The sequence below is a fragment of the Anomaloglossus baeobatrachus genome, chromosome 9 (assembly GCF_048569485.1).
Source record: "Anomaloglossus baeobatrachus isolate aAnoBae1 chromosome 9, aAnoBae1.hap1, whole genome shotgun sequence".
NCBI classification, from domain to species: Eukaryota; Metazoa; Chordata; class Amphibia; order Anura; family Aromobatidae; genus Anomaloglossus; species Anomaloglossus baeobatrachus.
The window spans coordinates 41,276,645-41,565,002 of record NC_134361.1 but is presented as its reverse complement, the minus strand read 5'-3'; the positions used below and the strand labels follow the sequence as shown (position 1 = coordinate 41,565,002).

At 48.7% G+C, this 288,358-nt stretch overlaps 2 protein-coding genes and 1 long non-coding RNA gene across 3 annotated transcripts; 2 read left to right on the top strand and 1 right to left on the bottom strand.

Annotated features, from left to right (window-relative positions):
• Positions 1–50,704: 50,704 nt before the first annotated feature.
• Positions 50,705–170,978, bottom strand: LOC142251119 (uncharacterized). The gene is made up of 5 exons (XR_012725289.1): positions 170,622–170,978; positions 163,673–163,856; positions 134,485–134,576; positions 133,182–133,808; positions 50,705–52,610 (listed from the first exon to the last, which is right to left on the bottom strand). It is a non-coding gene; the product is annotated as an uncharacterized LOC142251119 (long non-coding RNA).
• A 168-nt stretch (positions 170,979–171,146) lies between these two features.
• On the top strand, positions 171,147–194,987 carry RAB4B (RAB4B, member RAS oncogene family). The gene is made up of 8 exons (XM_075323638.1): positions 171,147–171,289; positions 174,467–174,547; positions 178,992–179,106; positions 179,801–179,863; positions 187,906–188,060; positions 189,635–189,730; positions 192,334–192,457; positions 194,122–194,987. The coding sequence occupies exons 1-7, from the start codon at positions 171,274–171,276 to the stop codon at positions 192,447–192,449; spliced, it is 642 nt and encodes a 213-aa protein (XP_075179753.1). The 5' UTR covers positions 171,147–171,273; the 3' UTR covers positions 192,450–192,457; positions 194,122–194,987.
• A 57,179-nt stretch (positions 194,988–252,166) lies between these two features.
• On the top strand, positions 252,167–287,130 carry EGLN2 (egl-9 family hypoxia inducible factor 2). Its single transcript, XM_075322581.1, has 6 exons — positions 252,167–252,571; positions 252,710–253,872; positions 275,944–276,063; positions 280,001–280,137; positions 280,222–280,289; positions 286,288–287,130. The coding sequence occupies exons 2-6, from the start codon at positions 252,910–252,912 to the stop codon at positions 286,338–286,340; spliced, it is 1,341 nt and encodes a 446-aa protein (XP_075178696.1). The 5' UTR covers positions 252,167–252,571; positions 252,710–252,909; the 3' UTR covers positions 286,341–287,130.
• Positions 287,131–288,358: the final 1,228 nt, after the last annotated feature.

Below are 288,358 nucleotides of genomic sequence, written 5' to 3'. Positions count from 1 at the left end.
CAGGACAGAGGACAATGACCCTTTTCTCCAGTGTGTCCTCCAAAAGAGCCCTTAAAGGGGACATACACCTTTATGGTATTTTATTGTCAGTAATAGGGACCGAACGATCGTGATCGCGACCGTGGGTTCAGGGGTCCCGAAGGCCTCAATAATATCTTATAAGATGCGTCCTCTTCCAAGTAATCTGCAGACGGTTTGTTGCCAAGACTGTTTTATGGATGGCATGAGATAAGAGGATGACGAAAGTTGATAAAGTTTGACAACAGAAACTTGATATTCTCCTCCCCGTTCCTGAAAATGAAAAGAACCGCCCGCGATAAGGTGAAAGCCAGGGACTTCCCGAGAAAGATCCGGACGAAGGTCGCTCAGCTGTTCCAGTATGTTCAGATCTTATTTATGTTCTTATGTGTTGGCAAGAAGGATCCTAGAAGATTCCGAATAATTCATTCCGGAAACAGAAGAAGTAGGAGGCTGTAATTATCAAGGGTGTAAGTTCTGCTCCGGGAATTGGCGCTTTAGGGCGTAAACAGTTAAAGTGCCCGGGCCCCAGTGCAAACTTTCCAATAGGGCCCTCACACACTAATACTGATGACATCTGATATGCCGAGGGGCTTTTGGGCCCGGTTATTTTTCAGGGTAAATGCAGAATCTACAACCTCTATAACTATGACCTTCTTGGTGTTGCATGCGGTGGATGCCAATCGGGCACAACCAAACCACAGCACCTTGGCAAGGGTGATTAGAAACGGAACTGACTCTTTGCCCCCGAGGCGAAAGAAGGCCTTGCTACAACCGTTAAGTCCTCTATACACATTAGATTAACCCACCATTTTTAGGAGCCTCCTGATTGTCCCCGACAATTATGTCATCGCGTTTGGACTCCAAATACCCATCAATCCTTTTGTTTTCCAGGTGATTACTCAGCTCTCCCCATTGATAACTCAGTTACACTCAGCTGAACCGAACGTGCCTGATTATGGGGTTATCATACAATCAAACCATCATATGGCCAACAGTTATCTTTATGTTGGCCAACAGTTATCTTTATGTTGGCCAACAGTTATCGTTAGGTTAGCCATCAGTTATCTTTAGGCTGGCCAATAATTATCTTTAGGTTTGTCAATAGATATCTTTAGGTTAGCCAACATTTATCTTTAGACTGGCCATTAGTTATCTTTAGGCTGGCCAACAGTTATCCTTAAGCTGGCCAACAGTTATCTTTAGGCTGGCCAACAGTTATCTTTAGGTTGGCCAACAGTTATCTTTAGGTTGGCCAACAGTTATCTTTAGGTTGGCCAACAGTTATCTTTAGGCTGCCCAACAGTTATCTTTAAACTGGTCAACAATTATCTTTAGGTTGGCCAACATTTATCTTTAGACTGGCCATCAGTTATCTTTAGGCTGCCCAACAGTTATCTTTAAACTGGTCAACAGTTATCTTTAGGCTGGCCAAGAGTTATCCTTAAGCTGGCCAACAGTTATCTTTAGGCTGGCCAACAGTTATCTTTAGGTTGGCCAACAGTTATCTTTAGGTTGGCCAACAGTTATCTTTAGGTTGGCCAACAGTTATCTTTAAGCTGGTCAACAGTTATCTTTAGCCTGGCCAACAGTTATCCTTAAGCTGGCCAACAGTTATCTTTAGGCTGGCCAACAGTTATCCTTAAGCTGGCCAACAGTTATCTTTAGGCTGGCCAACAGTTATCTTTAGGTTGGCCAACAGTTATCTTTAGGTTGGCCAACAGTTATCTTTAGTTTGGCCAACAGTTATCTTTAGGCAGGCCAACAGTTATCTTTAGTTTGGCCAACAGTTATCTTTAGGTTGGCCAACAGTTATCTTTAGTTTGGCCAACAGTTATCTTTAGTTTGGCCAACAGTTATCTTTAGGTTGGCCAATAGTTATCTTTAGGTTGGCCAACAGTTATCTTTAGGTTGGCCAACAGTTATCTTTAGACCGGCCATTAGTTATCTTTAGGCTGCCCAACAGTTATCTTTAGGCTGGCCAACAGTTATCTTTAGGCAGGCCAAACACATTAGATTAACTCTCATTTGGCCAACAGCTCCCTCTCCAGATTCTCCCATACACATGTGTGCTCACCTTTACAGAGCATGCGTGTGTTCTCAGTGGGAAGAAGGAAGTTAGCCAATAACAAACACCTTTTGGAGGAGTCAAATCTCCTAGAGAACAAAAGGATTGGGGATTACAAATCAAGTTGAATGACCCTTATTTCCAAGGACTCTATCATTGGGGAGAAGTTGGAAGCCCCCCACATACACATTGAATGGTTAACTTGTTAGGTCCAGTTCAGAAGAAAGTTGTAGTTATCAGGCCAATAATAACTGCAGTATTGCACAACAGAATGAACCCAGCTGAAAGACATACATTAAATGTTTGGAAATTTGGGTCCCTGCACCTGAAACAGCATAGGAGGCACATGAATAACTTCTTGTAAGACAAGAGATCTGAAAGTAATAAAAAAAGATGAGTGCATAGAGTATAGGAAAATGTCCAGAGGTTGTAGTCCTAAAGACACAGCATGGAATGTTCCGTTAGTACACAAGGTTCTCTAGATCTAGGCACCTAGGGGCTCAACACTATAGGGAACATCGTGGTTATTGTCCAATATATATTTATTGTCCATAAATAATCCTATGATCATGATATGGACCTCACAGTGTCCGGTCAATGGCCACAAGTTAGAAGACCTTCTTCAGGCACCATGAGGACACGTGGCCTCCTGAGAACATCAGAAGTGTCTCTAAATATTCCCCATTATTTTCTGGCCTTATGGAGACATATTAGGAGACAAAATTGGTGGAAATGCAAACCAAATCGCCAAAAGAAGTAACCCATCTCTGTATACCATCTCTCCACCTATACGTTCTGTTTGAAGATTTATACCATGTTACTCTATATAACGCTATTGAACAAGAACTGTGAAAACCAACGAGAATCATTATTATATAGCAATGCTGATGTCTAATGCTGATGATAACTTGAGCACTTCTTCATGTAACTGTGGTGCCCCTGAGGCTTCAGTCACCACAGAGTACTGCACCTCATTTAAGGTGCAATACTGCACCCGGATTCGGAGGAGGTCGTTAATCGTTACCAACAATACACAACCAGGTTCCCCTCCCCAGTGGGGACCGGGCTAGGGTAGGGTCTTAAGGCAGCCATCAAACATGGGGGGCACCACCCACTAGTGACAGGGACCCGGGAGAGGAGCAGTCACATAGGGGAAGTTGGGAGCTATCACAACAGTTAGAGAGAGTTCTCCGGCAGGAGACGAAAGGAGCAGACGTGCCTCACCGATGCTCTGATGGGACACAGGAGTTCACGCGGTTGCTGAGGGGAGAGCTTCATTGCTCACTCGCAACGGGCGCCACACTCAGGGTGCAGGACCCTAGGGAGATCAGTTGGTTTTCCAGAATCTGCCGGGACAGGAAGGTTTCAAGCTTCCCTCGCCACAAAGAGCCCGAAAGCACAGTGCCAGATAGGATCCGGGGCCTTGGACAGCACCAGGCCCATTGTGGAGCCGCGGTACCTGCAAATAGGGACAAGAGTACTATTCAAGACGGACTGGGATCCCCAAGTAGCTTTAAGCCATGGGGATCCAACACATGATGTGCTAGGAGGAAGGGATCCACCAAGTACCACACTGGACTGACCTCCGAAGGAATTCGGGTTGGACAGGGCCCATCACAGTGGGCGACCAGTACTATCCGGGCGAGTGGCACAAAAAGTGAGTAAAGACACCTGGAACCGCAGCAGTTGACTCTGACTCTTGATTACCCCGTGCCTTGGCACTAAACGCCATCACTACTCCCTTCATCATCCTCCCCGGGGCCCACTCCACCTGTGGGTAGCGATACTATCTCTGGCTGCTACTACCATTCACCCCAGAGGACAGCGACAGCAGCGGCGGCTAATCCCTGGCCGCCTACCACAGGTGGCGTCACGACATTCATCCTACTACTACCCTCATCATCTTCTCTCTATATGGGTGTACACCTCGGGGCACGAAGCCGGGCAGGCCACCGTGACATCCCAGATCATCACACCGGCCCGGTGACAAGTAACGCAGGTACAAGATCCCCCGTGCCTGACAACCCCTGCCCCCTGGGTGCTACATAACCAGTAAGGAATGAGCTGCGGTTTGAGGATATTGGGTCTCTTGTCGTTTCTCCACCCATCTAGGGGCCATGCTGAGCTCATGATCACCCCATTGATATTCTGGTGAAAACATGTTATGAAACAATAAGGGTAAATATTCATCCCGTATCTGAAACTCTTTCCAAAATCTATAAAGCACGCTCGTGTCTCATCCTAAGCAAGATATGCAGGGACGGGTAACGCACCGTACTAGGAAAATAGAATATTATGACGCACGTCCTGGACCCATCCCTAAATCTGTGGAGCGGTCGTGTGCCAGCATATCTCTGCCTGGGTGGGGGGGGTTGGGAGAGGAGACAATGGAGATGTGTCCCCGATTCTCTCCACCAGTCACTGACCACTGCACAACTACATGAGCTCACTGCAGAACAGCTGCTTATCTGCAAGAGGCGCATCCTGCCAAGACAGCGCCGCACATGGACTCAATCCCATTTTTTATGTTAGGCAGAAGTGACAAGAAGTTGAGAAGTTGAGTTATGATTTTTCCATTTCCCTGCAGCGGCATTTAACAATTAAAGGGAAAGTAGACGTAAAATACAAGATAGTCTATATACTATACATATAGGAGAAACCCAACATCTCAGAAGCTGTAAGGCAATGCCCCAATGGGGCAGGCGATGTTTTGGTGGCATGCTATTGTCGCGGGCAGAGGAGGGGACGCTGCGCTCTCCCACTGCTCGGGTCCAGCTGCTGCTGCTGCTCGGTGGTGGCGTGAGCGGTGGGCCGGATCCCGGGGACTCGAGCGGCGTTCCTCGCCCGTGAGTGAAAGGGGGTTGGTTTGGTTTAAGGATATTGTCCATGACGCCACCCACGGTTGTGATGAGATTGGTGACATCACCGCTGCTCTTTACTTTCGCATGACAAAGGGCCGTAGACTTTTTTTGTTACAACTTGCCATATGTGCTGCAATTTTTTAGTTTTCTATGGCACGGGAGCGGATTTTTAAAGGCTGGACCAAGGTTATTACTGCTTGTTTCAGAATAAGGAGTCAATAGGAAAACCATAGGATAACCAGGATTGGCTTTTTGGTGTCAGATTTCCCCACCAATTTAATTGGTGCATAGCGATCTGTCTCCATAAGCAGACATGTACTGGCCCACCGGAGAACCGGAGAATTCTCCGGGGGGCCCCTTTGCAGAAGTACATCACTTACCTCCCTGATGAGTAATTGGCACAATACACTTGTTTCACTGACAAAGGAACCATCTCATCATTCATATTACAAACACAAACAATCCAGCATATTATTAGATAGAAGCATAGGTGCATTTGTGAATGTAACATTTGTATATAGTTGATCAGTGGCCCCCAGAGTCAGTGTTACTGGTGGGCTCCTTCTGCCCCACTGACACTGATACATAAGCAAAACCTATTCTCAATGTAGAGTTGCGGCCCCCGTCCATAGAAAATTAAAATGGAGCCTACAGGGAAATCACCGAGACATATTGCTTCCTCTTCCATTAAAGGCTCATCTCACTAAGTATTTTTTTAAAGAGAACCAACCAGCAGGTTTTCGTATATAAAATAAAGCCAGTGCTATACTGGGGCTAGGATGCTGAATGTAAGCATAGCTTTTGTTCTGAGATTGGATGTTTCATTTCAGAAATATGTGCAAGTAAAGTTCCAGCAATGCACTGCTATTTGATTGACAGGTGCAACTGTGACGCCCTGGCAAAACCAGGTTGTCACAGAGACTGCACAAATCTTCCAGGTTCAGGACTCCATCCTCCTTGGCATACCACCAACCCACACCCAGGTTCATAAGACCAGCCAGTAAAGCCTAGCCACCCCCCATGACAATAGGGACACACCAGTAGGCGGGACCAGGCAGATGGGAGCGTCCACCTAGGGGTCCTGAGGTGTCCTGGGAGGGAACAAGGAGAGAATAAGACAGAACAGAGAGGAGTTGAGTACTGACAGCTGAAGTGAGAGGAGTGTGGAGTGACAGTGGAGTCAGGGTTTGGAGCCCCTGGACTACCTGGCTAGGTGGCAGACGGCAAGCAGGACCACAGACAACGGAGATCCGGTCACGGGAGACCTTAAATGGACCGGGGCAGGGTTGTAGCCCGCCAGTGCTGAAAGCGGGAATCCGGTCCAGAGGCCGTGCACAGTCGGGGTGCCTAGACCCTAGGGCGAGGAAGGTTTCAAGCCCCTTGTCAATTAGCAAGCCGGGGACAAGGTTCTATGTCTTGTCCCACCAGCAAGCCTAGAGAGCGAAACAGAAGCCCAACGCGGGGGATAGGGTGTCCGCCAGAACCCACAGAGATCCCAAGGGTCAGATTTCGCGGGCCACAGCTACCAACATACAAAGTTACCGGGAGTGGACTTCTACCGTTTCAAGCGGAGTTGTCCCGTTGAAGACACAAACACTGAGTGCAGGAGGAAGGGACCCCTGTTTGCCGTACCAGGGTGTGGGACCCGAATACAACCGCCGGAGGTTACCGGTCACTGGCAATTTGGTTTACTACTGGACTCTGTGTGAATTTACTTGGAATTGTGAGTACACCAATACCACCTGTTCCAGCCCTGCATGACACTCTTCGCAGCACATTACTCCTGTTCACCTTGGCCCGGGACAACACCTCCCATACCCGTGGAGGGGATACCATCCTGCTGCACCCACTCCATCAGCCCCGGGCGTCCCATATCCAGGCAGCGGCAGTGCTACCAACTCTCACCGCAACCCACGGGTGGCGTCACTGACAAACTTTTCCCCTCTAAATACACCCTTTCTACGGTTGTGAGGACAGACGGCTGCACGAGCCCGCGTCCGGCTCCCACTCGAGCCGCAGTAACGAACCTGGATCCGAGCAGCCCCTCGCAGGGGTCTGACCCCGTCCGCAACACAACAGGAAAGGAATATGTGGGTCGGGTCTTGCTATCTATTCCCGCCCCTGTCTGTCTGTCTGCACCGGAATTAACATCTATGACGGAAATGGGGAGGAAAGCCAGGCAGGGGCGGGGATAGGTAGCAATACCCGACCCACATATTCCCTTCCTGTTGCACTTGTCAATCAAATATCAGTGCATTGCTGGAACTTTACTTCCACATATTTCTTAAATAAAACCTCCAATCTCAGAACGAAACGTATACTTACATTCAGCATCCTATCCCCAGTATAGCACTGGCTTTACTTTATATATGAAAATCCTGCTGCTTGGTTCCCTTTAAGCTTGTCTATGGAGCAGATCTGCTTTAATAACACTTGGAAAACCCATCTCATTCACCTCCATGGGAACTTTACAGTTCATGTGAGACGTTTTTGGAGGGTTTTTTCCCTGCAAAAACTAAAATAAATGGTGGAAAAAAAAAAGAAAAAAAATTGTCATTTCGAAATGGATTCTGTTGGAATGTGCTCCAAATAAAAGTCTGTGAAATCAAATAAGCTGCAAAAAAACCCCCAAAACATTCAGTAAAAAAACACTCTTCTAAAACTTTTTAAGGGTATATGTGTAACGCCCAACGGGGCAGGTGTTTTAACTTACTCGTTGCCAGGCCGGGGGTGCAGATCCTTTGTAATGTCACGGGGTGGCCTGGCCTGGTTCCGTTGCCCCGAGGCGTACAGGAAGGAGGGTTGGAGGGTGGTAGGGAGGATGGAAAGTCTTTTTAAGGATCGTAATGGGAACACTGTGGAGCAAAAAATGCAATAGGGTCTTACTCGGTGGGGGGTTTGTGGAAATAATAGAAAATTCACTCACCTATTCAGCTTGTGAAAGTCACAACCCCTGGAAAGTCTTAGGCTATGTGCGCACGTTGCGTACTAGCCCTGCAGATATTTCTGCAGCGATCTGAAGAGCACATGTGCGCTTTAGATCGCTGCAGAAATGTCCGTAGTGAGCGCCGATTCCATGCGCTCTGCCTGCAGCTCCTGCCATAGACAGAGCAGGAGCTGCCGGCAAAGCGCAGGAAAGAAGTGACATGTCACTTCTTTTTGCGCAGCGCTTCGGCAGTAGCCGAAGCGCTGCGCTCTTAGACGCCACGTGCGCACGGCCCCTGCACAATCTCCATAGATTGTGCAGGGGACGCAGGACGCATGCAGTTACGCTGCGCTACAAAGCGCAGCGTAACTGCATGTTTTTACGCAACGTGCGCACATAGCCTTATACTAAGGATTGTGAGGCCACCTGTGGTACGCCGCTGCAGGGTCTCTCACCGGGGCAGATGTCAGGTTTAGTCAGGATGGTATCGCTCCCCGCAGGTGAAGGGCCCTGGGAGGAAAGCAGGGGTAGTGGTAGTCCCCATTAGCGCCGCAGGGCTAGGCACCGGTAAAGGAGAGGCAGAGACAGGGGCTGCAGTTTCAGGTCTTTTACTCACAAGCCTTTCAAGCGCTGCCCAGGGTACCGGTCTCCGCCACGATGGGCTCCAGTCGATCCCGGATCCGTGAAAGATCAATTCCAGTGTGTGTCAGCCTGTGAGCCCTTTCCTCCTTTGATGCGCAAAGTATCGGACCCCCGTGGCGTGAAGCACTTGGGAATCCTGGTGTCAGTAAAGTGTCCCGTCCTGTATGCTGATAGCGCGGTTCCATTATGGGACCGGTCCTCAACCCCGGATCCTATATGCTATTTGCTGCAGACTCGTGGGACAGGTCTGGTGACTGTTCTAGCCGTTCCCCGCGACCCTTGCAGAGTTGGTAGAAAACGTGAAGTATGCCTTCCCTAGGATTCTGTATCCCGACTGCGCCGGTCCTGTAGAAGCAGCCGCCTGCTTCTCCCGAGCGACTGTGTTGAACGCCTTGGCCCACAGAGCCGCTTGCAGCACGTCCGCTCTGCTCTGTGTCTGAATCTGTTCTTTCCTGTTGTGGTAGTTGTGTTGTGTGTTCTGAGTTGTTGCCCCCAGCTGCTGCCACCGACTGGTTCACTACTCTCACTAGGTCAACCTGCTCTTCCCACTGTGTGCTCCTGACTCCCCCTGCTGGTTGCTTCTCCCTGACCCTGAGTCCTGGTTCCAGTGGATCGGGGGGCCCCTGGTGCGGTGTCGTCTTGTAAACCCACCGCTCTAGTGAGCCCCCTACTGTGATCCGACCCTGGCCCGGTCCCCATTGGGGAGGGCAACCCAGTGTTACTGCATGTGGTGTTAGTGGAAGCCGGTACCGACCTTCCCTGGACCCAGGATAAGTACTACACCCTAATGGAGGTGCAGTACATTGGGGCGCCTGAAGACTCAGGGGTGCCACATATGCACAAGGCATCATTTAGACACCGCCACCGAGTTTTCCTAGGCAAAACTGCCTCAGAAAAGCTGCTAGAGGTTGTTTTCCAGTGATGGCTTCGCCGGTGGCTTTTCCGAACGTTGAAGCAGGTAAACGAAGTGACATAAGACGTAACGTGTGCAGTCGTTTTGACATTGCTGTGTTCATTTTATAGGGCTTTTTTAGGCACCTTCCGGGTACAATCGGCCTGAAAAAAGACCATGTGTGTAGAAACCCCAATACTGCAAGTTCAACAGGTTTTTGAAGTCCTCAAAAGACCCAGATTGCACCTAGCTGAAGGGTATTAACACACTGCATTTTTTAAGGATTTTTTTTTACAGAAACTCTCCAAAAATACAAGTTTTTAGTGGAGAGTCGGAGAGTTTCTGCTAAAAAAACCCCTCCTAAAAAATCTAAGTGTGCACAGAGCCTAACAGCAACCCAGTCTCAGCTGCCGGGAGTCTAGTGACTAAGAGTTTATCTTACTATAATCAAACCAGAATATTTCTTGTTTTTTCCTGGAACTATTTTGGGAAATGAAAGTCCCAATACTCCCAATATATTGTTCTAAATTATATATAGAAAATGAGAGCGATTTAATGGATGTTAATAGGTAACTGCAGTGAGAGTCATTACATGGAGCGCCGGGAGTTTCACATTCCGGGAGACGAGGGTTTCAGGAAATTATCCGAGAAAAGGGGCAAAATTCAAGTTTTACTATAGTTTTGGTACAATCTGTCATTTATTAAATCCCTGGAGGCTGAGATCTGGGGGGGGGGATCTTTGATGGAAAAGGAGGTAAAAAATATTGGTGTCCATTGGTGGCCTGCCGTATCAATTTTCTAGGCCTAAGGTCTACAACTCTACACTTTGCGCTTATGATGGCCGCATGGATTAGGTTGATAGCATGACCAAAATCCAAGGCACAGGTTAGATTGCCGGGGGCATCATGGACAGACCAGCAGATCTGAAGGAACAGGTAAAACCCACCCTGGTTAGTCCATGTTTTGATAACCACCAACCTCAGCCATCTAATAACATTTATACCTCATAGAGTGCAAAGATAGTATTGCCATATATAGCCCACTTACTGCCGCCATACAATGCCCAAATGCAGTTTCCAAATAACAGGCCTTTGGAGCACCCATAATACAACCATATACAAAATTAATACCGCCATATTGAATTGGGAATTTTTGAATTGTTCGTAAAGGAAATTTTGCTTAAACTCCCCATAGAAAATCCGGGTCACGACAATTTGACCAGTATGTCACCCCTGAAACCAATCAAATGCAGTCCACATAGTACTGCCATATTATTTCCAAATAATGTACTTTTAAAAGCATCCGTAATACTGTCATATAGTTTCAAAATAATATCGCCACACTCACTAATATTACTCGAAGATTGAGTTTTTCTCTTAAGGGAAACTTTGTTCCAAAGTCCCCTACAAAATCGGATAAGGGGTAATATTAGCTGAAGAATATCTTGGGGCAGTGTTCCTCAACCCAAGAGCCACCAACAGATCATGTTTTCGGGGGTTCCCGCAGTTTTGCACAGGAGATGGAATTGTCACTGGAGTTTGGGAACACTACTATGGGTGATTATGGACCCCCCAAAAAAGAGTGGAGAAAAAATCCCAGAAACAAAGTGATCAACAATGGGACTGACAACCCCAAGAAGCTTTAGATCTTTAGCATTTTAGCAATTCCCTATAATGTCCCCAGTGTCGTATAGTTCCTATATAAAATTACAACTGAATCCCAAAGTAATACCGCCATACAGTGCTAAATAATAAATAATACTGAGGGCTTCAATTTTGTCCTAGGGTTCTTATCCTCAGGCGCTCCTCATGGTCCTTTAAAGAAGACCAATCATTTACAATAAATATATCTATATATATTTATTTATTTTTTTTCACCTGATATAATTGCCGCTGTTCTCCTGAGTCCGGCGTTGTTTTTCTTTTGTTCCTGCTCCTCTCCATTCCTGAGATATGGCCCCTTCTTCCCTCTATATAAATTGTCTTTTTAGCCAACTGGGCGTGATCCTCAAGAAGACTTTCAAAGAGAAGTGCAGATGACCACGCACACTAAGGCTATGTGCCCACGCTAGAATGTCCCTGCGGATTTTTTTGCCTGAAAATCCGCGACTTTCGCGGCAAATCCGCACCCGCGGATTTGCCGCGGATTTACCGCGGATTTGCCACGGATTTTGATGCGGATTTCATTTTTTTTTTTCCCCCATTCAAAACCAAAAATCCGGACCAAATCTGCACCAAACAATTGACATGCTGCAGATTTTTCCGGATCAAAATCCGCGGCAAATCCGCAGCGGAAAAATCCGCAGCATGGGCACAGCATTTCCAAAATGCCATTGAAATGGCTTGGAAGTGCTGCTGCTGCAGATTTTCGGGAAATCCGCGGCAAATCCGCGGCAAAATCGGCGCAAAATCCGCGCAAAATCCGCAGCGTGGGCACATAGCCTTAGAAATAAGACTACATTGACATGTATGGAAGAGAGGGCCATATCTCAGGAATGGAGAGGAGTAGGAAAAAAAGAAAAACAATTCTGTATTCAGGAGAACAGCGGCAATTACATCAGGTAAAAAAAAAATTATGTACCTCATAGATTTTTTTAAAAAATTTGATGTAATTGCCGCTGTTCTCCTGAATCCGGCGATGTTTTTCTTTTGTTCCTGCTCCTCTCCGTTCCTGAAATATGGCCCCTTCTTCCCTGAATAAAAAAATGTGTAGCCAACTGGGCATGATTCTCAAAAAGACTTTTAATGAGAACAGTATATGACCACGCCCACTTGTCAAATTAGGCTACAGTACCATATATGGAAGAGAGGCGCAGGAAGAACGGAGAGGCGCAGGAAAATAAGAAAAACAACGCTGGATTCAGGAGAATGGCGGCAATTACACCAGTTAAACAAAAATTTATATACCTCATGGATTTTTTTTTATTTGATGTACATGCCACTGTTCTCCTGAAGCCAGCGTTATTTTTCTTTTGTTCATGCTCCTCTCCGTTCTTGAGATATGGCCCCTTCTTCCCTGTATATAAATTGTGTATTTTTAGCCAACTGGGCGTGATCCTTAAGAAAACTTCCAAAGAGAAGAGTTGATAACCACACCCACTTGGCAAATAAGACTACAGTGACATATACGGAAGAGAGGGCCATAACTCAAGAACGGAGAGGCGCAGGAAAATAAGAAAAACAACGCCGGATTTAGGAGAACAGCGGCAATTATACCACGTAAACAAAAAAGTTATATACCTCATGGATAAATGTAAGCAGATGAGATGCTTGAAACCTAGAATCTTGATAGCCAGAATGATAATGTGTCCAACTTTTTGAAAATTTTCACTTAGCGGAAAATGGTCATCAATAGCGGCTTGTATAAACAGTTGTGTAAAACTGCCAGTAAAAGAAATATCCGAGCATTGGCAAAGGGCAAGATCAGGGGATCTTTTAGACAGTTTTTTCCCCTTTAAAATTGACTTTCAACTAGAAGACATCTGTACGTGTATGGCCTGAAAAGATAAGTATAGCAGTGCCGGTAATGTATGTGAGAGCCCAATGATTTAAAGTCAAGTGAAGGTGAGAAACAACTGTACACTGTATAAACATAGCATTTCTCGGAGTTACTCGTATGACAAGTTTGAACACAGTCCAGCCACTCTGAACCAATATACGGATTATCATCAATCATCCAGATGGACACACGGAATGCGGTAAGTGCCGCCGATTCAGGGAAAAAAGATCTGCGCATATCCTTACCTCATAATCAAGTTACAGTGATCCGGGGTCATTCCCCGCAGCCACAGAACACATGTAATATACCGCTATTATACAGCTCATACTTCATTGCTATGGATGGGCTTTGGACAATCATTTTTTTTTTAGAAAGGTCCATTGAAAATTATCATGGCTGGGACCTCCTTATAAAAAACTGTAATCTGTTTGTGAATCTGACAGAAAGTGTCCAATATCGCCACAGCGCTCCCGCAGGGGAAATGAGGAATTACACATAGCTCTTTTTTGAAAGTACTGAAATATAAGGCATGGTTGTGGTGGCGCCAGCTATCATGAGGGACTATGGAGATAGCGAGAAACTGGGGCCCCTAAGCTGACTCTCAGGGCCCTCAACCAATAGGAAAATGTTGCTTCCTGATATCAGCTTTGTTGGTTGAGGCCACGCCCCTTCTGGTCACATGGGTATGACCTCACCACAGGTCCTTATGCTAATTCTAACAGGAGGCGGGGATAACTATGAATAACCCCCAGATATTATCTGATCCTCAGCTGCTGTCACTTTTTGTAAACTTTACTTTCTTGGATTTCAAAACCTAAACATCTGAGCTGACCATTACAGGTATGTATACACTCAGCCTGATAGTGCCAGTATAGCACTGGCTCTAGGTTATATATGAAAATCCTGGTGATTGGTTCCCTTTAAGTAGACTATTCACTGTGCGCGATCTCTGCTGATACCTGGGCGTCTTGTTAAGCCGGGGCCACATGGGGAACTAGTGCGATCCTCGCATGACACTCAGCTCACACTAGCAGCAAAGCAGGAGCCGAGTGTCATGCGAGTGTCACTGCGACTGAGGTCCAATCATGTGATCAGACCTCAGCTGTGGGGGGCGGGCTGGCACTGAGGGGGGGTGGGCCAGCGCTGAGGAGGGCAGGGAGGGATTTATCTCCCTCTCTCCTCCGTTGCCGGCTATTGCCATTCTCGCCCTGCACTCGCAGTACACCGGTGTACCGCGAGTGCAGTGAGATTTTTCTCTCGTCCCATAGACTTGAATGGGTGTGAGAGAAACCAGGAACCCATTACAGTCGCAGCATGCTGCGATTGTTTTCTCGATCCAATTAGGGCTGAGAAAATAATCGCTCATGTGTACTGACATAGGCTAATATTGGTCCGAGTGCAATGCGATATTTTATCGCATTCCACTCGCACCGATTTTCATGCCGTGTGTCTTAGGCCTAAAAAGCGGCTTTCACCTACCTGTGCAAAGTGAGAGGTGCTGAGTAACCCCTGTAAATTAGTAAAAACTAGCGTAAAAGTGCCCATATAGGAAAAAGCACCTTAAGTATATGGGGGCCTCCCGAGTGTCCCTGGACAGATGATGTTTCAGATAAATAGGATCAGGTATGATGAATTTGAGATCCTGATCCTACAGTTGTCAGGGGAGAAAAAGCAGCTGCCATAATTGTCTGGCAGAGGCATCCCCTTTCTACTGAAAACGTTTGAACACTTGACTTGAATTTGGGGGGTCGGCAGGAATTGGAGAGCGGGCAGCATACTTAAGGACTGGTACTAGGCTACTGAAAGAAGCTGAAATCACATGATTAGAAGGGTTAACAGAGTTGTGAAATGTACGGAGAACATCAAATGTGGCAATGAGATGAGATCATTCAATCCTGTTTACGGTTTAGTGACCCGCCGCTCTTTCCATTGACCGGAGCAGAAAGTTCTACAGAACTCATGATATATCTGTTATTACGGGAACCTGTGTGTGATCTGGTCATCAGGAGGACTTCACGTGGCTTGTCACAGCACAATGAACCATAATCAAAGGAGGGTCTGTAAGGTGACCCCTTCAGGGGACGGAGAAGGTCTCTGGTAGTTTCCTTGGTCATGCCCCTTCACAATAACATCCTGCAGACACTGGGAAGTGAGCAAACACAGATTTAAGGACCCTCTCCAGAAAACCATGTGCCTGAGGGGGTTTAGGAAGCTGTGTCAGCATATAATAATACAATTAGGGAGCCAAACTATATATAGCATATAGGTCTGTCCGAGCCTAAGGGTCATGAAGACCACATGTGAAGGACAATGTGCCAATACCACCCGGATCACAAAATACGGATTTCCACGTAACCTGGAGTGTATGTGTGGCGCCCTGGACTAGCCAGGTCGTCACAGGTACTACAACACACACCCCCACCCCGAGACAGGCACATCAGCCAGACACAAAATCCTTGTTGCCTCCCTCCAGGGGCTGATTTCCACACCCGGTGGGGTGGAGCCAGGCGGTTGGCCCCACCCACTGAGGAGTTCACAGTCCTGGAGGCGGGAAAAGGAGGTCAGATCAGTTAGGGAAGTGCAAGTGAAAGGAGTGAAGGAGTAGTGGAGGAGTAAACTGACGGTGTCCGGGTGTGTGGCCCGGGCACTAAGAGCAAGGTTGGCAGACGGTGGTGGCCGTCTGCAGGAGAGGCAGATCAACGCGGAACCGTAGGACCGGGGACGGGCGGTGGCTCATCGGTATCGAACTGGGGAGCGAAGTGAAGCCAGCACACACAGGCAGGGCCTGCGGACCCCGACCAGGCTTGGAGTCGCCATTAGAGGTCAAATCCGTCAGTGACCGGAACCCCAGGGGTTTCCTAACAGCCAAGACCCGATTGAAGGCAACCGTCCGACCAGCAAAAGGAAATACAGCTACCGCCACAGCTAGAGTTCCAAGGGCCAGAGCCTGTGGGCAAAAGGGCTCCTCCGGCACATATACACGCTGGGGAGCGGGTTACCGGTGGGAATCCATCGGGAGCGAACACACACAAAAGGTGCAGGGAAAGGCAGCCACCACCAACCGTCCGGGAGAAGTCACAGCAGCCGGCTGCGGGACCCGTCCATCCAGCCGTTTGGTTTACCAGAGACTTTGTGTACATTTGTGGCTGAGTGAGTACAACCGTGCCACCCGGCACCGCGCTGCGCAGCCCAAGCGACCCTGCACCTTGCCAACCCTGCCTCCCCGCCATCTCACCGGGCCCCGGGACCACCAACCCCTACCCACGGAGGGGGAAAACAACATCCCAGCTGCTTCCTGCCATCGCTCCCGGGATCCCCGTCACCAGCAGCGGTGGTGTCCAACCTCACCACAACTTGTGGGTGGCGTCACGGACCAAATCCCCAAACCAAACTCCCCCCCCTTTCACTCACGGGCGAGGAGCGCCGCTCGAGTCCCCGGATCCAGCCCACCGCTCGAGCCACCGAGCCGCCACCGCAGCAGCGCCGGACCCGAGCGTTAGCGAGGGCAGCGCAGCGGCGTCCTTCCCCGCCCGCGACATATGTAGAGGAGGTTCTGCAGCTAAACATTGAGACCCATTGTCTTTGTGTTGGATTTCCATTCCATTCTTGTGCCACAGTTTTTGATAAATGTCTATTAGGTTGGCCATAGATATGAAGATTTTTTTTGTGGCACCTTATCAACGTACCCATCATGGAAAAAACATGACCGATTGGCTGTTCCATTTATGGGTCTTGTTGATGGTCAGTTTTGTACCCTAGATAGTAGATCCTGATAATGTCATCCTAGGTATGGGGAAGTACCAAGCCAACTGCGAAAAGGAAGGGAAACCCTGTGTCTAGGGAAAGGGAAGATGGTGACCCCTGACCAAACCTACTGCTGGTCCCTGGGTTCCTCACCACCCTAGATAGGATCAGCACTTATGCGCCAAGACAGATACCTGACCCTAAGTAACCCTAGTAACCCTAGTAACCCTAGTCCCTAAATAGGGAACGGGTAGGATGAGTTCTTCATCAACCCCACTAAACAGAATAGAAGACACAAGCAGGACACAAAGGGGAAATTGTGCATGAATTACTACAGATGACACCGGTAGAAGTTTAGCAAAGTTTTCAGCAACGGTACCACAGAGGAGTACAAGCCACCTGCTTGCAACCAAGGCTTGAAGGAACCGAAAAATATCCCCAGCACTAGTCCAAGGAAGGAAGGATGGGATATTTAAGCACCAGGAGAATGCTGATGATCAGCATCTGGGTGGAAGTCGAGCTCCTGCTGGGTCCAAAAGGGGAGAGATGAATCCAGCAGGAAAGCTATCTATACCAATAAATACTGACAGCAGGAACAATGTAAAGTCAGGGAGCATTCTGAGCAGCCAAACGCTGTTACCTTCTATGGCCAGAAACCACATGACTGTTGGTCACCCATGACAGTACCCCTTTTTCAACGAGTGGTCTCCGGTCACTCAGGACCATGCCTATCTGGATGGGAAATATGAAATGAGTTTCATTAAGACTGACTATCTAGTGGTTTGGGGGTGTACTGATTTTTTCCGATAGGCCAAAGAAGGGTTGGGCATGTTCGATAACAACACAACATGCCCAATTCTTTGATTTTAAGGGAGATAGGGAACCTCAAGAGGTATCTGGCCATAGCTTACTCCCCTTTCATTATTGAAATGCATGACCATGGAAGGGGTGATAAGGGGGAGAAGCTCTAATTTGGCCAAGAGCTTGTTCAGTTGAGTAAAGTGTATGGTCAATTACTGTATGTATAATTATATCCATGTGTGTATACATTTATAAACCATATATACTGTGTATATATATAGCTTTACAGACTACAGAAAGAATCTTAGGAATGCAGCAGGTGAGGACATAGGAGGTGTACTTATATTGCCCATGAATGATTATCCCAAGCATTTGTCGCCCATTTTTCTAACATTTTTCGGTATACAAACTGCAGAACATTATTCCACATGCCGGTTTAGGGAACCAAATTGTGCTGCCAGTAAGTATAACAATGGTTTATGTGAACAATGGACATACATATAAAAAGACGTATTTTTTTTTAAGAGTTTTACACCTCAGTGGCTTTAAAAAGTTAACAGTACCACAACAAAAAAGTGCCACAGTCCAAAATCAGAAGGGCCTCATTAAACCTTTTTTTATCATCCCTAAGAAGAAGAAGACGACACAGCAAAGGTCGGGGATCGGTGGCTTCACCTCACCAAAGCTTAGGGTCGTTCTCCAATCGTCTTCATGGGCTGCCACCACAATGGAACTCGGACTTCAGGCTAGGTTGACTTTTTTTGCTCCTCAAACTCTCAAATTACCTGGCACTTGGCTTTGATCTTGGAGGTTGGAGCCACCTAACCAGATCTCTAAATAAGACACCCAGAATAAAACCCAAAACGTCCACATTGGAATGATAGTGAAGTTCCCCCTTCCCTACCATCCTCCTGCATTGCGTCCTTTGTAGAGCAGAAGGTGGCATGTCCAGAAGAACAATTTTGCTTGTTGGACAGTCCCGTGCAAGAATGCACTAGCCATGAGCAATGTGGACACCTAAAACAAATACCAGTCAAAAGATCCTCTTTGCCATATTTATCCATGCTATGGATATCTTGGCTAGAAATAAGTGACACAGGATCATCTTTATGCATCACTCCAAGATGGTGTCATGGGTGACAGTCATGTGGTTTCTGGCCATAGAAGGTCACAGCGTTTGGCTGCACAGAATTCTTCCTGACTTTCCATTGTTCCTGCTGTCAGTATTCATTGGTATAGGTAGCTTTCCTGCTGGATTCATCTCTCCCTTTTGCACCCCGCAGGAGCTCGCCTTCCACCCCCCTGCTGATCATCAGCATCCCTAGGTATTTAAATACCCCTTCTTTCCTTGGACTGCTGCTAGTAATATTCTTCAGTTCATTCAAGCCTTGGTTGCAAGCAGGTGGCTTGTACTCCTCTATGGTATCATTGCTGAAACCTTGCTGAACTTCTACCAGAGTCATTTGTAGATAAGTAGTTCATGCTTTTCCCCCTCCTTGTGTCTTCTATAGTGTTTAGTGTAGTTGACAAAGAGCTCATCACATCAGTTTCCTATTTAGGGCCCGGCACTAGGGATACCTAGGGTCAGGTATCCGGCTTGGCGCATAGGTGCGGAACCTATCTAGGGTGATGAGGGCCCCCAGGGACCAGCAGTAGGTTTGGTCAGGGGTCACCATCTTCCCCTTCCCTAGACACAGGGTTTCCTTTCCCTTTCCACTTGCAGATTATTTGGTAGTTCCCTGTATCTAGTGTGACAAATGGCCAGACAAAAAATATGATGACTTAGCCCCACTTTTTCTTTTAATGGACAAACATAGTCAGGAGCTATTAGGCCTCACCTCAGTACGTAGAATGGTCTGGATGAGCAGCACAACCCAAAGGCCTGAGGAACAGCAGAGCTGGATATGCAGATCAGCATGTGGAACAGCAGGGTTGCATATGATGGATGGCATGTGTAATAGCAGAGCTGAATATGCTGTTTCGCAAGTAGAACAGTGAAACTGGATCAATTGGATGCCATGTGGAACAGGATGAAGTAGTGGAGCTGGAATCCTTGATGGCATATGGAAGAGCAGAGCTGAGTGTGCGGACAGGCACCTTGGAACAGCAGAACAGAGTGTTCAGTATAGCTAAGATTAGCTAGTTTTGAGGCACACTTTGGAAGAAATAAAGCAGAGCCCAATGATTTTAAACAGCTTGGTTTCATCAGTGGCACACAAGAGAACAGGCATGTGATGGACAGTGTGGTTGTCACAGTACTTGAATATTCAGGCAGCGTGCCACCACCGGAGGTGGCCCAAACAGGCCTAGTGGAGTGACATCAGAGGTGCGAGCAAAAGAAGCGGGCCACCAAGGAAGGAAGGAGCAGAACCAAAAGCTTGAGACAGGACAGGTTAAAGAGACATTTCTATCAGGTGTACATTGGCATGTAAAGGTTTGGGCACCCGTGGTCAAAATTACTGTTATTGTGAACAGTTAAGGAGGTTGAAGATGAAATGATCTATAAAAGGCATAAAGTTAAAGATGACACATTTCCTTTCTATCTTAGGCAAAAAACATTTTTATTTTTTACATAATAAAAATTACAAAACAAAAAATTGGCCTATGCAAAAGTTTGGACACCCTTGAAAATTTCTGTGCTCAGATAAACTTACCTTAGCCTGTTAGGGTTATGGCTTGTTCACTACCATCGTTAGGAAAGGCCTGGTTATGCAAATTTCACAGCTTTATAAAAACCTAACCTTGTGTAAAAAAAAACAGCAGCCATGGGTTCTTCTAAGCAGCTGCCTAGCACTCTGAAAATGAAGATGGTGGAGGTTCAGAAAGCAGGAGAAGGCTATAAGAAGATAGCAAAGCGTTTCCAAGTTGCCCTTTCCTTAGTTCAAAATGTAATGAAGAAATGGCTGTTAACAGGAACAATGGAGGTCAAGATAAGGTCTCGAAGACCAAGCTAAATTTCTGTGAGAGCTGCTGGTAGGATTGCTAGAGAGGCAAATCAGAACCCCTGTTTGACTGCAAAAGACCTTCAGGAAGACTTTTGAGGTTGAGGTACATTGTTCTACTGTTCAGAGACACCTACAAAAATATGGCCTTCATGGTAGAGTCATCAGACAAAAACCTCTCCTGTGTCCTCACCATAAAATTCAGTGTCAGAATTATGCAAAAGAACATCTAAACAAGACTGATGCACATCACAATCCACAATAGACTACCTCAAAAGGTGCAAGATGGAGGTTTTATAATGTCCCTCACAGTCCCCTGACCTGAACATCATTGAAAATCTGTGGCTAGACCTCAAAAGAGCAGTGCATGCAAGATGGGCCAGGGATCTCACAGAATTGGAAGATGAGCCAGGAATCTAACAGAATTGGAAGATGGGCCAGGAATCTGACAGAATTGGAAGACGAGATATGGATCTCACAGAATTGGAAGACGAGCCAGGAATCTCACAGAATTGGAAGACGAGCCAGGAATCTCACTGAATTGGAAGACGAGATATGGATCTCACAGAATTGGAAGACGAGCCAGAAATCTTACAGAATTGGAAGACGAGCCAGGAATCTCACAGAATTGGAAGACGAGCCAGGAATCTCACTGAATTGGAAGACGAGATATGGATCTCACAGAATTGGAAGACGAGCCAGGAATCTCACAGAATTAGAAGACGAGCCAGGAATCTCACAGAATTGGAAGACGAGCCAGGAATCTCACTGAATTGGAAGACGAGATATGGATCTCACAGAATTAGAAGATGAGCCAGGAATCTTACAGAATTGGAAGACGAGCCAGGAATCTCACAGAATTGGAAGACGAGCCAGGAATCTCACAGAATTGGAAGACGAGCCAGGAATCTCAGTGAATTGGAAGACGAGATATGGATCTCACAGAATTGGAAGACGAGCCAGGAATCTTACAGAATTGGAAGACGGGCCAGGAATCTCACAGAATTGGAAGACGAGCCAGGAATCTCACTGAATTGGAAGACGAGATATGGATCTCACAGAATTGGAAGCCGAGCCAGGAATCTCACAGAATTGGAAGACGAGCCAGGAATCTCACAAAACTGAAAGATGAGCCAGGAATATCATAGAACTGGAAGACTTTTCCAATGAAGAATGGATGGAAATTCCTCCAACAAAATTGAAAGACTCTTGGTTGCTAAAAAAGTGTTTATAAGCTGTGATTCTTGTCAAAGGGGGTGCTACTAACCATGCAGGGTGCCCAAACTTTTGCATCGGTCCATTTTCCTTTTTCGTTAATTTAAAAATGTAAATGATTATTTAATTATTTTTTTTTCCGAAAATACAAAGGAAATGTGTCTTTAGCTTTATGCCTTTTAGAGATTATTTCATCTTCAACTTGCTTAACTGTTGACAATAACAGAAATTTTGGGGAGGGGTGCCCAAACTTTTGCATGCCACTGTAGAAGTTGAAGTTGCACCAAAACGCTGGTGCCTGAGGGAACTAAATGCCCCTCTGCCTCAAAAGAACACATATATTATATATACAGTATTATAAATGATATATTGGAGGTGGGGGTCCTGTTACACATTTTGTATTGGGGCCCTAAGGACTGAGTTTTCGAGTACAAGGATATCCAAAATGTGCCTGTTACTTCTCTTCCGCGTCTGTAGTCAAGCAGATGTAGAAAACAAACATCAGGTGAACTGTGTCATAGTCACTGAACTTTCCTACTTCATTATTGTTCACATGGGCAGGATCCAACAACAGCCTCCCGAGTGACTCATATAATGTGAGGAGGGCAAGGTCCTCTCCAACACTTGGACATGATTTGTTTTCTGAGATAATACCTGTAGACCTTTCCTTATGATGCAAAGCAAATATTTTTAACAAATTGTAACTGAGAAGGAAAATAAATATGATGTGGATTCTTTCATTTCCGGGGGCCTGGGAAGCATGACACGGTTCTTTTTGATGTTCCTCACATGTTCATAAAGGGGTCAATGAGTAATGAAGATCTAAACTTTACACTTAACAGCAAATCTGACATTATAGATATCGGAGGGTTCCAACTACGGGCATTTGTCTCTCCGGGGAGAACAGTTGATCGAGTCCGAGGCACTTGTAGTGCCTTTGAGGAACTGTTTACTAAAAATAGCCCGCCTGAACACACAGTCTCCCTTCTGTACAATATTCTTATCAGAGTTGGGGTCTCAGGCAAACGAGGCTACCAATTGGCTTGGGAAAAGGAGCTGAAGCAACACTTCTCTCCCGATGAGTGGAAGAAATGTTTCTTATTTACTCATAAATTGTCAGTCCCGTGCTCTGCAGAGGAGAAAAATTTTAAGATTTTGACACGTTGGTACCAGTTTCGGTCTAAACTACATATTATATTCCCTTCAGTGTCTGCGATGTGCTGGAGATGTGGGCAAGATGTCGGTACTGACGCATATCTGGTGGGAGTGTGATGGAATAAAACAGTTTTGGGGAAAGGTTCTTGCTAATTATCAGCTTATAACTGGGAAAGCAGTGAATAACTGCCCCAAGATAGCCCTCCTCTCTATGTTAATGTGGCGCCCCTGACCTGGTCAGGCACCACAGAGTATTGCACCCATGCGGGAGCAATGCTTCCAGGTAATCTCCAAAGGCCAGGATGAGGTGCACACACAAACATATAGTGACCAGGCCTCCCACATTACCAGAGGGGACCCTTGAGTAGCCAGAAGGAGTTAACTTTCAATTCCCAGCTGGGGGTGTGTTCAGGGGCTGGTTGCTAGGAAGCAGGGCAGAGAGAGAGAGGAAGAGGGGAGTCTGGAGGAAGAAGTTGAAGTGTGAGGAAGCAGGGCAGAGGAGCTCTAGAGTGTGAGACAGGTCCTGAGGAGTGCAGTAGCTGAAAGCGGGGGAGAAAGGAGTACCGTGGGTCGGCCTGAAAATCATCCAGAGAGAAGGGTGGCTGAGTACGGAGATCCCGGTATCCGAGCACACAAGGGGAACTAGGTCCCCAGTACAGGCAGCAGATCATCCAGAGCTGCTTAACCTACAGGTGGGGGTACTTCATGCCCTCACCACGACTACACAGAGCTTGAGCCAAGCAGCAATCACCAGGCCCATAAGGGGACAGGGCCAGAAGCCATCCCACCAAGGCCACGCTGCCGGCAGACGAGCCAGAGAGAGGGGAGCAGGGTGGTAACAGCTTCCCTGGAGGGGTCCTACCACGCTTCAAGCAAAGGATCCTCCTAAAACAGAAAGAGTGCAAGGAAGGCGAGTGGACAGCTACCCTCAGAACGGCCTCCTGGAATTCCTGGTTCAACCTGGTTATCACAGTGTCGCCCGGGCATCTCACCGTGACCTCCAAACAGTGAGTAAACACGTTGAAAGACTTCTTGGACTGTGTTTGAGTCATTCTGCGACCTGTGGTCCCACACACATACACCGGGGCCTGGGGCTTGCCTCACTCTCAGGGGGCTAATATACTGACTGCACCCACCATCAGCCCCAGGCATCCCTTAATCTGCAGTGGCGGTCCCCGCTGACCGCAATACTGAGAGTGGCGTCACGACAATCCTAAAAGAAGGTTCCCTACCTGTGACCAGACTGTTCCATCCACGTGGAGTCCCTGAAGGTACTGCACCGACACATACTAGCGGGGCTTCACAACTTCTGGCGTCACGAACAGGATAAGGACTAGACCTGTTCAGACAGGTGACCGTGTGCCTCAGAGGTCCGACCGCAAAAATTGAACCGCCGCCATATTGCCATCTTCAAAAGCGCGCGCTGCAGCCCGCGCGAGGGAGAAGAGCACCGCCCACGAAGAGGTGTGGCCGCCCCAGAACCCCCACAATTCGGAGAGCGTACTGACCCAGGAAGTGGAAAGGGGGCGCGGGGATTTTTGAAGAAAAATGGACGCTGCAGGAGGTAATGCCCCTGGTCAGGGCGACGCAGCCCAAGCGATGCCAGCCCCCGTCGCGCTGGACGCAGCAGCGCCTGGTGCCGGTGCCGCGGTCGCAGCCGCGCCGGCTGAAATCTCCCCCATAATGCCAGTTTCCTTGCTGCATGTCCCAGGAGCGCAATGGCTGCCCCAATACGCCGGTAAAATAGACACGCTGACCGGGTTTAAGAAGAAGATCAACACCCTGCTAGACATGCACGCGATGACTGGTAAGCAGAGGGCCGCTGTGGTGCTGGGACAATTGACTGAAGCAGCAGAATTGGAAGCTGAGTCCTGGACCAATGATGACCGGAGCTCTGTTGAGACCATCTTTGCCAAACTAGCAGCTGCTTTTGAACACCGCACAGAGGGAGAGCTGAGGACGGACTTCTATAACTGCCGTCAGAAGCCCCAAGATAGTATAAGAGACTATGCCCTCAGGCTGCAGGCTGCACTACGGGCTCTCAAGCTGGTGGACCCTGTCAGTGATCAGGAAGGAAACCGGATGATGAAGGAACAATTCTTGCGGGGCCTGCGCTCTCCTGAGGATGGGAAGCAGATGAAGCTGTGGTCCCTGGAACACCCTGACGTGGACTTTGCCATTCTGAAAGACAGGGCAGTGAAAGCACTCCAACCTCCTGTGGACACAGACCCCGTCGCACCAGCATGGCCTGCCAGTTCCACGGCTGCAGGAGCGGAATCCTCCTCGCAGACCCTGATAACTGCAAAAGGACTCAACGCGCCAGCAGAGACCATAAGTACGCTATCCTCCCAGGTGCAACAGCTCACTAAGGACGTCGCACAAATCCTGAAAGCAATGCAGTTGCCCTCAGAGACCAAAGTCCCGCATCGGATCCTGCTAGCTGACAACCCAGAGGACGTCCCTTGGATGCGGAGGAGAAGAGGTCCCCCAACCCGAGGCAGGAGCAGTGATCGCTATGACTCATCTGGACAACCCATCTGTCGTCGTTGCCAGGAGGCAGGACACTATGCAAGGGCCTGTCCTTTAAACGAGCCAAACCTGGGGCCGGGGGCCAGTCCTCAGGATTAAGAAGATCAGGCCCAAGTCGCTGCTGTGATCAGTACGTGGGTGGACGTCCTGTCCTGTCCATCGTCCTGGACGGGATCCCTACCCCGGCGTTATTGGACACCGGCTCTCAGGTAACCACGATCCCGTATGTCCTGTATCGTAGGTTTTGGTCGGACGACGATCTCCGACCACCGGACCCCTCCCTCACCATCTATGCTGCCAACGGACAACCTATAGACCAGATCGGGGTCAAAGAGGTAACCATAAAGGTGGGAAGGCAGGAAATGAAGGGACAAGGACTGATTGTTGTGGACACTGATATTAGAGAAAGGAACCCGCAAATGATTTTAGGCACTAATGTCATAGAAAATTGCCTAGGGGAAGTGTTGTTGTTGCTTCACCAGATTGTTGAAGGTGCTGACGGCAGGTCGCAAAGAGCCTTGCAAAAGGAGATCCGAATCATTCTGAGGAAGCAACAGGTAAAACAGACTGGCGGTGAGATTGGTAGTGTACGGGTGATGGATGCTAACCCCATTGTGATACCCCCACGGAGTGAAATGATGATGTGGTGTAGAGCAGCGGTAGGTCTCAGAGGACAAGATTACCAGGCTGTACTAGAGCCCACTCATTCAGACCACTGGCCCACGATTCTGACAGCCAGGGGGGTAGTTGATGTACACAAGGGACGAGTGCCTGTACGAGTGTTGAACTGTGGGGAGGAGGAAGCCAGACTACCAAGGTACGCTACCATAGCCAAACTGTTTACATGCTCAGATGACGCCATAACACCTGTAGGTCCCCTGACACAAGCTGACTCAAAAGAGGGCGAGACCTCCCAAAAGCAGTTAGAGGACTGGTGCCAGAAACTACACGTGGGGACTGACTCTACACCCGACTACCAGAAACATGGGGTTTACAGGGTCGTGCAGGAATACGAGCAGGTCTTTAGTAAGAACCCACTAGACTTTGGTAGGATCAAAGGGGTGCAACATCACATACCCACAGGCAGTCATCCTCCCATTAAGGAAAGACATAGGCCTATTCCACCAGCCCATTACCAGCGCACAAAGGACATGCTGAAGGACATGAAGGAGGCAGGAGTCATAAGGGACAGTTGCAGCCCCTGGGCAGCTCCCCTAGTCCTGGTAAGAAAGAAGGATGGCACGATGAGGATGTGTGTGGATTACAGACGGATAAATCAGATAACACACAAGGATGCCTACCCTTTGCCAAGGATAGAGGAATCCCTCGCTGCCTTGAAAGCCTCTAACTACTTTTCTACCCTAGATCTTACTAGTGGCTACTGGCAAGTATCTGTAGCAGAAGAAGATCGGGAGAAGACGGCCTTCACCACCCCAATGGGCCTCTGTGAGTTCAACAGCATGCCATTTGGACTCTGCAATGCCCCCGGGACCTTCCAGAGGCTTATGGAATGCTGCCTAGGGCACCTCAACTTTGAAACCGTCCTGCTCTACCTGGATGATGTCATCGTGTACTCCAAGACCTATGAGGACCACCTGAAACACCTGGCTGAAGTCTTTGAAGCACTATCCCGATATGGAATGAAGCTGAAACCATCCAAGTGCCATCTACTGAAGCCAAGGGTCCAGTACCTAGGTCACGTGGTCAGTGCAGAAGGAGTAGCACCGGACCCAGAGAAGGTCACAGTCATCCAGGAATGGCCCACACCTACTACCGTCCGGGAGGTACGTCAGTTCCTTGGCTTGGTAGGCTACTACAGAAGGTTCATCAAGGGCTACACGAAAATGGCAGCGCCTTTGCAAGAGCTCCTGGTAGGCCACCCAAAGAAGAAAGGAAAGATCTCCGGCCCGCCATTTCACTGGGGAGAAGCAGAAGAACACTCCTTCAGACAAATGAAAGGGGCCTTGACGGGTGAAGAGATCCTAGCCTACCCTGACTACGGTCTGCCATTCGTACTGTACACAGATGCCAGTAATGTGGGACTGGGAGCAGTGCTTTCACAGGTGCAGGGAGGCAAAGAGCGTGTGATTGCTTACGCCAGCAGGAAGCTCAGGCCTACTGAAAGAAACCCGGAGAATTATAGCTCATTCAAGCTAGAGTTCCTGGCCATGGTATGGGCTATCACAGAGCGGTTCAAGCACTACCTGGCAGCCACCAAATTCACTGTCTTCACGGATAACAACCCCCTGACCCACTTGGATACTGCTAAATTGGGTGCCATGGAGCAGCGTTGGGTAGCCCGACTGGCGAATTATGACTTTACTGTCAAGTATCGAGCTGGCCGCAAGAACGGCAACGCAGATGCTCTGTCCAGGATGCCTCACCTAGCAGACGAGGGTGAAGATGTAGATGATCTTGAAGAGATTGAGCTGCCAGCGTTCCATCGCCATGGAGCAAAACAGTGTCGGCAGTCGCGTGCCAACCGCCAAGAGGTGACCCTGAACCCACTACCTCACTACGACTGGAAGGAGACCCAGGAAAATGATCCAGCGGTAGGCTTGGTAAAGAAACTGATCAGCCAGCCGGGCGCCAGCCTTGACAAAGGAGCCCCACCTGAGGCACAGTACCTATGGAAGGAGAGGGGTCGATTATTCATCTATCAAGACAAACTTTACAGGAGCATCATTGACCCGAGGACGCATGAGAAGGTGTGGCAAGTGATTGTACCACAGAAGGATACGAGGATGGTGCTAGAAGCCTATCACAATGGTGCAGGCCACTTTGGTTGGAAGAAACTGGAGGCCCTACTTAAAGTAAGATTCTACTGGGTGGGCATGAGATCTGCCCTAGAGAAGTGGTGTCGAAACTGCGGGCCCTGCAATCTTAGAAGAAAAGACCAGCCCAGCCAGAGAGCACCACTCCAGCCAATCCAAACTAAACGGCCCCTGGAGATCGTGGCCCTGGACCATGTAAAGTTGGCACCCAGCAGACAAGGCTACAACTACGCTCTCACTATGGTTGACCACTACTCCAGATTCCTGGTGGTAGTACCAGTCAAGGACTTGACAGGTCAAACTGCAGCCAAAGCTTTCCAGACACACTTCTGTCGACCACATGGCTATCCAGATCAAGTGCTCACTGACCAAGGACCAGCCTTTGAAGCTGAAGTGTTTAAGGAGTTTTGTAACCTATACGGCTGCCAGAAGATCCGTACTACGCCTTACCATCCTCAGACCAATGGCATGTGTGAGAAGATGAACCACATCATTCTCGACCTTCTGAAGACGCTCCCACTAGAAGAACGAAGTCAGTGGCCGGAAAAACTGCCCGATCTAGTGGACATGTATAACAACATCCCTGTGAGTTCCACGAACTGCACACCGGCATACCTGATGAGGGCCAGACCAGGGAGATTGCCAGTAGATCTGGAAATGGGAGTTGAGACCCCTGAAGACCATCTACAAGGTGCTGATTGGGATTCCAACCGCCAAGCCCAATACAAGAAAGTACAAGAGTGTGTGGAGCGAAGCCTGACTCAGCAACGTGAGAAACAAGAAAAAGCCTACAATCGAAAAGCACCTGCTGTTCCTTTGATGCCAGGAGATATAGTTCTCAAGAGAAAGAGAAGACGTCATAAACTTGACAATCACTGGGAAGAAGAACCCTATACTGTGTTACCATCGACGCTTAGCAATGAAAAGACATGCCTTATCAGCAAAGATGGAGGAAAAACAACAGCTGTCGTTTCTAGAGATCGCCTAAAGAAATGTCCTGAACAACTAAGAATCCCTGAAGAAATTCCCAACCCTTTGCCAGTTCAGGAACCAAAAGAAAGGATGATCCATACTGCGCTTGGAGATTTTCCAGCAAGTTGGCCTCAATACAATGGAGCAGTTGTTATTCCAGTCATTACATTCACTCAATCTAGAGAAGTAGGAAACCTAGAAGCACCTGTTCAGAACCTAGAAGTGCCAAATGTAGCTGAAGCAGAAAACCACGCATTGGTATCAGTACCCAGTACACCCAGAATTCACATTGAGACACATACATCGGGTGGGAGGACACAACCTCAGACAGATGACAGTATAGTACTGCGTAGATCAACCCGCAGCAACTTTGGTCAGCTCCCATTACGCTATAGACAAAGTACAGTTTAGTTCAAAGTGACTGTATGAAATGTAATGTTTAACCTGTTTGTAGTTAAGCAACGTTTAAGCGAAATGTGCCCACAAGGACTATTGTGAGACCTTCTTAAAATGTTAGACCACTGGTTATGAACTGGCTTTAACCACAAACTTTGCATTGTAAAAAGTTGCCTTCTTGGTATCAACCACAGAGTCTGCCTGTTGAGGGGCATGGCTCTGCACCAACAAGGGGGCACGCCTGTTTATGGGGCCTGCCCTCCAACACTCGGAAGCGGGTACGCCTGTTTATGGGGCCTACCTTACACCACTCCCCTCAGGAGAGGAAGATTGGAGGAAAGGTCTGGGGAATGTGATGGCCCAGACCTGGTTACCAAAAGGACCGGTGACCTACCTCCTGGAGGTTTTTGGGTGGGGTTCGGACATGTGGGTGGTTGGTGGTGGAATGGTACCTGGCATGTTTAAATGTAAATAATTGCCCCTGTGTGGGAAAAATTTGTATTTACCTTTTTCTTTCTCTTGTCTTTGCAGCCCGAGGACGTGCTGATGATAACTAAGGGGGAATGTGGCGCCCCTGACCTGGTCAGGCACCACAGAGTATTGCACCCATGCGGGAGCAATGCTTCCAGGTAATCTCCAAAGGCCAGGATGAGGTGCACACACAAACATATAGTGACCAGGCCTCCCACATTACCAGAGGGGACCCTTGAGTAGCCAGAAGGAGTTAACTTTCAATTCCCAGCTGGGGGTGTGTTCAGGGGCTGGTTGCTAGGAAGCAGGGCAGAGAGAGAGAGGAAGAGGGGAGTCTGGAGGAAGAAGTTGAAGTGTGAGGAAGCAGGGCAGAGGAGCTCTAGAGTGTGAGACAGGTCCTGAGGAGTGCAGTAGCTGAAAGCGGGGGAGAAAGGAGTACCGTGGGTCGGCCTGAAAATCATCCAGAGAGAAGGGTGGCTGAGTACGGAGATCCCGGTATCCGAGCACACAAGGGGAACTAGGTCCCCAGTACAGGCAGCAGATCATCCAGAGCTGCTTAACCTACAGGTGGGGGTACTTCATGCCCTCACCACGACTACACAGAGCTTGAGCCAAGCAGCAATCACCAGGCCCATAAGGGGACAGGGCCAGAAGCCATCCCACCAAGGCCACGCTGCCGGCAGACGAGCCAGAGAGAGGGGAGCAGGGTGGTAACAGCTTCCCTGGAGGGGTCCTACCACGCTTCAAGCAAAGGATCCTCCTAAAACAGAAAGAGTGCAAGGAAGGCGAGTGGACAGCTACCCTCAGAACGGCCTCCTGGAATTCCTGGTTCAACCTGGTTATCACAGTGTCGCCCGGGCATCTCACCGTGACCTCCAAACAGTGAGTAAACACGTTGAAAGACTTCTTGGACTGTGTTTGAGTCATTCTGCGACCTGTGGTCCCACACACATACACCGGGGCCTGGGGCTTGCCTCACTCTCAGGGGGCTAATATACTGACTGCACCCACCATCAGCCCCAGGCATCCCTTAATCTGCAGTGGCGGTCCCCGCTGACCGCAATACTGAGAGTGGCGTCACGACAATCCTAAAAGAAGGTTCCCTACCTGTGACCAGACTGTTCCATCCACGTGGAGTCCCTGAAGGTACTGCACCGACACATACTAGCGGGGCTTCACATTACCACACTCAATCGCTTATCATAAGAGAGACATACTCCGCTTCTGCCTGGCGGCGGCGCGCTCCGTCATACCTAGGTACTGGAAGTCCTCCACAATCCCTCCTATCTCGGAGTGGTACTCTGAATTGGCAAACATATATAGGATGGAGGAGCTCTCTGCCGACATTGCGGGCACTGGAGACAAATTTTGCAGGACCTGGGGAGAATGGATCCTATTTAAAGATTCTCCAGATTTTGTTAAACTGTTTTGATGGAGCCATAACATCTTATTAGATTGGTGGAGTAAAGCATGGTCAGGGATGAACCGGACAAGAATGTAGGATCACCTGATTCTCATACGACAGAGAGCGCCCCTCCCCCACCCTAATCAAATCAAACTACCTACCATTTTCCCTTGTGTGTCTGCCTTCAGTCTTCCCAGCTTACTCACACTGCTACCTACCTCCCCCACACTTCCCCTTCTAATTCCCTCCCTTCTCCCCCCTTTCTTTCCTTTTTTTTCTTTTCTTCTTCTCTCTCTCTCTTCTCTTCTCCTTCCCTTTTCCTGGGTTCTCGCTGGAATCCAAGTTGAAGAGGCTTATTGAGGATTATAGATGAAAAGTGCTCACTATTCGGTCAAATCGAGATCGAGACAGATTGAAAAAACATGATTTCTTTACTATGCAATTTATAAAAAGTTTGACATGTCAGTCATTCAGTTTCACATGCTGTTTATGTATAATATGATATGTTTACAATAAAAATAGATTGAACATAGATATCGGAGGGATTGGCTGACAATCTAATGTGTATGGGGGCTTCTGGCTATCCCCCAACAGATGATGAGGGGGGGGCGGGAGAAGGATCTGGTATGTCAGATTTACCACTCCATTTGTTCTCCAGGAGATATGTTGGTGGCTCGGGTGACCGAGTCCAATGCTCTGAATATGGGGAAGTGGGGTGAGATAGCTGTTGGCTAATCTACTGTGTATGGGGTCTTTACTGTACATGACATCTGTTCTAGTCCTAGTATACCTCCTAACGTTCAGGAGGCCCTCATATTTGAAGGTCCACTGATCTCAGTGGGTTAGGCAGCTTTTCTCTAATGTGTACTATCATCCCTACATCCCTATGTATTAGTGGTACCACTACGATATACAGTATGTGCCTCATCTTCAGACTGTCAGTGTCTATGACCTACATTATATTCCTCATTCATTCGAGAAATCAAATACAACTCTTCAGAGGTTGACTTTCTACCAGCTTCTTTTAGGAGGACGTTCTACTGGAAGTGGTCAGAAATGTCAACCGTAAAGATAAACTGGATGGTTGCTTTGGGCCCGTGGAAATAGAGGACCCAGCATTGGTTGGCTACATTTCTTATCTTAATGGGTGGTTGGAACCAATGCCAGACGTGCAATGTTAAGAGGATCAACACAAGGATCATGGAATGGAGATTGGACACAAAGACTAATTCTTCCTGACTCTGCTTGTTGGGTATGTAGAGTGTCAACCAATACCAGATAGGGGCCCATCTTTGCTATGGGATACCTTACCTTCAATGTCCATGCTAGCTGGTGATCTGCCATGTAGACCATGAGTGGTCACCAAACCAGAAGGTTTGCGTTAGCTTGGCAACCTGAAAAGTCTAAAAAAGTTCAAGATATTTGTTGGCGGATACCTTCAATTTCAGCAAACCTAACTTCTGTTGAGACCTAGATATATAAGGGGGTAATGGTTGAATGGCAATGGTTGGATAGGCTGGAATTTAGCTTCACCATGAAATAATTGGAACAGAATGTGTCCATTATCCACCTAGACTACTCCGATGAGGAACCAAGGAAGATGTCCTTTGACCGAAAGATCATTGCTTTTGGATTACAGCTCTCCTGAATAGTTTTTCTCGATTGAGAGAACAGTAATTAAATTGTCCATTTTCTATAAAGACCCAATCTACATTGTTCTAGTTTTCTTGGGCTATGATTGTCCTGAGATTTTTCTCTTCGCTTTGAGATGGGGAGGTCATCGATCGGCGGAGGATTTATTGCGTTTACATTGGATAGAAGCCAGCGTAAAGAAACTGGTTTGCTTTCTATAATATTGCAGTGCACTTGGCCCAAGTCATGTGAAGGGCTCGTCATAACGGGGAGGTTGGTGCACATGTCATCTACACTTTAATCCAGCTGGGTGCAGTTAGACAATGTGCTACTAAATATACCTGCCCAGGAGGACAATTCTGGGTGGTCGGAGAAAGGTACATTCAGAGTACAGGAAGCCACTAAATGCTTCCAAAAAAAAAGCTTTGATTACTTAGATTATTATGGAAGGGGTTAAAAGGTGACTCGAAGCGAGGGGCACATGATGGAGTGTGCCGGTGTTTGTATGGACACAAAGCAGGGTATACAGAGACGCCCTGTATAAACAGAACCATACTTCAATGTGGTGGGTGAGGGATACTGACGGAAGGCGACTCTTATAAACAAACATGTTATTAGAGATTGTGCATGGAACAGAGGAGGGGAATGAGTTGGGTATGGGGTGGAATGGGTGTCAGGGGTAGGGAAAGTTTGTGCAAAAGCTGTATACAAAGAGAAGATTTGTTTACACAGACCATATTGCATTAAGGCCCCGTCACACTAAGCAACATCGCTAGCAACATCGCTGCTAACGAACAACTTTTGTGACGTTGCTAGCGATGTTGCTGTGTGTGACATCCAGCAACAACCTGGCCCCTGCTGTGAGGTCGTTGGTTGTTGCTGAATGTCCTGGGCCATTTTTTAGTTGTTGCTGTCCCGCTGTGAAGCACAGATCGCTGTGTGTGACAGCGAGACAGCAACAACTAAATGTGCAGGCAGCAGGAGCCGGCTTCTGCAGAGGCTGGTAACCAATGTAAACATCGGGTAACCAAGAAGCCCTGTCCTTGGTTACCCGATATTTACCTTCGATACCAGCCTCCTCCGCTCTCACTGCCTGTGCTGCCGGCTCCTGCTCTGTAAACATATAGCTAGCTGCAGGACACATCGGGTTAATTAACCCGATGTGTGCTGTAGCTAGGAGAGCAAGGAGCCAGCGCTAAGCATTGTGCGCTGCTCCCTGCTCTGTGCACATTTAGCTGCAGCACACATCGGGTAATTAACCCCATGTGTGCTGTAAGTAGGAGAGCAGGGAGCCAGCGCTCAGTGTGCGCTGCTCCCTGCTCTCGGCACGTGTAGCTGCGTGAGCTGGTAACCAAGGTAAATATCGGGTTGGTTTCCCGATATTTACCTTAGTTACCAAGCGCAGCATCTTCCACGCGGCGCTGGGGGCTGGTCACTGGTTGCTGGTGAGCTCACCAGCAACTCGTGTAGCCACGCTCCAGCGATCCCTGCCAGGTCAGGTTGCTGGTGGGATCGCTGGAGCGTCGCAGTGTGACAGCTCACCAGCAACCTCCTAGCAACTTACCAGCGATCCCTATCGTTGTTGGGATCGCTGGTAAGTTGCTTAGTGTGACGGTACCTTTAAACAGAACAGGTGAATATACAGTACAGACCAAAAGTTTGGACACACCTTCTCATTCAAAGAGTTTTCTTTATTTTCAGGACTCTGAAAACTGTAGATTCACATTGAAGACCTCAAAACTATGAATTAAAACATGTGGCATGAAATACTTAAAAAAGTGTGAAACAACTGAAATATGTCTTATATTCTAGGTTCTTGAAAGTAGCCACCTTTTGCTTTGATTACTGCTTTGCACACTCTTGGCATTCTCTTGATGAGCTTCAAGAGGTAGTCACCGGAAATGGTTTTCCAACAGTCTTGAAGGAGTTCCCAGAGATGCTTAGCACTTGTTCGCCATTTTGCCTTCACTCTGCGGTCCAGCTCACCCCAAACCATCTCGATTGGGTTCAGGTCTGGTGACTGTGGAGGCCAGGTCATCTGGCGTAGCACCCCATCACTCCTTCTTAGTCAAATAGCCCTTACACAGCCTGGAGGTGTGTTTGGGGTCATTGTTCTGTTGAAAAATAAATGATGGTCCAACTAAACGCAAACCGGATGGAATAGCACGCCGCTGCAAGATGCTGTGGTAGCCATGCTGGTTCAGTATGCCTTCAATTTTGAATAAATCCCCAACAGTGTCACCAGCAAAGCCCCCCACACCATCACACCTCCTCCTCCATGCTTAACAGTGGGAACCAGCCATGTAGAGTCCATCCGTTCACCTTTTCTACAAAGACACGGTGGTTGGATCCAAAGATCTCAAATTTGGACTCATCAGACCAAAGCACAGATTTCCACTGGTCTAATGTCCATTCCTTGTGTTCTTTAGCCCAAACAAGTCTCTTCTGCTTGTTGCCTGTCCTTAGCAGTGGTTTCCTAGCAGCTATTTTACCATGAAGGCCTGCTGCACAAAGTCTCCTCTTAACAGTTGTTCTAGAGATGAGAAGGTGTGTCCAAACTTTTGGTCTGTACTGTATATGCATCAAATATTGGAAATATATATATACCCTGGATCAGGCTGGACATAAGGGGCCCACCCGTATCATTAACTCACTGATCAACTATATCCAAATAAGACATACATTTCCCTTTGCTTCTATATGACAATATACTGGGTAGTTTGTAAAATGAATGATGAGATGGTTCCTTTGTACGTAGTGAAACAAGTGTATTGTGCCAACTACTGGTCATGTTGGGAGGTAAGTAATGTTCAACTGAAAAGGGGCCCACCAGAGGATTCTCCAATTCTCCTGTGGGCCAGTCTGAGCCCTTATATACTCCCGCCCCAATATTGTCCAATTTTAGTCCATAAAAAATCATCCCACTACAAGGCTGTGGTCACTCAAGAATTTGCATGAAATTTATGGGTGACTTTAAATGACACAGGGACTAAAGCGGGCTTTACACGCTGCGATATCGGTATCGATATCAATAGCGAGAGTACCCTCCCCCGTCAGTTGTGCGTCACGGGCAAATCGCTGCCCGTGGCGCACAACATCGCTTACACGCATCACACGGACTTACCTTCCCTGCGACGTTGCTCTGGCCGGTGAACCGCCTCCTTTGTAAGGGGGCGGTTCGTGCGGCGTCACAGCGACGTCACACGGAAGCCGTCCAATAGCAGAGGAGGGGCAGAGATGAGCGGCCGGAACATGCCGCCCACCTCCTTCCTTCCGCATTGCCGGTGGACGCAGGTACAGTGTTGTTCGACATTCCTGCGGTGTCACACATAGCGATGTGTGATGCCGCAGAAATGAGGAACAACCTGCAGTATGCACCACCACCGATATTATGGAAAGGAGCGACGTGTCAACGATCAACCATTTTTGACGTTTTTGAGATCGTTGATTGTCGCTCCTTGGTGTCACACGCTGCGATGTCTCTAACGAGGCCGGATGTGCATCACTAACGACGTGACCCCGACGATATTGAGGGGCACTGCAGCCAGAAACTTGAGATGCTGCCCCCTGACTGCTGGCCCCTCTGCATGTTAAAATAGAGTTCTCCCCCCCTGGAAAGACACTGACCTGCCGCCCCCGCCTCCTGTGGTGTGACTGGCCTAAGCCCCGCCTCCTGGATACATATCATCGTGCTGCCCAGCTTCCAGCCTCTCGGCTGCAGGACCCGGACCTGTTTGGACAGCCGGACACAGGGACCCGCTCCTGGATGCGGAATGAGAGCTATCAGCAGGGAGGTAAGCGTTTCAGCTCACAGCGCTGTTAGCTGTGAGCGGCTCCCTCTCTGCTGAGGCACAAGCGATGTGTGCCGGTGAGCGCGGCGTTCTATGGGAACGACCCGCCCGCTGGTCCGCTTGTGCTTGTCATTCTTTAAACACCCTTAACCCCCTCCCTCCCTCCAGCCTTCCCAAAAATCAGCATGGAGGAAAGCGTCCTGCTCACGGCGCTTTTAGCTGTGAGCGGCTCCCTCCATGCTGAGGCTCAAGCTATGGGCGCCGGCGAGCGGCGTTCTGAGGGAACTACCCGCCCGCCGGTCAGCTTGAGCCGCCATTAAGTTTTAAAAAAAGAGCGCTTCGCGCTTTTTGTCTTTGGCCCCGCCTACCCGCCGCCCAGCCACCGCCGCCCAGCCACTGCCGCCAGTACTGAGAAGGAGCAGGGTAGGGCTGTGTGCGCTCTGCACGGCACCTAAAAGGTGTGCCTCAGAGCGCAGCTGAAAAGCTCCGTTCTGAGGCGCATGGTGTCGGCAGAGAACGCGCGCTCTGCCTGCAGCTCCTGCCATAGACAGAGCAGGAGCTGCCGGCGGAGCGCACGGAAGAAGTGACATGTCACTTCTTAGAACACAGGGATTCGGGCCCCAGCTGAATCGCTGCGTTCTACTATACAACGTGCGTACGGCCTCTGCACAGTCTCCATAGACTGTGCAGGGGACGCAGGACGCATGAATTACGCACACAGCCTAATTGAAGTGCAGACTCAGTGCAGTCCCTGTCACAGCGCAGGTTGGAGGCACTGTAGGGGGGAATGTAGTATGCAGGCACTAACCTGCAAGAGTTCAAATCACCCCATCCCACACGCACTGAACTTCCCCTCCCCTCCGTTTGTATGCCCCAGGAATGCCAAGGGGGCTAGCCTGGGAATGAACCGGGGACCATGTGGGTCTCCCAGTGAGCGGGCGGGTTAAGGGATTCTGTTAGGACTTCAATGTTCAAATTGAGGGGGGCTGGTAGTGAACAGGGGCAAGAAGCAACAGTCAGCAGGTGGCGTGTTTTCCCTCCTGCTGATACCACACATACACCGAGCCCCCTCCCAGGCCAAAACACACTCCATTTGACATTATGACAATGGGGACTGTTAACAGCCCCTCCCCGTTGTCACACAGTGGATTTCAGCATGTTATGGCGGCGGTGGGTGCGGTGCCGACCATCGCGTTGTACGGTCATGTGCAGGGGTCACGGTAGCAAGCTTTGGCATGGGTAGCCACCATGTCCGGAGTCTGTCATCTTAACCCTTGGATCGGTGTGAGCGTCGTCGTAGCAGGCGTTACGTGGGTAGATCTAGATCCAGTCGTCTCGTCATTTCTTGAATCACCAGGTGAGTACCCTGATGGGGAGTGCGGGGTGGGATAAGTGCCCCTAGGGAGGATAACGTGATGTCACAGGTAACAGGCGTCCCGCCCAGCTCTACATGTTGTCACTAAGTTATTTATAACAAACAATGTTATTGGTGCTGAGGGAATCGCCCTCCCCCGTTTCTGGTAAAAGCTGTGATGGTATTTAGCATTCCTACCCCTTGTAGACAGCATTCCACAATCTACCCGCTCTAACTGTAAAGAAGCTTTCCCTATTTCGGAGGATTAAGTCTGGTGCCAGTTTATTTATATTGAGCACACGGGTATTTTTACAAATTATTATTATTTATTATAGCGCCATATAATTCATGGCGCTTTGCATGGGACAGGGGTTTACATAATACGTACCAGTATAATAATCATAGACCATACAAGGCACAGTCTGGTACAGGAGGAGAGAGGTCCCTGCCCGCGAGGGCTCACAGTCTACAGGGGATAGGTGAGGAGACAGTGGATGACAGAGCTGATTGTGCGGCGCTGTATCAGACGGAGGGTTACGGCAGCTTGTAGGCTTGTCGGAAGAGGTACAAATGAGATATCCTCTGAGACGTCTTTCCAAACTTAAACATATCTTAATTTTTCAACCTTAGTTTAATACAGGCGGCCTCCATTCCTTGGAATAATCTTGTTGCCACCGGTTAACTGACCCTTCAAGTGATTTATTGATTAGTGACAATATGATGGGATCACGGGATCTAACCCCCCCTGTTATACCCCTAATTTCATGCTGTAATTGAAATGAAGGGATCGATATTGGCCTCAGATAGTTTTATCGAAATGTGAGAAGTATATTTCTGTACATTTGCATGGTTTGACTGTTTTTTTTTTAAAATTGCTTCTCTTTTGTAGTGAAGTAATTTTCATCCTTTTGTACTAGATTTTCCCTCTTTGGTTACTTACGTATGTTTCAATTGGTTTTCCTTACCGTAGGAACCGAAAATAAACAAGTGAGATGGGAAAACCGGCAAGGTTAACTATTCGCAGAATAATTAGGCTCGCTAATATTTTCTGGACAATTACTTCCACATAAATATTCTAAAAGGTATAAATTCACTTTTAGTTTTTGTGTGCGTTGCATGGATTGGGGACGCTGCCCCATCGGGGCTTACGGTCTGGATTCCATACCTGTATGTTTATGGGGGTGTGGGAGGAGGCTAGAGTGCCCGGAGTAGACCCACGCAGTCACGGGAAGAACGTACAGGCTCCTTGCGGATGGTGTCCTTGGCGGGATTTGGGCCCAGGACCCCAGGGCTGCAGCTAGCCATTGAGCCACCGTGCCATGCCATAATAGTTTCAAGAGGAGGAACAGACAGATTTTTAGATGGAGTATTACAGCGTTGCAGGGCCAGCTGTTTGGGATCATTCGCGATACAAAGTGTTTATATAGTTATATATATAAAAAAAAAAAAAATGCTCCTTATGCTGGGCCCGGGGGGGGCATGGTCCATTAACCTAACTTTGATTGCGCCTTCCCCACTATTTCGGTTCCAGCTACACAAAAAGGGGGGTGGACTGGGAAATAGGAGAATGACCAGTGGTCCGACGATGCCGGTGGGTAAAAGCCTTAACCAACTACAGCCCTTTCCTCGAATAAGTAATCAGGCTGATTAGGTTTTTTGTGGCTTGGAATGTTTATGGGTAAACGCAGGGTTGAAGGCAAAACAGGCATCTGGGTTCCGGGTTAGTATCGGGCACCTTATTGCAATCCCAATCTCAGGTATTTTGGTAACTCAACCCACCAGCAGGATCAAGGTTTGGAGTTCTCAGCTAGATGGTGGGGTGTTTGGTGAAGTTAGGCCTATGATCCGGGACCCCGTTTTGCATTGACCTGACGGTTCTATGGTACGTTATGCAGCGGGTATTGCTTCGGTGGTTGATGTGCGTGACTATTTCCCAAGCCACCCTCTAGTAATACACACCCGGCAGTATTCAGCGAACGTGCACCATGTTCGGTTGCAAGCAACCTGTGACGAGGTCGGTCTTCCCATTTTAAATTGTGGAACGGTACTGAAGCGATGAGGGCTTGTGGGGTGTAAGGTATTGAAGGGTTGGATGTTTAGCAGCAAGCGAGTGGATCACAGTAGGCCTATTCTTATCTAGCCGTAGATTGTTTCAAAAAAAAAAAAAAAAAGGGGGGTTTTTTGGATTGTTCGCCCCATTGCAAATCTATACATTGATGTTTTGGATCTCTTTTTCCATCACTCGGTTATGTCTATTAGGCGAGCGTGTGTGATGGGACCAGTTTTTACCCACGACGACGGCCCTTCAATTTAGCGTCACGGATTTAGTCCTCCTTTTTGTGGGCTGGTTTTGGTCGGTAATGCGACGGTTCCTGGTTATTTCGGTGTTTGCCAGCTGTGGTACCCTGTACGAACTCTCCCAGAGTTGGGGTGTTCCAAGGCTTCAGGGGCCAGCATACATGAGCATAGTTTCAGTGGTTTTGGTGTCTGCAATTGAAATGCATTATGAGGGACGTTAGTACTGAGTTGTTTTTGAAATCGGGTTTTATCAGGCACGTAAGAAGATTCAGAACAGCGTACAGGGCTAATGTAAAATGATATGATTGTGATTTGTTTCTTTTTATAAAAAAAAAAAAAAGGGGGTTTTGGGTTTTGCCAGTACCACCTTGGAGAGAAGAGGTGTTGATGGTTACGAGAATTCTCTGTTTTGACAGTGTTTTTCCTTTCAGATCTAAGTCGGCCTAGTGACTGGGTCCGAGGTTACTTCCATATATGTTGGCTGCGAGGAGAGCGGATCTTCACCTCTTCGTCTTGGTGGTCGGTCCTTGGTTCCCTTTACAGTGGATGTAATTGGAGAGGTTGCCGGAGCTTGGCTCAGCTGTGGGTCTATCAGAGGTGATCAAGATTGTGTGAGCTCTCTTTTCTCCAACCGACTTGGTGATACACATAGGCTTCAAGTATCTGGTCCAAGGCCGTTTGGCTAGGCCTCTTACCCTTATCTGGTCACAGAGGTACAAGTTTCCCTGTTTTTCGTTCGGAGTGTTACAACGATCCGGCCGAAGGTAACCCTCTGGCCCAGGGGGCAAGGCGCTAAGGAAGAATGTGATATGGATCTCTCCTGGCGCATGAGCGATCAGGGCCTACCCAAATTGTGCTGTTAATAAAGTGTTTTTAAAAAAAAAAAAAAAAAAAAAAAAAATGTTGGAGGTCTGGGACCGCCAGCTGGAAGGCAATATTTGGCTGTCCTTAAGCTCAGATGGGTACATCCCGAATGATGATGTTGTGGATATGGTGGTTGCGGAAATTCCTGGGACGGCTCAGGTATTTCAGTTTTTTGGGTGGGGTCGCAGCTTGCTGGCGCTGTGCTGCTCCTTGGCGGAAGGGGTAGGAAAAGTGGTGGTGAAATACCCGCGCCGGACGGCCGGATGGCGGTACATTTGCCTGAACCCCGTGATGTTGGCAAGTTAATGCCTGGTTAAAAGCTGCGACCAAATTTTATGCCAAAAGATGAGAGTGGTTTTTTCCCCATGCCTCTCTCCAAAAATGGAAAATTCAAATAAAAGTATTTTAATTTATAAGAGAACGGTGTTGTGTCTTTCTAGGGGGGGAAAAATGGTGGTTGTTGGGTCCTGGCAGTCTGAGGGGCACTGCAGCCAGAAACTTGAGATGCTGCCCCCTGACTGCTGGCCCCTCTGCATGTTAAAATAGAGTTCTCCCCCCCTGGAAAGACACTGACCTGCCGCCCCCGCCTCCTGTGGTGTGACTGGCCTAAGCCCCGCCTCCTGGATACATATCATCGTGCTGCCCAGCTTCCAGCCTCTCGGCTGCAGGACCCGGACCTGTTTCCCACCCTCCCTCCCTTTTGTTTTCCAAGTTTGTTGGAGTTTACTGTGTTTTAAGTCGCAGCAGCGGAAGGGGTAGGAAAAGTGGTGGTGAAATACCCGCGCCGGACGGCCGGATGGCGGTACATTTGCCTGAACCCCGTGATGTTGGCAAGTTAATGCCTGGTTAAAAGCTGCGACCAAATTTTATGCCAAAAGATGAGAGTGGTTTTTTCCCCATGCCTCTCTCCAAAAATGGAAAATTCAAATAAAAGTATTTTAATTTATAAGAGAACGGTGTCGTGTCTTTCTAGGGGGGGAAAAATGGTGGTTGTTGGGTCCTGGCAGTCATCATTAGCGATGTCACAGCGTGTAAAGCACCCTTAAGTAACAGTTACAACCAGTGTCTTTATATTAGTGGCTCAATAAGTCACTCACTGCATAGACTCCCACAATATATCTATGGTCAAATGACTATAATTGTCTCTACAATAGTGCCTGCGATGGTTCCATTTTAATAGAGAAACGTAATGACATCCGTAACAAAGCCGGCCACTGTGGCCACATAACAAGACCAGCCACGCTGCCCACTGCAGAGCCCATGAGCCCATAAGCGAGTGACCACATTGCCTCCATTACATTTATAACCACAGTGCCCATAGCAGAGCCTCATTGCCATGCATAAGATGTATTGTACCTCATCCATGCTGACCAAGGGTCCTGCAACTATCATGTTACTGGGTGTCCTGGAACTTACACTGTTGCTGGGGGTCCTGAGTCTGATACTGTTACTGGGGGTCCTGAGTCTGACATTGTTACTGGTGGTCCTGAGTCTGACACTGTTGCTGGTGGTCCTGAGTCTGACACTGTTGCTGGTGGTCCTGAGTCTGACACTGTTGCTGGTGGTCCTGAGTCTGACACTGTTGCTGGTGGTCCTGAGTCTGGCACTGTTGCTGGGGGTCCTGAGTCTGATACTGTATTAGGTAGCTTTCCTGCTGGGTTTTCATCTTTTCCCCTTTAAGACCCAGTAGAGCCCTCCTTCCGTTCAGTTGCTGATTATCAGTATTCCCCTTGTGCTTAAATACCCCCATCTTCCCTGGATAGGTGCTTTATTCAGTTCATTCAAGCTCTGCTTGCAAGCAGGTGGCTTGTACTCCTCTGTGGAATCGTGGCTGAAACTTTTGCTGAAATTATACCTGAGTGATCTGTGGATACATTTTCCCTCTGTGTGTCCGCCTTGTGTCTTCTCTAGTGTTTAGTGGGGTTGACGAAGATCTCATCCCCCCCGTTCCCTATGTAGGGTCCAGCACTAGGCATATCTAGGGTCAGGATGCAACTCAGTGCATAGGTGTGGAACCTATCTAGGGTGGTGAGGGACCCCAGGAACCAGTGGTAGGTTTGGTCAGGGATCACCATCTCCCGTTTCCCTTGAAGCAGGGTTCCTCTTCCCTTCCCTTTCAACGCTCGCTTGGTACTCCACTGTACCTTGCGTGGCAGTGGTCCTGAGAATCACACTGTTCCTTGTGGTCCTGAGAATCACACTGTTCCTGGTGGTCCTGAGATTCACACTATTCCTGGGTACCCTGCAAACTGACGCTGCTACTTGGTGTCCTGTGGGTGTTACTGGGAACCTCTGAAGAGGTCACTGTTATTTGAGGGCCTGTGTCTTTCACCATTATGAGGACATAAGCAAGGATGGTTGACCTTAGGGAGATCAACATCCAACACCGCGGAGACACCATCACATGTTTCTCAACGCAGTGATCTTGTTTTGAATTTTTCACCATTATGAGGACATGGTGGCCGTCACTGTGGTTTTACCATGACACTTTTTGGTAAACTCTGTCAAAAAGGGTCATCAACCAAGTGCTATTATTTAGAGCAAGGCTCCCAACTAAGCTCCTGGACCATCTAAAACAGAGCAAAATAATAAAAAAAAATGTAAATGGTAAAAGATACAGGCTTGAATGTAACATGGGTGGGGGGGGGGGCAGATGCTCACGGTCAACCGGCAAACTGTTAACAAGTTAATAGCTACATCAAAAAGCCCTGCTGTCCTCATAACAGGAAGACTGATAGTTTGCTGTGGAAATAATAATGTGGAAAATGTTAAAAAGAAGAGGAATTCCCGTGAGATGAGGTCAGAATTTCCCACATCTGGATGACAGGTAGGTTGTCTTTCAAGTTCAGAGCCTGAGGCCGGTGATTAGGTAAAGTGCTCGCTGGGGTCAAGCTATGGCACAGAATGTGTCATTCACAAAGAACAGTCTACCGGGGTCAACAGATTTTCCTGATCTGTGGTCATTAATGGTCTTCTCAGCAGATTACATAGTTCCACTTTCGTTTGTGAATATATAAACACGGCACAGGGGCCCCAAATCTCTTCTTAATTTACCCCCTTTTTTGTTTTTTCTTTGCCTTAATCCTACTAAATCATGACCACCTTGGTCAATGTCTTCACCCATATGGTCTCAATGTTGTCCTGATTTTTAGGACATTTCCACCTAAGATTATAAAAAGTGCATTCAGCTGTTTCAGTTCTTCTTCTACATTCAGTAGATGGTTATCGGTGTGACTGCCAATACAAGACCCATATGGGTTGTTTCACAGCTTTCTCGGACTTTTATTTGCCGAGTTTTGGAGTAATGGGTCCTGTGCTCCCATGTCATTGCAAGACTCGGGAGATGTAATGTTCAATGGCCTGGCTAAACAAAAAAACAAACAACAGGTCAAACCCAAAAAGCTATCATGATCACCCGTGGGGTTGTCAATTTTGAAAAACATTGAGAGAAATGTATTAACAATTGGCACAATTTGTGGCAAAAATTACGATGGCGTCATGCATTTGGCACAGTTCACTAGGTATGTTGGACTCTTTTTTGTTCCCTTTGCCACCTCATGCCTGAGTATTTTCTGCTAAATGGTCCACATTATTAATATATTTGCTAAATTTATCAACTTCTCTGAGCTACACGGATCTACATGGCTTGATCCTCTTCTTTTCTTGTGTTGGTGAGAAGTTGGGTGAACACCGGTGAATGACGTTACCAATCTAATCTTGACCACTTAATGGAAGAGACCATTGACCTCTTATATAAGGCATCAGCTCAGTTGTTGGAGGTAGGTTTAGAAAACGTAAAGGTTGTTGTACACCATATTGTCATGACCGCAAATGTTGGCACCCTTGAAATTGTTCTTTATCGCCCACACGCCAGCGGCCGAGTCGTTCGGATTCGGACCCGCGGTGGCTCGAGGCGTCTCCGGATCCGGGGGGTCCGCACAGACACTGGATTAAAAAAGGGGGGGATATGTACAGGGTTTTTTTTGTAAAGTTCGTGACGCCACCCATGGTACGTGGTAATGTGAGGGACCACCGCTGCCGTTGGGGAACCCGGTGACGATGGTGCGGCAGCCTGATGTTTAACCCCTCCGTGGGTAGGGGGTTTGTGTCCCGGGGCCCGTTGGTGATAGGATGGTGTTTGGGTGCTGTTGGGGATAGGAACAGGGGTTTCCAATGTACTCACTCAGTCCCGGAATAACTACACCAACAGCTTGTAAACCAGAATTCTGAGCACTGCTGTAGCCTGCAGGGAGCATGCCTGGATCCGTGCCCTTGGTGTTGCTGTTAGTCTGTGGCCCTGTCCTTGGCACCTTCGTCTCTGTTGGACCCGTGGGTATAAAACTCTTCGGGTTCCGCTCACCCATATGGCTAACAGTGTGAGCTTGCTCTCAGGGTTTACGCGTAGGATTTCTTTGGACTGTATTGGGAAAGTCCCATCCCATCGGTGCGCTAGTACCCCGATTTTGGAGCGGGTTGGGGATGACACTTGAAGTCCTCACCCCCGTCGGGTAAATTACCGGATCGCGTGAAGCTACTTTCCGGCTTGGGGTCCACGTACCCCGTCGTGCCCTGGCCCCTGCCCGGTGATAGCTCAAGGCCGCCGGCCGCCATCCTCGGCAGTCCGTGCCCCTTGACACTGTCCCCTGCGACCAGGGTTCCAGCTCCTACCAGGCCCAGACCAACGTCTGCCACCTAGTACACAGGAGCTCTCCTCCGTCGCCTCTCCTCACAAGAGCCACCACTACTCCTCTCCACTCCACTGTCTCAACTCGACTCAACTCAACTGTCACTTTCCTCACTTTCCCCTCACCAACCCCCCATGTGGGCAGCCCTATTCCCTTCAGTCCCCCCAATGGTGTGTCTGGTAGGTTAAAGTGGGCAGTGTTCCTAGGATTTTGATTGGCTTAAGCTGTTAGCAACACCAAAGGACCAGAATCTGTAACTAAGGAGGGTGGATACTGTGCAGAAGGGCAGATTTCACAATATCCTGTGACGACCTGATAGGCCAGGGAGTCACAGTTCCAGGAAAATTAACTATTTCTCCCAGAAAATTATTGTTGGTTTTTTTATACACGTTTATTTCCTTTGTGTGTAGTGGAACAAAAAAAAAAATTTAGAAAAAAAGTCAAGCTGGACATAATTTCACATGAAACCCCCAAAATGGGCCACACAAAATTGTTGGTCCCTTTACAAAATTGTGGGTAAAAAACTTTGTTTCAAGCATGTGATGCTCGTTCAAACTCAGCCGTGGCAAGTAACTGGTGTGGGCAATATGAAAATCACACCTGTAACCAGGTAAAAAGGGGGGAAGTTGACTCAATTTTTGCATTGTGTGTCACCCCAAGAATATAGAACAGAAAGAGGTGAAGAGAACTGTCTGAGAACTTGAAAACCAAAATTGTTTAAAAATATCAACAATCTCAAGGTTACAACCCCATCTCCAGAGATCTTGATGTTCCTTTGTCCACAGTACACAACATAATCAAAAAGTTTACAACTCATGGCACTGTAGCTAATCTCCCTTAACGTGGACGGCAGAGAAAAAGTGATGAAAGGTTGAAATGCAGAGTAGTCCGGATGGTGGATAAGCAGCCCCAATCAAATTTCAAAGAAATTCAACCTGTCCTGCAGGCTCAGGGGCATCAGTGTCAGTGTGAACTATCAGTCCATATTTGAATGAAATGAAATGCTATGGAGGAGACCCAGGAGAACCACACTGATGAGTATGGGATGTAAAAAAGCTAGACAGCAGTTTGCCAAAATGTACATGAGTCAGCCAAAATCCTTCAGGGAAAGCATGTTGTGAACAGATGAGACCAAGATAGAGCTTTTTGGTAAAGCATATAATTCTACTGTTTATCGAAAACAGAATGAGGCCTAGAAAGAAAAGAACACAGAACCTACAGTAAAATATGGTGGAAGCTCAAAGATGTTTTGGAGTTGTTTTTCTGCTTCTAGCCTTGGATGCATTGACTGTGTGCAAGATATCATGAAAGCTGAAGATTACCAAAAGAATTTGGGTGGCAATGTAGTGTCCAGTGTCAGAAAGCTGGGTTTGCATCCTAGGTCAGGGGTCTTCTAGCAAAGCAATGACCCCAAACATACTTCAAGAAACCCTCCAGAAATGGATGGAAACAAAGCGCTGGAGAGTTCTGAAGTGACAGCAATGAGTCCGGATCTAAATCCTATTGACACTTGTAGAGAAATCTTAACATTGGTGTTGGGAGAAAAGAAGAGAAGACGCCTTCAAACATGAGAGACCTGGAGAAAAAGAAGAGTCCAAAACTCCAGGTGAGAGGACTAAGAAACTTGTGAATGGTTATAGGAAGCGATTGATTACAGTTATTCATTCCAAAGGGTGTGCAACCAAATATTAAGTTGAGGGGGACAACAATTTTGTCCGGCCCATTTTGGGGTTTTGTTTGAAATTATGTCCAATTTGCCTTTTTTTCTCTCTTTTTTTTGTGCTGTTCCAATCCACACAAAGGAAATAAACAATTGTAATAATTTTCGGGGAGAAATACCGTACTTCATTTTCTGGAGCAATGTCAAGGGTGCCAAACACTTTTGACCATGACTGTATATAGTTGTTATTTTCATCCGAACTTTGAATAGACATCTTTGGTGGCAGGTGTTCTTCAGTGAGGAAATGTGGGCATACAGCCCAAATCTTCTTACTGCTGACATCTGCTATTAGGTGAGAGTTTGGACACGTCACCCCTGTACACATTAGATGATCAGTATGGTCACCTTATGACTTTATTCTCTCCTTCATTGTAGCTTTAAATCATAATAAGAACCACGATGCTATACCAGATCCATTGTGTAAAAAATCCCAACAGACCCCATTGGATTCCATCAGAATTGCGCTGAGATTTCTAATGTTTTGGTGGCTTTGGTAGCCCATGTTGGACTCTAAAGGCTGCTTTACATGCAGTGATATCGCTAGCAATGTCGCTCGTGAAAGCACCCGCCCCCGTTGTTTGTGCCTCACGGGCAAATCGCTGCCCGTGGCGCACAATATCGCTAGGACACGTCACACATACTCACCTCCTAGCGACGTCGCTGTGGGCGGCGAACAACCTCTTTTTTAAGAGGACAGTTCATGTGCCGTCACATCGATGTCACACAGCGGCCCGCCAGTAGAAGCAGAGGGGCGGAGATCAGCCGCATTAATGACACGCCCGCCTCGTTGCCGTCAGGACGCAGGTACGTTGTTGTTCGTCGTTCCTGGGGTGTCACACGTAGCGATGTGTGCTGCCTCAGGAATGACGAACAACCTGCGTACTGCACCAGCAACGATATTTGGGAAATGAATGACGTATCAAAGATTAGGTGAGTATTTTTGATCGTTTGCGTCGCTCGTAGGTGTCACACGCAACAACGCCGCTAACGAAGCCGGATGTGCGTCGCGAATTCCGTGACCCCAGCGATAGCTCGTTAGCGATGTCGTTGCGTGTATCGGGGCCTTTAGGGAGTTGCCAAGCTCAACGCTAGTGTTAACACGGCCTAAAATATGGTAGCTTGAAATTATGGCAACGGCCATTGTCAACTAATGTACATAGATAAGAGCATAAGAAGGTCTCACATGGTACGTCAGTGTCCAATATCTCATGTGCAGGTGACGGATGGTGGTGTCAGCAGGATGGGGTGTAAGGGAGTGACAGCAATTAGAGAGTGTTTGTTGATGGATGGTACTGGAGGAATATCACTAGTTTAATACTGAGTGTTGGTAAATGTCAGCAAATTCCAGCGTCCAGCACTCATAAAGTCAGCAATTCCCAGTAACAGGAAGGATTGCAAAGTTGTTACCGTAGTTCAACGAGGGTTTAAAGTCAGCAATTTTTGCAATTAATTTTGTTTGTTCTCATAACTCAAAAGATTGTATGAAGCAGCGCCACTCTTGGTTATATGCTGCACCTGGGACTTTTAGGGTACATGCACATGATGGACCCCACCTGAAAACCACCTATAGAAATGAACATAGTGCAAAAGTGTAAAAATGTCACTGATGTGCACGTTCCGTCTTAGGACACGTCTTTTCTTCAGGGATCGTAAAAGAAGTGACACGCTCATTTTTCTAGCAGATGCCGCCCTCTAACTACACTTCACCTTAAAAAGGGAAAGAAATAGCTTCACCTGAGAAAACTCGGCGCCATCTATGCACAGACCGTTAAAGGTGTTGTGCTCATATAGCGTAAGGTCGGCCGTACACATTGGGTGGCCATCAGTTGAACAATGCTTTGGCTGATGGTTCACCCAACAATCATCTCAGCAGATTCCCCCACACGCAGGAGCACTCATTCGGTCGAGCGCTCCTGTGTTTTCCATAAAAAAAGTGGCTGGCTGACCTATGGGCTGTCAGCTCATCTCTAGGAGAGCAATGTGATCGGATTCCATAATGTTACGTCCGGGTGGTGGAAGCACTGGACCGTATGTAACGGGGTGCCAGGGGCGCCTCTGGGCTTGTAGTCGTGGCCCCTTCTGTCAGGCTTACCCCTGGCTCCGCCGTCACTATCGGGACGGGAGATGTCTTGGTGGGGCAGAGTGTGGTGGTGCAGATGTCGTCCGGCGCACAAATACTCTTCAGGCATGGTTCAATGCAAATAACAAACATGTTTTATTCTTCGCAATTCTCCACACTTGGCAGTAACAAAACACAGTGCTGTGGCGCTTCCTTTAGCTGAGGGAAAGCCTGCCCTAGCGTCCCCTCAAGTGGGTGACTTGCCTGACTACTCCTCTTCGCCCGGCTCCCACTTCTGGCTACCCACAGCCCGGACCCACACCGGGACTGTTTCGCACTATGAGGTTCCGCCCTCTCCTTTTCTCTCCGGCTTCCCTGTTCTTCCAGCTCCCTTCTTTCTTTCTTTCTTTCTGCCCACTCAGCTCCACACTCTGCCCCTGGCTGTTTCTTCTCTCCCGTCCCGGACACAACTGCCTTCAGCACACACTTCCTTTCCCCCTAAGCTGCCGGCTCCTCCTCCCTCCTCTACAGTTTCTATGGGGACAGCATTAACCACTTCAGAGAAAACCTGTGCTTCCTTGTAAGGGGTCTGCCCACCCCTTACATACCTCCCCTCTTTAAGCCTAAGCCTCCCGGCAAGGCACAAATCTAAAATCACATTTTAAAACTAAACAAAGTCATTTTAATGAAACTGCGAACATGTTCACCTGAGGTCACCCGCAAGGGCACACCAGTCCAGCGCCCGGAGTTCCTCCTGGAAGCTCCCGGTCTTAGTCGTGCCCGGAGGCCGTCGGCAGGCACTCCCGGTCTTAGTGGAGTTTCTGCCCGGAGGCTTTTGCAGCACTCCCGGTCTTAGACGTTAGCTGGCAGGAACACAACTCGGCAAAAATCTTCTTAACGACGCGGAGGGAGCCCCTGGCTCAGTCCAGCATCAGGCTCTCTTCCGGGCTCAGCAACTTGAACGGTTACAAACAACACACCTTCTTCCGGCTCAAAACAACGCCGGTGTTGAACAAAAACAGGCCCGCCATCTTCCGGTCTTGAAAAGTCACTCCGGATGATATGCACGTTGCCATTCGGCTCGTTGGGCCTGCACGTACCCCGACAGGGACTGTCCGGGCAACCGGCGCAGCCTCCGGAAGGGCTCGTAGTTGGCGGGTTGCTCCAACGTCTCGGGTGGGAGAGTTCAGCTAGCACCGGTCTTTGCTGCGACCGCCGCCGGTATTGGCATTCCTCCCACTCGATTTCCTGTTGCCACTGTGCGGCCTCTTGTGTAGTGGGCCGCTCCGGTCCTCCTGGCACAGCCGGTAGGTTAAGGGTGGGTCCTTCCGCAGCCGCAGTCTGCTTCGGGCGTCCTCTGCCCAGGCTAGTCACTACTAGTGCGGCTACCGCAGCTTGCTGTTTTCCTGGAGTCTCCATCTTGCTCGGAGTCAGCGTTTCTGGTAATGGCGTCGGGGTCAGTGGAGATGCTGGAGGAAGTGGAGGCGGGCTTACTTTTCCCGCTCTTGGGTATACTCCACCCCCAGTCTCACACATCAGGTCGACCCCTACGCGGCGGTTCTTCTTTTTCTCTGGAACACCGCCCACTTCACATATCTTCCTTCATGCCCTAGGACCGGCACCTCCCCTCTTTGGGCGGAGTACTCCGAACTTCTTTTTCGGAACCGGCCAGCCCCAGGCTCTTCTTTTGGCGCCAATTCTGTGCGCACTTTCTGTGTCTTCACAGACAACAGCCATCTTGCCGCCATCTTGTGCCCGGTCCAACGCCTTAGGCACTTCTTCCTCTTCCCACCATGGGATCGGGACTCTTTTCCAATAATCTGGATCCAGTGTCCTCGGCATCACTTGATCTCCTTCTTCTTGGAGCGGGACCCCTTGCATATGATCGGGATCCTGCCGACTACGCCACATGTAACGGGGTGCCAGGGGCGCCTCTGGGCTTGTAGTCGTGGCCCCTTCTGTCAGGCTTACCCCTGGCTCCGCCGTCACTATCGGGACGGGAGATGTCTTGGTGGGGCAGAGTGTGGTGGTGCAGATGTCGTCCGGCGCACAAATACTCTTCAGGCATGGTTCAATGCAAATAACAAACATGTTTTATTCTTCGCAATTCTCCACACTTGGCAGTAACAAAACACAGTGCTGTGGCGCTTCCTTTAGCTGAGGGAAAGCCTGCCCTAGCGTCCCCTCAAATGGGTGACTTGCCTGACTACTCCTCTTCGCCCGGCTCCCACTTCTGGCTACCCACAGCCCGGACCCACACCGGGACTGCTTCGCACTATGAGGTTCCGCCCTCTCCTTTTCTCTCCGGCTTCCCTGTTCTTCCAGCTCCCTTCTTTCTTTCTTTCTTTCTGCCCACTCAGCTCCACACTCTGCCCCTGGCTGTTTCTTCTCTCCTGTCCCGGACACAACTGCCTTCAGCACACACTTCCTTTCCCCATAAGCTGCCGGCTACTCCTCCCTCCTCTACAGTTTCTATGGGGACAGCATTAACCACTTCAGAGAAAACCTGTGCTTCCTTGTAAGGGGTCTGCCCACCCCTTACACGTACACCGATTTCCCCTGAGAAGGCAGCCAGGCCGGTCACCCCGCCAGAGGGTCCTGATGCACGGCAGCCGGAGCACTATAGGTAGCTGGACAGTCCGTAGAGAAGCAGGAAAGGTGGATGATGCTGAACCCACGGAGTTCTGGACGGTAGTCCGGGTGAAGAGGCTCAGGGTCCGAGGCCGGGTTATAGGGTCAGGCGGGATCCGGAACCTGCTGAGCGATGGAACGGGTCACCGAACGGAGCCAGAGACTGGAGACTGGCGGAGCTGCAGAGGTGGTGGGACATCCGCCGAAGTCACCGTCAGGGTCCAGGGATGGACTTGGTTCGGAGCGACTGGCGTGGCAGGATAGGCTCTACGAGACAGGACAGGGTTAATACAAGGCAAAGCACAGGGCAAAGCAATACGGGGACCTGACCACTAGCTTGCTAAACACGTAGAACAGGCCCCGCCCACCAGGAAAGAGAAACCTTATATACCCTGTACCTGTCTATGCAATATCCTGTTTCTGGGTGCTGGCCCTTTAAGAAAGGGTCAATGACCGCGCGCGCGCCCTAATGCGCATGCGCGAGGCCCGTGTGCCAGAAGCCAGTCCAGGAACCGTTTCCTTGTCTTTTGTCCCCTTTACCCCTAGTGGCTATGAAATAAAACACCGACAACAGGATTGGATGAAATGGCATATAATCATCAGACAATAACTTAAATCGAGTGGGGTCCTCAAAGCCCATAAAGCTGGAGATTAAATAATAATAATAATAATAATAATAATAATAATAACCTTATTAACATTAAACTTCTCCCTGACCACACTCCCAGTCGTAACCACCAACTTGGGAGCACAAATAGAAAGGGGGGGGGGATAAATACAAAACACGGGACCTCCATTGCCGGCAGTCCCCCAAATCATCAGACCACCAACTAAAACCGGCAAATTAAAGGGATCCGTAACTCCAGGAACCACCAGTAACAATTTACACCAACTTCAAGGACCTACCCCAACTGCTGACAGGCACCATAACCCTGTTACCACTCAATAGGGAGGACGGACGGGGCTATCCCAGGGGGGTGCAGGCCAAAGGGATCCTCCACCCCTTGTCTTACCCAAAAACAGGTGTCCATGTACTGATATATCAGGTGGTCCTCAACAATAGTAGAGTTCCCCTTGAGTTTATAAATTACCTAATAAAATAGTTTAGCGGGTCTGGAGCTGAGTAGCCCCTTTTTATCTCCATCACATATCAAAATGAGACTCATCTAGGTAGGAAATGTCTACCTTATCATCGATGTTGATTGTCACCCTAAAGTTGGCCACTGACATAACTAGATTCGCTTTGGTAGACTATTTTCTGTTCCTCTTTGGCCATCTCCATCACATCTCTATTTATCTCCATTTATCTCCATCACATATCACAATGAGACTCATCTAAGTAGGAAATGTCTACCTTATCATCGATGTTGATGGTCACCCTAAAGTTGGCCACTGACATAACTAGGTTCTCCTTCGTAGACTATTTTCTGCACCTCTTTGGCCATCTCTCTTATGTTATTAGCCTTGAATGGGATTTCTTCAACAAATTTTGTGCTATTTGTCAAGAATAAAAGGAAAGAACTTAAATCTACAACTAAATTAGGAAGTTAATCCCCTGTGAAGGCCTCCACAGCAGATCCACTATTTACACAACAAAGAGTCTTTGGTGTCCAGGCTTTAGATGTTAAATCCTTTATCTTGGTAAAATGCAAGGCGGAAATATAATGCCCTCCCCCACCCCAAACAATGCCTCACTGCAGAGGGTGAACCTACATGTCTTTTAAAACCCTATTAAGTAGAAGAAATGGACTCCATGTCTCCCATGCACCTTTCTCTTTGAGTCTTTGTGCAATGGGTGGGGAAGGCTGCGGTGCCAATCATTCCAGCCATAGTCTTTAAATTTTATTGGCATTCCTCTCATAATAAAAACCGAAAAGGAAACCCAATGTCTGACCACACATGTTGTCTTTCTTACATGAGATATATAACCACACATCCAACAACCATCATATGTGAGTAACATCCACCCAGGACTTCATCATCTAAAGATCTAGTAGGATGAGTGAATATAGAGTATAATGGACCCTAAAGATGAAAATGGGTCCTCCATATGGGACCTACTTTCGAAATGAGGAATCAACAAGTTGGGTGTCATGATTTATGCATAGCTCTGCCGTTCCTGAGCCACTGCATGTTCCCTGCCTCCGGGGTTTAGGTCTCTTGGGAGGGGCCTATTTTTTCTGGCCTTATTCCGAGGGTCACACTGCCATATCTTAGTACTGCTGCCTCCGGGCCGCCGCCCGTGATATTTCGGGCTCTGCTATGTGCTCCGTTCCTATGAGAAGTTCCCTGTTTCTTGTCCTGCTACCCGGTAATGTTTGTCCTGACCTCCATTCCCCTTGCTCGACCTGACTTCCGTCCCTCTTGCCTGACCTGACCTCCATTCCCCTGACCTGACCTCTGTTTCCCCAGCCTGTCCTGATCTCCGTCCCTCCTACCCAGCCTTTCCTCCATACCTCCCTGTCCTCTGGTCTCCTGTCCTGTGCTGTGTTCCCCACGTCCTCCTTTGTGCTTACCTGTTCTTCCGGTATCCGACCTCGGCTCTGTTCTTTGACTTTGGATAGTTTTCTTCTCAGTACTGACTGGACCTCCCGGCATAGACCCTGACTGATCGACTATCCCTGCTCTTGTGTTAGTGACCTCTAGTGGGCTTCTATCTAACCACACTCAGGAGTTTTTTTCCTACCTGAGTCCCTGCGCCCCCCAGTGGTAGCTTGACAATGGGCCCATAGCACTATGGTACATGCACTCATGCTAGTAAGACTTCAGTTGTCCTTAAAGGGTATTCCTAAAATCACTATGTGGTCTTATACTAATGTTTATATATAATTATTATTTTGTGCTAATATAACTCATTGTTAAATTTGCCTAATATTGCACATAAATCCCCTTTAGTTATGCCTCTCCAGGCTCTATTTACCCTCCAGTTACCATTGTATGCGTCATACAGTAGATCCACTGCTCCTGGCTGAACATGTGCACTTAGTGCATACTCTCTTCTGGCTTCCAGCATATCTCTGCTGTGTCTCCAGCACTTGCAACCGAGCATATTCTACAGAATACAATGCTTTTTATGGTCCTGTACAGTAGTCCGTCATCACAATTTCATCTCCAGCCTTATACATAAAAATATCTGCATGTGTATATTTACATCATAGATCTGTTAGCTGGTTTTCAGCAGAGATCAACAGTCCTACAAAGCTAGTGAAATAATGGCTATGATATGTTTGATTAGTGATTTGAAACTGCAAATGTGGCTCTGTTGATGCTTATGGCAGAAAATAATCCTTTGCCATAAGCATCAACAAAGTGACATTTACAGTTTAGCATTATTGATCTGTGTAAGCTCTGAATGGATATTACAAGCTCCATTGTGCAGGTAAGCAGTGCAGAGTGCAGAACAGTTGATCTCTGCTGGAAAACAGCTAAAAGATCAATAACAGATGATAAAATCAGTCAGGCAGAGTTGTGTGCAAGAGCATACAGTGCACAGAAGAAAAGAGTATTGTAAACGTAGATTAGCTTCATGATGTGCATCTGTGGCAGGTGCAGCTGAGATGAGTAATATATAGTAGACCTATGCTGGAGGCCAGTGCTATTTTACACATTTATCAGATCACCTACTTCCAGCACATGACATATATTATAGAGAGGTGTGGCTTATAAGGAGCTTACAGGAGAGTGAGTTTAGGGACCTGCAGCACTTAGGACAAGCAGGGTGCTGCTGAGAAATGTAAATTTAGCAGTGTAAGAATAGGATCACCCATTCAGCTATGTGAAACTAGATGTACAGAGGGGCATATGGAGATGAAACCCCCCCCCCCCCACAAAAGTACAAGAAATAATCTTTATGTCAGGATTGGTCTGAATATTAATAATTAGCATGCATTTATTGTGCCTTGTAAAAAAATTATGGTATTGTGTGAATAATGCTTTAAGGCAATTGTCAATGATCAATCACATCTTTCTGTTTTGGGGGTGAGCTCCTATTATAAGGACACTGCAAATAGTAAGGATGGCTGAATCCATGGACTTCAGTAGGGAGAGCAATCAACAAATCTGTATAGGGGTGGGGTGTGCCAACTTCCGATATAACAAATTATTTTGTTCTCATGGGAAATAGCTGTCACGGGTGTGTCACGTGTGACAGACAGTCATGTGGTTTCTGGCCGTCGAAGGTCACAGCGTCTGTCTGCGGAGAATGCTCCCTGACTTTCAATTATTCCTGCTGTCAGTATTCATGTGCATACTGTATCTCTCTCCCTTCTTGGACCCAGCAGGCGCTCGACTTCCACCCAGCTGTTGATTGTCAGTATTCCGTTAGTGTTTAAATACCCCTTCCTTTGCACTGCTGCTGGTGATATTTGCAGTTCCTTCAAGCCGAGGTTGCAAGCAGGTGGCTTGTACGCCTCTGTGGTATTGTTGCTGAAATTTTGCTGAACCTCTACCCGAGTCATCTTATGATAAGTAGTTCATGCATTTTCCCCTGTTTGTCCCCCTTGTGTCTTCAATAGATGTTTAGTGGGGTTGATGACGAGTTCATCCCATCCGTTCCCTATTTAGGGCCCAGCACTGGGGATACCTAGGGTCAGGTATCCGGCTCGGCGCATAGGTGTAGAACCTATCTATCGTGGTGAGGGACCCCAGGGACCAGCAGTAGGTTCGGTCAGGGGTCACCATCTTCCCTATCCCTAGACACAGTGTTTCCCTTTCCTTCTCTTTCGCCATGCACTTGATACATTCCCGTACCTACCGTGACAATAGCCTACTGACAGAGATGTCTGGAGAGGATAGCGTCGTCAGGAGAAGTGTCCAACGGAGCCTTACGCCCCTCTCCCTATTGAGAACATACTGAATGCCAAGTCAAGCGCTCATGTGAGTGGTTGTGTAAAAAAAAAACCAACGTTGGGTAAACCAGCATTAGCCAATGGCTACATAAATTGTATGGTAATTTTGCATTACCTAAGTGTCCATGCAAAGCTTCTCTTTTGAGATCAAGGATAATTATCCCAGCAGTGGAATCATATTTTTTCAGCCTGGTGGCCCTTTTACAGGGCAAACAATTCCTATCTCACTCATGGTGGAAACAGTCAGAAAAGGCCCTTGTCCAAGAAGAATATATATGGGCCCTTTGTAGTCGATTAGCTGATAATTCCACCTGCTTTGGTGGTGTAGTGGCCCCCCAACCTCTTGGACCCTGCACAAGTTGCAACAATTGTAGAGCCAGCGTCCCTGAAGGGTCGCCGACTTACCACCCCGGCTTGGTCGCGTCCTCCCCACACTTCCCCAGCCGTTCATGTGTGCTGCTGCCGCCTTCCCCCCAGGTATTAGTCCACACAGCTCAGGTCTCCTCTTAAAGGGTCGGTGCGCTATTTCCAGGAAATGCCTCTCAACTTATGGCTGAGAGGCAGTATGTATTTAAGGCACCCTCCCATTAGGAGAGGTGCAGGGTGCCGGTGCAACATCCTTAGTTAGTCAGTATGCCAGTCTGCTAGCTAGTTGTCAGATTCCCATGCTCCTGTCTCATTATCCCTGTATCCATCACCTGTACCTGCCTTCCCATACCTATTAGTCCCTCCCGTGCCCACCATACCTGTCCCTACTGTCTGCCCCAGCCAACTTGCCTGTACCTGTCTGCACCTGTGCCTTTACCTGAGTCCGTCTCCCGTCCTGACGGTCAGCTGCCACAATCCCGATCACTGCCCTGGTAGTGGTACCTGGCTTCCACCTCGTGGTAGGTGCTTAGTTAAGCCCCTCCCACTAAAGGGTAATCCCAGGGCCCCCCGGTGGTCCAGTGGGCCCACCAACCCCACTCTTTGCCCTACATCAGCCACGAGCTTTACACCAATAATATGTCCGCCACTGGAGTGTGCACCTTTATGGATTGGCGTTCATGTGGTGCCTATGTAGTTTTGGGTGGATGAATAATCGGAATTGTTGGTGACCTGGAAAAAAGTTAAAGCTATACCTAAGCACTTTTGATCCCGAAAATCCCAAAGGATTGAAATTTTATTGTGCATAGCTTTAATGTGTTACTAGAACGAGTAAATCCTACGTAAGGGTCCTCTACATCGATAGCAATCTATCCGTATAGCGCAGTGCCTCTCCCATCAGAGGAGAATACACAGCCTGTTACCAGAGGGCGGTCATTTTATTGAGGTTGAGGATCACGCCAGGGCAGCTATTGTTTGCAGTAATAATGTTTTTTTGTGAAGCAGAAAACTGCGGGAAGTAGCTGTGAGGCCCCCCCAGTGCTTTGTGTGAGGCGGGACGCCTCATTAATCACACGTCAGATGATGGCCAGAAGAGACAAAACACAGTGAGACTGGAGAGGCCGAGTATTGTTCTGGGGGCCACATTGTAAGAGGGGGAAGGAATCAGATCAGGAGGGTTTGGGAAAGATAACAAGACTATTTCAGGACAATCACTGATGCAAGGAGAGCTTCAGTTTCTAAATATACATTACTTCTTTTTTTTAACTTCGATCTCATAGTTGGGTTCTTCCGGCACATTTCCTCCGTCTATACATCATCCTGTCTTTTCCAGTTCATCTTCAATCTTCCTCCTTTCATCTTCATCCATCAAGTCACACCATATTCAATCATATCCCAGTGACTATTTATTCCATGACGATGTCCACAAAGTCCCCTATGCTGGTTTGGGGCGACTTACGATGAGCTGTGGCCTCTGCCTTCTCGGAGTAGGTCAAACCCTTACTCATCTCATATTGGAAAATGTTCCAATAGTATATTAGAAGAAGAGGAACCCACATGGAAAACGCCTTAAAGACCTCTAGATCAGTGTTTCTCAACTCCAGTCCTCAAGACCTACCAATAGATCATGTTTTCCGGTTTTCCTCAATCAGGTTTTCAGGCTTTCATTAATGTTGCACAGGTGATGGAATTATTCCTTGGCTAATATTGAGGAAAACCTGAAAACATGATCTGTTGATGGGTCTTGAGGACTGGAGCTGAGAAACACTGCTCTAGATGAAGAACTAGATGATATCGCCCACCTTCTATGCTCACGTCAAAACCTCCTGCCTCCTAGCAGCCCCAATCCACCCTTCTTACAACCCCAATCTCCTCCTTTCTTGCTCTCGAAAACTCCTACCCTCTTTTGTTGCATTGTCTTCTTCACTAGATGTCATTGGTTCTGCCATTCTGTCCTGTTCTGTCCTTCCTCGCATATACACCTTTTCTTCATTTTTGTGGTCATCATTTCTCAACCACTAACCATCACCTTCTCCAAGCTTCGGTTCCATTGTTCTCCACAGTTCTTCTGTACCATTGTTCATTGCTTGCTCACTTTTTGCTGCTGTTTCTTATCTGCAATGGTGGTATCTGCTTTTCTGCTTTCTTCCCATGTTCCCCCTCCACCTCATATATAAATAACCCTTACTGTGACCTCTTTCTAACTGTGCCATTTGCACCATTTTATGGGACGTATTTCCTGCCTACCATGCTGCCCTTCCCGATGGATATAGATCAAACGATTTCCCCTCTATGGAGGAGTCCTACTTTTTCTGGCTCATTAGTGTCATCATCTCACAATGCTCTCTGCTGTTCTGCAGCAGCGATAAACCCTAGACACAGGATGGAGCTGCTAATGATGCTGAGCTCTGCAAACCACAAAGACCATGGATACAAAATAAGATATGGGATGCCTTTGCTGGTCGTGCCTGGCCATAGGGCATAAATAATGGGATTGGGGTCAGATTGGGGTATCTCAATATTTTCTAATTTTGAATAACCCCTCATTCAATGGTGTTCAAAACCCTCCCTGCAGAAGCAATTAAAGAAGCCATCTCATGTTCATAAATGGATACATTTGCAAGGTGCTTGACAGCTTAACAGTTTTTGCCTAAGTTTCCAGTCACGTCTGCAACGGTTGTTTTCCTAGGCAAGGAGTAGGTGTTTACGAGCTGTTTGCTATTCAGCTTGCAAGTGCTGCGCTGAAGCTGGTTGGATCAGGCCAGCTTCAGGTTAGTTTTGGCATCCCCACGCTTCTACGATTCTATAGAGCCAAAGCTGCCTCTCCTGGCATTAATCGGAGAGCACAAGGTTCAAGCCAGAGGCTGACGTATGCCCCTGGTCCAAAGAGTCAATCTTCAGGAGCACACCACCCCAAACCAGGAGGCAGGGGAGTGGTGTGCTCCTGAAGACCAAATATGAGACAACTAGTGTTGAGTGACTAGTTAATTATTCGTACTCGCTATGCTGTTAGCGCACGCATATTTGTTACGAGTAGCGGGTACAATTTAAGTCAATGGTAAATACTCGCTAAGTAGCGATTAACCCGAAAGCCGTACTATTCGCTACTTGCACGAAAAGTTTGGCTTTCGGGTTACGTGGCTACTTAGCGAGTATTTCACACTGACTTACATTGTGCTTGCTACTCGTAATGAATATGCGAGTAGTGGGCAGTATTCGCTAACAGCATAGTGAGTACAAATAGTCAACTACTACTACTCGCTCAACACTAGAGACAACCCTTTAGAAGCCCTTCAGCAACACAAGCACTCCTGTGTATGGGAGAGCTGGGAAAGATAATTGTCGGCCGAATGACCGGCCGAACCATCATTCAACCAACAACAATCCAAAGTGTATGGGAGGCTTTAACCTTTCTCATATATCAAGACCAGTTTTGGCGCCCATGCGCTTCTTCAATGCTGTAGAGCCAAAGCTGCCTATCCTGGTATTATCAGAAAGGACAAGGTTGAGGCCAGAGCCTGAGCTGTGCCCCTGGTCTGAATTGTCAGTCTTCAGAAGCGCGCCACCCCATGACAATTTGGAAGCCGAGTGGTAAGGGAGCGGTGCGCTCCTGAAGAACAAATATGAAACAATCGCTTAGAGGCCCCCAAACACGTTGCACTCAGCAAAGCAAGAGCCGGGAAAGATAGTTGTCGGTCGAAGGATCCACCAAACCATCATTCAGCCAACAGCTATCCAAAGTGTACGTGTGTACGCGTGTCCGTCTCCTCTGGTACTACCGGATGGTCCGGAGCCTGCCTCCGTGCACAATTTTAGGAATGTTCTGGTGGCCTGTTGGCTTAAGCGGGCTTTACACGCTACGATATATCTAATGAGATGTCGGCGGGGTCATGTCGTTAGTGACGCACATCCGGCATCGTTAGTGATATCGTAGTGTGTGACACCAACGTGCGACCCTGATTGTGCGTTAAAACGTTGGTCGCATACACGTCGTTTGTTTTCTAAAAATTGTACGTCAGGTTGTTCATCGTACCCGGGGCAGCACACGTCGCTCCGCGTGACACCTCGGGAACGATGAACACAGCTTACCTGCATCCTGCCTGCAATGTGGAAGGAAGGAGGTGGGCGGGATGTTTACGTCCCACTCATCTCTGCCCTTCCGCTTCTATTGGCCGGCTGCCGTGTGACGTCGCTGTGATGCCAAACGTCCCTCCCACTCCAGGAAGTGGATGTTCGCCGCCCACAGCGAGGTCGTTAGGAAGGTAAGTACGTATGACGGGGGGTTACTCGTTTGTGCGACACGGGCAACAAATTGCACGAGCCGCACAAACGATGGGGGCGGGTGCGATCGCATACGAGATCGCATATGAAATTGAAACATGTAAAGCAGCCTTTAAAGCTCTCCAGGTCTCTCTCCCTACTTCCTGGTAGTGGGGCTGCGCTCAAAAGGGCTCACGCTTGGGATTTTTGCAGGCTGCATGGATTGGAAAGCCCGATCCTTCTCGCTGCGCTAGTGCCCTCGATCTCTGAGCTTCTTGGGGACAGTTTGTGAAGACACTATCCTCCAAAGGCTAATTGCCAGGTTGCCTGAAGCTACTGACTCTCCCACCCCAGGGCTGTGGGACACCCGGTGCCGGGCCGGACTAGTCCGGTGGTAGTCAGTGGTGGCTGGGCCCGGCTCCGTGGCCCTGGTGGGTGTCAGTAAAATATGTGGCTTGCTTAATAATGGTTGTGTTCGTGACGCCACCTGTGGTATGCGGCTATTAAGCCGCCGCTGCTGTATGAGGCCTCCGGGGGATGATATGGCAGCAATGGTAGTACTACTCCCCACAGGTGGAGCAATGCCCCGGGGCACAGTTGGTGCTTGTGAATGTCTATGCAGCTGAAATAACAGAGACCACTTCAAGGGTGCAGTTCAAGTTCTTTACTCACACTTCTTGTCACAGCTGTAGGGACCCTTGGACTGCTGGGACCACTGTCAGGGACCTCCGCCGTTTCTGGGTGATTCTGAGAGTGAAAGCCGGTACCCTTCTCTTAGTGTCTCTTTCTTCTGCTGTCTTCCTTAGCCTTGCCTTTGTTAGGATGGACCTGGCTTGGCCTCCACTACAGCCTCCAGGCTGGGGGGGTCACCTGTCGGCTGATTACCCCTTTTCTGGAACTCTGCTATGGGTTCTGGCCCTGGGAGTCTACAACGTTCCCTGGGCCTCGGTTTTTACTGTTTGGAGATGATTTTGCACTCCTCCAGTCTCTAGGGACCGTCCCCTGTCGCAGCTTGATCACTCCACTGATGTTATTGTGGAACAGGCCACCGCAGCCTAAAACTACCCGTGGCGCCTCTAGGACCTCTCCGTGGTACCTCTAGGACTGCTCGTGGTACCTCTAGGACTACCCGTGGCCCTGCGACTCCTTCTGCCTTCTACGTGGTGTCACCTGGACCTCTGGGTCCCAGGATCTTCACCAGGAAGCGTCTCCTTCTGTTTCTCTGCTCCTGCCTGACTTGGAGCTTTCTTTCCTTCTTTCTTTCTTGCTTTCTTTCTTTCCTCCTCCTTGCCTGCCTCCAGCAGGCCTCCTCCTCCCTCCTTTCTCTCGTTCTTCTTCTCCAACTACATGCTCACTCTCTCACTCCCTGAGGTAGACTGACTAAACTTGACCTTCCTCTCTGTGTCTGCTCTCAGATGGCTCCTCCCACCTCCCCAGTTGCCCTGTTCTACCCTATGGGAGCAGGGATGGGTCTTACAGCCCCTCTCAGCATGCAGCATGGGAGGGCTGTCTGCCACTTTCCCTGGTCCCAGTGTGTTCCTAGCAATGGGTGTAGTGTGGATTTACCAGGGGACCGGAGTTCACTCTCTTCCTCTCTCAGAATGGGCATCACACCGCTGGATGGGGTGCAATGACCTGTGGCGACGGAAGCCTCAGGGGCGCCACACTACTCCCCGACCAAGGGTCCTGTATCCCGCCGTGTTTTCAGTCCCGGACCGGTTATTAGGCTTGAGATGCTGACCGTCCTCCAAGACCGGGTCTAGGCACCCAGCCTCAATACCCTGCGACCGGGTCTCCAACTCCTCCGAGCCTAGACCACCGTCTGCGACCCAACCAACAACATACAGGGAGCCACTACTTCCTCAGCCCCTCACTTCTCGAGGGCTAACACCGTTCTGCTCACTTCCCTCCCACCAGTCTACCTGACCCTTAGGTGGGCGGCCCTATTCCAGCTGGGCAGCCCACTGGTGTGTCTGACAGGGTGTGGTGTGGTTGGGATTTCGATGCAGATGGAGGTAGTACCATAGGTTGGGAACCCAGAACCACGAGGGGTTGAGTCCTGCACCAAAGGCTAGAGAGTGCAGCACCCTGTGACACCTTGACTAGTTCAGGGGCGTCACATACGGAAGGCTTTAACCTTCCTCATATACCAAGACCAGAGTCTCTGCCCCCCTATAGTTAAGGGTAAGCAAAATACCATCCTATGATTGTATTTTGTCTCAGTATTCACTTGGGGCTGCAAATTATTCCACACGTTTTTCAGGGGTAAAAAACACTGAAATTTACAGTACTATCAAGGGGAATAGTATTTCTGAAGTTTCATGCACATGGTGATTATTTTTTTTTAAACCATCAAAGCGTTTTGTTTTTTTTTCAATTTTTTTTAGGTTTTTTTTGCAGTGTTTTTTCCCCATTCAAATGAATGGGTGGGGGGGGGACATAAAAATGTGCATATTTTATGCAGTGTTGTTCCTGTTTTTGGTGCAGAAAAAACTTCTACGAATACTCATACCCTAAGAATATGCTTTTGGTTTGTAAGAGACCACCACGTGTAGCCACCATACCCCACCGAAGCCTACGCATCGGATCTCCACCCAGCAGACTGGAAAGTGAGTGTATGCCCACAGGATAATCAGGCTTTTAAGCAAAGGGATGAAGGTTTTAGAGTAATACCACAATGTAATATAAAACACAGTGAGGGGTCGGGGTGTGTTTGGGCTTTGACTGACATTAATACAAGGTTTTTACAAGTTCCCACAGCACACAATAACAGTGGTCCCAGTGTGAGGGCCACAGGGGGCGGCTATTCAACATCAGCATTTTAATAGACTTTTAGAGTGAAATTGTTCCCAGCAGCTAGGGCTGTTCTTATTCTAATGACAGGGGAGCATGTCAACAGGGGGCACTTAAAAATGGAGGAAAGTGGTGGTTAGTTATTAAATTCTCACATCTTTGGGGGGCGAAACTGGTAGGAGGCGACTGACAACGCCTAACCATGCTGAGAAAGGAACAGGCTAATGTGTCTTTAATGTAATAATGAGATTATCCGAAGTCGTTTCTGGAGAGGATCACATTAAAGCCATCCATAGACATTCGAGAGCTATCTCCGTTAACTGGCATGGTCGACCGTTGAACGTGGGGAATTATCTCGTTGGTCACCAAATTACAGCAAGTAGGAAAGAACAGTGAAAATGTACAGTTGCCAAGGAATCATATTATCCCCTTTAAGAATAGAGGATGGGACCTGTTGAAATTCAACATGCCCAATCCTGGATTTTTTTTCCCCTCAACATCTGCACAATTAGCTAGTCTGGCAAAAAAACGTCCAGGGTGGACAGACAGAAGTCAAATGTCTACGACCACCTCAAAGCTGGTCATAGAGTAGACAACTATATTCCCCAACTGCACTAAAGTCAATGCTCTCTCGTCGGGTGATCACATTCTTTACGATGGCATTAAAATTCCTTGTTTTTGGCAGCACGTCATCCCATATAAACAAGGAAAATACATGATGTGGTATGGAGGCACAACAATTGGTCTTTTCCCTTCAGTTTCTGTCAGCCTTTGTAAACAAATGAGTAAAAAAGTGCTGATTGACTCCTATATAGTCGATTAAAGAGTCATAGAGGCGATCTGCCCCTTGCCGTTAACATATCATTGTTTTATCTGATGTAATTGCCGCTGTTCTCCTGAATTCGGCGTTGTTGTTTTTTTGTTTCTGCGCCTCTCCATTCCTGAGATATGAGCTCTTCTTTCCAGTATTAAAATCTAGTCTTGTTAGCCAAGTGGGTTTGATCTTTAAGTACACACCCACAAATATTAGGGTCATGCCCTCTTGGCTAACAAGACCAGATTTACAGACAAGGAAGAGGAGGCCATATCTCAGGAACAGAGTGGCGTAGAAAGAAAAGAAAAATCACGCCGGATTCAGGAGAACAGCGGCATTTACCCTAGAGGGAAAAATCACATATATATGACAAATAAAAATTACAGGAAGTCTTTAAGCAATCTTATTCTGCTCAACCCCATTTGATGATTCTTGCCTTACCACTGAAACACATTTGGGCGCTCACCAAAGATATCTCTGAATCCAGTGAAAATTATGGGATCTTCCAACAAAGATCTTGTACCTAGAGTTGAATTGTTCACCAATTAAAGGGGTAGTCCACATGTTGGTTAAAATGGTCCCTTGGTAGTAATTTGATCACAAAGTATCCATGCTCTCCTGCAATCAGCTGTAATCTGCGGGGAGACCTGGCACTAACTGTACAATTTCCCTGCAGCGCCACCACAGGAGAAACTGAGAATTACACAGTCACATCACTTATCTGTATACTTACCAGGGATGCCCCTTTTTAATCCAGAGTACACTATTAGTATATTTAAAAATGTTTTTTTTTTTTCTTTTTAATATGGACATCGCAGGCTAGGACGTCACCAACTAACACGTGACCGACAGCTGTTATCAAAGCAAAGTGCAAGATTCACATTACTACAAGGCGAGATTTCCTCAATGAAGCATCTTTTGTAAAAACAAAAACAAAAAACTCTAAATAGGAAGTCTGTTCCTCCGAGAATAAATCTTTATCTCAAAAAATCTTCTGAGCTGATCGCCTGCTGGGACTTTAGCTATAAATTCATGGATGTTGAGGTAGACACAACAAAGGTTCGTGTGATATGATGAAAGTACTGTACGAGTTTTCCTTGAGACAATCTTAACACGCATGTTTAAGGAAGACCCGACACCAGACAGACCCCTGTGAACATCCGTAGTATAGAAGGGCTGCTGATAAGTCTTTGGCCTTGTGATCTTTTTTTGCTTCTATGGTAACGAATGTTACATCACATGAAAGCCTTATGTGTCTAATATATGTTTACAAAATGTTGTGTTTGTTGCTTATGGCAACAGTGTTCTACGCACGCGGGAAACAAAATGGCGGAGTCTAATGCGATATTCACAGCAACTGAGAGCAGAGGAGGGATAAAATTCTTGTTTCTGCAAGGAAAGTACAAGAAGGATATTCATGGTGATATGTTGCAGACATTGGGGGATCAATGCCCTTCATATTCCACAGTTAAGAACTGGGTTGCCAAATTTAAAACGGGCCACTTCAGCTCCAATGATGAGGAACGTCCTGGACGACCGAGAGTAGTTGTTGTTATGGAGATCGTCGATGCTGTGTACAACCTCATACTGGAGAATCCACGAATTTCAGCTAAAGCAATAGCAGACATCATGGGGATTTCTCGTGAACGTGTTTGTGTCATTATCCATGAACATTTGGACATGAGGAAGCGATCTGCAAAGTGGGTCCACAAATGTTTGACAACAGATCAGAGCAGCATGCGAGTGAAACTTCCTGGTCCATTTGTCAGCATTTCCGAACTGATAAGAACTTTCTGGATCGACTGGTCACTATGGATGAGACCTGGATTTATTTGTATGACCAATGAAAACAAGCAGCAGTCCAAAGAGTGGAAGCACAGTGGTTCTCCTCGTCCAAAGAAGTTCAAGGTGCAAAAATCAGCCACTAAGGTGATGGCTTCTGTGTTCTGGGATAAGGAGGGCGTGCTGCTAGTGGACTACCTTTAAAAGGGTTCCACCATCAATGCAAGGTATTACTTTGAACTTTTGGACCAATTAAAGGCAGCTCTGAAGGCCAAAAGGCGAGGCAAGCTGCCCAAAGAAATTTTGGTCCTGCAAGACAACGCCTACGCTCACACTGCACAAGTGACCACGGCAAAACTGGCAGAGCCGGGCATCCAGCTGGTTGACCACTCACCTTATTCATCAGATCTAGCTCCCTCCGACTATCTTCTGTTCCAAACCTGAAGAAACACCTCAAGGTACCAAATTTCACACCATTTCTGATGCCATGGCTGCTACGGATGCTTGGTTTGAGGCACAACCGAAATCCTTCTTTTTGCTAGGCTTACAGAACTTGGAATACCGATATAAGAAGTGTGGTGACATCAGTGGAGAGTATGTGGAATAAATGTAAAGTTTCATCATCCTATCTCGTTTCTTTCTGGGTAAAGCCAAAGACTTATCAGTAACCCCTCTTAATAACTCTCTCATAGAGAACACAGGAGTTGTTTGGGGCCCTTTATACCACCTAAAATTGAATTTACAAGAGTTTTCTGGGGTGTGGTTGTTTTAAAGAGAACTCATCATTTGCCATAAATATGTAATTATTATTTTTAGCTGGTGTAAATACCGCTGTTCTCCTGAATCCAGGGTTGTTTTTCTTTTCTTCCTGCGCCTTTCTGTTCCTGAGATACAGCTTCTTCTTTCCTGTATATAAATCTAGTCTTTTAGGCCAAGTGGGCGTAACCCTCAACTTTTCTTAAGTACCACACCTAGTTGGCTAAAAAAACTACTATGAACATGGAAAGGGGGCTGTATCTTCGGAACGGAGAGGAGCAGAAATAAAAGAAAAACATCGCCGGATTCACGAGAACAGCGGCATTTACACTAAATTAAAAAATTACATATTTATAGCAAATGAAAGGTTCTCTTTAAAGAAAATTCTCAGCATGTAAAACATATGGTCACGCTGAAGACCTGTCACAGGAAACTGGTTGGAATTTGGGGTTAATCTTTTCAAGGAGGTGGTCTTTTAGAGGGGCTTTTTAGATGTTGTCTTTAGATCTCTGCCTTGTGCCATCCCTCTGCTACTCTTCCTGGAAACATATGAAAATAATGTAAATATTACTGTACTCCACAGTAGGGCTGACAATATACAGAGTGAAACAAGATGGTCGGGATCTATAGTGATGTGTAGTGTGGTTCCCTTTAACGTTCTTACAGTTTCCCGTTATTTTTTCCATATGAGGTGATTATAATAAGTAGTTATCTTATATAAAGCAGCTTGTATTTTAGGATTAGCGGCTCTTTAATCTAGCTCTGGTGACCCGGTGTGTGCACTACTGAGATCTCACATATGGAAAGTGTTAACATTGAAGTTCTTTGAAGCTGGAGGAGGGCGCAGGCCGCATGCACACGCTTTATTAATCCACACATATCAGGTACAGTGCGCGCCTCACAAATCACGCTGCCAACGTCTGACACAGCCTTACATAACAATGCCAGCAGCTGCAATTCTCTGCAATGTGCAGAACACTCTCAACCTCATAACCGTCACTCCAATCCTCCCCTACAGTAGCCATATTGGATACATTGCCTTCCATATTAACAGAGATGTCAACCTGGGAGAACCCTTTGAAGGAAGGCATGGATGCTGGGCCATATGGTCTCCACACACCTCCGCCAAGGAGACTTTATGTATGGGTGTGACTTCTGGTGGGGTGCAAAATACTTACTGGTTTCTTCAGGCCGATGTCCATCACCCCGCTGCCAGTCCTCGTCGTAGACGAAATAGTAACCCACGCAACAACAGAATTATCTTGGCAACCAAACTTGTTCAGTTTATTCTTCACACCGTTATGACAGACACGGCCTCACTTCTCACGGTTCTGATTCTACTGTTTCTGGGGTACACTTTTTTTGACCTGTCTCCGGCTATCTTGGAATTAGTCCTCAAGTTGCCGGGTCTGTGTCTTCGTTCTCCCTCTTCCTCACACCTTTGTCCACATCCTGGCTGCAACGGCTCTCTAGTTGCACGAATTCTCTGAGCCCGTCGGGGTGAGCTGTAGGCTCCGGACCTTTTGAGTTTTCCGGGCCCTAACTCTGTAGCCATGTCTTCTCTTACTCCAAACCTATCCAGAACTGGCACTCCATGAGGCCCACACTACTAGCCAACCCACTTGCCCTCTGTCACTCCTCCTCTACCTCAAGTTACCCCTATCCCCTAGCTGATATCTAATCTACCGCTACTCTAGCCCACCCGCTAGGTGGCGCCTGCAGGTAAACGGCCCCGGCTCTGCTAAATGGGGAACCTACACTCCACTAGCAGCATTTACATGTTAACACACCTTTATAACAATCAACACCATATAATACATTTAGTATAAAACACCTTTCGCAGTACAACATGTAGCATAAAACAGCGTAGGCCCTCGACCATCTCTACACACCTTTATAGGGTAACATTCGAAAAAAAAAAAAAGCTTGCTGGAAAAATGGGGGCTATTTTTTTAGGGTTGTGGTTCTTAAAAAAAGGAAGTAGCTAACCAATAGCAGGGCAGCAATCACAGACAGGGAAAACCATGATGGTAACTGGGTGAGGGACCCTAAAACACTGGTATCAGGAAATCCAAGTGTGTGGACATTCCTGGTCCTCCTGTCACTAGCTTACCTGCTGTCACACTCTTCTTCATTGACTAATCTAATGTCACACATATATCCATTTTTTATATTGCTCCTCCTGTCACTACAATCCCTTTTGTTGCACACATTTCCCTTCTTATGCTGCTCCTCCTGTCACTAAGTTCACTGCTGTCAGACACTTCTTATATTGCTCCTCCTGTCACCAGCCTTCCTGCTATCACACCCTTCTTCCTTCTTATGCTGCTCCTCCTCTCACCAGCCCTCATGCTGTCACACCCATCTTATTTCCCCTTTGGTATTGCTACTTCAGTCAGCACAATATATGGCCACCTTAATTAATATGAAAAAAAGAAAGATGTAAAAAGCAACAATTCTTTTTTTCAGATCCTCAGAGAATTCTTTTCCATGAGGAGCCATGTTGAACTTCCAGTGACCAGTATGAGAGAGTGTTTGAGGGATAACACCAAATGTAACACCCCTGCCCCCCCCATTCACACTTGAGACCTTGTAACACTAATGAGTCACATGACACAGGGGAGGGAAAATGGCTAATTGGGCACAATTTGACCATTTTCACTTAGGGGAGTACTCACTTTTGTTGCCATTAATGGCTATGTGTTCAGTTATTTAGAGGTTACACCAAATTAACACTGTTATACAAACTGTAGAAGCTGAAGATATAATAAATTATTTATAAAAAATGTAAATAATTACCTTAGTGATGAGAAAAGTGTTTCATTACCAAGGTGCCACACAAGAAACTCTCATGATGGGAAAAACCAGTGAGCTGTCTCAAGGCATTCACAACCTCAGTGTTGCAAAACATACTGATGGCTTTGGTTACAGATCAGTTTCTAGATTTCAGATAGAGGAGTGAAAAGAAAAGATGAATGGACAAATGTGCAGAGACATTCTTAATAAAAGTCTGCTGCCATCTACCAGGATGATGAAGATGAACGAGGGTAGACATTTGAAGAAGACAATGGTCCCAAACACACAGCCGAGAAGACTCTCAACTGGTGACAGAAAAAGAAAATAAAGCTGCTAATATGGCCGAGCCGATCACCAGACCTAAATCCAATAGTAAATTGATGAAATGAACAAAAACTCAGAGTTCATAGAAGGAGCCTGGGACCTTCAGGATTTGAAGAGTGTTTGTGTGGAAAAATGGTCCAAAATCCCACTTGAGCAATGCTGGCTACTAGTTTCTCCATACAGATGGCATCTTGAAGCTTCATCACCAACAAAGTATTAAATAAATCTTAGGAAGCGCGTGCAATACTTTTTTCCTGTGTCATTTCTCATTATTATATATAACTCGATTTATGGAGATCTATGGTTTGATTTCTTTGCCTGTGTGGATTAGAGTTGATGAGAAAGCGGGGGGGGGGGGGGGGGTGGGAGGGTGTTAGGTCCCATATTGGTGAACTCCAAACTCCCTCTGTGGATGGTCAATGTTTGTCCTGCTCACATATTACAAAAGCTGTCCGACAGGGCTCTCAATGTGTCTGTTAGCTATTAGCTGCCAATAAAGGGCAATAATGGACCTTACAGATAGATCAAGTAGATTCCCTCCCTTAGCTTATAGTCTCCTGGTCCTGGTATCAATGTCTTTTGTTTTCCCATATTTCCTGCCTCTGAGCTCACCTCGCCATGTCCTTATCACCGTGGGAATAGGCAGCATTTCACAGGAGGGAGCCAACCTGTCCTGTTACCTTACACACCTATTGTTTCTTTTTTTTAATGTTTGTTTATTAAGCCTCAAGGGAAGGTTGTATCCCTGTCTCTCACAAAATAAGCCTCCTTACTAGGCCTCAAAAGTCTGAAGGGAAGGTTGTCTCCATGTCCCACACAAAAAAGCCTCCTTACTAGGTCTCAAAAGCATGAAGGAACGGTTGTCTCCATGTCCCACACAAAAGAAGCCTCCTTACTAGGCCTCAAAAGCCTGAAGGGAAGGTTGTTTCCATGTCCCACGCAAAAGAAGTCTCCTTACTAGGCCTCAAAAGCCTGAAGGGAAGGTTGTCTCCATGTCCCACACAAAAGAAGCCTCCTTACTAGGCCTCAAAAGCCTGAAGGGAAGGTTGTTTCCATGTGGCGCGCCCATAGGGTCTTTTTGGGGGGAGAGCTACCCGTTACCGGGCCGGTTCAGGATGTCACAGCAGCCTAGCCCGGTTCCGTGATCCCGTCGGTGTTAATAAAGATGGGGATATGGATGATGGGATTTGTCTTCGTGACGCCACCTAATGCCAAATAATGACAACTTCCGAAAGGTAATTCATAGCTCTGGAGCATGTCACGTTCGATAATTCTCAAACAACTTCATATATTTGGTTTCTTCAATGACCACTGATCGGCTGCAGCCTTCACATTCCGCCTGAGATTACATAAACAATCACTCTTTTGGATCAATGGAATGTGAAGGCTGCAGGCAATCAGTAGCTGGTCACTAGATTGGCTGCAGCTAGCATGAAATGTCTCCTGCTGGAAGAAGAAGCCATGAAACTGCATGGGGATACATTCAGTAGTCTGTTGGAACAAGTGTGGTCTGGTTGATGAACATATGTTCTTTTTTTAAATATCCCCATGAGACCATTTTTTAATATTAAAATATGTAGCGGACTACCCCTCTGATGGTAAACTGCCTTGTTTCCACTGACCACATGCCTTCACAGTGAAGCGTACAGGTTGACCTGGGGACCTAGATGTAAAGTTTTAACTCAATGTAAAGGCCGGAGTCTAACTATAGTAAACATTAGAGATTTGTTCAATGTAGGTAAGGTTAAAAAGAATCTGTCACCTTAAGTGCCCTTTTAAAGGGGATTAGTGATGAGCGAGCACTACCATGCTCGGGTGCTCTGTACTTGTAACTAGTGATGAGCGAGCACTACCATGCTCGGGTACTCAGTACTTGTAACTAGTGATGAGTGAGCACTACCATGCTCGGGTGCTCTGTACTTGTAACTAGTGATGAGCGGGCACTACCATGCTCGGGTGCTCGGTACTCGTAACTAGTGATGAGCGGGCACTACCATGCTCGGGTGCTCAGTACTCGTAACTAGTGATGAGCGGGCACTACCATGCTCGGGTACTCAGTATTTGTAACTAATGATGAGCGAGCACTACCATGTTTGGGTACTCAGTACTCGTAACTAGTGATGAGCGAGCACTACCATGCTCGGGTGCTCAGTACTGGTAACTAGTTATGAGCGGGCACTAGCATGCTCGAGTGGTCGGTACTCGTAACGAGCAGTTGGACACTCAGACTGGCGTAACTCGTGTACCGAGTATAATGGAAATCGATGGGGAACTCAAGCATTTTTCTGTAAGACTTTCCGAAAAGATGCTGAGTTTCCCATTGACTTCCATTATACTCAGTTCATGAGTCAAGCCCATCCGAGCATCCAACTGCTCGTTCTGAGTATTGAGCACCCGAGCATGGTGGTGCTCGTCCATGAGTAAAGGGGATGTTACACTCAGACACGAGGATGTCAAGTGCATGGTACAACACAGAGGTACAATGGTATTGGAAAGGGAGAGGAAGGCCCTGACGATGGGGAGCGGTAGTCGGGACTCTAACCTATATCTGAACCCTGAGCTTCCCTAACGTTCCTATATGAGTCCTTCCCTTGACGCCATCACGTGCCTAGTCCCTACCGGTCTATCCACTCACCCTGGCTAGGGCACTAGACTACACCAATAAAATAGTGCGACACAGGGGACGTACAAAGACAAGGCAAGATAGACAAAAGGATATTCTTCAACTTCAAAGCTGTAGCCAAACACCAGGGCTGCAGGAGACTATAGATCACCAACTTCCATGCTGTAGGCTGTAGCCTAACACCAGGGCTGCAAGTGGCACAGCTCCAATAGTCTCCACAGACTTCCTCCTTCAACAGAGGTCAGTTCAGAATGGGATGCAATTCTATAACCGGCATCAGGTGATGGGATGCGTGACTATTTAAAGGAAATGGGAGTGGTCACAAACCGGTTGCACCTGAGATGAACTAACAAGAAATTTCCAGTAAGGAAAGAGAAAACCATTAATCTACTCTCTAAAACATAACATTTATTATATTCATATTAAAATACTATAGCAATTACTACAAGATTGGAAAAATTTCCAGATACATCAAAAGGAGACATCAAAGTCGTGATTAGTGATAGTTCAGTGAAGTCCTAATATAGGTCAGTGGGCAAAGGGTGTACACCACCTGTTGTATTTAGTTAGGTATATAGTTATGATGAACTAAGGGGGTCTAAATATTCCCTGATGTTAACCCTACCTGGCAACGGAGGTCAAAAACACCTTAATTTTTTGGGTGCCCCCCGTTCCCCGGCGGCTAGCCCTAATTGCCCCTGTCACTATAATGATAATCTTATCCCACCACCAGGAAAATAATGTGCTGGAGTGCAGATTCAGTCATATGTCATAATAAAATTCAATACACAGGGTTATATCCAAATTTCATGTAAATACTTGAAATTTCAATTCTCAGTCTATAGATTAACCTGTATGGCTGTACAACTGAGAACATACATGAGTTAATGGGTCTAGTCAGAATGATGGACCTATGGTCCCGGTACTTATCCTGCCAGGACTAGCTTGATCGCAGCTTGATCCCGACGCGTTTCCCCCCAACGTCTTGGGGTTCATCAGGGGATATCAGTATATCAAATTATTTTTAGTTAATTTGGGCCATCAATCTCCTCATCATATCAATCCATGTATTAGGAATTCTGTATAGTCCTCATGTGGTTCAGTTAGAGTTCTATTGGAGTTCTGTAACCCCCCCATCCGATATTCAATATAAATATCCATGATATGGATCTGATGCAGCAGTGAAACGCTGCCACTGCAGGCACTCACTAGCTACAGAGTCTTCCAGAGTATTGCTGCTGGGAGCTCTTACACTATTTATATTGTCCATAGGTCCATCATTCTGACTAGACCCATTAACTCATTGTGAGGCAAATCCCGGGATATGAAGATGAATTATGACTCCAGTCATAATCCCTCATCACTCCCTGGCAGTGCCCCCTCCCTTCTTGTTCTCAGTGTTCCACTTACACCTCCATGGCCATGTCCTGTGATATGGAGATGAGGTGGTGTGGGAACAATGGACACAGGATGACTCCCTGCCGTCACCCTGTAGTAGGAGCTGCTAGCTAGTTAGCAAGGCTATGGAAATAGCCAGACAGAACGACTCCAGTAAAAAATGGTTCATATCTCGCAAGCCATATTTCCGATAAATATGGCAACCATAAAAATGGTGTCTCTGCATGCGGACGATGCCGGCACACCCTTTTTATGGGAGCAGGACATTGGGAAATGCCCCAGGCGTGATATCAGCCAATGGGGAACTGGCAGACAGGTCATGAGTCCCCTCGTTCTGTGGCTAAATTCATAGCTGTCACAATGAGAGCGTTGGCGTCCGCCTACGACGCTCCCAGGCAAAGTTATGGCCCATATTCCATGTTGGGATATTGTCCATAACTCAAGCCAGGGGTGGAGCAGTGCTCCCTGTGAGGTCACTAAGGTAGGAGGGGACCTGGATCTGCCCAGGTTGATAACCCTACTTCGGCCATTTTCCAGTGTTCTTTCGCTGGGGGCACGTGTAGGAAACATCTGTGGGAAGGATCCTAGAAACCTGGCCTACAGCGCCCCCCTGTGGCCAGACGCAACAAGGTAACTGCTGGAACTGTGTATGCCTGTTTGTAACCCATGCTTTGATTGTAACTGTACTCTGACATATGTATATTCTGTAGATTCCCTATTGTATATATTGTAGTTTCTAGTGTGCTTTAGGCTGATTAAATTATATAATTAATCTTGGGCTGTTCTGTTATCTCGATCTTGAATCCCACGTCTGTGTGTTCGGCTAATAGTTACCGTGAAGCGGTTGGTGGCAGCGAATTGTGCCAAGGATTATTGTGGGGAGGCCAGTGAGATTCGGGGAGATTTTATATATTCCGCCCGCGGAGGTCGGGGGAATATATACCTTACTCTCACCGGGGACCCTTCAATAATCGGCATAAGTAGTATAGCGGCCTCCTTGCTTATTGTCGGGCAATTCCATAATTGGCCTGACTATAAGAGGGGCGCTAGAGAGCGCGTCACGTGCTCTGTCTGTCGGTCGGGAGGTATAAAGGAGGGGTGACCCCCACTTGTTACCCCCCGATTGTGACGTACTGGTAGCCAGCGCGGGGGATTTCTGAGTGACCCCCCCGGTGGTTTGTGACATATTGGTGGCATAGCGGTGGGATCGAGATAATAGTGTGTGTGAGTGTGAGACCCATACTCCCAGACACTAAAGACTGCCTGCAGCAGCTGTGGCTGCTGGGGTCTTCAGACTAGCTCAACACTAGAGTGTCAGAGTGCAGATACTGTAAGGTGTGTGGAGGCATCAGGTGTCAGTTCTGTGTCAGTGACCAAAAGTCTGCAAGAATGGCTGATGGCACCAGGAGCAGAGCTATGCAACTGGCCAATGCTAAGGCGGGAGCCGAAGAGAGGGAGGACGGTGCTGTGGACAGCAATGAGGAGGTTGCCCACGAGTCCTCCAGGAGCTCGACGCCAGAAAACCGTTCTGCCGAGGACATTGCACAACCTGGCAATTATGGACAAGATGAGGAGGAGCTCACCCAAGGTTCCTCAACGAGCCAGATGCCAGCCCTCCGCTCTGAAAGGGACAGTGAATCGCCTAGCTCTGCAGCGTGCCGCAGATCACCACGTGCCATTCCACCGAGCCTGGGAGGCTCGGATAGCCTTCTTCAAATGGCTATGGCCCTTCTCCAGGCTGGAGACCAGAAGGGCTACAAGGAACTCCTGGCAGAGCGCAGGGCAGAGCGGCAGGCAGCGCGTGACGCTGAGGCTGCGGAGCGGCACGCAGAGCGTGAGGCTGCGGAGCGAGAGCGGCAGGCAGCGCGTGAAGAGCGAGAGCGAGAGCGACAGGCAGACCGTGACTACCAGCTGCAGCTAGCTCAGCTCCGGCCCTCATCAGCCACACGTGACCTTCGAGACACCAAACTTCCAAAGGTCCGTGTTAAGGACTTCCCAGTGCTGGAGAAGGATGGAGACTTGGACTCTTTCTTGACTGCTTTTGAACGGACTTGCTTGCAGCACCATCTGGACAAGGACCAGTGGGCCAAATACCTGACCCCCCGTTTAAGGGGTAAGGCCCTGGATGTCCTTGGGGACTTGCCTGCTGAGGCAGATCAGGGCTACGACACCATCAAGCGGGCCCTGATCCAACAGTACAACCTCACTCCAGAGTCCTACCGCAAGAAGTTCCGGACCCTGCAGAAGGGACCAAAGGACTCCTGGGCTGACCACCGGCGGGCACTTGCCCGAGCTGCCGACCACTGGACCCAAGGCCTGCAGCTTTCCACCGGACCGGAGATCCTGGACTTGTTCATCACGGAGCAACTCTTGTGGAACTGCCCTGAGGATCTCCGCCAGTTCATCCGAGACCAGAAGCCAAAGGGGTCCACGGCTACAGCTGCCCTTGCCGATGACTACACCAACAACCGGGCCCCTGAGGCCAGGAGAGCGGCCACCAGCAGCACCTGGAGAGGGGGTAAGATGAATTCTGCGACTGCCCCACCTGCCCCTAGACTGCAGGGGGTGTCCCCCTCAACTCCCCTCTCCAGGCCCGTGGCAGAACCAAGACGGTGCCACCAGTGCAACCTACCTGGACACTTCAAGGCCATGTGCCCTCAGCGTCCCAAGGCCCCGGCTCCGTCCCCGTCCCAAGGGCCGCCCAAGGTGTATTGTGTGGGTGGGGGTGGTGGTAGGTCCCTGGACAGCTTCCAACCTGTCACCGTCGGCCGGTCTGTGACCATAGGACTGCGAGACAGCGCCTCGGAGGTGACTCTGGTGCGGCCTGAGATGGTGTCCCCCCAAGACTTGATCCCTGGAAAAACCCTCGCTGTCTCCGGGATTGGAGGCACTGACCCGGCGCTGCCTGTTGCTGACATTTATGTGGACTGGGGCGCAGGGCGGGGGGTGAGGGAGGTGGGGGTAACTGATCGGATCCCTGCAAACGTGCTACTTGGGACAGATTTGGGGCAGATAACCTCCCAGTTTGGGCCCCCCCCAAGGGCTGAACCTTCAGCCCGTACTGACATGACTCCTAACAATGTTAATGTGTTATCTATGAATGATGTAAGGGAGGAGGGAGTGAACTCTGATATTTCTGCTTGCATAGACACCATAGACACACACTCAGCTGCAGCTGTGACAGGGGAGGGGGTCAGAGAAAGGTGTGACAATGCCTCTACAAGTAACCAGCCTGTGAGCTGGGATCTGTTGCCCTCTGCAGGGATAAGCAGAGAGCAGGGTGCTGCAGGGGGAGGACCAGTGTGTGGGGTGGGGGCTACCACAGCAAATGTGGGGTCCCCAGAGATTTCACAGCGGGGTTCTGTTGCTGCAGGAGGGGAACAGGCAGGTGAGATTGGGGCCGGTCCAGGAGCGGAAGTGCTCCCAGGTAAGATCTCGGTGCATGGTTCCCCCACAACCGGGGTGTCAGGAAGCCAGGTAGGTCTGCCTGAACCGGCGACTTGGTCAGGAACGGAGGAGGAGCAGGCACGACCCACGGTCGCAGCGGCTGTGGCCGCTGTCACCCGCAGTGGGAGTGCTGGAAGCCAAGGGGCCTCCCGGAGGTCCGATAGCTCTTCCCCTTCTGACCAAGTGGCAGCCGAGTCAGGTGGAGGCCAGGACACAGGTCCCGGGGTACTGACCGAAGATGTGACAGTCTCGTCGATTCTGGCCACATCTAGTCAGGGGTTTCAGGCAGCGTTAGAAGCTGACGACAGCCTGAAAGCTCTTAAGGAGCAGGCGGCACAGCCTCCCTCGGACTCGGACCCGGAGCGAGTGGTCTGGGACCAAGGACGGCTGTACCGGGCCACGGTCCAGCAGGGTTCACCGGAGGCGTGGCCCAGGGACCGACAGTTGGTGGTACCCTATCCGTTCCGGACGGAGTTGTTGCGGATCGCACATGAGATTCCGATGGCCGGACACCTAGGGATCGCTAAGACCAAGGCCAGGTTAAACCAGCATTTCTACTGGCCAAAAATGGGGGCCGATGTGGCTGCCTACTGCCGTTCGTGTGAAACCTGTCAGAGAGTGGGGAAGGCGGGGCCACGCCCCAAAGCCCCACTGGTATCTCTGCCAATCATCGATGAGCCTTTCAGGAGGGTGGCTGTGGATCTGGTCGGCCCGCTGGCCATCCCCAGCAGCTCCGGGAAACGCTTCATACTGACGGTAGTGGACTATGCCACCCGGTACCCAGAAGCAGTGGCCTTGTCGTCCATTCGGGCTGACAAGGTGGCCACCGCATTGCTGGAGATTTTCTCCCGAGTGGGTTTTCCCCAGGAAATGCTCACTGACCGGGGGACCCAATTCATGTCCCAGCTGATGGAGGCCCTCTGTAAGCAAGTCCAGGTGCGACATCTGGTGGCCAGCCCGTACCATCCACAGACTAATGGCCTGTGCGAGCGGTTCAATGGCACCTTAAAGCAGATGCTTAAGATGTTGGTCGACTCCCATGGGCGTGACTGGGAGCGGTATCTCCCACACCTGTTATTTGCTTACCGGGAGGTTCCACAGGCCTCAACAGGATTCTCACCGTTTGAGCTCCTGTACGGGCGACATGTGCGGGGCCCCCTGGCTCTGGTGAAAGAGGCTTGGGAAGGGGATTTGGCCACCCCTGGAGTGTCGGTTATCGAGTATGTCATGCGCTTCCGGGACAAAATGCAGGCCTTGACGCAACTGGTACACGACAATATGGCTCAAGCCCAGGCCGATCAGAAGCGTTGGTACGACCAGAACGCTTGTGAGAGGACCTACCAAGTGGGTCAAAAGGTGTGGGTACTGGTCCCCGTACCACAGGACAAGCTTCAGGCAGCCTGGGAAGGCCCATACCTCGTGTACCAGCAGCTCAACCCTGTAACGTACCTGGTCACCCTGGACCCTGCCCGTGGAAGGCGGAAGCCCTTCCATGTGAACATGATGAAGGCACATCATGAGCGGGAGGCATGTGCGCTCCCCGTGTGCAACCTGCCCGAGGAGGGAGAAGCGGAAACCCTCTTGGATATGCTAGCCCAGGTTAGGGCAGGCGGATCCATTGAGGATGTGGAGGTTGGCCACCAGCTCTTGGAAGACCAACGGTCCCAGCTGTGGGCCACCCTCCTCCCCTTCCGGGGGTTGTTTACCAACCAGCCCGGAAGGACTGACTTGGCTGTCCATCACGTGGACACTGGGGATCATCCCCCGATCCGGCGTTCAGCATATCGGGTCTCCCTGGAGGTGCAGCAACACATGCGCCAGGAGATTGACGAGATGCTGAAGCTGGGGGTGATCCAGGCATCCAACAGCGCTTGGGCCTCGCCTGTAGTCCTCGTCCCTAAGAAGGACCGAACCACTCGGTTCTGCGTGGACTACAGGGGGCTCAATGCGGTCACGGTCGCCGATGCATACCCAATGCCACGCATCGATGACCTGCTCGATCAGTTGGCCGGGGCTCAGTACCTGACCATCATGGATCTGAGCCGGGGATATTGGCAGATCCCCCTGACTCGCAAGGCCAGGGAACGCTCTGCCTTTATTACCCCATTTGGACTGTACGAGTCCACGGTGATGCCATTCGGGATGAGGAACGCCCCTGCCACTTTCCAGCGGATGGTCAACACCCTGCTCAAGGGACTTGAAGGGTACGCGGCCGCGTACCTGGATGACATTGCCGTCTTCAGTCCCACCTGGGAGGACCACCTAGAGCATCTAGCACAGGTGCTCAGGCGGATCCACCGGGCAGGTTTGACCATCAAGCCGGGAAAGTGTCAGCTGGCCATGAGCGAGGTCCAGTACCTCGGTCACCGGGTAGGTGGGAGAACACTGAAGCCCGAGCCTGAGAAAGTGGAAGCCATCGCATCCTGGCCCACCCCCAGGACCAAGAAGCAGGTGATGTCCTTCTTGGGGACCGCTGGGTACTATAGGAGGTTTGTTCCATGCTATAGTAGCCTGGCAAAGCCCTTGACGGACCTCACCAAGAAGAAGCTGCCCTCTGCAGTCGATTGGACAATGGACTGCGAGACAGCCTTCCAGGCCCTAAAGGACGCCCTGTCCAGCCCGCCCGTGCTACAGGCAGCCGACTTCACGCGGCCGTTTGTAGTACAGACCGACGCCAGTGACTTCGGCCTCGGTGCGGTGCTCAGCCAGGTGGACTCTGCGAGCCAAGAGCACCCAGTCTTGTACCTGAGCAGGAAGCTGTTACCAAGGGAAGTTGCCTATTCCACGATGGAGAAGGAGTGCCTGGCCATAGTGTGGGCCCTGCAGCGTCTGCAACCCTATCTATACGGGCGCCACTTCATCGTGGAGACGGACCACAATCCCCTCAGCTGGTTGCACACCGTCTCTGGGACGAATGGGCGATTGTTGCGATGGAGCCTTGCGCTCCAGCAATATAACTTCACCATTCGCCACAAAAGGGGCCGTGACCACGGTAACGCAGACGGGCTGTCCCGACAAGGAGAGGTCGCGGACGGGCGCACGGGGGAACACCGGAGTGTGCTGCCCCCTAGCGCCCTCAAAAGGGGGGAGGTGTGAGGCAAATCCCGGGATATGAAGATGAATTATGACTCCAGTCATAATCCCTCATCACTCCCTGGCAGTGCCCCCTCCCTTCTTGTTCTCAGTGTTCCACTTACACCTCCATGGCCATGTCCTGTGATATGGAGATGAGGTGGTGTGGGAACAATGGACACAGGATGACTCCCTGCCGTCACCCTGTAGTAGGAGCTGCTAGCTAGTTAGCAAGGCTATGGAAATAGCCAGACAGAACGACTCCAGTAAAAAATGGTTCATATCTCGCAAGCCATATTTCCGATAAATATGGCAACCATAAAAATGGTGTCTCTGCATGCGGACGATGCCGGCACACCCTTTTTATGGGAGCAGGACATTGGGAAATGCCCCAGGCGTGATATCAGCCAATGGGGAACTGGCAGACAGGTCATGAGTCCCCTCGTTCTGTGGCTAAATTCATAGCTGTCACAATGAGAGCGTTGGCGTCCGCCTACGACGCTCCCAGGCAAAGTTATGGCCCATATTCCATGTTGGGATATTGTCCATAACTCAAGCCAGGGGTGGAGCAGTGCTCCCTGTGAGGTCACTAAGGTAGGAGGGGACCTGGATCTGCCCAGGTTGATAACCCTACTTCGGCCATTTTCCAGTGTTCTTTCGCTGGGGGCACGTGTAGGAAACATCTGTGGGAAGGATCCTAGAAACCTGGCCTACAGCGCCCCCCTGTGGCCAGACGCAACAAGGTAACTGCTGGAACTGTGTATGCCTGTTTGTAACCCATGCTTTGATTGTAACTGTACTCTGACATATGTATATTCTGTAGATTCCCTATTGTATATATTGTAGTTTCTAGTGTGCTTTAGGCTGATTAAATTATATAATTAATCTTGGGCTGTTCTGTTATCTCGATCTTGAATCCCACGTCTGTGTGTTCGGCTAATAGTTACCGTAAATCGGTTGGTGGCAGCGAATTGTGCCAAGGATTATTGTGGGGAGGCCAGTGAGATTCGGGGAGATTTTATATATTCCGCCCGCGGAGGTCGGGGGAATATATACCTTACTCTCACCGGGGACCCTTCAATAATCGGCATAAGTAGTATAGCGGCCTCCTTGCTTATTGTCGGGCAATTCCATAATTGGCCTGACTATAAGAGGGGCGCTAGAGAGCGCGTCACGTGCTCTGTCTGTCGGTCGGGAGGTATAAAGGAGGGGTGACCCCCACTTGTTACCCCCCGATTGTGACGTACTGGTAGCCAGCGCGGGGGATTTCTGAGTGACCCCCCCGGTGGTTTGTGACACTCATGTATGTTCTCAGTTGTACAGCCATACAGGTTAATCTATAGACTGAGAATTGAAATTTCAAGTATTTACATGAAATTTGGATATAACCCTGTGTATTGAATTTTATTATGACATATGACTGAATCTGCACTCCAGCACATTATTTTCCTGGTGGTGGGATAAGATTATCATTATAGTGACAGGGGCAATTAGGGCTAGCCGCCGAGGAACGGGGGGCACCCAAAAAATTAAGGTGTTTTTGACCTCCGTTGCCAGGTAGGGTTAACATCAGGGAATATTTAGACCCCCTTAGTTCATCATAACTATATACCTAACTAAATACAACAGGTGGTGTACACCCTTTGCCCACTGACCTATATTAGGACTTCACTGAACTGTCACTAATCACGACTTTGATGTCTCCTTTTGATATATCTGGACATTTTTCCAATCTTGTAGTAATTGCTATAGTATTTTAATATGAATATAATAAATGTTATGTTTTAGAGAGTAGATTAATGGTTTTCAATTGATCCTCTAAATTATAAATTGAAATTGGTTTACAGTAAGGAAAGAGTCCTTAACCCTTGCTGCACTATAAGACAGCAAATATGTTTAATATCCATGGTCACAAGACAATGTGAGACTAAGAACCCAAACCTGTCACAAGTCTCCCCAGGACAGGAAACCCTCGTAACAGGGGACCTGTCAGATTCCTTCAGTCCTATCTTTGAGAGCTGAGATTAATATACGAGTTTGTGAATAAATATTTTGTTTAACTTGTAGTTTACTACTCTTTATTTTTATATTATAAGAGTCCAGTGGGCGGTCCTACTTAATGATTGACAGCCATTTCTGGATCCATGCTTTAAATGAATACAATACAAGTTCCACTGCATCCTTTCCCACAAAACTATATATCAATCTTCTCAGCTGCTCCTGCTCTACGCCATGTTGACACCATGTCCAATGTGACAGGCTCCCTTTAAATTTTGGCTTTTATGGCCTCTCTTGCCTGTGACCAGATTGAACAAAGAATAGGAACTGGTTTAGCTCTAATGACCCCAGTTAAATTTTAATTAAAAAGTGGAAGATCCCTTGAAGAATATTCTTATTATACAGATGCAAAGAGTTTCTTAAATTTCTTTGCAGCTTTTGTAATGAATGCAAGAGCAAACCATAAAAAAAAAATGGGTCAGGCCTGGAGGAAGGGTCGACTTTGTTCTGATTCTCGTGAATGTATGTGGACAATGAAATCAATAGTTCGGTGGAAGTGAAAGGTCAGCGGCCGCTCTCCGCCCTGCGTTCTGGGTGCGGCTACTTAGATCCTATGTGCTGGGAACAAGCCTGTGCTTGCTGGCTCTGCCTGACTCTGTGACTTTACCCTCTATGATATCACAGATCAGCCATAAAGCCATAGAGAGGCCGTCTGTGATCTCGCCGCTCTCTTACCCTTAACCCGTTCACTGCACGGCAGCGGTGGTGAGACTACAACTCCCAGCATGTCTCCTAACAGTCAAAGAGAGGAATGTGCTCCTACATGACGCGTTTTCAGCTAATGATTGCTCGATTTTCCATCCGCCTCATTACAAGTCCGCCAGCAGCTATGCAATCAGTTATGCTTATCTGTGAATTACCGTCAGTGAACATATCCCAGATCTTTTCTCGTGTACCTGAGAGCTATCTGCAAATTGTAACATGTCCTAATACTTAACCAAGTCCATCAAGCCTATACACAACGTCAGCTCCTGCCTTCTCATAGTATACAGCAATAAATACAAAATATAGGACTGCAAGTGCAACCCCAAGAGCTTACACACCAATGGGTGGTGGCATAGAGCAGGAGGAGCTGAGCAGATTGATGTATACTTTTGTGGTTCAATATTTCATATAGCTAGTAATTTATTCCTTTCTTTCTATGCTTAGTAGTCCAGTGGGCGGTGCTTCCTAATAATTGACACTTTCTCTTTATGCATGCTTTTTATGAATATAATATGACATATACTAAATATTTTCCAGCAAAATTATATATCAAGCAGCTCAGCAGATTCTGCTTAATACCAGGCAGCCATCATGTCCAAGGTGTCAAGATCCCTTTAAATCATGCCGTCTGTAATCTGGCTTCTCATTGACCAAAGAATAGGACCTGGTTCATTCTTACACAAACAATTCTCAGTTTTCATGTAATAAAAAAAAGATCTGCTGTTTTCTAATATACTTTGCAATTCAATTTCTCACCATTTCTAAACATCTGCTTGCTTTTATGGAATAGAAATATTTGTTTATTTCGGATGTTTTAGCCTGTACACACCTCATACTTTCTGACAGTTTGCAATAAGGATATCCTCTGTGAGCTCAGGGATCTGCGCTCCTGCCTAATACATTGTATAAAACTGGAGACAATTCTATTGCAGATGTTTTCAGCTCACAGAGGATTATCTAGACGGGTAACAATACAGGGGTGTTAGACTCATTTATACTGAGGGCCACTTGTAAGGGAAGGGCTCATGCAACATTGTACAGTCATGGCCAAAAGTATTGAGAATGACACCAAAATGATATTTTCACATGATCTGTTGCCCTCTGGTTTTTAATTGTGTTTGTCTGATGTTTACATCACATACAGAAATATAATTGCAATCATATTATGAGTACCAAAAGGTTATATTGACAGTTAGAATGAGTTAATGCAGCAAGTCAATATTGGCAGTGTTGACCCTTCTTCTTCAGGACCTCTGCAGTTCTCCCGGGCATGCTCTCAATCAACTTCTGGACCAAATCCTGACTGATAGCTGTCCATTCTTGCATAAGCAATGCTTGCATCTTGCCAGAATTTGTTGGTTTTTGTTTGTCCACCCGTCTCTTGATGATTGCCCACAAGTTCTCAATGGGATTAAGATCTGGGGAGTTTCCAGGCCATGGACCCAAAATCTCAATGTTTTGTTCTATGACCATGAGCCATTTAGTGATCACCTTTGCTTTATGGCAAGGTGCTCCATCATGCCGGAAAAGGCATTGTTGGGCGCCAAACTGCTCTTGGACAGTTGGGAGAAGTTGCTCTTGGAGGACATTCTGGTCCCATTCTTTATTCATGGCTGTGTTTTTAGGCAAGACTGTGAGTGGTGCGATTCCCTTGGCTGAGAAGCAACCCCACACATGAATGGTTTCCGGATGCTTAACAGTTGGCATGAGACAAGACTGGTGCTAGCGCTCACCTCTTCTTCTCCTAATAAGCTGTTTTCCAGATGTCCCAAACAATCGAAAAGGGGATTCATCTGAGAAAATGACTTTACCCCAGTCCTCAGCAGTCCACTCCCTGTACCTTTTGCAGAATATCAGTCGGTCCCTGATGTTTTTTCTGGAGAGAAGTGGCTTTTTTGCTGCCCTCCTTGAAACCAGGCCTTGCTCAAAGAGTCTCCGCCTCACAGTGCGTGCAGAAGCACTCACACCAGCCTGCTGCCATTGCTGAGCTAGCTCGGCACTGCCGGTAGTCCGATCCCGCAGCTGAAACAGTTTTAAGATACGGTTCTGGCGTTTGCTGGTCCTTCTTGGGCGCCCTGGAGCCTTTTTGGCAACAATGGAAGCTCTCTCCTTGAAGTTCTTGATGATGTGATAGATTGTTGACTGAGGTGCAATCTTTGTAGCTGCGATACTCTTCCCTGTTAGGCCATTTTTGTGCAGAGGAATGATGGCTGCACGCGTTTCTTTAGCGATAACCATGGTTAACTGAAGAGAAACAATGATACCAAGCACCAGCCTCCTTTTAAAGTGTCCAGTGGTGTCATTCTTACTTAATCATGACTGATTGATTGCCAGCCCTGTCCTCATCAACACCCACACCTGTGTTAATGGAACAATCACTAAAACAATGTTAGCTGCTCCTTTTAAGGCAGGAATGCAATGATGTTGAAATGTGTTTTGGGGGTTGAAGTTAATTTTCTTAGCCAATATTGACTTTGCAAGTAATGGCTGTTAAGCTGATCACTCTTTATGACATTCTGGAGTATATGCAAATTGCCATTAGAAAAACTTAAGCAGTAGACTTTGTAAAAATTAATATTTGTAGCATTCTCAAAACTTTTGGCCATGACTATACAAGCATGGACTGCAATACACAAATTGGCCAGGGGCTATATGAGTGCTATCCCTGGAGAGTAGGGCTATACGAGAGCTGTCGCTGGGTAGTACGGTTAGGCTATGTTCACACAGGGCTTTTTTGGTAAGTTTTGCAGCGTTTTTTAGCTGCGGATTTGTCTTGGTTTTATGCAAATCAATGCTAATAAAAAGCTGCTTTTTACAGTCCCAGCAAAGTCTATGAGATTTCTGAAATCTCATGCACACACACAGAAACAAGTCAGGATTTTTTCCTGACTGTTTTATCAAATACCTGCGTTTTTTGGTCAGGTTTTTAAAGAATGAGCATGGCAATTCTTTGCTGCAGATTTGTTGCGTTTTTTTTATTGATACAACCTACTTTGTAGAAAAAAAGCAGCAAATCCGCACCAAATCTGCAGCAAAAACGCCACTAAAAAACGCACGAAAAACACACCAAAAACGCAGATGACTCAAAGGAGATTTCCTGCCACAAGATCAGGTTTAAGTCATGAACAAAAACTTACCAAAAAAGCCATGTGTGAACATAGCCTTATTCGACAGCTGTCCCTGGGTAGAAGGACTATATGAGAGCTATCCCTGGGCAGAAGGACTATACAAAAGCTGTCCCTGGCTAGTAAGGCTATAAGAGCACTGACCCTGGCTGGTAGGGCCATGTGACAACTGTCCCTGGGTAGTAGGGTTATACTCCCTGGGTAGTAGGTAGGTAGTAGTTGTCCCTGGGTGGAAGGTGTATAGAAGACTTGTCCCTGGGTAGATGGAGTATATGAGAGCTGTCCCTGGGTAGTAGGATCATACGACAACTGTCCCTGTTTAGTACTGATATTTTAAAAGCTGTCCTTGGGTAGTAGGGCTATACAACAGCTGTCCCTGGGTAGTAGGGCTATACCAAAGCTGTCCCTGGGTAGTAGGGCCAAAGGACAACTGTCCCTGGGTAGAAGGGCTATATGAGAGTTGTCCCTAGTACGGCCATACGACAACTGTCCCTGGGTAGAAGGGCTATATGAGAGTTGTCCCTGGGTAGAAGGGCTATACGAGAGCTGTCCCTGGGTAGTAGGGCTATACGAAAGCTGTCCCTAGTAGGGCCATACGACAACTGTCTCTGGGTAGTAGGGCTATACGAGAGCTGTCCCTGGGTAGTAGGGCTATAAGAGAGTTATCTCTGGGTAATAGGGCTATAAGAGAGTTGTCCCTGGGTAGTAGAGCTATAAGAGAGCTGTAGCTGCTTAGAAGGGTTAAGGGCACTGCCCCTAGGTTGTATGGCTAAGGCGCTGTCCCGGACCTCAGAGTCCAAGATAGCCTGCTCCCTATGCGAAGTATTGGCTGCATCTGCTCTAAATCAAAGATGGACCTGCTCCGTCTCACTTTTGCTGGACCATATGCTAAGTACTGGCTGCCTCCGCTCTGGTTTAAAGATTCAGTAATGGAACCTGCTCCCTGTGCTTTTGACACTCCCTCTGTTAAGTACCTGCTGACTATGACCCCGCAACTTCAAAGACGGCACTCGCTTCTTGTGTTGGCACTGTCCCCTCTACTAAGCACTGGCTGCGTCTGCTCAGATCCAAGATGGCACCAGCACCCTTTTGGAGGCTCTTGCCCAGATTGATCTCTTGGCAATCTTGAGGAAAATGGCGCCCGCAGATTGCTCAGTGCCACCAGCACCATTTTACTGAAGCCCACCAAGAGATCAATCTGTGCAAGCGCCGCCTGCGGTTAGCACGGCCCAACAGCAAGTTTTTTTATTTAAATCTTTGTGAGTCCTGCCATGTGGGCCTTATAAAATAATGTTGGTGGCTGGATTTGGCTCGCGGCCTTGAGTTTGACAACTCTGTAATAAACCCTCAGCTGCGAGAAGAAAGCAGAAATCTGAAACCCAGCGAGAAAGTGAAAGACGAGTTACATAAGTTTTATTACGCAATCATTCTCCCTTTGTATTAAATAGGACAAGCCCTTTAACTGCGGAGCCAGATACGTTATGTAACATCATGTAAATGATGTATGTTCGGTTTCTGAACTTCTTTATATAAAGTCGGTCATTGCAGAGCAATCTGGAGAGAGTCCATGCATCCATCCCTGTGCCCGCCGAGGCTCACATCTAGTCACCTTTTATTAGAGGGGTTGCTCATCAGTGGAGTGACTCTGGTTTGGGCTCCTGGACCCTCTGGAAACTAGCTGATAGCTGGGGAATTTTTGTCTGGTCACCCTGTAGGAGGGTCAAGGTTAGGCCCATCCCTGCATTTCTAGCCAGAACACTGGTGGTCAATGTATAAGTGATAATATGTAAATGTATCGTGTGGAACCGTCACAAGGTGGCAAAAGTGTAGCATGGTTGTCCTGTCACCTGGGTGGGCAGGGTGAGAATAGTAGGAGGAGGAGAGAGGGGATATAAAAGGGAGAGATAGAGGAAAGGAGGTCAGGAGAGTCCCTATGGAGAAATAGTGTGAACAGCCCATTCTAAAGATTCTGACCCCAAGGGTCACCCCTGTGGCCGTCACACGTGGGATCCGTTCCAGATGGTTTAACTGCGTCCCCAAGAAGAGGGGTTTAGTCCTGACGGTCGGGGGTTTGGCGTCCGTATTGCCTGGATTGTAATACTCAACGACTTCCTCCCTAACTGAAGATCAGTGCACCCTCAAGGAGTAGGGTATGGCTGGATAGCCTGGGCACGGATGGGAGAGCCTTGTTGGTTGCGGTTCTTCGTATGCGTTAGCGTCCCCTGTGGGTGGGGTGAAGTGGCTCAATAGACTTAATGAACCGGTCGGTGCCAGTGTGAAGTGTAGTGGAGAAATGGGAGACTTAGGCGGGCTTTGCACACTACGACATCGCAGGTGCGATGTCGGTGGGGTCAAATCGAAAGTGACGCACATCCGGCGTCACTTGCGATGTCATAGTGTGTAAATCCTAGATGATACGATGAACGAGCGCAAAATCGTCGTCATCGTATCATCGCTGCAGCCTCCGACATTTCCATAATGCCGGGGGAGCGACAGGTACAATGTAGTTCCTCGTTCCTGCGGCCGCACACATCGCTGTGTGTGAAGCCGCAGGAGCGAGGAACTTCACCTTACCTGCCTCCCGGCTGCAATGAGAAGGACGGAGGTGGGCGGGATGTTTACATCCTGCTCATCTCCGCCCCTCCACTTCAATTGGCCGCCTGCCGTGTGACGTCACTGTGACGCCGCACGACCCGCCCCCTTAGGAAGGAGGCGGGTCGCCGACCAGAGGGACGTCGCACGGCAGGTATGTGCGTGTAAAGCTGCCGTAGCGATAATAATCGCTACGGCAGCTTTCACTAGATATTGCACATGCGACGGGGGCGGGACTATCGCTGCAGCATCGGTAACACATTGTTACCGATGTTGCAACGTGCAAAGCCCGCCTTAGAGGTGTCAGGCAGAACCCAGGTGCCTGGAATACGGACAGCTGCTAAATTGCGTTTGAGAAGGAGGAGTAGAAGGAACCCATACAGTTAGGTCCAGAAATATTTGGACAGTGACACAATTTTCGCGAGTTGGGCTCTGCATGCCACCACATTGGATTTGAAATGAAACCTCTACAACAGAATTCAAGTGCAGATTGTAACGTTTAATTTGAAGGTTTGAACAAAAATATCTGATAGAAATTGTAGGAATTGTACACATTTCTTTACAAACACTCCACATTTTAGGAGGTCAAAAGTAATTGGACAAATAAACCAAACCCAAACAAAATATTTTTATTTTCAATATTTTGTTGCGAATCCTTTGGAGGCAATCACTGCCTTAAGTCTGGAACCCATGGACATCACCAAACGCTGGGTTTCCTCCTTCTTAATGCTTTGCCAGGCCTTTACAGCCGCAGCCTTCAGGTCTTGCTTGTTTCTGGGTCTTTCCGTCTTAAGTCTGGATTTGAGCAAGTGAAATGCATGCTCAATTGGGTTAAGATCTGGTGATTGACTTGGCCATTGCAGAATGTTCCACTTTTTTGCACTCATGAACTCCTGGGTAGCTTTGGCTGTATGCTTGGGGTCATTGTCCATCTGTACTATAAAGCGCCGTCCGATCAACTTTGCGGCATTTGGCTGAATCTGGGCTGAAAGTATATCCCGGTACACTTCAGAATTCATCCGGCTACTCTTGTCTGCTGTTATGTCATTAATAAACAATAGTGACCCAGTGCCATTGAAAGCCATGCATGCCCATGCCATCACGTTGCCTCCACCATGTTTTACAGAGGATGTGGTGTGCCTTGGATCATGTGCCGTTCCCTTTCTTCTCCAAACTTTTTTCTTCCCATCATTCTGGTACAGGTTGATCTTTGTCTCATCTGTCCAAAGAATACTTTTCCAGAACTGAGCTGGCTTCATGAGGTGTTTTTCAGCAAATTTAACTCTGGCCTGTCTATTTTTGGAATTGATGAATGGCTTGCATCTAGATGTGAACCCTTTGTATTTACTTTCATGGAGTCTTCTCTTTACTGGTGACTTAGAGACAGATACACCTACTTCACTGAGAGTGTTCTGGACTTCAGTTGATGTTGTGAACGGGTTATTCTTCACCAAAGAAAGTATGCGGCGATCATCCACCACTGTTGTCATCCGTGGACGCCCAGGCCTTTTTGAGTTCCCAAGCTCACCAGTCAATTCCTTTTTTCTCAGAATGTACCCGACTGTTGATTTTGCTACTCCAAGCATGTCTGCTATCTCTCTGATGGATTTTTTCTTTTTTTTCAGCCTCAGGATGTTCTGCTTCACCTCAATTGAGAGTTCCTTAGACCGCATGTTGTCTGGTCACAGCAACAGCTTCCAAATGCAAAACCACACACCTGTAATCAACCCCAGACCTTTTAACTACTTCATTGATTACAGGTTAACGAGGGAGATGCCTTCAGAGTTAATTGCAGCCCTTAGAGTCCCTTGTCCAATTACTTTTGGTCCCTTGAAAAAGAGGAGGCTATGCATTACAGAGCTATGATTCCTAAACCCTTTCTCCGATTTGGATGTGAAAACTCTCATATTGCAGCTGGGAGTGTGCACTTTCAGCCCATATTATATATATAATTGTATTTCTGAACATGTTTTTGTAAACAGCTAAAATAACAAAACTTGTGTCACTGTCCAAATATTTTTGGCCCTGACTGTATGGGATGAGTACCAGTGCCGGCGAAACGCGGCCTGAAGTAATCCAGAAATTGAAGGAAAATAAAGTGTGCATGTTTGAGAGAAGAACTCTTGTCGGCCCTTTATTTCCTGAGAGAGAGAGAGAAAGTGGTGTTGCCCAAATGGTTGCGGAGCTATCCTGTGTGTGGTGCGGCGACGGAGAGGCGAGGGGTTAATGGACCGTTGCGCTGTGGCCTGCTGACCACTGCAACCACGACTACTACCGCTGCCTGCCCTGTGCCCTTCACTACAACCCGTCCATTCCACCTTAAGTGGTATCAGTTGTGTAGACAGAAGCAGAGAGACCCCACGGATTACTATGGGGTCCGTCTCGGTTCCATGCATGAAGATTTTTTTCAGTTCTAAAAACAGACTGCATACGGTAGTAACCAATGGGATACCTCTGCTTCTGCCTGCATGACTGCCATGGGTCACTTATTCTGTTCCTCAAATGGAGCAGATGGACAGAGTGACCAAATGGACAAGTGAACAGAACCTTACATGGCGGCCATGCCTGTAGATGGCAGAATATTCCAGGGCCGGAGATGTTCCTACTCTGCTCCTTTCTTTTTTGGATAATTTGCCTGTGCGCATATGGATGGGGTAATCCTAATTAAAGGGGTTGTCCAAGGACTAGGATATTGATGATGTATCGATGATCAATATCAGAACAGTGCAGGTCCGACACCCGACAACCCCACAGATCAGCCGTTCTTAGGTATTCCAGCTAAGCTCCTATTGAAGTGAATGGGAGCTGAGCTGCAGTACCTTGGGTACCATAGTCCTAAACAACCTCCATTACTTAAATATATGCACAAAGCGAACTGATTCCAACACAAAAAGGACATCAAACACATCGCAGACAGAGCAGGACATGCAGGTTCTGCTATTATTATGAAGGAAAGGAGATAAGACACTCCAAAGGCCTGGAGAGGTGGTCAATTACCCATCTTATCGGAGAACAGTCGGGCTCCTTCCATTGACAATATATTGCTTACAGATCCTATGAAATTGGTAGAATTTGCCAAAAGGTTGCTGGGGTTAGGAATGGAAAATTTTGCAAATATTTTGAATGATTTTTGGTTTCGCCAAATGTGGCTCTTGGGAGGGACAGCTCGTATACTGCAAGGTACGGACCGCCTGCTTTCACTGCAATGCTCAGCACCCTTCCAAATGGCCACCAGGACACATGACACCGGTGGAAACAGCTCCTGGTCCTGCGTGGATGCACAATTTGGCAGACTACAGAAGAAGAATGAATATAAAACACACACAAAGACAAAAGAAACATAAAATGATCAAATAACCCCAACATGTGCAAATGTCCAGATGATAATCAGTTCATTGGTGGAGCCAGAAGGCTGCTGAATCCATAAAGCACCACATAGCGCAATGAACAGGAGATGCTGTGGCGCCCCTGAGGCCTGAGGCGCCACAGGGTATTACACAACTTTTGAGGGGTAATATCTACCCTGGGTTAGGAGGGGGTTAACTGCTGGGGCCTTCACAAAACCACACACAAACAACAATAAGGTACTTCTCCACAGGGGAATGGACTAGGGCAGACAGGGTAATCAGCCATCGCAAAGCATGGGACTTCCCCAGTCGCTAGGACAACCACTTCGGGTAGAAGTAGGAGCAACCATCTCACTAGAGCAGACCTTCCCGGGCACAGCTTGGGATAACATCTCACATGGACAACAAGAGTCGAGTGTTTCTCTTTTTTCGTGGGGCCCGTGGCTTGGAGCTGGAGGCTCAGCTCGGGTTCCGGATAGCACACAGGGGACTCTATACTAGAAAGACCTCCACGGGCACCGGCGGTGACCGCTGACTATCTGGGATTGGCTGGAGCCCATCGTGGTGGAGACCGGTACTCTGGGGCAGCACCTGAACTACCAGCGAGTAAAAAGACCTGGAACCACAGCCCCTGTCTCTGCCTCTCCTTTACCGGCGGCGCCATCATGGACTACCACCAACCCCCCCGTCTGTCGTCCATCATCCTCCCCGGGGTAATCCCGCTCTGCCTGTGGGGAGCGACACCATCCCGGCTGCGACCATTACTATCAGCCCCGGAGAGCAGCACCCGCAGCGGCGGCCCATCCCTGGCCGCGGACTACAGGTGGCGTCACAATCTCTAAAAAAAACCTTTCCTAAACCGTAACTACCACATCCATCCTCCGTCCTTCATCCCGTCCACCACTATCCTTTCCTTTCTGTACCCCTCAGGGCAACAGAAGCGGGCCAAGCCAGCCCGGCGACCTGTCGGGTGAAAACCCCCTCGACCCCAGGGTGTTACAATGTCTTATATGATCGGAGGGTGTTTTCTCCCAATTAGATTATAACTGGATGCTTACTCTGAGAAACCTCATGCTTGACTCACATTAGTGTGGTTGGGTTTTGTGAGTCTGGATGAAATCTGCTGTTAACTATTTCACATCTTTAAAGGGAACCAGTCACTCGCTATAAATATTTCATCATGTTATTAGATGTTAATGCTGCTGTTCTACTGAATCAGGCGATGTTTTTCTTCTATTCCTGCGCCTCGCTATTCTTGAGATACGGCCTTCTCTTCCCTCTATACAAATCTTCTCTTCTTAGCCAAGTGGGCGTGGTCAAAATACTTCTCTCTGGGAGTCTTCTTGGTGACCACACCGATTTAGATTTTAATCTAAGTCCCCCGTCATATACTCATCTTCTATCACTGCTGCTCCGGACGATTTCCAACAATTTGTGACCTGCCAGCCACTCCATGGAGTGACCGAAGGTCACAACTCAATAAAAGTTTATGACAGCCTCGTTCTGGCTCTCATAGACTTCCTGTAACACTAGCAGCCGGTGTAGAGGCAGCGAGCGGACCCACTGGACCACAGGGGGGACCCAGGCTTACTCTTTAGTGTTAAGGGCTTAACTAGGCACCCACTGTGAGGCAGACGCCAGGTACCACTCCCAGGGCAGTGACCGAGACTCTGGCAGCTGATCCCCAAGACATGAGATGGATTGAGGGATAGATGGGTATAGGCTGGGTGACTGAGGAAGGTTGGCCAGGCGGGTTCACAGAGAAATGGTGGGCACGGCATGGGAAGGCAGGTACTGGAAACGGACACAGGGATAAAAGGGCAGAAGCTCAGGACCTGACAACTAGCTAGGTAGCAGACTGACTGACTAAATAAAGGTGTTGCACAGGCACATCCCCTAATGGGAAGGTGCCTTAAATACACAGTGCCTCTCAGCCATAGGCTGATGGGCATTTCCTGGAAATAGCATGCTGACCCTTTAAGAGTAGGGCTAGTGTGCGCGTGCGCTCTTAGGTGCACTCCCGGGAACCCTGTGCGACATGTACAGGGCCTGGAACGGGAAAGAGGCTGCAGGACACATGGATGGTCGGGGGAGGGTGAGAGAGATGACGTGAACATGCCAGGGTGGTGAGTAAGTCGACGCCTCTGCAGAGATATCGCCACTACACTTATATTGAGTGCTTGTGACATAACTTCCAACCAGTGAGAAGTTACCAGCACAAGATGTCACCGCGGGACCAGAGCAGCACCAAAAAAGGATGAAGATGCCATAAGGTAATTATAAGACCAGGGGGCAGGCAGCTTAGATTTAAAGCACCACTCCAGCTCTAAAAACCCTCCCGCTTGAGTGGTGCTCTAAAATAAGACATTGCCATTCTCTGGGACCATAGGGTGTGTTTCCTGTTAGGACTAATTGGACAGTATCGGATTGCAGGGACCACTCCCAGTTGTCAATTTAGTCATGCACTTCTAGGAGAAAAAACAGAGGAGTGACACAACACAAAGGTCTAAGCAAAAAAATAAAGAAAACTGTTTCCGCATTGCTATGTCATTAGGAATCCAATAATGTAATTTCTGTGTAATTTGCAGTCATTTTAGTTCTGAGCAAATTATACAGCTCTTTCAATTGTGCCAGCCTTGCCATAAAGATAAAGCCGCCTGCAAGTAGTCCCTCCGCATTGTATGGACGCCGGAGAGGCCTGGGCAGCAGTTATTAATCATGTCGCTTGTGTGTAATCCATAAAGCCACCAACGCTATCAGTTAATTATAGATAATACAGACCGCTGCTTCCATCTGTAGCACAATGGAGAGTGACATGGAAGAAAAGTGCCACAGATAACAGGCGCTGCCCCACAATGTGCCCACCATAAAAATGTACCGGAAACAATAGCGTCCATTCACAATACACTTACATTGATCAACTGTTAATGACTAATTCTATAATTTATCAGACGTTATTTGCTGTAGGTGACAATGTACATTATTTGCTGTAGGTGACAATGTACCTTATTTGCTGTAGGTGACAATGTACCTTATTTGCTGTAGGTGACAATGTACGTTATTTGCTGTAGGTGACAATGTACGTTATTTGCTGTAGGTGACAATGTACGTTATTTGCTGTAGGTGACAATGTATGTTATTTGCTGTAGGTGACAAGGTACATTATTTGCGGTAGGTGACAATATACATTATTTGCGGTAGGTGACAATTGTCATTATTTGCTGTAGGTGACAATGTACATTATTTGCTGTAGGTGACAATGTATGTTATTTGCTGTAGGTGACAAGGTACATTATTTGCCGTAGGTGACAATGTACATTATTTGCTGTAGGTGGCAATATATGTTATTTGCTGTAGGTGACAAGGTACATTATTTGCCGTAGGTGACAATATACATTATTTGCGGTAGGTGGCAATATATGTTATTTGCTGTAGGTGACAAGGTACATTATTTGCCGTAGGTGACAATATACATTATTTGCGGTAGGTGACAATGTACGTTATTTGCTGTAGGTGACAATGTACGTTATTTGCTGTAGGTGACAAGGTACGTTATTTGCTGTAGGTGGCAATATATGTTATTTTCTGTAGGTGTCAAGGTACGTTATTTGCTGTAGGTGGCAATATATGTTATTTTCTGTAGGTGACAATGTACGTTATTTGATGAAGGTGTAAATGTACGTTATTCGCTGTAGGTGACAAGATATATTATTTGCTGTAGGTGACAAGATACATTATTTGCTGTAGGTGACAATGTCTAATAGCAGCCATCATAGCTCAAATAAGTATTGTTACCCTGGTTTTGCCAACCCTGAAAGGTGTTAGGACACTCACTGCTCCTTTTCTCCAGCTTGGCTACAGCCAAAAAGGTGACACGGGGTGCAAGCACCAATCTAACAAATGTCAATTTAGAAAACTTGGTGCATATACCCGATAATAGCATTAAAAAATCAATAAGGAAGATGAAGGCGTTGTCTCAAGTTCCTATCTTCAGGAGCACACTGCTCTCCAACCTCCTAGTATCCTGCTTGATGGGAAGCGATATGCTCCTGCAGAGTGACAGCTCAGGTCAGCGGCATTGCTGAGCTGGAATTCCCTGATCTCTGATTTTGCGTGCAGAGGCTTCTGCAGCCTCATAGGGAAACAGAGACACGGACGTTGGCAGGATGCAGCAAACCAGACAGCTTCAGCGCTGCTCTTGCAACCTGTTTAGCATAAAGCTTGTAAGTTCGCGCTCCTTGCCTAGGAAGTCATAATACACCCCCTACACCGCCGCTCTCCATAATACACCCACTACACCGCCCCTCTTCATAATACACCCCCTACACCACCCCTCTCCATAATACACCTCCTACATCGCCCCTCTTCATAATACACCCCCTACACCGCCCCTCTCCATAATACACCCCTACACCGCCCCTCTCTATAATACACCCCTAAACCGCCCCCCTCTATAATACACCCCTACACCGCCCCTCTTTATAATACCTCCCCTACACCGCCCCTCTTCATAATACACCTCCTACACTGCCCCTCTCCATAATACACCCTCTACACCGCCCCTCTCCATAATACACCTCCTACATCGCCCCTCTTCATAATACACCCCCTACACCGCCCCTCTCTATAATACACCCCTAAACCGCCCCCCTCTATAATACACCCCTACACCGCCCCTCTTTATAATACATCCCCTACACCGCCCCTCTTCATAATACACCTCCTACACCGCCCCTCTTTATAATACACCCTCTACACCGCCCCTCTCCATAATACACCCCTTATATCGCCCCTCTCCATAATACACCCCCTACACCGCCCCTCTCCATAATACACCCTCTACACCACCCCTCTCCATAATACACCCCTTACATCGCCCCTCTCTGTAACACATCCCCTACACCGCCCCTCTCTAATACCCCCTACACCGCCCCTCTCCATAATACACCCTCTACACCGCCCCTCTCCATAATACACGCTCTACACCACCCCTCTCCATAATACACGCTCTACACCGCCCCTCTCCGTAATACACCCCCTACATCGCCCCTCTCTGTAATACACCCCCTACACCGCCCCTCTCCGTAATACACCCCCTACACCGCCCCTCTCCATAATACACCCCCTACACTGCCCCTCTCTATAATACACCCTCTACACCGTATGCGCACATTATATGGGTTGTTCACTACTTCAGTATTGATGACCAGTCCTCATATTGGTGGCAGAAGGAGGCAGAATGTCAGCAGTGCACAGATCTGGAGTAGCACGGCTCCTTACACTGATTAATAGTGGCTCCTTACGCCTGCAGATCAGCTCCAAATTAAGTAAAAGGGTTAGTGCAGTACCTGGCAGCGGCTACTGTCAGACCCCCACCAATCTGAAATTGATCACCTATGCTATCCACTACTTTCCTATTGATAACCTAATAGGAAAGTAGTAGACAGACCCCTTTAACCTCAGCCACTTGCTTTCAGCAAAAAAAGGCAAAAGAATGAGCAGAGACCTTTTTGGGTGCTTTGCTTACATAGTTTGCATTAGTAAATGAGCTGGATGTTTGCTCAGTTAAATACATCATTCTATGATCACACCCCCTGAGGAAAGGATCGCTGAAACGCGCGTCGGGGAATAGCGGCATACTTTGGATCTTTCACAGACCACTTAAGGTATAATTTTCCTTGCAAATTAGTATACGCTTACAATCTCTTGTTACATAGGATCATTATACCATAATCTTTTTCATATATGGCATATGATTTGGACATTTAACCTTGCACTGTGCACTTTGTCATATATTATGGATAGATATTTATTTAACCAAGTGGACTTTGCACTAAGCACTTTATTTTCCTAGTAAAACCGCTGTTATAATTTATGGGAATTTTTCCTGCCTTATATTTATATTGACTCGTAAAGAATATTGATTTTAATTATTGAATAAAAATATTAATTTTAACGTTATTTACATCATTTCCTTTATTTATTCAATCCTCACGGATTTTTATCTGAAGGTTTTTTTGATATTTATTGAAATCTAATTTGATTTTAATACGGAAATTTTGATTATTATCATTCTATGATAGTCCAATAATCCAAAATATTTGATAACCTAGAAACAGGTTAATGAAAACAGCGCCACCCTTATCCACAGGTTGTGTCCGGTATTGCAGCTCATTCTAGATCACAGGTATTGGCTCCAATACTGGGCACTGCCTATAGATAAGAGCAATGTTGCCTCTGGAAGAGACACAGCTGTTTTTTTCCTATTCCAGGCAACACATTAGAGAGGCTTTTTTGCGGTCAGAAAGGGAGGATGCCATAGAGAGAGATAAGGAACCACATGCAGCGATTCCTTTATATGACTAATATATTCCACTCTGTAATTAAAAAAAACAAATTTTTTCCATTATTACAAAACGCTCAAAACTTACAGGAAGCAATAAGACGTAATAATAAGGGACGAGAATTAATTAAACTTCAAAAAGATTTACAAAGAGAGGAGATTGCCGAGTGCTGCTCACGGCTCACATAGGAAACCATAAAATCCCATGGATGTCTATACATCAAGCGTCCAGCCCCAGGGAGAACACGGCACTAAAAGCTTTCTAAGGATGTAGGATTGGGGTGGTTAGCGTCCCGGCCTCTGGCAGGATAGAAGATGTGCCAGAATCAGGTAGTGTTCCCTCGCCCCAAGTCACCGGGCTCGGTGCAAGCCCAGCAATGTACGGAGCAAGCCCAGCAATGTACGGAGCAAGCCCAGCAATGTACGGTGCAAGCCCAGCAATGTACGGAGCAAGCCCAGCAATGTACGGAGCAAGCCCAGCAATGTACGGTGCAAGCCCAGCAATGTACGGAGCAAGCCCAGCAATGTACGGTGCAAGCCCAACAATGTACGGAGCGAGCCCAGCAATGTACGGAGCGAGCCCAGCAATGTACGGAGCGAGCCCAGCAATGTACGGAGCGAGCCCAGCAATGTACAGAGCGAGCCCAGCAATGTACTGAGCGAGCCCAGCAATGTACGGAGCGAGCCCAGCAATGTACGGAGCGAGCCCAGCAATGTAAGGAGCGAGCCCAGCAATGTACGGAGCAAGCCCAGCAATGTACGGTGCAAGCCCAACAATGTACGGAGCGAGCCCAGCAATGTACGGAGCGAGCCCAGCAATGTACGGAGCGAGCCCAGCAATGTACGGAGCGAGCCCAGAAATGTACGGAACGAGCCCAGCAATGTACAGAGCGAGCCCAGCAATGTACGGAGCGAGCCCAGCAATGTACAGAGCGAGCCCAGCAATGTACGGAGCGAGCCCAGCAATGTACAGAGCGAGCCCAGCAATGTACGGAGCGAGCCCAGCAATGTACGGAGCGAGCCCAGCAATGTACAGAGCAAGCCCAGTAATGTACAAAGCGAGCCCAGCAATGTACGGAGCGAGCCCAGCAATGTACGGAGCGAGCCCAGAAATGTACGGAGCGAGCCCAGCAATGTACGGAGCGAGCCCAGCAATGTACGGAGCGAGCCCAGCAATGTACAGAGCGAGCCCAGCAATGTACGGAGCGAGCCCAGCAATGTACGGAGCGAGCCCAGCAATGTACAGAGCGAGCCCAGCAATGTACGGAGCGAGCCCAGCAATGTACGGAGCGAGCCCAGCAATGTACGGAGCGAGCCCAGCAATATACAGAGCAAGCCGAGCAATGTGTAGGGGAGTTAAGGGTTAGGCCCACCCCTGCATCTGTACCCGGCACATTAATGGTCTGTAATTGTAAATGCCCTGTGTAGTTTGCCACCATGTGGCAGTGTCACAGTACGTATGTCCTGGCACCTGGGAAGGCTGAAGGAGAAGGAAAACAGGGACTATATAAGGGACAGTTAATGGTAGTGAAGGAGGAGAGTCCCCGGAGAGATGTAGCTGTGAGAACCCCCCAATTGGGAGATTCTGGCCCTATGGGTCACCCCTGAGGCCGCGACACGCGGGATCCGATCCAGATTAGCGAACCGCGTCCCTCAAGGAGAGGGGTTTAGTCGGAAGGTTGGGGCCTGGCATCGGTATTTACTGGCAGAGGCTCATTGAATTCCACACTCACGGAAAGGTCAGTGCGCCCTCAGGCAGAAGGGTATGGCTGAATGGCCTGAGCACAGTCGGGATAGACTGTTCAGTGGCGGCTCCCCCGGTGCTAGCATGAAGTACAGAGCGAGCCCAGAAATGTAAGGAGCGAGCCCAGCAATGTACAGAACGAGCCCAGCAATGTACAGAGCGAGCCCAGCAATGTACGGTATGAGCCCAGCAATGTACAAAGCGAGCCCAGCAATGTACAATGACGTGTCCCTCTCTAAGTACTTACATGTATTAATCATAGTGAAAGCCGCCATATTGATTGACTCCCTAAAATAGTCCAACACACACTGGCGGCACAGACATAAAAGGGCCCCTGTGCGAGAAGAACATATTGGCTCTTTGCAGCCCAAGAGCTCTGAAAAATGCACAATTCCACCTACTTTGGAGGTAGAAATGAGCACCCTAACCACTTGGGCCCTCATGAGGCCGCACAGGTTGCACCAATGGTGTATTCACCACTGCCCTGCATTGTTTTGGGGCTATTCCCTGTCTCGCACTGATAATAATGCATGCTGTCAATTAAGAACAGGCTCAGCCACTAGGAGGCACGATCCTAGAGGCCATCGTTATCTGAGCAGGTCATCATCATGGCACTAGTGAACAAATTGTCGGTAATGACTATAATATCTAGGAAATCACTTCTCCCTTCTGTTCAAGTGTCCACATGGACAACAAATCCCCATATTCACAACCACAGAGACAACACATGAATAATGCATGTGTCGCGGGCGGAAGAGGGGACGCCGCGCTCTCCCTTCTGCTGCTCGGGTCCGGCTGGCACTGCGGCCTGCTGCTGCCGCTGCTCGGTGGCTCGAGCGATGGGTCGGATCCCGGGGACTCGAGCGGCGCTCCTCGCCCGTGAGTGAAAAGGGGGTTGTTTGGGTGTGGGGATTGTTTATTGTCCGTGACGCCACCCACGGTTGTGGTGATTTGTTAGCACCAACGCTGCTCTGTATGGGGGTCCCGGGAAGGATGGTATGGAGCAGCCAGTTGTTGTGTTGCCCCTCCGTGGGTAGCGGTTGGTGATCCCGGGGCCCGGTGATGAAGTGGGAGATGCAGGGCTTGGTGGGCGCAGGGACGCGGGGGCAGCGCTGTGCCTTGCGGCACTGTGGTACTCACTCAGCCTGAGACGATGACACAGTTCTCGGTAAAACACACGGCTGGAAAGACGGTTCCCACGGACGGCTGCACTTGCTCTCCCAGTAGGTGACGGTGATGTCCCTTTGTCCTGCACCTATGTTTCTGTGTTGGTAGCGATGGGTTCCCACCGGTAACCCGCTCCCCGGCTTGGATATGGGCCGGAGGAGCCCTTATTTGCCCGCAGGCGCTGGCCCTGAGAAACTGGTGCCCTGGCGGTGGCGGTGTCTCTCCTCAATGGTTGGACTGTTGCCTTCAATCGGGACTTGGTTGTTTGGAGACAGACGTCCCCTTTACTGACGGATTTGCCAAATTTACGGCGACTCCTAGCCTTGCCGGGGTCCGAGAGGCCCCTGCCTTGGTGCTGACTGTTCTTTGTATACTGCTCCAGACCGCCGGGCCACTACCCGTCCGCGGTCCTTCCAGCAACCTCCGAGCAGTCCCCCTCCAGACTGTCACCGCCGTTGCTGACCTTGCTGACACTGTCCTGCACACAGCCGGACCAACTTCAGGCTTTACTACTCTCACTTTTACTCCTTTTCTGTTACTTCAGCTTTTCGCTTTAGCTCCACTACTACTTCCTCTCACTTTCACTTCCCTCACTAGACTGCCTGGTTCTCCCGCTTCCAGGGCTGTGTACTCCTCGGTGGGCGGAGCCAACCGCCTGGCCCACCCCCTGGTGTGAACATCAGCCCCTGGAGGAAGGCAACAAGGATTTTGGTAGCCTTGGTGTTCCTAACTGGGGTGTAGGGTGTGGTGGTGTGATGACCTGTGACCCCTGGCTTGCCCAGGGCGTCACACATGCGCCATTGTGACCCAAGGAGCCCAGGAGACTATGGGCCGGAGCAGGCAGCTGGCCCACAGAACCATGAGAAAAGAGCAATTCAATAATCCACCCTGGACAGATCCGCAATACAGTAGGGCCCGTACTGGGGTCCCAAAGGGGGCTAAAAGGGAGGGCCCCATCACTAGGATGTCTGCTAGGCCCCAGTTAGTTTATGGGATTTAACATGGGGTTTTTTGGAAGTTAAAATGGCGATTTGCAGGCTCAAAGGGTGGTGATCTGTTCAAATCTATAGGGTGGGGTCAGAGGTTGGCCCCATCTGGGGTCTTACCTGATTGGCATAGAGTTCGGGGTATATAAGGTGCGCAGGGTGGGGATTGGGGCACTTTCGTTGATGGATCAGCGTATATTACCCACCCACCCTTATCTTATCATTTGGGCCATAGATTGGGGCGTCACAATTTTGCTTTGTGTTTGCAGGGTTAGCATGGATGTCATGGCAGCGGGTCTTTTGAAGGCCATTTGGTGGTGTGGAGGAAGCAGAGTGGGGGACTCACAGTTGGTTAATTTCCTACTCCCCTCTCCTCCTGTTATGTTTAAAATGGTTGGAAACATTTGGGAGTCTCTACTAAGCCAAGGTCTCAGAGGGACAATTTTATGTGGGGCGCCATCAAGCAGGACGGCCCCTGAATCGGTGCGATGCAGTTCAGGGCAAAGAGGCGTGAGGGATGGCGCCAAATGTTGTGGTTCGTTTTTCATAGACCTGTTCTTCTTTCATGGTTATGGTATATTATGTTGTAAATTACTGCAATAAAAGCCTGTTGTGGCCCAAATTTTCCAATAAAGTCTCGTGTTTGTCATTCTTTGGGAAGGGAATTACGGTTGACTACGGGGTGGAATGGTCAGGTAGGGGCCCAAGGTCAGCCATTCCTTAGTCACCTGCACATCATAACCTATAGGTTAATATTAGACCAATTTTAGATATAGGAATTTTCCAGCAGGGGATGTAATGCATCATAGCAGCCCAAAATGATGGCAGATTGGGCGGCTACCCCTCGTTGTAGGGACTTTCTCGGCCTCCATACCTGCCCTGTGCACTCAGGTTTGACATGTGCATGAGGCTTTCAAGGAATTTAGTGTCTCTGTTGTGTTTTCTGAGATTTCCATCACTTTTGACAGCAGAAATGGTTAAGGATGAAACACTATTTATGGAAAACTTGATGGCCTTTGATATAAGTATGACCTGAGCCTCATAGATCTACTGAATGTTCTTCAGAATTTTGACCTTAGATCAACATCTAAAGGTGACCAAACACAGTAGATCCCACTAATTTTAGAGGAACCAATTGACCATCTAGTGTGTAGGACACGTCACCACCAGATATTCCTCCAGCCATTGTCAGGGCTAAAGTATGTTTGTGGACATTTATAAGCAATGTACAATCTACTCTGTGATACCAGTGTGGACTGACATACTTGGTGACAGGCATCCTCACACAGAAGTATCTCCAAACTGTGACCTGTCCCTTTAGTATCAAGCCAAAGGTCAGAAACCACCCAGAACCAAACAATGACCATGTGTGGCAGGAGTGTAAACAGTATCAGCACCTCCTATGTGGAGGCCGACAATTTATAATCCACCACCCAAGCTGGCGGTGTATCTGCAACACGTCAACGAGGGCCACTTGTCAAAGCTAAGCGGTCGACAGGTGACAGCAGCTTTGACGTGAAGCCAGGCCAGGCCTCCTGACAATGTCTAATATTGAAGGGGCCGCCATCAGCAAAGCTTTTTTTTCCCAGGGAGAGAAGATAATCTTGTTTACTGTGGAGAACCGATTTTCCATCCTTCTCCAGAGCACACTTCTGAATACAAACCATACAGTTGTATTTATATATTACCCGGAGGCTTGAGGCCAGATAGAAAAGCTGATGCAAAAGCTTTGAGTGTGATTGTCGCGGGCGGGGAGGAGGGTGTCAGCACACCGCGCTCACCCCTTCTGCTCGGGTCCGGCAGCTGCTCCTGGTGGCTCGAGCCGTAGGCCGGATCCCGGGATTTCTCGAGCGACACTCCTCGCCCGTGAGTGAAAGGGGGGTGTTTGTTGGGTGTGGGGATTGTTATAATTCGTGACGCCACCCACGGTTGTGGTGATTGCACCACCGCTGCTCGGTGTGGGGGTCCCGGGGATGGTGATGCGGAGCAGCCAGGTGTTGTGTTGCCCCTCCGTGGGTAGGGGTTGGTGATCCCGGGGCCCAATGAAGAGATGTGAAGTGTAGGGCCTGGAGGGCGCAGGGACGCGGGGGCAGCGCTGTGCCTTGCGGCACTGTGGTACTCACTCAGCCTGAAACTTGGACACAGTTTGTACGGTAAACCAAACGGCTGGTAGGACGGTCCCACAGACGGCTGCACCTGCACTCCCGGTAGGTGACGGTGATGTCTCTCTTCCTTGCACCTGTGTTGACTGATGGTAGCGGTGGATTCCCTCCGGTTACCCGCTCCCCGACTGCAATCTGGGCCGGAGGAGCTCTACACTTTGCCCGCAGGCGCTGGCCCTGGGGAAACTGGTGCCCTGGCGGTGGCGGTGTCTCCCCTGTAATGGTCGGGCTGTTGCCGTCAATCGGGACTTGGTTGTTGGGGGAATCTACGTCCCCTTCACTGACGGATTCGGCAAATTTGGCGACTCCTAGCCTTGCCGGGGTCCGAGAGGCCCCTGCCCTGGTGCTGACTGTCTTTCGGAACACTGCTCCAGACCACCGGGCACACAGCCAACGGGGTCCTTCCAGGAACCTCCAAACGGTCCCCCTCCGGACAGTCACCGCCGTCGCTGACCTTGCTGTTCTAGCCCTACACAAAGCTGGGCTCTCAGGCTTTGCACACTCTCTGCGCTGTCACCTCTTCTTGCTTTCCTCCTTTACTCCTTTTCTTTCCTCCACTTTCACTTCTTGGTTGTTTACTCTAGCCCCTGCCTGGGCTACTCCTCACTCCTTCCACTTCCTCCTCCCTGACAGTTCTGCCTGGTAACTTCCTGCCTCCAGAGTTGTGAGCTCCTTGGTGGGTGGAGCCAACCGCCTGGCCCACCCCCTGGTGTGCATCAACAGACTCCTGGAGGAAGGCAACAAGGATTTCTGGTTAGCAGATGTGCCTACCTGGAGTGTGGGGTGTGGTGGTGTTGTGACCTGTGTCCCCTGGCTTGCCCAGGGCGACACATTCCCCCTTAGCAAAACGCAGACCGTCCGCGGGCTGCCGTCCTACACCGGTTTTATTTTTCTGTAAAAAGGGGATAACAGGGTTAAACAAACATGCATAACATTTTTAATAAATTCTTCCCAAGACGGGAGGCACATTTTACTTTTAACGTTTCAACGGTAGACGGTCACGGTTTCCGCTCTCTCCCACCCAAGTAACCTGGCCCTGATGCTGCCCCTAAAACCCAGGCAGCACCCCTTGACCCACAGTCCAGCACACGGTACCCGAGCGGGATCTGTCCTTCCCCTCCAGAGGGTAGCCACCGATTCCTTTGGTGGCTGGGCCCTAGCCTGCTCTGCTCAGGGCCCTCCCTCCAACCTGCCTCTCCGGAGGCGGCCTGCGGAAACGGTAACGGTACCCAACATATTTACAAGCCACTAACGTTTGTGGTTGCCCTGCAGAGTTCACGGGCTTGTCCATGGATAGTTCCCATGCATTTTTAAACTTTAAACGGTCCCCACGGGGACAACGGTGCCGGCTCCAGCCGGTTGCAAATCACAGCAGACAATCAGATGAATACTCGGATAATCATTTTTCATCATCTTTTCCAAACTTTCAAACTTTTCAAACAAGCAGGTGGTCCCAACGGGGACTGCGCAGCGACACTCCGCTGCCTTTTGCGGCTCAGCAGTCCATTCTCACTCGTGGGGCTCTAGTGCCACCTTCACACGGTGCACCGCTCTGGACCCCAATGGTAGCTCGCTGCAGGCGATCTTCTTCCATATTCATGCGGGCATGCACATCCGCTCTACACCCCTCTCGGGCATCGATCTCCCTGCGCAGCTGCTGTTGCCGCCGCTCCCAGCCGGGAGTACTTTCTGTTTGCTCCGGTTCAGCGTGTGCGGGGGACGGACCCAGCCAGAGTCCCTCCGTGTCGGCTACGACCGGAACCTTCAGTAATGAGGGACCCCGCTGTGACATGGCCTCCTCTGCCTCCTGGCAGCTGCATCCCCGCCGTGCCTCCGGTGCATCTTTGCTGACGGGCTCAGCCTTTGGCTTCTTCCATAGAAGCGGTTCAGGGTGGTCATGAGCATCTGCTGCAGGTCGGTCCGCCGGGGCGGATTGGCAGGGTACCGCTACCGGTGGTGGTGGTAGCGGGCCTAGTGGCGGGGCAGCAGCAGCTAACGCGGGTAGCGGGAGAGGCAGCAGGGTGAACGGGCGTAGGCCGGGCCCCTCAGCCGCAGCGGCCGATCCCTCGGGAATACAGGGACGTGGGTCTCGTACCCGTTCCTCCAAATCTTCCTCCACCTCGCATCTCCGCATAGCAGCCACCGCTTCCACCATGTCGGCCTCCCACTCCTCCAGGAGGAGCTGCATGCGGACCTGCAGACGGCTGCTTAGCTGGGCGGTCCGGACTTCCACCCACGCCGCCATGCCGGGCGCGGGGACCACGGTGTTGTTGGTCGGACTCAGCATCTTTAGCAGCGGCCTCTTCCAGGAACCAGTCAATGGCCGCAGGGTCCTGGCGTCCCTGCTTCTATAGCTGCAGCTACATGCGGCCGGCCGCCATCGCGTCCCCCTTAGCTCTTTCCGGCCCCTCCTCTCTCGGGGCGGGGTTTTGGCCTTCGCGCCTCTACTGCTCGAGAAGACGCTCGAGCGGGAACTTTTCGCGCCAAAGATGGCGGCTTCTGAAATTTTTCTGCCGGATACCTCCGGCGGTAACAAGGCGCACCTCTACCAGACGGCAGAGCGGTAAGATCCTGTTCGTGACGCCAAGTTGTCGCGGGCGGGGAGGAGGGTGTCAGCACACCGCGCTCACCCCTTCTGCTCGGGTCCGGCAGCTGCTCCTGGTGGCTCGAGCCGTAGGCCGGATCCCGGGGTTTCTCGAGCGACACTCCTCGCCCGTGAGTGAAAGGGGGGTGTTTGTTGGGTGTGGGGATTGTTATAATTCGTGACGCCACCCACGGTTGTGGTGATTGCACCACCACTGCTCGGTGTGGGGGTCCCGGGGATGGTGATACGGAGCAGCCAGGTGTTGTGTTGCCCCTCCGTGGGTAGGGGTTGGTGATCCCGGGGACCAGTGAAGAGATGTGAAGTGTAGGGCCTGGAGGGTGCAGGGACGCGGGGGCAGTGCTGTGCCTTGCGGCACTGTGGTACTCACTCAGCCTGAAACTTGGACACAGTTTGTACGGTAAACCAAACGGCTGGTAGGACGGTCCCACAGACGGCTGCACCTGCACTCCCGGTAGGTGACGGTGATGTCTCTCTTCCTTGCACCTGTGTTGACTGATGGTAGCGGTGGATTCCCTCCGGTTACCCGCTCCCCGACTGCAATCTGGGCCGGAGGAGCTCTACACTTTGCCCGCAGGCGCTGGCCCTGGGGAAACTGGTGCCCTGGCGGTAGCGGTGTCTCCCCTGTAATGGTCGGGCTGTTGCCGTCAATCGGGACTTGGTTGTTGGGGGAATCTACGTCCCCTTCACTGACGGATTTGGCAAATTTGGCGACTCCTAGCCTTGCCGGGGTCCGAGAGGCCCCTGCCCTGGTGCTGACTGTCTTTCGGAACACTGCTCCAGACCACCGGGCACACAGCCAACGGGGTCCTTCCAGGAACCTCCAAACGGTCCCCCTCCGGACAGTCACCGCCGTCGCTGACCTTGCTGTTCTAGCCCTACACAAAGCTGGGCTCTCAGGCTTTGCACACTCTCTGCGCTGTCACCTCTTCTTGCTTTCCTCCTTTACTCCTTTTCTTTCCTCCACTTTCACTTCTTGGTTGTTTACTCTAGCCCCTGCCTGGGCTACTCCTCACTCCTTCCACTTCCTCCTCCCTGACAGTTCTGCCTGGTAACTTCCTGCCTCCAGAGTTGTGAGCTCCTTGGTGGGTGGAGCCAACCGCCTGGCCCACCCCCTGGTGTGCATCAACAGACTCCTGGAGGAAGGCAACAAGGATTTCTGGTTAGCAGATGTGCCTACCTGGAGTGTGGGGTGTGGTGGTGTTGTGACCTGTGTCCCCTGGCTTGCCCAGGGCGACACATGATTTTCTAAAAAAAATAACAATTCAACTAATTGCCCCATTAACTATGTCAAAGATGATTGGGTTAGAAATATTTGCTGCCTCCCCAAAGGCAAAGACTGTAAGGCTCAGTTCACATCTTTGCATTAAAGAGTATCTGTCATCAGCCATAAATATGTATTTTTATTACCTGGTGTAATTGCCGCTGTTCTCCTGAATCCGGCGATGTTTTCCTTTGGTTCCTGCGCCTCTCCGTTCCTGAGATATGGCCCTATAAATCAATCTAGCTTTTTTAGCCAAGTGGGCATGGTCCTCAACTCTTCTCTGTGGGCGTTTTCTTGAGGATCACGCCCAAATGACTAACAAGAATAGATTTATATACAGGGAAGAAGCGGCCATATCTCATGAACAGAAAGGCGCAGGAACAGAAGAGAAACATCGTTGGATTCAGGAGAAAAGGGACATTTACATCAATACTTATCTATGGCAAGTGACAAATCTTCTTTAAGAGGCTTGACAGGGGGCTATGTCATATTTGATTATAAAAATAGCACTACAAGCAGCACTATGAAACGCAACGGTTCCCATTTTGCGACAGATGCCAACAGACCACATTATGGGTTAGCGAGATCCATTGGGTGCAGTCACAACGATGGATCTAGCACTACAACATGAGTTCTGTTGTAAAGGACCACACTAATGTGAACAGAGCCTTACCAAAATATTTTGACATCAATCACAAAGTACATAATCATCCTGTCACACGGAGATTTTTACGAACTTCACCGACTGTCATGGCGGCGTCAGGTTCTGTTAAGACTACAAATTCTGACACTCCAACTCATAACTTCTCTGGTGTCTGTGATCTACTCTACTTACCTGCAGAGTGGTAATTCATAGGCAGGCTAGCAGGAGCTGATCTCTGCAAGTCTGCTTGTTAGTCTCCTTTGATCACATGTTGTGGGGAAGCCAGTCACATCTGCTCCCCTCCTATATATACTGGCTAGATTCTTTCACCTATGCCAGCTATAGTTTACCTTAGCTGGTCTAGGGAGGTGTTGTGATCCAGACTAGACCCAGGTGATTGTTATATTTGTTACTGAATCCAGTTGCGGAGTTAACCCTTGTTACCTTTTTGCTATTGCCTTCCTGCTCTTGATTTACTCCTGAGTCTCTCATTGTCTATTGCTGTGTGTGCAGTGTGTCAGAGTTTTGGTTTTCCCTTGTCTGTCTTTATCTGTTTTCCATCACACTTCTGCCCTGTCCTTCCCTGGTGGGAAGGGGGTATCAGAGTAGTATTGTTCAGGAGTATAACCAGGAGCCGGACTCAAGCATCTCCACCATTAGGAGTAAGCCCAAGGTTAGGGATAGCCTAGGGACCCCTAGTGTGAAGGACAGCATTACAGCCCCTGTCCCCCGCTATCCTAATAGTTACCTAGTGACACATCCAATGTGAGTGACTATCAAAGGGCTTGTACCAAGACTGAAATTTATCATCAATCCACCAATATGGCTTACACGGACTTGGAGAATTGAGGTTAAAGGTCCCAAGTCTGATTGTAGTAGCCTACGAATATTTAAAAGAAGAGCTTGATTATCTCCATCTGGCCCATAGATTTTAAATGGAGCCACTACTAAAAGTCTCTGGGCGCCCATTCTTGAATGTGGCTCCATTTAAATCGAAAACTCAAGACCCCCTTCTTGGGATTCATGGTGGCTAATAGTGAATAACCTAAAATCTTGGTACAGCTGCTTAAAAATTTAAATTACAAAATTCTTCGGCTCACCACTAGAGGGAGCACAGGAGTTTACCGCATACTGCTTTATTATTGAGTTCACTGTATTAACTGTATGCAACACTGTTCCCTCTAGTGGTGAGCAACAGCCTGCAAAAATGTTAGTATTTAAAGGAGTTGGACTACTAAACAATATGAAGGGGTTATGGAGCTGTGACTGCTATAATGATATATTAAGAATAAGTTTAGCACAAGTTTGGGGGGCTAGATAAAAAATAAAAGAACGTTAAGGTTTGAGATTTTACAATCATCTGATAATCCAGAATGTGTAAATGAGAAACCGGCTTCTTATAGGTCTAGATGAGGTTGGAATAAACGGATCACAATGTACATTTTCCATAGATAAATAACCATATAGCCCCTAGTGAAAGACGCTGTCTCAGAGGAATCGGAAAAATGTCTATCATAGTTTTGCAAATTCCACAGGAGACATGCCGAGACCCTATGAATTTCCAGGCTAGGTGCGAAATATATATGTTCTTACCCAACAAAAACCAGTTTGTATCTAGAACAAATACCGCGTTTGGTCATATCTCATTCCGAAATAAATACCAATTATATCAGAACACAAGATAAAATACCAAACCGAAGCCAACAAAAAAATAATTAACAAGAAGCACATTATTAATATGAAGCGAAGTCCAGGTTCCCGGGACCATAGGTATCAGGGCTGTGGCTTGGATGAGGTAAGGAGCCGGTGGAGCCGGGACGCCGACATAGCACGAAATACATCTGCGGAGCCCTCTGCTGGTCTGTGCAGGAATTATCCACAATGCTCCGATTTGAGAGTTCTATACAAAATGATATTCAGGGATTGAGTGTTTTCTAAAGTAGATGCAGATATATATAATATTTGTCTTAGCACAAAAAAAAATGCAAAAAAAACCCACCAAAACTAATCAAAACTTACACTGTGTTTTTTTTGGCCATTGACTTTCATGGAAAAAACTCATCAAATTTGCTACATGTGAATATGCCCAATAAGGGCTACCATTAAGAATGTGTCCTTTTAATTCAGCAGGAAGCCCAGACCATCCGAAAAAAAGTGATGTCCCCGATTGAGGCTCAAGAGTAGGGATGACTCCTGTACAGTGACCAGTAGATGGACAAAGAGGTAGGAGAAAGAAGAAGAGCTTTCAGCGAAGTTAGGCTTCCAAGCAGTGAGGCGTAGGTGTGTAAGAGGGCAGAAAATGGACTGGGAGTAGGTAACGAACATTAACGTGACCCAAGATAGGGAAAAGGAGTGTTGTGTGCAGGGTAAAGTGGGGTGGTGATCAGAGACGGTGGAAGCAGCTGTGGCCTCTATGGAGGATCCTGACAGCATGCACACTGCGCATTGTGAGGATTCACAAGTCTGCAGTCATAAGCCTGGACAACCACTTTAAAAATCATTTCACCTGATGATCAAGAGTTTTACTCATTTGTAGGGCGATCAGCCTCCTGTTCACCCTGAACGAAACCGGTGTTCGTAGGAGCCGTTTTCCCAATAATCATGCAATATAAACCAAAATTAAGCCCATCAGACGTCAGATCAATATTCTTGCAGGTCAGACAGATTTCAAGTAGATGGAATGGCCGTTTACATGTGCCGCCCCTGTGGAAGCAGTCGAGCTGCTCGGATCCGGGTTCGCTGTGGCTCAAGGGTCTCCAGACCCGGGGGTCGTGCGGCCACTCAAATGTAAGGGGAGGATATTTACAGGGGAGTTGATATGTAGTTCCTGACGCCCCCCGTGGTGTACGGTAATATGGGGAGTACTGCCGGTGCCGCTGGGAGTACCCGGGGTGATGAAGTGGGGCAGTGTGGCGCCCTGGACAAGCCAGGTCGTCACAGGTACTACACCAACACACCCCACACCCCGGCTAGGCAAACCTAGGTCAAACACAAATCCTTGTTGCCTTCCTCTAGGGGCTGATGTCCACACCAGGGGGTGGGCCAGGCGGTTGGTCCCGCCCACTGAGGAGTACACAGTCCTGGAGGCGGGAAGAGGTGCTAGACGAGTGTTGGAAGTGGAGTGGTAGAAGAGCAGCCGGACTGTGTCCGGGTGTGTGGCCCGGGCACGTACAGCAAGGTTGGCAGACGGTGGTGACCGTCTGCAGGAGAGGCTGATTGGAGTGAACCGTAAGGACCGGGAACGGGCGGTGGCCCGCCGGTGCCAGATCGGGGAGTGAAGAGAAGCCAGCACCATTCGGCAGGGCCTACGGACCCCGACCAGGCTAAAACTGGTCAAATCCGTTAGCGAAGGGAACCTCCGGGGTTTCCCAGCAGTCAAGACCCGATTGAAGGCAACAGCTCACACCGTAAAGGGAAACACAGTCACCGCCAAGGCTACAGTTCCTAGTGCCAGAGCCTGCGGGCAAAAGGGGCTCCCTCAGCATCCATCCAAGCTGGGGAGCGGGTTACCGGTGGGAAGCCATTGGAACCGTAAACACAACACAGGTGCAGGGAAAGGCAGTCACCATCAACCTACCGGGAGGAGAACAACCGCAGCCGTCTGTGGGACCCGTCCATCCGGCCGTTTGTTTGACCAGAGACTCCGTGTAAATTACTGGCTGAGTGAGTACCACCGTACTGTGCGGCACAGCGCTGCCCCCGCGACCCTGCACCTCACCAGGCCCCGTAACCCGCCTGTCATCCCCAAAACCCCTCACCGGGGCCCCGGGACAACCAACCCCCCTACCCATGGAGGGGAGAACCAAGATCCAAGCTGCTCCCTGTCATCGCTCCCGGGATCCCCATCCAGAGCAGCGGTGGTGTCACAACTTCACCACAACCGTGGATGGCGTCACGGACAATATCCCCAAACCACACACCAACCCCTCTTTCACTCATGGGCGAGGAACGCCGCTCGAGTCCCCGGGATCCGGCCCACCGCTCGAGCCACCACCGAGCAGCAGCAGCAGCCGGACCCGAGCAGTGGGTGAGCGCAGCGTCCCCTCCTCTGCCTGCGACAGCAGCAAGGTGTTGTAACCCTCCACGGGTAGGGGGATGCCCCGGGACTCGGAGAGGGGTGCCGTGAGGTGCAGGGGTCAGTCTCATACTCACTCAGTTCATAAGCAGACACTGACAACCGGGTAAACCAAGTCTCTGGGTACCGCTGCCACTGAGGGGAACTCGTCCGGGTCCCGTCCCCAATGGTGCTGCCTGGTGATCCATGACCTGCCTCCTGGCACTTAGTTTGACTTCGACTTAATGGCCCGGTAGCATTGAACTAGCCGGCCCCGCTCCCTACTATTGCTAAGTATGGGAGCTTGCTCTCAGGGCTCACGCTTGGGATTTTCTGGACCGTTTTGGATTGGAAAGTCCTATCCCCCTCGTGGAACTAATGCTCTGATTCTGGAGTGGGTGGGAACAGATCATAAAAGCTCTGTTCTCCTCAGGTGAATTGTCAGGTTGCCTGAAGCTACTTCCCAACCTAGGGTCCGTGTACCCCGTCGTGCCCTCTGTCCTGGACCGGTGATAGTGCTAGGCTGCCAGCCGTCCTTCTTGACGGGTTCAAGCACCTCGCCACATTCCCCTGCAACCGGGGGTTCGACTCCTCTAGGCCCAGACCACCATCTGCAACCTAGACAGTTACTTCAGGAGTCACCACTCCAGACTTCCTCTGAGCTCCTCACAGCTCGAGGGCTCCTTCCCAACCCTCTCTCACTCACAGACAGACTATACTCCTCAATTCCCCTCCTTGACCCCCCAAGTGGGCGACACTATTCCACTCAAGCCGTCCACTGGTGTGTCTGGTGGGTGTGGTGCAGGGTGTATCTAGGATTTGATTTGCTGTTGGAGTAAACACCATTTAGTTGGGGACCCAGAACCAAGAGGGAGGTGGATACTGCATGGAAGGGCAGCTTGTGCGGTACCCTGTGACGACCTGATAGTCCAGGGGCGTCACATACACACACCAATTTTAGTCTAATTGTACCGAAATTGGTCAGAAATACGTGAACCTTTTGGATAACCAAGCCAAATAGCACTCACCCTCCCTGGGTCTAGGCTGCTACTCCAGTCTCTGTGCTTTGGCTGCAACGGTGACATCATGTTGACAGCGTGCATAACCGCTGCAGTCAATCACTGACCTCAGCGGCTTGTGACTCTGGCTTTGTTATTTTACATTACTGCAAGCGTTTGCAGTCCAATTTGCTCAACGTGGAAAAAGCGCTGAAAGCGGAAAACTCTGTTAATGATTGTTAGTAGAGTTGTGTTTATTAACGAGCGCCGAGCAACTTCTATATAGGCCAATTTATATGGTCCCAAAATCTGTGTTCATTCCACCTCTGAATTATGCAGGTGAGTTGTATACCCATTGATGGATGATAACATAGGCACTGTTTGCGAGTGTGAGCATGCAGCATCAAGCGTGCTCCATCGTGGTACGGCGAGTATCTCCATGTGACAAGGCGTGTGAGATGGCCTCACGTGAAATAATCAGCGTTAGTGCGGGGTCAGTGTTGTCATCCGGTGACGGCAGAGTTGGCACAGTGAGTCCTGCTGTAGTGAGCACGGTGCAGTGCGGCGTCGGGTAGTCACGCGGAGTTTATTCTGCCTGTAGTCGCATAGGAAGCAATTAGGAGCTGCGTTATTAGAACATGAGGGCTGTTTGTCTAGTGATGAGAGGATGGGAAAAAGTTTATTCTTCTTCACTAACCCTCGAAGGATGCGATCCAGACACCACCGGGACACCTGGAATTCACCTGAAAGGACCCAGCCCCCCATCCCAACGCTACTTCAAAAGGCCAACATCAGCTTCTGCAGTCTAGACGACGGTCGGGAAGCCGCCTCAGGGTATCTGTATACATATCACATAATATAGGTGATCATTAGCACTGAGCTATAGGACAACTATCACTCCCGACTCCCCGGTACAGGCACATGCTTGGCTCAGCCAGATGAACACATAAAGTGCTTGTCTATATGCCTTAGATAACTAGCATATTCCTCTCGTACATATGCATGCTCAGCTTGACCGAGCATACTTGTGTTGTCAAGAGATAGAGTCCTCTGACAACAGATTATCTCCCAGGAGGGCAAAGCTTCGATCATGTTAGAATTCACCATGTTTGATCCTCCTTTCCTTCGATACTTGCTATTGGGAGACTAGTCCCCCTCCTATACATAATTATTCCTGTAAGAGAGGGAACGAGACTCTCAGCATTGAGGACCAAGCATATACTTTGCTCCCCAATAAGAGACCGATTCAACAGGAAAGAGACAGACAACTCTTTATTGTTGACTTTTCATATGGAGACACTTGTAGCCGGAACACTGCATTCCAGTAGTAACTTTACACAAGCGATGGACAATCTCTGGACTCGCCACTCAGTAGGCCGACACCGGACCGTCTCTGTACTCACTAGACTTGGAATTGCCTTAATGATAGGCTGTCACTTTAGGCCTCTTTTACCCCTCGGCCCAGTGTCTCTCCATGTGGCTCACACTATCACACCAGTCCGTTCTCCGCACCACTCTTGCTGTACTTAAGGCCCTTGTTCACAGATTGCCCACTCGCATATCTGGATGGCTCCTCCTCATCACTAGCTATGTACTTCAGGCCTACATCTTCACAGTATCCATTCGCACAACTGGATAGTTCCCCTCCACGTCACCAGTGCTGTACTTTAGGCCCTTGTCATCATAGTGCCTATTTGCACTAGCACCATACTAGGCCCTTGTCATCATAGTGCCTATTTGCACTAGCACCATACTTTAGGCTTTTGTCTTCATAGTGCCCAATTGCACAACTGGATGGCCCTTCCTGGTCACTACCACTGTACTTCAGGCCCTCGTCTTCAAAGTGGCCACTTGCACAAGTGGATGGCCCCTCCTGGTCTATAGCATCATAGTTCAGGCCCTCATCTTCATAGTGCCCACTCGCACAACTGGATGGCCCCTCCTGGTCTTTAGCACTGTAGTTCAGGGCCCCGTCTTCATAGTGCCCACTTGCACAACCGGATGGCACCTCGTGGTCACAAGCTCTGTACTTCTGCTTTGGTTTTCTAAGTGCCCACTTGCACAACTGGACAGTTCCCCTCCTGCTGGCAGATTGACCCCATACTGGTGGGAAACTCTAATGAAATACCCCTTTGGTCTCCCTTGTACATCAATCACAATCACACCTTTGCACAATTCACACCTCATCACTGAAACCCAAACTGCATTTGATTAACCCCGTACCTGCTGTGCTCTCAGTGATTCTCATGCACTGGCAGCATTAAAAGAGATACATTATTTTAATAGAGTTGGTGTGAATCGGTTTGCAGGACCCAGTCCATCCTTAGTACTCAGTGACTGCTGAACCGGAGCCACGAGAACCGTTACCTTACTCGCCCTGACTACCTCCGGCGGTTTAGTGACGCAGCTGTGACGTCGCTGTGACGCTGAACGAACCACCCCCTTAGAAAGGAGGCGGTTCGCCGGTCACAGCGACGTCGCCGGGCAGGTAAGTCCGTGTGACGGGTCCGGGCGATGTTGTGTGGCACGGGCAGCGATTTGCCCGTGTCGCACAACAGATGGGGGAAGGTACCCACACTAGCGATATCGGTACTGATATCGCAGCGTGTAAAGTTCGCTTTAGGGTCAGTCCAGACGCACCTGTTCCATCTATACTATCCCATTACAACAACAGAAATACAAATGGTATGAGGGCACCTAGAGACCCTCCCCATCTAGCAGTGGTTCACTCCCACCAAAACCTATGGGTTTGGTCCACTATGATCATCATATGGACCGCCATACCTGTTCCCTTTGAAAGGAAGGAACCTTTTTAGGGATCAAGCAGAAAAACCAGCAATGAAAGGAAGCGGCCAGTCCAAATGTGAAACACTCCTCCATCGCAAGAATATCTCCAAGTGACACGTGAAGGAGAATACCCAAAAACCGCGGAGTCACAGCATCAGCCAATGAAGAAGGAGTACACAATCAGTGTGTAGAGGGGCTGAATTAACGAGAACTGTCCGGGCGGTAAAATAGCCCCTTCCAATGAGATTGCCTTGTTATGTTAACCCTTGTATTCCTGCAGAAGAGCAGAGTTTGTGTTACATTCATTACTTTTAAGGAAACAGAAAACATCAAATTAAAAATTCTCTATTGTTTTGTTTCCACGTTGAATGTGATGAGTAATCTCAAAAAAGAGAAGGAAGGGGATGAATAACTACCTAAGCGCTGCAGCCCCTTTATTCTCAGGATCAGATCCATGAAGGGACATCATGTTCTAGTGATACGCCATCAATTTATAATACCCAAGAATTAATAAGACATAAGTAGTTGGGTTCAAATTAGGTTTTTGTCCAGCACCGTCCAATATATATCTTCAATCCACGAAAAACTATTTCATTTAAAAATTCATATTTTTATTGTGCATATTTAAATTTTGTTTTATCCTTTAAAAACACGTCCATCCGTTCTTACGCATTTCGAGGTCCTAGGAGCTTGAAACGCGTAAGAACGGATGGACATGTGTTTTTAAAGGATAACATTTTTTAAAAATATGCACAATGAAAATATAATTTTTAAATGAAAAAGTTTTTCGTGGATTGAAGATATATATTGGACGGTGCTGGACAAAAACCTAATTTGAACCTTAAAGAATCTTCACCCATGAGCCGGCCTGCTATCTGCCTGTGCACTGACCATTGAATATGGACTCGTAACGGGTGAGCTGAATCCTTCAATTTGTTTTTTTCTTTGTTATTTATAAGTAGTTGGGGCCTGGGTGTAATTGCAGCTTCCACAGCCCCTATACCTGCCCCATGGCAGAATCCCGGAGGATTCCCCTTTTTCTGGGGGCCACCTGGAATTTCTGGAAGAGATGGTAAATATGGGAGACTGCATTATATAAATGCAGATAGGAGGTCGTCAGACGCTGGCCCCAGAGCGGCCCCTGCTCATGAGATCATCAGACAAAATGAGTCACAAAAAGATATGTCTGGAAGCGCCATCACTGGAGGGCTACGTCTGTCAGTAGGTACCGTACATTCACATTTTCCGCTGTGGATTTCCCTGCCAATCTGCATCAAAATCTGCATGTGTTACTTGGTAGTTTGTCATGGATTTGTCAATGTATTGTTTGGCATCGTGTAAATGAGTTGGGAAAACATCTCATTCACTTTGCTGTTACTGCAATATACTGAGGACTAAAAATCCACAAAACAAGTTAACAGCATATGATCCCTCCACATAGTATGATTCATGACAGTACACCCCACACAGTATGATGCCCACAGTGACCCCCACACAGTATGGTTCACCACAGTGACCCCCACACAGTATGATGCTTTCACAGATTTCACACAGTTACCTCACAGTTCTCCATACACAACATGATATCCTCACAGTTCTCCACACATACATTATGATGTCCTCACAGTTCCCTACACACAGTATGCTTCCTCCACATTCCCCCACACACATTACAATTACCCACAGCACCTCCCACATCATGCTGACTCCCACAAACAATTCTTAGGGGAATGTTGTCACGCTACCCGGGTCCCGGTGACGTCTGTCACTTACCGCTCCGGTTCCCGGTCCTTCTGCCCGCGGCTGCCCCCCTCACTCTCCCTCCTCCGTGCCATCTGCCCGCCGCTCTCGGCGTCCCCCTGCGACCCAGGACACTCTGTCTGGTTCCCCTGAATCTTCTGCACCGCTTCCTGCTCTGGTCTCCGGCACACAAGCCTCGCGTGTTGTGAATGTCAGTTATGCTTTTGCTGCTGTGAGGCTCCCTCTTGTGGCCAGGAATGGTTTGGACAGAGATCAGGTGTGTTGAGCAATGGGTGTTTCCATTGCTAACTCTCTGCCTATTTAAACCCTGGTCTGCTAGCAGGCTATGCCGGATGTCAGTTGTTCTTTGTTCACCAGCCTGCTTCATCCTTCTCCAGACCACATCTACCCCAGATAAGTGCTTGGCTCTTTATTTGTTGTTTGGTTCTTTTTGCTCTTATCTGAGTTTGTCATTTACTGTGGTTATTGTCAGTTTATTTGCATGCAGGGATCTTCCCTCTCAGTTGCTTAGCTGGGAAGCTCCCTGCAGCTATGTTTGGAGTATTGCTCCTATTAGTCCATGTGTTTGTTGCTTCTTCAATTTGTAATGATTCCTGCTTTCTGTTCATTGGTATGACAAGAGCGCCTGGTATAGGACGGAGTTCAGATCTAGCGATCTGAGGGCTTTTTGTACTATCAGGTTTTTGGATTTTTGCAGGGATTTTCTCTGGCCACCATCAGTCCCTTTCCTATCCTGTCCTATTTAGTCAGTAGGGCCTCACCTTTTGCTAAACCTATCATCTATCTGTGTATTGTGTTTTCCTATATCACCACAGTCTTTGAATGTGGGGGGCTTGCTATTCTTTGGCAATCTATTTTCTGAAGCAGAGAGTTATTCATCTTTCCTTCTTTAGGATAGCTAGTTCTCCGGTTGGGTTCGCGGTGCACAGGATGTTAGTTCACCGATCGGCTACTTCTAGTGTTGATGGTTAGTAAGGGGATGGCGGCCAGATTAGTTGCCAATGCTCTTGTCACCTTTTACCAATGATTTATGGAGGTCTTCCATGGTTCCGGATCATAACACTTGCGCATGCGCATTAGGGAGTGCGCGCGTTCACTCACCTCTTCTTAAAGGGCCAGCGTCCCGGAAACAGGATATGGTCAATTACAGGTACAGGGTATATTAGGACTTACTTTCCATGGGGGCGGTGCCTGATCAACGTGTTCCCATAGCTAGGTGTTCAGGTCCCTTTGTGCCTTGCCTCCGTTTAACTCTGTCTCTTCTGCAGAACCCGTCCTGCCACCTTAACCTGGTCCTGACTGCTGATTCCCCAGGAAGTCTCCTGGTGACCGTCTGCTGAGGATCCCGTCATCTACCGTCAGCCTGTACCTGTCACCGATCCCTGACTTCACCTGGTAACACCAGCCTTCACGTCTTGCTGGACCCGGACCCCGTCTGCGGTTCCTACCCGGCACCTGAATCCGGTTCCAGGCATCCGTCCGGCCTCCGGTGCTCGTTGGATTCAGAGACATTCCCGTACAAGATCCCCGAAGGACTCTGATCCCGTACCCTTAGTGTTCCGGCTACCGTGCATCTAGGCCCTCTGGTGGGGTAATCGGACAGTCCCTGTATAGGGGTTAGCTCCGGGTTGCCTCACTGGAGGAGTCCAGTGCACGGCCCAGTGAATCCACCTCCAAGACGTTACAAATGTTCACACATGGCAGATTGTGGGGCATCATACTGTCTGTGGGGTCACTATGGGCATCATGCTGTGTGTGGGCCACTGTGGTGAAGCATACTGTGTGGAGGGGGTCACTGTGGGGCATCATACTATGTGAGGGGAACTGTTAGGACATCATACTGTGTGTGGGGGATTATGAGGTCATTTTATAGTCTGTGTATGAACTCTGTGAGAGCATTATTGCTGTAAGGGAAGCAATAAAAGAAAAACAGAAAGCCTTAAAAGAATTAAAGAGGGTAGGTAGTGATGAGGCATTATATAATTATAGAAAATTAAATAAAATATGTAAAAAGCAAATTAAGTTAGCTAATTTTGAGACAGAGAGACTCATTGCGAGAGAAAGTAAAAATAATCCTAAAATATTCTTTAACTACATAAACAGTAAAAAACTGAAAAGCGATAGTGTTGGCCCCCTTAAAAATAGTCTTGGTGAAATGGTGGAAGGGGATGAGGGTAAAGCCAACCTGCTGAATGACTTTTTTTCTACGGTTTTTATACAAGAAAATGCCATGGCAGATGACATGACCAGTGATACCATAAATTCACCCTTGAATATTACCTGCTTAACCCAGCAGGAAGTATGCCGCCGCCTCGAAATCACTAAGGTTGACAAATCTCCGGGCCCGGATGGCATACACCCCAGAGTACTACAGGAATTGAGTTCTGTGATAGATAGACCATTATTTTTAATCTTCTCAGATTCCTTAATAACAGGGTCGGTACCGCAGGACTGGCGCATAGCAAATGTGGTGCCAATATTCAAAAAGGGGACAAAAACTGAGCCGGGAAATTATAGGCCGGTAAGTTTAACCTCTACGGTTGGTAAAATCCTTGAGGGTTTCTTGAGAGATGCTATACTGGAGTATGTCAAGAAAAATAACCTTATGACAGAGTATCAACATGGGTTTATGAGGGATCGATCCTGTCAAACTAATTTGATCAGCTTCTATGAAGAGGTAAGTTCAAGCCTGGACCAGGGAAATGCAGTGGATGTTGTGTATATGGACTTTTCAAAAGCTTTTGATACGGTGCCACACAAAAGGTTGGTACATAAAATGAGAATAATGGGGATAGGGGAAAATATGTGTAACTGGGTTAAAAACGGGCTCAGTGATAGGAAACAAAGGGTGGTTATTAATGGTACGTACTCGGACTGGGTCTCAGTTCATAGTGGGGTACCACAGGGGTCAGTATTGGGCCCGCTTCTTTTCAACATATTTATAAATGACCTTGTTGGGGGCATGCAGAGTAGAATTTCAATATTTGCAGATGATACTAAACTCTGCAGGGTAATCAATACAGAGGAGGATAATTTTATATTACAGGGAGATTTATGTAAATTGGAGGATTGGGCTGAGAAGTGGCAATTGAAGTTTAATAGATAAATGTAAGGTCATGCACTTGGGTAGAGGAAATAACATTTATGATTATGTACTTAATTGTAGAACACTGGGTAAAACAGACACAGAAAAAGACTTGGGTGTATGGGTGGATGGTAAACTTCACTTTAGTGGACAGTGTCAGGCAGCTGCTGCCAGGGCTAATAAAATAATGGGATGTATTAAAAGAGGTATAAGTGTTCATGAAAAAAATATACTTCTACCTCTGTACAAGTCACTAGTGCGACCGCACTTAGAATACTGTGTACAATTCTGGTCACCGATATATAAGAAGGACATAGCTGAACTGGAGAGGGTGCAGAGAAGAGCGACCAAGATTATTAGAGGAATGGGTGGGCTGCAATACCAAGACAGGTAATTAAACTTGGGGTTATTTAGTTTGGAAAAACGAAGGCTTAGGGGGGATCTAATCACAATGTATAAATATATGAGGGGACAGTACAGAGACCTTTCCAAAGATCTCTTTACACCTAGGCCTGCGACTGGAACACGGGGGCATCCGCTACGTCTTGAGGAAAGAAGGTTTAATCATAATCACAGACGAGGATTCTTTACTGTACGAGCAGTGAGACTGTGGAACTCTCTGCCGTATGATGTTGTAATGAGTGATTCACTACTAACATTTAAGCAGAAAAAACAAAAAGCCAGCACTAAATGTGCACTTCAGCACTAACAATTCCAAACTGTACTTATTATAAAAATTTTGAGATTTTTGGCAAAAATTGCAATTTCTTGAGCTACCTCGCCACGTCGCGGCAAATCTCATTTGGGGCAGTCCTACACTAAAATATTTTTTATAAAATGTGCCATACGGCCTCACATATGAATAGTAGAACTGCTCTTAGCAGCACTCACCTGGTCTATTTCAATCCCGTACCCATGACTGAGTCATGGCTGTGGGCGGGACAGGTCCAAGCAAATGCTGCATGAAGTAAATAGCCTGTGGACAAGGCCTGATGACTTAATGTGAACAGTCACCAACCGCTAAACATCCCCTTCCAGAGATTATAAACCACCTCCTTTGTAATACGGAAAAGAAAACAATCTGGAATACCAAATATATCTATGACCTTGTAAATAATGACACTAAACCTATTCTTTTAAACTACATGGCTAAATGGGGGAAAACTTTAAACAAGGATTTTACAGAAGAAAACTGGCAATTTAGCCTAAAAGCGACTTTTTCCTCTAACATTTCGGCTATTCTACATGAGTCCTTCTATAAGGTCATAACAAATTGGTATTTCACTCCATCTAAGCTACATAACATAGACCCCAAAAATACTCCACTTTGTTGGAGAAATTGTAACGAAAAAGGAATGTTGGTCCACATCTTATGGAATTGCCCAAAGATAAGACATCTCTGGAGGGAAGTGTCAAATCTAATTAATCGAGTTACAAATTCCAACATCAAATTATCGCCCCAAATGGCGCTTCTTTCTATGGATATGGAAAAACTAGACCAAATGCAGATCCCGATTGTGATTCACATTTTTTTGATCACCAAACAACTTTTATTGGCCAAATGGAAAAGTGATACTGTTCCAAATATTTCTGAAGTAATCAAGATGTTATCCATGCACCACGAATTTGAAAATAAACACACAATATACAATAACCTGTTCCAACCCTATCAAAAGAGATGGGGTACCTGGCTATCCTACATCGAGCAATCCAAACCATAAGCTTATATAGTAGAAATTTTGAAGCTAAAAACACAAATAGTCCTCTGACAAATCCCAATCAATTTTCTCCTTTCTTTCTCCCTTCCTTCCTCTTTCTCTTCTTTCCTTTTCCTCTTTTTTCTCTTTCTTGTACATATTTCTTAAAAGTAATGATTCTCAATATTTGCAAAGAAGATATAACTAAACTAAGCTATATATATGTTGTACAGAAGTCTTTGCAAATGATTATTATGCATGATAGTTCTCCTTCTAACCATTTTCCGAATGCCATTTCACCTTTCTTTTCCCGGTTTCCCCAATAAAGATCTCTCCTTCCACCTTCCCTCCCCGGCTTACCTCCCCTCAAACAAAAAACGCAAATGTTTGAACTGTTTACAAAGAAATTGTCTAATGTTTCTACTTTGTTCCACTAAACTAATGTAATATATAAATGTTCTAATATGTAATAATAAAAATATTGTAATCAGTCACCAACCGCTAAAATCTAGACAGATGGAATACATCCCAAATTGGGGTGCATAGCAAGGTGGAGGTCAACCACCGACCAATTCAATGAAGAAAAAACAAAAAGCTAACACTAAATGTGCACTTCAGCACTAACAATTCCAAACTGTACTTATTATAAAAATTTTGAGATTTTTGGCAAACATTTAAGCAGAGCCTGGATGCCTTTCTTGAAAAATTTAATATTACCAGTTATGTATATTAGATTTTATGACAGGGTATTGATCCAGGGAACTAGTCTGATTGCCGGATGTGGAGTCAGGAAGGACATTTTTTCCCCATTGGAACTTGTTTGCCACATTGGTTTTTTTTTGCCTTCCTCTGGATCAACATGTGAGGCTACGGGTTGAACTAGATGGACTTAGAGTCTCCCTTCAACCTTAAAAACTATGATACTATGATTATAGCGTGTGGGGGCTGCTGTGGTGACCCATACTGTGTAGAAGTTTCACTGCGGGGCATCATACTATGCGCGGGGAACTGTGAGGACATCCTACTGTGTGGGGGGACGGACTATGAGGTCATTTTATAGTCTGTGTATGATCTCTATGAGAGCATCATACTGTGTGAGGGCCACTGTGGTGAACCATACTGTGTGTGGGGGTCACTGTGGGCATCATACTGTCTGGGGTGTATTGTCATGGATCATACTATGAGGAGGGGGTCACTGTGGGCATCATACTGTGTGGGGTGTACTGTCATGGATTATACTATGAGAATGGTACACTGTGGGGCATCATACTGTGTAGAGGAGTTGTGGGGCCCCGGGTACGCTGATGCAGTGTCGGTGCATTACCTTCAGGGACTCCACGTAGATGGATCTGTCTGGTCACAGGTAGGAAACCTTCTTTGTAGTTTGTCGTGACGCCACTCTCAGATTTGCGGTCAGTGGGGACCGCCACTGCAGGTTAAGGGATGCCTGGGGCTGATGGTGGGTGCAGCCAGTTGTAGTAGCCTCCTGAGAGTGAGGCAAGCCCCAGGGCCCTGTGTAGATGTGTAGAACTACAAGGCGCAGAATGACTCAACACAGGCAGAGTGTCTTTCAGGGTTTTTACTCACAGTTGATAGGGTGAGTAACCCGGGCGTAGCTGGGATTAACCAGACTGGAACCAGGTATCCTTCAGGCTGACTTCTGATGGTGACTACCAACTCGCCTTCCTTAGCCCTTTTTGGTTTGGGGTGACCCCGACTTTTAGTCCCTATGGGGGTCACCCAGGGAAGATGCTGCAGCCTCTCTCCCCTTCGTTTGCCGTTTGCTTGTCGCCTGGACCAGGCCACTCCAGCTACTTGCCTCCTGTGACCTATGGGCCCTAACTGTGGCTACGTGGCTGCGGCTTTTGTGGTGTTGTGGCGTGGGCTTTGAGAGCCCCACACCAGCAGGTTTAGCAAAAGAAAGCTGGATCTATCTCCGCTTCGGGATCTGCCGCCCGTTTGGGCCTGGTACTCCCTAGCAGTCTCCTTACTTCCCACTCCGTGCTCTCTCTCTAGCTGAGATGGGTTTCGGGTAGCACTCCTAGTTGACCGTTCTCCCCCGTCGGTAGCCACTGCGCGGACGCTGTCAGACTACAGCAGCCCACGGGATCTGCTCCTCTCTCGAGCTCCCTGGACTCTGCACTGAACTGGCTCACTGCTCCTCCTCTCCTGTTCTTGCCTACGCCACCTAGCAACCAGATTCTCTTACCACACCCCTTGAGTGGAGATGGAGGCTTTTGGCCCCCTCCACTATTCCAGTGGAGGTCAAGGCTTTTCCCCCTCCTGGGATCCCCAGGGGTCCTCTCAAAGGTACATGTGTGAGACCTGATCACTATGCGCCTGTGTAGTCACACCTCGGTCAGCCTTCTGGATTACCTGTATTGTACTGTCCCCAGCATGGGTGCAGTACTCAGTGGTGCCTGACCAGGTCAGGTGCGCCACATTCCCCCTTAGTTATCACCAGCACGTCCTCGGGCTGCAAGACAACATTTTAAAATGCATAAAACATTAAAACATGGTAAAACATTTTTAAAACCACCAGGTACCATACATCACCACCCTCCACCCACAAGTCCGTTAACCCACCCAAAACCCTCTCACGTTGGCCGCGCCTTCAGCCACTTCTGGCAGGATGTAAAGGCGGTTTTCATGGGCTGGTGGTTTCAGGGTATACCTGGCCTGGTGGATCCGCGCCTTCAGCCTCTTCTGGCAGGATGTAGAGGCGGCCTCCACAGTTGGTGCTGACCAGGTACCCCCTTTGTGGTGGAGAGCCAGGCCCCATAAACAGGCATGCTCTCTGGTTGCAGGTGAGCCAAGGCCCTATATACGGACGTGCTCCCTGGTTGCAGACGAGCCAAGCCCCTAAACAGGCTGGCTCTGGTGGTGGTGCCTCTGGTGTAACTATTTACACTGCGAGAGTTTGTGGCTATAGCCAGTTCATAGCCTTAAGGTTTATTTCTCACAATAGTTTATGTGGGCACATGCTTAAACTTGAAAATGTTGCAAACTTCAAACTGGTCAAAACTTTAACTTTTCAACTGCTGTACTTTACTTTTCTTGCTTTATGTGGATTCCTCCTCACCAGGGCTTGGGCCTGTAGGGCTGCGGCACCTGTTGCTTTCTTGACCTTTTTCCTCATCCGTGGTGGTCTCATCAGTAGGTTCTTTCTCTGTTCTTTCTCTATCTCTGTCTTTCCTTTCTTCTTCTGTGTCTGTTGCTTTTTCTTTAGGACATGGTGTTACGTCTAGCGCATACCAGCCTCTCTCTCCTTGATGCATGGTAAATTGTACGGAGTCTCCCATCTTTAAGTTTCTTCCAGGATGTCCTCTGGGCAAATGAGCTCTCACATCTCTCCTATTGACGAAAATACCTTCCTTTATACCAGGTGCAACGATGAACCCGTATCCTGACTTCAGGCTAAAATCTTCCACAATTCCTCTACAAAGGGGTCCTCTGACCTGTGCTTTGGCTCTTCTCAGGAACCGTTTCTCCTGTAGGTCTCTGGCCGTGACTTCTCTCTGCTCTGGGGATGGCGGGGCAGGTGACAACTGGGTTCTGCTACGGCGCCGTGTCTTGCGGGCTTGATTCTGCTGGGCTGTTACTTCAATGCCTGCAGGCCCCCAGGTGAGGTTTCTGGTCAGATCTTCGTCAGCAGACGGTGTCAGGTCTTCTTCATCCCAACGGGAATAGGGCAACATCTCCGGCTCTGGGCATGGATCCACTGCTGATGGCTCCTGAGTCAGCTCCTCAGCTTCCTGGCCTCCTCTCCCCCTTAGTTCTTCTGAGCACTCCTTCGGTGGCAGTGCTGGGGATGGGCTTTCTTCAGCAGGCCCAGGCAGGGGACTCTTTGGCGTGGTTGCTGCAGGGGTTGCTGGAATCCTCTTGGGGGTGTGCGGAGGGAGCATGTACTGATCCACCATTTCCTGTGGGAACTTGGCCTCCATGTCAGCCTTCAGCTGCCAGTACGCGGGGTCCTCCCCCAGCGTGGGCTTCCTAGCAGGGACCTCTTTGGACTGGGGAGCGGTGTCTGCTCTGGCCTTGCAGGCCGGGGAAAATGGTGATGCAATCTTTCCTTGGCGGGCCGCGCCCGGCATGGCGGCGGCCTGGTCTTGGCGGGCCGCGCCTGGCATGGCGGCGGCCTGGATCAGCGTCGCTGTTGCAGGGGGCTCTGTGCAGGCTGGGCTGGACGTCGCTGCAGCAGTCTGGGCTTGGCGGGCCGCACCTGGCGGGGCTGCGGCCTGGTTCAGTACCTCACTTGCGGCGCGGACGAGCGTTGCTGCGGCGGTGGGGTCTTGGCGGGCCGGGCCTAGCAGGGCGGCGGCCTGGGTCAGCGTTACGCCTGCGGCGCGGATGAGGGTCGCGGTGGCAGCCGGTTCTTTGCGGGCCGAGCAGGGCATCGCTGCGGCGGGCTGGGCTTGGCGGGCCGCACCTGGCGTGGCTGCGGCCTGGCTCAGCGTCGCCACACCGGGCGCCTCTTCAGGGACCGCGGGCGTGGCAGCAGGGGTCGGGGCATCCGGGCCGGCAGGGGCCACACTGGACTCACCCATCGGTAGCAGCATCGGGGTCTGAGTCGTCACCGCCCGGTCTGGCACTCGGTGCGCGGCTCTCTCCTCGTAGGCCCGAACCGCCGCGGTCATCCATAGAAACTCCTCGCGTCCCTCTCTGATCAGCCTTCCGACCCTGGCTTCCAGTTGATCGCAGAACTCGGCGAGCTCCCGACACCACCAGGCAGCGGAGCCTGGCTCTGGGTCTCTGCACTCAGACGCCATTTTCTCTAACAGCAAGCTGCTGGCTTCTCTCCTGCTCCGCCGTCTCTGGACGCTTCCGCTCTCTTCACAAGCGAGGTCAGAACTCTGCAGGGGATCTCTGGGTAGCCACACCTCTTCGTGGGCGGTAACTTCTCCCAGCGCGGGCTGTTGTTGTTTTTCAGCGCGCTTTTCATGGTGGCAATATGGCGGCGCTTCCAATTTTTCAAGCGGACCGCCCAGGCACATGGTCACCTGTCTGAACAGGTCTAGTCCTTATCCTGTTCGTGACGCCAGATGTCGGGCCCCGGGTACGCTGACGCAGTGTCGGTGCATTACCTTCAGGGACTCCACGTAGATGGATCTGTCTGGTCACAGGTAGGAAACCTTCTTTGTAGTTTGTCGTGACGCCACTCTCAGATTTGCGGTCAGTGGGGACCGCCACTGCAGGTTAAGGGATGCCTGGGGCTGATGGTGGGTGCAGCCAGTTGTAGTAGCCTCCTGAGAGTGAGGCAAGCCCCAGGGCCCTGTGTAGATGTGTAGAACTACAAGGCGCAGAATGACTCAACACAGGCAGAGTGTCTTTCAGGGTTTTTACTCACAGTTGATAGGGTGAGTAACCCGGGCGTAGCTGGGATTAACCAGACTGGAACCAGGTATCCTTCAGGCTGACTTCTGATGGTGACTACCAACTCGCCTTCCTTAGCCCTTTTTGGTTTGGGGTGACCCCGACTTTTAGTCCCTATGGGGGTCACCCAGGGAAGATGCTGCAGCCTCTCTCCCCTTCGTTTGCCGTTTGCTTGTCGCCTGGACCAGGCCACTCCAGCTACTTGCCTCCTGTGACCTATGGGCCCTAACTGTGGCTACGTGGCTGCGGCTTTTGTGGTGTTGTGGCGTGGGCTTTGAGAGCCCCACACCGGCAGGTTTAGCAAAAGAAAGCTGGATCTATCTCCGCTTCGGGATCTGCCGCCCGTTTGGGCCTGGTACTCCCTAGCAGTCTCCTTACTTCCCACTCCGTGCTCTCTCTCTAGCTGAGATGGGTTTCGGGTAGCACTCCTAGTTGACCGTTCTCCCCCGTCGGTAGCCACTGCGCGGACGCTGTCAGACTACAGCAGCCCACGGGATCTGCTCCTCTCTCGAGCTCCCTGGACTCTGCACTGAACTGGCTCACTGCTCCTCCTCTCCTGTTCTTGCCTACGCCACCTAGCAACCAGATTCTCTTACCACACCCCTTGAGTGGAGATGGAGGCTTTTGGCCCCCTCCACTATTCCAGTGGAGGTCAAGGCTTTTCCCCCTCCTGGGATCCCCAGGGGTCCTCTCAAAGGTACATGTGTGAGACCTGATCACTATGCGCCTGTGTAGTCACACCTCGGTCAGCCTTCTGGATTACCTGTATTGTACTGTCCCCAGCATGGGTGCAGTACTCAGTGGTGCCTGACCAGGTCAGGGGCGCCACAGAGTCATGGTGCAGGAATCATCCTGTGTGGGAGTCAGCATGGTGTAAAGAGTTCTGTGGGGTATTACTGTGTGTGGGGAACTGTGGAGGAATCAAAATGTGTGTGGTGGAACTGTGAGGACATCATACTGTATAGGGGGGGGGGGGCACATACTGTATAGGGGGGGCACTGTTGGGGCATCATACTGTATGAAGGTACACTGATGATATACCTGTAACCTTGTATTGTGTGGGATGCCTCATGCTATTAGGGGCAGTGTGAGGCATCATATTACACTGTATTATTATATATTGCATCATACAGTCTATGAAGGAGCAGTGTGGGGGCATTATATAGTAGGGGGCATCATGCTGTGTGATGGATACACTAGGGGGGTTATACTATATGGGAGATGCAGACATGTGGACATTTTCCCTGTTGTATTCACTATGGATCTGACAGACAAATCATTATGGCTTCTTCCATCAGATGTGTGGCATTGCTGTATGGCGCTCGATAGGGCCAGCACGGCACTACCTGGGGGCTACATGGCCCCGTTATAGGGAGCCGTCGTACGTACTGTCGGCTACTGCCCTGACCCGGATAATCAGTGCAGTATTACATACAGAAGCCTGCTGTTGTCTGATCCTGCGGAAATATCCAGTACTCAGGGAGCATTGTTAATTCTCCATTCCCGCCTGTCGTGTCCGGGCAGGTCTTGCTTCATCCTTTAAGTCGTCTTTATTCATTTTCTCTCCATGTAGGTTTAGGAGGCAATTTACCAGATCCTGGATATGTCTGTGAGGACAGACGCTGTACGCCCGGCCTCAGGCGAAGGAACTTTATGCAACGTGATTGTGCCACTTATCTGACAATGATCTGCTTGTGATGTAAGCCGCGGCCTGGCCTATATAGACGGTAACACCGCGGGATTAATGAGATAAAATCACAAACTAATGGGGCTAATTCAGGCATAGTGCTAGCAATTAAACATCAGATAAAGATGGCAGCCAGCTGGAATAAAAGGGATTCTGGTTCATAGTTGGGTCTGAGAGAATCAATCACACTTTGCAGACTGAGCGTCATAAGCTGCGATGGCGGTAATAAAAGCCATTATACATATAGCGGCACAGGAACATACTGTTATAATTCATATTTAAGGGGGTTGTCCAGGACTTTGATGTTGATGGCTTATGTAGCGCCCCTGAAGCCATCAGGAAGCTACAAGGTACTGCATCCCTCACCAGGATGCAGGGCCTACCCCCTAGGGACCCAGAAGACCAGTGCCGGTAACACTCAAACACTCCAGAAAATCCCAGTTTTCCCCAACAATCCCCCATAGAATGGTACAAGGCTAGGGTTTGACCAATGGATGGCCGCCTAGAGGTGAAGCCAATCCAGTCGACTAGTTGACCAGGTGGGAGGGACAAACAGTGGTCAGTAAGGAAGACAGTAGTCAGTCTAGAAGGGACAGGGGAAGTGGATGTGAGCAAACGCACTGACTAGGAGTGAACAGTAACCTGGTGCCCAGGAGGGTAGTTGCCGGTGGAGTACTCCCGGAACTACACACCAACGGGGTACAGGACCCTAGGTCAGTCAAAAGCTCCAGGCAGGCCTGATAACACTTGCACACCGAGGGGACCATCAAGGACCTCGCTGACGTTGAAGTCCGGGACTCAGTAGCAAAGGGAGAACCGGGGACAGGACCAGAGACTCCATCCCCACAGGGTTCATGCTACTGTCATACGGACAGCAGTGGAAGACCACCAGACAGAGACCCCCAGCTTCGCCACGGGGACCCATCAACCAGAGACAGGTGCAGGGGAAGAAGGCATTATATTACTAAACTGGCACTGGGACTCGGAACCGGAAGGTAAAACCAGGTGGCCTCGGGTGACCAGTTACCACCAGAAAGTGAGTAAAGAACCAGTTGCACTGAACCCCTTGTGTGGACTACCTTCTTCCGACACCAATCACATCACCTACCCTCTGGGGCCCGGGCCTGCTTGCGGAGGGTCTAACATCCAGGCTGCTATTAACACCAGCCAGTAGTGGACATTGTGCAGCGGCGGTTCCATCTACATAACCGCAACACCGCAAGTGGCGTCACATGTGAACATTATTCTAATCCCCTGTAAATAATCCCCTTTTCAAAAAAGACCCAGGACACGGAATTGGGCAACGGCCACCAAAGTGACATTCCCCAGTTATACACCGCCCGAGACCAAGTACCCCATAACCCTGGGCGACACACTTACCTTAGGATAGGTCATTAAATTCAGATTTTGGGGTCTGACACCCGAGATCGTCACTGATCCGCTGTTAGGAAGTCTCCTGGTGGAGTGATATTCACATAGACCTAGAACATCACAGCTCTGTTCACCGTGTACCTGCAGCCACCACGAAACATGGCAGCACCTGATTGGTGGGGTCACCGAGTGTCAAACCGTCGCCGGTCACAGTTCTCTGGTTAGTTTCCCCTTGGGAGATTAGGGCTTTGAGTAGGTAACCTCTGTCCTTTGATAAATTTGACCTTGGGCCGCCACACTTATAGCCCACTGATCAAGAAATGGCTCTCAAAGTCTTTCAGTCCATGCCAATTTTTCAAATCACTTTATTAGGGAATTTTTCTTCATTCCTGTAAAAGGAATTGCATGTAAGTGGCTTCCAAAGCCCAGGTTTTTCCAGTTTATTTACCTGTGCTGATATCAGACTGTACGTATTTGAAGTACAGATGTTCTGCCCTCATTTCCTCCATCCTCCTCCTTCGTCCTTCCATTCTTCCATAATGCCATGATAGAAAGTTTTGTGCCATTACCCTGCTCCATCATCAGCTTTGAGCTCTGCATGGGCCGGCGTTAATGCCAGACTCCTCCTCCTGCTGCCTGCAGACAGAAGGAGGCCTTTTAGTACATATTGGTGTACAACATGCACAATACCTGCCAGCGGTTCTGTATTATAGGGGTAGAGCAGGAGTACAATACAAGTAGAGGCAATCATACAACAGTGGGATCACATTAAAATGAGCATAGCAACGTACGAAGAATCACCAAAGGGTTACACCCCTGATCATCACTATAATGGCTGCTGTTGTCAGATGGTACAAATATTCCACAGAAGCCCCCTTATTTTAACAGAAGCCTCTCACTTCCAAAGTGCTTCAGTTACGTGGTTACTGGTGGCCCCATGTAGGAGAATCAGAGTATTTTCCAATAGGAACATTAGGGATACTGGTGCTGCCGGTGTTCAAACCTAGAAAGCTTGATAAGCCTGGACAGAAACAGCTACAAATACAAATATTCCACAGAAACCTCCAGATTTTACCAGAAGCCTCTCACTTCCAAACTGTGTCAGTTATGGGCTTACCGGTGGCTCCATCTGGGATAGTGAGTGTATTTTCCAATATGGACATTAGGTATACTGGTGCTGCCAGTGTTCAGGCCTAGAAAGTTTGACAACTCTAGAAATTTTTGAAACACCAGAAGCTACAAATACACCAGAGAGGCCCGCAGATTTTACCAGAAGCCTCTCACTTCCAAACTGCATAAGTTACGTGCTTACCGATGGCTCCGGATAGTCTGAGTATTTTCCCAATATGGAAACGTTGGGGATTTTGGTGCTGCTGGTGTTCAGGCCTAGAAAGTTTGATAACCCTGAATAGAAATGTAAAAAATTATGGAAATTTTTGAAACACCAGAAGCTACAGATAAAGAGAGAACTGGCTATCACCACAACTACCATTAAGAATGAATGGAGCTGAAGTTGCATGCTTGACCTCTGCTCTAATCAGGTGGGGCTCTTCAGTGTCCCGTGTTTGGGATCCGTGGAATTCCCAGTGGTCAGACCTCTAGCAATCAATAATTTATTCCCTATCCTTTTGATAGGGCATGACTTAAAGGGATTGTCCGGTACAATTTTATCTTTTAACTATGGGCCTAAGAACTAACAAGCAGGTAGTTACTAACTACTTTTCTGTTCTGCCGAGCCAAGATCTCTGCCGGCACAGAGAGATCACAGATTCTATGGCTTCTACCGACATCACGTCGACAGAGCAGCTGCTTCTCTTCCACCCTCTAGATGGCGTGTGACTGCCAATGTCATGCTGATTGGCACACTGGAGGACATAGACAGAAAAGGGCTCTTGTGCAAGAACAATATATGTGCCTTCTTTGGTCCAATAACCCATCAAAATGCACAATTGTACCTGCGTTGGAGGTAGTAAGGGGCCTCTTTACCTCTTGAACCCCTGTGCGGCTCTACAGGTTGCACCAATATGTCTGCCCCTGGATGACAACCAGTTCCCAGCTGCCTATCTGCCAGGAGACGACTGTCAATCAGCACCACCAACAGAAGAGCCCGGGAGAGGGAGCTACTTTGTTGACGTGAGCAGCAAAATCGGCAATAGGGGTGGTCCGTGACGGCTCTGAGTCTAACTACCTGCCTGTTGGTGCTAAAGCATATACAGTGGAACCTCGGTTAATGAGTAATCCAGTTAGTATTTCGCTTAACGAGCAAAGCTTGCTGTAAATTTGTAACTCAGTTTACGAGCAAGCTTTGCCGTACGAGCAAAATACTCACCGCACACACTTCTGGGTCCGTACTTTAACCGCGCTCTAACCCGCTCTTGCAGTCCGCACAAACCCACACAAACACACACATATTATGCTCACCTTACCTTCCGTTCCATCGCCGGCCTCCCAGTTCTTGTAGATCGCCGCTACAGGCTGTGTACCGGTAACCATCGCAACGAGGGAGGAACTTCCACTGTCAGTCTCTACTCAAAGGCAGCGTGCTGACCAATCAGAGGCAAGCGGCTCCTGCCTTTGACGTCAGCGCTCTGGCAGCCGAAGCTCCGGCATCAGTTGCGATGGTTACCCGATACACATCCTGTACCGGCGAACTGCAAGAACCAGGAGGCCGGCGATGGAACGGAAGGTAAGGTGAGCATAATATGTGTGTTTGTGCATGTGTGGAATGGCACAATGGGGGACCAGGATGGGACATTGCACAAGTTGTGGAACGAATTGTCTGCATTCCAATGATTTCCTATGGAAAATCTTGCTTTGCTAGACGAGTAACTTGGTTTACAAGCACAGTCCCAGAACGGATTGTTCTCGTTAACCAAGGTTCCACTGTAGTTAAAAAATAAAATTGTCTTGGACAACCCCTTTAATTAACTCGGTGCAACTTTGGCATCAATGCAAGTCCCGCGGTTACACATCTATACTATACTAACGACACTACATTGCAAAATAACGGAAGTGAAGGTGATTGTGTTGCAAACCACAAGTTGCAAGATGTACAAATCTGCAGGATTTATTATTACTTGTGTGTCACGATGGTGGCAACCGGAAGATCGCAACATGGCTACAATCACTTCTGTTCCATCTTGGACCACCTGAAGTGAGTTACCACCAAAGTTGCCATCGTAGCCTAAAAACAAAAAATATATTGTTTTATATACTTTTATATACAGTAAGTCTCTGATCTTTCTAATATTTGATGATCATCGTTTTTTGTGCCCGTCTATGCACCTTTCTCACCACGTTTTTTGGAATTGGCCCATGGAAACTTCTGCGTACGTCAGAGTATAAATCTTGTTTACTATCCGTCTGACGTTGCCAATAAACATTGTGCGCGGGAGGCTTATGAGTGAAAGGGTTAAACGGAGGGAGTGCTATCCTGTGTATAATATGTCAAGGGCTGAATATAAACTCAGGCAGATGATGAGCCACGTTGGGGGTAAACGGATTCTGTTGGGTCTCGTTTCCATCAACGCTGACATAAACTGATGTCTCAGCCGGTGAGAGTGACCTGGCTGGAAAGTAATACTGATGGGGGGGATCTCTGGTACCAGCTCCATTACTCATCGGCCCGGGGGCGCAGGAGAACACACAGGGCTACCGATGAGATAATGTTTTTTGTGAGGATCTGTCATCTGCAATGACTCGCGTCTCTTCTATTTCACTTTACTGAAGAATCTGCTTACAAAGAAGTCCAAGACTGCGGGGCAAGGTGAGCTGGCATCCACACGACGCACGAGGCCAAGGTCCTGGAACACCAGCTGCCGTGTAGAGTCGTAAAAAAGTACTCAGTGCCCATTATCACCCTGAAGAATGAGGGTTATTATTCATTTATTGATCTTGAGTTAAAGAGTTATGTCCATCTGATAGGCCAGGTTCACAAATGCAGAAAAAGTCATCTGATTTTCAACCAGAAAAAAAATTAAGATTTGTCATCTGTTTTTTTATATTCGTTTGGAATGTTTTTATACATCAGCAGTAACGACACCGGAAGTCAATAGGAGAATAGCTATGGGCAAATCAACAATGAAGTCACTGGCAAGGTCTGCATATCGAGGAACATTTCACTGGTGAAGACAGCTCGTACATAGTCTGGTCTCAGCTCGTACATAGTCTGGTCTCAGCTCGTACATAGTCTGGTCTCAGCTCGTACATAGTCTGGTCTCAGCTCGTACATAGACTGGTCTCAGCTCGTACATAGACTGGTCTCAGCTCGTACATAGACTGGTCTCAGCTCGTACATAGACTGGTCTCAGCCCGTAAATAGTCTGGTCTCAGCTCGTACATAGTCTGGTCTCAGCCCGTACATAGTCTGGTCTCAGCCCATACATAGTCTGGTCTCAGCCCGTACATTCTCTGGTCTCAGCCCGTACATTCTCTGGTCTCAGCCCGTACATTCTCTGGTCTCAGCCCGTACATTCTCTGGTCTCAGCCCGTACATAGTCTGGTCTCAGCTCGTACATAGTCTGGTCTCAGCTCATACATAGTCTGGTCTCAGCCCGTACATAGTCTGGTCTCAGCTCGTACATAGTCTGGTTTCAGCCCGTACATAGTCTGGTCTCAGCCCGTACATAGTCTGGTCTCAGCTCGTACATAGTCTGGTCTCAGCTCGTACATAGTCTGGTCTCAGCTCGTATATAGTCTGGTCTCAGCCCGTACATAGTCTGGTCTCAGCCCGTACATAATCTGGTCTCAGCTCGTACATAGTCTGGTCTCAGCCCGTACATAGTCTGGTCTCAGCCCGTACATAGTCTGGTCTCAGCCCGTACATAGTCTGGTCTCAGCCCGTACATAGTCTGGTCTCAGCTCGTATATAGTCTGGTCTCAGCCCGTACATAGTCTGGTCTCAGCTCGTACATAGTCTGGTCTCAGCTCGAACATAGTCTGGTCTTTTCTGTAGTAATATATTTACGTGAAACCTGGACAATGAAGAAACAAGACAGCTGAAGAATCTACGTCTTTGAAATATGGTGCTGGAGAAGAATGTTATCCATACCGTGAATGACAAAGAACATACAAATCAATTTTGGAACAAATCAAGCCAGACATGTCACTTGAAGCAACAAAAACCAAGCTACAACTGGACACATCATACAAAGAGATCAATCACTGGAGAAGGACATAATGGTCAAAAGAATAGAAGGAACAAGTGTCACATGGAGTTTTGCACAAAACTCGCCGACTGTCTTGGCAGCGTCAGGCTCTGTTCACATTGTAGAGTCTGACACTCTGTCTGATGGTTTCTCTGGTGTGTCTGATCAAATCAACCTTATGTCTGCTCATTCATAGAAAGGCTAGCAAGAGTTAACCTCTGCTAACCTGCTTGATAGGCTTCTTTGATCACATGTTGTAAGAAAGCCAATCACATCTGTTCTTCTCATTTTTTGGGCTGGAGGAAATCTTCTACCTACACCAACTATAGTTTATGCTGTGTTGGTTTGTGAGTTGTGGTGTCCCAGACTTGCTGGAGAAAGAGTTACTTTGTGCTTGGTGTTGTTGCAGAGTTACCCATCTTCTTGTTTTTTTATTATTATTATTAATTATTATAGCGCCATTTATTCCATGGCGCTTTCCAAGTGAAATAGGGTATACGTACAACAATCATTAACAGTACAAGACAGACTGGTATAGGAGGAGAGAGGACCCTGCCCGCGAGGGCTCACAGTCTACAGGGAATGGGTGATGGTACAATAGGTGAGGACAGAGCTGGTTGCGCAGTGGTCTACTGGACTGAGGGCTGTTGTAGGTTGTAGGCTTGTTGGAAGAGGTGGGTCTTGAGGTTCCTCTTGAAGCTTTCCATGGTAGTGGAGAGTCTGATGTGCTGAGGTAGAGCGTTCCAGAGTATGGGGGATGCGCGGGAGAAATCTTGTACACGACTGTGGGAAGAGGAGATAAGAGAGGAGCAGAGAAGGAGATCTTGTGAGGATCTAAGGTTGCGTACAGGTAGGTACCGGGAGACTAGGTTACAGATGTAGGGAGGAGACAGGTTGTGCATGGCTTTGTATGTCATGGTTAATGTTTTGAACTGGAGTCGTTGGGCGATGGGAAGCCAGTGAAGGGATTCTTGTTTCCACCCTGCACTTGTTTTCCTCCTAATCTTCTATTGTTTTATACCTCTGTGTGTGCATGCTGTGTGACAGAGTTTTGTTTTTCCCTGTTTGTCTATTTCTGTGGATAAAATCATCGCACTGAGGGACGGGGTATAAGATCAGGGCTGATCAGCAGCAGGGCCAGTAAGTAGACTCAGACATCCCAACCATTAAGGGTATCTCCGAGAATAGCACAAAAGACGCTAGTCTGAGGGTCAGCTTAGGGGCCCCGGTTTCCCGCTATCCTAATAGTCTTTTGTGACAACAAGGTGAAGGAAAACCAGCAACCCTATAGTTTGATACTATCAAGGTAATGGTGGAGAAGACCCTGGTGGACCTATCTAGGCTGCACGAGATCCATCAAGTCACCATGGCTCAAGATCGAGAGCAGAAGGCTGTTAAATAAATATAATTTCCCTGTACCTAAATCTACCCTTATTAGCCAACTAGGTGTGTCCTCAAGAAGAGTTGATGACCACACCCACTTAACCATTTAAAGGGTTTAATAAAAATTAAAAACGGCCTCATTGGGGCTTTGTTGAGGTCATACAGAATCCGGCCACTGGGACTATATGAGGCATTGCAGAGCATGGCTCCCTTTTGCTGCGGTTTTCCTGTCCACACTTTCTGATGTGATTCCAGTCTCAGGTATTTTTGTTTTGTGCCTTCAGGACACGTTAAATTACAATTTCCTTACAAACATTTTTACCACCCAGCAACTTCCTCAATCCCCAAGGGTAAAATGAAGAAGAAGAGTGTCCTGGAAGGGGAAGCATCCCAATCAAAGGGCTTGATTGCCTCTGTTATAAGAGGTGACATTGCGGTGGGTATGTCCAAATTTGCAACCAATATCATTGAAAAAAAAACTTTGCAAAAAATCTTATTAAAAAGGCTCTAACTGTTTCAGTGCAGAACTATGTATCCACTTGTTTACAAATAAACCCTAAAATATACTGACTCTATCAGTACTTCACATCTGGACCTCAATGCTATAGTTAGCAAAAAAGTAGGGAACATGGAAGTGATTCTAATCTTTTGCAAAAAGATATTATTTGAACTTACTCATATACTTTAATGATGATATCTGCACTGATGTTCCATTTCCAGGCTGTATTCTTCAGGCTTCATTTATTAGCCAAGCCAGCCCCCTTTTTTCTTCATGTCTGTTTCAGAGAAGGGGGCTGGCTTAACCTATGATTGCTTGTACTATATACTGCAGTGCTTCAGTATTGCCGTATGACCCTATCTATAGTATTGCGGCATTTAATAAGCGTGTGCAAGGTCATATATCCTCCTATACCAGTCTGTTTTGTACTGTTAATGATTGTTGTACTTGTTTTTATGTCTACCCTTGTCACTTGTAAAGTGCCATGGAATAAATGGCGCTATAATAATAAATAATAATAATAATAGTGAATTGAGACTTTTAAAAATTCTAACTTCCCCTTGTTTTAGGAACTTCACGTGTACAATGAACAGACTCTGATCCTATGGCCTGTAATGCACATGTGCAAAGGGCTTTGCGAAGGCAAGGGGAGCTGTGTCAGGGCTGACACAGCCTGTTGTGATTATTGCATCCTGTATTTTCAGCTGCATATTGAAATATAATGTCATTGTAATCCTGCCTCTGATGATAACGAGCCTGCTGAAAACTCTAAAAGAAAAGGAAGTATGAGTCAAATGTCAAAGCGAAGCCAAAGAAAGCTGAGTCTGGGCTGACACCACCTGTAGTGATTATTGCATCCTGTATTTTCAGCTGCGTATTGAAGTGTTATCAGTCATTATAATCCTGCCTCTAATGATAATGAGCCTGCTGAAAACTCTGAAAGAACAGGAAGTATGAGTCAAACGTCAATGTGAAGGCAAGGAGAGCTGAGTCAGGGCTGACACCGCCTGTAGTGATTATTGCATCCTGTATTTTCAGCTGCCTATTGAAGTGTTATCAGTCATTGTAATTCTGCCTCTGATGATAATGAGCCTGTTAAAAACTCAGAAAGAAAAGATATCTGATTTTCTTTTATAATAAAGATGGTGATAAAAAAGTCACAAATTATCCCCCCCTACATGTAACACACTTGAAAAGCTCATTGAAACAATAGTATATTTTCTGCGGAATATGTTAGCGCTATATAAAAAAATAAAGATTTATTATTTATTATTATTATATTTGCTGATGACACATTCCCTTTAAAGGATTATTCCCATTTCCTACATCCTATCCCGATATGTAATACAGTAGGTGTAATGGTAATAATATTAACAAATATCTCCAATTACAAATGTAGTATAGTTCTCCTGATATAACTATGTCTCTTACCTCATGTGCAGGACATTGCAGCTTAGGTATCCATGGTTACTACCACTAGCAACTGACTGTCACTATATAAGTTGTCTTAACTATGGAGCTGTAGTACCATAGCTATATCTGGAGAACTATACTACACTTCTAATTGTAGGTATTTGCTAATATTTTTGTTATTACACCTACTACATATTGGGATAGGATCTTGGAGATGAGAATACCCCTTTAAATGTCACTGTCAGAAATTACATTTAGCTGGGTAAACAACAGTGTTTGGTGTGAGCTCTGGTCGCTGCTGTTAGTCAGATGCTGGCTGTACAACACAGCTGATACCAGACTGTTATGGAGCGGCCTCAGCTCCTGAGCCCGCAAACTACACCTGCATGGAATAGAGTTGGGTTAGATGCTGGCTGTATAACACAGTTGACACCTGACTATTATGGAGCAGGCTTAGCTCCTGAGCCCGCTTACTGCACCTGCATGGAGTAGAAGTGGGTTAGATGCTGGCTGTATAACACAGGTGACACCTGACTGTTATGGAGCAGGCTCAGCTCCTGAGCCCGCTTACCACATCTGCATGGAGTAGAAGTGGGTTAGATGCTGGCTGTATAACACAGGTGACACCTGACTGTTATGGAACAGGTTCAGCTTCTGAGCCCGCTTACCGCACCTGTATGGAGTAGGATTGGGTTAGATACTGGCTGTATAACACAGTTGACACCTGACTGTTATGGAGCAGGCTCAGCTCCTGAGCCCGCTTACTATACCTGCATAGAGTAGAATTGGGTTAGATGCTGGCTGTATAACACAGTTGACAGCTGACTATTATGGAGCGGCCTCAGCTCCTGAGCCCGCTTACCGCACCTGCATGGAGTAGAATTGGGTTAGATGCTGGCTGTATAGCACAGTTGACAGCTGACTATTATGGAGCGGCCTCAGCTCCTGAGCCCGCTTACCGCACCTGCATGGAGTAGAATTGGGTTAGATGCTGCCTGTATAGCACAGTTGACAGCTGACTGTTATGGAGCGGCCTCAGCTCCTGAGCCCACTTACCGCACCTGCATGGAGTAGAATTGGGTTAGATGCTGCCTGTATAGCACAGTTGACAGCTGACTGTTATGGAGCGGCCTCAGCTCCTGAGCCCACTTACCGCACCTGCATGGAGTAGAATTGGGTTAGATGCTGGCTGTATAGCACAGTTGACAGCTGACTGTTATGGAGCAGGCTCAGCTCCTGAGCCCGCTTACCGCACCTGCATGGAGTAGAAGTGGGTTAACAATAAAATAATGCTTTAATTAAGCTCCTAACCTCTACCTAGCAGTAATGCCGGAGGTTAGGGTTTATTCCTTGGTGGTTGCATGAAGGGAAGCAGAGGATTTGGTGCAATGTGTCAGAAAAATGTCGCTCCAGTTCCCGTATAGAGATATATTATGACACAACCTGTCTCCTCCCTACATCTGTGACCTAGTCTCCCGGTATCTACCTGCACGCAACCTCAGATCCTCACAAGATATCCTTCTCTGCTCCTCCCTTATCTCCTCTTCCCACAATCACGTACAAGATTTCTCCCGTGCATCCCCCATACTCTGGAACACTCTACCTCAGCACATCAGACTCTCCCCTACCGTGGAAAGCTTCAAGAGGAACCTCAAGACCCACCTCTTCCAACAAGCCTACAACCTACAACAGCCCTCAGTCCAGTAGACCACTGCGCAACCAGCTCTGTCCTCACCTATAGTGCCCGGCTGGAACCTCCACCCCCTCCCCAGGGGGTAGGTGGAGGCCGGCATGACGTGGCTAGGGGGGATAGGGTGAAGAGGGAAAAGGGGTGGGGGTTTAGGGACCGTTAGGTTGGGAGCGGGGAAAAGCCAGGCATTGCTGCGGCTGCAGCTGAAGTAGTTGTCTGGCGTCACAGACACTGCTGTCAAAAGAAAAAAAAAAAAAAAAAAAAAGTGACCGTTTCACCTACCATGGACGGTCTGTTGGAGGAGCTGCGGGGGGCGGCCCGGCGCCATCCATCCGGCTGGCTGGAGGAGCAGCTGCGGTCAGTGCTGGCTGGTGGCGTGGTGTCGGGTGCGGCTCCCCCGGCCAGGCCGCAGGCGCGGCCCGCTCGTTGCGGTCGGCGGTCGGGGGGGGCTCCGGGGCCGGCCGCGGAGGTCTCTCCGGCTATCAGGGAGCGGCCATGCCGTCGGTCCAGGCCTCCGGAGCGTCTCTCTCCCGGCGGTTCCGGGCGGGCCACAGGGCAGGCGCGGCCTGCTCGCAGGCCGCGGTTAGAGTCGGGGCTGCCCAGTGCAGTGCCTGCGGGGCCTCAGCGGCAGCGGAGAAGCCCCATTAGGGACCCTCCGGCGGTGGGGGGGGGTGTCCAGCCTTGGGAGCCCCCTCCGGGCCGGGAGGAATTCACGTCCGCGGCTGAGGTCGGCGGTGGTTAGCAGGCCTCGGCCCGATAGGGGGGAGGGGCCTGCTGCTACCTGGCGTCAGGAGGACCTGGAGGCTGCGGCGGGCCGCACTGGCGATGTTCCGGTCGGGCGGCCTGGCTGGTCGGCACGGGACACGCAGGACGGACGGCGGGATCCCTGGCAGGAGGTCGGCGGGCCAGGGCAGGACTGCTCTGGGTCTCAACAGCAGCCTGGTGGTCGGGATCCAGGAGCGGCGGTGCGTGGACCACCTGGATTGGGCTCGGGACCGACCGATCCGAGGTTCCCTTCGCCGATCGGACCAGTGGAGGACGTCAGACAGGAGAGGGACACGGGGCCAGTGACGGCTGGACGGCAGGATTCTGGAGTGACGGCTGGCGGGATCACAGCTCCTGCGCAGCTTGGTGAGTACAGCTCTGTGTCTTGTTTGTCTTCTTTGACTAATGATGTGTTAGGTAGTGCAGTGGGTCCGGCTGGGGCTGGGACGGCTCAGGGGCAGGCGGCGCCGCCGGGGTCACTAGGGGTTGTGGAGGTTTTGTCGGAAGTAAGGCAGTTGTTGGCGCGGCTGGAGGGGAGCGGGAGTGTCGGAAGTTGTGCGTCGGCGTGGGTGGGATCCGGGGTCCCGGGTGTGGGGGTGGCGGCGGCGAGTGCGGCGGAGGTACGGCGGGGGTCCGATCCAGTGTCGGTTTCTGTGCAGACGGAAAAAGACAAGGATCGGATTCATTTGGATGATAAGGCAAGGGGGGAGGTTTATGTGTGTTTTGAGGGGCCGCTGGGCTCGCATTTAAAGAAGGAAGTTAGGGAAAAAATTTGGAGGGATGATTATGTGGAAATCTTCTCTTTGTTGCCGTTAGAGAAATTTAATTTGGACAAGCCCAAGAAAGACGACAACAAAAAAGAGGATGAGGAGAAGCGGCGGTGGCGGTTGATCCCTCAGACGTTCACAAACTGGCTGCAAGCGTTTGCAATTTTAGCCAGTGTAATAGGGGAAAAGGCGCCGGACAACTGTTCGCACCTTTTCTGCTATTTGGATTCTATAGGGGAAGCTTATAGGGTGTATGGGGGGCAGGCCTGGTTGCGGTACGACGAACAGTTTCGTCAGCGGAAAGCCATTCGGCCATCCATAAGATGGGACCAGAAGGATATTGGGCTCTGGTTGCGGGTCATGGCACCGACTCGGTATGGGAAATCCTTTCCAGGGGCGGCCGGGGCTTCCGGCCAGGCTGGGGGGCGGTACGGCCAGCAGGCCGGCGGGGGAGCCGGAGGTCAACAGGGATCGCAGAAATCAGGACTTTGCTGGCTCTTCAATGAGGGCCAGTGCAAGTTTGGGGAGCAGTGTAAGTTTAAACACCACTGCTCACACTGTAGCGGCACCAATCACGGGGCGTCAAAGTGTTTCCGACGTAGCAGGGTCAAGGGGGGGCCTGGTAATTCAAAAGGGGGAGACTCCAGTGAAGCTTTGAGAGATGCTCCCTTACCTAAATAGGTTTCCTAGGAGGGAGGAGGCAGAGTTGCTAGCGAAGGGTTTTCAATTCGGTTTTCGCATTCCTTCGGGAGCAGGTCCGGGGCAGGGGTGTTTTAAGAATTTACAGTCGGCAAGCCAGCATCCGGAGGTGGTACGGGAGAAGTTGGAAAAAGAGGTGTCCTTGGGGCGTATGGCGGGGCCGTTTCGGTCCCCGCCTTTTCCGGATCTGGTGGTTTCACCGTTGGGGGTGGTGCCGAAGAAGGAGGCGAATAAGTTTCGGCTGATTCACCACTTATCTTACCCGCGGGGGGGGGGATCGGTGAATGATGGTATAGATCCTGAGCTATGCTCGGTGGTGTATACGTCGTTTGATGAAGCGGCGGCCTGGGTGCGGCGGTGTGGACGGGGGGCTCTGATGGCTAAGACGGACATTGAATCCGCATTTCGGTTGTTGCCGGTTCATCCGGACAGTGTCCGCTTGCTCGGCTGTTTTTGGGAAGGGAATTATTTTGTTGACAGATGCCTGCCCATGGGATGCTCGTTGTCCTGTTCATTGTTTGAGGCATTTAGTTCCTTTTTGGAGTGGGTGGTTAGGGATGTTTCGGGTTTGCAGTCTGTTATTCACTATTTAGACGATTTTTTCTGTGTTGGTCCAGGGGATGCGGGGGTTTGCCAGAGTTTGCTTGCAACGATCGAGTGGGTAGCTCAGCGTTTTGGAGTCCCGTTGGCGCCGGGGAAGACAGAGGGTCCGGGGACATGTATTTCTTTTCTTGGCATTGTTATTGATTCGGACAAGTGGGAGTTTCGGTTACCGGCGGATAAGGTGGTCGCTCTCAGGGAGCAGGTAGCGAGGGCACTGAGGGTCAAAAAGCTTTCCCTGAGGGAGGTGCAATCGTTGCTGGGCAGACTCAATTTTGCGTGTCGGGTGATGCCGATGGGGCGGATTTTTTCACGGCGGCTTGCGATGGCCACTGCGGGGGTGCTAGTGCCTCATCATTTTGTGCGTCTGTCGGCCGACGTCAAGGCGGATTTAGAGGTGTGGGGGCGTTTTTTGGCGGACTATAACGGGCGGTCCCTCTTCATGGAGCCTCTAGTGGGTAATTCGGAGTTGGACTTGTTTACTGATGCATCTGGGGGTCAGGGTTTTGGGGCTTATTTTGGAGGAGAGTGGTGTGCAGAGGGATGGCCGGAGGTTTGGCGGTCGGCAGGGCTGGTGAAGAATTTGGTGCTGTTGGAAATCTTTCCTATTTTGGTGGCAGTGACTCTGTGGCAGGAGCATTTTCGGAACAGGCGGGTGCGGTTTTACTGTGATAACATGGGGGTCGTGTTAGCAATTAACAATATCTCGGCCAATTCCCCTCCGGTGATTAAAGTTTTGCGGAGATTAGTACTGGCCTGTTTGTCTATCAATGCTTGTGTGTCTGCGTCGCATGTGCCGGGGGTGTTGAACTCTATTGCTGATGCTCTCTCTCGTTTCCAGTGGGATCGCTTCAGGGAATTGGCGCCGGGGGCGATGGCCGTGGGATTGCAGTGCCCTCCCGAACTTTGGAGTGTGGTATGAGGGCAGTTGGACATTTGATCAGAGGATCGTTGGCTGAGGCGACCTGGACGGCTTATCAGCAGGCGTGGCAGCAATGGGAGTTTTGGGTGCAGTCTTTTGGTTTGATTCGGTCGGTGGAGGATCAGGTAGGCGTGTTACTCTTGTGGATTGGGCGGTGGTCGGCATGGGGTTGGTCCCAGGCGAAGGTGGGTCGGGTGGTGGCGGGCCTGGCCTTTGGGTTTAAGTTGCGGAATAGGCCGGATTTGACAAAAAACTTTTTGGTGCGGCAGGCGTTGAGGGGGTTTCGCCGGGGGCAGAGTTGTGGGGATAGAAGGAGGCCAGTGTCTTTTGCTCTCTTGGAGCGATTGGGGGCCCACCTGAGTGCGGTGTGTTCGTCTGTTTTTGAGGTTATTTTGTTTCGGCTGGCGTTTTCGTTTGCGTTTTTCGGGGCGCTCCGGATTGGGGAATTGGTGGCGGTTAGTCGGCAAGGTTCCGGGGGGATTCAGGCGCGAGATGTTCTTTTATTTGACACCAGCGTGGAATTTTGGCTCCGGAGGTCCAAGACGGATCAATCCGGCAGAGGACGGCGGGTGTTACTGGGGATGGTGGCGGAATCGGCAATGTGTCCGGTGCGGTGTTTGCGGGAGTTTCGGGGGTTGCGACCGCGGGAAGATGGGCCGTTGCTTTGTCATGAGGATGGTTCTTTCTTGTCGAATTATCAGTTTCGGGCAGTTTTCCGGAGGTGTGTGGAAGGTCTTGGCTTGGATCCCGGTTGTTATGCGCCTCATTCTTTTAGGATTGGAGCGGCAACTGAGGCGGCTGTGTGCGGGTTGAGTCCGGAGATAGTACGGAGGATAGGTCGGTGGGAATCCAGGAGATATTTGAGTTATGTGCGCCCTTAGCATGGCTTATGAGGTGGGGAGTTTTGGATTTGTTGTGTTATGGTATGGTACTGTAATGTTTTTGTTGTCTTCCTTTGCAGGGGACTTTTCCCTTTTGGTCTGGATATTGGGCCACTCCTTTGTGCACTGGGCAGCGATCCGGGCAGACATCCGATCGGAGGGTCGTCAGCTGGGCTTTGCACGAAATGTGGCGGTACTCCGGTGGTTGGGTATCCGGGGCATGCGGTGGATGCGGGTGTTGCCCGAGGTGCACAGGGCAATGCGATTGGACCGGGCGCCGGATATTCTGGTCCTGCACGTTGGGGGGAATGATGTGGGAATGGTGGCGGGCCGGGAGTTGATTAGGGATATAAAACATGATTTGCTTCGGCTGTGGGTGGCTGTACCAGGACTTCGGACGGTCTGGTCAGAGATTGTCCCGAGGCGGACATGGCGTAGGGCTCGGTCAGTTGAAAGGCTGAATAAGACCCGTATAAAAATCAATCGGGCCATTTCGGGTTTTGTAGTGAGGAATGGGGGGGTGGCGGTCCGTCATTTTGAGTTGGAGGCGGTGGATCAGGATTACTGGTTGGCAGATGGGGTTCACCTGAATGCAGTGGGGACAGATTTGTGGTCTTTGGGAATTCAGGAGGGTATCGAGCGGGCCATGGCATTGCCCGGTAGAGGGGGGGTCTCGAGCGTTTGAGGGGGTCAAAACGCTCTCGTTGTGGTGGTGGGGGTGGGGTCCTCGAAGTTGGTGAAAATTGGATTGGGGGGTCCCAATGGAGGTGGAATCCCCCCCGTTAATTACTGGTTTGGGGAGTGGTCTGGTGATCATGGGGGGAACATCGGCTTGGTGGGGTCGGTTCCCGGTTTGGTGGTTTAACCCTTTCCCCTCATATTTGTTTGGTGCTCCCGAGTTTGTGGTTGCGGCTGGGAGTAATGGGGTTTGAGGGGGAAGGTAGGATTGGAGTATTGGGTGATCACCAGATTGTTTGAGCTTCGAGGACCACAACCCCCTGTTTTATAAATGTTTTTTATAAGTTATGTTAAATAAAAGGCTGCTGTGGCCATTTTATCCAACTATGTGTCTGTGGTCATTTCAATAAGGGGTTAAGTATTAGGGGGTATGGTAGCAGTTAAGGGGTCACCAGGACTCCACTATGCCAACGTCAAGTGCCCGGCTGGAACCTCCACCCCCTCCCCAGGGGGTAGGTGGAGGTCGGCATGACGTGGCTAGGGGGGATAGGGTGAAGAGGGAAAAGGGGTGGGGGTTTAGGGACCGTTAGGTTGGGAGCGGGGAAAAGCCAGGCATTGCTGCGGCTGCAGCTGAAGTAGTTGTCCCGCCCACCCTCCCCTTTTGTTTTGTTTTATTTTGTTTTGTTTGTCTGGGTCATAGTGGCAGGGGTGGTGGGGGTGGGGTCCTCGAAGTTGGTGAAAATTGGATTGGGGGGTCCCAATGGAGGTGGAATCCCCCCCGTTAATTACTGGTTTGGGGAGTGGTCTGGTGATCATGGGGGGAACATCGGCTTGGTGGGGTCGGTTCCCGGTTTGGTGGTTTAACCCTTTCCCCTCATATTTGTTTGGTGCTCCCGAGTTTGTGGTTGCGGCTGGGAGTAATGGGGTTTGAGGGGGAAGGTAGGATTGGAGTATTGGGTGATCACCAGATTGTTTGAGCTTCGAGGACCACAACCCCCTGTTTTATAAATGTTTTTTATAAGTTATGTTAAATAAAAGGCTGCTGTGGCCATTTTATCCAACTATGTGTCTGTGGTCATTTCAATAAGGGGTTAAGTATTAGGGGGTATGGTAGCAGTTAAGGGGTCACCAGGACTCCACTATGCCAACGTCATGTACCATCACCCATCCCCTGTAGACTGTGGGCCCTCGCGGGCAGGGTCCTCTCTCCTCCTGTATCCTCACCCATTCCCTGTAGACTGTGAGCCCTCGCGAGCAGGGTCCTCTCTCCTCCTGTATCCTCACCCATTCCCTGTAGACTGTGAGCCCTCGCGGGCAGGGTCCTCTCTCCTCCTGTACCAGTCTGTTATGTACTGTTAATGATTGTTGTACGTATACCCTTTCACTTGTAAAGCGCCATGGAATAAATGGCGCTATAATAATAAATAATAATAATAATAATAATAATAATAATATCAGTTCTAAACATAAAGGTGGAAAATCACTTTAATTGCCTTCATCTGTGTGTGGTGACGGCCGCGTAGAATGACTGAATTGTGTCCTTTCTTCTAAACAAAACAGTATCACGGACCATTGAGGAAATGGACAATTGCTGACGTTTCCTCGCATGTCAGCAGGAAGACGCCTGTGCAGAAGGCAGGTATAGGGTTACATTGTGTTATTCTTAGCGAAGGAGATCGACACAGCGGATGCCTTTATGCTACAGAGACCTGAGGGCACTGCTTCCCTTGTGGAGACCACCCGCTTGTAAGGAGTGAAGCTGGGGGAAAAAGGGATGCAAGTCAGCTCCCCTAAGAACAAATAAAACCGGCTCTCTGCCGCCACCTATTGGTGGTAACTGCATCATACCTTTCAAGAAAAGAGCTAATTTGCATACTGAAGAAACTGAACCCATGAGCGGGCACTACCATGCTCAGGTGTTCAGTACTCGTAACTAGTGATGAGTGGGCACTACCATGCTCGTGTGCTCAGTACTCGTAACTAGTGATGAGCGGGCACTACCATGCTCGGGTGCTCAGTACTCGTAACTAGTGATGAGCAGGCACTATCACCTACTGGGGTGACTTCATCAGGGGTGTGTATCGTCACCCCTGATGAAGTCACCCCAGTAGGTGACGATACGCGTGGGGATTATACCCACTGCTACTCTATTTGATGGGTAATCTGGTAATGGCTGGTGACTAGAGCCTCTTTATACTTACAGGTTATTTCCTATGGGGAACCTTGTTTGGGGAATTTTCCAGAGTCCCCTATGGTTTTATGGTGACTCTGTATAACACAATGTAACCGCATATATGTACAAAATATGCATTGGGTACTAACTCCATTCTGCAATTTTATATGATCTTGCAATTTATAATATGCTCTTTTGTACCATTTGCAATTCTATGTGATCTTCTATGGTATACATGTATTATTGTTACCTAAACTGTTTGGCGGTTCCCCTATATATTGTATTATCCTGTGTCACACCATTATTTCCCTTTGGGTAGCAGGGGTTTTTTCAAACCTTACTGGAGGATTGGATTGGTAGATATATATGGCTGTATGCCTTTTAAGTGGTTTTAATTGTGTGTATTCCTGTATCCATTTTGTAATAAAGATAACCTTTCTATATAAATTGGAGTATCCCTCTTGTTTGCACACTTCTGCCCCTCCCTTCCCTATAAATGTTTACTAAGTGTGCTGAGGTGAACCCATTTACCCATTTAGGGTATTATTAATTTTGTTAGGTGGTGCCCTCCCCACTCTTTGCTATCTAGTGATGAGCGGGCACTACCATGCTCAGGTGCTCAGTACTCGTAACTAGTGATGAGTGAGCACTACCATGCTCGGGTGCTCAGTACTCGTAACTAGTGATGAGTCGGCACTACCATGCTCGGGTGCTCAGTACTCGTAACTAGTGATGAGGGCACTACCATGCTCGGGTGCTCAGTACTCGTAACTAGTGATGTGTGAGCACTACCATGCTCAGGTGCTCAGTACTCGTAACTAGTGATGAGCGGGCACTACCATGCTCAGGTACTCTATACTCCTAACTATTGATGAGCGGTCTCTACCATGCTCGGGTGCTCAGTACTTGTAACTAGTGATGAGCGAGCATTACCATGCTCGGATGCTCGGTACTCGTAACTAGTGATGAGTGAGCACTACCATGCTCAGGTGCTCTGTACTCATAACTAGTGATGAGCGGGCACTACCATGCTCGGGTGCTCTGTACTTGTAACTAGTGATGAGCAGGCACTACCATGCTCGGGTGCTCTGTACTCGTAACTAGTGATGAGCAGGCACTACCATGCGCAGGTGCTTGGTACTCGTAACTAGTGATGAGCGGGCACTACCATGCTCGGGTGCTCAGTACTCGTAACTAGTGATGAGCGGGCACTACCATGCTCAGGTGCTCAGTACTCGTAACTAGTGTTGAGTGGGCACTACCATGCTCGGGTGCTCAGTACTCGTAACTAGTGATGAGCAGGCACTATCATGCTCGGGTGCTCAGTACTCGTAACTAGTGATGAGCGGGCACTACCATGCTCAGGTGCTCAGTACTCGTAACTAGTGTTGAGTGGGCACTACCATGCTCAGGTGCTCGGTACTCGTAACTAGTGATGTGCGGGGACTACCATGCTCGGGTGCTCAGTACTCGTAACTAGTGATGAGCGAGCACTACCATGCTTGGGTGCTCAGTAGTCGTAACTAGTGATGAGCGGGCACTACCATGCTCGGGTGCTCAGTGTTCGTAACTAGTGATGAGCGGGTACTACCATGCTTGGGTGCTCTGTACTCGTAACTAGTAATGAGCAAGCACTACCATGCTTGGGTGCTCAGTACTTGTAACTAGTGATGAGTGGGCACTACCATGCTCGGGTGCTCAGTACTCGTAACTAGTGATGAGCGGACACTAGGGCACTACCATGCTCAGGTGCTCAGTACTTGTAACTAGTGATGAGTCGGCACTACCATGCTCGGGTGCTCAGTACTCGTAACTAGTGATGAGCGGGCACTACCATGCTCAGGTGCTCAGTACTCGTAACTAGTGATGAGCGGGCACTACCATGCTCAGGTACTCTATACTCCTAACTATTGATGAGCGGTCTCTACCATGCTCGGGTGCTCAGTACTTGTAACTAGTGATGAGCGAGCATTACCATGCTCGGATGCTCGGTACTCGTAACTAGTGATGAGTGAGCACTACCATGCTCAGGTGCTCTGTACTCATAACTAGTGATGAGCGGGCACTACCATGCTCGGGTGCTCTGTACTTGTAACTAGTGATGAGCAGGCACTACCATGCTCGGGTGCTCTGTACTCGTAACTAGTGATGAGCAGGCACTACCATGCGCAGGTGCTTGGTACTCGTAACTAGTGATGAGCGGGCACTACCATGCTCGGGTGCTCAGTACTCGTAACTAGTGATGAGCGGGCACTACCATGCTCAGGTGCTCAGTACTCGTAACTAGTGTTGAGTGGGCACTACCATGCTCAGGTGCTCGGTACTCGTAACTAGTGATGTGCGGGGACTACCATGCTCGGGTGCTCAGTACTCGTAACTAGTGATGAGCGAGCACTACCATGCTTGGGTGCTCAGTAGTCGTAACTAGTGATGAGCGGGCACTACCATGCTCGGGTGCTCAGTGTTCGTAACTAGTGATGAGCGGGTACTACCATGCTTGGGTGCTCTGTACTCGTAACTAGTAATGAGCAAGCACTACCATGCTTGGGTGCTCAGTACTTGTAACTAGTGATGAGTGGGCACTACCATGCTCGGGTGCTCAGTACTCGTAACTAGTGATGAGCGGACACTAGGGCACTACCATGCTCAGGTGCTCAGTACTTGTAACTAGTGATGAGTCGGCACTACCATGCTCAGGTGATCAGTACTCGTAACTAGTGATGAGTGAGCACTACCATGCTCGGGTGCTCAGTACTCGTAACTAGTGATGAGCGGGCACTACCATGCTCAGTACTCGTAACTAGTGATGAGCGGGCACTACCATGCTCAGGTACTCTATACTCCTAACTATTGATGAGCGGTCTCTACCATGCTCGGGTGCTCAGTACTTGTAACTAGTGATGAGCGAGCATTACCATGCTCGGATGCTCGGTACTCGTAACTAGTGATGAGTGAGCACTACCATGCTCAGGTGCTCTGTACTCATAACTAGTGATGAGCGGGCACTACCATGCTCGGGTGCTCTGTACTTGTAACTAGTGATGAGCAGGCACTACCATGCGCAGGTGCTTGGTACTCGTAACTAGTGATGAGCGGGCACTACCATGCTCGGGTGCTCTGTACTCGTAACTAGTGATGAGCAGGCACTACCATGCGCAGGTGCTTGGTACTCGTAACTAGTGATGAGCGGGCACTACCATGCTCGGGTGCTCAGTACTCGTAACTAGTGATGAGCGGGCACTACCATGCTCAGGTGCTCAGTACTCGTAACTAGTGTTGAGTGGGCACTACCATGCTCGGGTGCTCAGTACTCGTAACTAGTGATGAGCAGGCACTATCATGCTCGGGTGCTCAGTACTCGTAACTAGTGATGAGCGGGCACTACCATGCTCAGGTGCTCAGTACTCGTAACTAGTGTTGAGTGGGCACTACCATGCTCAGGTGCTCGGTACTCGTAACTAGTGATGTGCGGGGACTACCATGCTCGGGTGCTCAGTACTCGTAACTAGTGATGAGCGAGCACTACCATGCTTGGGTGCTCAGTAGTCGTAACTAGTGATGAGCGGGCACTACCATGCTCGGGTGCTCAGTGTTCGTAACTAGTGATGAGCGGGTACTACCATGCTTGGGTGCTCTGTACTCGTAACTAGTAATGAGCAAGCACTACCATGCTTGGGTGCTCAGTACTTGTAACTAGTGATGAGTGGGCACTACCATGCTCGGGTGCTCAGTACTCGTAACTAGTGATGAGCGGACACTAGGGCACTACCATGCTCAGGTGCACAGTACTTGTAACTAGTGATGAGTCTTCACTACCATGCTCGGGTGCTCAGTACTCGTAACTAGTGATGAGTGAGCACTACCATGCTCGGGTGCTCAGTACTCGTAACTAGTGATGAGCGGGCACTACCATGCTCAGGTGCTCAGTACTCGTAACTAGTGATGAGCGGGCACTACCATGCTCAGGTACTCTATACTCCTAACTATTGATGAGCGGTCTCTACCATGCTCGGGTGCTCAGTACTTGTAACTAGTGATGAGCGAGCATTACCATGCTCGGATGCTCGGTACTCGTAACTAGTGATGAGTGAGCACTACCATGCTCAGGTGCTCTGTACTCATAACTAGTGATGAGCGGGCACTACCATGCTCGGGTGCTCTGTACTTGTAACTAGTGATGAGCAGGCACTACCATGCTCGGGTGCTCAGTACTCGTAACTAGTGATGAGCGGGCACTACCATGCTCAGGTGCTCAGTACTCGTAACTAGTGTTGAGTGGGCACTACCATGCTCAGGTGCTCGGTACTCGTAACTAGTGATGTGCGGGGACTACCATGCTCGGGTGCTCAGTACTCGTAACTAGTGATGAGCGAGCACTACCATGCTTGGGTGCTCAGTAGTCGTAACTAGTGATGAGCGGGCACTACCATGCTCGGGTGCTCAGTGTTCGTAACTAGTGATGAGCGGGTACTACCATGCTTGGGTGCTCTGTACTCGTAACTAGTAATGAGCAAGCACTACCATGCTTGGGTGCTCAGTAGTCGTAACTAGTGATGAGCGGGCACTACCATGCTCGGGTGCTCAGTGTTCGTAACTAGTGATGAGCGGGCACTACCATGCTCGGGTGCTCAGTGTTCGTAACTAGTGATGAGCGGGCACTACCATGCTCGGGTGCTCAGTACTCGTAACTAGTGATGAGCGGGCACTACCATGCTTGGGTGCTCAGTACTTGTAACTAGTGATGAGTGGGCACTACCATGCTCGGGTGCTCAGTACTCGTAACTAGTGATGAGTGGGCACTACCATGCTCAGGTGATCGGTAGTTGTAACTAGTGATGAGCGGGCACTACCATGCTCGGGTGCTCAGTACTCGTAACTAGTGATGAGTGGGCACTACCATGCTCGGGTGCTCAGTACTCGTAACTAGTGATGAGTGGGCACTACCATGCTCGGGTGCTCAGTACTCGTAACTAGTGATGAGTGGGCACTACCATGCTCGGGTGCTCAGTACTCGTAACTAGTGATGAGTGGGCACTACCATGCTCGGGTGCTCAGTACTCGTAATTAGTGATGAGCGGGCACTACCATGCTCGGGTGCTCAGTACTGGTAACTAGTAATGAGTGGGCACTACCATGCTCGGGTGCTCAGTACTGGTAACTAGTAATGAGTGGGCACTACCATGCTCAGGTGCTCGGTAGTTGTAACTAGTGATGAGCGGGCACTTATATGCTCAGGTGCTCGGTAGTTGTAACTAGTGATGAGCGGGCACTACCATGCTCAGGTGCTCGGTAGTTGTAACTAGTGATGAGCGGGCACTACCATGCTCAGGTGCTCGGTAGTTGTAACGAGCAGTTGGACACGCGGACGGGCGTCACTCGTGTACCTCTGTACACGAGGTAGTCAATGGTGAATTTGAGCATTTTTCCAGAAGATCACATGTGGTACATGAGTTGAGCCCATACGACTGCTCGTTTTGAGCATCGGGCACCTGAGCATGGTAGTGCTCGCTCATCACTATTCGCCACCGATTAGATCTTATAGATACCAGCTAAGGCAATTGTTACCCGTGTGTGCCTTAACTGTAGAGCCAACGCCCGACCCCGGTCCTACGGTTCCGCATTGCTTCACCACTCCTGCAGACAGCCACCACCGTCTGCCAACCTTGCTGTCAGTGCCTGGGCCACAAACGCAGACACCCCAGTGTTTACTCCTCTCACTTCCACCTCCGGGACTAAACTGTTCTTTTCCCCGCCTCCAGACCTGTGAACTCCTCGGTGGGTGGAGCCAACCGCTTGGCTCCGCCCCCACCTGGTGTGGACATCAGACACTGGAGGGAGGCAACAAGGGTTTTGTGTTTGGCTGCTGTCCCTGTCTAATGGGGGTGGGGGTGTTTGGGTGTTATCTGTGACGACCTGGCTAGTCCAGGGCGCCACAGGACCGTCCCTTTAGTTACATCCCATCTGCTGAGAGTTCATTGTCTGAATGAACAGATACTTTATTAATTCTTGTACGAACCATATAACTCATCGTCCCCTTAAAGAGCGGCTCTCTAATGCACCCCATATGCCCCATGACACTTTGTGCTCCCTGAGGCATTTATCACAGGAGGATTAGAGGCTGTGCGGGAATTCTGGAGGGACGATAACCTCAAACAGAAGCTCCAGAATCACCAGTAAGGAAAAGAATAGACTTAAAAGAAGCTTACAAGAAATATTGCTTTGACCTTACATATGGCCCTTACTCTTATATTAAAGTTGGCTATGGTCACCATTAGAGCCCCTACAAACAGTGGAGTAACTAGAGTTTGATGGACCCAGGTGCAAAATTTGGGCCTGGGTTCCCCCTCCCCACATATTGGTCAGATGCATGTATATGTATACATTTAGTGTACTAAAACATATCAAGACATATAAGTTTCCCCCCCCCCCCATTATGTAGTAATGTGACTGTTCCTGGGCTACTTCCTGGTAAATATGTCCCCCATCCTGGTATATCTGTTCCCCATCCTGGTATATATCCCCCACATCCTGTAATGTCCTTCATCCTAGTAAATATGTCCCTAATCCTGGTATATACTATCCCCCTCCTGGTATGTATGTTCCTCTCCTGGGCTCCTCCTGGTGTATACTGTCCCCTTCCTGGTATATATGTTCTTCTCCTGGGCCCTTTCCTGAAATATACTGCCCCCCTCCTGGTATATATGTTCCTCTCCAGGGCCCCTCCTGGTATATCCTGTCACCCTACTGGTATATGTTGCCCTCCTGGTATATACTATCTCCCTCCTGGTATATACTGTACCCTTCCTGGTATATATATTCCTCTCCTGGGCCCCCTGATATATATTGTTCCAATCCTGGTATATATGTTCCTCTCCTGGGCCCTTCCTGGTATTTACTGTCCCCTCCTGGTATATACTGTCACCCTCCTGATATATACTGTTCCCTTCCTGGTATATATATTCCTCTCCTGGGCCCCCTGATATATATTGTTCCAATCCTGGTATATATGTTCCTCTCCTGGGCCCTTCCTGGTATTTACTGTCCCCTCCTGGTATATACTGTCACCCTCCTGGTATATACCATCCCCCTCCTGATATATACTGTTCCCTTCCTGGTATATATATTCCTCTCCTGGGCCCCCTGATATATATTGTCTCAATCCTGGTATATATGTTCCTCTCCTGGGGCCTTCCTGGTATTTACTGTCCCCTCCTGGTATATACTGTCACCCTTCTGGTATATACCATCCCCCTCCTGATATATACTGTTCCCTTCCTGGTATATATATTCCTCTCCTGGGCCCCCTGATATATATTGTCTCAATCCTGGTATATATGTTCCTCTCCTGGGCCCTTCCTGGTATTTACTGTCCCCTCCTGGTATATACTGTCACCCTCCTGGTATATACCATCCCCCTCCTGATATATACTGTTCCCTTACTGGTATATATATTCCTCTCCTGGGCCCCCTGATATATATTGTCTCAATCCTGGTATATATGTTCCTCTCCTGGGCACCTCCTGGTATATACTATCCTCCTCCTGCTATACATGTTCCTCTCCTGGCCCCCTCCTGGTATATACTGTACTCACCACCTCCCCGGCTCCCCCCCGACAGTGGCCAGCAGCTTTCATCGGCGTCCATGCTATGGCAGTGCATGATGTCATTGACATGGGGTGCTGATGAAAGTTGCCGGCCTCTGTTTGCAGGTCTCTGCACTGCGATACATTTCAGCTGGATGTGCGGCCTCAGATGCACATCTTGCTGAAGCAGGAGCTGGGCCTGGTCGCAATAGTTCCGCCCTTGCCTACAAATTCCAAAATAGCAAAATTAGTTGTTTGGGGGGAGGGGGGGTGGTACATTTTGCCTGTTTCTCTACATAAGCTGATTTTCTATCCATGTCTAAAGAAAAGTTGGGAACAACCGGTGGTGTAACTTGAAGCTACGGGGCCCTGAATGCAAAAGGAAATGAGAAAGGAAATGACAGTTGGTGCTTATAAAGTTCTATGGAGAGATAAGAGGGAGGAGCTAGAGGCAGACACAGACATTCTGCTGCAAGTTCTCCGGAAACGGCAGTTACAGTTTAAAAAGAAACTGTCCTTGTTGCCCATAGCAAAAAACCACAGGGCAGTTTTCAAATTACCGGATGTTTGAAAAATACGAAAGCGGAGTTCTATTTGGTTGCTATGGGCAACTAAAACAGGTTTTTAGATCTTTTTGATAAATGAGATCTATGTGCACATAATGGTCCCTATTTCAGCCTAGAGTGGTGGGATCCCCTTTATGAAGTCGGTATGTCTGACTGTACGGCTGTCTTCAGACAATCCCTTTAATTGAAGGTGAAATGTTATTTACTCTTAATACTTCACATGATATAATAAAGCATAACAGATCTCGTGTCACTTACAGGAGACAGCCCCTAATAATCATCTATTATCTGTCGCTTTGATGAACCTCTGTCCCTTAGATCCTGCACATCTTCAGTTTAGAGGGATTTGCTGCGTTCTGAGGAGTTTCCTGTCATTTTTCAGGAGCTCCTCAATCAGAGGTAATATAATACCCCTCCCTAATCCCAAAGATCCTGCACCAACTACACAAAGGCGGCTGACAGCAGAGATTAATAGTCATCAAGGAGCATCCGGCCTGGGACATTCCCGGCCCCCTCCCCCGCCACCCCACAATGTATGGTCCTGTTAGTGCACAGTGCATGTTCTGTGAATATACAGTACAGTGCCAGACCCCCCTGACACCGGGGTGCGTGTGTACGCAGGACGGGAACAGGACATGCAGCCAAATTCAGACTAGTATGTGATTATGTACACAAGCCAGGTCCGGAACAGGTAGTGCTAACCATCAGCTACGCCATCCCAATTTATTTAATACTGATGGCCCACATCTGTGTGACTATAGTCAATGCAGGGGCTCCTGTCACCCCGAGCCCTGGGGGCCGGAAAGGTCCCACTAGCCCATATAAGAACCTGAAGACCCACCTCTTCCGACAAGCCTACAACCTGCCGTAACCCTATAGCCAGCTCTGCCCTCACCTACTGTACCCTCACCCATCCCTTGTAGATTGCGAGCCCTCGCGGGCAGGGTCCTCTCTCCTCCTGTATCCTCACCCATCCCCTGTAGACTGTGAGCCCTCGCGGGCAGAGTCCTCTCTCCTCCTGTATCCTCACCCATCCCCTGTAGACTGTGAGCCCTCGCGGGCAGAGTCCTCTCTCCTCCTGTATCCTCACCCATCCCCTGTAGACTGTGAGCCCTCGCGGGCAGAGTCCTCTCTCCTCCTGTATCCTCACCCATTCCCTGTAGACTGTGAGCCCTCATGGGCAGGGTCCTCTCTCCTCCTGTATCCTCACCCATCCCTTGTAGACTGTGGGCCCTTGCGGGCAGGGTCCTCTCTCCTCCTGTATCCTCACCCATACCCTGTAGACTGTGAGCCCTCGTGGGCAGGGTCCTCTTTCCTCCTGTATCCTCACCCATTCCCTGTAGACTGTGGGCCCTCGCGGGCAGGGTCCTCTCTCCTCCTGTATCCTCACCCATCCCTTGTAGACTGTGGGCCCTTGCGGGCAGGGTCCTCTCTCCTCCTGTATCCTCACCCATCCCCTGTAGACTGTGAGCCCTCATGGGCAGGGTCCTCTCTCCTCCTGTACCCTCACCCATCCCCTGTAGACTGTGAGCCCTTGTGGGCAGGGTCCTCTTTCCTCCTGTATCCTCACCCATCCCCTGTAGACTGTGAGCCCTCGTGGGCAGGGTCCTCTTTCCTCCTGTATCCTCACCCATTCCCTGTAGACTGTGAGCCCTCATGGGCAGGGTCCTCTCTCCTCCTGTATCCTCACCCATCCCTTGTAGACTGTGGGTCCTTACGGGCAGGATCCTCTCTCCTCCTGTATCCTCACCCATTCCCTGTAGACTGTGAGCCCTCGCGGGCAGGGTCCTCTTTCCTCCTGTATCCTCACCCATCCCCTGTAGACTGTGGGTCCTTACGGGCAGGATCCTCTCTCCTCCTGTATCCTCACCCATTCCCTGTAGACTGTGAGCCCTCGTGGGCAGGGTCCTCTTTCCTCCTGTATCCTCACCCATTCCCTGTAGACTGTGAGCCCTCGTGGGCAGGGTCCTCTCTCCTCCTGTATCAGTATGTGCCTTGTATTGTTTATGATTATTGTATTTGTCCCTATTATGTATACCCCTTTCATATGTATGGAATAGATGGCGCTATAATAAATAATAATAATAATAATAACAATAAAGGCTGTTACGATTGAAGGATTATTCCTCCAGCGATGGTGGAACGCCAAGAACACAGCGACGTCCCTGAATGGAGCGGACATGTGCAGCCTAAGCCTCAGCTCCACTCATTGTCTATGAGACTGCCTAGAACATTGTGTGGCTTTTTCCAGCAGTCATATATACAATGAATGGAGAGGGGGAAGAACATGCATGTGAAGCGAAGATGTGCATGCTCAGCTTCAGCTCCTCATTGACTATGGGACTGCTAAGTACATGGCGTGGCTTTTTCGTGCAGTCCTATAGACAATGAATGGAGAGGAGATAGAACATGCATTTTCTCTTTTCTTCTTAGTTCTATGGTTCTCCATTCACTGCACCAGGGTGCAATCACCCAATTATATGTATTTTGGTATAGTGGTACGCGCCAACTTTTTCTTCTTGTTCCCTGCATGCGGAGAGATGTGCATGCTGAGCCTCAGCTCTACTCATTGTCTATCGGACTGCCAAGCACATTGCATGGCTTTTTTCAGCAGTCGTATAGACAATAAATAGAGAGGAGATAGCATATGCATGCCGAGCGATGTGCATGCTTACCCTCAGCTCTACTCATTGTCTATGGGACTGCTGAGTAGCAGCTGTTTCTAGCAATCCTAAAGACAATGAATGCAGAGAGAATAGAACATGCATGCAGAGCGGAGATGTACATGCTGAGCCCCAGCTCCACTCATTGTTTACAGGACTGCCAAGTACATCATGTAGTTTTTCCAGAAGTCTCAGACAATGAATGGAGAGGAGATAGAACATGCATGCAGAGAGATGTGCATACTTAGCCTCAGCCCCACTCATTGCCTATTAGACTGCCAAGTGCATTGTGTGGCTGTTTACAGCAGTCCTATAGACTATGAATGGAGAGGAGATAGAACATGCAAGTGGAGAGATCTGCATGCTTAGTTTTAGTGGTGGCACAGTGGCTCAGTGGTTAGCACTGCAGTCTTGTAGCACTGGGGTCCTGGGTTGACATCCCACCAAGGAGTTTGTATGTTCTCCCTGTGTGGATTTCCTCTGTTTTTTTCCCACACTCCAAAGACCTATGGATAGGGAATTTAGATTGTGAGCCCCAATGGGGACAGCGTTCTTGATGTATGTAAAGCGCTGCAGAATATGTTAGTGCTAGATTTATTTTAGCTCCACTCATTGTCTATAGGACTGCCAAGTACATGCCATGGTTGTTTCCAATAATCCTATGAAGAGGATGTAGAATAAATAAACCTCCACTACATTTAGGACGAGGCTGCAAAGCCCCGATTTCGGGTTTGCTGGGCATCGCTGCATAGGCACCTTGAGTAATCAGAAAGTTATCCCCAATCTTATGTGATATTGGGATAACTTTTTTTTGGGGGGGGATAACCCCTTTCAGACTTTTGATTGTTTGGACCCATGAATAAATTAACCTTTCTTTTCATATAACACTAACATATTCCGCAGCGAACATAGAACATAGCAGAGAACATATAAACTCCTTGCAGATGTTGTCCTTGGTGGGATTTGAACCCAGGACCCCAGCGCTGCAAGACTGAAGTGCTAACCACTGAGTCACCATACAGTGCTAACCACTGAGCCACCATACAGTGCTAACCACTGAGCCACCATACAGTGCTAACCACTGAGCCACCATACAGTGCTAACCACTGAGCCACTATGCCACCCCAGCTTCAAATGACGCTATGTGACCCGAACGATCAACTAAATGAAATGGGCTGTGGCACCGCCAATAACAGCGCAGTGCGCGTGGCCGTGTCTGGTACTGTGGTTCTGCCATATTTACGTAGTGGTATTCCACGAATAGAAAGCTATTCCCTATCTTTTAACTTACCGATGACTGTATGCCCGATCGCGAGAAAAGGGAGTTTGGAACCCAACATTGGGCCTGTATTGTTTGGAGCGGAGGTGTACGCGCCATTTTTTGTCTAGAGGACTGACGGAAATAGGCGACCGTTGGCAGTACCATAGTCAATGAGCACCTGAATACGCTTTCAAGATGGGGGCCCTGATCTTGGAATCCAAAACCTTTATCGTCGAAAGAGATTTAGAAATGTGTTCCCATTCATATAAACAGCAGAACCATTCACGCATTGGGATTAGTGACCCTAATACCCCAGGAGAATTCCTGGCACCGGATGAACGCACGGTTTTGTCACCAGCACCACATGTATTTAGGAATCTCAAGTGCTCGTCTGCACAGAGTCTTAAAATGCGACAAGACGTCTTAATTCTGACTGTCATGACGCATTATACACCCACGGCTGCCATAGGGCGCTGCGCTGTATGGATACCTATGACTGACCCCTGGTGGTGGATAATGGGAATGCAGTGAGTGCAATGTTCTGTATGAATACTCTATAGTCAATGACAAGTTGTACTGCATTTTATAAATATTGTTAATGTCGATGGGAAATATATCTTCAGGAGATATCCCTATTTTTGAATAGATTAAGCTAATTAGTAAAATTGGCGCAATATGTTCCAAATAAAATATAGACTGATTTGCCATAGTACCGAACAGTAAGTACTGTCATGGGGACACGAATGAGAAACCAAATATACACTGCCATCTAGTGGCAAAAATAAATAAAAACAGCATATTAATACTGACCTGTCCATAACACAATCATATCAAATGTTAGGGAAATAAATGGGTGCCATTAAAAAGGTATTCTCATCCACAGGATGTGCCCTAAATCCCTGATAGGCGTGGGTCTCATCAGAGGTGACATCTTGAGGCGTTGAAATTTAGGGGTCTTATGGCCCAAGCGCTCCTATTTCACCTCTACATTGACCTATATGGAAAAAGAGACAGAAGTGAATCGGCAAATAGAGATCAATGGGCGCCCATTCTCCCAATATTGAAGGGCCCTATAGATGGGACCTGTTCTTACGGACCATTTATATGCCCACTTTAAGGGGGTCATCCAGGTAGAACAAAGTATCTACAGCACAGACGACAACTACTAGATCGATGGAGGGTTATCAGTGGAGTCCTTCATCAATCACCAGAGTGGGAATTTGTGTTCTCTGTTTCAAAAGGATAAGTCACTTACAATAAATATCAAATTATATTTATCTGGTGTAATTGCCGCTGTTCTCCTGAATCCGGCGATGGTTTTCTTTCGTTCCTGCTCCTCTCTGTTCCCGAGATATGACCCACTATTTCCTGTATATATGATTGGCTCACAAAGAAGACTTGAGCCACGCCCACTAGGCTAACAACACTAGATTTGCATACCGGGAAGAAAAGGCCATATCTCAGGAACGGAGAGGTGCAGGACAAAAATAAAAACAGTGCTGGATTCAGGAGAACAGCAGGATTTACACCATCTAAAACGTTTTACAGATTTAGGGTAAGTGATAGGGCTCCTTTAAATTGACATTCCATTTAAAATCCATGGGATTGATAGAGATAGATCTTGGCTTTCTCCTGTAATCCTATAGAAACTGTATGTAGAGGTAGCGTATATGCAAGGCCAACACTCAAATTAAAATGGAAACACATGTCCCTTTTCTGGTTCTTGGGGGTCTCAGAGGTCGGACTAGCCATTGGTATGTGATACATGTCCAAACTACAATACCCAATACTAAGATCTGGGCAAGCAAATTCTGCTGTATGTATGACCCTTAGGTCTGTGTCCTTTTTTTTTGGCCAGTAGGGGCAACGTGTTCAGTGGAGTTAGTGTACCTGTCACAAGCACCAGCCTCTATAAAACAGGCAACTACAACAACTAGGTGCTAACTATGCCCACTAAACCCAAAGACCTTTAAAGAGCAAAGTCTGCCAATTTCACCTTTTGAAAACATATGCAAACATCGCGTGGTTACTTAGCGAAACCTTGTCACTACCAGCAGCCGCCATAAACTGTGCAAAAGCAACAACTGGGTGGGGGATGAAGGTGCTGAGAGAGCAGCCATGACCTGTATCCATCAAGGTGCAAGACACAGCACCTGCACCCTACGCAATACACAGCACCTGCACCCTGTGCAATACACAGCACCTGCACCCTGTGCAATACACAGCACCTGCACCCTGTGCAATCAAATCTAATCATAGTAAAGTCAAACCACGGGGCTCGGAGGTAAATTAGTGATTGACAGAAGGATATAGGCTGCTTGCACACGTCAGTGTTTTGGCACCAGGCACAATACAGCGAAAAACGGATAAAACTGATCCGGCGCCAGATCCGTTTTTTCCCCAAAGTCTTGTACTAGCGCCGGATTGTGCCGCATGGTGTTGCGTTTCATCCGGCATGCGCTGGATCCGGCAAAAGTTGTCTGTGCAGCCGCCGGACAGGACGCACCATGTTCGGCCTCTTTCTTACATCACTTTTTTCCATCACGCGCAATCTGGCATTTTTTAGAAAAAACGGATCCGGCGCCGGATTCGTTTTTCCCTCATGGTGTTGTTTTTGAGTCGGATTGTGCCGCATGGCCTTGCGTTTTGATCCGGCGCGCGACGGATCCGGCGAAATGAGTCTGTGTGGCTGCCGGAAGGAACGCAGCATGCAACTTTTTTTGTGACCCTCAAAAAAAAAAAAACGGATTGCGACGGATCCGGCAATGTCCGCTTTTTTTACAATGGTAGCCTATGGGCACCGGATCCGTCGCCATCCGTAAAAAAAACGTTATCAGGCGACATATATAAATTCACTTCTGGGATGAAAGAAAAAAAAACAAAACTCTCTCGCCAGAAGGGGAAAAATGAGACTGATCCGTTTTTTTTGCCTGATCCGTCACATCAGTTTTGTTACAATCTGCGACAGATCCGTCGCATCAGACACAATCTGGGTTGTGCCTCAAGAAAAAAAAAAAAGTGAAAAAGTAAAGTTTTTTGTTGAAAAACAAAAAAAAAGGACGCCGACGGACCGGGTGGGTATAATGGAAGCCTACGAGCGCCGGATCCGTCGTAATATGGCAAAAAAATGCAATGCAGCGACGGATTGCCTTTTTTTAAACTGAGCATGCTCAGTATCACAATGGATCCGTCGAAAAAACGGAAGAAACGGATGGAAAAAAAAACTGATGCGACGGATCCGTTTTTTCGCTGGATCCGTCACATCAGTTTTTTCGCCGAATTGTGCCTGATGCCAAAAAAAACTGATGTGTGAAAGCAGCCTTATATAGGGGGCACTCTGCTGGCAATACTGATCTGACACTGCTGGAGGTACTCTGCTGGCGAAAAGACACTGCTACAGGGCCCCCGACTGTCACATGGGCAGGTTATTTGTGCACGGTATAGTGGCGCACAGTATTGCAGTGTTATGTGCACTTGCTATGATGTGTACAGTATGGAGGCAAATTCCACACTGTGACCTCAGTAGGGTGAATCATTGGCAATTGCAGTTTTATCTGTTTGCACATACACTGCATGGGCAAAAGTATTGGGACGGAATAAACTATGCACAAGCGGTTCTGCACCAAACCGTGCAATACCTTATCACCAGATTTATAGGTCAGCTTCAGTCCTCCTTTATGGAAACAGTAGTCATGGGTGCACGTAGACAAGGAAAGAGAAAATCCAAACCAATGTCCCAAAAGTAGAAATCTACGGCATACACCATCCAGTATTCCAAAGTGCTTTATTCCATCGTTATTTGCAGTTAAAAGTAGTGGGGAGAGAGCTGAGTGCAGGCCCCCTATGGACGACGGCCGTTTCGCACCTCCTTGTGCTTCAACGGGTCCAATGACCCGTTGAAGCACAAGGAGGTGCGAAACGGCCGTCGTCCATAGGGGGCCTGCACTCAGCTCTCTCCCCACTACTTTTCAGATGAAATTGAGGTCAGGAATATGGCATGGAGGAAAATAGCCAGCGACAAACCCACCCTCCCCCCCACTTCATGCCTTTATGGACCGTGTGCACTGGGCACAGTCATTGGAAGCAGAAAAGTCTCGGAGAATAGGTATATTGCAGGAATGGAGTCGGCAGAGTGGTGGTGACTCTTCTGCCCTCTGCTCCTCAGCACTCGGCCCCCCTCTCTGTAACGTTATGGGGTCTTCACTTCGTGGCTGAGCTGCTGCGGTTACTTCCACTTCTCAATAATATCACTCACAGGTGATGGGGGAAGGTTTAGGAGGAAGAAATGTCATAAATGGACAACAATGGCTTCTATTACAGGACCGCACTGGTATCAGTGAGCTCTGTACCACCGGCCGTTCTGTCACATTAGTAAAGGCAGATGACATGACGAGGGGCCGGATGTTATACAGTGTGTCCACCCTTATCCTGTCCACCGCCATTAACTTGAGAACGGCAGCAGCTATAGGCATAGAAGTGGTGTCTAGGTATAGTAAAGTAGCCATGCGCTACGCAATGAAACCACCTATAGCGCCACCTGGTGGAAAACAACGGAGTTAGCATTTTTATCTTGAAAATGGAACGAGATAGAGAAAAAAGGGAATTACAAAGTTGTACGGCATCATCAATTCCATACGAATCGACACCTTGCATACAGAAATGCTATGATTAGAACGTGTAAAACTCACAAGGCACCGGACGTGAAGCGATACCTCATGGAGACCTTCCTACAAGTCATTGGGTATGGTCGCTGTGTGGAGTGGCCTCCACGCTCACCTGACCTGACCCCATTGGACTTCTTTCTGTGAGGTCACATCAAAGAGCAGGTGTATGCGACCCCTCCACCAACATTGCAGGATCTACGACCACGTATCACAGATGCTTGTGCAAACGTGTCCCCTACCATATTGCACAACGTGCAGCAAGATACAGTATGCTGTGCAGAGGCCAGATGTGCATTGCAGCTGACGGGGGCCACTTTGAGCATCAAAGTTAAATGAGCGCCATATGCGTGACCAGCATTCAATGTTTTGGGGGGTCATGGGTTTCATATCATAGCATTTCTGTATGCAAGGTGTCGATTCGTATTGAATTGATGATGCCCTACAATTTTTTAATTCACTTTTTTTCTCTATCTCGTTCCGTTTTCGAGATAAAAATGCTAACTCCGTTGTTTTCCACCAGGTGGCGCTATAGGTGGTTTCATTGCGTAGCGCATGGCTACTTTACTATACCTAGACACCACTTCTATGCCTATAGCTGCTCCCGCTCTCAAGTTAATGGCGGTGGACAGGATATGGGTGGACACACTGTATTTTGGGGACAAGGGACCAGATGTTATAGAATGGAGGCAAGGGGCCCTTGTTATACACTGGGAGGCGGGAGCTGGATCTTTTATACCGAGGAAGAGGGGTCGGTTGTTTTACACTGAGGTTGAGGGGCCGGATGTTATACACTGGGGGGTGATGGGCCAAATATTATACACTGGGCTATGGGGGGCCGGAGGTTATACACCGGGGGTCAGGGGCCAGAAGTTATACACCAGGGGCTGAGGGGCCGGATGTTATACACCAGGGGCTGAGGGGCCGGATGTTATACATCGGGGGGTGAGGGGCCGGATGTTATACATCGGGGGGTGAGGGGCCGTATGTTATACATTGAGGGGTGAGGGGCCGGATGCTATACACTGAGGGGTGAGGGGCCGGATATTATACACCAAGGGGTGAGGGGCCGGATGTTAGACATCGGGGGGTGAGGGGCCGGATGTTATACACCAAGGGGTGAGGGGCCGGATGTTATACACCAAGGGGTGAGGGGCCGAAGGTTATACATTGGGTGTATTTGTTTTTTGGATGCTTTGTTACCGCGGGTGCGTTTTTTTGTGGCCAAAAACGCACAAAAACGCTGCATCTTTGTGGTTAGAAAAAAAGGCAGCGTGCACACATAGCCTAAGGCCTTGTGCGCACACTGCGGTTTTAACCGCGGTTTTGCTGTGGAAATTTCTTGAGAAATGCTTGTGATCTTTCTGCAGACATTTCCCAGCAAAACCTATGGGGAAAAAATAATAGCTGTGCGCACACTGCGTTTTTTTCTCTAGAAAATTCTTTCTGAAGATTTTCTTGAGAAAATGTCTTGAGAAAATGTGCATGTCACTTCTTTTCTGCAGGTAGCTGCGGTATTTCACTCCATTCACTGTAATGTAATCGCGAAATGTCGCGGGTATACCGCAGGTAGCAAATGATGTGCGGTATACCCCCGGTATAGCAGCGATTTACCTGCAGTAATGTTCATCGCTGCCTGCGGTTTTGCAGGAAGCGATGTCATTATGACAGAAGAGGAAGCGGAGCAGAGTAAACACAGACGTCACACTCCCTGGACGCCGCACAGAGGCACTTCCGTGTGACCTCCAGGTGCCCGTGGAGTCTGTGTCCCGCTCCAGCCACGTGGCTGCCAGCACAGCAGTGTGTCAGTGTGTGCCCGCAGTGTCAGCAGCTTGTCACCCTGCAGCGCAGGCAGACACTGACACAGGCAGACACTGACACACTGCAGTGCGTGCAGCCGCGGGGATGCCAAGCGCTGCTGTCAGGAGGATAGATGAGATCATTACCTGCGGTGAAGATCTCCTGCCTCCTGACGTCACCGCTGTCACAGCCGTCTATGCCCGCGGCCCGAGACTGTCACTAGCAGTGACATCACGGGCTCCCACGTATCGCTGAGAACGCGGTGGGCATAGAAGTCAGTGACAGCGCTGATGGCAGGACTGCAGGAGATTGTCACCGCAGGTAATGATCTCATCTATCCTCCTGGCAGCAGCGCTCGTCATCCCCTGCAGTGACCTGGGCTATTGATGTTAGCTCAGGTCACTGCACTGCTCTCCCAGCCAATGGGGAACATTCTGTTCTTCATGGACTGGGACAGTGACTATGGTATGGATCGTTGTGGGACCCCCTTATTGGATTACGCTGGACCCGGAATTGATTGTTCTTTTCAATAAATTGGTGAAAGAGGGAATGTTTTGGGCAGTGTTTTTTCAAATAAAACTTTTTTTGTCTATTTTTTATTTCTTACTGACTGGGTTTGTGATGTCGGGTATCTGATAGACGCTTGACAGCACTAACCCCAGGGTTTGATGCCAGGTGACATTACACATCTGGCATCAACCCCATATATTACCCAGTTTGCCACCGCACCAGGGCAACGGGATGAGTTGGGGCGAAGCGCCAGGATTGGTGCACCTAATGGATGCACCACTTCTGGGGCGGCTGTGGCCTGCTATTTTTAGGCTGGGGAGTGTCCAATAACAGTGGACCTCCCTAGTCTGAGAATACCAGACCACAGCTGTCCGCTTTACCTTGGCTAGTGATCCAATTTGGGGGGGGACCCCACGTTTTTTGTTTTAAATTATTTATTTAATGTAAAATAACAGCGTGGGGTGCCCTTTGTTTTGGATTACCAGCCAAGGTGGAGCTGCCAGCTCTGGTCTGCAGCCGTCTGCTTTACCCTAGCTGGCTACAAAAGATAGGGGGAACCTCACGTCGTTTTTTTTTTAACTATTTATTTTGTGGCTAAATACAAGGCTAGGTACCCTTTAGTGCCACATGAAAGTCACTAAAGGGTGCCAGCTTAGAATATGCGGGGGGGTGGGACATTATATAGGTCTTTCTCATCTATTATCTATCTATCTCTCTATTCATTATCTGTCTATCAATTATCTATATTATGTATTGCAGTTACAGAAAAAAAAAACGCAGGAACCAACCTGCGGAAAAACCGCATGCGTTTTTCCCGCGGTTTTGATGCGCTAATCTTCAACTCCCAGAAGACAGGACGGACAAGTGAGGCCCGAAGTGTCCGGGCTCCGTACAGCGGACGGTGATTGATGGCAGCGGTGACAGAACCGTCAGTGTGAGGCCGTGGCGGCTCCTCCAGGCTCCGTCAGCGGAGATAACATTTGGAGCTTGTGCTGCTGGGAGGTTACTGACAGCCGCCATCTTGGTCCTCCTGTGAAACCCCAATGGTGGGAGTCTGTTGCTCCGCACTAGGAATGACTTCCCGTTTTCCAGTACATTATATAGTAGTGACCGGAGCCTCATCGCTCCACCCGGCGGCGGCAACCGAGCGCGGACCGGGGGCTGCGGGGAGGCACAGACTGTGCCCGGCAGCAAGGGGTTACAGGTAGGGGGCGGGACATACTGACACACGTGACCAGGTCTGAGCTCTGGACACTGGGACGTCGCAGACGTCCTGTACACAGCCAACTGCTACAACCGCTGGCTCCGCCCACGTGACTGGTCACATGGACGTGACGTCATCAAAGGTCCTTAAGCTCAATAGGAAGCTATAGACTCGGAAGAAGAGAAGCAGCCGGGCCCCGGGCCGGAGGAGGAGGAGAGGGCCCAGCACGCGGAAACATGTCTGAGACGTACGGTGAGGCACAGCGCGGGGGACACGTCTCCTGAAGAGATGGGACGGGGGAAGGTGTCTCACAGAAACAGGGGGAGATGACTCACGGTGACAGGTGGAGAAGACTCACGGTGACAGGTGGAGATGACTCACGGTGACAGGTGGAGATGACTCACGGTGACAGGTGGAGATGACTCACGGTGACAGGTGGAGAAGACTCACGGTGACAGGTGGAGATGACTCACGGTGACAGGTGGGGATGTCTCACGGTGACAGGTGGAGATGACTCACGGTGACAGGTGGAGATGACTCACGGTGACAGGTGGAGAAGACTCACGGTGACAGGTGGAGAAGACTCACGGTGACAGGTGGAGATGACTCACGGTGACAGGTGGAGATGACTCACGGTGACAGGTGGAGATGACTCACGGTGACAGGTGGAGATGACTCACGGTGACAGGTGGAGATGACTCACGGTGACAGGTGGAGATGTCTCACGGTGACAGGTGGAGATGACTCACGGTGACAGGTGGGGATGTCTCACGGTGACAGGTGGAGATGACTCACGGTGACAGGTGGGGATGTCTCACGGTGACAGGTGGAGATGACTCACGGTGACAGGTGGAGATGACTCACGGTGACAGGGGGAGAAGACTCACGGTGACAGGTGGAGAAGACTCACGGTGACAGGTGGAGATGACTCACGGTGACAGGTGGAGAAGACTCACGGTGACAGGTGGAGAAGACTCACGGTGACAGGTGGAGATGACTCACGGTGACAGGTGGGGATGTCTCACGGTGACAGGTGGAGATGACTCACGGTGACAGGTGGAGATGACTCACGGTGACAGGTGGAGAAGACTCACGGTGACAGGTGGAGAAGACTCACGGTGACAGGTGGAGATGACTCACGGTGACAGGTGGAGATGACTCACGGTGACAGGTGGAGATGACTCACGGTGACAGGTGGAGATGACTCACGGTGACAGGTGGAGATGACTCACGGTGACAGGTGGAGATGACTCACGGTGACAGGTGGGGATGTCTCACGGTGACAGGTGGAGATGACTCACGGTGACAGGTGGAGATGACTCACGGTGACAGGTGGAGATGACTCACGGTGACAGGTGGGGATGTCTCACGGTAACAGGTGGAGATGACTCACGGTGACAGGTGGAGATGACTCACGGTGACAGGGGGAGATGACTCACGGTGACAGGTGGAGATGACTCACGGTGACAGGTGGGGATGTCTCACGGTGACAGGTGGGGATGTCTCACGGTGACAGGTGGAGATGACTCACGGTGACAGGTGGAGATGACTCACGGTGACAGGTGGAGATGACTCACGGTGACAGGTGGAGATGACTCACGGTGACAGGTGGAGATGACTCACGGTGACAGGTGGAGATGACTCACGGTGACAGGTGGAGATGTCTCACGGTGACAGGTGGAGATGACTCACGGTGACAGGTGGAGATGACTCACGGTGACAGGTGGGGATGTCTCACGGTGACAGGTGGAGATGACTCACGGTGACAGGTGGAGATGACTCACGGTGACAGGTGGAGATGACTCACGGTGACAGGTGGAGATGACTCACGGTGACAGGTGGAGATGACTCACGGTGACAGGTGGGGATGTCTCACGGTGACAGGTGGAGATGACTCACGGTGACAGGTGGAGAAGACTCACGGTGACAGGTGGAGAAGACTCACGGTGACAGGTGGAGAAGACTCACGGTGACAGGTGGAGAAGACTCACGGTGACAGGTGGAGATGACTCACAGGGACCGGTGGAGATGACTCACGGTGACAGGTGGAGATGACTCACGGTGACAGGTGGAGATGACTCACGGTGACAGGTGGAGATGACTCACGGTGGCAGGTGGAGATGACTCACGGTGACAGGTGGAGATGTCTCACGGTGACAGGTGGAGATGACTCACGGTGACAGGTGGAGATGACTCACGGTGACAGGTGGGGATGTCTCACGGTGACAGGTGGAGATGACTCACGGTGACAGGTGGAGATGACTCACGGTGACAGGTGGAGATGACTCACGGTGACAGGTGGAGAAGACTCACGGTGACAGGTGGAGATGACTCACGGTGACAGGTGGAGATGACTCACAGGGACCGGTGGAGATGTCTCACGGTGACAGTTGGGGATGTCTCACGGTGACAGTTGGGGATGTCTCACGGTGACAGTTGGGGATGTCTCACGGTGACAGTTGGGGATGTCTCACGGTGACAGTTGGGGATGTCTCACGGTGACAGTTGGGGATGTCTCACGGTGACAGTTGGGGATGTCTCACGGGGACAGGTGGAGATGACTCACGGTGACAGGTGGAGATGACTCACGGTGACAGGTGGGGATGTCTCACGGTGACAGGTGGAGATGACTCACGGTGACAGTTGGGGATGTCTCACGGTGACAGGTGGAGATGACTCACGGTGACAGTTGGGGATGTCTCACGGTGACAGTTGGGGATGTCTCACGGTGACAGGTGGAGATGACTCACGGTGACAGTTGGGGATGTCTCACGGTGACAGGTGGAGATGACTCACGGTGAGAGGTGGGGATGTCTCATGGTGACAGGTGGAGATGACTCACGGTGACATGTCTGGCGATTGGGGGGGGGGGGCATCTCATTAAACTCTTCCATCAGCTCTGGGTGTGATGGAGCAGTGTCTTCGTCTGCCCGGTGGTTTCCTGTGCGGTGACAGCAGTGTGAGCTCTGTGGATGTGACATCCGCCATCTTCCGCTGCGGGGACAGATTTGCAGGGCGCAGCGGTTTGCACACTCCACAGTTCTGCTTTTCTTTCGCCTTTTTGCTGAAGTCTTGAATTTCTCTGCGTTGTATAGAATTATGATCTATGTCTATTTTCTGAGTTGTATCCTGTCCTGTTGTGCCGAGCTGCATTCACAACCCTGCAGAGCTGGAATCCCCCAGCTTACTTTGCTGCTCGGTGTCTGTGCAGCCGTGACTGTAGACTCTGCAGGTCACCGGTTCCTCTGTGCAGTATTGGTGCATTGACCGCTGAGCTCAGGGTAGATGGTGACTGCAGGCATGCTGACGGTTTCCCCTGTAAACCACTTGAATAAGCAGCGGTGACTCCCCTGCCCCCCCTACCCCCAACTGCCGCACACATGGGAATTGCTATTTAAGCAGCTGACTTCATCATTAATCTCTTTTCAGATTTTCTCTTCAAGTTCCTGGTGATCGGCAGCGCAGGGACGGGGAAGTCCTGCCTCCTCCACCAGTTCATCGAGAGCAAGTGTGAGTAGCGCTCATTGTCTGCGCCCGACGGGTGACGTTGTCATTGTTGAGCACAGATCCAGGGGTCACTGAGGTTATATATGGGTCATTCCGTGTCAGGTGGACCAGTGGTCCCCACTCGACGTTCTCCGATTTTGCTGAAAATGTTTAAGGATGTACATGTATGTTTGAAAAGAGGTTCTGTACATTTTTAGGGCCAGATCTCAAATATATTGGGCACTGTTGACCTTTCACTGGAGGCCCCCCCCAAGGCTGCGGCTTCAGCTAAGAGGATTTTGCAAACTTTGGCACATAGCCATTAGAGTTCTATACTGGCTATGATGCTGAAATTTGGCATACTAGCTCAACTTTTGCTGCTAAACGCGATAAAATGATTACCGGCTATGACAAAACAATATTTCGGCCGCAATTTTGTTTCAAAGTAGCTTGCAAAACGCCTCGCATAAAATTTATGCCAAACTTTGCCCATATATAACTCAAGACCAAAAACCAATAGGAACTGGTGCTTTACCCTGTACAACAAACATCTTCATGACTTTGCATTGCTGCAATATCACGGTCAAAGCATATGTATTTGTGGAAATATTCACACCCACTCATGATGAAAAACTTAAAAAAAACGAATTTTACCTATTTTTAGGTCAAATTTCCCAAAAAGGGTACCCCTAAAATATATTAATTCTGATTTCATTTGAAAGAGCACATTTTTCTCTACAAGGATCATTGGGGTTTTTTTTGGAGTCTCTCCATTTAAGAAAAGAAAAATGCCCTGAACATGGTGTTATGTATGCACGGAATGCATTGATTTTGTGTTTGATTTTCAGATTCTTATCACATGTTACAGAGTTGTATTGTTGCTAGCAATGTCTATTATAATCAAAAACCTATTGACTATTGTTACATTTTAATGCATATATTATTTATTTTTTAGTGATGGAGAATGAAATTGATGACAAAAAGATTGGCATTTCAAGGGTGTGAAATGACCCTTCATCTTTCATTGCCCAGGTAGATGGATCTGTCAGATCAGAAATGCCTTTTGTGCCAATTGCAAACCTCCAGCCAGGGCAATACATTGCCTGCATTTACCATAGGAACTGGTGGATTGGAAATATTTCTGAAATTTCAGTCGACGACCATGATGCATTAATACATTTTCTGCATCCTCATGGAGCAGCTTCTTTCACTGGCCTGTGAGAAATGATGCATGCTGCATTCCCGAGCAGTCGATCATTGCAATAATTCCAGCACCAGCTGCAACAGCAATGGGCCGACAATACAGCTTCTCTGAACCCATTATGTTGCAAATTCAGCAACAATTCCAGACCACTTACTTACACTGAACATTATGGCTTGGGAACCAACAAAAGATACCCAATATTAGGCTTGGGATCCTAGGCAAAGACACCCACCCTCAGGCTTTGGAACCTGCGATGGAGACCACCCGCGACTTGCCTTGCACGGCTATCGGCCATGGCTCCTAGGCGATGGGGCTGCCAATTCTCGAAAGACAGCATTATTACAATTCTTAATAGGATTATAATACCAATTCTTAGGGAATTGGTTGTGGTATAACCACCATGGACCAACGCAAGGGTTTGAATAGTGCAGTTATTCATTGCGTATTAATAAATAACACCATGTTCAGTGGCATTTTTCTTTTCTTAAATGGAGAGACTCCAAAAAAAACCCCAATGATCCTTGTAGAGAAAAATGTGCTCTTTCAAATGATAACAGAATTAATATATTTTAGGGGTACCCTTTTTGGGAAATTTGACCTAAAAATAGGTAAAATTCGGGTTTTTTAAGTTTTTCATCATGAGTGGGTGTGAATATTTCCACAAATACATATGCTTTGACCGTGATATTGCAGCAATGCAAAGTCATGTAGATGTTTGGTGTACAGGGTAAAGCACCAGTTCCTATTGGTTTTTGGTCTTGAGTTATATATGGGCAAAGTTAGGCATAAATTTTATGCGAGGCGTTTTGCAAGCTACTTTGACACAAAATTGCGGCCGAAATATTGTTTTGTCATAGCCGGTAATAATTTTATCGCGTTTAGCAGCAAAAGTTGAGCTAGTATGCCAAATTTCAGCATCATAGCCAGTATAGAACGCTAATGGCTATGTGCCAAAGTTTGCAAAATCCTCTTAGCTGAAGCCGCAGCCTTGGGGGGGGGCTTGGGGGGGGGCTCCAGTGACAGGTCAACAGTGCCCAATATATTTGAGATCTGGCCCTAAAAATTTACAGAACCTCTTTTCAAACATACATGTACATCCTTATAAATTTTCAGCAAAATCGGAGAACGTCGAGTGGGGACGATTTTTAAAACTGGTCCACTTGACACGGAATGACCCATATGGCAGTACCTCCCGTAATATGTATGCATACTGAGTGTCTCCTTGTTTGGGGTCCTACCATAGAGACCACCAAAAAATAAAAAAGAATAAAAAATATATTGTATTTACTGTAACCTTACTTTGAAAGCGCTGACGTTTTTTGGGGGGAGCCTTGGTATCACCTCCTGCACGACCCGGGTGTAAATAGCGAGTGCAGCTGGTACAGCACAGCGCCATACACCATGGAGTGGTCACTGCCAGGTACTGCAGCTCGGCTCCCAATACAGAGAATAAGAGTTGATCAGAGCTGTGCTGTGTATGGTTGCCTCTGGCCACCGCCGCCGCCACCACGTGGTTGCCTCTGGCCACCGCCAGAGCTGATCTGCTATTGATTCCCTGTCCTGAGAATAGCTCATCAATATAAAAGTAATGAAAAACTCGTTTTATAACTGCCCCGCTGTGTGAAGGCCGTCATAACAGGGTTGTCCATATTTAGCATGCATTCACAAGGTAGCCTATATTTGATGGAGACCTGACCACTGAGAACAGGGGGCTCAAGGTCCTTTGTGCGACTGCATGAGTAACCACCGCTTCATTTGCTATGAGACTTCTGTCATCCCACAGAAGTGAATGCAACTATCACGTGTGCACTAACATTTCTTTCACATAGGGGACTATGAGACCCCCATTCTCATGAACAGTTGGGCTTTCAGTGGGCATATCCCCACCAATTATACACTTATTAGGATAAAGGTATTTAGTGGGACAGTCTCCTTTAAATAAGCCCCACTGGATTATTATTTATTATAGTGCCATTAATTCCATGGTGCTTTACAAGTCAAAAGGGTATACATAAAAACTAGTAAAACAATCATTAACAGTATAAAACAGACTGGTACAGAAGGAGAGAGGACCCTGTCCGCGAGGGCTCACAGTCTACAGGGAATGGGTGAGGATACAGGAGGAGGAGGACCCTGCCTGCGAGGGCTCACAGTCTACAGGGGATGGGTGATTATACAGTAGAGCTGGTTGTGCACTGGTGTACTAGGCTGAGGGTTATTGCAGGTTGTAGGCTTGTCAGAAGGTTCCTCTTGAAGCTTTTCACTGTAGGGGAGAGTCTGATGTGCTGAGGTAGAGCGTTCCAGAGTATGGGGGAGGCACGGGAGAAATCTTGTACATGATTGTGGGAAGAGGAGAAAAGAGTGGAGTAGAGAAGGAGATCTTGTGAGGATCTGAGGTTGCGTGCAGGTAGGTACCGGGAGACTAGGTCACAGATGTAGGTAGGAGACCGGTTGTGCATGGCTTTGTATGTCATGGTTAATGTTTTGAACTGGAGTCGTTGGGTGATGGGAAGCCAGTGAAGGGATTGGCAGAGTGGCGAGGCTGGGGAATAGCGAGGGGAAAGGTGGATTAAGCAGGTCGCAGAGTTTAGGATAGATTGGAGGGGTGCAAGAGTGTTGGAAGGGAGGCCAGAGAGCAGGAGGTTGCAGTAGTCGAGGCGGGAGATGATGAGGGCATGCACTAATGTTTTTGCTGATTCTTGGTTAAGGAAAGCACAGATCCGGGAGATGTTTTTGAGTTGTAATCGGCATGAGTGGAAGAGGGCTTGGATGTGTGCCGTGAAGGATAGAGCCGAGTCGAGGGTTACTCCAAGGCAATGAGCTTGTGAGACTGGGGAGAGGAAGCAGCCATCAAGTTTGATGGAAAGGCTTGTTGGAGGAGATGAGTGAGAAGGAGGAAAGACAATGAACTCTGTTTTGTCCATGTTAAGCTTTAGGAATCGCGCAGGGAAGAAAGATGAAATAGCAGACAGACATTGTGGGATTTTGGTTAGTAGAGAGCTAACGTCAGGTCCAGAGAGGTGGATCTGTGTGTAATCGGCATAGAGATGATACTGAAAGCCGTGGGACTCTGAGCTGTCCCAGGCCGAAGGTGTAGATGGAGAACAGCAGGGGTCCAAGATCATACTGTTGTGTAAAAGTTGTCTGTGTGGAGCACCACGTATAGTCCCCCATGTAAGAGCTGTGACACAAACACTACACCCAGCCTCGACCTCATGTGCACGTGACATGAAGCCATCACCATTCCTTTTTTTCGCCTTCTAGTTAAGCAGGACTCTAATCACACCATCGGAGTGGAGTTCGGCTCCAGGATTGTGAACGTTGGGGGTAAATCGGTGAAGCTGCAGATCTGGGACACAGCCGGGCAGGAGAGATTTAGGTAGGTGTCATGTGATCTGATCTGACTAAAGGTCTCATACATCACAAGAACAGTCTGTGGGTTACAACTTCTCCCAGGAACACCGGGGACATCAGAAGCCAGACCCATGACGGGCCCCCGGCCCCCGGCCTGCCTCCTTATGACGCCTTCCTTAAAGAAGTATCCAACCTTATAAAGTGGTGGTGTAACACTTGGATATTGGATCCTCATCGATCCTGAGAATGAAGGGGGAGCACAGATTTAGCGCTGGATCTGCTTTCTTACACGTTGGCACCACAATTAGCGGCTGTGCAGGGAGCCGCCTCCCGCCACATTCACCTTCATGGTGTGGTGCAGCGGGTGACCGGAGGAGGGGACACAAGAGCTGCGGCCTTTTATTCACAAGGGATGCGGGTGTTTGAATATCACTGACGGTAAAATGATGACATTTATTAGTGATGCGCCATCACTCTATAAGATAGACACATCCCTTTAATACTAGAACTACTGAGGTAGTCATTTTGACTACTTTGCACCATGTATTTCTATATAGGTGTCACAAGTCCAGTAGTTCTAGTGTTAAGCACTAACTTGTTTTTTGTTTTTTTTTTTAAATATTTTTTTTTTTGCATATTGGTCTCCATTTTTTGGGCTAGAAGGCACAGAAAAGAGCCTGATCTCCCACTAGTGTGATTCTTGCTTTTCTCTTTCTCAGGTCAGTTACTCGCAGTTACTACAGAGGAGCAGCAGGGGCGCTCTTAGTCTATGACATTGCAAGGTGAGTCCGTACCGGTGAGCACCGCCGACAATCTGCCGCTCCCTGGGTGTGATATTTGCTGGTAATCAAAAATAGAGAAACCAAATTATATTAACCCATCAATCTCTGGGGTATTTTAAGCCTTCAGGATCTTTTGGCCTTTTTTGTTGTTAAGATTACCTAATGTTCACAGATATATCTTTTTGGTTTTGTTTAGTTGTTTGTTTTTTTTTGTACATCTAATCATGTCTATATGAGTACTGTTACATCCTATAATGAGTGGGGTAGTTTGGAGCAAGCCTATGAGCTGTGCTTGCTTCATATTGGGAAGGGGCTGGCTGTGTTATACAGCCAGCAACTGCCACTGAGTTGTGGGGTTGATATAGCAGCCGGGGACCTACTGGAGGCCCAATTCCTGCCATCTTGCTCGTATGAAGCTGAGGGTGTATGTGTGTGTTTATTATATATTTATTCATTTATATATATATATATATATATATATATATATATATATATATATATATATATATATATATATATAATATATACATATGTATGTATGTATATGTGTGTGTGTGTGATGACTATTTTAAAAATTTTGCAAAACAAAAATTAAACCCCTTACATTTGAGGAACAATTGCATTCAAATGACATATTAGTATCATCAAATTTGTAAAATATTCAAAAAAGTTCCCCCTCTTTTTTTTCATTTCAAAATTTAAAGAAAAAAACTATTTTTTTTTTTAATCCAAGTATTTCATATGTTGAAAAGCTCTCCAGTCTCACGCGGATGCCAACAAACTGCCAAATTCTTTGAAACTTCAGATTTCTGTTCAACAGCGAGAAACGGCGACTGGATCGAATAAAAAAAATGTGATAATGGATCTAGAATTGCTCTGGAGGGAAACTCTAGACTTCCCACTTTTATCCAGTGCACTCATCAGAAAGAAACTCAATCGTCCGATTGATCTAAATGACAAAAAGAAAAAGAAACCTTCTGATAAATTCACTGCAAAACTTTCTCAGTTATTTGATGTCACCAACGTTAATGGAGAATGGAAAAACTCGGAGGATAAAGAGCTCTACCTGAGACCCGCAACACACATCCGTTTTTTTTGTACGTGTGCGGTACGTATTTGCACGTACCGGAGACACGGAGACCCATGTTATTCAATGGTAGATGGCACACACACGTAAAATCACACGGAACGTGTGTCCGTGTGGTAAGTACGTGTGTGCGCTTTTCTTCACGGACGACATGTCCGTTTTTGGGCTGGCAGCACGCAGGCACGGACCCGCTTTAGTTTATGGGTCCGTGCCTGCACGTACCGCACACGGAGTATGTCCGTGTTCAGCACGTTTCATCAGTGTCCGTTTTTAGTCACAAAATCTGAAACACTTGTTACCAATCTCGGGTCAATTGATGGCAAACACAAACACCAGGATCTCATGATGAATGATTAACAATGTTAATTGGGTAAGAATGCGGGCCTTTAAAAACGGACGGCACACGTACGTACTTTATGTCAATACGGACATTCCACACGCACACACGGCTCGCATACGCCATCACACGGATGCCATACGTACCGGAGAAACGCCCTTAAAAAACGGAACACGGACCTGAAAAACGGACCGTGAGACACGTACGTTTTTTTTTGCAGAAGTGTGTTTTAGGCCTGAGGCAAGTTGAGAGTGGAGGCAAGGTTGGTTATTCGACGCTCAAACAAGCTCCTTTGGAATCAATTCATCCAAGAAAACGAATCCGACTATCAATATTTCAAGCTCAAGCCAGCACTTCGCAATCGCAACCCACACATGATACTGTCGCTGAATCTTTACCCGAGACTCCAAAGCCAACCTCTTCTTCCGCGTCATCTTCTCCTGAACGCACACCGAAATACAAAAGAGCAAGTACTACAACAGCGAGTTTACTGGTACTGAAAACCAACATTGCTACACATAAAGCAAATAAAGTGCTTGCAACCATTGCTGAACAAGGTCATGATGTACCGGTTCCAAGTCAGTTGGGTGTCTGGAGACGAATAATCTCAGGAGGACAGAAAATGAAAACCCAAAATTTTTGAAAAACTTCAAAGCAAAGATCCCTATTGTCTCCACTTCGATGGTAAAAGAATCCGAGGGAAGAGTATCAAGTAGTTCTGCTGAAAAATACCACAACCGAAATCAAACTCGGTATTCTGAAATGAGTGGTTCTGCCGCGGCTATTCACAAGGAACTACATCAGCTAATTGATGAATACGACGCTTGGGGAAATATTCGCATGATAATCTGCGACACGGCAGCAGTAAATACTGGTCGTTTGAACGGGATTGTAACACTGATACAGGATGATGTCTCGAGAAAGGGCTTTCAGAAGCCACAATACATCGGCTGTCAACACCATGTACTCGACCTCCTACTGAAGCACGTCATGAATTTCCTTATTCCAGAGTCAACGAAGAAACCAGAACTCAATTATTTCTTCATTTACAAATTAACTGAAAACTATGCCTCACTTCAGATTGATTACCACCAAGTTGCAACAGATGATGTCAACACAGGCGAGAATCCTGGATGGCGAGATGATGTCAAGTTCTTATATGAACTATGTCAGGCATATCGTCATTACAAAACAACATCACGGTGGCCTCGAATCAGTTGGAAGAAACTCCCAAACCTGCACATGGCAAGATGGAACTCGCGAGCTGTATATGCTGTTATAGCATTTTTTCTGATACCAGAGTGGCGCCGCGTCCTCGGTATAGCATGCGACGTCATCTGCTATGAATGGGTAAATGCCTGGCTCCAGTCGCAACACTACAACGAAGCGTCCTTCAATGAACTGTTAACCTCACTCACCAACACAAAGTGCAAGAAGGCAATTAAGTGTTTGAAGGCGACTGGTTGGTCGAGGAGTCAATAATTGACATTCCCAGATCTAACCAAAATGCTGAACGTGCTGTAAAACTGATGGAGGAACTACATGCGAAGTCGAAAAAAATTTAATTTTTTTATTCTAAAATTCATAGGAAAAAACAATTTAAACACTTCTTTTGTACATATTGTACTTATAATTAACTGTTTTATACCGTATTTGTTAAAAAACGAATGATAAAAGTTGCTTAGTTATTACTATTATCGTTTCAATAATGCAAAATTGCATGTCCTTTTTTGGGGGGAAAAAATAATTTTTGCCTTAATTCATTTAAATGAAAGGTGGAACTTTTTATTTAAAAAAAAAAAAACAAAAAAAGCAATACTTCTTCTTAAATTACCCATAAAAGTTCCTCGGTTGCACATGGCTTCATAAAAAATTTTTTTTGTCATTACACTAATAAAAAAAAATATATATATATATATATATATATATATATATATATATATATATATATATATATATATTAATTTGTTGTGAAATTGCACTTTTTTTTTTCTTTTTCAATGTCTTTGCGCTTGGAACTTTTCTCCCCACTTTCCAGTGCATCACATGATAACATGAATGGTGTCATTCAAAAGTACATCTCATCCCGCAAGAAAACAAGTGGGATGGAAAAATTTAAAAACAAAAATTTTGGTTTGAGTAAGAAGGGAAGGAAGAAACTAAAATGGAAGGCAAAAACCTGAAAAATTGCTTCTCAAGCATAAGGATATTGTCCAGCTAAATAGAGCTTTTTCACACTTCATTTGGAGGGGGAAACGCCCTCGTATAGGGCTTAAGAAGCTGATGGCATCTAAGGTTCATGGAGGTCTGAGTTTGCCGAACATTCGGGGTTACAATATAGCCTGTTTGACTAGATATATATTGGATTGGATTAAAGGCTCTAGGCATTATTCAGCGTTGGAGCTTGAGAGAGACTATGCACAACCTTGGGATCTGGTGGCATTACTTCATACTAGGCAGGCTAATCTCCCAGTGAAAATCAAGCACTCTTCCTTATTTAAAGACACAATTGCAGCGTGGAAGGCGTTGAGGAAAAACTACAAACTTCCCCATAAAATATCCAAATACTTGCCTATATGGGGGAATCCAGAGTTTGTGCAGGGGACAAGCAATAAGCTGTTTGAAGAGTGGAAGGTGAGGGGTATAAGGACTGTTGCTCATCTCTTGCACACCTCAGAGCCTAGATGGTTGAGTAGAGACGAAATTATAGCGCAGTATGGCCTGGGGCCTAACCAAGTAATCCAATATGACCAAGTGAGATATAGTATTATGACTCAGTTGCATGATGTGACCCAGGAGGTAGTATTTAACTCTTTTGATTGTCTGGTAAAGAACTCAATAACTTCATCATCTATCTCTTTTCTTTATGGAGCCATGCGTGATCTATTAATAGGACAGCACCCAGAAGGTTTATTTAAATCTTGGGAAAAACAATTTGAGGACCCGTCTATGGGGGTAAAAATTAGGGGAGGGTGGAATGCTCTTCGTAAATCAATTTTAAATGAGAATTGGCGAGAAACCCAATTTAGAATTATGCACAAGGCAATTTATGGTTTTAATCTCCCTCCATCAGCAACAAAGCCAGACAGGCTTACGTATTGCCCTAAGTGTAAGAGTAGTGGAACTGATCTCCTTCACGGGTTGTGGTCCTGCCCCCATTTGAGTCCATTATGGTCACAGAACAAAAGTTGTATACAAAAGGTGTGGGGTCTTGAAGTTCGGCTCTCACATGGGTTCGCTATTTTTCACCATTGGGAGGAGGGGAACGATACCAAAGGGAAGATGACTAACCCACCCAGACTTATACATGTGATACTTCTGGCAGCCAAGAGAGCGATACTAAAAAATTGGTTGGAGTCTAGGGTCCCCGCGATTGAAGAGATCTTGGGTCAGCTCATGCATCTTCTTGAAATAGAAGGATTGGATGCAGAAAGGAGGGCGGATAGAATACGACAGCACTTTAACAAATGGAAGAAATTCATACTGGCCTATTGTACTCGGGAGGAGATAGTCAGGATTATGTCACCTTTCAAAGACACAGTCTGGTATCATACTGAAAAATTGAAGGATACATTGGATGGCTTGGAGGTGGGGGAGGAAAGGCCGAAAGCTGACTAAAAGGAGAGGGGGAAATAACCGATTTGAGTGGGACTTCTTTATTATATGTCATTACCATGTTCACAAGGGTTCAATGGGGGGAATGATAAGAATGATGGGTTAAGGGGTCGCTGCTTTCCTTTGCTTTATCTTGCCATGTTATGGTTATTGATTTTAAAAATTGGTATGGAATTTGGGATGATCAAACATGACAATGTAATGTTGAATTTACAATGCTGAATTCGCTTATGCCAGTGTTATGTTATTGAAAAATTTGAATAAAAATATAGTTAAAAAAAAAAAAAAAAAAATATTTTGTGATATTATCACATTTACCGCACGGTGAGCAGCGTAATACGTCATAAAAAAAATTAAAGACTATTCCTAAATTGAAAAAAAAAAAAAAAAAAAAAAAAAAAACCTGAAAAATTGCCTGGGGTTTTTCAGGGAATTTTAAATTTCCTAAAAGAATCCATCTGTGGCCATTTCTGGAGAGGATGATACCGTAAATGCCTAATGGGGTGTATGAGGTTGATGAGGTTGGGTTTGGTTGTCCAGTGGCGCCCCCTGTCGGGTGTCTCCCTCGTCAGGCGGCGGCGGCGTGTCCTCGGTTATCTCCTTATCTGCACACATGGGCTCCTGTTAGACCGGTCTGGAGCCGCGGCGGAGGGTTTCATCGTGGCCCAGAACAAAAGTTAATCATCAACTGTTGTAGATCCAGTTCTGAGAAGTCGCAGGTGACCTCCACTTGGCTCCTGTCAGATCTATTATTTGGTTTTATCTGAAAACGTCACCTCTTACTAATCTAAGGGTCACGGTGGGGCCACGAAGGCCGCCATTTCTCCAGCAACGACGCCGTTGTGATCTGTGCTTCTGATTGTTTTTTTTTTTTTTCCAAGGTCAGCACCACCTTTTCGGGATAAGAGAACCCACAGTACAGACACCCATGTAACGCTGGCCGTGCACTTTTCCGTGCTTTCCATTTAAATGGCCAATTCGATAGCTGTTTGTGCTGTCATTGGGGTAGAGGGTGGATGGCGCTGATAAATCGTCTGGTAGGAGCCCCCCATACACATTAGGTGGCCCCTCCAGCTGAGTTTAATCCAATGTGTATGGGGGACTTTAAAGGGAAACTCCACAGCCACCGTCCGTCTCTGCATCAGGTGGTGAGTGGCGCTGATGACGTCCCAATGACAGGTGCCGGTCACGAATCGTGCGCCCGACCTATTCATTAGTGTGTCCATTCATTGCACATGTGTATTGCCATAAAGTAGGTGATAAATGGAGGATGACTGGGAGCCACACCTCCAAGACACCCACCGATCATGAAAAAACTGTACCAAAGTCTAAATGGAGTGGTGCGCATGTGTAACCAGTGCTGCATTCGCAGTCAATAGATGCGATGGTCTTGCACACTTATTACTGCTGCCCATAGAAGTTAATAGACTGATGGTCAGGCCTCCTTGCTACTGCTCCAAACAAGGGACATCCATTGTTATGATCACTGATGATGAGGGGTTCCAGGTAATCATACATTGATCATCTATACTTTTTTTTTTTTTTTTTTTTATCACCTCGATCAGAAGTGACTGTTACATAAGATAGGAGTCTCACCTTTTGATCTTTCAGTTTCCTGATGATATGACTGACTTCAAATAAATAGAAAAAAAATAAATGGTTCATAAAAATTACTGTATTTTTCCGTGATCGTTTTACAATATACGGGTTAGAAGAGCATTGAGCTTCTCCTGGATAGAGATACATGTCTGTGAGGTCATTTTTCCTTACACATACATCTGCACAGATCTAATCTGGAATCCTCCTCCGAGACCCAGAGAGAGACTCCCTAGAGGTCTCCCCCCAACAAAGACACACCCCAAATTTAGAGATTTAAAAACAAAAGGGGGTTCATCTTATAGTCCTGGGGTGTCTTACAGGAGGGGGGGCACAGTACACTGGGGCGGTGCTGCACTAGGGCGATGCTGCAGGCACTGCATTGGGGGCTGTACTGCCAGAGGTGGGGGCTTTGCTGGCTGTGTAGAACAGGCCGGGGTAGCGGGTGCCAGATGTTCTGTCGACGGTGCGGGCTTCAAAGAAATGGCGCCCGGAGTTGGCGCTTGTGCAGATGGAGCTCTCGGCTCAGTGACAAGATGAGATCTCATCTGTGCACGTGCCACCTCTGAGCGCATGTTCTTTAAGGCCGCTGCTGGGAGATCAATGGGTTGGAGGCGGCGCGCGCGCGCGCAGATGAGATCTTGAGCCGAGAGCTCTGTCTGTGCACGCGTCGACTCAAAGCGTCATTATTTGAAGACAGAGCATTCGGGACACCTGCCATACCGCCCTGCTCCACACAGCCCCCACCGCCGCCTGCCCAGCAGCTTGCACAGCCCCCACTGCCGCCTGCATAGCCCTCATCGCCGTCTGCATAGCCCCAATTGCTGCCCCTACCGCACCCAGCACGGCCCCCATTCTCCACCACCCCATGTAAGCTAAATTGGAATTTTAAGATGCACCCCTCATTTTCCTTCCAAATTTTTGGAAGGAAAAGTGTGTCTTTTATAATCTGAAAAATACTGTAATTTTCGACATTGCATAAAAAAAAGAAGCCTTACACATATTGGGTATACACACAAAAATATAATAGAAACCCCACATAATTTAAGTTTTCTATTAAAAATTTGTTACAATTCATATTTTATTGCAAATCTTTCTATAAAAAAATAAATTCTTACTTTTGCATAAAACCAGGTTCTGTAAATGAACTAATATGAAGACGTTACAGCTGCTGAAACAGAGGAATGGCAACATGGGCAGGTCACTAAAGGGTTAATTCAAGAAGGAATTAATTGCACTGTATATTGTCTCCACTAGGGGGCGTCCTCGCGCTGTGAAAAATCGTGAGATTGTCGTGTCCTTACGGCTGATTTATTTTGTGTTTTATAAACTTCAGGTTTTAGCATTTAGAGACTGATATCCTGTGGTTTTTTTTTTTTTTTTTTTTTTTTTTTTAAATTCTTGCAGTCGGGAAACTTATAACTCGTTGACCAACTGGCTGACGGATGCGCGGACGCTGGCCAGTCCCAACATCATCATTATTTTATGCGGGAACAAGAAGGATCTGGATGCCGAACGAGAGGTGACGTTTTTAGAGGCATCGCGCTTTGCCCAGGAAAATGGTAATCATTAGAAGTAGCTTATCTGGATTGCAAATACTGTATTTTTCAGTTTGAGATGCACTGGATTATGAGATGTACCCCAACTTCAGAGAAAAAAAAGGGGGGTCCGTCTTATAGTTCGGTGGTGTCTTACCGGAGGGGGTGTCAGCGGTGGTGGAGCGGGGTCACAGGAGGCAGGGGCAGTGGGTGTCCCAGAATCTGGCGGCGCCTGTGCTGGGGCTCTGGCGGCGCCTGTGCTGGGGCTCTGGCGGCGCCTGTGCTGGGGCTCTGGCGGCGCCTGTGCTGGGGCTCTGGCGGCGGCTGGGCTTGGGGCTCTGGCGGCGGCTGGGCTTGGGGCTCTGGCGGCGCCTGTGCTGGGGCTCTGGCGGCGGCTGGGCTGGGGCTCTGGCGGCGGCTGGGGCTGGGGCTCTGGCTGGGGCTGGGGCTCTGGCGGCTGGGGCTGGGGCTCTGGCGGCTGGGGCTGGGGCTCTGGCGGCTGGGGCTGGGGCTCTGGCTGGGGCTGGGGCTCTGGCGGCGGCTGGGGCTGGGCTCTGGCGGCGGCTGGGGCTCTGGCTGGGGCTGGATTCTGGCTGGGGCTGGGCTCTGGCGGCTGTGCTGGGCTCTGGCTGGGGCTGGGCTCTGGCTGGGGCTCTGGCGGCGGCTGTGCTGGGGCTCTGGCTGGGGCTGGGCTCTGGCTGGGCTGGGGCTCTCGCGGCGGCTGTGCTGGGGCTCTGGCGGCGACTGTGCTGGGGCTCTGGCGGCGACTGTGCTGGGGCTCTGGCGGCGACTGTGCTGGGGCTCTGGCGGCGGCGGTGCTGGGGCTCTGGCGGCGGCGGTGCTGGGGCTCTGGCGGCGGCTGTGCTGGGGCTCTGGCGGCAGCTGGGCTGGGCCCTGGCTGGTCTGGGGGCCCTGGCTGGGCTGGGGCCCTGGCGGCGGCTGTGCTGGGGCTCGGACTGTGGCTGCAGGCTGTGAGGGCTTCAAAGAAATGGCGCCCGGAGTCAGTGCAGATTGAGCTCTCGGTTCAATGGCAAGACACAATCTCATCTGGGCAAGCGCCACCTCTGGTCGCCATTTTCCTTATGTCCGCTGCTGGGAGATCAATGGCCGGAGACAGCTTGTGCGCAGATGACATCTTGAGCCGAGAGCTCCATCTGCGCAGGCGCCGACTCCAGGTGCCATTATTTGAAATCCTCGCTGCCCGCCCCAGACCTCGCACCAGCCGCCACAGCACCAGCCCAGCAACCGCAGCCCCTGCACAGCTGCCGCAGCATTCCCCCGGCCTCCTGTGACCCCTCTCCACCACCCCCGGTAAGTTACATTCAGATTATAAGACGCACCCCTCACTTTCCCTCTAAATTTTCGGGAGGAAAAGTGCGTCTTATAATCCGAAAAATCCGGTAATGTCATGTGCTCGATACTATACCATCCCATTATGGGTAATAACATTAGTGCCCACCGCGGTGCTCATCCTAGACCCCGCTGTGTCCGTACAGGCTGACTTTATCCTCTGTATATAAAGAGCATACGAAAGAGTGGTCACAGATTGGAGCCCCCCCTCCCGTGCAAAGAATTTTAAACAATTTGTTTCTTTGCAGAGCTGATGTTCCTTGAAACCAGTGCCCTGACCGGAGAGAATGTAGAGGAGGCCTTCCTAAAGTGCGCACGGACAATACTAACTAAGATAGATTCAGGTAAGAGAATTTCCAGTTTTGAAACCCCCGTTACCCGGTTGTAGTTTGGTTACAAAACAAACAAATTGTGCCCTTCCCAGGTCCACCAGTGAGTATCCGCCACTACTCCATGGCCAGTTATTGTCTGCAGCACTGACATCACGTCGACAGCGCTGCAGCCAATCAGTGAGCTCAGTGGCGCTGTCTGTGTATATTGGACACCCCGCTCAGAGCAGCTGAGTTCACTGATTGTCTGCAGCGCTGTCCATGTGATTGCTGTATAGACCTCACATAGGAGACGCCGAGGCGGCTGTATAGACCTCACGTAGGAGACGCCGAGGCGGCTGTGTAGACCTCACGCAGGAGACGCTGAGGCGGCTGTATAGACCTCACGCAGGAGACGCCGAGGCGGCTGTATAGACCTCACGCAGGAGACGCCGAGGCGGCTGTATAGACCTCACGCAGGAGACGCCGAGGCAGCTGTATAGACCTCACGCAGGAGACGCCGAGGCGGCTGTATAGACCTCACGCAGGAGACGCCGAGGCCGCTGTATAGACCTCACGTAGGAGACGCCTGTATAGACCTTACGCAGGAGACGCCGAGGCGGCTGTATATAGCTCACGCAGGAGACGCCGAGGCGGCTGTATATAGCTCACGCAGGAGATGCCGAGGCGGCTGTATATAGCTCACGCAGGAGATGCCGAGGCGGCTGTATATAGCTCACGCAGGAGATGCCGAGGCGGCTGTATATAGCTCACGCAGGAGACGCCGAGGCGGCTGTATATAGCTCACGCAGGAGACGCCGAGGCGGCTGTATATAGCTCACGCAGGAGACGCCGAGGCGGCTGTATAGACCTCACGCAGGAGACGCCGAGGCGGCTGTATAGACCTCACGCAGGAGACGCGGAGGCGGCTGTATAGACCTCACGCAGGAGACGCCGAGGCGGCTGTATAGACCTCACGCAGGAGACGCCGAGGCGGCTGTATAGACCTCACGCAGGAGACGCCGAGGCGGCTGTATAGACCTCACGCAGGAGACGCCGAGGCCGCTGTATAGACCTCACGTAGGAGACGCCTGTATAGACCTTACGCAGGAGACGCCGAGGCGGCTGTATATAGCTCACGCAGGAGACGCCGAGGCGGCTGTATATAGCTCACGCAGGAGACGCCGAGGCGGCTGTATATAGCTCACGCAAGAGACGCCGAGGCGGCTGTATAGACCTCACGCAGGAGACGCCGAGGCGGCTGTATAGACCTCACGCAGGAGACGCCGAGGCGGCTGTATAGACCTCACGCAGGAGGCGCCGAGGCGGCTGTATAGACCTCACGCAGGAGGCGCCGAGGCGGCTGTATAGATCTCACGCAGGAGGCGCCGAGGCCGCTGTATAGACCTCACGCAGGAGACGCCGAGGCGGCTGTATAGACCTCACGCAGGAGACGCCGAGGCGGCTGTATAGACCTCACGCAGGAGACGCCGAGGCGGTTGTATAGACCTCACGCAGGAGACGCCGAGGCGGCTGTATATAGCTCACGCAGGAGACGCCGAGGCGGCTGTATATAGCTCACGCAGGAGACGCCGAGGCGGCTGTATAGACCTCACGCAGGAGGCGCCGAGGCGGCTGCGTGCACATCACTCTGGCATCTTAGGAAATGCAGTCTGCGTTAAGCAGAAATTAAGACGGCAGACAGCCCATATGGCTCATCATCTAATACAGGCGTATATAGGTCGACACAACAACCTCTACACTATACTGTACGATCAGCCGTTGCTGCGCTGTATAGGAGTACACGTTGCTGCGCTGTATAGGAGTACACGTTGCTGCGCTGTATAGGAGTACACGTTGCTGCGCTGTATAGGAGTACACGTTGCTGCGCTGTATAGGAGTACACGTTGCTGCGCTGTCTAGGAGTACACGTTGCTGCGCTGTCTAGGAGTACACGTTGCTGCGCTGTCTAGGAGTACACGTTGCTGCGCTGTCTAGGAGTACACGTTGCTGCGCTGTCTAGGAGTACACGTTGCTGCGCTGTCTAGGAGTACACGTTGCTGCGCTGTCTAGGAGTACACGTTGCTGCGCTGTATAGGAGTACACATTGCTGAGGACTGGGTTACGTCAGACGACCCCTTATATTGTCTGATTAGTGGCTTCTATTTGGGGGATGCTCGCCTCTGATCCGGTGTGAATACTCGCTCTCATACTTCTGGGGCTCTCGGTTTGGATTTGGCGGTCAGATATTTATGTGCCGCGGTATCGCTAATCCATAAAGCCCTGTGCATCGCCCCGTGGACTCTGGAGTGACGTCAGTCCGTCACAGGAGCCATGTCCTCAGTAATCCTGCTAATCCAGAAGCGTCATGTTACTATTTCTGCAGTGCGGTGTATGTGCGTACATGGAGGCATACATTGCGGGGGTATTACCAGTGACCCGGGGTGGGAACATTACATGTCAGATTGTGGCGTAACCTCTCACCCCGGACCCAGTGATGTGAAGTATATTATCGTTTTTGATTATATTTTTTTTTTTCTTTTTTCTTTTCCCTTTCCGCCATGCTTTTTTGTTTGGATTTGTTTTGTTTTTTCTTTTACGTCCTTGCCTCTAACATTTTGTTCTTTCTCATTATATAGGTGAGCTGGATCCTGAGAGGATGGGATCTGGGATCCAGTACGGTGAAGCCTCGCCGCGGCACGCGAAGCACACGCACGGGGCACAGCTACAGAACCGGCAGCAATGCAACTGCTAGCGAGAAAGGTACGTTTCTAGTCCACAAAGAAGTGCTGGCGTAGAGGTAAACGAATCAATATGTGCCTCTGCCAGGCAGTGTTATCATGGGGGCAGCACGGTGGCTCAGTGGTTAGCACAGTACGGAGGCTCAGTGGTTAGCACGGTACGGAGGCTCAGTGGTTAGCACGGTACAGAGGCTCAGTGGTTAGCACGGTAGAGAGGCTCAGTGGTTAGCACGGTAGAGAGGCTCAGTGGTTAGCACGGTACGGAGGCTCAATGGTTAGCACGGTACGGAGGCTCAGTGGTTAGCACGGTACGGAGGCTCAGTGGTTAGCACTGCAGTCTTGCAGCGCTGGGGTCCTGGGTTCAGATCCCACCAAGGGCAGCATCTGCAAGGAGTCTATGTTCTCCCCGTGTTTGCGGGGGTTTCGTCCGGGTTCTCCGGTTTCCTCCCACACTCCAAAGACATTTTGATCGGGAATTTGGATTATGAGCCCCAATGGGGACAGTGTTCCTGATGTATGTATCTGCACAGGTACAAACAGTAATGGGGACATCGCAGGATAGCCATGTCGGACCCCCCCAGAGATTATCACTGCAAATCTACGCCATATGTCCTCACTTTATACAAACGACACCTTCCAGAAGGCATGACTAGGCTTCACCTCTTAAAAACATGAGCTCATACCTTAAAGGGGTTGTCCTGATCTGGGAACAAATTATTTATTTTTGTTTACAAACATGCGTACAGTTGGGGCTAAAAAAAATGATTTTTGCAATTTTATATTTCATTAATAACTTTGCACCATGTTGCTTTTACGGGCTCCTTGTCCATTCAACTTTGATGTGGTCATAAATTAGCTAACGGGCTACAAACACATACATTTAAAAGACTTACAAACGCTCCCTGATTAGGGAGCTCGCTGACAGATCCTCAGTTAACCCATTCTACATACAGCAAGCCTTACAAACCCTCTATGATTACAGCGAGAGCTCACTGACTGATTCTCAGTTAACCCATTCTACACACAGCAAGACTTACAATCTCTCTGATTACAGCGGGAGCTCACTGACTGATTCTCAGTTAACCCATTGTTGACGGATCCTCTGTTAACCCATTGTGCACACAGCAAGACTTAAAAATTCTCTTTGATTACAGAGGAAGCTCACTGACGGATTCTCTGTTATCCCATTCTACATACATCAAGCCTTGCAAACTTTCTGATCACAGGGAGCTCGCTGACTGATTCTCAGTTAACCCATTTTACGGCCAGCAAGACTTGCAGAACTCTCTGAATACAGAGGGAGCTCGCTGCCGGATTCTCAGTGAACTCATTCTACACACAGGAATAGACAGTACAACAAAGGGGTTGTAGATGCCAAACTGTGCAATATTTATAAAAGGAACCCAATTACAAAAATGTAATTTTTGGCCAAAAAGACATGCATTTAAGTAAAAAAAAAAAAAAAAGTGGGCAGCCCTATCGAGGGTGGGGGGGGGTTTAAGAGAAGGGGCTTCTAGATGGTTCGGATGACACTTTCTCCTTGAGAAGTAATGGATTGAATGGAGGTAAAAGATGTATTGGTGCAGGAGATTTTTGAGGGTGGGTGGAAGGTTTACAGGGGTGACATGAGACTTTTTGGAAATATTGGGCAGTAAATTCTGATTTATCTGTTTTTTCTCTCCGCAGCCATTTGCCTGTGAATCTTTTTCCGAGGAGAAGCACTAGACTGCACGCACCCCTGACTATATTGCACTTGTATAAGAGAATAGCCCACCCATCTGCGCCCCCCCCCCCCCCCCCCCCCCACGCCGTCCTTGTGTTTAGAAGCCCCCTATGACGGCCAGTGTCCTGATACGGCTCCCTAAACGCAGCCCAAACATTGGCGAACCCCATGTGTCCTCCATTATGCCTATCATCCAAAGGAGAGGAACATCCTGAAATATGCCAAAGGGAGTTGTGGATGACCTGAACCCCCCCCACCCCCCTTATCGCACCTCCCCATGCCCGCTCTGTCCGTCCCCCACCATTATTCCCACGTGCCATTCAATTGTCTCCTCACACAACGCTTTGCTGCTGAAGAAACGTGATTATCCTCCTCTTCTGCCATATCCAGATTTTATAAGAACGGTTCTGTATACAATCGCCATAGAAGAGCTGGGACTCGTCATACACAAATGGTTAATTTATTTCTACCCCAGCACAATATGTCTGTTTTATTCCTTTTTTTCCCCTCTCCTGTAAATTATCAGTTTTGCTTTTTTTTTTTATAATATATATTTTTTTTGTCTTTAAAGAAGAAATGTTTTCCACGTCTCCTGATTATCTTCTCCATTTTTTTTTTTCCTTTGTTCCCCACAATTGGATTGAATGGCCTAATGTATGCCATAGATGTTCTCTATAGTAATGCTTGGGATGGAAGGAAGTAAAAATGATACTGTTACATATGTATCTCTGTGTGGTGTGTATATATAATATATATATATATATATATATATATATATATATATATATATATATACAAGATGTATTAAATAAAATCTATGTGATATTTAGCCTGAGTTGGATTGAGAATATTGCGTTCTCCTGGCCCCTTCTGTGTACAGTAGATGGCCACTTTATTAGTAACACCGGCCCTTTCGTGACGTACACGTGATCCCGGGGTGCGGTAAAAATTTACGTGATTGGATTCTGTGGGAATCCATATTAGAATGGGAAAATTGAGTGATCTGCAAGAATTAGAACGAGGCCAAGCCATTGGTGCTGGACTAGCCGGGTAAAAATATTCAGGGAAAGGGGATCCTGTCGACATTAAAAACTCCATTTAAGAAAGAGAAGAGGAAGATGTGAAGAATTGTTCTGATGAAAGGGGTCAGAGGAGAATGTGAAGAATTGTTCAGATACAAGGGCTCAGAAGAGGATGTGAAAAATTGTACTGATAGAAGGGGTCTGTGGAGGATGCAAAGAATGGCTCTATTGAAAGGGGTCAGAGGAGGATGTGAAGAATGGCTCTATTGAAGGGTTCTAGGAAGAATGGAAAGAATTGTTCTGATGAAAGGGGTCAGTGAAAGATGCGAAGAATCGTTCTAGTGAAAGGTGTCAGAGGAGAATGGGAAGAATTGTTCATATAGGAGGGGTCAGACGAGGATGTGAAGAATTGTTCTATTGAATGGTTATAGGAGGATGAGAAGAATTGTTCTTTTGGAGTGGGTCATTAGAGGATGTGAAGAATTACTCTAGTAAAAAGGGTCAGAGGAGGAGAATGGGAAGAATTGCTCATATAGGAGAGGTCAGAAGAGGATGTGAAGAATTGTTCAATTGAATGGTTATAGGGGGAATACAAAGAATTGTTCTTTTGGAGTGGGTCAGAGGAGGATGTGAAGAATCGTTCTAGTGAAAGGGATCAGAGGAGGAGAGAGGATTGTTCATATAGAAGGGGTCAACAGAGGATGTGAAGAATTGTTCTAATGGAGGGGTTTTAAGGAGGATGTGAAGAATTGTTCATAGCAGGGGTCAAAAGAGGATGTGAAGAATTGTTCTACTGAAGTGTTATAAGAGGAGTGCAAAGAATTGTTCTAATGACTGGTTATACAAGGATTTGAAGAATTGTTCAAATAGAAGGGGTCAGAAGAGGATGTGAAGAATTGTTCTGTTGAAGGGTTATAGGAGGAATGCCAAGAATTGTTCTAATAAGGGATTATAGGAAGATGTGAAGAATTGTTCTGATGAAAGGGGTCAGAGGAGGATTGCGAAGAATCGTTCTACTGAAAGGGGCCCGAGGAGAAGGGGAAGAATTGTTCATATAGGAGGCATCAAAAGAGGATGTTAAAAATTCTATTGAAGGGATATAGGAGGAATGTGAAGAAGTGTTCTGATTGGGTTATAGGAGGATGTAAAGAATTGTTCTAGTGAAAGTAATCAGAAGAGGAAGTGAGGGATCCTTCTGCTTTACATGTGGAGAACAAAGAATAAAACTACAGTCCTACAGATGACTGGTGTCCAGGTAATGTTCCTGATCACACAACTCATAGTTCTTTAGAGAAGATGGGGATATACCATTAAAATATACGGTAGCCTGTTAAGATAAATCCAAATTTCTCTCACACTATTGATGGGAGGGTCAGAATTTGGAGCACAAATCAATGACCCCTTCATGTAGGATGTCATCAGTTTTGGCTGGTGGAAGGTTTATTGGTACGTTCTTGATCCTTTGATACCTGTGGATGGACAGTAAGGTTTACCGTGATCTCCGCTCTTTACCCATTGACCGTAAGACCCTTTTTGGAGGACAGAGCATCATGACATGCGGGTTGTATAGTCATGGATTGGTTCCAGAAACATGGCAGTGAGTTTTCCTTTTTTTCCCCAGAGCTTAACCCTATTGATCATCTCTGGGCCCAAGGTAGAACGACTGTTCCGAGCACGTCCATACCTTCATCTAATCTGCAATAATCGTGAGGCGCTATCCTGTCCAAATTGGTCGTTCTGCAGGAAATTTGGTCTATCTATGACATGAAGAATTGCTGATTTTCTAGATGGTGTCTACCAAAGTGGCCAAAATCTGAAACGTAATCTCAACTTACCATGAGCCTCTACAGGGTGACTCCGCAGATCCCATAGGTTTTCTATGGGATTCAGGTCTGGAAAAAGTGTAAGCCACTCCATACGAGGTACCTCAATCTCCAGGAGTCGTTCCCTAATCACAGAAATCATAGAATGTTACAGTTGGAGAGGACCTCCAGGGACGTCATGTCCAACACCTGCTCAATGCAGGATTTACTAAACCATCTCCAACAGATGTCTGTCTGTCCATCCTCTGAAGACTTCCATTGAAGAAGACCTCACCACTTCTGGTGGTTGCCTGTTCCACTCTGATGACCCTCACTGTCAAAATATTTATTTTTCTAATATCTAATCTGTATCTTCTCGTTTTCCGTTTCATTCCATTGCTTCTCGTGTCTCCATGTGCAAATAGAATAAGGATGATCCCTCTACAGTGTGACAGCCCTTCAGATATTTGTAGACCACTATTAAGTCTCCTCTTAGCCTTCTTTTTGTAAGCTTAACATTCCCAGATCCTTTAACTGATCTTTGTAGGACATAGTTTGCAGTCCGCTCACCATCGGGGTAGCTCTTCTATGAAGTTACTACAGTTTTTTGGTCTTTTTTTTTTTTTTTTTTTTTTTTACAATACGGTGCCCAGAACTGGACACGGTATTCCAGATGAGGTCTGACCAGAGAGGAGTAGAGGGGGATAATGACTTCACGTGATCTAGACTCTATGCTTCTCTTAATACATCCCAGAACTGTTTCCTTTTTTTGCTGCTGCATCACACTGTTGACTCATGTGAAGTCTGTGTTCTATTAGTATATCCAAGTCTTTTTCACACATGCTGTTGCTTAGTTCTATTCCTCCCATTCTGTAGATTTTTTTTTTTTCTTGCCCAGATGTAGATTTTTGCATTTATCCCTACTAAATACCATTGTATTAGTCGCTGCCCATTGTTCCATCTTATTTAGATCCTTCTGACTCCTTCCTCGGTCTTCTCTAGTGTTAGCTATCCCTCTTGGCCTTGCCTCATCTGAAAATTTGATGAGGCTACAGTTCAATTATCTAGATCATTTATAAAATTGTTGAACAACACTGAGGCCAACACAGAGCCGTGTAGTACCCCACTTGAAACACTCTTCCTATTGGCTGTGCAACAACGTATTACCACTCTTTAAGTACGATCACTGAGCCAGTTATGGATCCACCTAGCCGTAGCCAAGTCAATCCCATACTTGGTCATTTTTTCAATAACGATAGTATGAGATACTTTTAGCAAATGCTTTGTCGACATATACTATAGCTACCGAATTTTCCTGCTCCACCCAGTCAGTGATTCTATCATAGAAGGAAATTAGTGTGGCATGACTTGTTTGCTACAAACCCATGCTGGCTCTGGTTGATTTCTGTATTCTTATCCAGGTACTATTTAATAATTTGTTTCAAAGATCTTTCCAGGTATAGAAGTAAGGCTCACAGGCCTGTAACTTCCTGGCTCCATCTTCTTTCCTTTTTTTTTTTTGAAGATCGGGACATTTGCCCTTCTCCAGTCTTCTGGGACTTCTTCAGTTCTCCAGGAATTTTCAAAGATTCTGGCTAGTGGTTCTGCAATTTTCTCTGTCTCTTCCAGTACCCTAGGATGTTGTTCATCTGGACCAGAAAATTTAAATTATCCAGATGATTTAAATGAGCTTAGTGTTCCACCATCATCTCTCTGTTTATAGATATGTGTGTATTTTTGTTACTTCAATAGTACAGTGAAGATCCAGTTGATGTAACATTTGGTTTCTTAGCGAAAACAGATGCAAAATAGGAATTTAAAAGTTAAACGTGACCTCGATGAGCTGGAGCATTGTCCTCCATGAAGATGACATTAGGCTTGTGATGGTCATACAGAGGCACAATGACTGGATTAATGAGATTATTCCTCTAAGAGGGGCTGTCACTGCACCAGTCACACAGTGTAGGGCCGTTCTGTACTGACTAGACACACCGGCCCACACGAACACTCCCACCAAAGGCTCGTTTGGTGACAGAAGTGGCTGATGCGTAGCACTCTCTTTGATGTCTCCAACATCGTTGGCGGCCATCAGTTCTGCTCAGCATAAACTAACTTTCATCAGAGAACAGCACTGAGGCCCAGTGGACCTTGGTCCAGCGTAGATGACGCCTGCGCTTGGTGCTCTGAGCAAGAACATTGCAAATTGTCTATTGCGCAGACCATGCTGATGTAAATGGTTATAAATGGTCAAGTGACACTTGGGAGCCTCTCACCTCCCTTAAATGTGCCTGGAGTTGTGTGGCATTCATCATCCGGTTTTGTAGGGCATTGTTCACTATGAAGTGGTCATCCTTTTGGGATGTAGCCAAACGACGTCCACTTCTATGCCTGTCTGTTACTCTTCCAGTCTCTCTGTATCTCTGTACAACCTGATGGTGACACTAAGCTCAGTGACCACTTCCGTCTGAGAACATCCTGTTTGAAGCCTCGCAATGGCGCGGTACTGCTGATCAATTGTTAGGTGTTATCTTGGTCTCATGATGTCAAAATGTGAACAGCATGAGGAGGAGGACTGTTTAAGGCTGGTTTCAGACGTCCGTGTTTAATCAGGTACCAGTCACATGCATGGTTATGGTCATACGTGTGTCATACGTCTGTTACACGTGTGTCACGTGTGTGTTAGACGTGTGTGTCACACGTGTGACATACGTGTGACACGTACCGGGTAAAACACATGTCTCTGTAATGAAAAGATGTTCTATATTTACCTGTATCCAGCGATGCTGTCTCCGACTCTGCTGCGTCCCGCTCCTGATCCCCGCTCATTATTTTCATTGATTATTCACTGCCTGAGGATCTGGAAGCCGGGACAGGCTGGGTACAGCACAGCCGAGGACAGCATCGCTGGGGACATTGCCGGTGACAGGTGAGTATACAGCAGTTTGTGCAGAGACATCCAGGGACTCATCAGGGTTCCCAATGAACTCTCATGAACCCCTGGAAGTCACCATCGTGACACTCGCTGTAGCGCAGTTGTCGCAGGGGTGTCATCAAGAGGTCATCAGAGTTCACTGGGAAATCCGATGACCTCCTGGACGTCCCTGCACACACACTGTTGGCAGGATACTCACCTGTCACTAGCGATGTCTTCGGCGGTGCTGTCCTCGGCGGTGCTGTCTCCTGCGCTGTCACCGCGATGCCCCTGCTCTCAGCTGCTCACTGCGGTGAATAATCAATGAAAATAATGAGCGGGGGTCAGAAGCGGGAGGCAGCATCGCTGGATACAGGTAAATATAGAAAATCTTATTATTTAAAAACCCTTGCTTTCTCCGGTACGTGTCACACTGATGTCACACAGATCACATCAGTGTGCGGTCCGTGTGACACCCGTGCTGCCGGAGAAAAAACGGGCACGTCTCCGTGTGAAATAGCGGGGCCACACGGTCCGTGTGAAAACACGGCCGTGTGAGAGTGCACAATAGGGTAACATGGGTACGTGTGACATCAGTGTTAAAAACGGATGTCACACGTACCTAAAACACGGACGTCTGAAACCAGCCTAATACCAATTCTACTTGAACCCTGAAATTTATTGGGTCATTCATGGATCAAACACCTGTGGTGAATTTTGCCATTAAGCTCCTTATTAGAGAACAGAAAGTTGTGCACAAAGTCCTGGAACACTGAACAGTTGGACATGGGCATCCACAAGATTAGAGAAAGTCACATTAAGTTCACCTGAAAGGGTTAGAGGGCATTTTAGGATCATCCTGAAATCTCACCCGAAAGCAAAATATCCCTATGTTTTTGTGAATAGTGTGTGTCTACATTGTCTGCAAAGACCGATAGAGAAGGGTGTAACACCGGACTGCTTGAAGGAGGAGAACCCTGTTCACAAGTCAACATCATGTTACAAAGAAAAGTTTTTCCTATAATGTTGCATTAGTAAAAGAAAAAACAACCAAACTTGTGCCATACTCGCCCTCCTTTCTTCCAGCGCTGAGTCTTCCTCGCTATTCTCGGTGTCTGACTGCAGCACTGCTGATGTGTCGCCCTGGGCAAGCCAGGGGACACAGGTCACAACACCACCACACCCCACACTCCAGGTAGGCACATCTGCTAACCAGAAATCCTTGTTGCCTTCCTCCAGAGGTTGATGATGCACACCAGGGGGTGGGCCAGGCGGTTGGCTCCGCCCACCAAGGAGCTCACAACACTGGAGGCAGGAAGAGAGCAGGCAGTCTAGTCAGGGAAAAAAACCAAAGAGAAAAATTGCATGAAAAATACCCTGACTATAAATAAATAAATTGCAAGTGCTTAATAACAGGGTACTTAGTGTATACATTTTTGCAAAAAGGTAAAAAGCTGTCTCACCTCGTCACGGTGTACCCATCTGAGACAGTCCCTGTGAGGCAAATCCTGGGATATGAAGAGGAATTATGACTGGAAGTCATAATCGCTCTCATCACTCCCTGGCAGTGCCCCCCCTCCCTTCTTGTTCTCAATGTCCAGCATCTGTGAAGGTGTCACATCCCATGGCCATCTCCTATGATATGGAAATTAGGTGATGTGGGAACAATGGACACAGGATGACTCCCTGCCGTGACCCTGTGGTAGGGGCTGCTATCTAGTTAGCAAGCTTGGAAGTATCCAGACAGAACGACTCCAGTAAAAAATGGTTCATATCTCGCAAGCCATATTTCCGATAAATATGGCAACCATAAAAATGGTGTCCCCGCATGCGGACGATGCTGGCACACCCTTTTTATGGGAGCAGGACCTGGGGAAATACCCCAGGCGTGATATCAGCCAATGTGGAACTAGTAGACAAGTCATGAGTCCTCTCATTCTGTAGCTAAATTCATAGCTGTCACAATGAGAGCGTTGGCGTCCGCCTACGACGCTCCCAGGCCAAGTTATGGCCATATTCCATGTTGTGGATTTTGTCCATAACTCCAGCCAGGGGTGGAGCAGTGCTCCCTCTGAGGTCACTAAGGTAGGAGGGGACCTGGATTTGCCCAGGTTGATAACCCTACTTCGGCCATTTTCCAGTGTTCTTTCGCTGGGGGTCACGTGTAGGAAACATCTGTGGGAGTTCCTGGAAACCTGGTCTACAGCGCCCCCCTGTGGCCAGACGCACAAGGTAACTGATTGAATTGCATACCTGTTTGTAAACCATGCTTTATCTGTAACTGTACTCTGACCTATGTATATTCTGTAGATTCCCTATTGTATATATTGTAGTTTCTAGTGTGCTTTAGGCTGATTAAATTATATAATTAATCTTGGGCTGTTCTGTTATCTCGATCTTGAATCCCACGTCTGTGTGTTCGGCTAATAGTTACCGTGAAGCGGTTGGTGGCAGCGAGTTGTGCCAAGGATTATTGTGGGGAGGCCAGTGAGATCCGGGGAGGTTTTATATATTCCGCCCGCGGAGGTCGGGGGAATATATACCCTACTCTCACTGGGGACCCTTCAATAATCGGCATAAGTAGTATAGCGGTCTCCTTGCTTATTGTCGGGCAATTCCATAATTGGCCTGACTATAAGAGGGGCGTTAGAGAGCGCGTCACGTGCTCTGTCTGTCGGTCGGGAGGTATAAAGGAGGGGTGACCCCCACTTGTTACCCCCCGATTGTGACGTACTGGTAGCCAGCGCGGGGGATTTCTGAGTGACCCCCCCGGTGGTTTGTGACATATTGGTGGCAGCGGTGGGATCGAGATAATAGTGTGTGTGAGTGTGAGACCCATACTCCCAGACACTAAAGACTGCCTGCAGCAGCTGTGGCTGCTGGGGTCTTCAGACCAGACCAACACTAGAGTGTCAGAGTGCAGATACTGTAAGGTGTGTGGAGGCATCAGGTGTCAGTTCTGTGTCAGTGACCAAAGTCTGCAACAATGGCTGAGAGCACCAGGAGCAAAGCCAAAGGAATGGCCGATGCTCAGGCCAGAGACGATGAGGAGGTTGTCCACGAGCCCTCCAGGAGCTCGACGCCAGAAAACCGTTCTGCAGAGGACAGCGCCCAACCTGGCAATTATGGACAAGATGAGGAGCAGCTCACCCAAGGGTCCTCAACGAGCCAGATGCCAGCCCTCCGCTCTGCAATGGACAGTGAAGCACCAGGCTCCGCAGCGGGCCGCAGATCACCACGTGCCATTCCACCGAGCCTGGGAGGCTCGGATAGCCTTCTTCAAATGGCTATGGCCCTTCTCCAGGCTGGAGACCGGGATACCTACGAGATACTCATGGCCGAGCGTGAGCGACAGGCAGCGCGTGACGCTGAGGCTGCGGAGCGGCAAGCAGTGCGTGAGGCTGCGGAGCGGCAAGCAGCACGTGAAGAGCGCCAGGCAGAGCGTGACTACCAGCTGCAGCTAGCTCAGCTCCGGCCCTCATCAGCCACACGTGACCTTCAAGACACCAAACTTCCAAAGGTCCGTGTTGAGGACTTCCCAGTGCTGGAGAAGGATGGAGACTTGGACTCTTTCTTGACTGCTTTTGAACGGACTTGCCTGCAGCACCATCTGGACAAGGACCAGTGGGCCAAATACCTGACCCCCCGTTTAAGGGGTAAGGCCCTGGATATCCTTGGGGACTTGCCTGCTGAGGCAGATCAGGGCTACGACACCATCAAGCGGGCCCTGATCCAACAGTACAACCTCACTCCAGAGTCCTACCGCAAGAAGTTCCGGAGCCTACAGAAGGGACCAAAGGACTCCTGGGCTGACCACAGGCGGGCACTTGCCCGAGCTGCCGACCACTGGACCCAAGGCCTGCAGCTTTCCACCGGACCGGAGATCCTGGACTTGTTCATCACGGAGCAACTCTTGTGGAACTGCCCTGAGGATCTCCGCCAGTTCATCCGAGACCAGAAGCCAAAGGGGTCCACGGCTACAGCTGCCCTGGCCGATGACTACACCAACAATCGGGCTCCTGAGGCCAGGAGAGCAGCCACCAGCAGCACCTGGAGAGGGGGTAAGATGAACTCTGCGACTGCCCCACCTGCCCCTAGACTGCAGGGGGTGTCCCCCTCAACTCCCCTCTCCAGGCCCGTGGCAGAACCAAGACGGTGCCACCAGTGCAACTTACCTGGACACTTCAAGGCCATGTGCCCTCAGCGTCCCAAGGCCCCGGCTCCGTCCCCGTCCCAAGGGCCGCCCAAGGTGTATTGTGTGGGTGGGGGTGGTGGTAGGTCCCTGGACAGCTTCCAACCTGTCACCGTCGGCCGGTCTGTGACCATAGGACTGCGAGACAGCGCCTCGGAGGTGACTCTGGTGCGGCCTGAGATGGTGTCCCCCCAAGACTTGATACCTGGAAAAACCCTCGCTGTCTCCGGGATTGGAGGCACTGACCCGGCGCTGCCTGTTGCTGACATTTATGTGGACTGGGGCGCAGGGCGAGGGGTGAGGGAGGTGGGGGTAACTGATCGGATCCCCGCAAACGTGCTACTTGGGACAGATTTGGGGCAGATAACCTCCCAGTTTGGGCCCCCACCAAGGGCTGAACCTTCAGCCAGTACTGACGTGCCTCCGGACAATGTTAATGTGTTATCTATGAATGATGTAAGGGAGGAGGGAGTGAACTCTGATATTTCTGCTTGCACAGACACCATAGACACACACACAGCTGCAGCTGTGACAGGGGAGGGGGTCAGAGAAAGGTGTGACAATGCCTCTACAAGTAATCAGCCTGTGAGCTGGGATCTGCTGCCCTCTGCAGGGATAAGCAGAGAGCAGGGTGCTGCAGGGGGAGGACCAGTGTGTGGGGTGGGGGCTACCACAGCAAATGTGGGGTCCCCAGAGATTTCACAGCGGGGTTCTGTTGCTGCAGGAGGGGAACAGGCAGGTGAGATTGGGGCCGGTCCAGGAGCGGAAGTGCTCCCAGGTAAGATCTCGGTGCATGGTTCCCCCACAACCGGGGTGTCAGGAAGCCAGGTAGGTCTGCCTGAACCGGCGACTTGGTCAGGAACGGAGGAGGAGCAGGCACGACCCACGGTCGCAGCGGCTGTGGCCGCTGTCACCCGCAGTGGGAGTGCTGGAAGCCAAGGGGCCTCCCGGAGGTCCGATAGCTCTTCCCCTTCTGACCAAGTGGCAGCCGAGTCAGGTGGAGGCCAGGACACAGGTCCCGGGGTACTGACCGAAGATGTGACAGTCTCGTCGATTCTGGCCACATCTAGTCAGGGGTTTCAGGCAGCGTTAGAAGCTGACGATAGCCTGAAAGCTCTAAAGGAGCAGGCGGCACAGCCTCCCTCGGACTCGGACCCGGAGCGAGTGGTCTGGGACCAAGGACGGCTGTACCGGGCCACGGTCCAGCAGGGTTCACCGGAGGCGTGGCCCAGGGACCGACAGTTGGTGGTACCCTATCCGTTCCGGATGGAGTTGTTGCGGATCGCACATGAGATTCCGATGGCCGGACACCTAGGGATCGCTAAGACCAAGGCCAGGTTAAACCAGCATTTCTACTGGCCAAAAATGGGGGCCGATGTGGCTGCCTACTGCCGTTCGTGTGAAACCTGTCAGAGAGTGGGGAAGGCGGGGCCACGCCCCAAAGCCCCACTGGTATCTCTGCCCATCATCGATGAGCCTTTCAGGAGGGTGGCTGTGGATCTGGTCGGCCCGCTGGCCATCCCCAGCAGCTCCGGGAAACGCTTCATACTGACGGTAGTGGACTATGCCACCCGGTACCCAGAAGCAGTGGCCTTGTCGTCCATTCGGGCTGACAAGGTGGCCACCGCATTGCTGGAGATTTTCTCCCGAGTGGGTTTTCCCCAGGAAATGCTCACTGACCGGGGGACCCAATTCATGTCCCAGCTGATGGAGGCCCTCTGTAAGCAAGTCCAGGTGCGACATCTGGTGGCCAGCCCGTACCATCCACAGACTAATGGCCTGTGCGAGCGGTTCAATGGCACCTTAAAGCAGATGCTTAAGATGTTGGTCGACTCCCATGGGCGTGACTGGGAGCGGTATCTCCCACACCTGTTATTTGCTTACCGGGAGGTTCCACAGGCCTCAACAGGATTCTCACCGTTTGAGCTCCTGTACGGGCGACGTGTGCGGGGCCCCCTGGCTCTGGTGAAAGAGGCTTGGGAAGGGGATTTGGCCACCCCTGGAGTGTCGGTTATCGAGTATGTCATGCGCTTCCGGGACAAAATGCAGGCCTTGACGCAACTGGTACACGACAATATGGCTCAAGCCCAGGCCGATCAGAAGCGTTGGTACGACCAGAACACTTGTGAGAGGACCTACCAAGTGGGTCAAAAGGTGTGGGTACTGGTCCCCGTACCACAGGACAAGCTTCAGGCAGCCTGGGAAGGCCCATACCTCGTGTACCAGCAGCTCAACCCTGTGACGTACCTGGTCACCCTGGACCCTGCCCGTGGAAGGCGGAAGCCCTTCCATGTGAACATGATGAAGGCACATCATGAGCGGGAGGCATGTGCGCTCCCCGTGTGCAACCTGCCCGAGGAGGGAGAAGCGGAAACCCTCTTGGATATGCTAGCCCAGGTTAGGGCAGGCGGATCCATTGAGGATGTGGAGGTTGGCCACCAGCTCTTGGAGGACCAACGGTCCCAGCTGTGGGCCACCCTACACCCCTTCCGGGGGTTGTTTACCAACCAGCCCGGAAGGACTGACTTGGCTGTCCATCACGTGGACACTGGGGATCATCCCCCGATCCGGCGTTCAGCATATCGGGTCTCCCTGGAGGTGCAGCAACACATGCGCCAGGAGATTGACGAGATGCTGAAGCTGGGGGTGATCCAGGCATCCAACAGCGCTTGGGCCTCGCCTGTAGTCCTCGTCCCTAAGAAGGACCGAACCACTCGGTTCTGCGTGGACTACAGGGGGCTCAATGCTGTCACGGTCGCCGATGCGTACCCAATGCCACGCATCGATGACCTGCTCGATCAGTTGGCCGGGGCTCAGTACCTGACCATCATGGACCTGAGCCGGGGATATTGGCAGATCCCCCTGACTCGCAAGGCCAGGGAACGCTCTGCCTTTATTACCCCATTTGGACTGTACGAGTCCACGGTGATGCCATTCGGGATGAGGAATGCCCCTGCCACTTTCCAGCGGATGGTCAACACCCTGCTCAAGGGACTTGAAGGGTACGCGGCCGCGTACCTGGATGACATTGCCGTCTTCAGTCCCACCTGGGAGGACCACCTAGAGCATCTAGCACAGGTGCTCAGGCGGATCCACCAGGCAGGTTTGACCATCAAGCCGGGAAAGTGTCAGCTGGCCATGAGCGAGGTCCAGTACCTCGGTCACCGGGTAGGCGGGAGAACACTGAAGCCCGAGCCTGAGAAAGTGGAGGCCATCGCATCCTGGCCCACCCCCAGGACCAAGAAGCAGGTGATGTCCTTCTTAGGGACCGCCGGGTACTATAGGAGGTTTGTTCCACGCTATAGTAGCCTGGCAAAGCCCTTGACGGACCTCACCAAGAAGAAGCTGCCCTCTGCAGTCGATTGGACAATGGACTGCGAGACAGCCTTCCAGGCCCTAAAGGACGCCCTGTCCAGCCCGCCCGTGCTACAGGCAGCCGACTTCACGCGGCCGTTTGTAGTACAGACCGACGCCAGTGACTTCGGCCTCGGTGCGGTGCTCAGCCAGGTGGACTCTGCGAGCCAAGAGCACCCAGTCTTGTACCTGAGCAGGAAGCTGTTACCAAGGGAAGTGGCCTATTCCACGATGGAGAAGGAGTGCCTGGCCATAGTGTGGGCCCTGCAGCGTCTGCAACCCTATCTATACGGGCGCCACTTCATCGTGGAGACGGACCACAATCCCCTCAGCTGGTTGCACACCGTCTCTGGGACGAATGGGCGATTGTTGCGATGGAGCCTTGCGCTCCAGCAATACAACTTCACCATTCGCCACAAAAGGGGCCGTGACCACGGTAACGCAGACGGGCTGTCCCGACAAGGAGAGGTCGCGGACGGGCGCACGGGGGAACACCGGAGTGTGCTGCCCCCTAGCGCCCTCAAAAGGGGGGAGGTGTGAGGCAAATCCTGGGATATGAAGAGGAATTATGACTGGAAGTCATAATCGCTCTCATCACTCCCTGGCAGTGCCCCCCCTCCCTTCTTGTTCTCAATGTCCAGCATCTGTGAAGGTGTCACATCCCATGGCCATCTCCTATGATATGGAAATTAGGTGATGTGGGAACAATGGACACAGGATGACTCCCTGCCGTGACCCTGTGGTAGGGGCTGCTATCTAGTTAGCAAGCTTGGAAGTATCCAGACAGAACGACTCCAGTAAAAAATGGTTCATATCTCGCAAGCCATATTTCCGATAAATATGGCAACCATAAAAATGGTGTCCCCGCATGCGGACGATGCTGGCACACCCTTTTTATGGGAGCAGGACCTGGGGAAATACCCCAGGCGTGATATCAGCCAATGTGGAACTAGTAGACAAGTCATGAGTCCTCTCATTCTGTAGCTAAATTCATAGCTGTCACAATGAGAGCGTTGGCGTCCGCCTACGACGCTCCCAGGCCAAGTTATGGCCATATTCCATGTTGTGGATTTTGTCCATAACTCCAGCCAGGGGTGGAGCAGTGCTCCCTCTGAGGTCACTAAGGTAGGAGGGGACCTGGATTTGCCCAGGTTGATAACCCTACTTCGGCCATTTTCCAGTGTTCTTTCGCTGGGGGTCACGTGTAGGAAACATCTGTGGGAGTTCCTGGAAACCTGGTCTACAGCGCCCCCCTGTGGCCAGACGCACAAGGTAACTGATTGAATTGCATACCTGTTTGTAAACCATGCTTTATCTGTAACTGTACTCTGACCTATGTATATTCTGTAGATTCCCTATTGTATATATTGTAGTTTCTAGTGTGCTTTAGGCTGATTAAATTATATAATTAATCTTGGGCTGTTCTGTTATCTCGATCTTGAATCCCACGTCTGTGTGTTCGGCTAATAGTTACCGTGAAGCGGTTGGTGGCAGCGAGTTGTGCCAAGGATTATTGTGGGGAGGCCAGTGAGATCCGGGGAGGTTTTATATATTCCGCCCGCGGAGGTCGGGGGAATATATACCCTACTCTCACTGGGGACCCTTCAATAATCGGCATAAGTAGTATAGCGGTCTCCTTGCTTATTGTCGGGCAATTCCATAATTGGCCTGACTATAAGAGGGGCGTTAGAGAGCGCGTCACGTGCTCTGTCTGTCGGTCGGGAGGTATAAAGGAGGGGTGACCCCCACTTGTTACCCCCCGATTGTGACGTACTGGTAGCCAGCGCGGGGGATTTCTGAGTGACCCCCCCGGTGGTTTGTGACAGTCCCTAACCTACTGAAGTTAAAAACATTATCAATACCTGACTTGTGTCATGTCAAACTCCAATATGAATGGTGGCAAGTGGTCAGCTGTGTCCCAGTTTAAATACACAGTGAAGTGAGACGCAATTAGTTGTTCAGTCTCAGTATTAGTATCTTGCTTTTTTGCAAGTTGGGGGCGCAGCCCTCCTAATACTGAGACTGAACAACTAATTGCGTCTCACTTCACTGTGTATTTAAACTGGGACACAGCTGACCACTTGCCACCATTCATATTGGAGTTTGACATGACACAAGTCAGGTATTGATAATGTTTTTAACTTCAGTAGGTTAGGGACTGTCTCAGATGGGTACACCGTGACGAGGTGAGACAGCTTTTTACCTTTTTGCAAAAATGTATACACTAAGTACCCTGTTATTAAGCACTTGAAATTTATTTATTTATAGTCAGGGTATTTTTCATGCAATTTTTCTCTTTGGTTTTTTTCTAGTCTTAAGGCTGCAATTCACATGCTTAATGTTGCATGTTTACTGAACATTGTTTCAGCTCAGGTTTTTTGTGTTTTTAGTCTAGTCAGGGAGGAGGAAGTGGAAGGAGTGGAGGAGTAGTCTAGACAGGGCAAAAGTAAACAACTAAGTGGAAGTGAAGGAAGGAAAGTAGTAAAGGAGAAGAGTAAGCAAAGTGACAGAAGGAAAGAAAGCCTGAGAGCCCAGCTTTGTGTAGGGCCAGAACAGCAAGGTCAGCGACGGCGGTGACTGTTTGGAGGGGGGACAGTTTGGAAGTTCCTGGAAGGACCCCGTTGGCTGTGTGCCCGGTGGTCTGGAGCAGTGTTCCGAAGGACAGTCAGCACCAGGGCATGGGCCTCTCGGACCCCGGCAAGGCTAGGAGTCGCCAGATTTGCCAAATCCGTCAGTGACGGGGACGCAGATCCCCCAACAACCAAGTCCCGATTGACGGCAACAGCCCGACCATTACCGGGGAGACACCGCCACCGCCAAGGCACCAGTTTCCCCAGGGCCAGCGCCTGCGGGCAAAGTGTAGAGCTCCTCCGGCCCAGATTGCAGTCGGGGAGCAGGTAACCGGAGGGAATCCACCGCTACCATCAGACAACATAGGTGCAAGGAAGAGAAACGTCACCGTCACCTACCGGGAGTGCAGGTGCAGCCGTCTGTGGGACCGTCCTACCAGCCGTTGGTTTACCGTACAAACTGTGTCCGTGTGTCAGGCTGAGTGAGTACCATAGTGCCGCAAGGCACAGCGCTGCCCCCACGTCCCTGCGCCCTCCAGGCCCTACACTGCACATCTCATCACCGGGCCCCGGGATCACCAACCCCTACCCACGGAGGGGCAACACAACACCTGGCTGCTCCGCATCACCATCCCCGGGACCCCCACACTGAGCAGCGGTGGTGCAATCACCACAACCGTGGGTGGCGTCACGAACTATAACAATCCCCTCACCCAACAAACATTACCCCTTTCACTCACGGGCGAGGAGTGTCGCTCGAGAAACCCCGGGATCCGGCCCACAGCTCGAGCCACCAGGAGCAGCTGCCGGACCCGAACAGAAGGGGTGAGCGCGGTGTGCTGACACCCTCCTCCCGCCCGCGACAACTTGGCGTCACGAACAGGATCTTACCGCTCTGCCGTCAGGTAGAGGTGCGCCTTGTTACCGCCGGAGGTATCCGGCAGAAAAATTTCAGAAGCCGCCATCTTTGGCGCGAAAAGTTCCCGCTCGAGCGTCTTCTCGAGCAGTAGAAGCGCGAAGGCCAAAACCCCGCCCCGAGAGAGGAGGGGCCGGAAAGAGCTAAGGGGGACGAGATGGCGGCTGGCGGCATGTAGTCGCCGCTATAAAAGCAGGGACGCCAGGACCTTGCCAGAAAACCGTTCCTGGGAGCAAACAGAAAAGACACCATGTGGATGCCGTCCCGAAACACCGTGGCCCCCGCATCGGGAACCGCAGCGTGGGTGGAGATCCGGACCGCGCAGCTCCACCTAAGGCTGCAGGTCAAGATGCAGCTCCTCTTGGAGGAGTGGGAGACCGACATGGCGGACGTTATAGCCACCGTGCGGAGACGCGAGGAGGAAGCGGAGGAAGGGAGGGTGAGTGACCCACGCCCCTATGTCCCAGAGGGACCGGTCGCTGCGGCTGAGGGACCCGCTCCAAGCCCTCTCCCCCCGTTGCCTCCCTCGCCACCCGTCTCGGAGGCCGTGACCCCGCCACTAGGCCCGCTACCACCGCAACCGGTAGCGATACCCAGCCCGTCCGCCCCAGCGGACCGACCTGTAGCCGGAGCCCGTAGCAAACCGGAGGCATTGCCTTGGAAGGCCCCGAAGATTGTGCCAGAGACAGTCCCCGAGCAGCTTCCCGAGCCGGAGCCGATGACCCGCTCCGAGCCGAGGGCCCAACTGCGGAAAGCCCCTGTGCCCATCCCCCACACCTCGGCTGAGGTGGCGCCGGGTTGTCGCTGCAAGGCAGCGCCCAAGGCCATGACACCGCGGGATACGCTGCCCACCTTCCTGACAGTGGGTAACGTGCTGGATGTCCCGCGGGGCTCAACCCGTGCGCCGGAGCCATACTGGGACAGGGAGCCGACCAAGCTGGGCCTGGAGATCGCGGAGAGGGAGCGAAGGAAAGCCGAGCTGGTGGCCCGAGCCATAAGGGAGAAGGAAAACCTGCGGCAAGCGACCTTCCGTGTCCGGGGCCCGTTCTACGAGGGACAGGTGAGGCGATTCGATATCCGCCGGGGCTACGGATTCATATACGAACCGGGCCTGGAGGCCGAGGTGTTTGTGGCCCGGCGGGACGTGCATGCCCATCTGCCCGAGGAGCATCCTGGCCGCAATCTAATACCAGGGGACATGGTGCGTTACACCCGGCACTGCGGAGAGAGGGGGTGGTTTGCCCTGGATGTGAAGCTGAGGGGCAGCCCTGGTAGCCAGGTGGGCTCTGCACCCCCTCCCTCGGATGAAGCCGCAGAAGGACCGGAGTAGGGCAGCGGATACCCGTTGCACCGTCCCCCGTTGGGACCATCACTGAAGTTTATTGTCTGTTTGAAAAAGTTGAAAGTTTTGAAAAATGGAAAAACACTGATTGAACCGAGTTTTCACCTGATTCACCGTGTGATTTGCAACCGGCTGGAGCCGGCACCGTTGTCCCCGTGGGGACCGTTTAAAGTTTTGCATGGGAACTATCCATGGACAAGCCCGTGAACTCTGCAGGGCAACCACAAACGTTAGTGGCTTGTAAATATATTGGGTACCGTTACCGTTTTCGCAATACCGCCTCCGGAGAGGCAGGTTGGAGGGAGGGCCCTGAGCAGAGCAGGCCAGGGCCCAGCCACCAAAGGAACCGGTGGCTACCCTCTGGAGGGGAAGGACAGATCCCGCTCGGGTGACTTGTGCTGGACTGTGGGTCAAGGGGTGCTGCCTGGGCTTTAGGGGCAGCATCAGGGCCAGGTTGCTTGGGTGGGAGAGAGCGGAAACCGTGACCGTATACCGTTGCAACGTTTAAGAAAATGTGCCTCCCGTCTTGGGAAGAGTTTTTGATTAAAAATGTCATTTATGTTTTGTTTAACCCTTGTTACCCCTTTTACAGAAAAATAAAACCGGTGTAGGACGGCAGCCCGCGGACGGTCTGCATTTTGCTAAGGGGGAATGTGTCGCCCTGGGCAAGCCAGGGGACACAGGTCACAACACCACCACACCCCACACTCCAGGTAGGCACATCTGCTAACCAGAAATCCTTGTTGCCTTCCTCCAGAGGTTGATGATGCACACCAGGGGGTGGGCCAGGCGGTTGGCTCCGCCCACCAAGGAGCTCACAACACTGGAGGCAGGAAGAGAGCAGGCAGTCTAGTCAGGGAGGAGGAAGTGGAAGGAGTGGAGGAGTAGTCTAGACAGGGCAAAAGTAAACAACTAAGTGGAAGTGAAGGAAGGAAAGTAGTAAAGGAGAAGAGTAAGCAAAGTGACAGAAGGAAAGAAAGCCTGAGAGCCCAGCTTTGTGTAGGGCCAGAACAGCAAGGTCAGCGACGGCGGTGACTGTTTGGAGGGGGGACAGTTTGGAAGTTCCTGGAAGGACCCCGTTGGCTGTGTGCCCGGTGGTCTGGAGCAGTGTTCCGAAGGACAGTCAGCACCAGGGCAGGGGCCTCTCGGACCCCGGCAAGGCTAGGAGTCGCCAGATTTGCCAAATCCGTCAGTGACGGGGACGCAGATCCCCCAACAACCAAGTCCCGATTGACGGCAACAGCCCGACCATTACCGGGGAGACACCGCCACCGCCAAGGCACCAGTTTCCCCAGGGCCAGCGCCTGCGGGCAAAGTGTAGAGCTCCTCCGGCCCAGATTGCAGTCGGGGAGCGGGTAACCGGAGGGAATCCACCGCTACCATCAGACAACATAGGTGCAAGGAAGAGAAACGTCACCGTCACCTACCGGGAGTGCAGGTGCAGCCGTCTGTGGGACCGTCCTACCAGCCGTTGGTTTACCGTACAAACTGTGTCCGTGTGTCAGGCTGAGTGAGTACCATAGTGCCGCAAGGCACAGCGCTGCCCCCGCGTCCCTGCGCCCTCCAGGCCCTACACTGCACATCTCATCACCGGGCCCCGGGATCACCAACCCCTACCCACGGAGGGGCAACACAACACCTGGCTGCTCCGCATCACCATCCCCGGGACCCCCACACTGAGCAGCGGTGGTGCAATCACCACAACCGTGGGTGGCGTCACGAACTATAACAATCCCCTCACCCAACAAACATTACCCCTTTCACTCACGGGCGAGGAGTGTCGCTCGAGAAACCCCGGGATCCGGCCCACAGCTCGAGCCACCAGGAGCAGCTGCCGGACCCGAACAGAAGGGGTGAGCGCGGTGTGCTGACACCCTCCTCCCCGCCCGCGACACTGACAATAACAATCGGTCTGCTCAATGGCTCAGGACATCTACACGAATTAAACTACTGATCTCACTGATTGGCTGCAGCGCTGCATTTAAGTTTAACTTAAGGCCGCTTTACACACTGCGATATCGTGACCGATATCGCTAGCGTGGGTACCCGCCCCCGTCGTTTGTGTGTCACGGGAATACGCTGCCCGTGGTGCACAAAATTGCGCGGACTCGTCACACGCACTTACCTGCCTAGTGATGTCAATGTGACCGGCAAACCGCCTCCTTTCTAAGGGGGCGGTTCGTTCGGCGTCACAGCAACGTCACTAAGTGGCCACCCAATCAAAGTGGAGGGGCGGAGATGAGCGGGAAGTAACATCCCACCCACCTCCTTCCTTCCTCATTGCCGGCGTCCGCAGGTAAGGAGAGGTTCCTCGTTCCTGCGGTGTTACACATAGCGATGTGTGCTGCAGCAGGGATGAGGAACAACATCGTACCTGCAGCAGCGATATTCGAGAATAGGGGGGACATGTCACCGATTAGCGATTTTGAACGTTTTTGTGACGATTCAAAATCGCTCATAGGTGTCACAGACAACGACATCGCTGACGCGACCGGATGTGCGTCACAAATTCCATGACCCCGACGACATCGCTTTAGCGATCTCGTAGCGTGTAAAGCGGCCTTTAGTCTGCATCAGAAAAAATAAGCTGCACCTGCTGTATGGAAACATTAAAAAATTAATTGGCGCCAAATGGGTTTACATTAAACCTGTTCAAATGGGTAAGATTCACCATAGATTAGTATAGGTATTAGGAGTCTTGGCAGTGATTTGTCTCAAATGCTATGATATGAATGGTATTGGTGTGTATATATATATATATATATATATATGTGTGTATATATACTGCGTATATATACAGTGCTGGCCAAAAGTATTGACACCCCTGCAATTCTGTCAGATTACAATCATTTTCAAGAAGAAACTGAGTATTATCACAAATTCTTCGGTATTATTATCTTCATTTAATTTGACTTCAATGAAAAAAAAATTGTCATAACGCCAAATTGGATATAATTCCGCACCAAACATAAAAAAGGGGGTTTGAAAAATCATGTGATGCTTCTCTAATTTGTGTAATAACAGCACCTGTTACTTACCTGTGGCACCTAACAGGTGTTGGCAATAATAAATCACACTTGCAGCAGGTGACATGGATTAAAGTTAACTCAACCTCTGTCCTGTGTCCTTGTGTGTACCACATTGAGCACGGAGAAAAGAAAGACCAAAGAACTGTCTGAGGACTTGAGAATCCAAATTGTGAGGAAGCATGAGCAATCGCAAGGCTACAAGTCCATCTCCAAAGACCTGAAAGTTCCTGTGTCTACGGTTCGCAGTGTCATCAAGAAGTGTAAAGCCCATGGCACTGTGGCTAACCTCCCTAGATGTGGAAGGAAAAGAAAAATTGACGAGAGATTTCAACGCAAGATTGTGCGGATGGTGGCTAAAGAACCTCGACTAACATCCAAACAAGTTCAAGCTGCCCTGCAGTCCGAGGGTACAACAGTGTCAACCCACACTATCCGTCGGCGTCTGAATGAAAAGGTACTGTATGGTAGGATACCCAGGAAGACCCCACTTCTTACCCCGAAACATAAAAAAGCCAGGCTGGAGTTTGCCAAAACTTACCTGAGAAAGCCTAAAACGTTTTGGAAGAATGTTCTCTGGTCAGATGAGACAAAAGTATAGCTTTTTGGGAAAAGCCATCAACATAGAGTTTACAGGGAAAAAAAAGAGGCATTCAAAGAAAAGAACACGGTCCCTACAGTCAAACATGGCGGAGGTTCCCTGATGTTTTCGGGTTGCTTTGCTGCCTCTGGCACAGGACTGCTTGACCGTGTGCATGGCATTATGAAGTCTGAAGACTACCAACAAATTTTGCAGCATAATGTAGGGCCCAGTGTGAGAAAGCTGGGTCTCCCTCAGAGGTCATGGGTCTTCCAGCAGGACAAAGACCCAAAACACACTTCAAAAAGCACTAGAAAATGGTTTGAGAGAAAGCACTGGAGACTACTAAAGTGGCCAGCAATGAGTCCAGACCTGAACCCCATAGAACACCTGTGGAGAGATTTAAAAATGGCAGTTTGGAGAAGGCCCCCTTCAAATCTCAGGGACCTGGAGCAGTTTGCCAAAGAAGAATGGTCTAAAATTCCACCAGAGCATTGTAAGAAACTCATTGATGGTTACCGGAAGCGTTTGTTCGCAGTTATTTTGGCTAAAGGTTGTGAAACCAAGTATTAGGCTAAGGGGCACTTTGCACACTACGACATCGCAAGCCGATGCTGTGCGCGATAGTCCCCGCCCCTGTCGCAGCTGCGATATCATCGTGATAGCTGCCGTAGCGAACATTATCGCTACGGCAGCTTCACATGCACTCACCTGCCCTGCGACGTCGCTCTGGTCGGCGAACCGCCTCCTTATTAAGGGGGCGGGTTGTGTGGCGTTATAGCGACGTCAAACGGCAGGCGGCCAATAGAAGCTGAGGGGCGGAGATGAGCGGGACGTAAACATCCCGCCCACCTCCGTCCTTCCGCATTGCCGGCGTGAGCCGCAGGACGCAGGTAGGAGATGTTCCTCGCTCCTGTGGCTTCACACACAGCGATGTGTGCTGCCGCAGGAACGAGGAACAACATCGTAACATCGGTATTTCCCAATTCATGGAAATGCCCGACCCTACACCGATGATACAATAACGACGCTTTTGCGCTCGTTAATCGTATCAAAAAGGATTTACACACTACGATATCAACAGCGACGCCGGATGTGTGTCACTTTCGATTTGACCCCACCAACATCGCAGCTGCGATGTCGTAGTGTGCAAAGTGCCCCTAAGGGTGCCAATACTTTTGTCTGGCCCATTTTTGGAGTTTTGTGTTAAATGATCAATTATTTGATTTTTGTTTCATTCTCTTTTGTGTTTTTTCATTGCAAGCAAAATAAATGAAGATAATACCAAAGAATTTGTGATTGCAATCATTTTCAAGAAGAAACTGAGTATTATCTGACAGAATTGCAGAGGTGCCAATACTTTTGGCCAGCACTGTATATATATATATATATTAGTACATACACACACACACACACCATTCATAAGTCGTGATGGGATGCAGCCGTGCGTCTCACTGCTTATTGTATTGTATGACTACACAGGGCGGAAGCCGTTATTTGTATTATGGCAGGAAGTCATTTCTGGTCCGGTATATATTCTGTGTCGTCACCGCGAGCAATTGTACATTTTTGTTTCTTCCCATTAGACACAGAAAGTATGAAATAATGGAAGCAACTGAATTACAAAGATTAGGAACGGCTTCCCGTCCTGGTGGGTATCCTCGCAACGTGCACAAATCTTTACATTATTCCTACTATTAGTTATAATTGTTCCAAAGGTACCAAATATTTATCTACAGTATATATGTGTGTATATATATATATATATATATATATATATATACATATATATATATATACATATGTATATATATATATATATATATAAATAATATATATATTATATATATATATATATAAATATATATATATATATATATATATATATATGTGTATATATGTGTGTAGATATATATATATATATATATAATGTATATATTATACTGTATGTACACACTCAACAAAAATATAAACTGCACACTTCTGTTGTTGCTCCCATTCTTCATGAGCTGAAATCTAAGATCTAAGACTTTTCTATGTACATAAAAAGTCTTTTTCTCTCAAATATTGTTCACAAGTTTGTGTAAATCTGTATTAGGGTACCGTCACACTTTAGCGACGCTCCAGCGATCCCACCAGCGATATGACCTGGTCAGGATCGCTGGTGCGTCGCTACATGGTCGCTGGTGAGCTGTCAATCAGGCAGATCTCACCAGCGACCAGTGACCAGCCCTCAGCCAGCAGCGATGCGTGGAAGCGATGCTGCGCTTAGTAACTAAGATAAATATCGGGTAACCAAGCAAAGCACTTCCCTTGGTTACCCGATGTTTACCTTGGTTACTACCATAACCCCCCCCCCACCACCATAGGAAACTCTAGTCATAATGATGACATCAGCAAACCGTGCACCCACACAACACCATACTGCTCTGTACAGTGAAAACCAGGAGTCATCGGTGAAGAGAACACCAATGTGCCAGCCAGACGCCATCAAATATCAGCATTTGCCCTCTCAAGTCTGTAACGATGATGAACTGCAGTCAGGTGGAAACCATCGATGAGGATGAAGATCAGCAGATGAGCTTCACCGAGACAGTTTCCGACTGTGCAGAAATGTTTTGGTTATACACCAATTGTGGCAGCAGGAGTCCGGGGGGCCGGTGTCAGATGATCCTGGAGGTGAAGATGCTGGATGTGGAGGTCCTGGGCCGGTGCGATTACACCTGGTCTGCGGTTGTGAGGCCGGTTGGATGTTCTGCCAAATTCTGTGAAGCGCCTTTGGAGACGACTGATAGTAGAGGAATGAACATTCAATTCATGGGAACAGCTCTTGTGACATCCCTACAGTCAGTGCACGCTCCCTCAAAACTTGCAACATCTGTGGCATTATGCTATGTGATAAACTGCACATTTTAGAGTGGCCTTTTATTGTGGCCATCCTAAGGCACACCTGTGCAATAATGCTGGCCAGCCTGAGGCACACCTTTGCAATAATCATGCTGTCTAATCAGCATCTTGATACGCCACACCTGTGAGGTGGGTGGATTATCTCGGCAGAGGAAAAGTGATCACTAATACAGACTTAGGGGTACTTTGCACGCTGTGACATCACTAGCCGATTGTAGCGATGCCGAGCGCGATAGTCCCCGCCCCCGTCGCAGATGTGATATCTTGTGATAGCTGCCGTAGCGAACATTATTGCTACGGCAGCTTCACACGGACTTACCTGCCCTGCGACGTTGCTCTGGCCGGTGACCCGCCTCCTTCCTTAGGGGGCGAGACATGCGGCGTCACAGCGACGTCACACGGCAGGCAGCCAATAGAAGCGGAGGGGTGGAGATGAGCGGGACGTAAACATCCCGCCCACCTCCTTCCTTCCTCATTGCAGGCGGGACGCAGGTAAGGAGATGTTCCTCGCTCCTGCGGCTTCATACACAGCGATGTGTGCTGCCGCAGGAACGAGGAACAACAACGTACCGTCGCTGCAGCGAAATTATGGAAATGTCCGACACTACACAGATCACCGATTTACGACGCTTTTGCGATCGTTTATTGGTGCATCTAGGCTTTACACGTTGCGACGTCGTTACTGCTGCCGGATGTGCGTCACTTTTCGATTTGACCCCGATGAGATCGCAGTAGCGATGTCGCAACGTGCAAAGTACCCCTTAGACAAATGACTTGGACAAATTTTTGAACAATATTTCAGAGAAAAAGCCTTTTGTACAAAGAAAAAGACTTAGGCGGGCTTTACACGTTGCGACATCGCTACCAATATATCATCAGGGTCACGTCGTTAGTGACGCACATCCGGCGCCGGTAGCGACATCGCAATGTGTAAGTCCCAGGAGCGACGATGAACGAGCGCAAAAGTGACAAAAATCGCTGATTTGTGTCACGTCGTTCATTTCCATAATGTCGCTCCTGCTGCACGTACGATGTTGTTCGTCATTCCTGCGGCAGCACACATCGCTGTGTGTGAAGCTGCAGGAACGACAAACATCTCCTTACCTGCGTTCACCGGCAGTGCGGAAGGAAAGAGGTGGGCGGGATGTTATGTCCCGTTCATCTCCGCCCCTCCGCTTCTATTGGCCGGCCGATTAGTGACGTCGCGGTGATGCCGAACGCACCTCCCCCTTGAAGGAGGGATAGTTTGCCGGTCACAGCGACGTCGCCGACCAGGTATGTGCGTGTGACGCTGAAGTAGCGACTATGTTCGCTACGGCAGCAAACACCAGATATCGCACACACGACGGGGTTCGGGTGCAATCGCGCTCGACATTGCTATCCGATGCTAGCGATGTCGCAGCATGTAAAGCACCCCTTAGATCTTTGAATTCAGCTCATGAGCAATATATGAATATGTAATAATAAGGTTTACAAGCTTTGTCCCCACCTCCGCTAGCAATGGTCCTGACATTACAGTTCCATTTATCGGTGGCTCATACAACATGCTCTACCACCAATGGCTCGTAATAAAAGCTGACCATAAATATCACTGTGAATTGTATTTTATATTATTTTGGCTATATTTATTTTAAATCTTATTTATTTTAGTTATTGTATAGTTATTAAATTATAATAAAAGGTGTATGCCATACCAGTTATTTCCAAACCTTTCGATAAGAGATAACTAAACTGGAACCCTTGCTGAAAGTGAAGGATGTGTCTCCTGTTCCCTCCTCTCTCTATCTCTTCGGCTAACCTGTAAACTTCTATCATTATCCAAATTCACCCGTAAATGGCAGCTGCATTCCCTGCTTGGCTTTTATACAGTCTAAGATCGTTTTTTTTTTAATGATTGTGCTGTACCATGTAATATGATGGCTGCAAGGCATCACCGGGAAGACCGTTTGGCTTTACTTAATGTCATGTAATCATTCTCTGGCTGATGCAATTTTCTGCAATGTGTAAAATGGTAACGATAATTTTGGATGACGTTAATTCCATATTGTTAGAATTCGCCAGGTACCAAAAAATGCAAATTGAATCAATTTTCTCAATTCCAGTGGATAGGTGATAACTGATTTAGGCCAGAATATCCCTTAGGTTACTTTCACATTGCATTTTCACCTACGTTCACTGGTCCCGTCAGGGCATCCGTCCAAACACACTCCCCCCACAAAACATATTTTGGTTGTATACCCCAAAGGGGCCATTGACTATAATGGAGCACACGGAGTCAATGTGTCCTCTGTCTTGCTCCATTTTCAGGCATATCCATTTTCTGCAGGCCGACACCCAGACGTTTGCTCTATTACAGTCAATGGCAGCTTCGGCGTATGCGTCCCAAACACGTTTTGCGGTGGGTTTGGACGGATGCCCTGACGGCACCAGTGAACGTAGGTAAAAACGCAATGTGAAAGGGGCCTTAGAGGTGTTTTATGCTAGATAGAAGCTATCCGCTTTCCTAGATCAATGGTGGCCACTGATCGCCAGAATAAGACCCTATTATCCTGGTTATTGAATGGTTGGGAATGAATGGAGTGGTGGTTGATCATATGAATTAATGGGGATTATGGTAGTCGGACCCCATTAACCATCTATCGATTTCTTCCAAGCAGAATACCCCCTTTAAGTCCAATGTGTCACCAAGCAGCAAGCTCCCCCTAGTGGTGGCTTCAAACATAATATTTTATGACAATGCAGAGGATTTGGAGCTCTGTATCAGGAAAAAGATAAGGATAAATAAAGAAATGATTCGGCACCACATTTCTGACTGATATAGCTGGAAATATAAAATGGTGGGCAGTCACATGATCATTCAAGAGGTTAGTATGGCCACTGGGCCAGCGTTGGGACCTTGTCACCAGCTCTTTGGCTTGGTCAGTGTCATTAATCTCACACGTACACACACACGCATGTGTTTTCCTAAGAATTCCATAATGGAGCTTTCGCGTGACAGCTTCTTCTGGTCTTCCTGGGAGGAAGCGGGAGGGGTGCGCAGGGGAAAAATAGGCCAGGAAGTTTTGGTGAGAAGTTTATGTTTCCTCTGGCCCTGTCTGCATCTTCCAAAACAAGAAACCGTAGAGTAAAAAAAGCGGGGTGGATTTGTGTGTATGTGTAGCGCCACTGCTTGTTTTCCTGGGGATGATGGGGGTAGATTCAGTCCTGAGATTTCTCATTCCGCCGGCTGTGTAACACGACCTCTCACTATCTCATAGTGTACATGTTCTCTGCCAGGACTTCCTGTTACTGTGTGATTATTATAAATATCACTGTACAGTAAGAACGATCCAGCCGTCTGAGGAAACCTCTGGGCATACTTAAAAAAAAATTCCACAATTCTTCAAGGAGGATACAACCAGGAATAGGATTCCGGTAAGAATTTGTTGGCAAGAATGGGGGTCCCCTTTAAAAAAAAAAAATCCCCACTAAGTATACAGTAAGTCTTTGGGCCCCGATTCATCATTTATATATTTTTTTGTTTAATTCTAAGGCCCCTTTCACACTGCGTTCCTCTCCCCATACAGTGGTCCCATTGGGGTTTCCATCAGAATCCCCCACAAAACGGGTTCCGGAAATATGCGGGGCCGCTTTCACACTGCGTTCTTCCACCCGTTCAGTGGTCCCGTCGGGGCTTCCGTCTGAACCCCCCACAAAATGGGTTTCAGACGTATGCGGGGCCGCTTTCACACTGTGTTTTTCCGCCCATTCAGTGGTCCCATTGGACTTCCGTCCGAACCCCCCACAAAACTGGTATCGGACATATGTGGAGCCGCTTTCACACTCCGTTCTTCCGCCCACTCAGTGGTCCCGTTGGGGCTTCCGTCTGAACCCCCAACAAAACGGGTTTTGGATGTATGCGGGGTCGCTTTCACACTGTGTTCTTCCACCCATTGAGTGGTCCCATTGGGGCTTCCATCGGAACCCCCCGCAAAACAGGTTCCGCATGTCTGCAGAGCCGCTTTCACACTGCGTTCTTCCGCCCATTCAGTGGTTCCGTTAGGGCTTCCGTCCAAACCCCCCCACATTTCTGTCGTATGCGCCGACAGAGCCACTGACTATAATGGTGCAGACGGAGTCACCAGGTAGCCTATTGTGCATCATGTTTGGGAGTATACACTTCCTGGAGGCGGACACTCAGACACCTGCAATAGGTGTATACCTTCAAAAATTGAGCACACGGTTACTCTGTTTGCCCCATTATAATCTGTGGCCCCATCGATCCAAAACCTATTTTGTGGGGGGTTCCGACGGAAGCCCCAACAGGACCACTGAATGAGGAGAGGAACGCAGTGTGAAAATGGCCTAAGTCACTTATCTTTACTTTTCTCTGTTGGTATTTGTTGATGTGTTTTGCTTTAAATTCTTCAAAACTTTAAAGAATTTTAATATGTTTTTATTTTTCTGTAAGCTTTGTCTCTCTATCCCTTTTCCTGAGCTGTAACGTCCTCTCATTATCCAAATTCACCACTAAATGGCAGCTGCATTCCCTGCCTTGGCTTTTATACAGTCTAAGGCCTGCAACACACATCCGTGCCGCCGGCACGCGTTTGTCATTTTTTACACGTACCGGCGGCACGGAGACACGTTAAGCAATGCTACCCTATTGTAGCAAGCACACACACATAAAACCACATGGAACGTGTGTCCGTGTGTGTTTGTACGTGTGTGTGTTTTTCAAAGCGCTGACATGTCAGTGTTTTCTCCCGCAGCACGGGTGTCACACGGCCCGCACCCGTATCACACGGGTGTAGTGTGGATGCGGTCCCGTGTGACACGCGCCGGAGAAAACACACGTGTCAGTGAAAAAAAAAAACAAAAACATTTACTCACATTCTCCTGCCCTCCTGTCTCTGCCGCTGCTGCCTCTTGCTGCCGACCGCCGCTCATTATTCTCATTGAATATTCACTTCACTGCCTGGTAGCAGCAGCAGTGGGGAGACGGGAGGGCTGGAAACCGAGGATCAGCACCACGGACAGCAGCGCGGACAGCAGGAAGGACCAGGTGAGTATGTTAATTACCGGTTCTACGTGTGCTATCGCGGATAGCACACGTAGAACACATGTGTCCCGCACGTACCAGAGACACGTACTTACCTGCACGCAACACGCAGGGGAAATACGTGTCTCTCGGCACGTGCGTGAATTTCAAGTGAGTGTGGCAGAGGCCTAAGATAGTTTATTTTAGGTATGCTCGAATACCTCAAATATTCGGCTTCGTGAATATTTTCCGAATACCTCGCTGCTATTCGACTATTCGATGCGCAATGTAAGTCTATGGGAAGCGCGAATAGTACCGAATAGTTGTTATTCGGGTTTCCTATAGACTTACATTGCACATCGAATAGTCGAATAGCGGCGAGGTATTCGGAAAATATTTGCGAAGCCGAATAATCGAAGTATTCGATCACCCCTATTTATTATTGATTGTGCTGTACTATGTAATTTGATGGTACAGCATAAGACATAGAGAAAAATCTTTCTGGGGACAGACTTAAGTACATTTGCACAAACATTTTGCAATGTAAAGAGTTGCAATTGATAAATTAGCCAAAAGCATTTGGAAGCCCTAAACACTGGCCTCAATGAGGAACATATACAGTACAGACCAAAAGTTTGGACACACCTTCTCATTCAAATAGTTTTCTTTATTTTCATGACTCTAAAAATTGTAGATTCACATTGAAGACATCAAAACTATGAATGAAAACATGTGGAATGAAATACTTAAAAACGTGTGAAACAACTGAAAATATGTCTTATATTCTAGGTTCTTCAAAGTAGCCACCTTTTGCTTTGATTACTGCTTTGCACACTCTTGACATTCTCTTGATGAGCTTCAAGAGGTAGTCACCGGAAATGGTTTTCCAACAGTCTTGAAGGAGTTCCCAGAGATGCTTAGCACTTGTTGGCTCTTTTGCCTTCACTCTGCTCACCCCAAACCATCTCGATTGGGTTTAGGTCTGGTGACTGTGGTGGCCAGGTCATCTGGTGTAGCCCCCCATCACTCTTCTTCTTAGTCAAATAGCCCTTACACAGCCTGGAGGTGTGTTTGGGGTCATTGTCCTGTTGAAAAATAAATGATGGTCCAACTAAACGCAAACAGGATGGAATAGCACACCTCTGCAAGATGCTGTGGTAGCCATGCTGGTTCTGTATGCCTTCAATTTTGAATAAATCCCCAACAGTGTCACCAGCAAAGCACCCCCCACACCATCACACCTCCTCCTCCATGGTTCACGGTGGGAACCAGCCATGTAGAGTCCATCCGTTCACCTTTTCTACAAAGACACGGTGGTTGGATCCAAAGATCTCAAATTTGGACTCATCAGACCAAAGCACAGATTACAACTAGTCTAATGTCCATTCCTTGTGGTCTTTAGCCCAAACAAGTCTCTTCTGCTTGTTGCCTGTCCTTAGCAGTGGTTTCCTAGCAGCTATTTTACCATGAAGGCTGCTGCACAAAGTCTCCTCTTAATAGTTGTTCTAGAGATGAGAAGGTGTGTCCAAACTTTTAGTCTGTACTCTATATTAAATAAAAACAGCAAAAAAACAGGCAGCTAAATGTAAAATATAATTTAAAAAACTGGCAAATTAAAAGAAGAATGAGATGCAAATGAAAAATGGTTGAAAAACAAAAAGTAGACCAAAAAAAAGCTGCAAATGCAATAAAGGACAATACTACAATAATACAGTACTACACAATAACAATCTTCTCTGGTTATTGCATTTTTCCTGCTTTTTTTAGGCCTTTTCTCCCTTATTTAATGCACTTTTGATACAGATGTGAAGCCACATTTTTTTTATATTACAGAAAAGCTTTGATTCTGCCCTTAAGAAAGTAACTGCAGTTTTTCACTTGCGTTTTTTTTTTTGTTTTAGCTTCACATAGACGCTTCTAGAGAACAAAAAAATACGAACACGGCCTCAGCATTACATTTTTATAAAAAAGAATAAAAATGTATGGTTTAATAGAGAAAATAAAAATCATGCCATGTTTTTACTTAATTTACCGATCTCCATATAATTTGTCACGCTCACCGGCTCCCCTGCCATGCTTCCCGGCCCCCCTGCCATGCTCACCGGCTCCCCTGCCACGCTTCCCCGCTCTCAGGTCACGCTCCGTCACTCCCGTGCCATGTTTCCCGGTCCCCCACTCCACAGCCTCCATGCCCCATCACCTGCGGTCTCCAGGCAGCCCGGTCCCCGCTCCCGGCGCCCATCGGCAACGCTGAGCCAGCCCGGCACTCCTGCCTCCTGTGCACCGCTCCCTGCTCTGGCTTCTGGCACCCGGGCCTCGCGCATGCGCATTAGGGCGCGCGCGCAGTCATTGACCCTCTCTTAAAAGGCCAGTGTCCTCCAACAGGATATTGAGGAATCAGGTACAGGGTATATAGGGGGATCCTTTCCAAGTGGGCGGGGCCTGTTCTTCGTGTTTGCTAAGCTAGGAGTCAGGTCTCCTTGTGTCTTGTGCCATACTTACCTATCTCTCTTGTAGAGTCGCTCCTGTCTCGCCAACCGGTCCTGACGATTCCCGAACCCCAAACGGTGACTGTCTGCCATCCCGTCAGTCCCTACCATCTCCGATCCCTGGATCCGTATGGTGACCCACCTCCTCGCTCCGTTGGTTCCGGATTCTGCCTGACGTCATCTCGGCCTCCGAACCTGAGCTCCGTCACCCGGACTACCTTCAGAGACTCCGTGGTCCCAGGGACTTCTTCACTCCACTCCTCTGAATGGACTGTCCTGCTACCCGTAGTGCTCCGGCTACCGGGCACCTTGCACTCGGTGAGGTGTTCAGCCCAGTGGATCCACCTCCTGGGCCTGCCGGTCCACCTGGTCCTAAGATAATTGGATTGCTGGGTTCTGAGGGTCGCTACGATTACAGGGACACCAAATTTGTGATATTTATTTTATTTTTTAAAGCATATTACAAATGTCATTTTTTTATCATTTTTTAGAACTTCTATAAGAAGAAAAAAACATTTATTTAATCTCCCTCTAGAATACATGGACATAGAAATACACTGCTCCATATAATATATCTCTATGTACCGGTATAATCTGTCTGTGGCGTCATCAGAGCCTGCACTGCAGCTTCAACATTACAAAATTCTCCCAGTGACATCAGCAGAGTCTGTGACTCCTACATTTAGCTCCTGCTGGCAACTGCAGAGTTTATGGGTTCAAGTCCCTTTGACTCTTGCAAAAAAAGAGAAATTGACATTTTTGCAATAGTTGGGTTTTTTTTGGTAATTTTATAGGAACAAAACAATCTGATTATTTCTTCATATCTAGAATACAGGTACATAGAAATACACTTATGTACAGATGTATCTCAATGTACCTGTATAATCTGTTTCTGGGTTCACTGGCTGCAATACAGCTGCAGTATACCAAATTCTGCAAGTTTCCTCAGTGGGGGATGTGGCTCGTTGCTTGAGCTGCTGCCTGTAGGGAGTTCATGAGTTCAAGACTCAGGGAGAGCAGAGAATTGTTTATTTAAATTACGTATTTGTGCAGAGGGGTACCGGCCTTCACCCCCAAAAAGGGGGAGCTACAGAGCCAACAAGAAAAGAGCGGGACTGAGCCCTAAAATCAGGACAGTCCCTCTAAATCCAGGACGGTTGGAATCTATGTATTTGAAATATTCAGCTCCAGCTGCAGCCAAAGCAATACATAGAATTGTCTGCAAATAGGCGGATGCACATGTCAGTAGTGAAACATCAATCAGTAGCACTACAAATAGCCGCAGTGTAGCACAGGCCTAAACCAGCGACTGCAAAGGTAGAATGCTTTTGCTTCAACTAAACTGTAAAATGCTAATTTTTAAAACACGATTTCATTTATTTTAATCCTTGAGCGCTGCTGTCATCTTACGACCTAGCGGGTGATTTTGTAACCTCCGCAATGAAATCTCATGAGATAAATCACCCAAAGAAAGGGAATTTCCTGTCTTCTCTATTTTAGTAATCGTTTCCTGTCCAAAGCCGCGTAAATAGCAGCTATTTGTTCATTCTGTTACAAGTGCCTGAGACGTACGAGTGGTAAATAAATGGTCACATGGCACTACTGAGGGGAACTACTAAGGGGCACCGGTGAGAAACACCACTGAGGGGCACCACTGAGAGGCACCACTGAGAGGCACTACTGAGGGGCACCACTGAGGGGCATCGGTGAGAAACAACACTGAGGGGCATCGGTGAGAAACAACACTGAGGGGCACACTGAGGCACACCACTGAGGGGCACACTGAGGCACACCAGTGGGAAACACCACTAAGGGGCACCAGTGAGAAACACCTAAGGGGCACCAGTGAGAAACATCACTGAGGGGCACCACTAAGGGGCACACTGAGGCACACCACTAGGAGGCACACTGAGGCACACCACTAAGAGGCACACTGAGGCACATCACTAGGAGGCACACTGAGGCACACCACTAAGGGGCACACTGAGGCACACCACTAAGGGGCACACTGAGGCACATCACTGAAGGGTACACCGAGGCACATCACTGAAGCGTACACTGAGGCACACCACTAAAGGGTACATTGAGGCACACCACTTTGGAGCACACTGAGAAGCACCACTGAGGGGCACACTGAGGCACACTACTGAGGTGTAGTACTGAGGCACACTACTGAGAGGCACACTGAAGCACACTAATGAGGCGCAGCAGTAAGGGGCATACTTAGGCACACCACTGATTGGCACCATTGAGGCACACCATGGAGGGACAGCACTGAGGCACACCACTGAGGGACAGCACTGAGGCACACCACTGAGGGGCAGCACTGAGGCGCAGCACTGAGGGGAAGTACTGATGCGCACCACTGAGAGGCACCACTGAGCACTAGAGGATGACTATTGTGCCGTTACCGTAGTCAGTATCATCACAGTTTAATGTCACCTTCACACATCCGTGTGTCAGGATTGGAGCATGTACTGTGATTTGTAGCCTGTCTGTGGGACTCCTGACTTGAATTGTCAAATTGGAGGCTGTGAAGTTCGGGTCTGGAGACCTGTTGACAGTCCATGTATCATGGACCATGATCAGTTTCTTTTACATGGGCAGATTGCTGGCTATAGTGATTTCTAACCAAAGACACAAGTATCACTCAGGCCGATGCGTATTGTAGGGGGAATGAACAATTGATAACGATCGTCCGGTCCCATATGGTTGGCCTAATATCAGAAGCATGTCCTCATGTGTCTATGACAAGATGTGCCACCTAAGATGTTTTTTACAATGGGTCCCTACGGCGGCCGGATGCCGGGCATTCCTGGACTATGCCCCCCGTCAGGTATGCACTTCCAGGATGCCCTGTGCTCAACATTGGCCATAAATGCAGCTTCTTCTCCAACTATGTACAACAGAGATCGATATGAATCGAATCAGTAATAATGTTGCGCCCAGGGATATGGGGTACTCGGTCCCGGGCAGTATATATATTGGGAATGTCACTTTGGTGGCCGTTGCCCGATTCCATGCCCTGAGCCCTTTTTGTAAAGGGGGTATATTTACAAGGGATTAGATTAGTGTTTATACGTGACGCCACTTGCGGTGTTGTGACTATGGGGATGGAACCGCCACTGCACAATGTCCTCTACTGGGGCTGGTGTTAAGGGCAGCCTGGATGTTAGACCCTCCGTAAGCAGGCCCGGGCCCCAGAGGGTAGGTGATGTGACGGGTGTCAGAAGAAGATAGTCCACACAAGGGGTTCAGTGCAATTGGTTCTTTACTCACTTTCTGATGGCATCTGGTCACCCGAGGCCGACTGGTTTCACCTTCAGGTCCCCTTTGTCTCAGTGCCAGTGTAGTAATCTGGTACCTTTTTTCCCTGCACCTGTCTCTGGTTGGTGGTTCCCCGTGGCGTAGAGCAACTGGGGGTCCCCATCCGGTGGTGTTTCTTTCCACTTCTGTCCGTATGACGGTAGCGTGAACCCTGTGGGGATGGAGTCTCTGGTCCTGTCCCCGGTTCTCCCTTTGCTACTGAGTCTCGGATTTTTAGTGTCAGCGAGGTCCTTGATGGTCCCCTCGCTGTGCAGGTGTTATCAGGCCTGCCTGGAGCTTTATGCCTGTCCTAGGGTCCTGTACCCCGTTGGTGTGTAGTTCCGGGAGTACTCCACCGCGCTCCACCGGCAACCACCCTCCTGGGCACCAGGTTACTGTCAACTCCTTGTCAGTGCGTCTCCTCACGTCCACCTTCACTCTCCTCTTACTACTGTCTGTCCACAGTCTACCCCTCCCACCTGGTCAACTAGTGGACTGGACTGGCTCCTCCTCTAGGCTGCCATCCATTGGTCCGACCCTAGCCTTGCACCATTGTATGGGGGATTGTTGGGGAAAACTGGGATTACCTGGATTTCTTGTGTGTTACCGGCACTAGTCTTCCAGGGCCCTAGGGGGTAGGCCCTGTATCCTGGTGAGGATGCAGAACCATGTAGCTCCCTGATAGCTTCAGGGGCGCTACAATAACCCATACCACGGTATATAACAAATATTTATGTGACGTCATAGAAAAGCTTACATGGAGTCATATATGGTGGCCTCCCAACTGTCTCCCAAGATATTATATATTGCGGAGAGAAGGATTCAACCTTATTCCATTGAACAGGACTGACCTGCAATACCGGACACAACCTATGTACAAGAGTGGCGCTGTTTTTTTATCTTAAAAAAAACACACCCTTTTTCTTTCTACTTACAACCCCCTATAGCAAGTTGGATTTATATAGGCCTGACGTTGTCCCAACCACTTACATAGTCCATAAAATGACCCAAAAGTTTACATCTTTGTAGAATATGAAAAAAAAACAACAACCCTGCAATAATTGTACTAACTGTTCACGGGAAGACGACTGAGCAGCATGTAAAAAAATTGTTTAAAAGAACAGAGAGTCCTCAGTGGTTGATACCTTTTAATGGCTAACTGAAAAGATGGTAATAATTGCAAGCTTTCGAGACTACTCAGGTCTCTTCATCAGGCATGGTATAACACAAAATCTGAAGAGTCACATATTTATACACAACAGGACAGCATGTATAATGCACGGTATTACGGTATACTCTACTGTACTTATTGTATATATACATAACTCCTCCACCCCCACCTATATGTATCCGGTAGTGGGAGCCAAGGTCAGTCCCATATGCTGAGGGCTATCCCTTTCCCAGAGTTCTTTGCAAAATGTATGTGTGTGCCGTCTTGCACGTCTCACTAGTGGTAATGAGGAGGGAGGGAGGGGGATTGGGAGAGAGGACCCAGCGGGGAGGTGGGGTGGGGGAGGAAAAGAGGGAACTTGTCCCTTCTCTACTGTCTATACACCCAAATATACCAACATCATGTCCTGCCTGCATGCCTCGCTTGCTCAGGAACTATTTATGTTGCGCTGAGGATTCACGAGAGATATATATGTTGTAGCCATCGCTTCATTCTACGGCATTATTATGGTCTCCATACATTATAATGAAGACGACGTTCTATCTCTATCGTGCATTATGTATGGGGTGCCCCTACTATTTTGCAGGGTTGCAAAATAAAAATTGTGTGTGCCGAATGTGTCTTCTGAGGTCCATAACATAGTGTAGGCAGTGCGGACATTTGCCACTGGTGGGATATCATGAAGCGCCAAGTGGTGCAATGCAAAGTCTCCAAAAGGAGCTTTTGGCCGTTCCCAGACTCCAGTACCCGAGCGTGACTACAACTTGTGGGCCTATTGTAGCTATGCTCGTTTGCCGCTCATCTATCTCAAGAATTGGCGTCAGCATCGGAAAAAGTCTAAACCAAGAGTTTGGATTACTATTGTGTGATATCTATACACAAGAATATCTGGGTTCAAACCATGTATATGTTGTGCCAATTTTATCCGTACATTTTTTACACTTGAAATATTCAGCAGCTCGTCGCAGAAAGTATGAGGGCACACATAGTAATATCTGGTCACAGAATGCAGACAGGCCCTCTGCCTTAGGCCGGGGCCACACTTGCCAGTGACTAATGCGCGATACTTGCAAGTCTCGCATCGCATCACCCAGCACGGCCGCACACTCTCTAGACAGGAGCGGGTCAGCTGCATGTATCCCTATGCAGCTGAGACGCTCTTGTCAGGAGAGTGTGTGGCCGTACCGGGTGATGCGATGCGAGACTTGCGCGTGTAACGCATAAGTCACTTGCAAGTGTGACCCTGGCCTTATAATCAGTCTTAGGATCTTATGGACCAAGGGGCACGGACTGGACGCAGTCTCCCAAAACTAACATCACAGCCTCCTAGGCCAATATGCGGCTGTCAGATTTGGCTCAGGAGACCACTGCACCATAGCATGTATTTGGTCCATGATACGGGGCCTTCACACATCTGTGTCTTAAGCCTCTTTAACATGTCTGTGCAAAACACACACGTTTTGCACAGTCCGTGGTGAAAGTGAAAATGGCCATCCGTGTGCCGTGATTTTGGCACACTTGTGTTCTCCGTGTGTTATCCGTGATAGCACACAGAGAGCAGGAACTGTTTAATCACCTGAACCCCGCGCTGCTATCTCCGTTGCTGCTGCTGCTTCCAGGTCCGCTGTGCAGTGAATATTCATGAGCATAATGAGCGAGCCTGGAAGCAAGTGACAGTAGAGCCGGAAACAGGTGAGTATAAAAAAAATAATTTTATTTTAAAGACACGTTTTCTACGGTACGTGTCACACGGATGTAACACAGATCACATGAGTGTGTGGGCCGTGTGACACCTGTGCTACCGGAGAAAAATGGACATGTCGCCATGTGGAACACACGGACACACGGTCCATGTCAAAACGGACATGTGCGCAGACCCATTAATTTTAATGTGTCTGTGTCTCCAGTACCTGTGAAAACAGACATCACACATAGCGGAAACACGACGTGTGAAAGGGGCATTACGATTGTAACACGGACCATGATCCAACCACAGACCTGAACCGATCTTGACAGCCTCACAGATATATGACCTGCAGACAGTCCATGAACCACCGTCTGTGCTCAGACCGTGACATGGATTTGTGCATGCCGCCATAGGTCTCATGCAAACTTCAGTCATTTTTCTTGTACATAAAAACATAGACCAATTCTCATCAGTTTTTTTGGGGCGGAATCAGATTTTCATCAGTGTTTCCTCCATGTCTTAATTTTAACCATCAGTGATTTTCTCATCTCATAAAAAAGAAAAATAGCAAGTTGTTCCATACATATGACTACTATTATTATTATTATTTTTTATTATTATAGCGCCATTTATTCCATGGCGCTTTACAAGTGAAAGAGGGTATGCATACAACAATAATTAACAGTACAAAACAGACTGGTACAGGAGGAGAGAGGACCCTGCCCGCAAGGGCTCACAGTCTACAGAAGGAGTGAGGACCCTGTCTGCGAGGGCTCACAGTCTACAGAAGGAGTGAGGACCCTGTCTGCGAGGGCTCACAGTCTACAGGGAATGGGTGATGGTACAATAGGTAAGGATGTAACGCCCCTGTAAACGGGTCGTTACAGGGTATTAAATGTTACCCCATTTTTCCCGGGCAGGAGGAAGAAGGGTCCCCACAACACACACTAACATCACACTGGCAGGAAGGAGTTAACAGCATTTGCAGAAGTTTGTTCTGAGTCCATGACTCATCCTGTCTCCTTAATGAGCAGGTGGCTGGACACAGGCAGGTCCCCATGACAACCAAGGGGAGGGGGGCCTGAAGGAGTGAGTTTAGTGCAGAGCACACAGAAGTTTTGGGCAGTACGTCAGAGGCTGCAAGGGAGTGCAGACGTCCAGAGAACAGCTCCTGTTGAGGAGATGCCACGAGACCAGGGCTGATAACACCTAGAGGAGGGGAATGGAGCTGAGGACTGGGGTTCCCTGGAGCAAGTTGTACCCGGTGGCGGTTGTGTTAGGTCCGCTACAGGGGATGAGAGAGACAGAGAGGCAGCGAGTTCCCAAGATGCTCTATGCCACGGGGACGGCACTAACGCACCGAAAGGGAGAGACCCCCAGAACACCTCACCGGACACCCCTTCCTCCTACCTGCCCGGGACCGACGAAAGGCTACAGACGGCGAGGACCAGCACCCGGGTGCGATGTGAAACGGACTTTAAATAAAGAACAACTGGAACCGCACACCGTGACTGCTGTGAGTAATGCCGCCGCCCTGTGCCCCCGGTGTCCCTGAGGACTGTTGCCCTGGGTCTCATTAACCTCCCGGGGCTCCCCCGCTCCACCCATGGGGAGCGATTCCATCCGGCTGCCCGTAACACCTGCCCCGGAGAGAGACCGTGCAGCGGCGGCTTAACACCTGGCCGCAAACCACGGGTGGCGCTGCAAGCACCCCCCGTCCACGTCCCGTACCGTTTCCTGGGGAAGAGCGATGGCAAGCCCCTCTCAGGGACCCCGTTACCCTCCTTCCATCCCCCTTGTAACACCGGACTGACGGTTGGACTTTCCTTTTATTGAAACCCGCCGGGGGTCACGGAAGCCGGGTCGGGCCACTCACAGCCTGACCCCGAATACCACCGGCCCGGTGACCGTGCGAGCCCTGCAATCCCCGGCGTGGGCGTTTCAACTTGGCGCTGCGAGCAGGGTCCGGACAAGACCCGGTAACACTGGGTGACGCGTGCCTTGTGTATACCATCTGCAAATTGGATTGTCTAACATTTATTTTGGTGCCCGCGGCTGTGGGTATGCGACAAATGGACTTGGACTGTACAATGGCGTCCATTGAGAATGGGATGGGCGCCATGCGTACCAACAAGGACTGGACTTGCCCGCCCTTCGTGGGTGGGGCTGCAGCGGGGCGCGAAAATCCGTGCCCGCCCCTTTGTTGGACACTTACTAGGAGCCAGGAACCCGGCCTCCCCAGACCCAGGAGAAGATGGGGAGATGATATGGACTGCCCGGGTGCGAGCTTTGGCGAGTGGTGGCCGGAGGGGTGAGCCCGGCACCACAGCCCGTACTGGGATTTGGACTACCGAGCTTTTCCCCCTAAACCTGGGTACCTGGAGGGCCCTGGAGCGTCGTAAGGAGGGCGATTCCAGAAAGTTTAAATGTTTTTTTTTATATGCAAATGTTTCTTTTTCCATGCTTTTCTTCTCTTTCTTCTTCTTTTTCCTCCTGCCTCTTCCTATCCTTTATTGGGTCCCGGTAAAAGGGACGTGTTAATTTGTTTATCTATGAAAAGTTTTTTTGCGGTGTCGTTTGTTGTCGCAACCCCGGAGTGTTGCGTTTTTGGTCTGGAGGAATGTAACGCCCCTGTAAACGGGTCGTTACAGGGTATTAAATGTTACCCCATTTTTCCCGGGCAGGAGGAAGAAGGGTCCCCACAACACACACTAACATCACACTGGCAGGAAGGAGTTAACAGCATTTGCAGAAGTTTGTTCTGAGTCCATGACTCATCCTGTCTCCTTAATGAGCAGGTGGCTGGACACAGGCAGGTCCCCATGACAACCAAGGGGAGGGGGGTCTGAAGGAGTGAGTTTAGTGCAGAGCACACAGAAGTTTTGGGCAGAACGTCAGAGGCTGCAAGGGAGTGCAGACGTCCAGAGAACAGCTCCTGTTGAGGAGATGCCACGAGACCAGGGCTGATAACACCTAGAGGAGGGGAATGGAGCTGAGGACTGGGGTTCCCTGGAGCAAGTTGTACCCGGTGGCAGTTGTGTTAGGTCCGCTACCGGGGATGAGAGAGACAGAAAGGCGGCGAGTTCCCAAGATGCTCTATGCCACGGGGACGGCACTAACGCACCGAAAGGGAGAGACCCCCAGAACACCTCTCCGGACACCCCTTCCTCCTACCTGCCCGGGACCGACCAAAGGCTACAGACGGCGAGGACCAGCACCCGGGTGCGATGTGAAATGGACTTTAAATAAAGAACAACTGGAACCGCACACCGTGACTGCTGTGAGTAATGCCGCCGCCCTGTGCCCCCGGTGTCCCTGAGGACTGTTGCCCTGGGTCTCATTAACCTCCCGGGGCTCCCCCGCTCCACCCGTGGGGAGCGATTCCATCCGGCTGCCCGTAACACCTGCCCTGGAGAGAGACCGTGCAGCGGCGGCTTAACACCTGGCCGCAAACCACGGGTGGCGTTGCAAGCACCCCCCGTCCCCGTCCCGTACCGTTTCCTGGGGAAGAGCGATGGCAAGCCCCCCTCAGGGACCCCGTTACCCTCCTTCCATCCCCCTTGTAACACCGGACTGACGGTCGGACTTTCCTTTTATTGAAACCCGCCGGGGGTCACGGAAGCCGGGTCGGGCACTCACAGCCTGACCCCGAATACCACCGGCCCGGTGACCGTGCGAGCCCTGCAAGCCCCGGCGTGGGCGTTTCAAGGATAGAGCTGGTTGCGCAGTGGTGTACTGGACTGAGGGCTATTGTAGGTTGCAGGCTTGTTGGAAGAGGTGGGTCTTGAGGTTCCTCTTGAAGCTGGATGACATCCACATTTTCACAGACCCATAGTCTTCTATGGTGATTTTGAACGCAATAATTATATTTGTATCATGACCAGGTATAGTAATTATGTCCTTTTCAGTGATTTGCTTTTAATTTTAGTCTAAAGACTTTTAAGACAATAAGGACCCTTGGCGCGGGTTCTGAGTTTACATTTTTTGGTCAAAATATCAACTAAGGCCTGTTTCACACATCCGGCATTTCACAGGATCGCTGGATCCGGCACACTCCAGTACATTGTAGTACTGTACAATCGAATTGCGGCAAGTCACATGCGGTTGTGTGCGTCGTACACAACCGCATGTGACCGCATCTTGCTTCGATTCCATTGGAAATAAATTGAACTGAAACGCATTTGTAACAGACAAAATACTGCTGATGTGAGGTGAGCCTAAGGCTATGTGCGCATGCTGCATTTTTTGGGTGCGTTTTTGGTCTAAAAACTGTATGAATTTGCTTCCCCAGCAAAGTCTATGAGTTTTCATTTTTGCTGTCCGCACAGTGCAGTTTTCTTTTAGGTGCGTTTTTGTGGTGATCACAAAGATGCAACATGTTAATTATTTCTGCGATTTTGCCAGCATTTTTCACTCATGCAATGCATCGGAAAAAACGCAGTGGCAAAAAACGCTGTTAGGCTATGTGCGCACAGTGCGTTTTTCGCGGCGTTTTTGCGCGTTTTTCGGGTGCGTTTTTGGCCTCAAAACTGCAGGACTTTGTTTCCCCAGCAAAGTCTATGAGTTTTCATTTTTGCTGTCCGCACACATCTGTTTTTTTTACCTGCGTTTTTGAGTTTAAAAAAAAATGGACATGTCAGTTCTTTCCTGCGTTTTCCTGCATTTTCCCCCCATGCAATGCATTGGAAAAACGCAGCAAAACGCAGAGATCAAAAACGCAGCAAAACGCAGCCAAAAACGCACCAAATCGCGGCAAAAACGCATGCGTTTTTTCGACACAGGTGCGTTTTTGTGCGTTTTTAGCGGCCAAAAACGCACAAAAATGCAGCGTCAAAAAGACGCAGTGTGCGAACCTAGCCTAAACGCGCAAAAACGCTGCATTTTTGTAGTCACAAAAAACCGCAGCGTGCGCACATAGCCTTAGGGTATGTGCGCACGTTGCTTTTTACCTGCTTTTTACCTGCTTTTTTGCTGCTTTTTCTTCTGCGCTGTTTAATGCCAAAATGGATGTGTTCTTCTATTCAAGCAAAGTCTATGGGAATTTGGGTTTCTTGTTCACACTATGTTGTTCAAAATGCTGCCTTTTTGTGGCAGAACTTTGGTCAAAAACTCAGCTTTGCAGTGCAAAACCCAAATGGCAAAAACAATTGACATGTTGCTTCTTTGAAAAGCTGAGTTTTTGACCAAAGTTCTGCCTCAAAAAGGCAGCATTTTGAACAACATAGTGTGAACAAGAAACCCAAATTCTCATAGACTTTGCTTGAATAGAAGAACACATCCATTTTGGCATTAAACAGCGCAGAAGAAAAAGCAGCAAAAAAGCAGGTAAAAAGCAGGTGAAAAGCAACGTGCGCACATACCCTTAGCCGGCATGGTCACTACATGTATCTGTGTGATGGGCCTTATCCATTTCTAATACTAACCAGCCGCCCCCTATGGGTGACAGGTGTGTGAGTGGTTGTTCATCAGTATTTTGCACCTGTGTTGCCCTCACCTTATATCATTGGGGTCTGTTTGTGTCCTGGAGCATATTGGTAATGTGACCGGGTATTGGTAAGCTTGGCTGCATCCTGGCTATGTTGGATTTGATATAGTTAAATAGCGGTTGACAGAAACATCTAAGGTCCCCTTCACATGTCCGTGTAAAACAAAGTTTTGCACAATCTGTGGTGAAGGTAGGTATGTATATATGACATCGGACAGCAATAATTGGTATACTTACCTGTCCCTGGCGCTGCTGTTACTTCCTGGTCTGTGGTGAGTGCAGTGAATATGCATGAGCATAATGAGTTTGGATGTATTTTATTAATTTTTTTGCAGCACTTTTGAATTAAACTAACTTTCCTACAACTGTTCTGTTGACAAATCATACAAGAAAACTGCAAAAAATGCAGGATTTGACCACAAAGAGAGAAAAAGCAAGTAAGCAAACAAACAAACCGCTGTGTGTGAACATAACCATAGGGTATATGCACATGTGGAGTGTTGTCAGGAAAAAAAAAATTGTTAAGGCTACATGCGCACGCTGCATCTTTTTGTGTTCACAAACTGCAGCCAAAACTGCACCTTGTCAGAGAGAGCCTGGAAATGTCACAAAAAATGCTTCTAATTCTAGGTGCGTTTTTGCTGCATTTTCGGTGCGTTTTTGTTACAAATGTTGACAAAAACACAGGAAGAATGAACATGCTGCATTTTTTTTTTGTCATAAACTTTTGACAAAACGCTGACAAACTGCAATGTGCGCAGCAAATCTGACTTCTCATAGACTTTGCTGGGAAGTCAGATGTCAGAAAGTTCTGACAAACTGCAGCCAAAAACGCAGCAAATAAAAGCAGTGTGCGCATGTAGCCTAAATGTGTTTGGGTAGTGTGTGTGTGTGTGTGTGTGTGTGTGTGTTTTTGTTTTTTTTTTTTTGTTTTTTTTTTCCCCCCTAGTTCATTTGAATGGGTGAAATAATTGACATGCTGCAGACTTGAAGACTGCTTCAAATCTGCAAATAAAAAAAAAAAAAAAATATGAAAAAAAAGCAGTGTGTGCATGAGATTACGGAAATCTCATTAATTTTGAGGGTAATCTAAAACTGCTGTTTGGCGTGGCGTTTTTTTGCAATTAGTCTATAGGCCCTTCTTCCATTTATTTTCATATTATTTTTTTTTTCCCTGAAAACCTTGAGCGAAGAACTACTTTAAGCCCTGATCCAGATTAAACCACCTCTCCAATCAATTGAATAGGTTAGAAAGAGAGGACAGTGTGTGTATACAGGATATAGATATTAAATATAAATATATATATTTGAAAAATAACATTGTTTGCCGTCTAGCAGCCATTCATGGATGATTGGATTTTCAGAGGTCCGTATATGAGAAGGGGAAGGAGAATGTTCTGTAATGTCTGTGTATTAGGAAGAGGAGTTGTCCTCCTCATGACTTGCTGTCTATGTCGAGAGGAAATTGAAGGGTCACTGCCCTGAAGTTGATGGACATTACCCTGATACTTGCTGATTAGGGGGTCAGAGTTCAATGACCCAATTAGAAGTTGAAAGTGAGTGTCATGGTATTTGATCAGAGATAACCCCAGAGACATGACACACTGTAGTCCCCTCAGTTATGGACCTTTTAGTATGTTCTCAATGTGGAGAGGATAGAGTTCTATGGCTTCAGCAAACTAATATATATATATATATATATATATCTATGCACATGCACAACCTGTCTCCTCCTTACATCTGTGACCTAGTCTCCCGGTACGTACCCGCACGCAACCTCAGATCCTCACAAGATCTCCTTCTCTGCTCCTCTCTTATCTCCTCTTCCCACAATCGCGTACAAGATTTCTCCCGTGCATCCCCCATACTCTGGAACGCTCTACCTCAGCACATCAGACTCTCCACTACCGTGGAAAGCTTCAAGAGGAACCTCAAGACCCATCTCTTCCAACAAGCCTATAACCTACAATAGCCCTCAGTCCAGTAGACCACTGCGCAACCAGCTCTGTCCTCACCTATTGTACCCTCACCCATTCCCTGTAGACTGTGAGCCCTCACGGGCAGGGTCCTCTCTCCTCCTATACCAGTCTGTTTTGTACTGTTAATGATTGTTGTACATATACCCTCTTTCACTTGTAAAGCGCCATGGAATAAATGGCGCTATAATAATAATAATAATAATAATAATCTCTCTCTATCTATCTATATATATCACTCTCTCTATATATATATATATATATATATATATATATATATATATATATATATATATATATATATATATATATATATATAATTATGATTCGCCCACCCCAGGGCTATGGGACACCCGGTGCCGGGCCGGACTAGTCCGGTGGTAGTCAGTGGTGGCTGGGCCCGGCTCCGTGGCCCTGGTGGGTGTCAGTAGAATATGTGGCTGATGTGACTTGGTGATGAACAAAGCTTGTGTTCGTGACGCCACCTGTGGAATGCGGCTATTAAGCCGCCGCTGCTGTGTAAGGCCTCCGAGGTGATGAAGTGGCAGCAATGATGATACTGCTCCCCACAGGTGGAGCAATGCCCCGGGGCACTGTTGGTGCTCTTGAGAGTCTATGGTGTAGTGGAAGTCTAAGCAGCTAGAATAACAGAGACCACTCCAAGGGTGCAGTTCAAGTTCTTTTACTCACAATTCTTGTCTGGGCCCGCAGGGGCCCTTGGACTGCTGGGACCACCGTCAGGGACCTCCGTCGTTTCTGGGTGATTCTTGAAGCAAAACCCGGTGCCCTTCTATTAAGTGTCTCTGTCTTCTGCCGTCTTCCTAAGCCTTGCCTTTTATAGGGTAAACCTGGCTTGGCCTCCACAACAGCCTCCAGGCTGGGGGGTCACCTGTCGGCTGATTACCCCTTTTCTAGAGGTTCTGCTGTGGGCTGTGGCCCGGGGAGTTTACAACTTTCCCTGGGCCTCGGTTTTTACTGTTTGGAGATGATTTTGCACTCCTCCGGTTTCTAGGGACCGTCCCCTGTTGCAGCTTGATCCCTCCACCGATGTTCCTGTGGAACAGGCCACCGCAGCTCTACAGCTACCCGTGGCCCTGGGACCCCTTCTGTTCTCTGCTTGGTGGCACCTGGACCCTCTGAGTCCCAGGATCTTCACCAGGAAGCGTCTCTTTCTTCTTTTCAGCTCCTGACTGACTTGGAGCTCTCTTTCCTTTCACTTCTCCTCCTTGCCTGCCTCCTGCAGGCCTCCTTCTACTTCCCCTCCCTCTCTACGACTGACTAAACTTGACCTTCCTTTCTTTGTCTGCTCTCATGTGGCTCCTCCCACCTCCCCAGTTGCTCTGATCTACCCTATAGGAGCAGGGATGGGTCTTACGGCCCCTCCCAGCATGCAGCATGGGAGGGTAACTGCCACTATCCCTGGTCCCAGTGTGTTCCTAGCAATGGGTGTAGTGTAGATTTACCAGTGGACCGGTGTTTACTCCCTTCCTCACCCAGAATGGGCATCACACCGCTGGATGGGGTGCAATGACCTGTGGCGATGGAAGCCTCAGGGGCGCCACACTCCCCCACAGCGAATCCCAGCACGTCCTCGGGCTGAAAAGACAACAAAAACATGTGGAAGAACTGCAAAAACATTTTTGTTATGCATAACAGTAAAACAATTAAACATTTCTTCCCTTTATGGGAGGCACAAGTACTTTAACGTTGCAAACTTTCTTATGAAGAAACTCTATATGTGCACTTTCAGTCTATTGCACAGTTTGGGCACATCCCCCAAAATTCTGGTAGGGGGCACAACGGGTACAACTAATTACATTGTTGGCTACAACAAGTCCAGTAGCCCGACAGTTCGTTCAGCTTTTCAAATAACAAAGGGCAAATACACAACCAGCCACTAAGTCCAGTGGCCTGGTTACACAGAGCACATAAGACATCACATTCACCGGGGACCACATTCCAGTTCCGTGGCCCGGTACATATACAACATGGGGGGTGACTTCTTCAAAAAGCACAAGGGGCAAAAAGGCAGGGTAGGGTGTCGTCTTCAAAAAGAACATTAGGGCAGCACATCAGGGACATCTTCACAAAGAATGAGGGGCAGACAGGGGCTATATACAGTTCAGCATCTTCTTTTCCTTTTCACTCACGAGGATAGATGCGGGGGTCCCACTCCGGCATTGCTCCGGGCAACAGGTATGCCGATGAGATCATTGTCTGGGTCCCCTGGGCGCTGGTCACTGACCAACTGCGAGGCGCTGCAGCCTGGGCAGGAATGGGGCTTCTTGCATGCTCAACTCGGCGTTCCTGCAAAGGGCTGCTGGTTTGCAGGGGGCTGTTGCTGTGATCTTTGGGGTCTTTCTTTGGCCATGCACCTTGCATCAGACAGGCCATAGAGATCCGGGTCTGTGTCTCCTGCGTGGCTGTTGCAGGCCCACTGCACAGTTCTGCGGCTTGGGCCTGCTTTGAGGGGGTGCTGCGGCTGCTGCTGACAGGGGAGACGCTGCACGCTGGCTTAGTGCGGCGCCACTCCGGTTCTTCTGGGGCCGCTTCCTCCCGCAGGATGTGTACATGTAGAGCGTACCAGCCCCGGCTCCCCATCAGCCGGGTGTACTCCACAGCGTCACCCGGCTTAGCATCCCGCCCTGGGTGACCTTTGGGCAAATGCTCCTCGATATCCCGGCAGGCCACAAAAACGTCTTTGCCCAGTCCGGGCTCTCTAATGAAGCCCCAGCCTCCTTTCTGCCGGAAGTCTATCACTAGGCCCCGTCTCACTAGGCCCTGTGACCCCTTGAGGGCCTTTCGGATTTGTTCTTTGGAGGCCAGGTTGGACGCCTCCTCGGCTCTCCGCTTTTCCTCCCGGGCCTCCCGCTGGTACTCCTTCACCAATCTCTGGCAGGTCAGCTCATTTGCCAGGGGAGTCTCCTTGGGCCGCAGTGGCTGCTGCAGTCTCCCACTCTCTATGGGCACTGCGTCCCAGTTCACTCCCGGGGATGTTGTTCCCAGGAGGCTCACAGGGGGACTCGGTAGGGGGCCCACTAGCTGCTCGGGGTCCACCCCTCCCCAGGCTCCGTCTTCGGGGGTTTCAGGCAGGCCTCCGGTGCCCCACCGGGCATCAGCGGGGCTGGCGGGGAAGGCTTGCGGGACAGTGGAGGGACTGGGCGGTGGCGCTTGGTGGGGCAGTGGGTCCGGACGGGTCAGGGTTTCAAATAGATCACCCGGTCGCTGCTCAGCGGCCTCCATCCTGTGGCCCACGCTCTCCGGCACCATCGGATTTTCTCTCCGCCGGTCGACCTCCGTCTGCATACTGCTCAGCCTCCGGGCCAAGATCTTCATCTCCTCCCTGAGCAGGTCCAGCTCCGGATCCATCTTCCCGGTCCCTGGTGCGCACTTCTGCAGCCTCTCTGCCATGCTGCCGACCTGGGGAACGCTTGCTGGATCACTGCTCGGGTGCTCGACCACGCCACTCGGCTGCACCCTTTCCCTTCACGGAGGCGGGGCCGGAGGCTGCACTAGTATCTGACGCCACACTGGCGCCCAGCCCATCACGGCCGGCACCGCTCCGCTTGCGATGAGGTACATTTTGGTTCTTGTCTGGTCTGGCATCTAGGCTTGTTCTGCCAGCCGGCCAGCTTTTCTAGTCGCCATATCTTCTTCTTCTTCCGCCTTCCATGGCGGGCACTGCTTCGCGCTCTTTTCTTGGACAAGGGGGCGGGGCTTCTCTTCGCGCCCTTTCTTCTTGCACGCCCCCCTTCTTCCCGCGTTCAGTGGCTTCAATGGCGACAGTTTCTCACAGTAAAACACAGGCTATTTCACGATTCTTCAGGCGCACAGTACCCGGTGTGACCGGGCACGAAATCCTGTTCGTGACGCCAAAAGTTGACTCGCCCACCCCAGGGCTATGGGACACCCGGTGCCGGGCCGGACTAGTCCGGTAGTAGTCAGTGGTGGCTGGGCCCGGCTCCGTGGCCCTGGTGGGTGTCAGTAGAATATGTGGCTGATGTGACTTGGTGATGAACAAAGCTTGTGTTCGTGACGCCACCTGTGGAATGCGGCTATTAAGCCGCCGCTGCTGTGTAAGGCCTCCGAGGTGATGAAGTGGCAGCAATGATGATACTGCTCCCCACAGGTGGAGCAATGCCCCGGGGCACTGTTGGTGCTCTTGAGAGTCTATGGTGTAGTGGAAGTCTAAGCAGCTAGAATAACAGAAACCACTCCAAGGGTGCAGTTCAAGTTCTTTTACTCACAATTCTTGTCTGGGCCCGCAGGGGCCCTTGGACTGCTGGGACCACCGTCAGGGACCTCTGTCGTTTCTGGGTGATTCTTGAAGCAAAACCCGGTGCCCTTCTCTTAAGTGTCTCTGTCTTCTGCTGTCTTCCTAAGCCTTGCCTTTTATAGGGTAAACCTGGCTTGGCCTCCACAACAGCCTCCAGGCTGGGGGGTCACCTGTCGGCTGATTACCCCTTTTCTAGTGGTGCTGCTGTGGGCTGTGGCCCGGGGAGTTTACAACTTTCCCTGGGCCTCGGTTTTTACTATTTGGAGATGATTTTGCACTCCTCTGGTTTCTAGGGACCGACCCCTGTTGCAGCTTGATCCCTCCACCGATGTTCCTGTGGAACAGGCCACCGCAGCTCTACAGCTACCCGTGGCCCTGGGACCCCTTCTGTTCTCTGCTTGGTGGCACCTGGACCCTCTGAGTCCCAGGATCTTCACCAGGAAGCGTCTCTTTCTTCTTTTCAGCTCCTGACTGACTTGGAGCTCTCTTTCCTTTCACTTCTCCTCCTTGCCTGCCTCCTGCAGGCCTCCTTCTCCTTCCCCTCCCTCTCTACGACTGACTAAACTTGACCTTCCTTTCTTTGTCTGCTCTCATGTGGCTCCTCCCACCTCCCCAGTTGCTCTGATCTACCCTATAGGAGCAGGGATGGGTCTTACGGCCCCTCCCAGCATGCAGCATGGGAGGGTAACTGCCACTATCCCTGGTCCCAGTGTGTTCCTAGCAATGGGTGTAGTGTAGATTTACCAGGGGACCGGTGTTCACTCCCTTCCTCACCCAGAATGGGCATCACACCGCTGGATGGGGTGCAATGACCTGTGGCGACGGAAGCCTCAGGGGCGCCACAATTGCACACCTCCATGGCAACCAGTCAGTGCTCTTGCTCCGGCGGCTTAATTTGGAGAGCCAGAGCCAGTTTCCCACTTAGGCCCAAATCTAGAATGCTTGTCAGGACTCCCCTCTTACCCATCTTTCCCAGGACCCAGACTGCCCCATCTGAAATCCTGTCCAGTTAGAAGTCCCACTTGCTATTTATATTCTCCGAGAAATGGTCACATTTATCATTTAAAAAAAAAACAAAAAAAAAAAATAGAAAAATGGGTGAGATATACTGGTTCCAAGAAATTGTGAAGTTGGTTGCTATGGGCAACTATCTGGTCTCTACTTTCGTTGTTCTAGTTTCTGTGGGAAACAAATGAACTGTAATTTTGGTTTCTATGGCCAACAGCTATGCCTAATCTTTGCCCACCGGGTGCCGTGACTACACCATCCGCACCTCGCAGTGGTTTCCATTGGTATCTACCAGTTCCCAACCACTTAATGTCACAGTTGACTGCAGCATTTAGGAGTTGCTGTGTAACGCAGCCGGCACCTGTGCTGTATGGTGGTCGCTCTATATAATCAGTACACACATCCAATGTACATCTATGGTGGATGTTGTAACTTAACTGAAAGGGTCTCTCTGTCTGCACAGCATGACTGTTCAAACCAAGCACAGGTGCATGATGGCATGGTTAATCCTTTAAATACACCTTCCCTCCTGCTTGGTGGTCCCATTCTCATTTAGAAAAGTGAGACAATATAATTTTTCTCGTCATCCTTATGAAATCTGTCTATTTACTCAGCAGCTACTAATCTTTTACAGTCTCCCATCTTACAGAATTGTAGTATATCTGTAGAAATCAGATGCCATACTAATGGTCTGTTCAGTTGTGTGTGGTGTTTTTTTTTTTTTTGTTTCCCCCCACACCACTTAGGCTGCTTTCACACATCCGTTTTTTGCTGAGCGGCACAATACGGCGCGTTGCAGAAAAAACTCAACCGTTTTTTGTTTTTTTTTGCCGCCGGTTGTGTTTTTCCGCATAGACTTGCATTAGCGCCGTATTGGGCCGCATGGCCTTGTGTTGCGTCCGGTTTTTGCCAGATGCGGCATATTTAGCTCATGAGGTGGCCGGATGGAACGTTGCCTGTCATGTTTTTTTGTGCGGCGAAAAAAAACGCATCGCAATGCAAGCCTATGGACGCCGGATGCATTTTTTTGCACTGCGCATGCTCGGTATCAAGCCGCATCCGTCAAAAAAACGGACGGGCCGCATGGAAAAACTTATACAACGGAGCCGTTTTTTTGCCGCATACGTTGCATAGGTTTTTGAGCCGCACTGCAAAAACCGGATGTGTGAAAGCAGCCTTAGGCTGGTTTCACATCAGCGTTTTCCTGCCGCACTCCCACATCCGGCACAAGGGCAGTACAGTACAATATAGTTCACTGGCAAGCTCCGGGCACATGCGGTCATGTGACCGGACCATGTGACAGCATGTGACCGGGGCTTGCCGCACTGTCTGTGAACTGTATTGTACTGTACTGCCAATGTGCCGGATCCGGCAGTGCGGCAGAAAAACGCTGATGTGTTTGTGCCCTTAGGCTGTTTCACATATCTGGCATTTCGCCGGATCCGTCATACTCCAGTACAATGCAATACAGTACAATGGCATCGCGGCAAGCTCTGGTGACATGCTCTGGTCACATGACAGCATTTTGCCTGATTGCCGGATCCGGCACACTCCAGTACAGTGCAATACAGTACAATGGTATTGCGGCAAGCTCCGGTGACATGCTCCAGACACATGACAGCATGCGGAGCTTGCCGCGATGCCATTGTACTGTATTGCATTGTACTGGAGTGTGCCCAATCCGTCAAAATGCTGGATATGTGAAATGACCCTTAGATAAAATTAAAACCTACACCTATTTGGCATCTACGAACTTGTACCGACCAGGGGAATCATAAAGCCAGGTCAGTTTTTCAATATAGTGAACACGGTAAATAATAATAATCAAAAAACAATTTGTGCATTGAATGAATGGCGTCGGTCAAAAGTACAACTCATCCAACAAAAAACAAGTCCTTATATGCCTACATTGATGGAAAAATATAAATGATATAATGTGTGTGTATATACGGTACTATATATTTTTCTGTGGTCAGACTTAAGGGCTGTATGTAGAATAGCATTGCCTATCCCATTGGTTAGCTAGAATGGCCCTCTACCCCCCTCCCTCCCTCAGACGTGTATATTTTATCACATATACATTTCTCTGTAGGATTTGATAAAAATGCCAAAACAAGCATGTTACAAACAAAAGGATCATGAAAAAAAACCACTTAATTCATTTTTTTTTTAAATTTAGTTATCCTTTATATTTTTTTCAATAAGCAAAAAACAATGCAGAACATTAAGGCTATGTGCCCACGCTAGAATGTCCCTGCGGATTTTTTTGCCTGAAAATCCGCGACTTTCGCGGTAAATCCGCACCCGCGGATTTACCGCGGATTTACCGCGGATTTACCGCGGATTTGCCGCGGATTTACCGCGGATTTGCCGCGGATTTTGATGCGGATTTTTTTTTTTTTTTTTTCCCCATTCAAAGCCAAAAATCCGCACCAAATCTGCACCAAACAATTGACATGCTGCAGATTTTTCCGGATCAAAATCCGCGGCAAATCCGCCGCGGAAAAATCCGCAGCATGGGCACAGCATTTCCAAAATGCCATTGAAATGGCTTGGAAGTGCTGCTGCTGCAGATTTTCGGCAAATCCGCGGTAAATCCGCGGCAAAATCCGCGGTAAATCCGCGGTAAATCCTGTAGCGTGGGCACATAGCCTTAAGGGGGGCAAATCTGTGTGAATGTGGTCACATAAATGTGTCGAGCGTCAACTGATCGCCCTACAAAGGCCATGTTAGGCTCAGCTCACATGTCCAGTAAGGCTATGGCTACTTTCACACATCCGGATTTTTGCTCTGCGGCACAATACGGCGTTCTGCAGAAAAACCGCAACCGGCTTTTGTAACGCCGGTTGCGTTTTTTTTTTGCATAGACTTACATTAGTGCCGTATTGTGCTGCAGGGGCTTGCGTTCGGTCCGGTTTTTGCCGCATGCGGCAGATTTAGCCGATGCCGCGGCCGGATCGAACGTTCCCTGCAACGTTTTTTGCTCCGGCAAAAAACACCGCATCGCGCCGCATCCGGCCGCTGCAGCGTATTTTTCAATGCATACCTATGGAGGCCGGATGCGGCGCGATGCGGAAAAAAACGCATCCGGTCGCCGCATGCGGTTTTTTCCACTGCGCATGCTCAGTAGCATGCCGCAACCGGAAAAAAACGGACGGGCCGCATGTAAAAACTTATGCAACGGATGCGGTGTTTTCGCCGCATCCGTTGCATAGTTTTCACAGCCGGATTGAGCCGCAGTGCTCAAACCGGATGTGTGAAAGTAGCCTAAGACCCCACTTTGCTTTTTACCTGCTTCAATTGTCAATTGTTTTTGCCATTTGCGTTTAGAACTCCAAAGCTGAGTTTTTGCCCAAATTTCTGCCACAAAAAGGCTGCATTTTGAACAGCATAGTGCGGACAAGAAACCCAAATTCCCATAGACTAAGCTTGAAAAGCAGAACACATCCATTTTGGCATTAAACGCTGCAGTTGAAAAAGCAGATAAAAAGCAAAGTGGGGTCTTAGCCTTAAGGCCGCTTTACACACTGCGATATCTGTACCAATATCGCCAGCGTGGGTACCCGCCCCTATCGGTTGTGCGACACTGGCAAATCTCTGCCCGTGTCGCACAACATTGTCCCGACCCGTCACACGGACTTACCTTCCCTGCGACGTCGCTGTGACCGGCGAACCGCCTCTTTTCTAAGGGGGCGGTGCGTTCGGCGTCACAGCAGCGTCACTGAACCGCCGCCCAATAGAAGCGGAGGGGCGGAGATGAACGGGACAAACATCCCGCCCACTTCCTTCCTTCCGCATTGTGGCCGGGAGGCAGGTAAGGAGAGGTTCCTCGTTCCTGCGGTGTCACACGGAGCGATGTGTGCTGCCGCAGGAACGAGGAACAACTTCGTTACTGCTGCAGTAACGATATTCGAGAAGAGCAATTTTGCAGGTTTTTGCGACGATGCAAAATCGCTCATAGGTGTCACACGCAACGGCATCGCTACAGCGGCCGGATGTGCGTCACAAATTCTGTGACCCCAACGAGATAATTTGAGCGATGTCGCAGCGTGTAAAGCTTTAGGCTGCTTTCACACATCCGGTTTTAGCAGTGTGGCTAAATCCGGCTCTAAAACCTATGCAACGGATGTGGCGAAAAAAACGCATCTTTTGCATAAGTTTTTACATGCGGCTCGTCCGTTTTTTGCCAGTTGCGGCACGCTACTGAGCATGCGCAGTGCAAAAAAACGCATGCGGTGGCCGGATGCGTTTTTTGCTGCATCGTGCCGCATCCGGCATCCATAGGCATACATTGGAATGCGGATGCGGCGCGATGCGTTTTTTTTTTTTTTTGCCGGACAAAAAAAGTGCCAGGCAACGTTCCATCCGGCCGCCGCATGGGCTAAATATGCCACATCCGGCATAAACCGGACCGAACGCAAGGCCATGCAGCACAATCCGGCACTAATGAAAGTCTATGCGGAAAAAACGCAACCGGCGGCAAAAAAAAAACCGATTGCGTTTTTTGGCATCAGTTTTTTGGCATCAGGCACAATCCGGCGTGTGCCTGATGCAACGGATCCGGCGCAGATTATGCAAAAACGGATGCACCGGATCCTTTTTGATGGATCCGGTATACCTGATCCGTCAAAAACCAGATCCGGCGCATCCGTTATTGCATCCATTTTGTCCGTTTGTTTTGCTGGATCCGTTTTTTACAATAAATTGAAGCATGCTCAGTTGACCAATCGGATCCAGTGGCCGCATCCGTTTTTTGCCGCATTACGCCGGATCCGGCGTCCATAGGGTTCCATTGTCAATCACGCTGTATCGCGCATCCGGCGCAATGTGGTTTTTTTTGTCAGAGACAAAAAACATTACAAGAGACGTTCCATCCGGTCGCCGTATTAGCCAATTACGATGGATCCGGCAAAAGCCGGATGCAACGCAATGCCATCAGGCACAATCTGGCGCGAATACAAATCAATGGGGATAAAACCGATCCAGCGCCGGATCCGTTTTGTCCGTTTTTTTTCCGGATTGTGCCTGATGGAAAAAAACTGATGTGTGAAAGTAGCCTAATTGTCCATCAGAACGGATCCAGCAACAATAAGTTGGCAAAATTCTGCAAATATATATATCTAATATATAAAGCTGAATGTGTGTATGTATGTATGTATGTATGTATGTATGTATGTATGTATGTGTGTGTGTATGTCCGGGATTGGCATCTGCATCGTCGCAGCTACAGCCACAAAATTTTGCACACTCACACGTCTGGACCCTGAGAGCGTCATAGGCTATGTAGTGAGGCGAAATTTTAACCCCGCGCATTCCAATTTACCAATCAATTTTGCCCCTATCTACATAATGGGGAAAATGTGAAACGAAAAGTGTATCCGCACCGTCGCATTTACAATCATGACATTTTGCACAGACACCTCATGTGACCCAGGGAGCGTCGTAGACCATGTTTTGACAGGAAAATGTAACCCCGCGCTTTACAGTTACTCTCCAAAAAACATGCTTCCATTAACGTAAATGGAGCCTGGAACTGCAGGTTATTAGTAGGAGCTGTGAGTGGTTGCTATAGGAACAAAAGACATTCATAGTATAAGAAGCTTATGTGTGAGGTAATAAGATGTTGGTGGGGAGATGGCGAGAGACAGACCTGGAAAGAGACAGACCTGGAAAGAGACAGACCTGGAAAGAGACAGACCTGGAAAGAGACAGATGGGGAAATTGACAGACAGACATGCAGACAGGGACAGAGACAGGCAGACAGGGAAGGAGGAGACAGCCAGAGAGACAAAGATAGATGGGGAAAGACACAGACCTTGATAGCGCCAGATGAGGAAAGAGACAACGAAATAGAGACAGACAAGGAAAGAGACAGACAGGAAAAGACAGTCAAAGAGACGGGGGGGACAGACGGGGCAAAAGACAGACCTGGGAAAGAGACAGACCTGGGAAAGAGACAGACCTGGGAAAGAGACAGACCTGGGAAAGAGACAGACCTGGGAAAGAGACAGACCTGGGAAAGAGACAGACCTGGGAAAGAGACAGACCTGGGAAAGAGACAGACCTGGGAAAGAGACAGACCTGGAAAGAGACAGACCCGGAGCACATTACTTGGCCAATTTAGTTAAATCTGTGTGGAATATCTGTGGTGTTGAAATATATGTTGTGAAATGCTTCTATTAGCTTAGTTTTTGCCTTTTAATAATTACATTTCTATCTATTTGTGTTGTGGTTTTTGTGTGCAGAATACATTCTATGGTTAATACATTCTATTTCGTTAACAGCAGTTATTAACCGGGCGAAGCCGGGTAGTACAGCTAGTGTATATATATATATATGTGTATGTATGTCTGTATGTATGTATGTGTGTGTATGTGTGTGTGTATGTATATATATAATATATATATATATATATATATATATATTATAAAAATATATACATTTTTTTTTAATGCAAATCTATGGAAAAATTTTATTCTTTTCGAAACTCTGTGCAAACAACTTACATTTTTTGGTAACGGACTTCTACTGGTTCCATCCTAGCAGATGATTACTGGACATGTGAGCATTAGTTGTAGACCAATACTGACACTGAAATTCATAAATTGTATATTTTTTTTTTTTTGAGACGCAAAAAAACACGAATACCACAATATAAAAGAAAAGTGACTTAAAAAAAAACAACCAATCTGCAAATAATGAATCTAGCTAGGCCCATGTGCATAAATTGTAGAAAATAAAAAGTCCTATCTGGGATTAACAGACCCCACCCCACGACCACAAAATATGTATGCTATGAAGGGGTTAATAATGCAGCAGCAATAACAAAATAACAGTAATGACACAAGAAAAGTTACACTGTGCACTACTGCCTTCTCCCTCTTGTGGCCACTATTGGGCATTGCAGCTGAGCCCCCTGTCACATGATCATGGTGCACGTGTATATGACACAAAGCCTTATGGAGGGGGAGACTTGGTCCAGAAGGAGGGGGCAGCTCAGTACTGTTAGACGAGCAGCAGCTACCTGTCTGCCTGTCTGCTCCAGCAGGAGATGTCTGCTCCTCTGACTATCCTCAGGAGAAGAGCCAGGGATTTTCCTTAAACCTTGCAGCATTGCACAGCCCTCCATTTGGGGGGAGTCTATTGATATTGCAGCCTGGGGGGGACAGACCTCCTATATTTTGGCATCATTGCACTGTCTTGCCTTGGTGGGTGTCTCAGACAGGCACAGAGCCTCCAAGACATGCCTACTTGAGAACCTTCTCCCCTGTCTGGTGGTCTCCTCCAGCTCAGACACAAGCCTTCGAGACTGCACTGCAGGGTCTGGGCTGGTGGGCTGGTTGCATTGAGGTGGTGTCGGGGATCTACTTTGGGTAAGTGATTCTTTTTTTTGGGTGGTGAAGTATTCTAGACAAGGTGTAGGTTGGAGCTGTTTTCGGTCTGCTTGGGGATGATGCTGCATTTATGGGTGGGGAGTCAATGCTTACTCATAACTCTTCTCTCTTCTTCAGGACAAAGTTGTGTGTTTCTTGCACCCAGCCTGCGCTGTCACTGCTGTCAGAAGAGTGCGAAGAGGAGAGTCAGCGGGTGCAGCTCTCCACTGTAGAATGAGTGCCCTACCTCTGCTGACTGGCGCTGTGACCTACAGTACGAGCTGAATGATGATGGAGCTAGGACGTGTGCTACGTGCAAGGGACATGCTGACACTGACATGGATAGAGTGCATCAGCTGGGGAAGTCCATAACGAGTGAAGCGCATCCATCTAGCCAGGAACAGGGTCAGTCGAGAATCGTATCTGCCTTGCAGGGTGTCAGGATGGGGGTACAAGGATTTCCGCAACTCCCAGTGACTGCTTCCCACCCTCTGCCAGATGTCCACTCAGCTGTCAACTCGTTAAACACAGGTAATAGGTGCCATTATCGGCCGCAGCAGGATAGTTCCAATGGAGAGGATTTGACGTCTGAAGCAGAACCAGATCCCCTGTTGACCCACTCTGTCGTGCCCGTTAGACCATGTGTTTTAACGAATGGTGAGATGCCAATGGTTATGACTGGGGAAATTGGTTCCTTTTCCCGGGAAGTTGAAGGTGGCAGCTCTTGCCAAGATGGGTTAGTGACCATTAATGGTCGAAGAGATGGCCTATCTATTAAAAGGAAATGGACTCCAAATGGGATGGTTGAAAATGGAGTTATGGTGGCAGAGAGTGGACCTTCTGTATTCCCTCCTATGGAGGGCAAGAGATGGAAATCTGAGGTACATCCAGATACCTCAGCTCAACAAGATCATAACTGCAGAAGAGAGGCCCACCATAGTACAAAACCTCCATGGAACAACAATATGGTGGTATCTGCCCAAAAAATGGCCTTAGACTACATTGTCCCTTGTATGATGTACTATGGTATTTGTGTCAAGGACCACTTTTTAGGAGAATCTTTAGGTTCCCGTGTCCTGGATGAGGTGGAATTATTGAACCGGAGTGGAAAGTTTAGAGATGGACAACTTGTTAGCCAGAGAACCATACCCTCCAAAAATATTCGGGGAGATCAGATTGCCTGGGTTGAAGGAAAAGAGCCCGGCTGTGAGAACATAGGGACCCTCATGTCCAGGATAGACGAGGTCATCATGCACTGCAGCGGGAAACTCGGCAGCTATATCATCAATGGCAGAACGAAGGTGAGTGAGACCTTAATGTATCTCCAATATGCAGAATACCGGGTCTACCAAATTTTATTTTTTAATATTTTATCTTTCTGTTATGTTGGTTTCTGAAGAGCTTGCAGCCTTCGAGGAGAGGGATGGGCCTCATAGTTGTCTGCTGTGTCACGCAGGGTAGGGATGAACTGACTGCTCGTAGAAGTTGTTTGTTCATCTTTGGTCAGTGCAATGCCCACTAGGGCACAGGGTCATTTGATCAGTGTCATAAAGTAGAGCAAAGCTTACAGGCTGAAGGGTCACGTATGGGAGTTGACGTTTGTCAGGAGAAAGAGGACCTCCTTTTTAGCAGTCTCCTTTGTGTCTCAAAAAAACTCCACTTCAAGTAGAATAGTTGTCTGGTCATTTTGTTTGCTATATATAACAATATAGTGGTTATTCCCTCATCCAACCCTCCTTTATGCCACGGCAGAGACGGGCTGAGAGCCCCTGCCAAATATTCTGTCCCAACAGCGAGCGAACAGTTACTTCTGAAGGTGATGTTTGTACAAGGCTTTCCTCGAAGATCCCTGCCTTCTGCCAACGTGTAATTTGGCATAAAGTATTCATGTATTTCCGAATTATAAAATCCTTGAAGTGTAAAATTGTGATAATCCTTCACTAGAGAGACCAGTTCTGCTCACTGAACATTAGAAGAACTAGACGTCCCACCTTGCCCTGGTCACTGATGGTCTTCGGTCCACCTCCAGCTGATCTCCGCTAAGAAGCATAAGTTTGATGCAGATTTAGGACTCATTCAGATACTTGGTTGGAATGGAAACATTGACCAAATGCTGTTTTTGTAATTTTTTTTTTTTTTTTTGGAATTGGCTCTTAACCTTAGGGGTATAAACATTCAAAAGGACACGTACTTTTTCTAATCTTGTGGAACTGGATTTTCAGGATCCTTTAGTATCTACAATGACCCCCGCCACCCCCTCCAGACTGAGTCCCTGTATAATGTAGTGATCTTCAAGGAACAGACTATGTATCCGAAAAAGACCCTCACAAATGGTGAGAAGGAACCCTCAGCTAGTGGGGGTCAACGCGACATAAAACAACTGTTGCTTTGACCCCCCCCCACTAGCTGAGGGTTCCTTCTCACTATTTGTGAGGGTCTTTTTTGAGATTTACCACAGGGATTTTTTTATTTCAGGTACAGACTATCTTTAGAAATTCACAATGGTGGCCCAATGAAAGTGAAGGACATTGGGGTTGTTTGTGGAAATTCTTGCGTTGCATCTTCTTATGCTTCAATGTTTTTGGCTTGGAATGGACAATATACTGTTTTAGTGTTTAAGCTTTTCCAAGAGTCTTTGTGTTTCGTCTGAAAGGGGGTTATTTTGGTAGCAAATCATGTGGCATAAAACCTGGCTGGAACAAAGTGTCAGGAATTCCAGGAAGGAGAGGAGTTCTGCCACTTTGGTTCCTGTCCGTCCTGCTTCACTGAGCTCACGTGGGATGACTTGGCATGGCGCTTTTTAGTCCTTCTGCCTCTTCTTCACGTAACTGCAAAATTGAACCATCAACAATGAGAATCCTTAGACAACCTCTTTGACGTAATCTTTTTCTTCTTAACCTTCTATGTCCACGTGACTTTGTAGAGACCTAAATGATGAGGGTATGTTCCGTGTTTTGGAAGTGGGAGCATTCCCCCCCCCTCGTCCAACAGTGTGTAGGTGAAATCTGGTGTCCTCATCTGGTTTCTGGTACTGTAAATATACTGTCCGTTTTTCTTGGAACAGACAGACTTTAAGATATGAACTCAAATTTACATGTCCACGGTAAAGACGTTTCATGGACCGGTTGTGGGTCAACAGGCCCAAAATCGATGGCCTCCTATGTTCGTCTTGATTCTAGCCTAAGTTGGAGCTAATGGTTGTCATCCAAAAACTAAAACTTTTTTTTTCCCTCTTAAAGGGAATTTTTACAAGAGCGTGGTGTGTTCCTATTTAGCGTTCATTTGTGTGTGCTGCAGTCAATCGTTGGCCTCCTGTGGTCAGATGACACAGTGACGCCAATGATCTTGTGAAGCATATTATTGCTAAGAGTGGTGACACTGGACTGGCTGCAAATAGATTCTGTAGATAACGCTGGTTTTGCACCTCCAAGTTCCATGTTCCCGTACCAGCTGGCGTAGAAATCGCAGTCCATACATGAACCATGTAACTTGGACGTTTGAAGCCAGTGGTGGCTCATTTCTATCATTGGCTGTAAACTAAAGCATCCAAGACTTTAGGTAGCGTAACTAAAGTAGATGTCTGGGAATAAAGGCCTCAAGACAGAAGATCAGCCGACAGTCTAATGTGTATGGTGCCTCACGACTGTCGGGAGAGAAGGATCTGGGCTATGGCCTTTCCAGCGGCCTATCCTTTTGTTCTCAGAGCACTGGGGCGCTCATGTATGGAGACGTTGGGAGAGATGGCTGTTGGCCAATATTTCTAACATGTATAGCGGCCCAAAGATTATAAAGTAATATCTGCTCTTCAGTGGAAATCTGTTGCTATATCGGACGTGCTTCTTGTGAAAAACATATTGTTCAGTCAGCCTGTATTCGTTGACCTGCGGCCTGAGATAAGCTTTGGGCTGGTTAATGATTACTAGTCAGCACCAGATACTGAGTCACCATGACACTCCAGAGTACAGCATTAACCCGTAATGATGTTCTGCCTGGGCTATGGCCTGCACAATCCTCACTCTTGAAAGGCTGTCCATGATATTCTTCTTATTTGCCCCTTCGCTGGCACTCTGGTGACTACCTGCATACGATCCACATGGGTTTTCATCTCCCAACTATACTACCCAGTATACGTAACGTCCCTGCTGGAACTAAGATTGTGTGCCCCCCCCCAAGTACGGGATAATGACTCTTACACTCTGGGTACAGGATAGTGTCACCGACATCTTGCTCCTTCCCTCAGCATTCATGTTTCCCATGATCTAAAATTCCTTTTTCTATATGCACCCAGCTTTCCTATGTTCTGATATCCATCTTGTCTTCAGCATGCATCTCTCCCATGCTCTGCTATAGATCTTTCCCTCAGCACCAAGCTTTCCCATGACATCAGAGCATGGGAAAAGTTGGGTGCAGAGGGAAAGAGCCTCTACTTTCTGCGATGTCGGGGGGGGGGGGGGGGGGGAGCTGGGACCGCTGCTGGCACCGGGTCTCTCTGACTCGCAGGTCCCATAGCGGCTGCATGGTCTGCCACTGAACAGTGCGCAGCTCCTCACAGAGGAGCCGACTGATTCTCTGCAGGGTGGGCGCCGGGCTCTTAACCCTGCTGGGCCCGGTTGCAGATGTGATCTCTGCGACCACTATTGTTATGCCCCCGTGAGTATAGAGTGCCAGCCCCCACAACCTACGCTAATGTACATGTGACTCCTAACTATCTCTGCCTAAATGGCATCCTGTGCAGAGCACGAGAGTGGGGTATCTTGTTGCACACTTAATTGTGGGGGAGCGATATAATGCAGGAGGGGATTGATGGGCGTAATGTACTGCAGGTTGGTGGGGCTGTGAGGAGTTATGTACTGTGCAATAAGGTAGTTTCGACATTGACCACGTCCCAGATGGGCCATCGGACCAAACTACAGTCCTGACATGGATGCTGGGTGGGCTGGAGCCAGGCTGTTATGTTCACATAAAGGTCAAGTAAGAACTTGGAGGGGGGAAGGCTATAAAACACATTATCTACAAGTTGGTTGAACAATCGCTCGTCTGCCAGATATCTACACCGGAACATTCCGTTTTGCCAGTGTTCCCTAAGAGTTGCTGCCAAACTCCTGTGTCCTTCTCCAGACTCTGCTGGCAGTGGCTCATTTTAGTGCCCAGCAATAAGATTTACTGTTGGGAATCCAACAAGCTGCATTCCCCCCCTCACTTTTTTCAAACGATGTATATATTGGGTGAGAGCCGGAAGGGCCCCATACACATTGGACTCTCTGCAGGTTCTGTCGCCCTCAGTCTAATATTTATTGCGGTTTTTAGAATAACATTAGGGGTAGTATAGTGCCCTCCCTTATTATATAAAATATATACGTGTGTGTATATATAATATATATATTAATCACGGTATGTGTGTGGGTATATGAAAATATATCTCTCACAATCCATTATTACATAGCTTGATTCCTTATGGCATAAAGAGGGATGACCTTATATATTGAGCAAAAAAGTCCAGTCTGGTCCTCTGTGGCATCTGGACCAGGGCAGTCTTCACTTTTGCCTCCGGCTACTTGACCCACGCGACGTACTGGAGGTGGCCAGGATGTTGGCTACAGAAGATTACTCTAGGCAGTTGAGGTCATATTGCTCATCTCTATTACGCATCTGTATATCTGATATCACTTATTTTATACAATACAGTATATGGAGCTGCAGGTTGGTGCAGAGAAGGAAACTGCTGGACAAAATGTGATTGTCAAGAAAAAAGGTGCATAGTGGTTCCAACTTTTTTAAAAAAAAAAAATGCTAATCGACGTTCTTCATCGGCTCAGATGAACGCTGTTGAGTTTTAAACGCGTTGCCTTCATGACCTATGGAATCAAAGAATCTGGAACCATTCTTCACTTTTTTTCTTGGATATCTTGCATCTGATCAGAATGGAGGGTTCGTGCTTCAATACACTCCGGGCCGCAACTGTGAGCTGTTTTTTCCCATCCATTTGCTTTGCCAAAATGTGGTGGTGCTGTGGCGCCCCTGACCTGGTCAGGCACCACTGAGTACTGCACCCAAGCTGGGACAGTACTTCCAGGTAATCCTAAAGGCTGAAATAGGGTGTGTACACACAGACACATAGCAACCAGGTCTCCAACACCTTAGGCTAAGTTCACACTTCCGTTGTTTTGTATCAGTCACATGCGTCGCTTGACGCATGTGACTGATGCGCTGTTCAACGCTGTACAACGGATGACAAAGAACAGAATTCTTTGTCGGATTCCGTTGTGTTCGGGGGGCGGAGTTCGGGGGGGGGGGAGCCGAGCGGGGCCGTGGCACTGAGGACGTCAGTGCTGCAGGGACTGCAGGACAGGTGTGTGTGTGTGTGTATACACATGCTGAATGCGGGAGGGGGCGGAGCCGAGCGGGGGGCGGGGCCAGGCGCTGAGGATGTCAGTGGAAGTGCTGCGGTCTGCATGGCTGGGGACAGGTGAGTGTGTGTATGTATGTGTGTGCACATGCGGAGTGCGGGAGCGGGCGGAGCCGAGCGGGGGGCGGGGCTAGACGAGGGTGTCAGTGGCAGTGCTTGTCTGCATGGCTGGGGACAGGTGTGTGTGTGTGTGTGTGTGTGTGTGTGTGTGTGTGTACATACATGTGCGGAGTGCGGGAGGGGGCGGGGCCGAGCGGGGAAGTGTCGGCCTCCCTGCACACGTAACCAGACTAAATATCGGGTAACAGCAAAGCACCCGATGTTTACCTTGGTTACCCGATATTTACCTTGGTTATGGGCCTACACCGCTTGGCGCTGGCTCCTTGCACCGTAACCAGGGTAAATATCGGGTAACCAACCAAAGCTGGTGACGTGTGCAGGGAGCCAGAGAGCATGCGCAGCGAAATCCGACGGATCTCGCTGCTCAAAAAACGTTACATGCTGCGTTCCTCCCGCCCGGCGGTCAGTCGTTCCACGACTGATCAGTCGGGCGGAGGGTGCAACGCAGCATCATCAGTCACAATCCGCTGCTCATACAAGTCTATGGGAGCAGCGGAATCCGCTAAACGGATTCCGTTGTTTACAAGAGCAGCGGATTGTGACTGATACATTTTAGCGGAAATGTGAACTTAGCCTTAGAGGGGACCATTGGGCAGACCCAAGAGGGAGTTTTCCTCCACATCTCATCTAGGGGTGTAGGGGAGGAGCTGGAAGCTAGGTTGCAGTGGCTATCAGGAAAATTGGAAGAGAGCCAGTCTGGTAGCGGAGAGCCTCAGTTGCTAGCAGGCGCGCGGACACGCTAGTCAGACCTTGCACGTGTAGTAGCCGTTAGCGGGGGAGAACGGTTACCAGAAAGTCAGTCAAAGACTCTGAGGAAGTCAGCTGGTCGAGTACGGTGACTCCTGGTGACTAGGCATGCACGGGGAACAGGTCCCCAGAGTAGACGTCCATTTATTGATCTGCTAAGGCTGCTTTCACACCTCCAGTTTCTGAAATGCGGCACAATACGGCACTTTGCAGGAAAATCGCAACCGTTTTTTTTTTTTTTTTTTCTTTGCTGCCGGTTGCGTTTTTTCTGCATAGACTTTAATTTGTGCCGCATGGGCTCGCGTTCGGTCCGGTTTTTGCCGTATGCGGCAGATTTAGCCGATGCGGCGGCCGGATAGAACGTTGCCTGGCACGTTTTTTCGTGCGGCAAAAAAAACCGCACCGCGCCGCATTCGGACGATGCGGCGCATTTTTCAATGCATGCCTATGGCGGCCGGATGCGGCGCGATGCGGCAAAAAAACGCATCCGGCCGCCGCATGCGGTTTTTGCCACTGCGCATGCTCAGTAGCATGCCGCAAGTGGCAAAAACCGGACGGGCCGCATGGGAAAAACTTATGCAAAGGATGCGGTGTTTTCACCGCATCCGTTGCATAGCTTGCACAGCCGGATTGAGCCGCACTGCTCAAGCCGGATGTGTGAAAGCAGCCTAACCTGCTGGTGACTGGAACCACAAGTCCCTCACCAACCAACTAGAGTCCGAGTCTCGGGAGCAACGAGGGGGCACATAAGGAGGATCAAGCCTGGAGCCATCTACCTTGGTCCACGCTGCTGGCAAATGGGCAGAAAAGGCAGTAGCGACTTCCCTGGATGAATCCCACGGTACTTCAAGTCAGGGGTTATCCAAAACAAGAAGTGCTAGGAAGGCGAGTTAATGGTTACCCTTAGACCAGCCTGAAGGATACTTAGTTTCACCTGGTTAATCTCAGAATCGCCTGGGTTCCTCACAGAACATCTGAAAGTGGGTAAAGAACAATTGAAAGACATCTTGGACCGAGACTGAGTTATTATGGGACCTATTGTTCCACACACCCGAGCCCCTGGGGCCAGCCTCACTCACGGGAGGCCATACCACCCAACTGCAGACCCCATCAGCCCCAGATGCTCGTTAAACCTGCAGTGGCGGTCACCCATATTCCTGACCGCAAACCGTGAGTGGCGTCATGACTCCTACATGCACTAAACTGACATACCTGTCGCCAGAATTACCAAAGTGGAGACCCTGCGGCGTCCCTGAAGGTGGAGTGAAGTCCCTGGGGCGACCGCTGCGGGTGGGCGACACAGTGCCAAGTAAGACTGATGGGAAATGTAGCGCATGAACACTAAGGAACGCCCACTATGAGGATGTAATAATTTTTGACTATATATTTTTCAACACTGATATTAATATCACAAGCATTTTGGAGGTTTACATATTGACATGGATCTCAGAAATACACTTTAAGGTGCCATGGGTGCCCCCCACCTTGTATACAATTGTACAGTGCCAACCAGTAGACTATATGTAATGACTTTCGATATTCACATTTCACAACGAAGAACTGTTTTTGTTCTAGAAGTACGTGTATGTATCTTAGAGGGACAAATATATATTAGAATTCTCTGTAAGATATATTACACATCCTTTTTAATCTTAATTGTATGAGGTCATTAAGAATCCATGCAAGCTAATATAAAGTCGGTCAAACCAGCTGATATCGGCTCGCTTGGTGTTTATGGTGGCCCCATGACTCTTTCCCCTTCTCCACGAGACGCCAGAAGATAAAGGTTGCCCAGTTTGCATTTTAGCGCCCGACCCTCAAGATAAGCAGCCGTTGGCAGAAACTTTTTTTTTTTTTTTTTCTTCTCAAATCTACGCTTTGAAGATGATGAATTTTTGGCCAGTTTGAACTCTCATGAGCGTGAGTCTTTAGAGATGGCTGGATGAATGCTTGGCTGTCAGCTATTGTGTCTCTAGGACTTCTAGTATCTTAGGTTTTCTTTAGTAGTGACTGACAATCTACAGGCCCTCAATAGATTGTTGGTGGGACTGACCAGTTTATATTGGGATCTCCTTCTGCGCTACCAATAGATGTTAGGGGGAAGTGCGTGAAGAGAAGGCTTGAGCAAGTTGTACTCCTTATCTTCTCGTTCATGTCAAAGATAAGTCTCCCCAAGATGTGGCCTACTACCGTCTACTCCATAAACACATCTACATCAAATCTAACAGAGGTTGCATGTATATGGAGAGGTTGGGAAAGATGACGGCCAACTGGTGTCTCAGATGTTTGGGCAAGTTGAGCCATTCTTAAGGGGGCTTTACACGCAGCGATATTGCTAGAGAGCGTACCCGCCCCCGTCGTTTGTGCGTCACGGGCAAATCGCTGCCCGTGCCGCACAATATCGTTCGGAGCCGTCACACGGACTTACCTGCCTAGCGACATCGCTGTGGCTGGCAAACTGCCTCCTTTCTAAGGGGGCAGTTCGTGCGGCGTCACTAAGCGGCCGCCCAACAGAAGCGGATGGGGCGGAGATGAGCGGCTGTAACATCCCGCCCACCTCCTTCCTTCCTCATTGCCGGCGGCCGCAGGTAAGCTGTAGTTCGTTGTTCCCGAGGTGTCACACGTAGCGATATGTGCTGCCACGGGAACGACTAACAACCTGTGTCCTCAACAATCAACAATTTTTTTGAAAATGAACGACGTGTCAACGATGGACCATTTGGTGAGTATTTTCCATTGTTAATGGCCGCTCATTGGTGTCACACGCAACAACGTCGCTAACGATGCCGGATGTGCGTCACGGAATCCGTGACCCCAGCGATATATCGTTTAGATACGTCGTTGCGTGTAACGGGACCTTTAGATTTTGATTGCCACTCCAAAGTTTGTAGAATTGTGCAAGGCTTGCATGTATATCCTCTGATATCTGAGCTTATATAGTCCATTGTGAGAATCAGACTGTCATATGGGGAGGTGGGAACAAAGGGATGTGTGTGGGGGGGGGGCGGAGAGGAAAAAATAAACATGGTAAACGTGTTTGTAGTGTGGGTCCATTGAAAATTTTTAGAAGCTGAAGCCCACCAGTCCAATGTTTCTTCCGTGATGAGAGTGGTGGTGGTTGTGTTTTTTGGGGGGGGGGGCTTGGCGGGGAAAGAAATAGTCTATCTGCCACCTTTTAAACCTAAGATTATATGGCTACTGTTTTGCCAAAAACTACTTTGGCTTGTATTATTGTTATGTTGGACTAAAGTAGGCAGCAATTTTTTTATTTTTATTTATTTTTTATTTTCTGTGTCTCCTTGGACAAGTGAATAAATGTCCATTCGGTGTTTGGCCGGTCCTGCTTGTATCAGTGGGTTCAGTTGACTCAGATGTGGGGAGTATGGCCATGTGGTTAGACGTATTTCTCAAGCGTGTCATGGTGTAGTAATATCTAGATGGGACTTGACGCAACAACGTCTACTTTGCTATGTTCCTTTAGGCTTCTGTAAATCCTAGAAGCCATTGTCGCGGGCGGAGGAGGGGACGCCGCGCTCTCCCACTGCTCGGGTCCGGCTGCTGCTCGGTGGTGGCTCGAGCGGTGTGCCGGATCCCGGGGACTCGAGCTGCGCTCCTCGCCCGTGAGTGAAAGGGGGGTTGATTGAGGGTGGGGGTTTAGTTATTGTCCGTGATGCCACCCACGGTTGTGGTGATAGGGTTGACACCACCGCTGCTCTGTATGGGGATCCTGGGAGCGGTGACAGGGAGCAGCTGAGTTGTTAGTTCTCCCCTCCGTGGGTAGGGGTTGGTTGTCCCGGGGCCCGGTGATGGGGTAGGGATGGATGGTGGCAGGCAGGTTGCGGGGGCCTGGCGAGGTGCAGGGTCGCGGGGGCAGCGCTGTGCCTCACGGCACGGTGGTACTCACTCAGCCTGAGGCGATGACACAGTTTACGGTAAAACACATGGCTGGAAAGACTGTTCCCACGGACGGCTGCTGTTGCTTTTCCCCGGTAGTTAACGGTGACTGTCTCTTTCCCTACACCTAGTACTGCTGTTGGTTCCAATGGGTTCCCACCGGTAACCCGCTCCCCGGCTTGGATATGGGCCGGAGGAGCCCCTCTTTGCCCGCAGGCGCTGGCCCTGAGAAACTGATGCCTTGGCGGTGTCTCTCTCTCATGCGGTTGGACTGTTGCCTTCAATCGGGACTTAGTTGTTTGGAAACTCAGGAGGTCCCCTTCACTGACAGATTTGGCAAATTCACGGCGACTCCAAGCCTTGCCGGGGTCCGAAAGGCCCCTGCCAATGGTGCTGGCTTCTCCTTGTGTGCCGGGCCACCGCCCGTCCACGGTCCTCACGGCAACTCCGATAGGCCACTCCTGCAGACGGTCACCGCCGTCTGCTAACCTTGCTGTCTCTGTCCGGGGCACACACCCGGAGGCTGTCAGTCACTCCACTACCACTTTGCTCCTCACGCTTTCACTGTCCAAACTAATCTGCAGTCTGTTCCCGCCTCCAGGACTGTGAACTCCTCGGTGGGCGGGACCAACCGCCTGGCCCACCCCCTGGTGTGAACACCAGCCCCTGGAGGAAGGCAACAAGGGTTTTTGGATCTAGCTTTGATGTGCCTAACCGGGGTGTAGGGTGTGGTGGTGTAATTACCTGTGACCCCTGGCTTGTCCAGGGCGTCACACCATCATGCCTGTAAACTTGCTACCTAGTTTTAGGGGTACTTTGCACACTGCAACATCGCTATCATCGGCTAGCGATGCCGAGCGCGATAGTCCCCGCCCCCGTCACACATGCGATATCTTGTGATAGCTGCCGTAGCGAACATTATCGCTACGGCAGCTTCACACGCACTTACCTTCCCTGCGACGTCGCTCTGGCCGGCGACCCGCCTCCTTCCTAAGGGGGCGGGTCATGCGGCGTCACAGCGACGTCACACGGCATGCGACCAATAGAAGCGGAGGGGCGGAGATGAGCGGAACGTAACATCCCGCCCACCTCCTTCCTTCCGCATAGCCGGTGGAGGCAGGTAAGGAGATGTTCCTCGCTCCTGCGGCTTCATACACAGCGATGTGTGCTGCCGCAGGAACGAGTAACAACATCGTATCTCCTATTGTTGCGACATTATGAAAATGACCGATGCTACACAGATCACCGATTTTCGACGCTTTTGCAATCGTTTATCGGCGCATCTAGGCTTTACACGTTGCGACGTCGTTACCGGCGCCGGATGTGCGTCACTTTCGACTTGACACCGACGATATCGCAGTAGTGATGTCGCAACGTGCAAAGTACCCCTAAGGGTATCCTCTTCTGCAAACATGGCAGGCCACTAAACTGTCTAATTGTTTTCTGTACTTTATGTAAAGGTCTTCTAAAATCTTTCCTCTTGCAATATTGGACCAATGTTGAGTAGTATTCATTTACTAAAGCCCCTTCACACGACAGTGATTCCGGTACGGATGACGTCCATTTTTCATATGTATCGGAGACATGGACATACACAGACCCATTAAAATCAATTGGTCTACGCACACGTGTGTGTGTGTATGTGTGTATATATAATATATATAATTTCTAATTAAAAATTGATACATGCTGTAAAATTAAAAACTAACCTCCCCATTTTATTTTTGGGATGTCCAATGTATCGCAAAAACACACGTTGAGTGTTTGCAGCAGAAATGTGATTACCGTATTTTTATTTAGACTTTAAGGCTATGTTCACACACTGCGTTTTTTACCTGCGTTTTGGGTCCGTTTTTGCTGCAGAAATTTCTTGAGAAATTCTTGTAACCTTTCTGCAGACATTCCCCAGCAGGTGCACTAATCCTTCACTCTTAAGAAATTTCTTAAGAAAAATCATTTTTCTAGTGTGAACATAGCCTAACACCAAAATTATTTTTGAACTCAATTCTGCATGACTTTGCCGATTCACAAACTTTTTGAGTGGAGGTGAAATATGTCCATCCATATGTAATCCAGTCTATATTTCTGACCCTTTTTGCCCTGTTCTGATGTATAGTTGTAGATAGGGGATGGACCCCAGTGACCATCCCGGCAGCGTTGGGAAAAGAAATTCCTTGGCCCATTGACAGCTCAGACCTCGCGTCTCATTGGTCACTGCTGGCCCCCCTATGTGCGCAAGGAGCTCAGCTCAGGAATCCCAAACACATATACAGAGGCTGCCAGTAAACTATTCTAAAAATGAGTAAAATGCGGTTCTGATCTCCAACCCGTCACAACAGTATGGCCGCCAGTAACCCATTCACTGCAAGTTGCATTGAACCGGATATGGAGCATTTACGTGTGTGTGTGTGTGTGTGTGTGTATATATATATATATATACACACACACACATATATATATATATATATATATATATATATATATATATATATATATATATATATATATATATATATATATATATATATATATATTTACCAACCTGACTTCAAACCGTACTGGCAACACCTTTACAAAGTGAACAGGTGCGTATCTGGATGGTGTATAAATATGAGAAAAAATTCCAGCCGCACACTGTGAAAAACCAAAATAAATTCTACCTTATACATAAATGGAGGTGTGTGTGTATAATAATATATATTATACAATATGCGCGCAGATTTTCCTCCTTCAGAAACATTCTGGTCGCTCGCTTCATCTCTGACCCGCAACACACATCCGTTTTTTGTTTTTTTTTGTACGTGTGCGGTACGTATTTGCACGTACCGGAGACACGTACACACGGAGACCCATGTTATTCAATGGTAGATGGCGCACACACACGTAAAATCACACGGAACGTGTGTCCGTGTGGTAAGTACGTGTGCGCTTTTCTACACGGACGACATGTCCGTTTTTGGCCGGCAGCACGCAGGCACGGACCCGCTAAAGTCTATGGGTCCGTGCCTGCGGAGTATGTCCGTGTTCAGCACGTTTCGGGCGTGTGCATTTTTAATCACGAAATCTGAAACACTTGTTACCAATCAGGTCAATTGATGGCAAACAAAAACACCAGGATCTCATGATGAATGATTAACAACGTTAATTGGGTAAGAATGCGGGCCTTTAAAAACGGACAGCACACGTACTTATTTTGTCAATACGGACATTCCACACGCACACACGGCTCGCATACGCCATCACACGGATGCCATACGTACCGGAGAAACGCCCCTAAAAAACGGAACACGGACCTGAAAAACGGATCGTGAGACACGTACTTTTTTTTTTGCGGAAGTGTGTTTTAGGCCTCTAGTAGTTTATCGGTCACACCCCCCCCCCGTCGTCACCGATTATTGTTGAATGCTTTGGTGGTATTGATAACGATCAGCTTAGGATTTACTTTAGTGGAAGCAAAGCACAAAATCAAAAATCGGACTCAAAGCGATAGTTAATTTGGTTCCAGGTCAGGGCCAAGGTGGTGAGCACCTTCCTACCAATCTATGAAGCCAAGCCCGACACGCTCCATGTATAGAAATCTGTGAAAACCCACTCAAGACATTTATTTCCTGGAAAATAAATATATATATATATATATATAATATTTATTTTAGTAATTAGTGCTGACTGGTAACTGTCTCCCTTTTCCAGGAAATAAATATTTTTTATATATATTTATTATTATTATTATTATTATTATTATTATTATTATTATTATTATTATTATTAATTCTCTCTGTCCCCCGATATCGTCCAGCGAGCGCTCATATGAATGATCGTTAATGACTGTCGACCATTTATACCTGCCCAGGATCACCTGAGCTGCTGGTCATCAAGTCCTCATTGGTGGCACATCACCGTGTGTATATTATCCTCTCATTATTAGTGATGAGTAAAGTAGTCGGTACACGGGTACTGTCTATCACAAAAGTCAATGGGGAACTCTAGCATTTTCTGAAAAATCTTCTGGGAAAAATGCTTGAGTTCCCCATTGAGTTCTCTTTATACTCAGTACACGGGTACCAAGCATCAAAATCCTTGTTGTGCTTACCGAACAGTACACTCATCATATTAATTTATATTTTATTATATTATCTATATTTTATTATTATTGATGTATAATGTAGAGACAGAGATCCTGATTCTAGCAATGTTTCACTTACTGTGCTGCTTAGTGTAGTTTTGATAACCTCCTGCTGATTAAGCAGTGATGTTATCATTACAGGACTACTTGGTGTACTGCCAGGTAGTCCAGCATATTTATGAGCTCTGCATAACAACGCCCACACCACTGATTGGCAGCTGTCTGCTCATATACATGGAAAACTGCCAATCATTAGTCTGGTTGGGGCTATACAACTCCACATTCAAATAACTACTACTAGATCTGCACAAAAGAACCCCCCCCCCCTCATTTTTTTTTTTTTTTTTTTTTTCTCCCCCCCCCTCTCCCAAAATGAAAGCTAGCAGCCCAGTAAGTGATACAACATTGTGCTGCTCTTAGATGAGGGACAGGTTCCCTTTAAATGCTTAAGTAATGTATAGATAGGGCTAGAAGTGTTTGCACGGAGGCTCAGTGGTTAGCACTGTAGTCTTGCAGCGCTGGGGTCCTGGATTCCAATTCCACCAAGGACACCATCTGCAAGGAGTTTGTATGTTCTCCCCACATCTGTGTGGGTTTCCTCTGGTTTCCTCCCACACTCCAAAGACATCCTGATAGGGACTCTACATTGTGAGCCGCAATGGGGACAGTGTTCCTGATGTATGTAAAGCGCTGCGGAATATGTTAGCGCTATATAAAAATAGATTGATCTCTTCTTTTTTTTTTTTTTTTTTTCTTTTTTTAGTTCTTGATTTATACCAAATTCATAGTGTGTGTGTGTGTGTGTGTGTATGTATATGTGTGTGTGTGTGTGTGTGTGTGTGTATATATATACACACACTAATATATATTATATATATATATTAGTGTGTGTGTATATTATATTATATATTATATATATATATATATATATATATATATATATATATATATATATATATATATATATATATATATATATATATATATATATATATATATATATATATACACACACACTAATATATATTATATATAATATATATTAGTGTGTGTGTAATATATATATTGCAGTGGAACCTTGCCTTACGAGCGAATTTTCCCATAGGAAATTATTGAAACGCCGGCAATGCGTTCCACAACTCAAAAAATTTACTGGCTTTTATACAAACTTATTGCACTAATACAAAATACTGTACAATACAGTAAAAAACACAAATTACACTGCACATTCAGTTACAATAGAATTGTTGGTGTGCGGGAGGTACTATAGAAAAAAATGTGTAAAATATCACAACCTTTTATTTTAGTACAATACACAAGACAACAAATCCCAAATCTATTCTCCCCAAAATAAGGGCAGAATTACACCAAATGTCGGGTGTTAATACTGCATACTGCCCAGGCAATTAGATTACAGTAAAAGCAATGTGCTCTGGTTAGCAGAAAGTACAGTACTGTATCCACAAATGCAAAGTGATAGACATGCTATATAGTATATATTGTACAATGGTATGCTGTATACCGTACATATGTACAGAAAGTTACCTCGAGTGCGGGTCAGAGTGCGGTGAAAGGACAGAACCAGACGTGTGCACGGTGAGTAATAATAAATAATTTCATTAATTTATATAGCGCTATTAATTCCATAGCGCTTTACATACATTGGCAACACTGTCCCCATTGGGGCTCACAATCTAGAGTCCCTATCAGTATGTCTTTGGAGTGTGGGAGGAAACCCACGCAAACACGGGGAGAACATACAAACTCCTTTGCAGATAGTATCCTTGGTAGGATTTGAACCCAGGACCCCAGCGCTGCAAGACTGCAGTGCTAACCACTGAGCCACCACAAGACTGCAGTGCTAACCACTGAGCCACCACAAGACTGCAGTGCTAACCACTGAGCCACCACAAGACTGCAGTGCTAACCACTGAGCCACCACAAGACTGCAGTGCTAACCACTGAGCCACCACAAGACTGCAGTGCTAACCACTGAGCCACCACAAGACTGCAGTGCTAACCACTGAGCCACTGTGTGCCCTTGAGTATTTGCTCTTATTGCAAAGCATTGCTCTTAAACCAAGTTACAAATTTGTAAAAGCTTTGCTTGTTTTGCAAAACGCTCTCAAACCAAGTCTCTTAAACCAAGGTTCCACTGTATAACAATTTTTTTTTTTTTGTTCTTTATTTTTTATTCCCCCCCCCCTTGCAAATATAGAGGCATCATCTAGATTGTGAGCCCCAATGGGCACAGTGTTGTCAATGTATGTAAAGCGCTGCGTAATTAATAGCACTATATAAATGAATAAATATTAATATTATTATTTATTTCTATTTAGAGGGGGTTCTCCACACTCCTCTTTCCTGTTCTCAAAATTCCTGCTGATGGAGAAGATTGTGACCAGCCTTGTCCATCCGCTTCCTCCGATCTCCACCATCAGGGGACCTTTTTTAGAACAGGAGACCTGTGTCGTTTGAGGAAGCCAGAACCATAAAAACAAAAAGTGGGTGGAGAACCTGTAATGGTTCTTTATTAGCAACCACCCAAAAAATTATCGGAATAAGAGGTAATTGAGCTCTTCTAATACTGTGACCCAGTGTAGACCTCACGAGGTGTCACAGACGGGACTAGTAGTGTCCGGCACAGGCCATGAGTGGTGCCGACCTATAGTGTGTGACCGTATAGAGATGGCCGTTCTGCCCGCTCTTTAGATTAATGTCTCTGCAGGCAGATACTTAGGAGTGAATGGGTTCAGATCCTGGTCTCTGACGTCAGCGTTATCTTTAGCTGCGTAGGTCCTGTGGTTACAGGAAACCCTATATACAGGCTGCACATAATGTGTGGGCTGTACCGCTCTCCATTAACCCCTGGTATGCTTGTTCTCCCGCTTGGCTGTACTCTTAGCTATTTTTATATGGACTGACCTTGCTTCAGCTCTTGTTGCGTTACGTATTCATGTCCTAATACACGATCCTTTTTAAAGGGGGCGTCCAGTTATTGAAAAATAGAATCGGCCTGTGCTGAGACCATTCTGAATTGTCTTTGCTCCCTCAAACCACTGACTGACCACACGTGGTACTTGGATTAGACCAAACTACACAATGGCTCGTGGCCATTCGAGTCATGCAATAGTGGGACCTCTTGTGTCGTAAGTCTCCATCCTTTTTGGACCTCTTTATTAAACCTGTTTTATTGTACTAAGAGTTTGAATTTGTGGGGTCAATGACTATTTACCAAGCTTTTCTGTAAAGGTTCTTTTAACACAAGCCAATCCTTCTCAAGTTGGCATTGCATGTATGTTTTAGAGGTGCACCTTGTGGCCATGCCTCCCTATGGAATATTCATGAATTTAGGCTGCTGTCCTTGTAAATTAATGGCATGTCCTGCTATAAACTGGATCTGCTTCTTTAGGCCATAGAAACTGTTGAATATGTTGGTGGAGCAAGGAGCCATCAACTCCTCACTCCACCATTCACCCAAGGCTCGACGCTGAAGGCCACACGGAGATGAGATGTAGTCACTCAAAGACAGAAATGGGGTGCACGTGTGGTAGTTTTTATTATGTGGAGGGGCACCATGCTCAGATTGAAGTAGGCGAGTGTGGGGTTGTTATTATTGGGCATTATGCTACGTGGGAAGTCCAACCTTTGACTCTACAAAGTGTCCATCTTTGCTTTTCTTCAGAATTGTGAGGTATGATGGTGGGTCTCCAGCTTTGATAAATGCTGATGACTTGTGTGACAAATAGTCTCCCCCCCCCCCCATATGTTAAAACTGTGCTACTTTTGCACCCCATGTGTTGTTATATCCCCTCTTATGCAGGAACTTGACCTCATTGTCTGTGACGGCTCAGTTCTAAGCTGTGTCATTTGTGGTATTTCCCCTTTAAGAGTAGCCTAGAGGAATGTGGTGGCCCCCTGACACGAAGCGATTTATCTTCAGGATATTGTGAGGGTTCCTACAGTGGTGACGCAGGTGGGGCCCAGAGTTGGGGGGGGGAAGTTTTGGGCAAAATTTTATTGTGCAGTAATCCTGAGCATGCAGATTCATATACACGGGAATGAGCAGAGGGTCCTGGTATCTTCCGAATGCCTTGGAATAGCTGCTCAGAAGTTGGAATAGCTGAAAACATAGATTCTGCTCCTATGATGAGTGATGAGATCCACCACAGTCATGAGGAGATGCCAGAGAAGTTCCCTCTTTGATTATAGGATCAGTAGCAAACTTATTCCCGCACGCAAGACTAAATATTCGATTTATGGGAGGAAGAACTGAGTTATTGGGCCGCATCATAGGAAATGTTTTATACGGCAAATCTAGCTTTTGGAATAGATTCCCCCCCCTCCCACATTATGATCCAATACTAGAGACCGCATATAATAGTATTTATCTTCTGATGTACATCCGCGCATCGGTGAGAAGGTCCTTAATTGACTCATATAAGCACATCACCGACAAGACCAACTGACGAGTCAGTCCAAACTGTATGGGGCAAATGGTCGCTACTCTGATCAAAGGCCTTTTTTTTTTTTTTTTTTTTTTTTAAGCAAGAGTCTATTGACCTTCCTTGTAGTTGATCATCAGCAGTTACTATGAGCAGAATGGAAAAACACCTGAACCTTATGGCTATTAAACAGGGGCCGTCTCTGCTCTGTGTGCACTGCATATATTGTGCGGGCTCAGCTGAGCCTGCACCATATAGCACAGGTATCGACTACCTGCTGCGAGTCCTCATTACAGTTTAGCCCCTAAAAGCACCCCCACTCCTTTTTAAACACACTAGATAGCTATCGCGCAATTGATGATTATTTAGCTTGCCTTTGCTGAGAAACATTTGGCTTGTCTGAGAGAGCCTCTGCCAGATTTCTGGCAGCTACTTGTTTCCCAGAGAACAAAAGGATAGGCTGCTGGAAATCGGATGTGAAAGATCTTTGTCGTCCCTGAAATCTGCAAATCGGGGGTCTCCAAACATATTGATGTCGGCTATTAGGTGCTGATGGTTGACTCTCGAGCTGGCGCCGATTTCTGTAGTTTAACCCCCTAAGATGCTGCAGTCGATTTGTGCCAGCAGCATGTAAGCGGTTTGAATTGTTGGCGTTTTCACAGCAACCAGGGGCCAAATAATCAGCCCTTTTGTATCTGTGACATACTGATTCGATAGTTTGATTTTTTTGGAATTTCATCTCGTTGGTTCAGCAGGGTCTGTGCGTTGTGCATAACCTCGTTGGTGCAACTATTTTTTGAAATAGTTTGCTTGTACCGAATTAATCAACCTCTTGTTTTTTTTATAATACGTCCCATTTATTGCACTCATGATTTAATACTTTCAGTCTCTTTACGAGATTTTACTCTTCCACCTGATTTTCTCCTTTTTACTCCTGCAGTACTTTTCACCATAGGTTTGGCAGGTTATGTATGTGCCTTTTTTTTTTAACATCTCTCTTGGCTTTATTATGTATTAGGTGTGTGTGTGTGTGTGTGATATTATATATATAATATATATTACGCATACACATATGTATATGTGGCGCCCTGGACAAGCCAGGGGTCACAGGTAACTACACCACCACACCCTACACCCCGGTTAGGCACATCTAAGCCAGACACAAAACCCTTGTTGCCTTCCCCAGGGGCTGATGTCCACACCAGGGGGTGGAGCCAGGCAGTTGGTCTCCACCCACCAAGGAGTTCACAGTCCTGGAGGAGGGAAAAAGGAGCAGTTAAGCTAGGGAAGTGAAGGAGTGAGGAGATTAGTTTGGACAGTGAAAGTGGAAGGAGGAAAGTGAGGAGTAGTGAAGTGGCAAGAGAGCAGGCTGAAGTGAGTCCGGGTGTGTGGCCCGGACGGAGCAGCAAGGTTGGCAGACGGTGGTGACCGTCTGCAGGAGTGGCCTATCTGAGTTTGCCTAAGGACCGTGGACGGGCGGTGGCCCGGCGGTACCGGACCGGTACACGAGGAGAAGCCAGCACCATTGGCAGGGGCTTTTCGGACCCCGGCAAGGCTAGCAGTCGCCATGAATTTGCCGAATCCGTTAGTGAAGGGGAGACACCGCCACCGCCAAGGGCAACTGTTTCCCAGGGCCAGTGCCTGCGGGCAAAAGGGGGCTCCTCCGGCCTACATCCAAGTCGGGGAGCGGGTTACTGGTGGGAACCCATCGGAATCAACATAGAACATAGGTGCAGGGAGAGACAGTCATCACTAATCTACGGGAAAGAAACAACCGCAGCCGTCTGGGGGACCCGTCCATCCAGCCGTGTGTTTTACCGAGAACTGTGTCATCGTCTCAGGCTGAGTGAGTATCCCCGTGCCGTACGGCGCAGCGCTGCCCCTGCGACCCTGCACCTCATCAGGCCCCGCAACCCGCCTGCCATCATCCCTACCTACCCCATCACCGGGCCCCGGGAGAACCAACCCCCTACCCACGGAGGGAGAAATAACAACTCAGCTGCTCCCTGTCATCGCTCCCGGGATTCCCGTTCAGAGCAGCGGTGGTGTCACCAATATCACCACAACCGTGGGTGGCGTCACGGACAATAATCAAAAACCCCCCCCCCCACAATCAAAATACCCTTTTCACTCAAGGGCGAGGAGCGCCGCTCGAGTCCCCGGGATCCGGTCCACCGCTTGAGCCACCACCGAGCAGCGGCCGCCGGACCCGAGCAGTGGGAGAGCGCAGTGTCCCCTCCTCCGCCCGCGATAGATTATATATATATATATATATATATATATATATATATATATATATATATATATATATATATATATATATATATATATATATATATATATATATATATATATATATATATATATATATATATATATATATATATATATATATATATATATATATATATATATATTCTCTCTATCTCTTTTAGTGCAGACCAAAAGTTTGGACACACCTTCTCATTCAAAGAGTTTTCTTTTATTTCAGGACTCTGAAAATTGTAGATTCATGTTGAAGGCATCAAATCTATGAATTAAAACATGTGGAGTAAAATACTTAAAGTGTGACACAACTGAAAATATGTTTTATATTCTAGGTTCTTCAAAGTAGCCACCTTTTTGGTTTGATTACTGCTTTGCACACTCTTGGCATTCTCTTGATGAGCTTCAAGAGGTAGTCACCGGAAATGGTTTGAAGGAGCTCCCAGAGATGCTTAGCACTTGTTGGCCCTTTTGCCTTCACTCTGCGGTCCAGCTCACCCCAAACCATCTCGATTGGGTTCAGGTCTAGTGACTGTGGAGGCCAGGTCATCTGGCGTAGCCCCCCATCACTCTCCTTAGTCAAAATAGCCCTTACACAGCCTGGAGGTGTGTTTGGGGTCATTGTCCTGTTGAAAAATAAATGATGGTCCAACTAATCGCAAACTGGATGGAATAGCACGCCGCTGCAAGATGCTGTGGTAGCCATGCTGGTTCTGTATGCCTTCAATTTTGAATAATTTCCCAACAGTGTCACCAGCAAAGCCCTCCCCACACCATCACACCTCCTCCTCCATGCTTCATGGTGGGAACCAGCCATGTAGAGTCCATCCGATCACCTTTTCTACAAAGACACGGTGGTTGGATCCAAAGATCTCAAATTTGGACTCATCAGACCAAAGCACAGATTTCCACTGGTCTAATGTCCATTCCTTGTGTTCTTTAGCCCAAACAAGTCTCTTCTGCTTGTTGCCTGTCCTTAGCAGTGGTTTCCTAGCAGCTATTTTACCATGAAGGCCTGCTGCACAAAGTCTCCTCTTAACAGTTGTTCTAGAGATGAGAAGGTGTGTCCAAACTTTTTCTCTGTACTTTGTGTGTGTGTATATGTATGTATGTATGTATGTATGTATGTATGTATATATATATATATATATATATATATATATAATATAATCTCACCGTCTCCAAAAAAATGGGATCCAAATAATAACTTTTGCTTTTTTTCATAAACTAGTGATTGTATTGACACAGGGGTGTAAGTGGTTGATTTCATTGACTTCTACTATAGCCAGGTACTCCAGTGTTGTGCTCTCAGAAGTATATAAAAGAAATCCGAAAATATTGTCAATCGATTCTTTCTTCTTTCTTCTTCCAGGCAATGGTCGCTTGTTATCCGGGCAACGGGATGGGATATGTACGACATGTGGATAATCCAAACCGGGACGGACGCTGCTTAACTTGCATCTACTACCTAAATCAGAACTGGGACACAAAGGTACGTCCTCTCAGTAATGCGTACTTCATGGCCACCAGCCCAAAGTGGATTTTTGAAGAGACAAGGGGTCGGGTGACTTTCCTTCAAGCTGACGTCATGGGACACAATCCTGTGATTAAATTGTCCATGACTCTACTCAGTAGTGATCTACTCTGGTCATGGATAGTACAGTTGTGCGACTGGCATCTTGATTTAGTGCTTTTATTTCCACCCCTCAAATATACGTAATGGATGGGAGCATAGAAGATTTAAAAAAAAACAAAAAAAAACAAACTCCTCTGGATTTTAGAACATTGTTCAGATTTTGTTTCAGTAAAAATCTGTTATTTAAACATTTCCTCTCTGTATACCTGAGGAATAGGGTAGTAACGGTCGTGCATTGCAGGGCAGAGACTCGTCGGGCCCCTGTGCTGCAATACAAGCTACCGGTCAAGGTGGTGTGTGTGTGTGGGTGTGTTGTTTGTTTGTGTTTTTTTTTTAAATTATGTATGCGTTGGAGGCAGGATGGGGACATGTGTCCCAGGTTGAGTGCCATTCGTGCAGGATGGAGAGACCTAGTTACCAGGAGGTGGCCTAGGATGCTATTGGAATGCTACAAGGGCATATACATCTGGCCAACATGCAAGGAAGTGTGGGAGGGGCAGGCAGTAAATTTGCACGGGGATCCATTGGTCTCTAGTTGTGCTACTGCTGAGGAACCAAAGTGTAACCATTCTCCTTGTCAATAGAGTACATCCCTATAAAGGGAGGGTGACCCTGTCAGTACTGATTTAGTGCTATTTTGTTGAGACTATATGGACACCCACATCTAAACTGCTTTAGGTCCAGTTAGTTTGTGTGTGTGTGTATCTCTGTCTCTGTCTGTGTGTGTGTGTCTCTCTCTGTGTCTCTTGTGTCTATTGTGTGCAGTCTGCTGTATAATTACTGCAGATAGGGGCTTCAGTAGACCCCTTCCATGTCAGCACATTGGCACCCCTCAAATTCATTATGGTGGGAGAACAATGTGTGGTCAAGATAACCTCCTACCTAAGGGTCCCGTTATATGGAGCGGTGCGACTAGCGATTCGACCTGGCAGGAATTGCTGGAGCATCGCTACATGGTCCCTGGTGAGCTGTCAATCAGGCAGATGTCCACAGCGATCAGAGACCAGCCACCAGCAACCCGTGTAACGACTGTGCTTGGTAACCATGTTACTCATCGGGTAATTATGTAAAGCGCTTTGCATAGTTACTCGATGTGTACCCTGGCTACGTGTGCAGGGAGCCGGCGTCTGGCAGCCCGCGTACGCACGTAACCATGGTACACATCAGGTAACTAAGCAAAGCGCTTTGCATAGTTACCCGATGTGTACCATGGTTACCAACGTACCGCCGCTGCCCGACTCCGGCTCCCTGCGCATTTAGATCGTTGGTGTCCCGCTGTCAAACATGCTGATGCGTGCTGCACAGAGGGAGACCAACGAGCAAAAAATGGTCCTGATCGTTTTGTAACGATCAGCGACCTTACAGCAGGGGCCTGCTCGCTGCTGCTTGTCACACACGGCAAGATCGCTGGCGAGGTCGCTGATACGTCACAAAACCTGTGACATTTCAGGGATCTCGCTAGCGATCTCGCTGTGTGTGACGGGGGCTTAACTCCTCACCCCATTGCAAAGTTCCTATATGCCACTGCTGTGGTCCCCCCCCCCCCCCCCCCCCTTCCATATTCATGTTGCCTGGAAGCCTCCATTTTTGGTGGCTGCTCTGTTTTTCTGTGTAGATCATCACTTTGGGAGATTAAAGAGTTCTCAATGAGTAAATCCTATAACATCAGACTATATAATATAAATGTGATGCCAGATGCACTTCTGAGACTGAAGACCTACTGATGGCTGCATTGCCCTCCTTGCTGCTCTTATAATAGCGGGTGTAATAGTTTTGATGAATTGGGACAATCTGAAGAAAAAAAAAAAATTAAAGCGTTGCTATGATTGGTTGCCATGGGCAACAAAGCCTTTTTCTTTTACACTATTGTGGTAAAATAAAAGCTGCTCTGTGATTGGTTGCTACGAGCAACAAAGATGGTTGTTTGTGTTCCTTTTTTTTTATGTGGTCTTCACTTACTGAATAATGGAAGTAATAACTGCTGTTTACTGGTACTCAACCAATAGCCTTGACTAGAATAATACGGCCTTCTACAGAAAAGAATAGCTAAAGTCAATATTTATGCTTGACGTGTGTTGCCCTTTAAATTCACCTTGACTGATTGGCTGCGGAGGGTTCACGTTCTCATTACAACGTGCGGCCTGCCCGCCGTTTCCGGTATCCAATCACTGTAGTTTATTTAGAAGCCTCTGGGCATGGACTGGAAAGCCATGAATGACTTACAAAATACCAAAGGTGTAACCTGCCGGAACCCCGGCCCCGGCCAGCCTACAACTCTGCGCCGGACGTCGCTAGTAAAGTGTTAAGACTTTTAATTCCTCCCTCCTTAAGTCTCCTTAACAATACATTTTAGGAAAGTCACCAATTTAAGGCGCACGCCATATTTCAGCCATGATTTGTAAATAATATAATCTTTTTGCTGCTTTCAAAATTGGCAAGGAAAGGTGTCGGAGGGGTTTTAGGTTGGTGGAGGGCTACCGGCCCAGATTTAAGATTGGCACAAATCTGTGCCTGCTCAGAAGTGACTTCGACGTCGCCCTCCATACGTCGCCGTCCAGTTTAATGTGGGCTTCACACGGTACGATCTATCGTGCGATCATGCCCGCTCTCGTCATTTGTGCATCATGGGCAAATCGCTGCCTGTGTCGCACAGTCGTTTAACCCCCGTCACACGTACTTACTTGCTGAACGACGTCGCTGTGGGCGGCAAACATCCACTTCCTGAAGGGGGTGGGACGTTCGGCGTCACAGCGACGTCACACAGCGGCCGGCCAATAGAAGCAGAGGGGCGGAGATGAGCGGGACGTAAACATCCCACCCACCTCCTTCCTTCCGCATAGCCGGCGGGTGCCACGGGACGCAGGTAAGCTGTGTTTATCGTTCCCGGGATGTCACACGGAGCGATGTGTGCTGCCCCGGGTACGATTAACAACCTGCGCAAAGTAAAATTAAACGATTTTTTTTAAAAAATAAACGGAGTACACGAAACCCAATTTTCTCACCGATTTGCGATCGCTCGTAGGTGTCACACGGGATGACTAAGCCGGATGTGCATCACGAAAACCGTGACCCCCGACGATCTATCGCACGATAGATCGCCTCGTGTGACTCCTGCATCAGATTTATTCAATATTATTGTCGTATGCAAAATTCCACGTAAGCCTGACATGCTCCTATAGTACGTTTTGGGCTGTGTTCATACATGTCGGCATATTTTGCCATATTAGTTGAGGTGGGGACATAATGGGACCACTGTGTGAATGTGGCTTCATGGGTTATGGGCCCTCTTATCGTTGTCTTTCGGCGGCTGGTATATGGGACAATATTAGTAGAGAGGACATCAGAGCTTGTGGCTGCAAATGATCAACCTTGGTCATGCCCCTTCATAAAAAAAAATCAAATTCCTACTGCCCTTCCTCAATTCCTCAGGCCCAGCCTCCTCCTAGATGTTTGGGTACAAGAAACCCCCTCCCAATATCACTGGCTTGTAGGAGGATTGGGGATTTTCAGCCGTACTTTGTGGAACTTGCTGAATTTTCTCAGTCCCCAACTGGACATATGGTAAAGTAACGGGCAGAGTATACAGAACTCACAAGTAACTTTGAATAATTAGTTTTTCCGGACATTGTGGTCATACTCTGACCGTGAAACTGTTGCACATAGATAGGTCACTGGAAAAATTGGTTGTGATGTGTTGTAATGTATTCCGCACAGTACCCCCTCGATTTATCAACTGGATATATCCAATCCATAATGATCCGCTGATTTATAGTCCTTCATTCTGTATACTTAGGTCCATGGTGGACTCCTACAAATCTTCCCGGAAGGACGTTCCGTTGTAGCCAACATTGAGCCATTATTTGACCGGTTATTGATATTCTGGTCTGATCGCCGCAATCCTCACGAAGTGAAGCCAGCCTACGCTATGCGGTAAGTCGTCCTACCTCCATTTCCATATGACCGGTTTCCAGGTTCGGGATCCTACAGATATCGCTCTGTTCTCTCCATCTACAGGTTTGCCATCACTGTCTGGTATTTTGATGCACAGGAACGATCGGAGGCCAAAGACAAATATAGACTAGGTGAGAGGGGCTGAGGAATGTGACTCTGTATGTTACTCTTGTAATGTTGGCTTATCAATTGTCCTGGATTATTGGCTGGATAGGAAGACTCTTAAATGGATATTCTAATGATCACTACTTGATTAGTGGAGGTCTGACCCCCAACAATCCTGTGAAATGGAGCTGCTGTCACTCGTGTGGGACTAATTAAAATGGCCAAGTGCTTTGCTAGGCTACCATTTTTAAAACCTTCAGTAGAACAGTACCTTTTAAGCACAACCGCCATTCCTTCCAGTTGGGGATAATGCAACCTGTGGTTCTCGTGATGGGTAACTACTGGAACGCACAATGCCTAGTGTCAGATGGAGTGGTGTAAAGCCGCCACCAGCAGTGGAAGCATGTTCTGTGGAGTGATCGATCACACTCCTCTGTCCGATGGATGAGTCTGGGTTTGGTGAATTCCGGGAGAAAGTTACCCGCCTGACTTCATTGTGACATCTATAATATTTGGTAGAGGAGAGAAAATACGATAGACCTCTCTTTAGCTCCAGTGAAGGGAAATCTCCATACTTCAACACAAGATACTTTGACAATTGTAGCTTCCAACTCTATGGGAACAGTTTGGTGGGAAAGCCCTTCTCCGGTGGTCTTGTTGATTGTGCCCTGTGCACAAGATCCTTTTAAAAGCATTAATTGGGAAGTTTTGGGTGGAAGAACATGACCTCAACCCCATCCAACACCTTTTGAGGTTTGAATGAGAGGTTCTGGCATCTCGCTGACTGACCTCTCAAATGCTCTTTTAGACCAATGGGCAAAAATTCTCAAACTCCTCCGAAATCTTGTAGAAAGTCTTCCCAGAAGAGCAGATGCTAAAGCCCCCGTCACATTTAGCGACTTACCAGCGATCCTTATCAGGTTGCATCGTTTTCGGGATCGCTAGGAGGTTGCTGGTGAGATGTCACACAGTCAGACCTTACCAACGATGGAGTAACAATGAGCCACCTGTATAGGAGGTCATTGTTAGGTGTCAAACACAGCGATGCGTCCTGCCCAGCAAGACATCACCTTTTGAAGAAAATGGTCCAGACCATTCGGCAACGACTAGCGATCTCCCAGCAGGGGCCTGATCGCTGGTAGGTGTCACACGTAACGAGATCGCGGGCAAGATCGTTACTGCGTCACAGAAACGGTGACACAGCAACGATCTCGTTAGCGATCTCGTTGTGTGTGACGGGGCCTTAAGAGGTGACCACCTCCATATTAATGCCTATTGGATGTTGCAAAGCCTCCTGTAGGAGTAAATAGAACCCTGCACAATACTCTTGCCCATATATCGTATCGTATGGCCGATAAGTCTGCTTATGACGGCCTAGCACATTCCACAAGGGGAGACGTTACCCCTTAGACCCTCTTAATACTAACACTTGACTGAATTTGCATCTCGTGTGTCTTCAGTCTGCGCCTCTTCTTGCGCTTGTAAGGACAGTAGGAGAGGGGACTTTATCATTCATTCCAGGTTAGATAATGATGGGTGAATGCAGCCTATTCCTGGTCTTGGCCTCTTGGCACGCGACGGCAAAACTGAGCACATGGAAATTAACAGCTGCATAAGGCAAACCCTGCTTCTAGCCGGTATGGATGTACAGATGGGAGGAAGGGCGCGTGGCACGGACACGGATCGGAATGTTAGTTGTCGTGTGTAGCGTACTTGGTGCATTTAGAATTTAAATCTGGAATTTTAGCAATGGCTGACATCTGCCTCTAGGACTTGTGGGAGGACTTTGAGTGACTTCAAGATGCCTTTGTACTTGTAATCGTCCATATTCATGAGCTGTATATAACCCCGATCACAGCACTGATTAACAGCATTGTGTGTACACTGTGGCCGCTTTCTGCCTATACAATCAGTGGGGTGAGCGGGTTCATACAGAGCTCTGCATTCAGAGCACTGCTAGATCCTCAGGAGGGAAAAACGATTTTTATTAAAACTATAGCAAGTAACCCATTAAGGGATACATTGCTGGAATTGGGGTCTTTGCCTCTACATTATGCTGCTGTTAGATGCAGTAGGAAAATTCATATGGCAGATCCCTTTAAGACATACCACTGCTGTCTGTCACCACTAGGCTGCAGAAATGGGCATTCTCCAGCTTGCTACAAATATCAGATTTTGCTTGGCAGATGCGTTTTTTTTTTTTATTTCTTTTTCTGTTACCAGATGTACCACAAAATAAACGGCATATGTTACTTATTGGCTCTTTTTAGACCTGATGTTGCTGTTGTATTTACTTAGGCAATCTCCGCTCACCTAGGCTTATTGACAAACACTTTTAGGAAAAGAATAACTCAAAGTTCACACTTCCGTTGTTTTGCTTCCGTCAGGTCTGTCGTTGCGACGCAACGACGGATCGGTCATTTTTTAGATGTCAACTGACGCAATGCATGTGTTATTTTACAGAATTCCGTTCACAGGAATCCTGTGAAAAAACGGATCTGTTGCGTCTGTTACGTACGTTCTGCGTCCGTGTTTTGACAGATCCGTCATGATCCGTTTGTGTTTGGAACAGCCCAATGGGTGTGCCAAACATGCTGGGCATGCTCAGTAGAGCATGACGGAATACAGCACTGGATTCCATCGTGTGACGGATTACGGTGGAATCCAGCATCATAGACATCCATTTCTAGCTTTTGACGGATGGTGACAGACACGTGTGGAGTGCGTTTTTCTTTTTTGCCGCTTCAAAAAACGTTACATTCAGCGTTGCTCCCGCCTGACGGTCAGTCAGTAAACGACATGCAACGCAAGGCCATCAGTCGCAATCCATCGCTGATAGAAGTCTATGGGGAAAAAATGGTTTCCTGCAAAATATTTTGCAGGATACCGTAATTCCTCAAGGCGACGGATTGAGACGGTGGGGAGAACAGAGTCTGCAGCACCCGGAACCATGATTGTGGGCACAGGCAGCTGCATTCTCCTGCGTAGAACACTTGCATCTCCGCAGGAGGGCAGACGCTGCGTCTAGGATGCATTGTCTCCATATCGTGCGAGCATACGCTATTTGAGAAGGAATTTCGGTGTCTCTCCTCTTTGAGCCCACGTGGCCTGAGTAACAGTGTACCGCCCCGCGGGCTCGGCTTCAACCGCCGAGCCGCTCTGATCCGTGCTCGTACTGCGGGTGGTGGCTCGAGCCTCTCGCAGACCCGGGGGTCACGTCGCTCTGCAAGGGAGTTGGCGCTACACGCGGGGACTTGGGTGAGGGGTTCCACGGCCGGGGCCGCGGTGGTTTGGTTTGGGATGTAAGTTCGTGACACCACCCACGGGTTGTGGTGATTGTAGACACCACCGCTGCAGTGAAGGTATAGGTGCTCCCGGGAGCGGTGTAATGGCACAGCTAGGTGTTGACCCCTCCGTGGGTAGGGGGTGTTGGGCCCGGTTGGCGAGGGCCGGGGTGCAGGGTGAAGTGGTGCGGTGCCTGATGGCACTGGTGTACTCACTCTGACACAATACACTGGAGTCTCTGGTAAACCAAACGGAGTGATGAACGGGGCCCGCAGCCGGCTGCAGCTTTTCCCGATATAGGTTGGTGGTTTCTGCCTTTCTCCTGCACCTCTGTGTGTAAATGTTTGACTCCTATGCCTAGACACCGGTAGTGCACTCCCCGACTTGTATATGCCGTAGGAGCCCGTTTGCCCGCAGACACTGGCCCTTTGGGTCTCTATGCCTTGGCGGTGGCTTTACCCTGTATGGCTGGGCTGTTGTCTTCTAACGGGGCTTGTGTGGGATAGGTCCTTAAGTCCAGTCCGCAATCAGTTGATTTGACTTGGCCCTGTCGGTTCAGGGCTTTGTACTGGGTCTGAGTACCCTTCCTGGTGCTCTGGTTTCCAATCGGTTCCCCGGTTCGGTACCGGCGGGCCACCGCCCGACCCCCGGTCCCTACGGTTCCACTGGCTGTAATCCCACCTCCTGCAGGCGGCCACCACAGTCTGCCTCCTTGCCAGTGGCGACTGGGTTCCGACCCAGCCACCTAGTAGTCTCTTGGCAGGCCTGGTCACAGGACTGCCCGTGAACTTGTCTGCTCTCTACCTCCTCTAAACTACTCTCCACTTGTCCTTGACTCTTGTGTCTCTTTTCCCGCCTCCAGGCCTGTGAACTCCTTGGTGGGCGGAGCCAACCACTTGGCTCTGCCCCCCTGGTGTGGACATCAAACCTGGAGGGTGGTGACAAGGTTTTTAGATTCACTGACTGATGTCACCTAATTGGGAAGGGGTGTGGTGTTGTGTGTGACTACCTGGGACGACCTGACTAGTCCAGGGCGTCACAACAGCTCCTCAGTGTCGGTCCTCTACGCTGCTGAGATCTCACACCGGCCAGTACAAGCTGCAGTGATCTGTCAGACATGGTGGGCAGAGACTGAATATACTTGCACTGATGAGCTCTCCCGCTATAGCTGGGCTTATAAATGCTCATCTTTCAAAAGGGGTTGTCCAGGGCTTGTAGATTGATGACCTATCCTTGTCAGTGGTGACTCAACTCGCTGTACTTCCATTGATCAACTGTTTTCCATTCCTAAATTTTAACAATGTTAAGCTTTTCTAGCAAACACAAACTAGGTAAAACCAAAGCAAACGCTTCTGGTGCAATGTGGTCTTGGGATAAAACCCATACCATAACCGATAGCGCCCTACATGTATAACATCTATAAGTTCAGTGGGTGTAAATAGATACTATATCCATAATGATGTCACATAGTATTCAATAATGGCGGGATTCTACATAAATAATGCAGAATTAAAATGGGTAAGAAGTAACCCTGCAATAAGGAAGCCTCTTATTTTGTGACCATACATGTGGGATCCTCAGTCCCTTGTGATGACGACTTTACGTTGATGGCTATGCAGTAGTGATCGGGTACTCGGTACACATCGACTCTGTCTGAGTATCCAACTGCTCGTTATGAGTATAATGGTAGTCACTCCGAGCATTTTTCCAGAAGATATACTGGAAAAATGCTTGAGTTCCCAATTGACTCCCTTTAAACTCTTAACCAGCAGTTGGACACTCGGATGGACACAACTCGTGTACAGAGTACTGAGCATGGTAGTGCTCGCTCATCACTAGTTATGAGCACTGAGCACCTGAGCATGGTAGTGCCCGCTCATCACTAGTTACGAGTACTGAGCACCTGAGCATGGTAGTGCCCGCTCATCACTAGTTACGAGCACTGAGCACCTGAGCATGGTAGTGCCCGCTCATCACTAGTTACGAGCACTGAGCACCTGAGCATGGTAGTGCCCGCTCATCACTAGTTACCAGTACTGAGCACCTGAGCATGGTAGTGCCCACTCATCACTAGTTACGAGCACTGAGCACCTGAGCATGGTAGTGCCCGCTCATCACTAGTTACGAGTACTGAGCACCCGAGCATGGTAGTGCCCGCTCATCACTAGTTACGCGTACCGAGTACCTGAGCATGGTAGTGCCTGTTCATCACTAGTTACGAGCACTGAGCACCCGAGCATGGTAGTGCCCGCTCATCACTAGTTACGAGTACTGAGCACCCGAGCATGGTAGTGCCCGCTCATCACTAGTTACGAGTACAGAGCACCCGAGCATGGTAGTGCCCAGTCATCACTAGTTACGAGTACTGAGCACCCGAGCATGGTAGTGCCCGCTCATCACTAGTTACGAGTACAGAGCACCTGAGCATGGTAGTGCCCGCTCATCACTAGTTACGAGTACTGAGCACCCGAGCATGGTAGTGCTCGCTCATCACTAGTTACGAGTACAGAGCACCCGAGCATGGTAGTGCCCGCTCATCACTAGTTACGAGTACTGAGCACCCGAGCATGGTAGTGCCCGCTCATCACTAGTTATGAGTACAAAGTACCTGAGCATGGTAGTACTCTCAAATCACTACTAGGAACGTTTCACTTCTATTGCATAAAGAATGTTTTAGATACATTTTTATTGTAGATCTCCAATATTTCTTTTTAAAATTTTGTGTTTTCCTCTTTCCAGCCAGTGGACAGAAGGGAATCCACGTCCCAGTTTCCCACCCAGGAGATGTGTGACGTGGGTTAGATGCCTCCTGGTGGTCGTTCTGTAGGAGCTTCAAAGCTGCTAACATCCTGGCAAGGGTCGCACCGCAGTTGCCAGGCAGACGTCTTGTTGATTTTGCCTCCTCGCAGCCTGCATGGAGATCGCCTGATCAACCTCTTTCCTAAAATGTGAATATAAAACATTCGGATGGGTCATGTGACCGGCAGAACATTACACCAGAATGGCCCGCTGACATCTGCAGAGCGTTGTACCTGGCTTGGTTAGACGATTGTCTGAATGTTCACTCAAACCTTACGGAGCTGAGGTGAAGCAGCCTGGGGCGTCTGTACACTTGTCATGACTGGGTAGGAGGGTGGGGGAGGGCAAGATGTCGCATTGGGCTAAGCTCAGGAAAAGGGGATGGATGGTCATTCATAGATTGAAGATTAGTGATAAAGACTGCCTTGAGGGCAAGGTGAAGATTGAAAACGTCATAAGGGTGAAAAAGGGATGAACATAACAGGAAATAGAAAATGATGCAAGGGAGCAGGGAGCGATCACAGGTCTCCAGAAAGTGGTTTCTATAGAAGTAAGTTATGTGTCTTGTTTTGGCGCTTGTGACCCGTAGCCAGATCCTCACCTCTTGTTCCCTGCTGCTACTGGCTATCCGTTTTAAGGGTTAATGTAAGGAAAGTTCCCTTTTTTTATTTCAAACCTTTTCTCAACTCTGCCCGCGACAAATTGAAGCCGAGATCAGATGTTTGTATGAAAAGGAAGAAACCGATTTATATTTTAACAGCTGCAATAAAAATTACCTCATGACATTGTGTGTCTGTTCTTACGCCTCACGTACCTTTCATCACCTTGTTATACTCCTTCTCCATGGAGTGGAACGCTTCGGCCATGCATGGTTTCATCAGATTATAGGTCAAACCTTTAGGCCACGAATGTGAGACTGACCCAAATATTGGTCTTCACAGTTTGTTGCTTCAGTGTGAGATGTTTCTATAGTTATTGATGATGTAGAATTATCAGAATTTCATAAGTTTTAAAGGGAAGGTGTCGCGTTTTTTATTTTTGTATTAAAAATAGTGATTATGATATTAAGTATTTTTAATACAAAATGAAAATCGCAGCTTATTTAGTTTTTATTTAATTCTAATTTTACTGGAGGCACCGGGGGCTGCCATGCTGGATTTGCTGTATGTGTAACGACAGTTCCACAGTCCTTTATGGCAGCCCCTGTGCATAGAGAACAGTGGTCGGGATCCGCCCCCATGCACTAGCGTTATAGTAGGCGTCTGCTGTGACCTGGACGCGCCCCCTGGGCTGTCCAGATCACAGCAGAGGGAGGAGATCGGCGCCATCATTGTGGAGCACACATCGTATGCTGTTTGCTCCACTTAACCCTTGTCAACCGCCAGGATGTGTGAGTACGGGCCGCCGCCCCTCCCCCCCCGCCGTTACTGTCGCCAATGACACCCCCCCTCCCTCCGCTCTGCCCTGCTACTGCTGCCGCGCCCACCGTTACCGTCGCCAATGACACCCCCTCCCTCCACTCTGCCCCCGCTACTGCTGCCGCGCTCGCCCGCCGTTACCGTCGCCAATGACACCCCCTCCCTCCGCTACTGCTGCCGCGCCCGCCCGCCGTTACTGACTCCAATGACACCCGCTCCCTCCGCTCTACCCAGCCCCCGCTACTGCTGCCGCCGCCACCCGCCGTTACCGACTCCAATGACACCCCCTCCCTTCACTCTACCCAGCCCCGCTACTGCTGCCACCGCCCCTCCCTCCGCTACTGTCTAAAATGACACCCACCTCCCTCCGCTCTGCCGCCCGCCGCTGCTGTGTGTGTGCCTCTGCTACCTCTGTGTGCCTCGCCGCTGCTACCGTCTCAAACCCCCCCACCTTCCGCCTGTCACCTGTCGGCCTGTGTGTGTGTACCGGTGGTACTGTCTGCAGGGCTGTGTATCTAATCCTATCCTGTATGATACAGCAACTCAAAAAAATAAGAAAAGATTGTGCACCGCACTGCTTACCTATACTGGAG

What these genes read in the sequence shown, in the direction of transcription:
- RAB4B (XM_075323638.1), top strand. An exon ending in TTAGTCTATGACATTGCAAG is followed by an intron (nt 179,864 to 187,905) that starts GTGAGTCCGTAC and finishes AAATTCTTGCAG; the next exon opens with TCGGGAAACTTATAACTCGT. An exon ending in GCGCTTTGCCCAGGAAAATG is followed by an intron (nt 188,061 to 189,634) that starts GTAATCATTAGA and finishes GTTTCTTTGCAG; the next exon opens with AGCTGATGTTCCTTGAAACC.
- EGLN2 (XM_075322581.1), top strand. Translation starts at nt 252,910, where the DNA reads ATGGATAGAGTGCATCAGCTGGGGAAGTCCATAACGAGTGAAGCGCAT. An exon ending in TCATCAATGGCAGAACGAAG is followed by an intron (nt 253,873 to 275,943) that starts GTGAGTGAGACC and finishes TTCTTCTTCCAG; the next exon opens with GCAATGGTCGCTTGTTATCC. An exon ending in AAGCCAGCCTACGCTATGCG is followed by an intron (nt 280,138 to 280,221) that starts GTAAGTCGTCCT and finishes CTCCATCTACAG; the next exon opens with GTTTGCCATCACTGTCTGGT.